At 35.3% G+C, this 288,358-nt stretch overlaps 7 protein-coding genes across 23 annotated transcripts in view; 5 read left to right on the top strand and 2 right to left on the bottom strand.

Moving 5' to 3' along the window:
• The window catches only part of LOC129758691 (anion exchange protein 2), a 194,886-nt gene extending 182,421 nt beyond the window's left edge, over positions 1–12,465 (top strand). For all 7 annotated transcript variants that reach the window (XM_055756270.1, XM_055756271.1, XM_055756272.1 and 4 more), the window contains 4 exons: positions 5,776–7,679; positions 7,742–7,936; positions 8,005–8,233; positions 11,020–12,465. In XM_055756270.1, coding sequence (XP_055612245.1) covers positions 5,776–7,679; positions 7,742–7,936; positions 8,005–8,233; positions 11,020–11,094 — 2,403 coding nt within the window. In that variant the 3' untranslated portion in view covers positions 11,095–12,465. The remainder of the gene's footprint in view (positions 1–5,775; positions 7,680–7,741; positions 7,937–8,004; positions 8,234–11,019) is intronic.
• A 9,859-nt stretch (positions 12,466–22,324) lies between these two features.
• LOC129758577 (uncharacterized) lies at positions 22,325–23,043 on the top strand. The gene is made up of 2 exons (XM_055756111.1): positions 22,325–22,887; positions 23,004–23,043. The coding sequence occupies exons 1-2, from the start codon at positions 22,477–22,479 to the stop codon at positions 23,004–23,006; spliced, it is 414 nt and encodes a 137-aa protein (XP_055612086.1). The 5' UTR covers positions 22,325–22,476; the 3' UTR covers positions 23,007–23,043.
• Positions 23,044–24,562: 1,519 nt separating this feature from the next.
• On the top strand, positions 24,563–26,541 carry LOC129755234 (NSFL1 cofactor p47). The gene is made up of 5 exons (XM_055751620.1): positions 24,563–24,803; positions 24,939–25,093; positions 25,184–25,819; positions 25,885–26,019; positions 26,081–26,541. The coding sequence occupies exons 1-5, from the start codon at positions 24,702–24,704 to the stop codon at positions 26,211–26,213; spliced, it is 1,161 nt and encodes a 386-aa protein (XP_055607595.1). The 5' UTR covers positions 24,563–24,701; the 3' UTR covers positions 26,214–26,541.
• Positions 26,542–27,365: 824 nt separating this feature from the next.
• On the bottom strand, positions 27,366–30,600 carry LOC129754527 (uncharacterized). Its single transcript, XM_055750657.1, has 2 exons — positions 29,829–30,600; positions 27,366–28,706 (listed from the first exon to the last, which is right to left on the bottom strand). The coding sequence occupies exons 1-2, from the start codon at positions 30,356–30,358 to the stop codon at positions 27,950–27,952; spliced, it is 1,287 nt and encodes a 428-aa protein (XP_055606632.1). The 5' UTR covers positions 30,359–30,600; the 3' UTR covers positions 27,366–27,949.
• A 1,493-nt stretch (positions 30,601–32,093) lies between these two features.
• On the top strand, positions 32,094–42,655 carry LOC129754468 (transmembrane protein 161B). The gene is made up of 7 exons (XM_055750564.1): positions 32,094–32,273; positions 32,947–33,321; positions 33,382–33,461; positions 33,520–33,735; positions 33,800–33,916; positions 41,499–41,639; positions 41,704–42,655. Exons 1-7 carry the CDS (start codon positions 32,271–32,273, stop codon positions 42,278–42,280), a joined length of 1,509 nt encoding a protein of 502 aa, XP_055606539.1. The 5' UTR covers positions 32,094–32,270; the 3' UTR covers positions 42,281–42,655.
• A 12,327-nt stretch (positions 42,656–54,982) lies between these two features.
• LOC129750532 (heat shock 70 kDa protein cognate 4-like) lies at positions 54,983–69,712 on the top strand. Its single transcript, XM_055745486.1, has 3 exons — positions 54,983–55,160; positions 55,401–55,633; positions 67,883–69,712. Exons 2-3 carry the CDS (start codon positions 55,429–55,431, stop codon positions 69,622–69,624), a joined length of 1,947 nt encoding a protein of 648 aa, XP_055601461.1. The 5' UTR covers positions 54,983–55,160; positions 55,401–55,428; the 3' UTR covers positions 69,625–69,712.
• Positions 69,713–87,802: 18,090 nt separating this feature from the next.
• Positions 87,803–222,036, bottom strand: LOC129750836 (uncharacterized). Of its 11 annotated transcripts, none has more exons than XM_055745931.1 (8): positions 221,427–222,034; positions 178,008–178,726; positions 150,215–150,358; positions 135,121–135,282; positions 134,640–134,816; positions 127,950–128,096; positions 105,550–105,845; positions 87,803–94,068 (listed from the first exon to the last, which is right to left on the bottom strand). In XM_055745931.1, the coding sequence occupies exons 2-8, from the start codon at positions 178,372–178,374 to the stop codon at positions 93,985–93,987; spliced, it is 1,377 nt and encodes a 458-aa protein (XP_055601906.1). In that variant the 5' UTR covers positions 178,375–178,726; positions 221,427–222,034; the 3' UTR covers positions 87,803–93,984. The 11 variants fall into 11 exon arrangements, with proteins under 11 accessions (XP_055601906.1, XP_055601907.1, XP_055601908.1 ...); XM_055745932.1 differs by having other exon boundaries at positions 105,559–105,845; XM_055745925.1 differs by lacking the exon at positions 87,803–94,068 and having other exon boundaries at positions 105,681–105,845; positions 127,582–128,096; positions 221,427–221,679; positions 221,874–222,034.
• Positions 222,037–288,358: the final 66,322 nt, after the last annotated feature.

The raw sequence follows: 288,358 nt of genomic DNA, 5'->3' as shown, positions 1-288,358 counted from the left end.
AAAGAATACACCTACACTTCAAGGTATATGAATTTAAAACTAATTAAAATACCCTTTTTTCAATGTTGGATGTCATATGAATTTAACGAATTGTTCCAGAGTCAAATTCCCAGCCGAGATGGCTCGGTATACAGTATCGATTCGGCTTACAAGCGCCCAAGTCCTGCCCCCAGTATTACTGTTTTGAGCTGCAAAAAGGTATCCCTGATGGTCTAAAATCCAAAAAAAAATCAAATGTAAATCAATCAAATGCCTAACAATCATTCTCTTTCAACATGAATAACTACTATAGGTTCAAGATATTCGAGTTGAATTACGAGAAGATTTGATGATGGCAATTTCAGAAGATTCCTGGAAGGTATTAATTTTTTTTTTTTTGAACGCGTTTATTTCTCATCTTGTATTTGAATAACATTAAAACTTGTGTACTAAATACTCGGACATCATCGGGTATTTGTGTGAATTGAGATGGTAATAAACATTTCAACCAACAGTTGAGCTCCACACTTTAGCCTTTCAATCCAGAGAAACATTTCTGCATAAGAAACTGTTCTTAAATGACATAACACAAGACTCGCTCAATGCTATTATCACATCACACATATCAGCTCAATCAAAAGGAGTATCCCTCGTTTGTGAGAACCATTACAATAAAAAAAAACTCGAATAGATATTGGATTTTACTTAGCTTCATATGTCAAATATCGACGCATCTTAAAATCGAAGATGATTCCGTATAAATTTGATCAGACGTTTATAACCAAAAGTGACATGAAATCCATTCAATATGGTTACAAGTTTGAAGGACTCAACTTGTTAAAATAGAAAATTGTGTTCCAAAGTCATGTGAAACGTGAGTACCTAGTAAGAGCTAAAACATAAGAGACGGAAATGTAGTAAATTTAAATTTTTAGATTAAGTAAATAAAAACGCGAGAATTAAGTAAAACGTGAAAATGCAGGATTAAACGTAAAACATAAGACGTGAGTAGATGAGTCATGAGTGGTTAAATGTGAGACGTGAACCGTCACACTAGCCTGAGTGGATTTGAGGTCATTTTTGAATTTCTTAAATCTTGGGGTCTTAAAAGCTTAGTTTTGGTTCAAAATTTATCCATGATTATTCGCAGAATTTTTAAATAACGTTTACATGAGTAAATTTGGACTTCTAAGGTTTGTGAAATAAAACAAATATTTTGACCGAAAAATCAACCTCATTTTCGTTTCTTCTGTGGAAGCCTGCTTATCGGTTACTGTACCAATTTATAAATTCTTTGAAGAAAATTTTCTGCTGAAAAACTTTGTCCAAGATCGTAACTTTGTATCTTATTGGACAAAAAAGTTATTGGTTGTTTATTGGGGGCATGTCTTTTGGCATTGAAAAACAAGAAATTCAATTGACATGCTGGGTGCCTGGCGAGGTATTGCATGACTACTCTTCATGAAATACTTCGCGAGATACTAGCAGTGATGTCAATAGATTTTTTTTAAATGCCAAAAGACATACCCCCGTTATACAACTAATAACTTTTTGCCTAATACGAAGGTACGGTTTTCAACAAAATTGTTCATGTGAAAATTTCTTATAAATTGGCATAAGAATCATAAGCAAGCTCGGTTTCACAGAAAAAAAACAGAATTGAATTTGGTTTCTCAGTACAAAATAATTAAATTTTTCCATACAAACATCAAAGTTAATATTTGCTCATGTAAACGTTACTTTAAAATTCTGCAAAAAATCATGAAGGAGTTTTGAACCAAGAGCATTTTAGACCCTAGTGTTTGAGAAATTCAGAAATGACCTCAAATCGACTCAGTCTAACGTCCTACCTGCCGTGAAACGTGAGACGTCAGGCAAAAGGTACACAGTAAACGAAAATTACCGAGTTCGGTAATTTTTTTACCGAAATCCTAACATGTGTAAATAGGTAAACTGTTCGGTAATTTTTTCGGTAAAAAATAATCGAACATCCGTAAATGAAGAATCGATTTACCGATGTTCGTTTATTTTTTACCGAAAAAATACCGAACAGTTTAACGATTTACACATGTTAGGATTTCGGTAAAAAAATTACCGAACTCGGTAATTTTCGTTTACTGTGTATAGTAGGTGAGACGTGAGATGGCAAGAAGGAAGAGAACGTGAGATAAGAATGTGAGACGTAACGCATGAGAAAATAAAAAATGACCCTTAAGATATGAAATGCGAGATGTGAAATGCGAGACCTAAGACTAGATAAGTGAGACGTCAAACGTACGACGTGAGATGTGAGACGTGAGAAATTGAGACGTTAGAATGAAACGTAGAAGGAGTAGTGAATTTTGAAACTTAAATGACGTGAGGCATAATTCTTCATAACACAATATTCAAATTCTACTCGTTGAGTCCTTTAACTAATTACTTATGATACGGAGTTGTCATGTCACTTTCGGGCATTTACGGTTAATCCCAAAAAATGGATCAATTTCGTAGATTCCCACCTCAGTTTTTTAAATCGCAAATTCACGTATGTTTGTAAATAACCGTGTAAACAATCCGTTTCTTTTTCAGACTTGAAGCGAGCTTTTTAATATTTTTAGCGAACAAAGAATAAAAATTCCATGACTATTTATAACGAAATTTTTATAACCTGTGCCAACCAAATTACTGTAACTTTTTTAACCAAACAAAGTGTAATGACTCGATAAGTTTGTTCAAAATGCCGTAGTTTCAAACAAGAAATCAAAACAAAACTATCGAGATTTTTACTTAACAAACTGATTGATGATTTGTAGTTGTTAATTAAATAACCCAAGACACCGTGAGTACATATAAGTAATAACGTGATCTGCTATGCGATCCACAAACACCTAGAGAGCTTTACTGGTCTCTCTAATCTGTGTAAGCCAGTTTTGGCAAAATGATTGCTCTCGTAGTAATCATGGTTTTTTAGAAATTTTACAGCGTCACGTTTTGATTTTTTTTTCTGGGATTTTCATCCTGTTGGATGATTCATCCCTGAGACAGCGTCACGTTGAAATTGTGCTTAACATACAGAAATCACTGAGACCTAAAGCATGTCCAAAGAATTCTCAACTGAATTTTCCGGGCATTCTTGGAACTGCTTCTGATTTTGCCTTCCGGTTGTAAAATACGGATTGGCTTACGAAGCGCAGATTCATAGGGGGGGGGGGGGGGGGGGTAGGGTCTAACGGGTATACAAAAAACACCATTTTCACGATTTTTTTCTAGAGCTATCGTTCAAACAAATGTATTCAAATTTTTTGCATTATACAAAGCATTGTTAAAATAACATTTAGTAATTTTTTCGTAGAAAAATATTGAAAAATGAGCCGGTGACGGAGCATTTTCGAGGATGCCTTTTAAAAAACATGATTTGCGGTGGACACTGTATCTCAGCACAGAATCATCTGAAGTCAAAAAATCCGAGCAAAATATTTTTAATAGATGTTTTTCTGGACCCCAACGTTTTTATTTAACTTAAAAAAATTTTTATGAAATTTTTGTGGCTGTTTGAAGTAAAAACTACGATTTTTCACGAAAAAATCCGCCATTTTTCACCTGTAAAATCTCCCCAAAGTAAACAAAAAACAAAAACGTTGGGGTCTGGTATTTTATATGTAGAAAATATGTTCCAAATTTGAAAAGAATCGGATAAGTAGTTTTCAAATGACGATGTCCACGGACTTTAAAAATGTGCTTTCGAGAAAAACGCGTTTGAAGTTTCTGCTCTTGCTTTCTTGCAGTATTAGATAGGAGGAGATAAAGGCCTATAACTTCTACAGTTTTGCTTCAATTGACTTGAAAGTTTGACACAACATTCTTGAAATGTTTTACAATAAAAAAATAAAAAAATAAAAAAATCGATTTTTTGAAAGTGTTAGACCCTACCCCCCCCCCCCCCCTTAAGCCTGCTGCTGCTGATTGTTTGATTCGATTTGTCCTTCCAGTAGGAAAAGACGGATTGGATCAGGAAGCGCAGATTTTTAAGGCTGCTGCTGTTGATTATTTGTTTTGATTTGGCCTTTTGTTGGAAAAAGATGGATTGGTTAGGAAGCGTAGTTTTTTAAGGCTGAGGCTTTGGATTGTTTGTTTTGATTTATCCTCTCGGTAGAAAGACAGATTGGCTTAGGAAGCGCAGATTTTTAAGGCTGCTGCTGCTGATTGTTTTGATTTGGCCTTCCGGTGGAACAAAATGAATTTGCTTATGAAGCGCAGATTTTAATGGCTGCTGCTGTTGATTTTTTTTATTTGACCTTCCGGTGGAAAAGACAAATTGGCTCAGGAAGCTCTGATTGTTTGTTTTGATTTGGCCTTCCGGTGGGAAAGACGGATTGGCTCAGAAAGCGCAAATTTTAAAAGCTACTGCTGATTGATTTGATTTGGCCTCCCAGTGGAAAAAAGACGGATTGGCTCAGGAAGCGCAGAGTTTTAAGGCAGCTGCTTTGGATTGTTTGTTTTGATTTGGCCTTCCGGTGGAAAAAGACGGATTGGCTCAGGATGCGCAGATTTTCAAGCCTGATGCTTTGGATTGTTTGATTTGATTTGGCCTTCCGGTGGAAAAAAAAGACGGATTGGCTCAGGAAGCGCAGATTTGAAAGCCTGCTGCTTTCGATTGTTTGTTTTGATTTGGCATTCCGGTAGAAAAAAAAAGGGTTTGGCTCAGGAAGTGCAGATTTTTAAAGCTACTGCTGATTGATTTGATTTGGCCTTCCAGTGGAAAAAAAGACTATTGTCTCAGGAAGCGCAGATTTTTAAGGCAGCTGCTTGGATTGTTTGATTTGATTTGGCCTTCTGGAAGAAAGGCGGATTGACTTAAAAAGCGCAGATTCTCAAGGCTGCTGCAGACAATTGTTCGATTTGATTTGGCTTTCCGGTGGAAAAAGACAGATTGGCTCAAGAAGCGCAGATTTTTAAGGTTGCTGCTGCTGATTGTTTGTTTTGTTTTGGCCTTCCAGTAGAAAGACGGACTGACTTAAGAAGCGTAGGTTTTTAAGGCTGCTGCTGATTGTTTAGATTTGGCTTTCCGGTGGAAAAAGACGGATTGGTTTATGAAGCGCTCATTTCTATGGCTGCTGCTGTTGTTTGTTTTGATTTGACCTTCCGATGGAAAAAGACGAATTGGCTCAGGAAGCGCAGATGCTTAAGGTGGCTGCTGCCTTTCCGCACCTGTATATAGGACTTTTGGTTGCTTGGGCAGTTCCATGAATAACTTTTCAGTTTAATCGATAATGATTAACCGAAATCGAGCAACACAGACATTTGAAAACACAGACAAGTGCGAATTTCGGTAATTCATAGACTGAGAAATTAAATTTGGAAAAAAAACATACGGTAATTGGTAATAGAACTTATTAGTTGAAGAAGTAAATTTCCATTTATTGGCTGGAGCCAACATTATTTGATGACATACTGTTTTATTCTGAGCAATTAAGGTTTCATAAATTCGATACTGTTTATATGGTTTTCAACAAAGGCCATCGTTTAGTTGTGATCCCTGTAGATTGGCTTTTCTCCAACCGAAGCATGACCTGTTGCTTGCCTTGTCCTTTGTTAGATTTGCGTGCCTCCTGCCTTTGTTGTTTTTTTTTTATTAGCTACACTGATGATCCAAAATTGTGATTGATTTGAATGTGGTAAATTGGATAACGATTTTATTTGTTTCTTTGTAGGTTTCAAGAGGCTTTCTAGTTTTTATCCCCCCTTTGAAAACCTTGTTTATACTGCATTCTAATATATTTCTTTTGTTTTATTTTTCAACATCTGCTCCAAAAGAGTGTGGACGACAAAAAGCCTCGAATCGTGCAATCGAGCGAGATCAACGGTCATGGACATGGGGAAACCAAGATCAACATGCATGACGAAACGTACACATCATCACAGGAAGATATCAAGATTCGACTGCAGAAAGAGTCGATTCTTAAGCGTATTCCGGAAGGAGCCGAAGCTACAACTGTACTGGTCGGTTCGGTTGATTTCCTGGAACAACCAACGATCGCGTTCGTTCGTCTGGCCGAAGGTATTCTTATGCCGAGCATAACAGAGGTGCCGATTCCGGTGCGGTTCTTGTTCATCTTGCTGGGTCCACAGAACGCTGACTTGGATTATCATGAAGTTGGTCGTTCGATCGCCACTTTGATGTCCAACGGACATTTCCACGATATCGCCTATAAAGCCGATGATCGAAAGGAGCTATTGTCAGCTATCAACGAATTTTTGGATGATTCGATTGTGTTGCCACCAGGAAAGTGGGAACGCCAAGCTCTACTGCCGTTTGAGGAGTTGAAAGCGAAGAGCGACATGATACGGATGCGCAAAAAGAAAGCAATAGAACAGAAGGCTAAAGTCAAGCAGCCTCCGTTGTCCAGCGAAGAGGAGAAGAAACTCTTAGCTGCTGCCGATGGTGGAGATGGAGGTGATGGAGGCAAGAAACCTAGCAAGAATCCTCTGGAGAAGACGAATCGCTTGTGGGGAGGATTGTTCAACGATATCAAACGAAGATATCCAATGTACTGGAGCGATATTAAAGACGGCTTGAACACAGAAACGTTGGCTGCAACGATTTTCATGTACTTCGCGGCCCTTTCAACGGCAATCACATTTGGAGGTTTGGCTTCGGACAAAACCGATAACCTTATTGGTATTTCGGAAACTCTTGTATCTGCTTCGTTGGTTGGAGTGGTGTTCCATTTACTTTCGGGTCAACCTCTAGTAATTATAGGCACCACTGGACCTTTACTTTTGTTCGATGAAGCTCTAAATGATTTTTGCCTTTCCAACGGATACAATTTCCTAACGGTTAGGGTTTACGTTGGTATGTGGCTAGCAGTGATAGCATTGGTTGTATCCGCATTTGAAGGTAGCGTCTACGTTCGACTGTTTACCCGGTTCACCCAAGAGATCTTCTCAGCTCTGATCACATTGATCTACATAGTTGAAACTGTGATGAAATTGATTTATGTTTACGGAAGAAATCCGCTGCTAGCTGAATACCAATACAAAAATATGACCGTTGTCCCACAGCCGCTGTTAGAGACGAACTCGTCGATCGATGCTTCCAATGGCCTAACGGTAGAAAGTCTAACGGCGATTTCCAACACAAGTATGGCTCAGTTATCAGAGCACCTTTTGCCACCATTCGACCACATCGGGCCCAAAAACCAACCAAATACCGCCTTATTCTGTACAATCCTTACTTTGGGAACCTTTGGATTAGCCTACTATCTCAAACTGTTTAGAAACTCACATTTCCTGGGACGTAATGCTCGGCGAGCCCTCGGAGATTTCGGTGTGCCAATTTCTATTGCTTTGTTCGTGATGCTGGACTACACGATTCCACAAGTCTTCACCGAGAAGCTAAGCGTACCTGAGGGTCTTTCTCCCAGCGATGAAACCCGCCGAGGATGGGTTATACCTTTGGACGGAGTCCCCGGCTGGCTACCTTTTGTTGCCGGTATCCCTGCCATCTTGGTTTATATTTTGATCTTCATGGAAACTCACATCTCTGAGCTGATCGTAGACAAACCCGAACGAGGTCTCAAGAAGGGATCCGGACTCCATATGGACATTGTTCTTCTGTGCTTCCTCAATACGGTGTGTGGATTCTTCGGAATGCCCTGGCACTGCGCCGCTACCGTACGATCCGTCACTCACGTGTCGGCTGTCACCATTATGTCAAGGTAGTTTGCGTTGAAATTCTAGTGATAATCTAGATCTTAGATTTCTTTCTTTAAATTTATAGAACTCACGCACCCGGAGAATCTCCTCACATCACCGACGTCAAGGAGCAGCGCATTTCCGGATTCTTCGTTTCCGTTATGGTTGGCCTTTCGGTAACGATGGCCCCGATCCTTCGGTTGATTCCGATGTCCGTACTTTTCGGGGTGTTTTTGTACATGGGTATCGCATCAATGAGTGGCGTGCAGTTCTTTGAGAGGTAATCCGCTGAACATAAAGGTAACCGAAAATCGTAAAGTGGCTTAATGTTTTAAATCCTTCTTATAGACTGCGGTTGTTCCTGATGCCGGTGAAGCATCATCCGCAGGTGCCGTTCGTGCGCCGGGTACCGACCTGGAAGATGCACATTTTCACCGCGGTGCAGGTGTTGGCCCTGGTTATGCTGTGGACCGTTAAATCATCTCCGTTCTCCCTAGCGTTCCCCTTCTTCCTGATCATGATGGTTCCGATCCGGAAGCAGCTGGAAAAGATGTTCACCCCGTTGGAGCTGCGAGCGGTAAGTCTTGTTCAATCTTGAACCCCCCCTTTAGAAAGTTGCCCTCAAACTCTCACCAATTCTGCATTTACATTCACATTCACATATTTCATCTGACTTTCCAATTCTACATGAATTCTTAATCACTAAAATAATTTAAGGTATACAATTACAAATAAAGATCAATAATTAGAATGTAAACAACTACGCAACAGATTATATTTTCAAATTTTTTATTTGGAAACCTCTGTGGACATTTGAAAATCGTGTAACTCGTAGAACCAGTTGAAGACCTTGAACATAGCGCGCAATGGTTCTTATTGTTCGTAGTTGGTCCGTTGAAAGTTAATCCGAAGAAATTCGGAACTCCTGAAGTTTCGCGGACGTACATTGATTTCGATCTGTCTGAGCAAGCCTGGACAGTCGATTTCACCATCGATCAGCTTCTTCCCAAAAATAGCGCGACACGCCTTCCGTAAGGTGATTCCATATCCAGCATTTCCATGGTTACATATAATCTTTGTTTATTATTTATGTGTATGTTGTTATTTGTCCCATCGATTGCTTCGATTAGACAAATCTCAACACTCCTCCTCAACATTACACATTGAAAATGAGGCTGCTCTACTTTCACGCACCACCGGATCTCACTCGTCGCATTCGTTGCACGATGCTCTCGCCCCTGTTGCAGCTCGATGACCCTCCATGGCACCAGTTCGACGACCTCCACCGGGGTCTGGCACGACGACCTTCTAGTGACTCCGGTCCGACGAACTCCCAGTGGCTCTGACCCGTCCACCGTCCACGGCTCTGGTCTCGGCACTTTTCCTGCGGCTCGAAGCTTCCTTTCTACCTCAACACCTATCCTGAGGCTTGATGCTTCCAATTGGCCAGCTAGACGACCTTCCATGGTACCAGATTGACGACCTGCCGTGGTATCCCCCTCGCAAGTTCACCAGTGACTTGGTTCGACGACCACCACCTGGTTCCTGACTTGACGACGTTCCATGATACCAGCCCGCCAACCTCCCATGGCTTCCACTACGACGACCTACCAGTGAATCTGGCCCGACGACTGCTGCGTTGTCCAGCGACCTTACATGGCACCGGTACGACGACCTCCCAGTGGCTCCAGTTCGACGACTTTGTTGGTTCCGGTTCGATGCTCTTATTTTGGCCCGACTCCTCACAAATGGCACGACGACCTTCCGCTGGGTCGCGACTCGCCGACCTTCCAAGGAACCGACCAAACGACCTATGTGGCACCTGTCCGACGACCTCCCGTGTTTCCTAGCTTGTCCACCTCCACCTGGCTTCCTGATCCGATGTTCCTCCAGATGGTTGCTGGTCCGAAAACCCTCCACGGTCTCCGGCTCGCCGACCTTCCAGTGGCCCCGGCTCAACGACCTCCATATGGTTCTGCACCGACGACCTTTCAGTGGCTTTGGGACAGACGCCTCAATGACTTCCCAATGGTTCATGGTTCGTTGTCTTTCCGAGCTTCGGCTACGAGCCAGCGCCGTAAATCCAGAGGAATGTCGTCGAGCCAAAACCGTGTAAGGTTGTCGGACCAGGAGCCTGGCAAGTCTTCGGACCGGGAAGCCAGCTGGAGGTTGACAAGCCAAGAGACATGGGAGGGAGGTAGTCGGCCAGGTGCTTTGGAAGGTCGTTGGTCCGGAGCCATTGAGAGCGGACTGGAATCACTGCTGGTTCGTCGTACCGGAAGCCATGGAAGGTTGGTGGGCCGGTGCCGTGAAAGGTGGTCAAGTTAAAGCCAGGTCGTCGGACCAGGAACCTCTGGTGGACTTACAAGCCGGGAACTACGAAAAGTCGTCAAGCCGGTGCCATGGAAGGGCACCGGACCGGAAACAAAAGTGAAGGTTGTTGGGCTGGATCCAGTGGGAGGCGTCGAGACGGAGAGCTTCGATTCGCTGCGAAGGGCGTCGAGCCGTGGGAAACGGCATCCTTAGCAAGAAGGGTGTCGGGCCAGACGGAAGTTTGTCTTGAAGCGATCCGAAGGACGGTTGTCATCAAGTGGGCCGAAGGATGGTCGTCGAGCGAAACCTTAAGAGGGTCGTTGAGCTGAAGGCAATGGTTGTGGTCCGGGCTTTGCAGAGTAGAGAACAGCGTGTGTTGAGGAGGAGTGTTGGCATACACAAATCTCGGCGTATGACTACAACTCGGAGTGGAAAGGAGAGAAACGCACTGTTTGACGATCAAAACTAGAATGACTTGATTTTCTGAATGCTTTTTCCTTTATACACAAAAACCTTTTGGCGTACACACTGAACTGCGTGTGTTGTATTCATACGCTGAGATTAGCGTATGCCAACAGAAGTTCGACTGGGTGATTCCATGGAAGGAATCGGAGGGCATACTTCAAAACCCTTGATTGCACTGCTTCATGAGAAGATCTTAAACAGCTTTTTTCTTTGACCCATTTAACCCCTATAGAGATTTTGTCTTTTTATAAAATCATTGCTTTATATCTCACTTGAATGTTGATCGATTTAAAAAAAAAATGATATCAAATTGAAGCTTAAGAACTCATACAACAGCTTTCAAAATTTTAACTCGTTCGATTAATGTATGCAAGAGATACTCACTTTCATGTGAGAATTGGGCTTTTCAAAAATTAATTGCCAAACAATCGTTTTTATGGTAGAAAAAGGCTTTTTAAAAGGCTTGTAACTCATGTAACGCTTTCAAAATCTTCATGAAACTTTCACATATCATTAGCAAGTGTCCCAAAAACAGTTTAACTCAATTGAGAAATGAATTCAAACATCTGTTACTTTTTTTTTCAGCTTGATGGCAGCCAACCGAACGAAGGAGCGGAAGAAGAGCCCGATTTCTACGAGCAGGCACCAATCCCTGCTTAAGCAAAAAGCAAACTATAGTGCTAGCAATAAGTCGATACAATGTATAGTATGTCACACATGATGGAACTTTTTTTTTTGCTAACGTATTATTTTTGTTAAGTTTCTTGATTTAGGCGGTACTTTAACTGTTTTTGACACTCGAGTGTTTCACTGGTTCCCCATACAGATGGAATCAGTAAAAAGCTGAGTGTCACATTTGGAAGAAATTAAAAATATCGTCCATAAACGATACATAAAACTCTGCGTTGAAAAAGTTCGGTCAATACTTCTATGAAGTACTTAAAATCTTTTCGTTAACTGTTTTGTAGGTACAAACACACCTATTGTTGAACGTGTGAGGCGAGATTCTATAAAGTATAAAATATATTTTTCTACTACGTATTTTGCGGTCGGAACACCACAAATAAAACAATTGGCAAACAATAAAAATTATAACGTTAAAAACTAATATTCTTCAAACACACATAATTTTCACAGTCCCAGTTAAAACTCTTCATATTCTATTGCATCCTCAAATCCTCAAAGGTACATTTCTGCACTATAGATAATGTCGTAATCAAACCAATATATATTCAGAATGTGCAACAATCTGTGATCAGTATTAACTAAACGTGTAGGGTGGCATTGGAAAGTGAATGTTATAAAGAAAGATGGAACTATTTTGTTGAAGCCATACATACGCACTACTTAGAAAAACAAGAAATCCACACAATCCTCAACTAAAAAATGAAACAACACGGTGCAAAGATCGATCAGGAGAAGCTTACAGGAAAAATCAGGAATAGTTTTGCTAGATTTTGTAAAGGAACAGACTAGTTGAACAGAGGCCAACAAACAGACACACACAGAGTAATATTAATATTTTAACATTTTCAGCCGTTTAGAACAAAATATTCTACTCTGTTAGATTTTTCTTTCTCGAGTGAGCATCGAAAATCACAAAACAAATTTGTGGAAAGTGAAACGGTAAGCGTAACAAATCAATTTAAAAACAAGGAACAAACGCGATCAAACTACTTAAAACAAATATAGATTGGCACATTACTAACGCATAGACTTTCACCTTATACAAACCATAAAGAGCATGTAGTTAGTACATAACTCATAAAGTGTATCCCACTTGGAAAGATTCGAAAAAAAATGAAATTTATTAGCATGAAAGTGATAGGTACTTCTATGGTAGCGTTCCAAAAACGTGTCCAATTCGAAAAATCAAACAAAAAATGACCAACACTACATTAATCTGTTGCGATTTCAAGTACTTAGAAAAGAATTGTTAGAAATTATTTAGATATTACATAAACACACACAGCAGTGCAAATTTAGATCAAAAGAAGAAGAAAAATCCCAATAAAATCATACAACTACTAATTCATTTTTTTATGAAATTATATCACAATCCAGAATCATAGGTCCGTGAATTCTCCGTCGCCTTTAATAACACCTGAAATCAAAAAGTTCAATGCTTCCATCTTAAAATTGGCTAGGAGAATAAATTCCTTCAACTTCAAAAAAGCAAATGGTGGCTCCAGAGATATCCATAAAATTACATACAGGGATAGCCGCACATAAATCACCAATTTGTTTTTAAACTCACATCTCATAAAAAGCTTGATAACATTTGGATATACAGTTGTTGTTAGTTATTACTTACCTACAATGGATTTTTTTACCCCCTACCCCCAGCGAAAAATTCTGAATCCTTAAAGGCACTGAAAATGAAAACCCCTAGTGTTACATGACATAGAACAGGATTTTCTGATGTAAAATTCCATCATTTATAATGCTTTTATTTATTTACATCACATGTGATGTAATTTGACAGAGTACAGATGTAATTTTGCGTAGGGTGTAATACTTGTTTTGATTTGCAGGTTGAACCTATTATTTAAAAAAAAAATAGATCGTCATACGTCACTTTCTCAATTTCTTCACGTCTTTTCAGATGCCTGTGTTTGTTTCAAAACAGAAAGTTCTACACAAAAAACAACTAACTCTACTGCTGTTGAGAGTTTTGGAAAAAATACTTTCTAAAATAAAACAATGGTGGCTCCAGAGAAAATCTCAAAAATAAAAACATTTTAAGTTTCGTGGGCTTATTAATCCTTGAGAGACCCAAAATAATCATGTCTTCGTTCAAATGAGTATGAGGCAATTATCTTAACCATTGTTTATGAGGGTAAAAGTTCAAGACTAAAAACCCTCTTTAAATAAATGTACAACAACAACAACAACAACCATTGTTTATAGAATAAAAATATTGCACCAATCAGTCGTTTTCACTTTGCATCTTAAATTATTTTCACGAAACGCACAAAATAACAGCTCGAACTGGACTAAGGAGTAGTTTAAAGTGTTCAAAGATTATATTTTGAAATTTGGGAATAATATTAATTGGTTTTGTGGCAAATGTTTTAAAAGTGTATAAAAAGTTAAGATCTGTGTGATCGAAAAAACGGCTTTGTCGCATTTGCATAAATTCAGGCGTTTTTCGTGATAAAAATGACAAAAACGAAAAAAATATGAAAATTTATAAAAAGGACAAAAATGAAAAAAAATGACAAAAATGACAAAAATGACAAAAATGACAAAAATGACAAAAATGACAAAAATGACAAAAAAGACAAAAATGACAAAAATGACAAAAATGACAAAAATGACAAAAATGACAAAAATGACAAAAATGACAAAAATGACAAAAATGACAAAAATGACAAAAATGACAAAAATGACAAAAATGACAAAAATGACAAAAATGACAAAAATGACAAAAATGACAAAAATGACAAAAATGACAAAAATGACAAAAATGACAAAAATGACAAAAATGACAAAAATGACAAAAATGACAAAAATGACAAAAATGACAAAAATGACAAAAATGACAAAAATGACAAAAATGACAAAAATGACAAAAATGACAAAAATGACAAAAATGACAAAAATGACAAAAATGACAAAAATTACAAAAATGACAAAAATGACAAAAATGACAAAAATGACAAAAATTACAAAAATTACAAAAATTACAAAAATTACAAAAATTACAAAAATTACAAAAATTACAAAAATTACAAAAATTACAAAAATGACAAAAATGACAAAAATGACAAAAATGACAAAAATGACAAAAATGACAAAAATGACAAAAATGACAAAAATGACAAAAATGACAAAAATGACAAAAATGACAAAAATGACAAAAATGACAAAAATGACAAAAATGACAAAAATGACAAAAATGACAAAAATGACAAAAATGACAAAAATGACCAAAATGACAAAAATGACAAAAATGACCAAAATGACAAAAATGACAAAAATGACAAAAAATGACAAAAATGACAAAAATGACAAAAATGACAAAAATGACAAAAATGACAAAAATGACAAAAATGACAAAAATGACAAAAATGACAAAAATGACAAAAATGACAAAAATGACAAAATGAAAAAAATGACAAAAATGACAAAAATGACAAAAATGACAAAAATGACAAAAATGACAAAAATGACAAAAATGACAAAAATGACAAAAATGACAAAAATGACAAAAATGACAAAAATGACAAAAATGACAAAAATGACAAAAATGACAAAAATGACAAAAATGACAAAAATGACAAAAATGACAAAATTTACAAAAATGCCAAAAATTACAAAAATAACAAAAATAACAAGAATTACAAAAATCACAAAAATGAAAAAATGACAAAAATGACAAAAATGACAAAAATGACAAAAATGACAAAAATGACAAAAATGACAAAAATTACAAAAATGACAAAAATGACAAAAATAACAAAAATAACAAGAATTACAAAAATCACAAAAATGAAAAAATGACAAAAATGACAAAAATGACAAAAATGACAAAAATGACAAAAATGACAAAAATGACAAAAATGACAAAAATGACAAAAATGACAAAAATGACAAAAATGACAAAAATGACAAAAATGACAAAAATGACAAAAATGACAAAAATGACAAAAATGACAAAAATGACAAAAATGACAAAAATGACAAAAATGACAAAAATGACAAAAATGACAAAAATGACAAAAATGACAAAATTTACAAAAATGCCAAAAATTACAAAAATAACAAAAATAACAAGAATTACAAAAATCACAAAAATGAAAAAATGACAAAAATGACAAAAATGACAAAAATGACAAAAATTACAAAAATTACAAAAATTACAAAAATTACAAAAATTACAAAAATGACAAAAATGACAAAAATGACAAAAATGACAAAAATGACAAAAATGACAACAATGACAAAAATGACAAAAATGACAAAAATGACAAAAATGACAAAAATGACAAAAATGACAAAAATGACAAAAATGACAAAAATGACAAAAATGACAAAAATGACAAAAATGACAAAAATGACAAAAATGACAAAAATGACAAAAATGACAAAAATGACAAAAATGACAAAAATGACAAAAATGACAAAAATGACAAAAATGACAAAAATGACAAAATTTACAAAAATGCCAAAAATTACAAAAATAACAAAAATAACAAGAATTACAAAAATCACAAAAATGAAAAAATGACAAAAATGACAAAAATGACAAAAATGACAAAAATGACAAAAATGACAAAAATGACAAAAATTACAAAAATGACAAAAATGACAAAAATAACAAAAATAACAAGAATTACAAAAATCACAAAAATGAAAAAATGACAAAAATGACAAAAATGACAAAAATGACAAAAATGACAAAAATGACAAAAATGACAAAAATGACAAAAATGACAAAAATGACAAAAATGACAAAAATGACAAAAATGACAAAAATGACAAAAATGACAAAAATGACAAAAATGACAAAAATGACAAAAATGACAAAAATGACAAAAATGACAAAAATGACAAAAATGACAAAAATGACAAAAAATACAAAAATGACAAAAATGACAAAAATGACAAAAATGACAAAAATGACAAAAATGACAAAAATGACAAAAATGACAAAAATGACAAAAATGACAAAAATGACAAAAATGACAAAAATGACAAAAATGACAAAAATGACAAAAATAACCAAAAATGACAAAAATGACAAAAATGACAAAAATGACAAAAATGACAAAAATGACAAAAATGACAAAAATGACAAAAATGACAAAAATGACAAAAATGACAAAAATGACAAAAATGACAAAAATGACAAAAATGACAAAAATGACAAAAATGACAAAAATGACAAAAATGACAAAAATGACAAAAATGACAAAAATGACAAAAATAACAAAAATGACAAAAATGACAAAAATGACAAAAATGACAAAAATGACAAAAATGACAAAAAATGACAAAAAATGACAAAAATGACAAAAATAACAAAAATGACAAAAATGACAAAAATGACAAAAATGATGAAAATGACAAAAATGACAAAAATGACAAAAATGACAAAAATGACAAAAATAACAAGAATGACGAAAATAACAAAAATGACAAAAAATACAAAAAATGACAAAATGACAAAAACGACTATTAGTTTAAAAATACCAAAAAATACAAAAACATTTTCAAAAACTGACAAAAATTAGAATAAAAGATACATAAATAACGAAAATGACAAACATAAAAAAAACAAAAATTATAAAAATTAAAAGAATTTCAAAAATTACAAAAATTACTAAATTTCAAAAATTACAAAATTACAAAATTAAAAAAATTACAAAAATTACAAAACTTACAAAAATTACAAAAATACAAAAATGACAAACAGACCCCATTTGTTTTTGGCAACATTCGATTTGGCAACATTCGATTTTGGCAACAACCGATTCTGGCACATGTGCCAACATCAAACGGTTTTAGAAACAACATTACCTTTTAGTTTTCGTTATAACAGGACCAATTATGTTTAGACAAACACCATAAATACGTTTTTTTATCTGTTCTGAAAAATTCAAAAAGTTACAAAAACAAATTCAAACAAAATACTGAAAATGACAAAAAACAACTAAAAAATGATAAAGAATGACATAAACAGTAAATATGATAAATGAAAATAACGATTATAAACAAAACAAGAAAAGTGCAAAATGCATCAAAACATGATTAAAAAATATAAAAAAAAACTACAAATGGTCGGAAATTGACAAAAAATAACGTTTTTGATAATCATAAAAGTTCATTCGTATCGCATCACTCGGAGAATTCAGTCGCGTTTTCAAGTGTCCCGATCTTCGCGAACTGCTGGAAGTGGTGTGATCCCGTCCAGTGAATCCGGGTATTTGTGCCGTTCGGACGGTAAAAACGGTGTTTTGTGCCGCGACAATAGTTTCCTGCCAAAGGCTGGTTAATTTGATTGGCCCCAGCTCGCAGAAGGGCCGATCGATCGCCACGAGGTCCGCCGCCATTGTTTGGCGAACCATCATAATCAATCATCATCATCATCCATCATCATCATCGAGGCCGAGTCGAGACGAGGAGGCTATCTTCAACCAACGAGGAAGGGCCAACGCTCGTTTGGTTGGGTTCTTCGGTTATCGTCATCCTTGAAGACCAACGGAGAACCACGTGGTTGGAGCAGTCTATATACACTGTAAAAAATATAGTTCCAAAAAGTGCTAGAATAATTTGTAAGTTCTTTTTTATTTCTTTTTTCACTTTTTCTTTTTCTATCATATTTCCCTTTATATATATTTCGATAATTTTGTGCTTCGCTTATATTTTCAACACGGAGGGCATTCGTTTTCCCGTTGAAAAATATGAGCGAAGGCGGGGGGTTATACCCTCCAACTGGGGATGATGCGAATATCACCTATGAAGATGAGGAGCATCTGGAGGAATCAGCTGATGCTGGCCCTTCAGATGCAAATCGTTCTCGGATGGATGACAATGTCGGATCATCCCCAGTGGAGAGTAGAGTCACCCGGCTCCGAAAATATGCTGAAGGCTCATCTTCCTCTGGGCCATGGGTGGTTTTCATCCGGCCCAAAAAGAACGGTAAACCTCTGAATGTGGTACAGATCACCAAAGATCTGGCGAGGTGGACCTCGGTAACCAGCGTTACAAAATTACGTGCGAACAAGCTGCGCGTTGTTGTGGCTAACTCGAAAGCTGCAAACGAGATTGTGGCTAGCAATTTTCTAATTCTAGAGTATCACGTTTACATCCCGTCTCGAGACGTAGAGATTGAGGGCGTGATCACAGAAATGAGTCTGGATGCGAAGTACGTTAAATCCAACGGCGTTGGTAAGTTCAAGAGCCTCGATTCGACTTCGGTCGAAATCGTGGATTGCCGTCAACTCAATACTGCCAACGTCGTAAATGGAGTTACAAAGTACTCGCCTTCAGCTTCATTTCGTGTGACCTTCGCGGGTACCGCCCTCCCTCACTACGTCTTGATTGACGGAGTTTTAAGGCTTCCTGTGCGACTCTTCGTGCCTCGACCCATGCATTGTAAAAATTGCATCAAGTTGGGGCACACAGCGTCGCATTGTTGCAATAAGCCACGCTGTCCCCAATGCGGAGAGAATCATGGGGCTGGAGCATGCTCAGCAATAGAGCAGAAATGTGTTTATTGCGGGGGCTCACCCCATGAAATCTCTTCGTGCGAGGCATTCAAGAGTTGCTGGGATAAACAGAAGCGCTCTTTAAAGGAACGATCGAGACGTTCTTATGCCTCTATCTTAAAGAGCGCTTCTCCACTGGCCCAACCTCATTCAAGTAACATCTTTTCTGTGTTGCCAGTTGACAACGAAGAAACAACGGATGAGGAAAACCCTTTTGTTTTCGTTGCGAACTCCCGGAAACGTGCTAAAACAACTCCCAAGACACCCAAAATACCCAAGAAAATCCCTACAATGAGCCCTCCAATCAGTGTCCCTAAAAAGCCGAATGCTGCAGAACAACAAAAACAAAATCCTCCTGGATTCCGTACGATTTTTTCACCACAGAATGATGCAACACCAGCAGGGACCTCAAAGGCCCCTTTGACGAATGCAGTTTTTTCAGAATCAACTTCCCAGCCAGGATTGTTTAAGTTGACTGACATTCTGAATGGAATTTTTTCGTTTTTCAACGTTTCTGAATCCATCAAAAGCATTGTAACAACAATGCTTCCTGTAGTAAAGACATTTTTGAAGCAATTGATGCAAACTTGGCCCCTCATTTCAATGTTTATCTCTTTCGATGGCTAATTTACGCCCAGAGGTCGGGGATATCACTGTTATACAGTGGAATTGTCGTAGTTTAGTTCCTAAACTGGATCCGTTCAAATTTCTTCTTTATGAAACTAGTTGCGATATTTTTGCCCTTTCAGAAACATGGCTTTCTTCTCAATCAAACATCTCATTCCACGATTTTAACATTATCTGTTTGGATCGCAACGATTCTTATGGAGGGGTGCTTTTGGGGATCAATAAGCGCCACTCCTTTTACAGAATCCACCTCCCTTTATCAGGAGGAATTGAAGCTGTTGCATGTCATATAACTATAAGAGGTAAGGACTTATGCGTTGTCAGTTTGTACTGGCCTCATAGAGTTGCAGTGGATCGAAATCACCTAGAGGACCTGTGCTCAGTGCTTCCTGAGCCAAGGTTGATCCTGGGTTACTTCCATACACATGGAACTGTCTGGGGAGAACAAACTGACGATTGTCGTTCTACTCTTATTTATGACATTTGTGACAGTTTCAATTTAACAATTTTGAACACGGGTGAAAAAACACGGGTACCTAAACCCCCTGCAAGACCAAGTGCAATTGACCTCTCACTCTGCTCAAATTCACTATCATTGGATTGCCAGTGGAAGGTAATCCCTGATCCCAATGGTAGTGATCACTTGCCAATCAAAATTACAATCACCAATGGGGCCAGCACTTCAAATTCAACAAATATGGCATATGACCTTACAAGACACATCGATTGGAAAAAGTACTCGGACGAAATAACAGATGCCATTAATTCTATGAATGTTTTACCTCCTTTGGAGGAGTATCACTTTCTTTCTCGTTTGATCCATGAAAGTGCACTTTGCGCTCAAAAAAAACCCATCCCAGATTCATCTGTTCTTCGAAGGCCCCCAAATCCATGGTGGGACCAGCAGTGTTCCAAGCTTTATAAGGACAAATCAAAAGCATTCAAAGATTTTCGAAAAAATGGAACCCTCGTCCTTTTTGAATCATATGTTTCCCTTGAAAATCAGTTCAAAAAATTGATCAAAGGGAAGAAAAAGGCGTATTGGAGGAATTTTGTGGGTGGTTTATCACGGGAAACATCCTTGAGTACCTTATGGAAAGTGGCACGAAGCATGCGCAATCGATCATCTACAAATGAAAGTGAAGAAAACACACATAGATGGATATTAAACTTTGCACGGAAAGTCTGCCCAGATTCTACACCTGTACAAAAAATAATCCGGAACGTGCCTCCTGATAGGTGTGGTCTGGATTCCACCTTTTCGATGGTCGAATTTTCACTTGCCCTCCTCTCTTGCAACAATTCAGCTCCGGGAATTGATAAAATCAAATTTAACTTGTTGAAAAACCTTCCGGACGCCGCCAAGTTTCGCTTGTTAAATTTATTTAATCAATTCTTGGAGAACAACATTGTTCCCCAAGAGTGGAGAGAAGTGAGAGTTATCGCTATCCAAAAGCCCGGAAAACCAGCGTCCGATGCGAATTCGTACCGTCCAATAGCGATGTTGTCTTGTATACGCAAGTTGATGGAGAAAATGATTTTGTTTCGTTTGGATAAATGGGTAGAAGCAAATGGTCTCCTTTCAGATACTCAATTTGGGTTCCGAAGGGGCAAAGGGACAAACGATTGTCTTGCTTTGCTATCTTCAGAGATACAAATGGCGTACGCAAAACGTGAGCAAATGGCTTCAGTGTTTCTAGACATAAAGGGAGCTTTTGATGCAGTTTCAATAGAGGTGTTGTCAGACAAATTGCACTCCCGGGGTCTGCCTCCTCTATTGAACAACATCTTATACAGCTTGCTTTGTGAGAAACATCTGAACTTTGCTCACGGAGATATTGCAATTAGAAGAACCTCCTACATGGGCCTCCCACAGGGTTCATGTTTGAGTCCACTTTTGTACAACTTTTACGTAAATGACATCGACAGTTGTCTCTCTGAAGGCTGCACTCTAAGACAACTTGCAGATGACGGCGTGGTGTCTGTCACAGGTTCTACTGAGTCTCATCTGCTCAGACCTTTACAAGATACTTTAAACAGATTGTCATCCTGGGCTTTGGGGCTTGGGATTGAGTTTTCTCCTCAGAAAACGGAGATGGTTGTTTTCTCTAAGAAACGTAGACCTGCTCAACCTAAGCTTCAACTTCTAGGCCGAACGATCACTCAATCGAGGTGTTTTAAGTATCTTGGGGTTTGGTTTGATTCCAAGTGTACTTGGAGAGCCCACATTGAGTATCTGAAAGGAAAATGCCAACAAAGAATGAATTTTCTCCGATCAATCACTGGCACCTGGTGGGGAGCCCATCCAGAAGATCTTTTAAAATTGTATCGAACAACTATTCTCTCAGTGATGGAATATGGTAGCTTCTGTTTCCAGTCAGCTGCCAAAACTCACCTCCTCAAACTCGAGCGTATCCAATACCGTTGTCTTCGCATCGCTTTGGGCTGTATGCCCTCAACGCACAACATGAGTCTTGAAGTTTTGGCAGGAATACTCCCTTTGAAAGATCGATTCAATCTACTATCACTTCGGTTCCTCATCAGGTGTGAGGTCATGAACCCACTGGTGATTGTAAATTTTGACAGGCTACTTGAGCAAAATTTTCAAACCAGGTTTATGTCTATATACCATGTCCTCATGTCAATGCAGGTAAACCCTTCTTCATTCTCTCCAACTCGTGTTTGTAGCCCAGACTACGATCATTCTTCTGTCCAGTTTGATTTGTCTATGCAGCAGGAAATTTGTGGAATCCCGGTCCCTCATCGCTCCCTTCTGATTCCAAGAATTTTCGAAGCTAAATATAGACACGTCGATGCTGATAAAATGTACTTTACTGATGGATCACTTATAGAGGAATCAACAGGATTTGGAGTGTTCAACGAAATATCTAGCGCCTCTTACAGGCTCGAGTCACCATGCTCTGTGTATATAGCAGAGTTAGCAGCTATTCATTGTGCTTTGGACAGTATAGCTTCAAGGCCAGTTGGGCACTACTTTATCGTAACGGATAGTCTGAGTTCTGTTCAAGCAATCCACTCAATAAAACCGGGAAAGCACTCGCCATACTTCTTCGAGAAGATACGGGATAGTTTGAGTGCTTTATCAAAACGTCGCTTTATCATCACCTTTGTTTGGGTTCCCTCTCATTGCTCGATAGAGGGTAATGAGAAGGCAGACTCTCTGGCAAAGGTGGGGGCGATGGAAGGCGACACGTACCAGCGTGAAATTGCCTTCAACGAATTTTACTTTTTAGTTCGAAGAAACTCTCTTGTCAACTGGCAGCGCAAATGGGACGAGGATGAGTTGGGTCGGTGGCTGCACTCGATTATCCCAAGGGTAAGCCTTAAACCATGGTTTAATAGATTGGACCTGAGTCGAGATTTTATTCGTATATTTTCCCGTCTCATGTCCAATCATTATTCCTTAGACGCGGTACTCTATCGTTTGAATATTGCTAGCAGCAATTTGTGTAGTTGCGGCCAAGGTTACCATGACATCGAGCATATTGTTTGGTCGTGCGAGGTCCATCTTGTCGCCAGAACGAATTTCATAGACTCCCTTCGGGCCCGAGGAAAACCACCCTATGTTCCAGTGAGAGATGTGCTGGGGGTGAGAGACTTGGACTACATGTTCGAAATATATCTTTTCCTAAAAGCTATTGATCTTCGTCTATAATTTCTTCTTATTTTCATATTTCCCTATCTATCTTCTTTTTTCTTTTAAAGTGAACTAGATATAAGCACACAATTGTTATCAAACAAAACGAGTTTGGCTCCTTAAAGCCTAAAGGTATGAGCCGTTTCAAATAAAGAATTTACAAAAAAAAAAAATCATAAAAGTTATTTTGTAAAAATAACTGAAAAAAAGTTGATAAAAAAACCGTTCGATTTTGGCAACATTCTATTTTGGCAACACAAAATGTACGGGCGTGTTGCCAAAATCGAACGGGGTCTGTATTTACAAAAATTACAAAATTACAAAAATTACAAAAAATTACATAAATTAAAAAATTACAAAAATTACAAAAATGACAACAATAACAAAATTTAAAAATTACAAATTTACAAAAATTACATAAATTACAAAAATTATAAAAAAAACAAAAATTACAAAAATTACCAAATTTACAAAAATTAAAAAATTACAAAAATTACCAAATTCACAAAAATTACAAAAATTACAAAAAATAGCTTAGGATGACAAAATTTAATTAAAATTGAAATTACAAAATAACAAAACTGTTGAAAATCACATTACAAAAATAAAAAATGGCTTTGTGTTCCCGAGAATCATTAGAAAATATCATAATTTTTATTACGATTTGTTTTAACTCCTCGATTTTTCCTTTGAAGCCTTTTTCGAACATACATAAAAGAGCTGAATTTCACTAGGAATCCGAAATTCTGAGTTCTAAATTCCATTCAAAAATCTGAGATGAGATAGGTATTCTAAACTGTATTCAAGAGCTACAAATAAAATCTTAATCAAAAGTAAACTGTGGTTCGCGGGTTTTGCGGTTAAGTTTCTTGGTATTGAAATTCGCTGTGTAGATATCTAAAAACATGAAAAATTATAACGGTTTTTTTTTTATTTGTTTAAAGTGACTTTCCTTCCGACTAGCACAACACATCAACGCACCCCTCTTCTTATTAGTATTATTTGGTATTATGTAGAAAATTTTCGAGTTTCACTTACCTTCATTTAACTTTACGGTTAGCGATTAGCGCTTTGAATAAGATATCACATATTTTTACATAGAATTCAAAGGTTTCAATTAGTGATCGCTAACATTTGCCGATTTATTTTGCACCGCTAACTTTTCAATCTGCGCAGTCGAACACCGAACATTCCTGGAATTTATCAAATTTTACGAAACATTCTTTAAAGCCGGTTAGTGTTTTCAAAAATTTATTAGAATTCTTCAAATGGGGCAAATCCGTTTTATTGCATTTTATATCAAGAAACTTAATCGCAAAATATCTACTTTAGATTTAGATTTTATTTGTAGCTCTTGAATGTAGTTTAGAATACTTGTCTCATTTTAGATTATTGAATGGGATTTAAAACTCAGAATTTCGTATTCCTAGGGAAATTCAGCTCTTTTATGTACTTAATTCGATTTTTACAGCTCCGTATACTGTTGATCAAAAATAAAAAGGTGCATTTATAGGATCCTGTAGAATATTTGGCATCACTGCCTAAACGATGTTCATCTGCGTTCATCTGGAGGCCGGGAGCACGTTCACAGCGGATCATAACAACGATGACATTTCAGATTACGAATTCATTGCGTGAGCTTCGGAAAAAAAGATTACCGTTCTTTAGCGCATCATACGCAATTATTTTTGAATAAGATACCTAATTTAAGGCAAATAAATCGTTTTAAGTTGTGATCAGCGCGTGCAGGAACCCGTCGCCGTAAAATGTCCAGCAGCGAGAGCAAGGAAAAGATGTTTGCCGATGTGACCGGCGCCACCGAAGACCGGGCTAAGTTCTATCTGGATGCAGCCAATGGCGATCTGCAGGTTAAATTCAGACGAGAGCGTTTCAATGTTTTTGTTTGCAATTTTTTTTTCTATAACCATACGTGTCTCTTTTTTGTAAAATGTGAACAAGAAAGCACCTAATTGAATTTTAACGTTAATTCCTGTAAATTTAAGGTCGCCTTGTCCAGCTTCTACGAATCGGAGAACGCAGCGGGTCCGGCGGATCGTGTCGAAGATGACATGGACGATACCGATGATGAAAATGTGCCGGTGCAGTTTTCCAGTTCCGGTGCTAAATCAAAGGAGAAAAAACCTCCCAACACGTCGAAGTAAGTTATTTTCCGGTATGATTCAGAAGTGAATCACAATCAAACAATCAATTACACAATAAAACTATTTTTTTCCTTTTTCGATTTAAGTGTTGCGACACTGTGGTCCTTGAAAGACTCTTCATCGGAGGACGAAGAAGAGCAGGGTCAAGCGTTCTACGCGGGTGGCTCGGAACGTTCCGGTCAGCAAGTGCTGGGTCCCCCGAAGAAAAATCCCATCAAGGATTACGTTTCAGAAATATTCCGTTCTGCTCAGCAAGGAAACATGGAGACATTCGATGCCGAAATGGGTGCCGGTTCGTCCAGCTCGTCGTCACTTTATGCGGGAACCGGCTACCGGCTAGGTCAGACTGATACTGACCATACGGCTATTCCGGATAGGCATCGAGCATCTGGGTCCTCATCGGGCCATAACCATGAAGTGGTCACTCTAACCTTGTGGCGGCAAGGCTTTTCCATCAACGACGGAGAACTGCGTCGCTACGAGGATGCGGCTAATAAAGAATTCTTCGAATCGATTATGCGAGGAGAAATTCCACCGGAACTGCGCTCCAAGGGAAATGCTATGATTCACCTGGATCTAAAAGACAACCGTCACGAAGATTATGTAAAGCAGGCTGCACCTTTCCGGGCGTTCGGAGGCAGTGGACAAACATTGGGAAGTCCTGCCCCAACTGTTGTTCAGAGTACAGCCAATCCGAGCAACAACGAGGCAAATGAGAAAAAGTAATGTTTGTGACAAATCACTCTCGTGTCAGTTCCTGATAGATATGTTTTTCTTATAATTACAGAGCTTCATCTGAGCTGGCTATCGACGAAAGTCAACCGGTTACGACCCTACAGATTCGTCTGGCAGATGGTTCCCGACTCACGGCTCGTTTCAACCAAAGCCACACCGTAGAAAACATTCGGCAGTATATCATCAAGTAAGTGAAGCGATTTATAATAAGAAAAAAGCTTCTTTCATGACGATCTTATTTTAAACAGTGCGCGTCCGGAATATGCGGCACAGAACTTTGCGCTGCTTACTACTTTCCCTAGCAAAGAGTTAACGGAAGGCGAGAAAACCTTGAAGGACGCTGGCTTGCTGAATGCTGCAATCATGCAAAGGCTCAAGTAGTTTCGGTAAATCCCCTTCACATCATCGGTCTAACAAAGCAGAATCATTAAATGGGAGGGAAAGCTTGGATGTACTTTTTTTCGTTGCTCGGCAGATTTGATTAATTTTTGATGGAAAAGATAAAATTTGAATTATAAAAAAAACCCAAAACTTTGGCCGATAGTGATTCTTTAACACTGTTTTTGTTTCAAAAATGAAACACGTTCTACTGCGAACATGCAACAGCAACCTCTCTAGTTCGATTCGAGATAAATTGTCACTCTTCTTTTTTTCACGGTCGTAATGTGATGTTTCGTAAGGTTTGGAGTAAACTAGGATTTAAATTTAATCTCCGGTTTGTCTTTTGATTTTTGTTATCCGAAACGACCAACAATTCTCATGTGTTAAGCAGAGAAAGCAATAGCCTCATTCTGATTAGCTGCCATTCTTATGGAAATCTGTGTAAGAGTAAAAAGCAAGCTTTTTTTTGGTAGGCCCAATGATAGCAGAGGCAATCAAAAACATGAAATCGAACAAAGTGCTTGGTCTCATTTCTCACGTCTAACTTTTCATTCGTCTCATTTTGCAATTCTCACATCTTCATTCTCACTTTTGATTTTTCACATCTTACTACTAACGAACTACGTCTCACATAAGACTTCTTACTTCTAACGTCTTATTTCTCACTTCTTTAGCTCACTCTTTTATTCTCAGTCTAACTCAGTCATGAGTCTAACTCCCACTCCTCATGTCTCGCGTCTCATTTTTCACTTCTCACGTCTTCCGTCTCACTTCTCATTTTTCACGTCTCCCTTCAAACTTGATAGGTCTCACGTATTATCACTTCTTAATTCTCACGACTTTTTTCTCATTTTCCACGCCTAATGTATAAGTTCATGTCCCTGGTCTCAGGTCCTAGATCTTAGAATCTCAGGTCCTAGATCTTAGAATATCAGGTCTTATTTGCAAGGTCTCAAGTCTCTAGGTGCTGGTTTCATGTTTAATTGTCTCAAGTTTCAAAGGTTCGGAATTAACATGTATTTTAAGTTTTCTGCAATCAACACAGGTTTTATGAAGGGTTTTCGCAATTAGCGTGGTTTTTAGACTGCTTGTGCGGTTTTTTTTTACATGGAACGAATTCCCGTGTGAAAAAACAACTGTCATCGAATGTAAGAAGAAACATTGAACTTTGAATTGGGAAAAATGTATTTATTCCTTCATAAAGTGAGAATTGAGAAGTATTGTAATTAACTGTACAATGCAAAAAACTGTTTGAGTTGAATTGTATCGGTTATTTTAGTTTGTTTATACTGTTACGCTTTAGTTTATATCAAAATTTGTCGAACGACTACCGAGTTTTAAAATAATTGATTTATCCGCTACGTTATTGAAATTCTTTGATAAACTGCAGATTTTTACTGCTATTTTGTGTATGGCATTAAGTGTTTTTTGATTTTCTTCAATCTAGCATTTCGTTTGCGTGTTGAATTGTAGGCCAATCGTGTGTCACTGTTTCAGCCTTTGTCAAGTCAATTTTTATTTCTGCATGTGCGTGCTGCGTAGCTCAAATTTGTGCTTTCGGCCTGTCACTACGCATTCAGTTTTTGTGAGATCCTTATCCTATCGACTAACGAAAAATGAGTTTGAAACAAAAACGAGTGAGCTATATTCTAATCCACACCCTAGTGTGTGGATATTATCAAACAAATGGATTCTTTATGATATAAAAGGTTGTTGTTTTTTGTCAAAGTATTGATCTATCGATAGATAAGCTTGTTCAGTTCTTTACCGACCTCGGTGACATATTGCAAAAAGTTTGGCTCCACGATGGAGGTCCACTCGTATCGGTCCGCATGTTCGCTGCACTTCTCTACGTACCGATGCATGAACATGACATTCCTATCGATGTCCAGTGACTTTCCTACCTCCTGCAATCCGGTTCGATTGTAATCTTGAGGCCGGAACACGTAAAATGGCTGATCGCTACGAGCTTCTACATCGTAGAGGACATTATCGGAGAAGATTTTCTTCCTTCGATCTATGCAGACTGTGCGACTGGAGATGGTGAACTGGGTGATGTCTGGCGAAGCTTTGCCAGCGTCCTTGAGGAACTGATTGTTGCTTCTTAGCCGGCTGCTCGGATACAAATACTCGTTGATAGACCCCACAAAGGTATATTTGGCAGCGTTGTAATTTCGCATCAGACAGTCCAACTCAATCAGTTGCCGAATCTGACGTTTGTTGGTCAAATCGAAGGGAAAATTGTACGGGAGGAGATTTATTTTGATACCGTGATTGTAGAGGACGGCACGCGTTGGCGAATCCAATGCATTACTGTTGTACACGATGAAATCCTCGACGCCAACGATCTGATGGTGCAAAAAGTACTGGAGCATCGACGATGGTTTGCGAAATTCATTTTCCAGCTCCAGATAGTCGTTCATATCGACGCAGGCCGTCATGGTCATCTTTTGGGGCACAGATTTGGTCTCGATCACTCGCAGTGGAATAATTCTGTTGATGTATTAATAAAATACCGTTAGCAACGCATTTACTCATGTACTTAGAAGCTTTATTACAAGAAGTTTGTTATTAAATATACGTAACTTTTATTTTTTTTTAAATTTCATCCCATAATCAGCGTTGCCACATTTAAATCTGTATTTTCGAGCCAAAAAATCTTTTTAATCTGTATAAAATCTCAAAAATCTGTATTGAAATCTGTATCAAAAATTTTCATTTCGGATACTTACGCTGAACTACAGAGACCTTTTTTTAATGCGTAGCGCACTCATTTGGACTACGCAGCTCATTACTGCAGGCTACTATTTGTGCGACATGTCAAGCCAGTGTTAAACCTGATATTTTGTATACGCGAACCGTTTGGTTTAACTTTGTCTTATTAATTGTAACGGACGAAATACATGTCCGCTATATGTGAAAAATAAGGTCACGCAAAGTTTTAGTTCGATATATTCCGTTAAATATAATGATCTGTGTGCTTTAACAATCAGTTGGGATTTGAACATTGTGTCAATAGTCTTTAACATTAAAAGTTACATTTCCTATTATGCATTGACCAATTTTGGTATATCATTCTTAAACACAGTTTTTAAAACTTTCTTCAACCCTTTTTCATGTTGTTTTGCATTGTAACGGTTCCGAACTTCAATCCAGAATTTTTTTTTCTTATTTGCAAGCGTGATAATTGATGGATCATTGAATCAACAAGACAGACCCGAATGACCCGGGTGGTTAAAAGGTCTCTAATAAATTATAATAATAATAATTGAATCAACAAAGAAGATGATTATTGATTGACTCGAAGTATAATCAAAATATCTTGGAAAATCTGTATGAAATCTGTATAAATTTCCAATTATCTGTAATCTGTATATACAGATTCTGTGTTACAAAATTTCCAAAAAATCTGTATACTTACAGAAAAATCTGTATATGTGGTAACGCTGCCCATAATCTATTTTTTTCCAGAATGAACGTTTAGGTAAATGTTCATTATCTGATCCCATTTTTTTCTAAATAATTTCAAATTGGCATCATGAAATATAAAATACCACTTCATGTACTAAGCCATTAAGTACCTCTTCATACAATCATAAAAGCCTCATGACTCACCTTTTAATGGAATGAGCCAAATCCGTAAAGATAACCTCGGTCGGCTGCCCAAAATCCCGCTTTATCTTGCAGAAAAATTTGTAGATGACAAAAACTTCCCCATTGGGTGCCGCAATTGATCCCGTCGAATGTTCCATCTTGGAGAACAGGAACTTTCCGGTAGCAACATCCTTGCCGCCGTGCTGCACCTGACATTTGAAATTAACAATCGCCTGTTCCAGTCCAACGGCCAGACTGACAACCGTGCCACCGGATTCCAAGTCGTTCTTCTGCCAGAAAGCCGAATAAACGTAAACATCGCTTCCAATTCGTTGCCAAGTGGGCAACGGGCTGTCGAAATCGTAGGCCGCCACTCCGCGGTACCTGGTGCTGTTTTCGATCCGAATCAACGAAGCTGCATCGCTACGGCCGAAGATGTTTACCACCTCTAGCACATACTTCAGTCGATTATTTTCACTCTTGTAGACTAGCAGAATAGCAACGCAGCTGATGGAAATAAGGACCAGGGCCAGTTGTTGGTACTTTCGCATTTCGGGTCCAAGGCGCCAGCACTAGTTGTTAGGTAATGATCCAGACCACACACCGCTGCTTTCAAAGAGCCGAATTAGTTTATTTTTGCACACGCACAATTAAGGAAATATATATTAAGATGATGATGATGGGATGAGGGACAAGCGCAATGCAGTTCAGCGCGGATCGGCGTTTGGGTTTCAGGGAGGGCCGCCGAAGAGTGGTTCGACTTATCGGAAGAAAGGTGAAGATGCAGCAAGTTTTAATTTGTTTTGATTTGTCATTTTGTTGCTATTTTTATCAAAGTAAATGGAGGGATAAGTATTGTACTGTTTGGAATTTTTATGGAGGATAAGACGTTCTTCATAATAATTGATGAAAATTCACATTTCAAAGCTTAGAAAGTTACTCCAATTTTTAAATAGATGTTTAAAACCTAACATCCCTTTGAACACAGAAAACAGACGTACAAGCTCGAACAAAAAACCGTCAAAAAAGTGTGTAAAATTTCAAATGCTATCACCAAAAAAATACGCTAGAAACTGACTGCAAACAGTGCCATCTATTGAGCTGTTCAAGAGTTACAAATCAACTTTACAGTGCCCAGTTTTCGAAAAGGCGTAATCGTAGCCAAAAAACAAAAAATAGTTCAAAAAGGGCGTTGGGATTTTTACACAAGTTTCGTGGGCTAGCTTGTACGTCTGTTCTCTGTGCTTTGAATTGTTTAATAAAGCAATAAGAAAAGTTTTTAAAACCCTCAAGTGAATACTACTTTTGGATGCCGTGAACGTGTTAAAATGAACGCGCATTCTGCGAACGTGTTTATTTAAGATGAATACAGCGGTGCTTAAACTTAGTTTTAGAATCCATCTACCCTAATTCATTTTACTACAAAAACGTACACCCTTAGAAAATACTACACAAAAGTAAGTTATAACTAAACTCTTGACCATTAACTAAGGCTATTTTATTGTTGTAGAAGAATAACATAAATTTTGAATCGTGACATCTGTTTCAGAAACTTGATTTCGACATTCCAAATTGCAATCTGAGTCTAAAATTTAAGTTCAAAATCATTATTGTTTCTCATTATTGAATTGAATAAACAATATAAAAAATATAAATCTTTGTTTCAAGTTCAGACCATTAGATTTTTATCGTTCTCTACATTTGGAACTTGAAAGTTTATCCCAGAACCTCCAAAAGTTTTCAATTGTTTATCAGGATTTAATATAAGTTTTGAGAACTCTCTGAATTTGCATCTGAGACTGTTTTTTGTTGAGAAAATGTGAAATTGAAGCTTGATTTCACAAGACAGGATTTAATGCTTCCCATCCTGGCTTTTAGTGTTTCAATTCAGAGACTTGCTTTGGCATCTAGAGTCTGAGTGACTTCAATCAAGACATATAAATTTCCTGAGTCTGAGAAGAGAATTCAATACCTAAATTCATACTGAAATCGAAGTTAGTCCACCGGAATGGCTTAATTGACTATTCGAAGACGGAAAACTGAATTGTTTGATTTCTGTAATTCCAAATTTCTTTTCCTCTGTAAATGAGAATTTGAATTCGAAATTAATTTTAATGCTTTTTGAAAATTGATTTTGGGTTATGCAGAACATCTTTTACAAAAAGTGCTGTTCTGGCAACATTTTAAATGAACATTTGAAGATGGATTCTGCAAAATGACATTTCCGGGGGAACAAATTCTGACAGATCAGCTGGCGAATGTTTTGATTTTTTTGGATGAAAATTCTGTAGAGGTTCCGCACAAGTGCTAAGTGGCTGATGATGAAAACTAATTTAGTAAAATAGTGACTAGTTTTAAATGAAAATTACGTAACTCCCGCAAGAAATCGTTGATTGAAGCAAGTGTCTGTCGTATTTTGTTGTTGGTTACGTGTGGGCGTTCAAATTGACACCTTAAACAGAAATGGTAAGCTAGATTTTTTTTCACTTCGGCTCCGGCAAATGACTTAGATCGACCTTTCAGAATGCAAGTGACCTATTTTTAGAATTAAGTCTAATTTTAGTGCCATAATGAGAGCTTCTTCGGCGAGATTTGAGACACGCGTGTTCCTTGGCAAAGTTTGCGCGACGACGATGCATGCCGTATCGTTGATTGAAAATAATAACGACACGCATTGAATTGTAAGATGGACTTCGCATGGACTTTTGTTTCACTATAGATAATTTTAATCTATATAAACTAAAATTTCGTTATCTATACTAATTGGGCATTAAGATAACGATTGTATTACTGAATCAATATATTTTTTTTGACACGGCTAACACTATAACGTTTATTCGATTTATTTTATCGAAAAACTAGGGTTGTTCCAACATTCAAATTATGCACAAAAATCGAATATTATACTTAATGTTCAGAAAATTTTACATGGCCAAGATTAGACTTCAAATATTCATCAATCAATTTGAAAGTTGAGATAATTGAGACAATTTGAATTTAATTCAAAAATAACGTAAACAGGTACTTATTCAAAATTGGATTGAAACTGACAAATCCAATTGCTTGTTTTAACCTTTGAATCATATCTGAAGTTTGTATTTATTGTAAACCATTTCTAATTTTTGTTCGTTAATTTTAGGCCCTCCTGGGAGCACAGCTGGTCATCACCCTGATCATGGTCAGCGTGATCCAGAAGCTGAGTCCACATTTTTCGCTCGCTCGATGGATTCTCTGCTCCACCGGATTGACCCGGTATCTGCATCCCACGGACGATGAGCTTCGTAAGCTTTCGGGAGTACCGCGGGAAAAGAACAAATCCAAAAAGGACAAAAGAAATGGGCACGTTGAGCAGGAGAAAACAACCACGACCTTCCATGTACCGCGTAGCCTGGATATTGAACTGGAAACGACGAACATCTCGCCGTTCGATATTGTGCACCTTCGATATTACACCGAGTATCAGTGGCTGGTTGATTTCAGTTTGTACGCCGCCATTGTGTATTCGCTTTCTGAGGTACATGATTAATAATATTAAAAAATCGTAGTTTAAAATGTTTTTTTTTTATAATTTTAGGCGTACCATTTCTTTTTCCCCTTAAAGGAGGAGTTCAATTTAAGTATGGTATGGTGTCTGCTAGTTGTGTTCTTTGCTTTGTGAGTTGCCAATTCTTATTAAAAAAAAACACTGAGTAAAAACGTTTAAAAATTCCAGCAAACTTCTCGCCTCTCTGACAATTCAGTACTTCCAAAGCGAGGAATCGATCGGTGAACGGTCCACTTGCATTGTGACCGGGCTGGTTTATCTGCTGATCGCCATGATGATTCTGATTGTGCCGGAAACCACCCTGGAGGTGGGATTGGATCGCGCCTACACCAGTTTCAATGAGAGTGCGTCCAACTTCCTGGAGGCTCAAGGGCTGAATTCTTCGTAAGTTTTTAAATTAATTATGGGTCTGATAGAATTTAACGCTGTTTATTTTCCATTTCCCCAGTGGACCAGCATCGAATATTGTGGTCAAGTTTTTCATTGCTGTCAGTTGTGGAATACTCGGAGCTTTGTTCACTTTTCCGGGATTGCGTATGGCTCGAATGCATTGGGATTCGCTCAAGTAAGTTCTATGCTTATTTTTAAACTTTTTGCCTTTCTTAGAGAAAGGTACAGTCGGTCGGTCGATTTGGGAGATCATTAATTATGGGTCTTAGATATACCTCATAGGTACCTATCGATTCAGCTCAACGAGTTCTGACGATGTCTGTGTTTTTTGTATAACATAATGATTTTTTGGATTTTTTGTACACTTTGTTCTGGACGCTTTTGCGTAACTGGGCAGCACAACTCAAATGACTTTTATTTAAAAAAAATGGATTTTTCTCCTCTTCAATCTACCTAAGAAAGAAAAAAACAAAATACACTGGATTCTTTTTTTAAACGATTGTTGTGTAAGTGCAAAAAAAGAAATCGTGTAAAAAAAGTTCAAAACAAACGGGCAAAATTTTTCGCTCATTTCGAGTAAAGTGGCCATCTTGGACTATAAATCGTCCAGTTCCAATCAGGTAGGCCATTCTGAAGTGATTTGAGTGAAATCGAGACGCTCAAAGGTTTGTTTTGAATTGATTTGTTTTGATTTTCAAGCCACGGTTGTTCCGGAACTTCCCCAAAATCTCTAAGTGGCCATTCCGACCAATACTTCTGTCGGAAAGCAACGTCCGAATCAATTTACCTCCCAAAAGTGGTTTGAAAAAAAAAGCGGGAGTTTATAGAACTTGTTTTTGACATGTTCGGAAATCGTCTTATTTCGAGAAAATCGTTTAAAAAAAATCGTTTAAAATAAAACCGTGTAAGATAAGATCGTTTAAAAAAAGAATCCAGTGTAATGTGAAAAAAACATAGTAAATAATGATACTCCAAAACACGTGTCCATTTGGCTTGCCAGCAACATCCATCAATCACTACGCAAGATGACGTGAATATGACGACAAATTATACATGACGTCATAGACAGCTTAATGGGATGAATAACATGGCCTTGAATAATCCCAAGAGGCTTTAAATCACTAATATAACAACAAAACAATAAACAAACATAGGCCGCCTTCGACTCAGATTTTCTGTCATCATGACGGAAAACGGAAGGGCAAAGCTTCTTCTATAAACCAGTCTATTTTATTTATAGCATTTACCGGTTCAGTTCACAACCGAACCAGTTATAGAAATTATGGAGCCAAAGCTCCATTTCATAAAATGTTAAAATGGTTTTCACCAAGGGGTACGACCCCGAAATTAGAGTACTCAATCATAGGGACTTGACTCTTGATTGTAAGTCCCATCCTTCGCCCAATAATAGATTGCCAAGCAAAAATTGCTCTGAGAAGGGGAAATATGATATATATGATAGATTCAACTATAATAATATAATTGGTTTAATTATACATATGTGAGATTCAATTATAATAATATTATTGATTTAATTATAAATATGATTGATTCACTGAGGTCAACTATAAATATTGTACATTTAATTTCTGTTTATATTGGAAGTTATCATATCTGAAGCTTTTTTTCGGAATAATTTTATGGCTACGTTTTATTTTCTTTTAATTTATTATTTCAGCATTTTGAATTTAGTTCGTTTTAGCCGCCATGATGCTAGAAAACCTGACAGGAAATCCCGATATCCACGTCCTGGTTCCTCCGCTGTTTTTCTTTTTGGATCTTGATGCATGGTTGCCCAGGAAATTGTGCGTCTTAACTAATCGGTCCCGGAAGACGTGCGTGCTTCTGCATCCGGCGAAAATTGACCTTGTGGGGGGAAAATTTACTCAATATCATGACATAAATCTATCATAAGCTGACTTACCATAATGCAAGTTTCTTGTGGGATCCGGCCAGGATCGTGTAAAAGAACGTCGAGACCCACGTCGATTTCCCAGGCAGCCAGAATAGGTGTACTTTTCCCAATTCCAGGAGCTGTCGGCCTTCTACACGACCGCGGTCACGAACTGGTAGAGGAAAATGTTTCCCCATTACCGGAAAGCGCTTGCGTTTTGCCACCGATGTCAGGAATTATCTGCTGAACCCTAAAAACAGCGATACGATCGCTACAGGGAACACGTATTGGGTTCCACACTTACTATTTTTTTTTGTTTTTGCTGATGAACACTATAGTATTCAAGTAACACAGAATCTATAATAACAATATAGTTTTATTTACTATATTTATAGTTCAATACCAAGAATCAATCATACATTTGTAGTTTAATCTATCATATTTACAATTGAATCAATTATACCACTACAGTTGAATCTATCATACTTACAGTTGAATCAATTATACCACTACAGTTGAATCTATTATATTTATAGTTCAATGCCTAAAATCAATGATACAATTGTAGTTGAGTCTATCATATCTACAGTTGAATCAATTATACCATTATAATTGAATCAAATATACCATTACAATTGAATATTCATAGTTGATTGCATAAGGTCAATCAGCAGTTTGTAGTTGAATCTATTGTATTTATAGTTGAATGCCTTAAATAAATCATACAGTTGATGCATTATATTGATAGTTGATTGCGTAAGGTCAATTAGAAGTTTGTAGTTGAATCTATTATAAAAGTAGTTGAATGCGAATAAATCAACTGCATTTCGATTATTGGTATAACAAGCTGAAATAATTGGAACAACTGTCGTTTTTTTCTCCGTGCAGTCAGCGTCAGCGTAACCTTCGAGATGACCTTTTCCTCCCAGTCGCAGCTTCAGTTCAGCAGTACCCTTCAAATACCGCAAGGCTCGTTTTGCTTCTGCCCAGTCACGTTCCGTTGGTTTGCTGACCTTACGCCCGAGGATGGACGCCGTGATTGCTAGATCGGGCCGTGTGCATACGGCGACGTAGAGTTAACTTCCCACGAGACTCGGTATTTCTCGATGGTGGCCATTACTTTCTCCCCCTTTTGCTCTGCCGTGACGTAGCCGGGGTCCATCGGACACGGCGATGATTTGGCTTGCTCCATCCCGAACTTCGTTAATATCCTCTCGATGTAACATTGTTGTCTCAACAGGAAACTTCTGTCTTCCTGCCGCTCAACACGGATGCCAAGATAATTGCTGACATCGCCCAGACATGAAATCTTGAATTTCCTCTCCAAGCGCTTCCGTACTCGCTCGTACTCCTTGCTGTCGTTGGTTACGATCAGCATGTCATCTACGTAGAGTAGAATCAATGATAACCTATCGTCTTTCTCCACGAAAAGGCAGCTGTCCGCTTCCGTAGCTTCATATCCCAGCTGTTTTGGAACGTCGGTGATGGTCTGGTTCCAGACCCTTCCTGCTTGTTCAAGCCATATAAACTCCTCCTCAAATGGCACACTTCCGTGGGATTCCCGGATTCGTACCCAGGCGGTTGACGCATGTAGATGGTCTCTGAGATCTCTCCGTACAAAAATGCCGTCTTGATATGGACGTGCTTGACTTGCATCTTTCGACGTGCTGCTACCGACAGGAGTGCACGAAACGTGGTGTGCTTCGCAACCGGGGCGTAAACCTCGTCGTAGTCAGTGCGGAATTTCTGGCTGCATCCCTGGGCAACTTGCCGGGCCTTGTATCTTGCAACATTTCCGCGCTCGTCCAGCTTCTTCTTGAAAATCCACCGGCAGCCGACCGGCTTCCGGCTTGGGCGGAGGCTAACGATGTCCCAGGTGGAGTTTTCTTGGAGGGCAGCTTACTCTTCATCCATAGCATTTTTCCAGTGATCCCGTTCGGGACTCGCTAGTGCTTCTGCTAGAGTCCTCGGATCGAACGTTTGCTGGCTTAACAGGCTGCTGGCTTCGGGAAATCGGGGTGGCGGCACCCTTTTGTTCGATCGGCTTGACACACGTATCGGCGTGCTCGTTGATGGCGGTCCACTCGGTGCGTTGAGGGGACGTTCATCGGCATCGTAATCTTCGGTGAGTGTGGTGTCGTCGTCCGATTCGGTGAACGTATCTTGATCTTTGCTGTCTTCGGAATCCGACTCGAATCCTTCCTCGTCGTCTGCTGGCTCACCGAGAACGTCCCCTGTAACGATAGGAAATGGATTAGTTTGAAAATTGTCGGCCGAAGAGAAGCGATATTCAACGAAACTTCCATTGCCTTATTCTTCTTCTTCTTGGATACTGCTAGTCGGCATAAAACGAGCATCTCTGCTGTTGATGACGTGCCCGGAGCTCCAAGAATCTGTACGCTTTCTGTTGGGTCAAATAACCAACGAAAGCCATCTTCTGCGCTGCTGCATCACACTTCGTTCGATTCTGCTTCGGTATCCACATGTACGCATCCGCACCAAAAACCTGTACGTGGCTCAGGTCTTTTTTTTTTTTAGTTGATCACCCAGGTGGTAAATGCTTTTTACGGATTGGATTCCAAGGCACGGCGAGCCACCGCGTCCTCCCAGTTTGCTACTCTGGGTCCATGGGTGCAATTGGACGACTCATGATACTATGTACCCCTACGCCATAAAATCCACCTGGGGTCTCTGGCCATAATTTCCATCCGGACCTGCACCGAAGGCTGTACCCAAGGATGGGAGACCATACTCGCGCAATGCGCTCCACGGCAAATACTCGTTTTATACGTACTACACCAGCAATCATCATCCACTCTTTGTCACGATTCACGACTTACGGGTTGGCAGTCCGTTCGCCGCTACTCGTAACTCGAGTCCCACACATTCGGTCTCTTGTCACAATTTGAGCCGTCAAGACCCGTCTCTCCTCGTGACTCGAGACCCCCTCACATTCCTCCTCTTGACACGAATTGAGGCGTCTTTACCCACCTCTCCTCGTGTCTCGAGAGCCCTCGATCGTTACGTCTCTTGACCCAATTCGAGACGAGAACAACTCGCCTCTCCTCGGGTCTGGATATAACCACACATCCTTTTTCTCCATCTCGACTCTTCGAGACTCAACCTGAGGCCCATCATGTTACGGCACAAGGCCCCTCTGTCTGTCGTTAGTCAATCGTATCCGCGAATCGGGGCCAGGAACCTCCCCAAAAGGCAGATCGATCGAAACTCGCCAAACATTTGGTCGTCCCGCATATCGGGGTCGCGACTACCCGATACACGTTACGACCCCTCCCTCTTGCAACTGAGCACTGGTACCAGGGTGCCCAGTCGCAGCACGTTTTTGCCACACTCGGCACGCAGCCCGTCGTTAGCTGACTGTACCAAGTGTGACGTGTAGTTCTCTTGGCCGTACATCTACAGGTGACAAGTCTGTAGACACGTTTCCACTCTGCACCACGGGGAGGTAGAACTACGTCCCTGAGTACGTGGCTCAGGTCTGGCTTTTCTCCCCACCACGCTTCATAGGGAGTGACATCCATCGACCTAGTCGGTAGTCGATTTTGTAGTTAGTTGGCCGTGTTCACAGCCTCCGCCCAGTACTTCGTCGGTAGCCCTGCGTCCAGCAGCATGCACCGCGCCATTTCGTTAAGGGAACGATTTTGCTGTTCCGATGCTGTTCCGTTCTGCTGTGGGTGTGTGGCGTTGAAAACTACTGTTCGATTCCTTCTTGCTTGAATAACCTTTCCAACGACCTGTTCTTGAACTCGCCGCCGTTGTCGGAGCGCACGACTTTTGGCGGCCTGCGAAATGTCGTCTTTGCCTCCAAAATGAAATCCCTCAGCTTTTCCTCAGCATAGGATTTCTTCCGCAAAAAAATACACGGTTGTGTATCGGGAAAAGTCGTCGGTGACTGTCAGATAGTACCGACATCTTCCTGGCGTAACATTTTTCATGGGTCCACATACGTCCACGTGGATCAGGTCCAGCGGCATTTTCGATCGCCTCAGGAACGGAAGTCGTGTAAGTTTACCCTCTTAGCAGCACTCGCACACGGACCGTATGCCACAATCGGTGATTTTGATGCCGGTCGCTAGCTGCTTTTTGAACAGCTCCTGAACGGCGTCGTTGTCTCGATCTTTCTGTGCCACGCGTGCTGGAAATCCTGCGTGTGCGTTTTCTCTTCTACCTTCATGGCGTTGTGGGCGTTCTTGATGCAATACAACCCACCGGCCACAACCGCCACAGCTGCAACTTGCGTCCCTTTCATGATCCTGCAGTTCTTGGTGTCGAAAATCACCTCACCGCCCTTAACAACCAGCTTGCGTACCGAGATCAGGTTGGTCTCCAGATTCGGTACGAACAAAGTATCCGAAAGCGTGATTGTGCGATTTTTGCCTTCCAGATCGCAGCAACCCACTTTGCACGTCCCTTCGCCAGCTTCGCAGCTGTCATCGTCCCGTCGGCCAGCGTGACGTTTTCGTTGATGGTTTCATCCAGGTCCAGAAAAAAATCTCGTTCGGCGCACATGTGGGATGTCGCCCCGCAGTCGACGACCCAGCTTCCGGTGTGTCCAGTCCGCTTCGTCGTGAAAGCACAATTTCTATTCGTCGCTTCACGCACGGCCTTCGCTCTGGGTGGATTTTTCCGGTTTTGCTGGTCGCTTCTGGGGTCCTTTTCCTGGTCGCTTGCTTGCTTCCGGCAATCCCTCTGCTTATGGCCCGGCGTCTGACAATAATGGCAGACAATTACCTTCTTACCAGATCCAGCCTTCAGAACGGATTCCGGATCGTAGCTTCCCTGCTTCGTCACCTCGTCGATCAGCTTGGTTTTCACGAGCTCTAACGTAAGTTCGTTGTCCGCCCGGCTCTCCAGCGCGGTCGTCAGGGCGTTGAACGATTTCACCATCACCAGCGCAATCTGCAGTTTCTCGTCGAGCTTCAACCCGGCCACGGATAGGTGGTCGAAAACTTCTTCCATCTCGTTCACGTGCTTCTCCATGTCGTCGCCTTCACAAAATCGCTTGGAGATCAAATTCCGCAAATACGAGACCCTGAATGTCAGCGTTGGCTTCTCAAAGTGGTCCTTCAGCTTGTCCCATGCTTTACGAGCCGTGGTCGTCTGCTTGATGAAGCCATGCTGGTTGCTCTCCATCATCAGACCGATCGTCGCTCGTGCTCGTTGGTCCTCGTACTTCCAGGCTTCGATTTCGGCTTCGTTTCCCGGGACACGTTCCGTCGCAGCCCGTGCTTTTGGTATCGTCCCGGTGACATACTTCCAGAGGTCCTCCCGGATTAGCAGCAGCTCGGTGCTGAACTTCCATCTGCTGTAATTCGATTTATTCAGCTTCGGAACTTCAATTTTCTCCATTTCAACTAGCTCGAGGAAAAATTTTCTTCCGTTGTTGACTAGTTACTAGGCAACGTAAGGTCCTGGGCCCATTACCTCTTGGGGGGCAGGAGTGAAAAGAAAGTACAACCTGCTCGGTTGGTGGTCTAACAATAACTAGCTATATATTTCTAACTAATTTTACATTATCATAAAATCATGGTATGCTACACATCGCACTTGCTATCTTCATGCTTCAACATTATCTAAATTTTCCCAATTCCTAAGAAGAGATTTCGAAAGATTAATCTAAAGAAGTTCTGGAGCAACAATCCTAAAGCATTAGCTCGAAAGCAGAAGAAGAATCTGTAACAGATCTTGATGCATGTAATAATAAGGTAAATACAACATTTAATTTCGAAAAATGTCGCCCATAAAATGATCAAGGGAATTTGGTTCTTATTTCGATTGATGAAAGACTAATGGGGCACAACTCTGTGTAAGTCATTTATTGTTTATCTTTCTTTAATTCCAGGTTCTGCCAGGATCGTGTATGGCTTAAGTTCATCTTGAACCTTAGCTTTGCTATGCCTTTCTTGTTGGTTTTACTCTGGATTAAGCCTTTAACACGCGATTATTTGACGGTACGAGTTTTCTCCGGCATGTCAGCTCCCATGTATGTGGTTTTAAAGAAAGAATTCTCAACAGAATATTCGCTTAATATTTTATCTCAATCTCAGCCTTTCAGCGGAGGCCTTCGAAACCATACGCCTAGGGGCGGTCGTTTTTGCTGTGCTGCTTCGATTTATGCTGATGCCAATCTATCTGCAAGCTTACCTTAATCTTGCATATCAACGGGTTGAGGACCAGAAAAAAGAAGCCGGCCGTATTACCAATGTTGATTTGCAAAAAAAAATCAGTTCCATTTTCTACTATTTGTGTGTAGTAACTTTGCAATACGTGGCACCAATTTTGATGTGTCTGTTTTTCACCCTGATGTACAAAACGTTGGGAGACTATACCTGGACGGGATACCTGAAGGAAGCACTTCCGCTGGATGAATGCTCGGTCGAGGAGGAAGCGGTTCAACAAACAGTGGCGGCCGCCACTTCCGGAACGGAAACTGCGGAAGAAGACGAAGGCAACATTCTGTCCACCGCTCAGACTATCCAGCTATCGTTGCAAAGCTTGAAAGCCGTGTTCACTAAAGATGTGTACCGAGGGTTATTCGGTTTCGCCACTTGGTGGAGTTGTTTCATCTGGTTCGCGGCTACCTCACTAGGAATGGTGTATCAATCGTACTTTACCAAATCGTAAAAAGCTGTTTTTGGTAGTTTTTGTTCATACTTTTACGTCCACTTTCGATACTAGGAATCTAAGAAAAAAGATTGCATTTACCACGATTAATGCATTTTTCGTTAGATAATATATTTAAATCCTAACATCATTTTGAACTACATTTGGTCTCTTTCTGCTTCAGCACAATACATTTTGATTTTGTCAGGTTCATAAGTCATTAACTTTAAAGAATCGCGATTAGTTTTCGTAGTCTAAGTCGATCATTTGCGTGTAAAACTAGACATAAATAACCATGAGAAAGTGTGGCAGATAGTTACATATAAAAGTTTTTGAATTGTTTTTACACCATCGGAAGATTATTCAATACAGATGGTACGAAAATGTTTATCTCGACTTGTTTGTTTGAAATCCTTTAGATATCACCATCCTTTGAGTTTGATTCATTTAGAAAGTGCCACAATATTTTCAGGGATCTTATCGATGGGGGTTCGGACTTCCCTTCTGCAGTCGACGGTATCCTCCAACACTGGAACCCAAGGTAAGTTGCCGGCAGCTGCAATCAACAGCTGAATGACATGCTCGGAGGAAGATATAGTTTGCACTTCGGTTTACGTTTTCGATATATACTACATAACACAGCTAGATCGCTCTTTTGCACCCCTAATGTTTTAAGCCCGATTTCGGTTCGGAGGCACAAAGATAAGCTATTTTATTGGACTTTAGATTTTATTGCAGATGAAAAAAATCCGTGCTATCGCTTCAAATTAACAATTTATTCTGTTTAATTCTAAAATGGCTAACGATCACAATAGAATATCAAATTTAAATCAATATCAGTACTATTCATTAACATCATTCGAATCGAAAAAATAACGAAATCAGATGTTTGAAAAAAAAAACCACAGATGAACAAATGTCTCGAGCAGACTTTGATGTCTAAATCGAAAGCAAACAGCATCAATAGCTAAATGATAGCACAATAAAGTGTTGATTTTACTACAACAGCTGAATAAGGTTTCTACTTCTAAAAATTAGAAAAGATAGATTAAAATGATACTATAATGATTATCAAACTTTCATCAGGTTTATCAAGATGTTGAATTAAAACTGAACTGAAAGCAAATTACCAATTTAGTACCAACAAATCATCACCGTAGTTTGCGCATTATTTAGTGTTGATTTCTCAGTCATAACAAAACTAGGCATCATTAAGGTTATTGCTATCACGATTTGTTGAAAAATTGGTATCATTTGAACGGTGGTATAATAACATTTTTTTTTCTTATTTTTCCTATGTACAGTTGATACCTCGTTTAGCCGCCATTTCTGAAGAAGTTTCAAGAGCTCAGCGATGCCAAATTTTGGTTGTGCTTGATACCTTGGTTAAACATCGATTACTTCAATCCACAAATCTGGCGACATGCATCGAGTGAAAAACTTTCGAGGGATTCCGATTCTAAACTGTTTCCCTAAAATATTGCAGCGCCTCGTTTATGACGTACTTCATCAATCGGTGCATTATTGTATTTCTGAAAATCAACATGGGTTCATGAAACGTAGATTTAGGACCACCAGCCTCATCACTTACGTTTAAAAGTTGATTACTAGGCTTGACATTCGTCAAAAAATCGATGCAACTTATGCAGACTTGGGTAACGATTTTAATGAAGAACCGCACAAATTTGTCATAGAAAAAAACTCCTCGGATAGCACTACCTGATTGGCTTTGCAAATGAAGCAAATCTTATCTCGTAGACAGGCTTCTTACGTCCGACTGAACAACGTGAACTCGACACCTTTTCGAATCTCATCTGGAGTGGATGTCACCTGGGACCTTTGATTTTCCTTCTTTTTATCAACGATTTGTGCACTATTATTGAACCGGAAATGGTAATAGAATGGTATAGCACCTAATGTTTCCGAATATAGTGTCATATTTTCAACTCGTAAACGTCAACCTTTGAACTTCGAGTACAAAATACCTATCTTAAATAAGACGCTACGCTAGCTTGTATTAGCAAACTCGCGACACTATTTTTCGTCACCTACAAGTGAAACCCGTTCGCTAGAGGGGTCGCAAGTTTAAATCGGAGCTATACTAATTTCTCTTGGTACTAATACTAGTAGTTTGTACTAGCGAGCTCGCGACACTATTTTTCGTCACCTACAAGGGAAGCCCTTTCACTTGACCGGTCGAAAGTTGAAATCGGAGCTAAACTAATTCCTCGCGGTAATAACCCTAGGCTATTGTCTCATGTCTCAGGTCTCATGTCTTATGTCTCATGTCTCAGGTCTCAGGTCTCAGGTCTCATATCTCATGTCTCATATCCAAGGCCAGATTAAAGGGGGGGGGGGGGGGGGCAAAAGGGACAATTGCCCCGGGCCCCCGAGAAAAACTAAGTTTTTTTTCATTACTTTAATCATTCTACTACAAATCCATGAAAAGAAATCAAAACAAGAATATCGGAATGAAAACTTGAAATATAAAAACTAAAGGGCCCCTGTGAAATAATAACTAGATTAGTTTTTGTCCTAAAAAAGTTAAGGGGCCCCCTAGAGTAAGCAGTGAAGGAGCTCTCCCACATTTTGCGAGCTGAGAATATTAAAATCTTCTGGACAAAACCGAATTCGAAAAAAAAATTAAGAAGAATATGAGGCAAAACACCACAAATTTTCATTTTTTAATCGAATCATATCAGTTACGATACTTTGTACAGAACAGGTAAAATAAAGAAATAAATCCTCCTCATTTTCATTACTTTCAAACGTCTTGCACAACAAAAATGTTTGTTGTTACGTTAAGTTTCCAAGCTATGGTTTACTGCTGAAATAGTAGCTGATTTCACTTTATGATAAACATTTCACAATTTTACCCGGGCAGTAACCGGGTTAATACCGCATATTATAATATCTTCTCACCTTTCAATCATTATGATTGAAATTTTCATTGGTTTATAAATTCTAAACCGTTTTCCCTCCCTATCTTGGAAAGTAAAATCTTTGAAAAAAAAACTGTAGTTGCTTAAATTGGACCAATCAACAGTACGGGAGAGTGGGGATACTTGATCCCCTTTTCTTATTTTCACCATATCAAAAATCAAAAATTTAGCAACTCGCCGTCTTTGACATTCTCTGACAGCTTGTAACTTCAAGTTTCTATGCTCCAAAAATTAGAACGATACTTGAACCCGTTGATGAACTAGAAGCATTTTCGTGGGAGTAAAAAAAAAGCGAGTTTTCTAAAGTTGGGGGAGACTTGATCCCCTATTGAAAGAGACTTGATCTTTTTTTCAGGAAGCCCTAATCCTTGTAAAAAAATCAAACAAAACCCCAAGATAGAATGTTAGTTGACTATTTTGGTCATGTTTGTTCTCATTTCACAATTTAAAGCAGACATAAGAAGAAAATTCTATAACTTTGTCTCAACGCTAATAACATTGCATACTTAAAGGCGCTATTTTTTATAATTAAGAGAAACTTAATTATTTTTGCTCTTTTCTTCAGACAATTGTTTGATAAATACTAGTTTTTGAATAAATATTAGTAATTTCGTAATCATCAACCATAACGATCAATTCAGAAGAAGAAAATGCCGTTTGGAAGGGGGATCAATTGTACCCAACTCTAGGGGATCAATTGTACCCATAATCAACATTTTAGAAAACTTTTTCTAAAAAAATTGAGAGTTTTCCATTGCTTTGAAAATATGGCATTATGAAGTTTATTTTAAGCTCGAACGATTGATACATTGGAACAAATATTTTTTTCATAATTTTTCCTGTAAGGAACATTTTAAAGTGATGAAAAAAGATCTTCAAGTTACATTACGTGAAATTTTTCAAACAAGTTCAATAATTCAAACAATTATTTTGTTAAAAATTTTTAAACTACAAGCATTGTTATTTTGCTCATTTTGGCACATTTTTCTAGAACATTTGATCTTTGTAAGACATTCCAGTTTCGAGATATAGCTAACAAATCAAGTATCCCCAGGGATCAAGTATCCTCATTCTCCCCTACAGTGTTTCGTTAATGAATTTCCATCCCAATTTCTGTCTTAGACTTGAAATTTGTATTGGAACATTTTCAACTGATTTAACCAAAATTTATCATCAATATACTGAATCAGCATATCATTTTACAAATGATCATTCTCAAATAATCATAGAAACGATCTGATAGTTGAGTTGCTAGTATCGATTTTCTGAATATAAATATGTATGTCTATAATCTTAATCTTATTTTTTTTTTCAAGATTCAATTCATTGGGATTTTCAAGTCTTGTGATGTCTCTTCAGTTACTCAAGTTCAGTTTCATAATTTTTCTGAATTTTGAAAATTTAGGATCTTTGTTTAAGGTACTAAACTCATTTTAAATCCTTTTCTGATTTTTTTCATTATGCGTTTTAAACATTTAATTCTTATTCTCAATTTATTTGGCTTTGAGGGCATCGAATGAAACTTTCGTCACATTTGGAATAACAATTTGAAAAAAAAATCTTACGAGAATTACATTCAAAAACATCTCATGAAAAGATTTTTTTTTGTGTTTCAAAGACATAGAATTGAAATTCACATTTGGTGCAATTTCTGCTTTTGCTCTGATTGTGACTTTGCATGATTTAGATTTGAGACACTGAATTTTGGTTCTGAACATAACGGGATTTATAGTTTTGAATTCACATACTCTTATATTTGTGTCTCTATAGAATGTGGATTGAATTATTTTGTTTATTTTTTTAAATTTTGTTTTCTTTGTTTCAAATCTTCATGATACTTCCTAATTGTCACTAGGTTAATACTTCTCGAAAAAGCACAAACCAAACGATCAATGATGATATGAAAATCATTTAAAATATCTATCTGGTGATTTTTTTTAAATAAGAAAATTTTAGTTGGTGATAAGGGTTAAAAAAAAAGAGAATTAAATTTTGCATTTTACAGCTTAAATCAGCGTTTTCATTTTTAAGAAATTTCTAAATTCTTCCTTGATGTTTGCACGTGATTAATTTACAAATTTATTTGAAGATACAAGAAACTATTTTCTACTCATACAACATGGCTATTTGGAGATAGTTTACTGAACTCATCTCCAGTTTTTTTACACGTTTAAAAGGTTTTGTATTATCTGGGATAGCATTTGAAAAAAAAGGAATTATAAGGGCCCCCCCCCAGAAAAATTGCCTCGGGCCCTGACCCTGAGTCTCAGGTCTCAGGTCGCAGGTCTTAAGTGTCAGAACTTCACAGCTGCAGAATTTGAATGGTCTTTTTTTTACAGGGTTTTCGGGAATTAGCACGGTTTTTTTTACACGGTTTCCGGGAATCAACACGGTTTTTTTGCACGTTTTTTTATACGGTACGTATATCAGTGTAAAAAAAACCTTTCTGTTTTTTGTTATGTGTAAATATTCATCTGTGGTAAATATTTCTGGCATTCTTTTTTTACGTGCAAATAAAACTGGTATTGTTGTGCTCTCAAAGCTAATTTTGAAGCGATGCGGTGGCCAATCAAGGTATCACTAAGGTTTCAATAAAACCTACAGTTTAGTTAACTTTGGGATACTTATATGAAAATTGAGTCCCAAATTTTGGCATTCAGGCATAATGACATTAAGTTGAGGTATCATTTTGCCATAAAAGTTTTCTGCGGGTACAATTTGAGCCTTGAATCGTGTGTTAAGTCCCAACTCCCAACGACCAAATACGGTGCGTACAATTGGCACTGCTACGTGGGTGCTGTTCGTCAGTAAAATTTCTTTAGTCATGTTTGCAGCTGGTAGTGTGTGTGACATAAAGCTGAATGTTTCATTAGCCATAAGCAATTTTGGGAAAAACAACCTCAAAGAGCAAGGAATATTTAAATAAGGTAGTGTCGAGAGTAGAGATGTACCGAATAGTGGTATTCGGCGAACGGCCGAATACCGAATATTGACCTTTTCAACTATTCGGCCAAACGAATATTCGGCCGAATATTCGGCCGAATATTCGGTTGAATATTCTGTTGAGTTTTCAATTGAAATACTTTTATTTCTACTGCTATTTCTAATATAAATCCTCTATTTCTGACATTCACATGTCCCTCATGTTTTTAAGTCGATTATATCTAACCAGATGTATCAGATCTTTTTAGGTAGAGGTCTCTTTGATTTTCAAAATGTCACCATAAGCTGAAAGGACGTCAGATGACTTGTCGCTTCTAGGGCGTTTATCGCAAAAGAGAATAGATTCCAGTTAAATCTGGGACAAAACATGTCAAAACAGGTGTTGAGCTCTTTGAAATTGCTTTTTTATATCGAATTGGATGAATGTCTAATTTTTGCTAGATGTCATCAAAATAGTTGCCAAAAAGAACGATGATCTTTAACCTTAAGCATGCAATACTTTCTACGACACGTATCTACACGGCCGGGTCAGTACGATTTTTGAAAAATTCGTAAAAAAGGGAAAATCTGTACAGAAACTAGGTATCACTCTCAAACATACAATAGTAAAAATAATTAAAATACTTGAAATTTAAAGTTGTCATCGAATTACAACAGCAGTGTTCAAACTGTATCCAACGAATAAATTTACTCTGAAAAATCGTTTTGTAACAGAAAATTTAAAAATTTTCAAAGGAATATCTTTTTTATATTTTTTTTTCATTTGATTAAGCAAGTTCGGTTTAAGTCCGGAAAGTTTTAAAAAATATGTTATCTTCTCAATCAACTTAAGCTTTTCTCGAATTCTTTATTTGGATTATGGGCAAGCCTGTATAAATATAAAAAGTATAAAGCTATCTACAGTTAAAAATATACGGATACAACTAAAATGTTAAACTGAAACCATAAGTTTTTGATGGGTTTTTCAACATGACTTTTGGATATTTAATGAATTATCGAATATCAGTTGAAAAATTTGAGAAGTTTGTTTTTGTAAAAATTTCAAAAAATTAATATTCGGCCTATTCGGCCTATTCGGCCGAATATCTAGCTCAACTATTCGGTGAGCCGAATATTCGGCTTAACGGTTTTTTGGCGGTATTCGGCGCCGAATATTCGGCCGACCGAATATTCGGTACATCTCTAGTCGAGAGCCATTTTGGATTTTTTTTGTGACGTCACAAAAACGAATGTATCGAAAATTTATATTCGAATGGCAGATATTTCGAAGAATAAAAATATTTTAGAACGCAAATTTATTTAAATTTCATTTTGATTGTGTTGTAACGCTTGTGTTGTGAAATTTTTTTGTCCTTTGAAGATTGTATTATGTATTTTTCTTATTTTATTAATGAATGCAATGTCATCTTGAAGCTAAAACGTGCAACAATGAAGAAAAATTCAGCATTAAAAACGTTTAGCTGGTAGTTATTGAGTGTTCAACTGATTGCAGGCGCGGATCTAGAGATTGCTCCTAAGGGGGGGGGGGGGGGGAGGGGGTGATTTAGTAAATTTTCAAAAAATATAACCAAAATTTTTTGAGTGATTGGGAAAAATAAAAACTGTGACAGGAAAATTGTTGATGATAAAGATGAAGAGAATTCAGCAGCATGTAAATAATGTCAAAATAAACTTAAAAAAATAATTTGTTCAAAGAATTCTGTACATCTGTTTGTGGCTGGCTTAGTCTTAGGCAAAACGCAGACACATTTTTTTTCTCTGGTATGGAGTTGAATCTACGTTTATTTGTCTAGCTGGGGATATGGAATGACCATTTGTTGGTATGATTTGAACTTACTCAAATGAGAATCTCTGGTTTTATGATTAAAACTACGTCTTATTAATTTTGAAACTATTACAATACAATATTCGGGCAAAAAGATATTTACACAAGTTTCAATTATATTTTACCGAAATATTTTCTCTTTTGATTTCCAATTTTTAAACTGCTTCATTGCTTATCGAAACCCGTCAATGTATTTATTCAATAAATTGACAAATTTTTTACTTGAAGTTAAATTAAAATATCAATTTAAAGACCTGAATCAAAAAACAATCTATAACAAATAAACATTTAAAACACAAATAAGCACGTATCTAGAGAAATAAAATATAGATTGCTAATCATTATATTTAATTTTTTATTTGCTGAATATATTCGTCTTTTTTTTACATTTTGGAATACTTATACCGTTTTTTTCTGTGAGTTTTGAAAAACAAGTCAGTAGCTTAGTAATAAGATTTAACAATTGAAAAATTTTATTAGTTCCACCAATGAGGTTGACTACAAAGAGCGGACAGACTTTACAAAAATAACCTTGCTCAGTTTTGGAAAAAAAACTAGCCAACTTTTGAATGTTTCCAAATGCTTTGCACTTGCTTATTGTTTTCTTTTCCAGCACTTCGACTTTTCAAATGCTCGGAGTATGGAAACCAAAATTGTGGTGGGGGTACCCGGGGTCTAGTTAAAATGTTAGCTTTGTGATATCATCAATAGTTAAATAAGGTTTAGAATGGGCCTTTAAAACAGCACCTATATCCATTTCATAGATCAATGGGTCAGCAGCAGATACGAACGTCTGATCATTATGGAGGTCAGATTTGCTAGTAGACCTAGAAAACATTTCGATGTTTTTATGGTTCAGCTCCAGATGTATGCACTTACCCCTTATTATCATCTTCGGTGGCATGCATGTTCCTGAAAGCAGAGACTAACGGTAGCAAATCCGGATGTCTGCAAAGTTAGATCGATCAGGTTTTCAGTTGCTACACCTGGAAATAATATCAACTATAGAGTTGTTTTTGACAGTTCTTACACACATTTGCCTACGTATATATGGATAAGAAAAGGGCATATAACCTTCAAAATTTTAGTTTACAAATGTTGATGTCAGTTCAAGGACATGATCGCTTTTGACGTTATTTTCTCACAGTTAAAAAGTGTTACTAAAAATGTCAGAATTATGTCACGAATATTTCTAGCCGTACATAGAACCATTATTGAAAATTTTCATCTGTGGACCCAATTATCAAATTTTTTTTAAAAAACCATCACGGTGCATAAATAAGAAATCACTTTAGGATCAACTTGAAAATAAATTTCAGGCTTCTTCAAGAAATCATTCAGGATATCGGTTAATAAAGAAAACCAATCTGCTGTCATGCTTTAGGAAATTCCTTAGAAAATGAGGTGCTAGCTTTATCCTTTTCGCACGCCCGAAGCCAACACGAAGTTATAAACGCGTATATTTTTTATACTCAATTCAAGCATATTTTTAAGCAGCCTTTGAATTCTTATGCACGCGTAAAAATGATAATGTCAATGTGAAGATATTTTGACACATAAAAAAGTTATATTTCATCTAAATTGAATCTGTGACCATTTACTGATGATATTTTTCCTCCTAGGGGGGGTGATCACCTCCCCCGTAGATCCGCGCATGACTGATTGTCATGATTTTTATCCAAATTTTTATTCAATTCTTATGTAGAACAATTAACATCAATTAATGATTGTTAATTCAGCCAGCGGCTTCGGCGTAGTGGTTAGAGTTCAAGTCATCTACGCCAAAGTTCATGAGATCGAATCCCGGTCATGGCATACATAGTACACTTTCTGTGGTCTGGTGGTTTTAGCATTTGTGAGATGCTAGCCATCATTACTTCGAAAGATGTGCGCTTAGAAAGAGACGAACCAGCCCAAGGCTGAAAGTCTCTATAATAAGAAAAAAAAAATTGTTAATTCGATTTACTAAAATGCCAATTAATGATTGTGGTTTTGTATAAAAATTTGTGTTTTGATAACTTTACTGTATGAAGGATCTCAAACTGCACTGACTTGAACATTTTCATGGAAGACTTTGAACTAATTTTAAAGTTTTGAAAGTTTGAGCAGGGAAAATCTACCATTTCTTGGAACTTCGGCCTAGCAATCCGGGCAAAATTTTCAATGATATCCGGGTATCCGGAATTTTTCAAATTTTGTATTAAATATCCGGGCAAACCCGGATTAAACCGGGCAATCTGGCATCCTTACTTTAGCCGTATAATGCAACAATCAAAACAGTCGATCATGCAAATGAAAAAAAAAACGACTCGACCAGGAATCGAACTCGAATCCTCTGAGTTTCCTCTCCGACACAAGCTGTAATTCTTTAATTGAGTTGACTTCTCGAGCCTAATTCGCTGCTAAATTATACTGCAGGAATTGCTCTGTTCGACTCGAGTCAATAAGTTAAATTAAAAACGCATTTGAAAACTATTTATAGTGAAAAAGCTGACTTTCAATGTAGGTGAAATTTGAGGAACAATGTGTAGGGAAAACAAGAGCATAATGGCCACCTTAATGAGGAAGCTTATTTAACCATAGAAAACAGCTACAAAATGTGAGTTACATCATTGTTCCAAGGTCAGATACTAAAAAAGTCTATTTCCTAACTGGCTAAAACTTGAAAAAGTGAAAAAAAAAACGTTGAAAAATGCGTTTAAATTTTTTTTTTGCCAAATCGGCATAATGAGAACCCTCCCCTGGGGCATTATAAGCACCATAACTCGGGGCACGATGAGCGTTTTCTGCCGTTGAATCTAGTAGCGAAGTAAACTCGATGAAGTCATCTGAATTATAGAGCTCCAGCTTGATTTGCTTCATCTGATGATTTGGCCCAAGAACTTCCGTGGCCGTGGGCGCCAAGAACTTCCAAATCCGTCCAGATGACATTGTTTTTCGTCAATTTCATCGGTTTATTTGAAAGAGATCATTTGAAATTTTACACAAGTTTCTATACATTTTTTGTTCGAGCACTTACATCTGTTCATCTGTGAAATAACTTTCTTTATAAATGCTTTCATTTTCATCTCTTCCATAAATTAATGGAAGATAAAGTTTTTCGTTCAGCAGTTTCCTGATTAGTCCAATCCACTTTTTCATTTTTTCCGACACGAATGCTCCAGGAAGGCTTCAAAGTGGTGCATAAATCCAGAGAGAGAGACAGTTCGAAAAAAGTTCTGGTTGCCCTTTTTTTTCCTAAGTTTCAAGTGAACATTAAGATTTAAGATCTTCAACCATTCAAATTCAAAATCAAAATTATTCAAAACATTTCTAAGCACCATATTGAATATCAGCTGTTGAACCGGATAATCTTTTTTATCTGTGGTGAAATCAAACCATAGGGGAGAATGAGGATACTTGATCACCGAGGATAAAGTTTATTCTATCGCTATATCTCGAAACCGGAATGACTTACAAACCTAATGTTCCAGAAAAATGTGCTAAATAGAACAAACAACAATGCTGTTATATATAAAAAAATCAAAAAATTGATTTTTGAGTTATTGAACTTTGCTTGAAAATTTTTATAAAATGTGACTTGAAGATCTTTCTAGACCACTTGGAAAATTATATAAAAATTATTTTTTTCAATATGGCAATCATTCAAGTAAAATACGAACTGCGCAATGCCATATTTTTAAAGCCATAGTCAACTCTTAATGTTCGTTAAGTTTTCCCAAATGTATGATATGGGTTCAATTGATCCTTAGAGACCAAAAAGATATATTTTTCTTTTTAATGGATCGTGATCATTTGTAGAGGCGTGGCCATACGTATTGTTACTCGATATTAGAAAATGAGCCCATGCGACATGTTACATGAGAATGAGGAACGAGTAGTTATGACCGAGCGTGTGCACGGGAAGGTTTGTTGACACCGGCGCGGAAGATGATAGTGGAAAATGTTACGGGAATTCAGAGACGGTCTAAACTTGAATTCGATCCGATAAACCAGGTCTCTACACCATTGCTCAGCACAAAATTACTAATACTTGTCCAATAACTAACATTTATCCAGTATGTTACCTGATAAAAAGGACTCAAAAAAATGTTTTATTTAAAATTTAGAAAATTGCCCCTTTAAGTAGGCAATGACTATTGGGTAGAAAACTAACTTTTAGGATTCTTTTTGTCTGGCAGTTACAAGCTGTGAAATGTAAACTTATGGCCAAAAATAGTTAACGGACCATTTATCTTTGAATATTACATGATTTTTGCCAAGGGTCAGGGCTCCTTGAATAAAGGACCAAGTCTCCTTTAGTAAATGATCAAGTCTTCTTTAACTTAAATAATATCACGATTTTTTTCGTCTCACGAAAATGCTTCTAGTTCATTTATGAGCTCATGTATCATTCTAACTTTTGAGTCATACAAACTAGAAACAGAACGCTTTCAGAAAATGCAAAAGACGGCAAGTTGCTAAATTTTTCCAAAAAGATATGATCAAAACAAGAAAAGAGGATCCCCATTTTCCCCTACACAAAAGATTTAACGTTCCTCATTTAGCGAAACTTAAAATTAAAGTAAATTTCTTATCTGCTACTTCCCTAAAAAGTTAACGAGAAAAAATGCACTAAATTGTTAACCTTTATTATAGTTCTAGTTGATTTTATCAATTGATAAGCTATTGTTCCAAATATCCATATTAAATTTTATCACGTTTTCAAAAAAAAAAAAAAAAAAAAATTTCCCTCATATTCTACTTGTGAGCAAACCGTACCACCAAACTGCGTTTCCATATGGTCAAGAATAGTCTACATCCCCACGACGAGGAAAACAGTGAATTCTCTAGACCGCAGTAGCATGAATGAAAATGTGCCAGAAGTTTCCCTCGTCGAATACAATGAATACTGCCGGTAGGACTATAATATGACGTTATGCTAAAAGTGACGAGGTACGAGAGGGATCCACGATCGAATGATCGCGGTCTGTCTGACATAATACTTTTCGGCGCGAACTATTTTTAAGCACATCCATCGGGCGGCTCGTCGTTTAGTCTACGCTATCAAGTCGAACAGATCGGATCAGAAAAACCCTAAGCTCGTGAGGAAATTTGAACCAGATTTTCTTTCATTCCAAGGCTTTGAAAGTTGAAATATTTTAGTGTTTTAAAAGTGCTAAAGTGAGATTTTTAAGTTCAATTGCAAAAGGTATTGTTACATGGTCAAAATTATAAATTTTTCTTTGGCAATCGTCAATAATAAGCGAGCCGTTCGTTAATTTTCTGGCAAATTCGGCCGGTGCACGTGATCTAAAAATAATTGGTGCGGCAACGATTGCCAAAAAATAATCCCCGCGGCGCTTTCGCTTTGACAATGTGTTTTAAAATGAGCGCAATGAATAACGGAAAGCGATCTTAACGACGAGTTGACCTTTTCGGGAAATTTCAGATTTTCACACGTGGTGGCATCCTGAACGATGGCAAAGGTTCCAGCAGTCGGTATCGATCTGGGCACGACATACTCGTGCGTGGGCGTTTTTCAGCACGGCAAGGTGGACATCATCGCCAATGACCAGGGCAACCGGACCACCCCGTCCTATGTGGCATTTACCGATTCGGAGCGGCTGATTGGCGATGCCGCCAAAAATCAGGTGGCCATGAACCCCAACAACACTATCTTCGGTGAGTATTTATCGGCGTAGGCAGCGGAAGTTTAAGCGCGCACCTTGACATTATGCGTGGTTGTCGAAAGAGGGATTTAAATTTAGAATAATGAAAGGTGTGAAATTTTCTCATGTCATGTGCACCTCCTTTTACCAATGAGTTGTACCATACATTACTTATTTTGACTCGCCACGTGATCAAAAAACCGGGAGACGAAGACGAATTTTTGCATTCGCTCGGAAATACCCTACGTACAAGTGGGACGACATGAGTGAGATTTTTTTTTGGAAAAAAAAACTTTTTGAATTTACTCTTGAATATTTCGCTTTTCAACTCTTGAGTTTAAAATGGAATCTCTATGTAAGAGTTTTACTTTGATTTTTTTTAAATTTTTTGTTTTAACATTGATTACTAAGATTTCAGAATTACTACATAATAGCACTGACCATACTGACTAGACACTCGATTTCGTTTTCTGGATATTTTTTCCAACAGTACGCAATATCGATTTCAGAGGGCGCATCGATCGATTTAAAGAAATGCTATTCCAGTTAGGAAATGCCACCCAACTTGAAAAAAAACAGGCAATTTCTACAATAAAATCGGGCTAAACAGGTACATTTTTCCTACAGTGCATTTTTTGTCACATTTTTCAGGCTCGCCACCTGCCGTCGGTATTGCGAACCTACAATATCTGACAAAATAAATTAGACAGAAAATGGTTGAATTTCTGTTCTAAGTGTCATGTCAGTGTGATCAGTGATAATAGTTAATGTTAGAAATTTTAATCAGAACTTTTAAATTAAAAAAAAAATGGTTATATGTTTCAAAAGTTTAACAGCTTTCGGTTTTTCTTTTTATGTTTATCCAGAAAATATTTTTTAATGATTTTTTTCATATCCATATTTCAAGGTGTCTTGATAAATTTGGAACTTTTAGTAAATTTTCAACCCAGTTCAACCCAGTAGAAAGATTTCGATTAATTCATATGAAATTCGTATTCCCAGAGTTTTATTATCCTGATGATGTTTACCAATTTCAGTTGAAAAATTTTACGAAAAAATAGTGATATTAGCATTTGATGGAACAACAAAGGCTACTTTGTTTTCATTTTCAATGTTGATTCTTGCTTGCTCAAAGATATTAAATTGGAAATGTTGTGTAAAAAATTACTATTGATTTGTATGTAAAATTAAATTTTAAAGGAAATTATGTTTGCCATAATTTATGTTTGTTACTAAATTTATTGGCCTCATCGGTTAAAAGTGATGTCCTTGTTTTTAGTAAAAACGTCTTAAGAATTATAAATTTTTATAGACGGATAGAAAATTTGAAGGAAATGAAAGATGGTGAAAATGAGAAGGTAGAATTTTATTTAGATGCATTTTATCTTATACCAAATTTTTGTTCAGCACGGACCAACTAGGTGCTATGAAGTGATAGGTACAGAAAGAATTGCAACTACCATCATAGCCACACACTAATAGGCCAAGCGTGATTCACCCCACAAGCTTGGAAGTTGGCCCGTGCTGAACAGAAATGTGATATGTGATGAAATGCTTCTAAGTAAATTCTACCAGCACATTTCCACCATCTTTTACATTCTCTAACTTTCTATCAGTCTATAATAATGTCATAATTTTAAGATGTTCGTTCTGAAAAGGACATAACTTTTCAGCGATAAAGCCGATAAATTAAACACAAACGTATATTAGAATAGAATTGCATACTCTCTGGAGCCACTGCACAGTGGTGCAGAACATCAATCTAGCTCTACGAAATTAATAGCGCCCAGGGATGAAGAGATAGACATTTGATGTCTTCAGCAACATAGTTCAGTTTTACATGGAGCATATTCTAGTATCAAAATTTTTGCCAAGGGGTCCACCGATAGCGAGATTAAAATGCTAACTTGTTGTTTATCTGATCAAAATACATAAGTTTGTTGAATATGTCAAGGTTCTATCACATCACTTTCAGGAGTTACAGTCAAAGTAAAAAAAAATTCTTGAAAAAACAGTTTTTTGAACCTGACACGTTGTAGAATGGATGAAAAGGTTAGCTGTCTTTGAAACAAAGTTGTAACAAGCCACGATCAACAATTGTCTCATACATTATGATGAGTTTAAAAGTTGCTGAAGCCCTATAGAAAGCATTTAGTCTATTTTATTGGCAATTTTGGAAGGCTCGTCCATCAAAAAGTGCACATTTTCGCAACACCCCCTTTTTTGTGATTATTTTTGATGATAAGCGGAACCATTTCCATTTGAAATTAGCGGGGAAATCGGTAATCAGTTAAATTTGGTAGAGCACAAAATTAGTAATATGATATCATATAAATGAATAATAGAACCGGTTTTCCCAGTACAATATAACTGCTTCAACCGGTTCCAAGTACCTGTATCCAAGTAACCAATCTAACAAACAATTCGTTTTCATCTTTTCGTTGAGTCATAAGTTTCCTCTCGTAGACGTAACAGTGCCTCGCACTCAATTGAAACATTTTAAAATCTTTGGAAGCTAGTTTTGATATTGTATAGTTTATGTTACGATTTTTCTACTAAAAATGTTATTTTTTAATAAGAAAAAAAGCATTTTCAATCATTCAAATCTCTACTATTTCCACCAATTTCCCCGCTGATTTCAAATGGAAACGGTTCCGCTTATCATCAAAAATAATCACAAGAAAGGGGGTGTTGCGAAAATGTGCACTTTTTGATGGACGAGCCTTCCAAAATTGCCAATAAAATACATTAAATGCTTTCTATAGGGCTTCAGCAACTTTTAAACTCATCACAATGTATGAGACAATTGTTGATCGTGGCTTGTTACAACCTTGCTTCAAAGACAGCGAACCATTTTATCCATTCTGCAACGTGTCAGGTTCAAAAAACTGTTTTTTCAAGAGAATTTTTTTACTTTGACTGTTACTCCTGAGAGTGATGTGATAAAACTTTGACATATTTGTCGTGATTTTACGAATCTCAATTCAGAGATTCACCTAAACACGTCTGTCGCTCGCAAGAATAGATCAATGACTGACTTTGTTTTGTTTGTTTGTCAAGTGCTGCCAAAATAGCAAATGTTCTCATAGAAATTTATTTTATTTTATTCATCTACAGTGTTGCCGAACACAACTATTATTTTATTTTATTCCTAATTAAATTTGATTTATTTTCTGTATATTCTTCATCTCATTCCTACATTCCTTCTCACCTCTATTCTAAATCAAAACTTTTCACACATCAACATTTGTTTTTTTTTCCTTTAGTGCAAAATTTTATTTACCAAATATCCTCAATTTTAATTCCATATTCCACATCTTTATTCTCCATTCTACAAATTTTATTTAATTTCTGCTTATCCTTCATCACATTTCTACATTTCTTCTCAACTCTATTCTCAATAGAATCTTTAATTTACCGACTTTTGTATTTTTTTAAATAAAAAATTTAATATCCCAAATATCCCTCATCTCAATTCTACATTCCATTCTCTGCAAAAGCTTATCAAATCTTTTTTTTTGGCATATTCTTCATTTCATCCGAAAATATTCTTTACAAGAGCCTTCCCAATTGTGCTTTCCCTGTCGCTCTGCTTTTATTAACCAGAGCCGGAACAATCCACAAAAAAAACATTCTTGGCAACAGCTTTCTCAAACTGTGCTTTCCTTGTTACTCTGTCTCTGTTTACAAGAGCCGGAATAATTCGATAGTATTCTAAGAAACAGCCTGCCCAACCAGAAGGCTTATTCAAAACAAACAATCAGCAGCAGCAGCCTTAAATATCTGCGCTTTTAACGGCAATTCCGTCTTATTTCCATCGGAAAGCAGCCCTCAATATCTGCGCTTTTCAGGGGCAATTCCGTCTTATTTCCACCGGAAGGCCAAATCAAAACAATCAGCAGCAGCCTTAAATATCTGCGCTTTTCAGTGGCAATTCCGTCTTATTTCCACCGGAAGGCCAGATCAAAACAATCAGCAGCAGCAGCCTTAAATATCTGCGCTTTTCAGGGGCAATTCCGTCTTATTTCCACCGGAAGGCCAGATCAAAACAATCAACGCTGCAGCCTTAAATATCTGTGCTTTTAACGGCAATTCTGTCTTATTTCCATCGGAAAGCAGCCTTAAATATCTGCGCTTTTCAGGGGCAATTCCGTCTAATTTCTACCGGAAGGCCAAATCAAAACAATCAGCAGCAGCAGCCTTAAATATCTGCGCTTTTCAGGGGCAATTCCGTCTTATTTCCACCGGAAGGCCAAATCAAAACAATCAGCAGCAGCAGCCTTAAATATCTGCGCTTTTCAGGGGCAATTCCGTCTTATTTCCACCGGAAGGCCAAATCAAAACAATCAGCAGCAGCAGCCTTAAATATCTGCGCTATTTGTGCTTATTCTACCAACCACGCCATTGTCGTGATTTTACGAATCTCAATTCAGAGATTCACCTAAACACGTCCGTCGCTCGCAAGAATAGATCAATGACTGACTTTGTTTTGTTTGTTTGTCAAGTGCTGCCAAAATAGCAAATGTTCTCATAGAAATTTATTTTATTTTATTCATCTACAGTGTTGCCGAGCACAACTATTATTTTATTTTATTCCTAATTAAATTTGATTTATTTTCTGTATATTCTTCATCTCATCCCTACAATATTCAACAAACTTATGTATTTTGATCAGATAAACAACTTTGTCGAAGACATCAAAGCCTAAATTTGAAAAACAAAAAAGTTAGCATTTTCATCTCGCTATCGGTGGACCCCTTGGCAAAAATTTTGATACTAGAATATGCTCCATGTAAAACTGAACAATGTTGCTGAAAACATCAAGTGTCTAACTCTTCTTCCCTGAGCGCTATTAATCTCGTACAGCTAGATTGATGTTCTGCACCACTGTGCACTGTTATTGACAATTTTGAAAGCAAGGTTTTTTTTTAAACGAAAGATGAATTTAGACTTCGATTGCTATAAGGAAATGGTATCAGAAAATCTTAAAAGACATAAAACTATTTTATTTCTTAAGAATCCAAAATTGAAAAAAATCAAAATTAGTAAATTCAAATCTTATGGAGATACGAATATAAGAGTTCAAAAGTATTATTCAGTGTCTCAAATTAAAATAATATCTTCAAATCAATAGTTGAGAAACAAATTATAAATGAAATTCAGGTACCTTAAAACCTGAGAAACAAAGTTACAATCAGAGTCAAAGAAGCAATTACTAAATTTTTAATGTAAATAATAAATTTTATTTTACTTTCATATTCATAAACACAAAAAAAAAAATCATTTTATGTAGGGTGTTGAAATTTTAAAAATGAAATTACATATATAAATTTGGAAGTTTCAACAAAGATCTCGAGTTCCTAAAATTTCGAAACCCATAAAACTTAAAAAAAAACAACACAGACTTGAAATAGTCCCCTTCAGTATTGAAATCAATTTTAAAATTACCAATTGGAAAATGATATGCTGAATACAAACTTTGGTAAGAAAGAAATTAAAATAAAAGTATATCAGAATAAAAAAAATCATTTTGAATTTTTAATCTAATGGAAATTCAATAAAGGATCGCAGTATGGCTGATTGGACCAGTGCAACTAAAGAATTTTTTTTAAATTAATTTTCGTAAATTTCAATGACGATCAAAAAGCTTACAATAATTTTGCATTATTCATATTCATTCTTATTCTTATAAAGTGAGCGTTCTAGATTGTCCGGTTTTATAAATTTAATTCCTATTGATTTTCAATGTTTCTCTTTACGCTCTCCATATTGAAAAAAAAAAACCTTAACTCTTTTTAGACTGTTGAGAAAATATTTCATATTCAAAACATTATGCTTCATTCGTCTGGAACTCCTAAAATATATTCTTTATTCAATTAATAAGAGATCATGCTGTAGGTGTTATTTATTGTGAGTACATATTAAAAAATTTCCAGATGCCTGAAAAAATCCGGGCATACCGGGGTTTCAAAGTAAAATGAACAAGTAAAGCAAACTACGGTCTGGCTGGTTGTCATAATATTGTAAAAACAAGTCCTTTTTTTCCTGGATTTATACTTACACAGGAAAAAATACGGAAAAATACGGCAAAAGATTTTAACGTTGCTGACGTGTTTAATAAAAAGAATAAAATAATGAAATTAGAAGTATTATTCCCCACTTCATTCTTAATTTTTTTTAGAATAATACCTGGAGATTTTTCCGGATTTTGTTTTAAAAAAATCCAAATTATCTGCGCAGATTTTACCAAGTTTTTGAAAAATGTTCCAGATTGGCTCAGCCTCCATAAATGCGGGAAAAATAGATATTATTATTATTAAAAATAGATAGATATTATTTCAAGGTTGCTCCCTTAAAAACGAACACACACATATAGGATCTCAGTGAAACTTCCTGTTTCTTTGTGATTGTGTAGCTAGCATACTAGTGCTAACACTACCAGCCCACAGAAATAGTACTATGTATGCCGTGACCGAGACTCGATCTCATGACCTCTGGCTTAGAAGACTTGAACGCTATTTTCTAGGCCACGGTCGGCAGCCCTTAGCTTTTATATTTCACGTTTTAATTCCGATTTTCTAGTTTCTATTATCTTTCCTAGATTTTTAGTACTTGGTATGATTCAAGTGATGTTAATTTTTTAAAACAAACCACCTCCCCACACCCCCCCTCCCTGAAATTAAGCCTTAATCCGCTTTTGAGTGTCAATATATCACTATTCAAAGTTTGGCGGCCTGTACCTTTATTCGGGAGTATCCAAATAAAAAAAATTTCGCATCATTACTTTTTTATGGACGCACCCTTAAAGGTCAGACAGAAAACTGCCTAGTTTGATTTTTAAACAACGCAAAAAAACTTCAAAGTTCTATTACTGAAGTAAAATCTAGAATTGTCAAACATTTACTGTTCAATGCAATAATGATGTCTTATTTCAGACGAAAGATAGGCTTAAATATATTTCCGAGCTCATGCTAAGGAATTGAAAATTCGTGGCTCCAGAGAGTACATTGAAGTTTTTTTCAATCATTGCCGCTGTAAGCTTGTATGGAAAATTAAAAAAAAAATACACAGGGGAGAGTGGGGTATCGTGGGCCATGGGGAAATGTGGGCCACTTTTAATATCTCAGATGTGTGTTGAGATAAAAATCTCAAACCAACTGTCATCGTCGTCGCTTTGTGTGAGCATATATTTCTATATGTTGTTGACTGAAATACGCATCATATGCTTCTTTTATTTATCAAGCTAAAAAAAGTTTTCTTACATAATTAAAAAAACACCCGCTGATTTCATCGATGGGGAACCTAAAGTGCATAACAAAAATATGCTCATACGCTTATGATCTTAGTTTTGTCATGATCTTTCACGTGGAAAAGGAATTTATGATGAAACATCAAAAAGTCACACAAACGCAACCAATTTGCAAATCATAGCTTGTGGGGAATCGTGGGCCACACATCTTGAATCACCTATATTTTTATGTTTTTATACACTTTCAGAACTTAAATTACGTTTTTCCTATCTGTATAGTTTTCTTATGCCAAATGAAGAGTTATGAAAAAATATTTTGACCATCCTATACAAGAAATTTTGACAAAACGTTCGCGAGCCAGGTTTTGAAATCATGCGATCATACACAGCTCTCTTTTTTATTTCATCATCTGAAATTGCTTTTAAATAACGAAATGAATTAGGAAATCGCAGTTTTGGGTCAACTCATAAACTTTGCATGTTATTTGGCCAATTTGGATTTAGTCGCCCACGATTCCCCACCATTTTTCAAAATCCAAAAAATATTGCTTTTTTTTTTCAAACAGTCAGAGTTTGGGAAAAACAACTTATTAAAAATAAAAAAAAACCTTATGATACCTTGAAAATGTAGAAAACCATACCATTATTTATTTTTCATTTTATCTTCTATAATAAAGAAGTTATGGAACAACGAAAAAAGTGGCCCATGATTCCCCACTCTCCCATACATATATAATATTAAATGCTTACACATTTGCATTGTTAGCAAGCAATGTATTCAGTTGCGGTTAACACCAGGAAATGTTTATGGAATTTACAAGGAGTTAGCTTATTTTTCAAAAAAAAAGCAATCCTGTTAACCCTACTTAGCTCTTGAGTGTCAGTATTGCACTATTTGAATTTTGACGGCTTGTATCTATGAGGCACATCCGAATAAAAAAAAATCCTCTAGGACCTTAATGAATACATGAAATCTTTTATTTTGCACCATTACTTTTTTTTATGGACGCACCCTGAAAGCCCAGTCAAAAAACTCCGTAATCAAATCTTGAGTATCAATTTGACACTTCTTGTTTAAAATCGAGAATCTCTCTTGTTTCTCAACCAATAAGTACAGACAATATTCAGCTACTACATTTTCGCTATTCAAAGTGTAAGGAAAAATCCAATAAAACATGTGATTTCCACGATTTCCTCCGGAGAAATTCCTGGACCCGATCCTTCGCGACCACGCATCGACAAAACCAAAACCGATTGTTTTGGTTTAGTTCTCTTTCGTCAATTCGCATATTGAGAACAATAGCGGTTGACAGTTGATGATGATGACAACAATACAATTGTTGTCATCATGCACGATAAACTCAACCAACACAGAGGTTTTTATGAGTTACCCTGCAGTGTTGGCAGTTTATGCTGGGTGGTTATCCCAAAATATGATAGTATTTAACCCTCCAAAGTTGTTCGGATCAATATGACCCGAAGCGCTCATTTCAAACCTCAAATTGAATGTCATTTTTTTAAAGTAAGATTTTTTTTTACCGGAAGATCTGAGATAGCGGTAAAAACTTTCATTGGACCCCAACATATCTAAACATTTTCGGATAGATGGATTTTTGACGATTTTAAACATCAATGAAACACTTAAATACAGAAAAGCTGTCAGAAGTTATGAGTATTTTAAAAATAAAATTGATTTTTCGTACTTTTTACTTTCTGAACCAGTTTTTGATAACCTGGTAATACATATCGACTTTATGTTGAAATGTTGAGTAATTAGAATAAATTATCTGCACAACGAATATAATATCATCAAAATCGTTTAACGTTTACAGCCAGGAGAACGAAATCAAACGACAACTCAAATTTCCCCGAAACGGATATTTAGCGAACGGATTTAGAAGGTTAAGAAAGGATTCGGAGTTGAGAAAAAAAAACACTTCACATAATGTTGAAGTTAGAAGCTATACGTTGCGCACAAGGTTTTTTTTTTTTTTTAATTTAAGGTCAATTGCCACAAAAACTGTAAAATAGTGGTGTAAAAACCGTACTTTTCAATCAATGATCCATAAAAATAGTTTTGGTCACAGTTGAAAAATTTCGAAATGTCTATTGGAAAGATGAGGCAATTTAACATATTCAAGGGATCTTTAGATTTCCAAATGGTAACTGTTTCCCAAACTTTTTGTCAATTAACAATTTCTCAGATTTTCCAATATTTAAATCAACTTTACTCCGGATTTTGAGTAGGGGAGAATGAGAATTCTTGATTTCTTCGCTATATTTTGCAACCGTAATGTATTACAAATATCAAATGTTCTGGAAAAATGCGCCAAAAAGAATAAAACATCAATGCTGTTATCTCAAGAAATTTGTCTTTGGATTTGGTCAGATTTTTGCCTAGGGTCAGGGAACCCTGAATTAAAGATCAATCCTCCTTAAGTAAAGGATCAAGCATCCTTTAACTTAAAAATATGTTTTTTTTGTCTCACGAAAATGCTTCTAGTTCATCTACGAGTTCATGTATTGTTCTAACTGTTGGAGCATATAAACTTGAAATTACACGCTGTCAGAAAGAAAATGCAAAAGACGGCGAGTTGCTAATTTTTCCCAAAAAGATATGATGAAAATAAAAAAGGGGGTCAAGTATCTCCGTTCTCCCTTACTCCCTGTTTTTATATTCACCAGAAAATTCAAAATGACTCTCTAGGAACTGTAATGTAACAAGTAAAAACATCTGGGACGGATATGTACGTAAACATTATGAGAAGTGAAACTCTAATGAAAAGACATAACGTTGGTCAACATTTCAGAAAATGTGCAAATCATGGAGGTATTTCAAATGCATGCTAGTCAATTTTTCAGCTCTGTTGATGTTTTTTAAAGGTTTCTCCTGGACTTCGAATTTGATGAATTCATGTTTATGAATTTCTAAAGCCAACCCATGTTAAATATATTTCAACAGAGAGTGAATCTTAAGGATAAACAAATCCTCTTTTTAGTTGAAACTTATTTTTAAAATTTCAATGTTCCGTCGTAATTCATTGAAAATTTAAATTCGTTACGCAACTCCAGGAATCTACCGAATCATCTCATATTCAACAGTTATGTTTGTTTGCGCAAAAGTTAACGAAGATTCACATTTGCAGCGGTGTACTAGTGGCTCCAGAGAATAAGTTCAAGTTTTTTCCACTTTTGCAGAGTACATGTGTATTCAGGATCCTGATTTATTGAAAGTAACAAAAAAAAAAAAACAGAAATTTGCTAGTTGGAAATTTCAGTAACGCTGCACTACATAAGATTATATGCAAGTTTGTTATATGAAGCTTTTGCCCAATTTGTTAAAATGACCTGCAATTCGGATGTTTGTCAAATCAGTAACTGTCAGTAAAATTGACAGAAGTCTTTAAAAAGCTATCAGGTTTTTGCTAATTCAGCAACAACTCCTATGTTGGAATCAAACTACATTCCTTATGAAATTCATTTATTATTCTGTTATTTTCATGAAAAGAACTGATTTTTTCATATGTTTATACGTCCGGAACAAATATCAAATTCTTCTTTTGTCACCAACACTCCAACCCCCACTCTCCTTCCTTCGAATTTCCCAAAAATACCAAAGAAGGAAATAAATAAAGTTTTAACCCTTCTTTTCATGATTTTTTATTTTACCTTAAAAATCATTTTTTACAGCTGGAAATGATGAGTAGGGGAGAGTGGGGGGGAAACGTGGGCCACTTTTAATATCTCAGATGTGTGTCGAGATAAAAATCTCGAACCAACTGTCATCGTTGTCGCTTTGCGTGAGCATATATTATGTTTTTGACTTAAATACGTATCATATGCTTTTTTTATTTATCAAGCTAAAAAAAGTTAGAAAAATTTACTTTCATAATGAAAAATACACCCGCTAAATGCATCGATGGGGAACCTAAAATTCAAAACAAAAATATGCTCATACGCTTATGATCTTAGTTTTGTCATGAGCTTTCACGTGGAAAACGAATTTATGATGAAACATCTATAAGTCCCACAAACGCAACCAATTTGCAAATCATAGCTTGTGGGGAATCGTGGGCCACACATCTTGAATCACCTATATTATTATGTTTTTATACACATTCAGAACTTAAAATACGTTTTTCCTATCTGTAAAGTTTTCTTATGCCAAATGAACAGTTATGAAAAATATTTTGTCCATCCTATATGAGAAATTTGGCCAAAACGTTCGCGAGCCAAGTTTTGGAATCTATTCGATCATACACAGCTCTCTTTTTTATTTCATCATCTGAAATTGCTTTAAAATAACAAAATGAATTATGAAATCGCAGTTTTAGGTCAACTCATTTATTTTTCATGTAATTTGGTTAATTTGGATTAAGTGGCCCACGATTCCCCACCATTTTTCAAAATCCAAAAATATGGCTTTTTTTAAAACAGTCGGAATTTGGGGAAAATAACTTATTAAAATTTCAAAAAAAAAATACCTTAGGATACCTTGAAAATGTTGAAAATAAAGATAGTTATGGAAGTTATGGAACAACAAAAAAAAGTGGCCCATGATTCCCCACTCTCGCATACATTAAGAAAAAAAAATTAGAATAAAATACGATTTTTCACTTTCCATACATTAATTGTTACAAATTTGTTACTTTATGAAACGAAGGGTTAAGTTTAAAAACTTCTTCAAAAATTCATACAATTTAAGGAACAAAACTCAAACTGTTAAAGATGCGAATTGTATTATCTTTTGTATTCGAGAATTTTACAAATTTTCGATCTAAATTAATTCGATTTATGTATGTATTCTGTGCACTAAGATTTATGAAAGTTTGTTATATGCAAGCTTTCGTCCAATTTGTTCCAATTTATTGCAATTTGGTTTAAGTCGTAGTGACCAAAGAATTACGAATTTTGTACCAAAAATGGATTTAAAAAAAATCTGCTCTTTTATTTATCGTATGGATCAGTTATTGATGTATCATTGTTCGTTTCTTGAATTTCTTCTCTTTACAGATGCCAAACGTTTGATCGGTCGCAAGTTCGACGACCCAACCGTGCAAGCAGATATGAAGCACTGGCCCTTCGATGTGGTCAGCGATGGTGGTCGTCCGAAGATGAAGGTTGATTATAAGGGCGAAACGAAGACGTTCTTCCCGGAGGAAATCTCCTCAATGGTGCTGACTAAAATGAAGGACACCGCTGAGGCTTATTTGGGCAGCAAGGTGGCTAACGCTGTCATTACCGTTCCAGCTTATTTCAATGATTCTCAACGTCAGGCCACCAAGGATGCCGGTGCCATTGCCGGATTGAATGTGCTGCGAATTATTAATGAACCGACTGCGGCTGCTATTGCCTACGGTCTGGATAAGAAAGCCGCTGGCGAGAGGAATGTTCTGATTTTCGATCTTGGTGGTGGTACTTTTGATGTGTCGGTTTTGACCATCGAAGATGGCATTTTTGAGGTTAAGTCTACTGCTGGTGACACCCATCTGGGAGGTGAAGATTTCGATAACCGCATGGTTAGCCACTTTGTCGAGGAGTTCAAGAGGAAGCACAAGAAGGATTTGTCCAGCAACAAGCGTGCTGTGAGACGTCTGCGCACGGCCTGTGAAAGGGCGAAGCGAACCCTGTCTGCTTCGACTCAAGCCAGCATCGAAATTGATTCCTTATTCGAAGGTATCGACTTCTACACCTCGATCACTAGGGCTCGTTTTGAGGAACTCAACTCGGATCTGTTCCGTGACACGATGGAACCTGTTGCTAAGGCTCTTCGTGATGCCAAGATGGATAAGAGCAACATCAACGACATTGTACTTGTTGGTGGATCTACTCGTATCCCGAAGGTACAGAAGTTGCTGCAGGAATTTTTCAACGGCAAAGAGCTGAACAAATCGATCAATCCAGATGAGGCTGTTGCCTATGGAGCTGCTGTTCAGGCCGCAATTCTTCAGGGAGACAACTCTGAAGCTGTCCAGGATCTGTTGCTTCTGGATGTTACCCCACTGTCTTTGGGTATCGAGACCGCCGGAGGAGTAATGACCGTGCTAATCAAGAGAAACACTACCATCCCTACGAAGCAGACTCAAACCTTCACCACTTATTCAGATAACCAACCTGGAGTGTTGATCCAGGTATTTGAAGGCGAGCGTGCCATGACTAAGGACAACAACCTGTTGGGCAAGTTTGAACTCAGTGGAATTCCACCAGCCCCTCGAGGTGTGCCACAGATTGAGGTTACCTTCGATCTCGACGCCAACGGTATTATGAATGTGTCGGCTATTGAAAAGTCTACCAACAAGGAAAATCGCATCACTATCACCAACGATAAGGGTCGTCTCAGCAAGGATGATATCGATCGTATGGTGAATGAAGCCGAGAAGTTCCGCAATGAAGATGACAAGCAACGTGAGAAGATTGCTGCCAAGAATTCGTTGGAGTCCTATTGCTTCAATATGAAATCAACGATGGAGGATGCCAACGTTAAGGACAAGATTCCGGATGCTGATAAGACTCTTATCATGGACAAATGTAATGCTACCATTCAGTGGCTCGATGGTAATCAAACTGCTGAGAAGGAGGAGTTCGAACACAAGCAGAAGGAATTGGAAGCTGTGTGCAATCCGATCATCCAGAAGTTGTACCAGAGCACCGGTGGGGCTCCACCCGGTGGTATGCCAGGTGGTATGCCTGGAGCCGGAGGACCTCCACCACCATCCGGTGGCGCTGCTGGACCCACCATTGAAGAGGTTGATTAAAGAATGAGTGCAGTTGTTGAATGACATCATTATTTGGTTGATTTATTTTTGAAATCAAGCAAATACCAATAAAAAAACATCTAATTTAGATAGAGTATTATTCATGAATACGCAATCCGAAAAATTATGATCCTTTACAAACGACAACGAATAATATTTACATAACTCCATTTAACTGGTTTTCTTTCTACAAAGTTTGTTACGTTAAAAAAAATGAAATATTTATTCGAATTGTAGATTAAAAGTTGCGTCATTAAGTCAATTAAAAAAAATCAACTGAATTTGGCAATGATGGTCATACATACATACATCCTTTATGTGTGCGGTATTGTAAAAAGCAGAGTTTGGAATCTCTGAGCCTAATTGAGTTCTCTCAGTCAATGATGAATTAAAGATGGTGTAAATTTAAAAAATATCAAAAGTAAAATACTTGAAAATAAAAATTAGAGGATTTTTGTCATCGATTCTAAAACTTCTAAAGGCCTAGAGGATAGCATGATAGCTTTCTTATCTTCTAAGTCAACAGTCATGAGATCGAATCCCGGTCCTGAAATAACCTGGCACACATGAAGCGTAGTTCATCTAAATCTGAACGCACTGTATATTATACCACAGCGCTCGTAGTGGTCGGATCTGAAATGTTTTGACAGTTCTTTGTTTTTAATTTTTATTAATTAATTTATCTGGTCTCTTGTTGCCATTGTTTGACCAAGCTTGGTGAGAACTTAAAAAAAGCACTTATTCAAACATTAAATATCAATCATGGCCGACTCGATAAAATCTGCGATGCTTTTCATAATTTTAAAGTACGTGTTTTTAAGGATATTCTGAAGCTCGGGAATCAGCCTTTAGGATATAATAGTTTGCCACATATTTCTGCGTTGACCCTCGAACCTGCTGCAGGCGAACATAAGATGGTCCGGTGTTGCTGAAGATTCTCCGCATTCACATGTGTCTTTCTCAATGATGTTATTGCGAAGAAGGTGTGACGGGATACGAGAGTGATTACATATCAGTTTTAATAAAATAACCACCTCCCGCAGGGTTAAGCTGTATCCAGACAACCATGGCATGGTTGAAACATGCGATAGAAGGTTGTGAAAAAATATAATGCCGCTGTCCCAAGAGATTTGCCATGCTTCCAAAGCACGCACTTTGCACGGAAAGTTGACATCGATGCTGGATAATGTGTAACTAAGTACGGAACCACATTGACCAGCTGCTTAGGCTGCTTGGTCTGCAGCTTCATTCATTGGAATACTTTGTTTTGGAATGTTTCCTCTATCAGTGCTGAAAACGAAAAATAGTTTTGGACACCCACGTCAAAAACCCGACGAGGTTGGGTTCAAAAATCCCGAAATCGTTGAAAATTGTCAAATCAACCGTGTGCGGCGTTCTCAAGCGTTTCCGTGAGATGCATACTATCGATCGGCAGGTTCATACCAAGTGTCATAGTGGAACTAAGGATCGGAAACTGCATTTGAAGGTGTTGAGAGCGATCAAGGCAAACCCAGGGCAGTCGTACTATGACATCACCAAGAAATTCAATGCCGGCCGTCAGAAGGATTCGTCTGCGCGAAGGAATGCTTCCCCTGCTATAACAGCATAGAGGTACTACAGCGTTATCGGGACAACGGGGGATTTAGTTGAAAAGGACCTCAACCCACCCAACTGCCCTCAATTCCGTCCTATCGAAAAATATTGAGCAATTGTCAAGCAGAAAATGAAAAAGAATGGTAGGACGACTCGGAATGCAACAGAGATAAGGAGGTGGAGGAACAAAATGACCTCTGAGGTCAGCAAACAGGGTATCCAAACTATGATCAGTGGTAACGCCAGCGGCCTTAGCTTAGAGGTTAGAGCGTAAGTCTTCTAAGCTAGAGATCATGAGATCGAATCTCGGTCATGGCATACATAGTACTTCTTTTGGAGACCGGCGGTTTCAGCATTTGAAGTCAATTAAGCTAAGCTAAGCTAGACTGGCGGTTTTTTGCATTCAAAGCATGCTAGCTGCATGCTTCTAGGCTTGTAGGCTTGAATGGATGGATCTTTCAAAGGAATATACGTTGCACTTAGGATCTCTTGTGTGAACTAAGGTAACGTGAGGTTGCACTTAGGATCTAACATATGTGTGTGCTGATCTAATTCTCAACCAGTGTTCACCTGGAACTTATCAATAGTGGAAGTGTAATTGGAAGCATATAGTAGAAACAAATAGCGCGAGGTAATGCGATCTAACAATAGGTCGCAGTGGTCTCTCCCCAACAAAAAAAAAAAAAGAAAAAAAAATGATGAGTGGTATTTGCCGAAAAGTTCGAGATTTCATCAAAACCACATGGGATAATAATAAACCTACATTTTGAGTATATAACATTTTTATTTCGTTTACAAGCAAGCGATGATTTTTAGACATTGTACGCGTTTTTTCTGCTCCAATAAAAATGAATGAAAAATTAAAGTTTGAAAAGTTACACGTGAAATTGTGCGTTTATGTTATATGAGTTAAATAGAAAAGAGTTTAAGTGGAACTGCAAATTGTGGTGCAGTCATTAAGATTTAAAAGTGAAATCTTTTGACTCTGTGTATTCAGTTGGAGGATCTGGTACGTCTTCCGGAGAAATCTAGGGAAATTCAATTTGAAGATGAGCTCTGAACTACAGTGAAGCTTCAGATCCAATTTAAAGATAAGTTTTTCGATTACTCATACTATTTTATGCCCTAAACTATTTTCAATTTTTTGATACAAAACATTAAAACATTTGCAAGTTTGACAGTTGGTCATTTTTCAAACAACTCGTGGAATATTCCACCTCAAATATTATGGAAACTTGTGTGCAAGTTTGAAAATAAAGATATATATATTCAGGAGTGTTTCAGAAAACGCCTTGATCACTGTTTCAGAAGCTTTTCTTTGGAACAGTTTTTCTGTAGATATTTTTTAAGGTAATACTTTCACGTTCATTAGTTCGAGTTCATCATTTGCAGAGAGGTTCCGAAGTAAGTTCACTACCAAATTCTTTTAAAAGGGTAAAATATTTGAAAAACCTTTCGAGCTCTTAACAGACCTCGAAAGGTTTAATGTTCTATTAATGTTTCCGTTTCTTTTTTATTTTCAAGAGCGAGTAAAGGCGCTTTATCCTTGGTCTAAGACCAGAAATGATTGTACACTGAAATCCAAAACAGTTCAACGCAGAAAAATACAAGTAATTTTTTAAAAATCTTTCATCAAATATATCAAATTATTAAAAATATTTCTAGTCTTATGTTTTGTGATTTCTGTGTACCAAATAAATCATTTTCAGCCGATGAAGAATGGCTCTACACGGAAAAAAATTGAGTGGTCATCCCAAAGACGCTGTCATGATAATTTTACCATTTCAGCGCTATAGTATTTTCAACCACGAAAAGTTTAACATCGATTTGGTGAAAGTGCGCATGAAACAATATTGAAATTACTATGTACCTGGTAATTTTCGATAACTCTCAATGTTTGTTGTCGAAAATACTATGGTCATGATAATTTCATCATAATTTCTATCACAACTACCGTCCGCATAGTAATTTTGACATTGTGGCACCAATTCATATCAACAAAATACTACGCACATCGTACTTTTGAGAACAAAACATATTTGACTCAAAAACATAAGTGCGTATGCGTATGCGTATTTTACTATGGTAAACATTCTTGTTGTTTACACTAATTCAGGATCATTAATCATCAAACCCGTTTGTAAAAAAACTTATTTTGAGCTGCTTTATAGTTACATAACTTTGAAAATCATTCCAGAGCATCGGGAGAACACACTAACATTGACCGACGTGTGTCGGAAGTGTGAATTTTCATGTTTCAAATAATGTCATAATGCATGCATGCAAATAAACAAACAAACATACATAGTAATTTTACTATTTAAATCAAGCTCCTCGGTCCTCCTAATCTTTATCATAACACATACTAGTTTCATCATGAAACATATTAATTTTACTAAAGACGACTTAAAACAATGCATCATTTCATTGACAATTTTACTAAAACGCAGTCGAATTTACTATGCGCAGCCAAATTGAGCACATGGTAAAATAGCTATGCGTAAGGTATTATAAACAACAAAACATATTTGACTCAAAAATATGGTCGCCTGTTGTTCGTTTAAACCACGGATTTAGTAATATTACTATGCTTTTTTTTTGTGTGTAGTGATTGGTGAAGTTATTTTCCATTCAGCATTGTATTTTCATCACGGAGCATTTTTCTTAGCATGCTTCCAACGATCCCCTTTGAAACGTATGGTACTGGTTGTAGGATAATGTACTAGAACTAGAAATAATAATAATAATAATAAATAAAAAAAATAAATAAATAGTTAAATTTAATACAATATTTGTCCGTTGGTAACCCTATGCACTTTTGGTCTGAAACCCATAGCAACGCGAACGCGCGTTCTGGTAAGAAGAAAAGAAAGAAAAAAATCCACTCGCGTTTTCCTCAGCCCACCCGAGTGTTTTAAACGTGACGCGCGGGTATCACTCGTTATAAATAAAGCAACCTGGTCGCTTAAGAGGTCATTCTGAAATCGAAGCTCTTATGAGCAACAAGTAGTGCTTGTGCTTGGTGGTCCGTATCAAAGGTTCGCATCAAAGATCCGCATCAAAGGTCCGCATCAAAGGTCCGCATCAAGGGTCCACATCAAGGGTCCGCATCAAGGGTCCGCATCAAGGGCCGCATCAAGGGCCGCATCAAGGGCCGCATTAAGGGTCCGCATCAAGGGTCCGCATCAAGGGTCCGCATCAAGGGTCCGCATCAAGGGCCGCATCAAGGGCCGCATCAAGGGTCCGCATCAAGGGTCCGCATCAAAAGGTCCGTATCAAGGGTCCGCATCAAAGGTCCGCATCAAGGGTCCGCATCAAAAGTCCGCATGAGTGCCAAACTGGAAAAGACGGGGAAACGGATCAGCACTAATGCTGATCTGAGACGTGTGGCAAAACAAGCCACAAATCACGACAATGGCGCAGACGGTAGCAGCTCTGGAAAAGTTAAGCCACAGGAGAAAATCAAAACTTCACTGAAAAGTTTGTTTGGTGATTCTTCCAAAAAAAGGTGAGTTTTGTATATGGCAAACAATAAGAATATAATCAATGAACATCGATTGTGAAGGCTATGTTCAGATCTAAACTTCGATTGGAATGGCGAAGTTCAAATGATTGATAAATTGGGTTTTTTTTTACTTCGGTTGAAATGGCGAGGTTAAAAAAAATAATCTTGATTCAGATGGTACTCTGATAGTAAAGGCAGAGATACTTTCGGTAGACACTCTGATGGTAAAGGCAGAGATGATCAATGTAAATACTCTGATGGTAAAGGCAGAGATATTTTGAAAAAAAGGAAGATCAAATGTGATATTTCTTTTGTGAAAAGCAGCAACTCATGTCAATCTGATTGTAAAGGCAGATTACAGAAAAAAAAGAGAACTTTGATTGAATAGGCAAAGTGTTTGAAATATTAATCATCCGGTAACTGAAAAAAAATCCTAAAACCTGTGTTTTTTATAATTACAGGAAGTCAAACAGAAATCCTCTGGAAGAAAATGAAAGCAAAAATGGAAAAACTCGAAAAGGAGAATGAGGAATTGCGCCGTGCTTTGGCCAGTTTTGTCGAGAGTTAAACGACCGCAGAGACAGATGAACGCAGAGCGATGAATCAAATGAATTTTGTAAACATTTCCGAATGTATCCCTATCAATGGCGGAACTGAAATCAATAAACGTAGCTACGAACATTGGAAAAATGTTATCAACTCGGCATTCAATATAGCCCAAACCAGCGATGAAAACATCAAAATAGATGTTTTAAAAATGAAAGCCGGTTCCTATCTTTTGGACTTACTGAAAAGCACGACAACTCAACACGGGATGCCTGACGAGAAAATCCAACCTTATTCAAACGTAATATCTCGATTAGACAGCTACTTCAATTCAAGTGCATATTCCTTGTCGCAAAAAATGAAGCTTTCAAATATGGTGCAGAAACCCAGTGAAACAAATATGGAGTACGTCAACAGGGTGACCCAAGCATCCAAACTGTATAACTTCAATTTGCCAAGTGAAGAGTTCGAAGCCATTTCACGCACCATCACCAGAGGATCGAAAGACAGCCGGATCAGGACACTAGCATATCGTATGCTCACGGAAGGTGGAACACTGGGTCAGTTTATTGACCATGTAAGGAACCGTGAGGTGGAGCTGGAAAACGAAGAAGAATATCAAAGGTTACACCAACAGAAACTAGTTACAGTTGCAGCAGTTTCTTATAAAACCAGACCAAACATCTCCAATAACCGCGGTGGCCAAAATAGACGTGGATATTTTCATGGACGAGGACGTGGAAGTAACACTAAGTATCTCGAAAGAAAGAGTTACTACCCGAAAGCTTGCTGGAGATGCTTGAGCACTTATCACTCCCCGGATGACTGCGAATACAGGACAAAAGTTTGCCATATTTGCAATGAATCGGGGCATATAAAGAGGGCATGTAAGCAATCAATGGTAAACTCCAGGAAAAGATTTCGAGAAGACAACGAAGAGGAACAGCCAAAGAAAATCGCGTGTATTAAACAAAACGAAGACTTTGTAGAAGATGAGGTGATGGAAAACTGAAAATAAAATACTTTCTAAACTAACTAAATCTAAAATTACTAATTTTAAAGAATGTAAAAATTACATCATGGGAAAGAAACACTTCTTTTACAAACGAAAATTCTGGATATGTATCGGGACATGTTGCAGGAACACCAGTATCCTTTTTCATTGACTCGGGTGCCCAGGTTAATACTATAACATCGTCAACATTTGACAAGCTGCTTCGGAATAGAAAAACAAAAGAACAGTTATATGAATTGAGCTATGAATCTGATAAAGTCTTGCGAGCATATGCATCAGAAGGTAACATAGACGTCATAGCAACTTTCTGTGCTGAGCTGTTTGTTTCAAATGACAGACCAGTCACTATTGAAAAATTTTATGTAGTAAGAGACTCGAGATCTCTTCTTGGATTCAATACAGCCGTGAGGTATAGTCTTTTGGCGGTTGGCATAGATGTGCCAGTACAAAGAAATGATTCGACTTGGCGATGTGAATTTCTTGCCCTTGCTGGTATCAAAGCGTCCCAGGAACAAGAGTTTCCAAAATTCAACGTGCCAACGTCCGATTAAATTAAACTATGATACCTCGATACCACCCTCCAGAAATGTCTATACACATATTCCAGCGGCATTCAAAGAACTTACCCAAAACAAGCTAAAGGAGCTACTTGATACAGGCATAATTGAAAAAGTTAATTCCGAAATGGATAAAAGCTTTTGTTCCTCTCTGTTGGTTATCCCGAAAGGAAATAACGATATTCGACTGGTTGTCGACTTGCGAGGTCCCAACAAGTGCATACACAGAACACCATTTAAAATGCCCACTTTCGAATCAATACTGTTACAGTTACATGATGCAACATATTTTTCAACAATCGATATGAAAAACGCCTTCTTTCATATAGTACTGGACGAATCGTGTCGACATTTAACAAATTTCTTCGCTGGTGATGCTCTGTATCGGTGCTGTCGTCTACCTTTTGGACTAACAAATGCCCCAGACATTTTTCAAGAGGTCATGCAAACAGTAATATTAACCCAATGAAATGGAGTCGTAAATTATCTGGACGACATACTAGTATTTGGTAAAACGAAAGAGGAACATGATCTTAGATTGAAGCAAACGATGAATAAGCCACAAGAACATAACGTAGCAATTAACTTAGCAAAATGTGCATTTGGTCAGAAAAGTGTGAAGTTTCTTGGATTCACATTATCCTCAAAGGGCTGGCAAGTTGAGGATGAAAAAATCAGTGCAATAAAGAACTTCCGTCAACCAGAATCACAGTCAGAAGTCAGAAGTTTTTTAGGGCTTTTCACGTTCTTGGAAAGATTTATTCCGCTAAGAGCAGATAAAACAAGACATCTAAGGGAGCTAGCGAAAGCAGATAAATTTTATTGGAATCAAGAGATTGATAGTGAATTCGAGGAATTAAGAAACTGTTCATGGGATACCATAAAAACTCTTGGATATTTTAACAGACAAGATGAAACTGAACTGTTTGTTGACGCTTCTCCTCATGGCCTTGGGGCTGTTCTAGTGCAATATGACCAGGACTGTAAGCCAAGAATAATAGCATGTGCTTCGCACTGACTCCGACGGAACAAAAATACCCCCAAACCCAAAAAGAAGCACTGGCGATGGTCTGGGGAGTAGAACGCTTTTCAACATATCTACTTAATGTTGAATTTACGATCCGCACAGATGCTGAATCAAATAAATTCATTTTTGGAGGACAACATCGAATAGGGAAAAGAGCAGTTTCACGAGCAGAGGCTTGGGCACTACGACTACAGCCATTCAACTTCAAAGTAGCTCACATACCAGGAGAAATGAACATTGCGGATGCGCTTTCCCGTCTGGTGAACGAAACGCAAAACAACGAGCCATTCGATGATGCTTCCGAGAAACATCTTCTGTTTTTCCTGGATACAGGATCAATTGAACTTACTTGGGAAGAAATTGAAAAAGAATCTGAACAAGATGTGGAACTAGAGGAAATCAGATCAGCAATCAAAACAAGACGTTGGAACAGAAATCATAAAAGATATGAGTCAGAATCAAAACATTTGCGAGTGCTTGGATCATTAGTATTCCACTCAGATCGACTTGTTTTACCGATTGCACTCCGGAATAAAGCACTTCAATCAGCACATCAAGGACACATAGGGGCATCTTCGATGAAAAAAATTGTAAGAAACTATTTCTGGTGGCCAGGAATGGTGAAACAGGTGGATATATTTGTAAAAGGATGCGAAACCTGTTTTCGTCTTTCAAGGAGAAATCAACCAATTCCATTAACTAACCGTGAATTACCCAAAAGACCGTGGGAAATTCTTCAAATAGATTTTTTCAAATACAACGGGTGTGGTTCAGGGGAATTTCTGGTAGTAGTAGATACATATTCGAGATATCTTCATGTGGTTGAAATGAAATTCACGGACGTCAACAGTACGAACGAAGCGCTTAATCAAATTTTCCTCACATGGGGATATCCCTTAGCACTACACAGCGATAATGGTCCACCAGTCCAGAGTGAAAAGTTTTGTAAAACCTGGGAAGACAGAGGAGTGAAGATACGAAAGTCCATTCCGTTATGTGCTCAGTCCAACGGAGCAGTTGAGCGACAAAACAAGGGATTGAAAGATGCTTTGACTGCGGCAAAAATCGATAACATAAATTGGAAAGTAGCATTAGAAAAATATGTTCACGTGCACAACAAAGTGAGACCCCTTTCTCGTTTCGGCGTTACGCCTTTTGAATTATTGGTCGGATGGAAATACAGAGGAACATTTCCATTTTTATGGGAAACAAACTTAACGGAACAACTAGATCGAACAGATGTGCGAGAAAAAGATGCTTCATCAAAACTCGAGAGCAAAAGATATGCAGATGCCAAAAGGAACGCAGAACCATCAGATATTGTTGTGGGAGACAAAGTACTTTTGGCCAATAACAATAAATCGAAAGGAGACCCAACATTTTCAGAAGAACGTTACACTGTTTTGACAAGAGATGGAGCAAAAGTTGTAATGCAAAGCGAAAGAGGAGTTACATATGCAAGAAAAGTTGATGACATCAAAAGGGTTCCTAATGCAATTCGTAAGTGGACACTCAAACTTATGAAAATAGCCCTGAAATTGAAATTCCGGAAAAAGATATAACGAAAATGTTAGAGCAAAGAGAACGGCCAAAACGAATTACCAAAATACCATCACGTTTTCATAACATGGTTATATTCAGTGTAATTGATTAAAGGGTACAGTAGTTAAGTATTGTAGGATAATGTACTAGAACTAGAAATAATAATAATAATAATAAATAAAAAAAATAAATAAATAGTTAAATTTAATACAATATTTGTCCGTTGGTAACCCTATGCACTTTTGGTCTGAAACCCATAGCAACGCGAACGCGCGTTCTGGTAAGAAGAAAAGAAAGAAAAAAATCCACTCGCGTTTTCCACAGCCCACCCGAGTGTTTTAAACGTGACGCGCGGGTATCACTCGTTATAAATAAAGCAACCTGGTCGCTTAAGAGGTCATTCTGAAATCGAAGCTCTTATGAGCAACAAGTAGTGCTTGTGCTTTGTGGTCCATATCAAAGGTTCGCATCAAAGATCCGCATCAAAGGTCCACATCAAAGGTCCGCATCAAGGGTCCACATCAAGGGTCCGCATCAAGGGTCCGCATCAAGGGCCGCATCAAGGGTCCGCATCAAGGGTCCGCATCAAGGGTCCGCATCAAGGGCCGCAACAAGGGCCGCATCAAGGGTCCGCATCAAGGGTCCGCATCAAAGGGTCCGCATCAAAGGTCCGCATCAAAGGTCCGCATCAAAGGTCTGCATCAAGGGTCCGCATCAAGGGTCCGCATCAAGGGTCCGCATCAAAGGTCTGCATCAAGGGTCCGCATCAAGGTCCGCATCAAGGGTCCGTACAAAGGTCCGCATCAAGGGTCAGCATCAAAGGGTCCGCATCAAAAAGTCCGCATCAAGGGTCCGCATCAAGGGTCCGCATTAAAGGTCCGCATCAAAGGTCTGCATCAAGAGTCCGCATCAAGGGTCCGCATCAAAAGTCCGCATGAGTGCCAAACTGGAAAAGACGGGGAAACGGATCAGCACTAATGCTGATCTGAGACGTGTGGCAAAACAAGCCACAAATCACGACACTGGTGGTCCACGTTTCTTCCTGTTCCTGTGTTTCAGATATCTCTGCGTTCTCTGCTCCATGGTAGGCCCAACCATTTTATGTTTTTGACCATTTTGATTTTTTTTATGTTAAAATGATCAAAAACATGAACAAAGACAAGAAGAGTAATAACATTTATACGCTTATTATTCTTTGGGACTCAGACATAAGTTCTATGGACGTACGATTAGTGATTAGTGATATAACATTTTTATTTCGTTTACAAAGTTCCTAGATAAACACATTTTAATGCGTCCAGATTTAAGCTACAACTAGAACGATTTCGATATCAAACGACTTTTGTTTTAGGCCAGGCGCTTCAAACAGACATTCAAGTCATTTGGGGAGTTGCATGGATCCTTTTACTACAGTAGGGGAATTTATGTATTATAGTCCTGGAAAGGGGAAGTTTTAAAATTTGGGTATTTTTAATTTTCAATGAGGAGAGGGCGCGCGCTAGAGAGACAGAGGGAGAGAGAAAGAGAGAGAGAGAATCCCTTCCCCACGGAAGATTCAGTTCAAGCGCTTGCTGTCGTCAGATTTTCCTCAAACTTGGCATACGGCCTTCTGATAGTTCCCAGTTTTCCAAGCTTTTTAATGAAAATGTTTCGATTTTCAAGTAGGTAGGTCGATTAAGTCCAATTTCAAATCAGAATCAAATGAAAATATTCATAAAAAGTTACTTTTAACCATGATTGAATCGTAAATAGCTCTTCACACATTGATTCAAACTACATACTTTTTTCAGCAATGTTTTAGATCACAAAACACGTTTCTTTTGATGTTTTCGATTAAAAAATATTTCCGGTTGATACACATTTTGGTCAGATGAATATAAAATTTTCCCGGGAATTCTCGAGATTCCGGGAAAAATTTAAAATCAAATTTTTAACACCCGGCTCTATACGAAACCTTATCAATATAGATTTTAAGGTAGTAGTAATGCAACACACTTCAAACTTTTTAAATTCTTCACAAATTCAATAAGCGATTATAAAACCGAAGACCTAAAAACTAATTACTAAAACCGACAAACTTGACTGATTCTTGCTGCAAAAATTTGAAATAATTGAGAAAGATTTTTCACTGTCGATAGGCCTCAGTTAGCTAGACTTCTGCACATTCATTAAATCTCGTAAATTTCCAGAAAACTATCCTTTTGTTATGTCATTTCTTGGAAGATGATTTTTCTACTATCACCAGTTTGCAAAATGGAAGTTCTAAATGATCAATGTTGCAAAATAGATATTCAGACTCTTTTCGTAGCGTTTCTTTATTGGAATAGTTTGATTTTATAGACTCTTTGTCGCTGTTCACTTTAACACCAAGTTTTCGATCGAAAAAATATTTTATTTTATCAAATTCAATGTATCAACCTGTTTTTAGAGACAATAGAAGTTTAAGTCTATAAGCCATATATCATGGTAGAACTATAATTTTTCTTGCTCAATTTGATCCATTTTTCCAATTTTTTGTATTTTAGTTTAGAAAATTACCAAATTATTTTTTATTTCAGGGAATTGCCGGTAGGGAAATTCCAAGTAGGACACTCTAGCCCCTTACGTTTGAACTCCACACTCGTATCTATCATTTGGAGGTTGAGCCCACAGTTTCCCAGACATCATGCAATTATGGGACACCGTAATCTACATATTTGACTGAGTAAAAAGATTTTTAAATCGTGTCAACATCAAGAAAAGTGTTTTGAGCGTTAATGACAGATTTTCGAATTTTAAATGGGTCCATACCGTTCATGTCTGTTTGGTGTAGAAACTTGAGCTCTAATCACATCGTCAAACGCTCTGGCTTTGATTTTCAACATACTCTCTGGAGCCACTTTTTTAGAACGTTTATAAAATAGATTTTATGCAATTCAGTGTTGAAAAGTGAACATTTCGACACTGAACACAGTATCAAAAAAAGCTACACTGAACTCAGTGTCGAAAAGTCGAATCATAATTTTCAGTCGTTGGTACGGTCGTCCACATGTTTTTTGTTCACTTATGCTTCTTATAGGATAACTAGCTGACCCGGTGTGCTTTGCTACACCTTTCAAAATCAAATGATATTTTCAAAAAGAAATCAAATGTTTTTTGTTTTAATTGGCATTACTTTAAATCAAATTATAACATAATTTATATGCTACTGCTATTAAATGAGAGCTGCAGCTGGAGTTTCGAGCTGCAACACAAAGATAACTTAAACGAATATTCTAAATCTTGCTCTATAAATTTGTATTAAAGATCTGATGATTTGAAGCTGTCTGGACGGTCTCAAATTAATCGTACAACAATCGAACTTATAAAGTATGGTTGATTTATCTTGATATGTTCTGGATTTATGTTGAAAAACTGATAAGAGAGTCTCCCCTGTCCTTACCTTCACCCCCTGCTGAATGGAGGTCGTGATTTTTAATAATCATACCTACTTTTTTCGTTCCCAAAAACCCTCTAATATCAAATATAGTTCCATTAGTTGATAAGTTTTTAAGCTTTACAACAAAATTTATACGGACCCTCCTCCTTTCTTCCCCTATCTACACTGTAAAGCGTAAGGATCTATAACAATCGTAGAAAGATATCTCGTAACCAAGTACCTTTCCATGCCATATTTGTTTCCATTTGTTGGCTTCGTTAGCATAAATTGAGAACATATGCTAACACTATTGTATTGGGCTCTCCTCCCTCCTCCTATGTACCTACTCACTGAAAGGAGGATGGTGTGTTAGATAATCATACAATCATACCAAAATGATTTTTTATGTTAAGTTTTGTCCATTTCTCGGGTTTTCTAAAAAAAAAAGTTAAATGTAAGCCTCCTCTTTCCTTCCTTTATTCCCAATTCTATCATCCTACTGCAAGAAATGAATTGTTTCACATAGAAAAAGATTTTTTCGTACTCAAATACTTTTTGATGCCAAATTTGGTTTCATTTGCTCGATAAATTCTCGAGTTATGCAAAAAAAAAATATATGGAAGCTCCCCTTTCCCTCTTAATATCTTTCCACTGAGAAAAAGGTGGGGCTTCAAATTATGATAGAATATGCCAAATATGGTTCAATATGCTCGATTAACTCTCAAGTTATACTGAAAATTGTAAGGGAGACCTTTCCTCCCCCTTTTCATCCACCTTTTTTGAAGGAGTGAGGGATACCAAATATTCAAAGAAGCATTTCTCGTACCCAAATATCGTTCCATGCCAAATTTGGTTCCATTTACTGTTGTAGTTTTTGAGTTATGGTGTAAAAATTGTATGAAACTCCCCTCCCTCTTTTCTTTCTCCCCTGTGGAAAAAGGAAGGGTTCTCAAACAATCATTAGAACCTGTCACGTTCCTAAATCCCGCCCATGCCAAATTTGGTTCCATTTGCTTAATTAGTTTTTGAGTTGTGTAAAAAATTATAAAAGAGGCCCCTCCCCCCTTTATTTCTCCCTACTGGAAAGAGGAAGGGGTCTCAAATAATCATAGAAATATATTTCGTATCCAAATACCCTCCCATGCCAAATTTGGTTGCATTTGCTTTAATAGTTTTTGAGTTATGTAAAAAATATGAAAGAGGCCCCCTCCCCCTTTCTACAAAAAAAGGGGGAGGGGTCTCAAATAATCATTGAAATAGTTTTCGTATCCCAATACCTTCCCGTGCCAAATTTGGTCCCAATATCTTGATTAGTTCTCGAGTTATATAAAAAATTGTAAGGTGGCCCCCCTCCCCCCTTCCTACAACCCCACTAAGAGGAGGGAGGGGTACCTAATGTTCATAGGAATATTCTTCGTACCCAAATACCACCCAATGCCAATTTTGATACCATTTGCTTGATGGGTGCTTGAGTTATGCAAAAAATTGTCTTTTGTTTGGGAGGCCCCTCCCTCCCTTATCGAGAGAGGGAGGGGTCTCAAACCATAATAGGAACCTTCCCCGGCCTCCAATACCCTCACCTGCTAAGTTTCACGCAAATCGGTTCAGTAGTTTCCGAGTCTATAGGGAACAGACAGACAGACAGACAGACAGACAGACAGACAGACAGACAGACAGACAGACAGAAATTCATTTTTATATATATAGATTAATAAATTTTTCATAGAAATTTTTAGAATCTGCATAAAATTGTGTATGCAACTCGTTGCAAAACTCAATTTTTCCAGCACTCAACGTTATAATACAACTCTGCAAGCCTCGTTAGATATTTTACGACTCGTGCTAAAAAAATCCACTTTTGAAACTTGTTGTATAAATAAATATAAAAGCACTTTTTAAATCATTATTGGAACTTAAATATTTTCATATAGCGTAGAAAAAAGTTCTCTTCTTAGATCAATTATAATTTTACCCTTATGATTTGCTTAATACTTTTATTTCTACTAAGCGAGTGCTGGGATGAAGAATGGCGAAAAAATGGTCATTTCAGGTTGAGAAGAATCAAACTCGAAAATTTGGTCATGAGGCACGCATCTGTCGACAACCATGTTCGTTTTGCAGGACATCAACGACGTCATCTATAAATCAATGACACCATCAGGCTGATGCTGTGTCGTCCGGCGGTGATTCTTCCGACACAGCCAAAATTTTTCGGTTAAAAATTTCGGATTCATCTTCCAAAATGAAATTTTTGATCGACACTGGAGCTGATGTATCTGTTATACCGAAAGATTTTAAATCAGCTACCCTGAAACCAACCACTTTAAAACTATTTGCCGCCAACGGAACGCCGATTCACGTCTATGGAGAAGCTCTGCTAAAAGTAAATCTGGGATTACGGCGCGAGTTCCTTTGGAACTTCCTCATCGCAGACGTAACATCTGGCATTATAGGAGCAGATTTCATTTGTCACTACGATTTGCTGATCGACCTCAAGCGAAAACGACTGATAGACAACACAACACAACTTGAATCATCCGGATTCTTAGAACAAACAAGTGAGTACTCTATAAAATCATTCTGTTCACGGTTGGCTTACGCAGAGTTGCTCACAGAGTTTCCGTCGATCACCCGAATCGCACCACCAGGAACCGTGAGTGAGTCCACAATAGTACACCGTATTGAAACGACCGACCAACCTGTTTTTGCTCGTCCAAGACGTCTACCACCCGACAAACTTGCCTCCGCCCGAGCTGAGTTCGAACTACTGATGAAGCTCGGCATCTGTCGGCCATCCAGCAGCAACTGGTCTAGCCCGTTACATATGGTGAAAAAAGCCGACGGCTCCTGGCGCCCTTGCGGCGATTATCGCTCACTGAATAGCCAAACCATTCCCGATCGTTACCCCTTGCCGTACATTCAAGATTTCGCCTCAAACTTGCAAGGGAACACTATTTTTTCGAAGATGATCTACAGAAAGCTTTTCACCAGGTTCCCATTCACCCAGACGACGTCCCGAAGACGGCTATCACGACGCCATTCGGCCTTTATGAGTTCCTTTTCATGACCTTCGGACTCAGAAATGCCGCTCAAACTTTCCAGCGACTGATCCACGAGGTTGTCAGAGGCCTGGACTTCGTCTTTCCATATATCGATGATATTTTCATTGCCTCGAAATCGCCCGAGGAACACCGGGAACATTTGCGACTTCTTTTTTCTCGTCTTGATCAACACAATCTGAAGATTAACGTTGCCAAATGTGAATTTGGACGCTCTGAAATAGTTTTTTTGGGCCATTTGGTAACATCAGCTGGAATAAAACCCTTGCCGGAACGAGTCGAAATGATTAACAAATTTAAACAACCCTCAACGGTGAGCGAATTAAAAAGTTTTCTGGCTATGCTCAATTTTTATAGACGGTTTATTCCTGATGCAATAAAGGCCCAATCACCGCTTTTGGCAATGATTCCAGGAAATAAACGAAACGATAAATCGAAACTGAAATGGGTAACCGAAACTAAATCTGCATTTGAAATGTGTAAAAAACAATTGACCGATGCAACACTCCTTGCCCATCCGGCCAAGCATGCAGAATTGTCGCTATGGGTAGTTGCTTCGAACACAGCAGCGGGCGCGGTACTTCACCAACTGGTCAACGGTGCTCTTCAGCCCTTGGGTTTCTTCTCTAAAAAATTTGATAAAACTCAACTACGATATGTAGTACGTACGACCGGGAACTCACAGCAATCTATCTGGCGGTTCGACATTATAGATTTATGCTGGAAGCCGACAGTGTCACATCTACACGGATCATAAGCCAATAACCTTTGCATTCAACCAAAAACTGGACAAGGCATCTAATCGTCAAGCTCGTCAATTGGATTTCATCGGACAAATCACTACCGACATTCGGCACGTCGATGGTAAGAACAACTTTACTGCGGATTTACTTTCTCGAATCGAAGCGATTAATGCTACCTCGATCGACTTTGATGCTCTGGCAAACGACCAAAACACTGATGAAGAGTTGCAGCTTCTACTAAAAGGTAATTTGATTACATCTCTTATGTTGAAACCTTGTATCGTTTTAGGCAGTAGAAATAAGCTTATTTGTGATTGTTCAACAGGTCGTGCTAGACCATTTATAACACAAAAATTCCGCGCCAATGTTTTGAAAGCAACTCACAACCTTTCTCATCCGGGCACCCGAGCTACGGCCAGACTGGTTACGGAACGTTTTGTCTGGCCAAACGTACGAAGAGATAGCATTGCGTTTGCCAAAAGCTGTCTCGATTGTCAGAAGTCAAAAGTTTCTCGTCACACCCATGCACCTTTGGTAAAATTTGCAGTACCCGACAGTCGGTTTAGCCACCTGAATATCGACCTAGTTGGACCATTTCCACCCAGCAACGGACAAAGGTACTGCCTCACAATCATCGACAGATTTACGAGATGGCCCGAAGCTATTCCTTTGCCAGACATGACAGCCCCTACTGTAGCACAGGCACTCATTACTGGATGGATCTCGAGGTTCGGCGTACCAATTCGCATCACCTCGGACAAAGGACGCCAATTCGAGTCGTCTTTATTTTTCGAACTGTGCCGAACTCTGGGTGTGAACCATTTGCGCACCACATCATATCACCCTCAGTCTAATGGGTTGATCGAACGGTGGCACCGCACCTTAAAAGCTGCTCTGCTGTGCCACAATACTGATCGTTGGACTGAAAGCTTGCCAATAATTTTGCTCGGTCTACGTACCACTTATAAAGAGGATTTGAAATCTTCCCCAACCGAAACTCACTTGCTATAATCATGTACAGACAAAGCTGCACGAAACTCACCGATTCAGTCTAAAGATCTAAGCGGTGCCCAGGAGGATCTTCTCAAGTATTGTGGGTTAAAAAGTATTCGTTATCATTTTCGGTATCGAAAGCTTCATGAGAGATTAACGGGATTCGCTTCGATGTTTCAGAACAATTAAAACACTTTCTAATCTTGTTCACTTTTTCCTTTATTTTTCGAGACTGTTGTAGAGCTCCGAAGATTACACAGCTCCTGCTTCTTCACATGAAGTTTTTCGCACATTTGTTGATTCGATCGTAGATCCATCGTTTCAAACATAAGTAACATATTTAGCAACAGAACAAATCATCATATCATTCACAAATAACACAGCGTTTTTCTTTTGTTTGTTTGTTTTTTTTTTTGTTATCAGCGCCGAATTTGCGTTTTCCCCCTTTTGAATAAATATCAATGCGCGAAATGTTTTTGTCGCTTTTCTTCGGTTCCTAGCATTTTTTTTTATATTTTTGCAATATTTTTTTTCTGCGCCACCTTCAAGAATTTTTCTTATTGCATAGTATATAAATTTTTATCGACTAGTTCTGCATCTCGTAACGAGTATTCGCTATATTATGTTTTTTGTTTTTTTTTGTTATCGACAGCCACATTTGTTTTTTTTTTGTTTCATCTCCATCAATACACTATAACATTAGCCAATCTAGCAATTTTGAATATCCGGGCTGAGGGGAGGATTGGATTTGATCTTCTTTTGCTTTTTTCTGTTTAAGATGACGTAAAGTTAACATATCTCGATACACGGCTAAATATATTAGGAAGCAATTTTCACTTTGCATCATAGGGGCAGAAAAGCGGCCCCCAAATGATTCAATCAATCGTTAGAATATATAAAAACCGATTATCAACATCAATTTGGAGCTGTCCGGGGGCTTTTTTCCACCTTTTTATAACATGTTTCTGATTTTTGTTTGATTATTTTTGTTGGTGTTCACGCAACGTGTGAACTCACAATTCCACCTGGATTATCTGAATATTGTCATCCAATTTGTGTCTCTGTATCAGGTGAGTTTCCTTTTGCATGTTTTGTAGCGATCTATCATGGGGTCGCCATGTTTTTTAAGTTGGATTTTTTGTTTCAATCTTCATTGGGTTTAATATATCAGTCTATGATTGAAAGTATTTTTAATCGATCTAAATCAATTGTTCCTAACCTTAAACATACGCAATCGGTTGGCGAGTCAATAGTCAGCATGTGCTCTTTTGAGTAATGGAAAAAGCTTAAAAAATTGGAATTTATTTAAATTATTTATTCGTAGAAAAATCTAAGTATTGTACAAATCTTTGAAGAAGTCATCAACCATTTTTAGAAACCATCTGTTTAACTTAACGAAGAACTGGAACCATTCATTCAATGTTTTGAAGAATACATATCAGCTAGTTTGCCTAACGCTGAGCAGCTGACAATTGCGCCACGATTGCTCTAAGACCATATGACTGTTGCTGCTAAATTTTAATAAAGAAGAACGCTATTTCATGTATAAACTTGTCACAACTTGAACGTTGATATCTGATGATGGGTACATAGAAATTTGCTATCCGAAGCTGACCGACTGGCTTTGGTTGAAGGTTTTGATGGAACAATATCATTGAACCTAAGTTGCTAATTAGTATACTTTCTGATATTTTCTGAGAATAAGTTATTTGAAAAATCATATGAATTTTATATGTGAAAATTGTTACGAACAAATGTAAAGGAAAGAACCTGATTTCTGAATCACAATTTAGAATCAGAAGTTGGAGGGATGAGCACAGAGTCAGGTTCTTGGGAAGTTTGTTGAAAAATGTCCGGCACGAAAAAATAAGTCAGAGCTAGCTGAAAGAATATTTTGAATCTGTTCTGGCTCCGGTATATCAGACAGGGTAGCTGCAATGTGGAACAAACACGCACACTATTACAGAACTCATTATTCAAAAAGGAAAAAGGTAAACAAAGCCTACATCACTTGCCAGGATGTTTATGTATTGTAGGCGAGAATCGTAAACAGCAGTTGGCAATGATTTTTTTTCTCTAGTTACCGCTGGTACAGCGAGGATGGTTGTTTGTTTGAAAATGCAACTGTCGTCACGAATTGGCAATGTTTACAAAAAAAAACTATTACTAACACTTAGCACGGAATTTCCATCGCCACCTGAGATATGTATACAGGTTGGGATAGCTGGAGGAGTGTTTTAAAATCGTTTCATTTGATAAGACTTAGTAGGCTGGAAGTTTGTTTTGATGATGTTCCGGCTCAGGTAAATAAGCCGAAGTGGCTGCAAGAATGTATTGAAGTTTTTTCGACTGATGTAAATAAGAAAAAGTGACTGAAAAATAAATTCAGGAATTGTTCCAAGAATGTATTGAAGTTGATCCGGATAAAGTGAACAAAATAGAGTGTCTGAACTGATATTTTTAAATTGCTCTAAGTTCCGGAATATAAGTTGGAGTAAATGGAAATATTATGATAATACTTTCAGCTCCGGTGTATAAGACAGAGTGACTAAAAGAGCAGCAACTTCACAGAATGTTCCTAAGATTTTAAGACGGAGACATCGAAAAATGGATTAAAGGTTGTTCTGGTTCCAGTTATTAAAACAGAGTCGCTGGAGAATTTTTTTTTTTGAAATAGTTATGGATCCGGTGGATAAATTTGAGTGATTGGAGGAATTGTTCGTTTAAAATAGACAAAGTAGGCTGAAAGTAGTTTCCGCTGAGTAAGACAGAGTGGTTGGAGGAATGTTTTGAATTGACCTGACTCCAATAAGATTAAGTAGCTGAAGGAATTGTTGAAAACGCAGGATTCAGTGGTGAAATAGAGTTATATTTATTCAGTTTTGTGCGTCAAGTCCTAAAACAACTACGCATTACATTAGCGATAGCTATTTGTCTCTTTTCACTTCTCATATTTCCTAACCGGGAAAGTACTCATTTCTTAATGAGCACTTTGATACACTTACCCAGAATATCTGCCAACACTGTTGTGTTACCATGAACCCAATTTAAGTAGACTCACTTAACCGTGTGATGATGTAAATATTTGTACCGCGTTTTTCATCAGCACCTGTCATCAGCAATCATTGATCCATTGTTCTGCGCTTGCGAATTGGACATAGAAAGAGGAACCAAAACTAACAATATTTTTGTTTTGCTCGTGGTGGCAGCAGAAATCGTTTGCTGCTGTTCCGGATTCCGTTAGGAAACCGTAAGTTTCAACAGAAATGTTAAGAATATAATTCGACTCCAATACATAAGATTTCTGGACGACTACAGGAGTGAGCTGATAAAGGGTGATACGGTCAAAATTTGGTCAATATCAACTTCACGTTCTTTCAATTTTGCATTTAAAAAACCTGAACACCCTTCATTTTGAAAGTGTGTCTGTGTGTAAAATGTTGTTACTATTTTGATTTTGGAATTCACTCTTCAGTTGTCAAAATGCCGTCCAAGAAAAAATAGCAGCGTATCAAAATTTTGCTCGCGCATGGTGAGAATCCGAGCTACTCGCACGCAAAGCTGGCAAAATCGCTAAAAGTTGCCAAATCAACCGTTACAAATGTAATTAAAGTGTTTGGGGAACGTTTGTCGACAGCCAGGAAGTCTGGATCGGGGGGAAATCGAAAACCGGAAGTCGCTGAGACGACAAAGAGAGTTGCCGGTAGTTTCAAGCGAAACCCTTACATCTTTCTCCGAGATGCCGCAAATAAGCTGGGTGTATCGTCTACAACCGTGCATTGAGCCAAAAAACGAGCCGGACTATCGACTTACAAGAAGGTAGTGACTCCAAATCGCGATGATAAACAAAATACGACGGCCAAAGCGCGGTTCCGAAGGCTGTACACGACGATATTGACGAAGTTTGACTGCGTGGTAATGGACGACGAAACCTACGTCAAAGCCGACTACAAGCAGCTTCCGGGACAGGATTAGTTTTATACGGCAAAAGGAAGGGGAAAGGTAGCAGATATTTTCAAGCACATGAAACTGTCAAAGTTCGCGAAGAAATATCTGGTTTGGCAAGCCATCTGTACCTATGGCTTGAAAAGCAGCATTTTCATAGCTTCCGGGACTGTCAACCAAGAAATTTACGTGAAAGAGTGTTTGAATAAACGTCTACTGCCTTTCCTGAAGAATCACGGTTGTTCCGTACTGTTCTGGCCGGATTTGGCATCTTGCCATTACGGTAAAAAGGCCATGGAGTGGTACGCCGCCAACAACGTGCAGGTGGTCCCAAGGACAAGAACCCTCCCAATACGCCAGAGCTCCCCAGAGAAATACTGGGCTATTGTCAAGCGGAACTTAAAGAAACCCAAAAAAAACTTCTAAGGACGAGCAGCAGTTCAAGGCAAACTGGCTTTCTGCGGCGAAGAAGGTGGACAAGGTGGCTGTACAAAATCTGATGGCAGAGGTTACGCGTAAGGCCCGGCAATTCGGATTTGGAAAAGCGGAAGTCGAACTGAATATTTTTTCCTGAATTGTATACTAATTAAACGGTTAAATTAATTAAATTAATTTAACCGTTTTCCCTTGACCAAATTTTAACCGTATCATCCTTTAATGTACTGGCTCCAATTTTTAAGACGAAGTGGCTGGAGAAGCACATATTTGAAAGGTTGTTGCTAAGTAAATAGGACAGAGTGGCTGAAGACATTATTATGGCTCCAGAAAATGCTGTCGTTTTCTGTTTATAAGAAGGAGTGGCAAAAAAACATATATTCTTAGCTTTTGATATGACGGATTAACGGAATAAAAATTTAAATTTATAAAAAAATAAATGAAACCATTATAAGGCATAGAGGTCTGAACAACCAAGAAAAACGCGTTAAAACACAATTATTGCATGGTTATTTTTTTTATAAGCGACGTGTTTTCGAAATCGAGATCTATTTAAATTTGGTTAGTAAACAAACAGTACCTATGTGTATGTTTTTCTTCCACCATCAACCTTCAACCAAAAGTACCAGCAATCACTCAACGTTCTTTCACTAAACTAGAGAGTTTTAGGCAGAAAGTGAAACACAACTTGCTGTTAGTCTAGATTTTTGTTTGCAACTTGATTCGATTAGGTAGTTCATAGATCGTTAATTCTGCTGAATGTCCAAACATTGAGTTTGTTCTATACCTTGTTGTTGTTTGTTTGTTTTTCGTCAATCTTGGTTTAACTTCTAATATTTGAGTCACTGCCGATGCGTAAAACGTAAGCAGCGTTGTACTTTCTGATAGTTTCGATTTTGTTTTTATTTTCCTTTTTTTAATAATTCGTATTCATAAGAACAATTCTTTGCTGCTGGCGAATTTTTACAAATCAACTAATTAACATATCTAGTGATATCATGCAGGTTCATTCACGCTCAAAGCCGTTTGACAAAAAATGACGTTTTTCAATTTCAAACTATTTTGAATTGCCAAAACATTTGTTGTCAAATGGCTGAAACGTAAACGAAGCTCACAAATTTGGATCGAATCGAACTGATAACTGGTTGAGCTTAAGCTTGTTCTTTGTATTTTCAACACAATGCTTCAATATATTGCTTATTACTGACTGTTTTGTGGAATTCGGCCAGGCTACATTCTCTTTTTAATCTTTTGTCTGTTGGTTGCAACTTTAAATTTATCGTTTTTTTTCTTGGATGTTTTTCCTACCAGTTAACTGATCAATTAGTTTTTGTTTGCGGGGAAGATGAGCTAAATCGATTCGATTTATGTTGTTTGACTGTTTACCTTTGCTCTGTTTTGCTCATTTTATTTTTCTATGTTAAGTGTTTTTCTTGTAATTAATTTGGTCATTCGTTTCGGTTTTACACAAAACACCAAGTATGTAATTCCCAGTGCTTTCAACAAATTCCTCCCATTCGCAAGGTTTCACGCCTTTGTCTATCTTAGAGCTATAGTATCTTCTACCAAATCACCTTCAGAATATGGTTTTCACTGTTTGTTACACTATATAAACGTCGTACTTAAAATGATTAACTTACCTAAAAAATCCATAAAATGTCTACTCAACAATTATGACACTTAATCGTTCTAAAGTTTATTTCTTCTGTTTGTTAGCTATCGGCTTTGTTCTGGTTCCCACACTCGGTACTCAGTATGGAAATACTTTCAAGATTTTCGTGCAATTTTTGTTTGAAAATCTTCAATTCCTAAGTGTGGGATCAACTGAATTGAGGATTTTAAATTAGAACCTTGAGAGTTTCATTATGAGACCATTTAATTCCAACGGTGCGTTATGCGTTTGTTTGTTGCTGTTGTTTTTTTTATCATTGTGAATGAAGTTTAATGATGATGATGTGCTTTGATTTTTGTTTCTTTTTTTACATTTTGGTCTAACGTTTAAATTATTTAAGTAGCTCAGTTGAACTGCAGGGGCCGTCGTATCCGCCACAGGTACTTACTGATCTATGGCTTAGATTTGGAGAAAACTGAAACGAAAAAGGGAAATAATTAGTTAATGTTAAAAACTTCATTTGGCAGTTTATGAAGATGACGATTGCAGACGCACAAAAGTCTTTAAGTGGCCTAAAATACCGGTCCTAAGTGACCGCATTGAAAATAACGTTATACTTTTGCACCCAAAAGTATAACGTTATTTTTAGCATGAAAACACGAACTAGAATTGGAACTTGGAATGTTTTGACCCTTGCCCAGCCAGGTAAGCTGGCTAAACTTGCTAGAGAAGCTAGCCGCCTCAAGCTAGAGATATTGCGACTGAGCGAAGTCCGTTGGCCTAACGCTGGAGAACACAAGACACAGTCTGGGCAAGTACTGCTTTACTCTGCCATACGAGGAGAACACGCTACTCGGGAACGAGGAGTTGGTTTCCTATTAAGCCCGCAGGCCCATTCGACCCTCATAAGATGGGAACCGATAAACACGGGTTAAAAACCTTACAATGGTCCAGTGTTATGCGCCAACTGACGATGCCGATTTGCAAGAGAAAGAGCAGTTTTACAGTCAACTGAACAGCGTGGTAGAGAAAATTTCGAAGGGTGATATCCAAATCCATTTGGGCGACTTCAACGCAAAGATTGGCTCCGACAATCGGGACTTTGAGCGAATCATGGGGCGCCATGGCCTAGAACAGATGAGCAAAAACGGAGAGCTGTTTGTAGAATTTTGTGGCAACAACAACATGGTAATCGGTGGATCGCTCTTCCCCCATCGACCAGCACATAAGGTCACTTGGGTATCCCAAGATGACCGAACAGAAAATAAAATTGACCACATCTGCCTCAGCCGAAAATGGAGAAGTAGCCTTCTTGATGTCTACAACAAGCGTAGTGCAAACATTGCATCTGACCATCACTTCGTCCTTGGCGAGATACGACTGAGAGTTGCGCGTGTTCAAAAGGCCAAGAATGCCTTTATCACGACGAGCCATGGTACTCTCGGTAAAGTTTGTGGAAGACGAAGTGAATGGATGTCGGATGAAACCTGGAAGATGATCGATGATCGAAGAAAAGCGAATGTCGGAATTGAGCAGGCATGTACCGGGTCAGCCAAAGCAGCCGCCCGCTTACGATATGCGGAGCTGGAAAAAGCAGTTAACGAGCTTGTAGACGAGACAAGAGAGCCTGGACAAACTACCTAGCCGAACAGGGAGAAAGAGCCGCCGCCATTGGAGATATCCGATTACCTTATGACATTTCTCGCAGCCTCAGTATTGCAAGGATTAATGCTAGAATGCCGCTAAAAGACCGAGCAGGTCAGTTATTGATCGATCGAACAGATCAGCTCAAACGATGGACTGAGCATTTCCAACAACTCTTCTAAGTCACGAATAGCGATGGCCAACAGCTTGAAGCGCTTATAGTAAGTCGCATCAATGGCGTAAAGACATGAGGTCCAACAAAGCGCCTGGAATCGATTGCATTCCTGCTGAGATGCTCAAAGCCGACCCTGCCTCGTCAGCACAAATGTTGCACCGTCTTTTCGCTGACATCTGGGATACTGCAACATTCCCGGCCGTCTGGATGCATGGTACCCTCGTAAAGGTCCCGAAAAAGAGACCTGATAGAGTGCTGTAACTGGCGTTGATCTGTACAACCCTCAAAGTACTCTGCAAAGTGATCTTGGGAAGGATCCTGGAGAAAAACGACGCTACATCCCGACGGCAATAAGCTGAATTCCGATCCGAACGATCACGAATCATACTGGAGCAAATCAACGAATTCCAGGACTCTCTTCTGCTGGTGTTCGTTGATTTCGAAAAAGCATTCGCCGACTTAACCATGAAAACATCTGGTCGGCTCTTAGGCGACGAAAAGTCCCAGAGAAACTAGTCCATCTCATCGAGGCACAGTGCGAGACATTTTCGTGCAAAGTCTTGCACGACGGTGTCCTATGCGATCCAATCCCGGTACCTGCTGGAGTGAGACAGGGATGTATCTTATCACCTCTACTTTTTCTAATCGTAATGGACGAGATTCTGACTGGACTTGACTGTGCACCGAACCGAGGATTGCCGTGGAATCCTTCAACAATGGAGCAACTGAACGACCGTGACCTGGCTGACGAAATTGTTTTGCTCGCCCAAAGAAAACAAGACATGCAGAGCAAACTCGACGACCTCACCGAAAGCTCCAAGACAGCAGGTCTCAAAGTCAATGTCGGAAAGACCAAGTCGATGGAGAGGGGAGCTGGGCAACAAGTTGAGAAAGTGGAGTACTTCCAGTACCTTGGTAGCTAGATAACGCCTGATGGTGGTACCAGGAAAGACATCGAAACCCGGATCAGAGAAGCCCGAAATCCGAACTGTGGACGAGAATCTTGACTGGGACCAAATGAAAACGCTGGCTTCGGATCGTCAACAGTGCAGGTCTTTTACCACGGCCCTATGCTTCGAAGGATGGGCGCGGGAACATTAAGTAAGTGGGTAGGTAGGGAGCTCAATTTCTGTTTTGAGTTCACAAATATACAAAAAACTTCTAAGATTGCTGCGTATACTAGATTGAATACGCAAGACGTGGCACCTGTATAGGGCGTTTGCTACACACACATACAAGAGGTCTGTTGGGCACACATTAGAGGTTTTAATATGCAAAAAAAGCAAAATTCAACCAAAATGTTGGTTTTCCCTTAAATGAATGCTCAATCTCTCTAAAAAACATTCAAAAAGTATATTCCGGATCATTTGCTAACAAGTGGAAACGATTCTGCGATTTTTCTATTGGATATTAGTGGGAAACCAAGCAAAACAAAAAATGAAAAACAAGCCAACCATCATTGTCAAGCACATTAAACGGTTCCCCCGGATATTTTGTTCACGTTTTTGGGTCTATCATATAAAATTTAGAACCAGGAAGATGATGTTAAGAGTTATCGTCACGAAATTGATTAATAAACTTGAGCAATATTTGTCCTGCTTTCACTAAAAACGCTCATATCCTGTACAAAGTCTTCATTTTTGTTAAAGAACTTCACTCAAAATTAGAAAAAAAAATCACAAACAAGTCAAAAATGATCTAGCTTTCGAAAAATATGTTGTACATAAGAAACTTTTCAATAGTTTTCATTATTTCTTCAAAAAAACATCTTTCTTTAGTCGATTTGTATTCATTTAACATGGGGCTGTCACATTTGTTTGCCCAACGGCTTACTTATACTAACGCACTGTGCAAACGCCCTATAGTGTTGCGTTGCGATATGCGATGCTTGCTGCTCTGAACTGTGGTTGAAAGTACTCAGTCCTATCATTTTTTTGGTCACATCCGCAATTAAGGCAGTTTTTTCGGTCTAAAGTTTTGTCCACCGGACCCGGTTTCCACCCAGTTTTTGTATGTCCATGAAGCAGCTTTTCTCTCCATACTTTCGAATCAAATTTCAGACCGCTCCAATGCTTACTTCTTCCATTTTTGCCAACTTAGTCAGACAAATGTCGGGGATAGTACACAATTTGTGCACGATATTCTGCGCTTTCCGGGGAAATGCTTCTCATTTTCTCCAAAATTATCATAATTTCCAAAAATGATGGGAAATATTATAGGAAACAAGGCCGTGCGAACGGGGGGGGGGGGTTTAGGGGTTTAACCCCCCCCCCATGGAGATTTTTTTCAAGTAAAATTTCTACCGTAGTATCGAAAAATTTCTGGACCTTTCAAAGGTGTTTAAAAATAAGTGTTAACAAGCAAGTCAGAAATTTGGCTCGCCTCCGGCGGAGTCTACTTTTAAATCTTAAGTCTAGACATTTTATTTTACGACACTATATGATGAACACGTATTGAAACTAATTTTTAATTGTAAAATTTGGTTTGCAAATCAATTAACCTTTTGTATTGAAACTCGAAACTTGACTTACAAAAACCCTACCTTGTCTTTAGTGTTGAAGTGTAACTAAACAAAAACAGAGTTTGGAACGAACCATTTTAAATTCAAAATTAATCAATCGAATATTTATTTTTTACATTGAAAATTTGATACCATGTAACAGGCGTTTAAATCGAACAGAATTTGCAAAAAAAAAAATCTAAAATCTAGTACCCTCTACCTTATTACTAAAAATGTGGATATAAATAAAACCATTTATGTAATTTAAAATGTTATGCTGATTTGATAAATTCTTCAAGAAATCAATTGTCTCAATTTTATATTGTTCTTGCTTCTCTCAACATCACATTTGAAATGGTTTAGATAAATTACACAAGGCCAAAAAAATCTACATTTTTCCGAGATGCAATTAATTTAAAACGTGATTTTCACTAATTCGAGTGCTCTGAATCTAAATATGCAGTTTTTCTATCATTTTTGTAATTGAAATATCTTTTCAAAATAAGTTAAAATTATTTAAGGAAGCTCTGCACAGATATAACAAAGCTTGAAAACAAAAACATAATATTATGAAATAAAAGTTTTGAATCAATTATCAACTTTCATCAAGACTTAAAGTCATTTTCAGTTCTGCAAAAAAAGTTCTAGAAATTTTCTACTTGTTCACATTTTCTCATTTAAAGAATTTAAAAAAAAGTTTTACGCCAAATGGAATTTCCGATACTTTTTAAAGCTAAAATCTAATAATAATTTTGTAGGTTTTTAGAAATTTTTTAATGAAATCAAGTTTTAAACTTTCGGCCAGTTATGTAAAAATTATTTGAAATGATATCTTTCCAAATTTTTCAAAACTGTTTAATCTTATTTTTTTAGAACATGTTTCATCTTCATAATCAAAATATTATTCCTTGTTTGAATTAAGTATAATGAACGAAATGACGATAAAATCTACCAAATCATTAATTAAAACATGAACACTAAAATGCTGTTCCTTTGAGTTACCAATTAAATTCTGTAAGTAAGTTTTTATAATAGTAAGACGTGTTTATTGAAAAAAAAAATTCTTCAATAATGTTTAAAAACCTTTATTGTTTCAGTTTTCAAATGAGTTGACCGAATTTATTAGTACTGTTTATTTTTTTCCGAAAAACATTTTCCGAATTTTAAAGACAAGCTATTTATATTTTAAGAAAATTTTTTGATAAGTTTGTCTAAATTTTTTATTGTACAAACATAAACCTTTAATTTTTTTCCTCATCAAAAATTCACATTTCAAAACGCGATTCATTTTTTATCAAAATCAAAACACTACCGTGGAATTTTTCAATAAACCTTTCAGTTGAAAATGAAGGAAAGACATGTAAATTAATATCAAAAGTAAATAACTATTTATCATGGATAATGTTTTAACTGATCTGACATTTATTTTAGAAATCAGATTTTTTTTATCTGTGTTTTGGAAATATTCAATTTAAATTTGAAAACTATACCGCTTAAAAATTATTCTGAAGCAAATTTCTAGTTCAGCATAAAGAACATCATTTTCAAAAACTCACCAATTACTTCCAGAAAATATCATTGTGATTTATTTTATCAGTGAAATCTCGCGTGAGCTTTAATTACGTCGCATGAAACAACTTAAAAAATCACAGAAAACTGCTGCAAAAGTTATCAAAACAACTTTAAAATTTGTATTTTACATAAATAATATGTTGTCCATGCTACAAATATTCTAAATGGAAAAAAGTTTTGTTTTCATTTTGTTTCGTACGACGTAATGAAAGCTCACGCGAGAAATGTATTATTTTTTTAGTGATATATCATCATGATAATCATGAGTAAGAAAACAATTTTAGAAATGCATTTTCTTGTTAATTGTGTATTTTTGGTATTATTATTATTTTTAGCTAAATTTGAATTTCGAAAACCCCCCCCCCCCCCATGGACGGGTCCTTCGCACGGGCCTGATAGGAAAACATGAGATATCAAAGAAAAAAAGAACATAAGCCGTAAATATCATAAATTTCTCGAAACAGGTACAACGGCTCACCGGCAGGACTTGAACCCGCAATTTCCGCTTCAGTATAACGGCGCGTTTGCCAATTGTACCACGGTGAACGTGACGAAATAGGCTCAAGTACGCATACACGTCGAGTTCCGTCGGTCGACCACTGGATGTGTTATTGATACTCCATGTATATTTAGCATGTGTTCTTTGCTCACTGTTGATCTCTGTTGTTTTCTATCACCTCCCATCGACAGGGGATTTGCCGCTACTTACGGTAATATGAAGAAGCAATCAGTGCTGCTCCCGAATCGATGGGTGGTGATGCGAGATATACATGGAGTATCGATAGAAGATCCAGGGTTGAACTGAAGCAGAAATTGCGGGTTCAAGTCTTTGTAACTTTTTCGAGAAATTCATGGTATTACGGCTTATGTTCTTTCTTTCTTTGATGTCTCATGTTTCTTTAAAACTTCCCATCATCATTGAAAATGGGATCATTTTCAGGTACGAAGATGTACCAATACGATTTCTAAAAATTAGATTTGACCAAAATTATAAAAATTGTAGCTCACGATACATAGAGCTTTAAGTCCAACTGTATACAACAGCATTCAAAATACGAAGTTATGATATTCGACTAAGTTGTTCAGCGGAAAATTTCCTGTAAGAAATTTATAAATTGGCACAAAAACCATTAACAGGCTCGGTTCCACAGAAGAAACATAAATGATGTTGATTTTTCAGTACAGAATATTCAATTTTCCCATACAAACCTAAAAGTTCAAATTTACTCATGTAAACGTTACTAAAAATTCTGCAAAAAATCATGAATGAGTTTTGGACCAAAACGAAGCTTTTAAGATCCCAGGGTTTGAGAAAACCAAAAATCGACTCAGTCTAATGTACGTCGTGACCGGGATTCGATCTCATGACCATTGGCTTAGAAGACTTAGAGGCGAGACGCTTAGTTTGAATCTTATTAATTAATTTTAGAAAATTGAGAAGTAAGCATTTCAAACGATTAGGGTAAATGTACCCGACCTTGGCACCTAAGGCATGGTTTTGCCTTTTTTTCAACATTCCAACCTTCCTGTTGAGTGCATCATAGAACATCCTTTGAAGAATTTACTTGCTAACTTGCTTAGAGTTCAACAAAAATATGTTTTCTTTATGGAACTTTCATTAATGTGAGCAAAATGCATGCAAAGTACTCACTGTGGTGCTCCAATTACTTGGCCGCCGTACCAATTGTTTGCCGTTTCGATGATCCGATTCTTGGCCACCAGCAATGTGCAATAGATCTTTACCAACAATGCTCAATTGACAGTTAACAGAATCGTTGGCTATTCTGAATATAAGGCCACTGACAGAATGACGTCAGCTGAGCGTAAAGTTCTATGCAACGATGGAACACCGGGCTTCACTCATACAACAAAACTGCTTTTGAAAACATTGATGAAATTTGGTTGGAAGGGAAGCACAAAATAAGATTTTATTTCAAAAAGTCGGAAGTCCAGAATTTCCGCAATTCTTTTTTTAATTTTTAAAACTTTAAACTTTTTACTCATTTAAACAAAGTGATGATTATAAACACCTCAGGATGTTTCCGAATATTTGTGTATGAACAAGAATCATTGGTTTATGGATGACAACTAAACCTTCATCAGGGGGACCGATTCAGAAACGAATTATGTCCGCGAGTGGGTTGAACTTTCTCTTTTTTATGAACATTAAATCCCTTTAATGAAATCTAAACTAAGATTAGTAAACTAACATGTTTTGTAAGCAAACTTTCTAAACTGAACACTTCAAAAAATTTCTCCAATATGTATACAGTTAGTAACTCATGAAGGACTGATAAAATCTGAATAAAGCCAATCAATCTAGGAAAAGTATTTCAGGTGGCATGGGCTTATCTATGTAGACTAGCCCAGGTTTTCAACGTAGAGTTAAAAAAAATTGTTGGTGTGGTCCAGCTGCCAGAATAGTGATGTAAAATATCGGTATCTGGCCCCGATTGATTCACATTCCTCGAAATTTTTTTTTGATTTCACAGTTCATCATTTTTGCGAAGTTTTTTGAGACAATTTCATCAAAATAAAAATCAAATACGACTTGAACGGGAGTAATACTGAAAGGTTTGAGCCGTGTCAAATAAACGAATAATTAAAAAAAAGGACTTCAACGTGGTTGTTGTGAAAGTGGTATTGTAACGTTGAATTGAAATATCTTATTTTGAACTTTACTCATCGATTAGATTTTTCCAAATATTGGAAAAATTGCTTAGATTTTCTCAGTTTTTTATGGAGAATTTCCTTACTAGAATGGTAACTGGACAAAATCATTAATGCTAAGCCTAACGACAGATTCATTTACGACATTACTGTGGTTCTGTGCATCATGATGTGTTGACATTTATAAATCATTGTTTAAATTATTCCTTTTGAGTTTTATAGACCATAAGTTGATAGTAAAATACTCTAGGAGACTTGCGATTGCGACACATAGGGTTGTTTTTGCTACCAAACAACTATCTTCATATTGTAGAGTTTGGCTTCATAAAGTAAGAAATTGAAAAATTCCTTGAATGGTATTTTGAAATTTTGCCCTTTTGAATTTGTTAGCTGAGATTATGAGCTTCTAGCAAGAGCCATCTCGAATGCCCGGGGCGTTGCACAGTGGTTTGACACGCCAAATAGATGTTAGAATGTAAACCTTGCTAAAATATTTTTTTTCATTCGACTCACGTCTAATATTTAAGAAAAAATTGGAAAGAAAACGATATTTTCCTGAACTTCCAACTTCGGTTTCCATGAAAAAAGTAAGAACCAAAAATCCAAAAAATTAAATCTGAGTAAGTATATGGATCCCAAGCAATAGAAAACGATTCCAAAACTCAATTCATTATGTAATTTATATACTAAAGTCATAAATTGCCATCGATCTAACAATTTTCAGATAAGAAAAACATCTTAAGTCTTGTGAGATGCATAATTTCACTTAGTTTTTTTTTTTTTAATATTTCGAACCACTGTGTTCTGTAGGAGACCACGTGGCATTTGCTCGGCAGACTGCAATGCAAATGCTGTTCGCACGCATACCAATGTACCTTCGATTCATGGTTCCCGAATAGCGATTTTTGCATTTTCAATGCTCGGATATGACTTTTAGTTAGTCGAATCACTTATGTTCTCCAACTTATTTAGAAGCTTAAGTTGATAGCAACGGTCTTATCATACAACCCAATTAATATGAAAACATTTGTGCGTAGTTTTAAATGAAGTTTTAGGGAAAACATCAGCCCAAAAATACCTCTTTAATGAACATGTATTTTTTCCAGCTTCCAACACTGGTGGTGTATTTTGATTGAAGTTGCATGCCAAGAAAAGGAACAAAATTAGTTTTAAATTTTTAATCAAAACCTAAATAAATATTCATTCTTTTGTCTTTCTAGTGCTTTTAGATTTTTTGCCGAGTTAAACTGGAGGCATGAGTATTTATTGCAAATTTTTCAAATGAATGTCCGCGTTTGAAATCGCATGTGAATTTAACAGTTGCACTAGAAAAGTGAGTTCATCTGATTTTCATTCGGTGATTTCCAACATAATTGCCTTGGATGCAGATCGAAAAAAATTAACTACTTTAATAAAGTACAAACAACCGAAAATTTCGATATGCACAGATTTGAAAAAGATTATTTTCTTCGCAATGAAAACATATTCAAATTTTTTTTAGCTCAATTTGGACCTGAAAAACATGAAAAGACATGTTGGCATGCCAAAAAAAGGACCATGCCAAAATAGGGCTCACTTTCCCTATACCAGTTTGCTAGTTCACCAACTCATTCGTAAATATAAAGTCCTGAATCGAATGATATAAACATGTTGTTCGACTACGATAAATCCGATTTAATAAATTAAATTGAACCCAGCTCTCTATAGCCAATTTTTTGTTTAGAATCAAACCAAAATTTTAGGGTAGTTTTATACACATATTTACTTAAAAATTCAAAAGATAATTTTTTAATCGATGGAGCCTTGAGTGTAAAATTGAACGCATTTTCGCTTGATGCCCTGCCAAAGTCTTTACGGTGTTACCCGGTACCAGTTTCTCAGTTTTTTCCCATTTTTTAGCGTTTCATTTTCGTCTTTAACTGTCTTCTTGCTCTTCCGAAGTTTCCGCTTCATTATTGCCCAGTACTGTTTCACCGGGGGCAGCTCCGGACAGTTTAGCGTGTTCATGTCCTTTGGAACAAAAAAGACAGAAATCGCCTCATTCCACCCCAGGACACTTTTCGAAAAGTGGCATGATGCCAAATCTTGCTAAAATAGCGGAACTTCGTCGTGCTGCTGTAAGAACGGCAAAAGGCGCTTCTCGAGGCACTCAGATTTGTAGATCTCGCCATTTACTGTGCCTTTTGTAACGAGAGGTTCACTCCTCAGTCCGCAAGAGTAGATGGCCTGCCAAACGAGATATTTGGAGGCGAACTTCGACATTTTCATCTTCTAAAAATTGTCGTCAACATCGGACTTGCTTTTTCCGGTTAAAAACTCCAATCGCAGAATTAGCTTAAAATCGGCTTTAATATACGTTTCGTCGTTCATCACACAGCAGCCATATTTTGTCAGCATCTTCTCGTAGAGCTTCCGTGCCCGAGTTTTAGCCGTCGATTGTTGCCGCTAATCGCGGTTTGGAAAGTTCTGTACCTTTTATGTATGTAGTCCAGCTCTTTTCTTTGCATTCTGGATGCCGATCTTTTTAGCCAAATCACGGCTTGAGACGTTGAAGTGGCTTTAATCGTCCGCTTCACCTTTCCTCGGTCTTTTTGTTCACCGGTCACGGTTTTCTTCCAGTTCCTTGTCTATTAATGAGGTTCACTAGATTCGAATCGCTCCTGGAACCGCTTCAACACTCTGGAGACGGTTGAATGGTGAATACTCAACATTTTTCCCAACTGCCGGTGCGACAGATCAGGAAATTCCAGGTGTTTGGAAAAAAAAGTTCTCTCGACTCGCGTTGGTCTTCCTCCATTTTCGTTGAATCGAAAAACACGACTTCGAGTTTGATAGTATGTAAACAATGCACATCATTGAGATAGTGTGCAAAATTTGGTTGATTTTTACCTAATGGTAAAAAAGTTTTGCACTGTTGAATGTGTCGCAATAATCTTGTGTTCGCCCTTCGAAAGTGACTTAGATTGCATTTATCAAGCAATAGATTGAATCCGTTCATTTGACTGGGAAATTGGTTTGATTCTTTATGAGTTCATATACGATTATGCCATTTCAAAAATTCAGCACTTTTAAAGTTCATTTTCAACGATTTAACGACGCAATAGATGGCACTGTTCCAAGTCAGTTTTTAACGTCTTTTTTTGACGACAGCTTTTGAAATTTTACACTCTGCGTTTGTTCTCTGTGTTTATACCGTCATATTACAGATGTATTACTAAGCTGGTCGTCACCTAGATTCTATTTGTATGAATATTAGTTCAAAATACTGCAAAACTTTTAGCACATTGCACTAGGTCACTGACTTACAGAAGTTAATTGACAAATATTTTACTTATGAAAAAAGCATGATTCGAGCATGCATGTTTGTTTATACAATTTCAGCGATTCTCATTTACCTCACTCACCTCCTGCGTTTCGTCCACCGAGGGCAACAGGTCGTCGATCGAGTTCGGCGTCAGCGGGCTGGGCGTGGTCAGGATCGGTTTGTTCATCGGGCAGGATATCACGTCGCCGATGATGATGTTCGGTTTGATTTTCTGCATCTGCTGGTTGTCCTGCAGCCGGGCCATGTGCCTCTTCATCTCCTGCCGCAGCTCCTTCTGATGGATTTCCTGCTCGAACCGCCGCATGCTGTAGCTCCGAACCGAGGACGTTGTGCTGTGGACTGAAGCTAGACTTGGTCTTCGGGAACCTGGGTTGGATGGGCGACAATAAAAGTATATTAAACACCGTAACAAACTAGCGATTTCGTTGATGGGTAAACGGAAAATATAACGCTTGTGTTGTATCGAGATAAAGCATCAATATAAGATAACAACGTAAAGAAATTATGATGACTGATGGTCTAAGTTTGTGCCATGTGTTATATAAGAATTATTTATTCAGCGTTATCCAAAAGTTTGCTTGCTAGCGCAGACTTCGTCCAAGCGATCGGCCAATGCTTTATGCTTCGAGACACGGAAAAATAGTGTGTTGTGCATGTTGTGGGTGTCTAGTGTAAAAAGCATGTTCGATTTGTACATTTTTTTAATCAACTTCAGCGCTCCTGGCTCACAAAAAAAATAAAAAAAAAGGTTTGCATAGCAGATTCAAAAAGAGTATCCAGAACTTCCAATTTGTTTCGTTTAAAACTAATTTTATTGAATTCACATATTTTCATCGAAAAAAACTAGCAGAAAGCAATGTACAGCTTTTTTATCTAGCAGCACGTGCTTCACAGCTTTAATCAAGGTATGCAGTAGATTCGTCGTTGGAAAGATGATGGGCATTCTACAAGTGGCAAAGCATAACAATTGCATACGCATGGCTAACGCACAGATTTTTGCTCAAGAGGCGTTGAAAAAGATCCGGGATTGTTATTTTCCCGGAAAAAAGCGCTAGCGAAAAACGAGCTAGCAAAAAAGAGCTAAAAAAGGCCTTAGGTAGCAGAAGAGGGAAGCAAGAAAGCAATTTGCGACATTGTAGTCTCCTATCTCGGCTGATGGACGGAACTGCTTTCCAAGGATTTCCCCTTTTGCAGAAAGCGATTGTAAAAGTGGAATGAAAAATTAAAGAGCAAACTTTTTTTTTATTATTCTTCAAACAATGATGCTGATTTTTTCCCTTTTTTGCGGTACGCCACTAAGCAATTCATATGGATATCGCAGAGGCACATGTCCTAGAAATGAGAGATTGTGTTTCGGGATTTTGTCAAGTGTGGGCACTTTCTGGAGTGCTGAAAGCTGCGATGTTACTTATAACACAGATTTGGGCCGCTTCAGAGGAACACTTTTGCCATTTACCAAGCTGCCAAAACGAATGTGCAGGAAAGTATTTTGTGCACAAATGTGATTATAATTACAAATGCATTCTCGTAGCTGCATTAAGCGAGATGGAAAAGTTAAACTGCATTGTGACTTTGCTGTGATCATGCTTCAAAGAGAGAAATACAGATAAAAGGGAAAACACTGAAAAAGACGGAGCTTAAAAAAAGGAACGAAGAAAAAAATCCTGTAAGCGATGATGGAGTAAGTAAACAGTGTACGGTGAAACAAATATCAAAGCAAAGAAGATCAAATCAAAAGTAAATGAAATTAGAACTGTTAGAATGTTACCAGATTGATAGTTTTGAAACATCTCGTTTTGTACGCCATATTGCTTATATGCATGAAACACTTCTGTAAAATGATGAATTTGGTCAACGAAACAACAACTACAAGTTTTTAAGTGTGTTTTTTTATTTTGTGTAATTGAAGAATGCCACACAGCGGATGAAAACAACACCGAACGTATTCACAAACAGAAAGGCCAAAGATACAACAAAATACCTAAAGAAACTTGTCTATAGTCCGGCTGCAGTGTCTTTTCCTGTTAATGTAAATGATACGAAACGCACAAAGAATATAAGTTGTTAGTGCTACCTCCTGTTTCAAATACCTTTCGTAAAAATTATTTTTTTAAGATATATAGAAATGAGTTGAAGATTTTGAAGAAGACAATAAATATAACAAATAGTTAAAAAACATGACATACAGTTTTCTTCTTTGCTGGAATCTGTATTTAGATAAACAATTTGAAAAATTTCTAAAACCAAAACTTTACAGCTCCACGAATGCAGAAATTTAATTTGGAAAATGTTATCAAAAAAATTGATTTGATTTTTTCAATAACATAACATTAATAAGTCATAATAAAAATTCCATTCTCTTTTATTCTCTAGCATACTTTTTTGAGTATATTAATATCCACGCGTTTCCAAAATAATTTGGTATTTGTTATTGTTGTTTTAAGATATCACTATGCATTAAATGGTTAACCACAGACAAACAGATAGGTCACTCATATGTAATTTCTCGCAATGCGTGTGCAGTCCTTTAGAAGATTAGCAATGTCGACACTAGAGTTAACTGCTTTAAAATTGAACCGTTTCGTAGCCTTCCTTTTATTTTAAACTCCATCCATGGTCTCTAGCTTCTATCAAAGTCAACATAAACGAAGCATGTACCATTTTGTTAGACAATTTCCCTATATCATGATTCTGAAGTGAAGTTTTCCATTTTGCAGATTTTTTCAAAGACTTTGGGTTCCGGGTATGACCAAATTCGTCAGGGTTGTTTGGATAAATTCATACGGCGTTCGTTCCGGTGCAAGAGCATTGATTTTTAAAAAAAATGATCAGCCGATTAAAAAGGTTCCAAAATTCAAACCAACAAGCAACGATGGAAAGCCCATTTTTTCAACAAGTCAACTGAAATCAAATCAAATCTACTCAGCTCTCCCATCAAAAGCCTTGCCGAAATCATTCGGAAGACGTTGCAAATGTTGGAAACCGCAACTTACTGCTGCCTTATATTCCTTTCGAGTTGTTCATGCGTGCACGTTTAGATAATGGACTTCGAGCTGCAAATCTTCTTGAAATCATTGTTGAAGCCGAACTGGGATGTGAATTTGCGCATTTGAGGTAAAGATTTTAATCATATATATGTGGAAAAGATAAATCAACATTCTGTATTCCGTTACTAGGTCAATTATAAGTTTTCTGAAATTCAAAGCTGAATCAGCTAGCATCATGCTAGTCATACACCTAAGCAATATTCTCATAAAACTCTCTTAAAATTTGCCGAAATTCATTGGTTAAAATATATTAAAAAAAAATGAAATTCAACTTTTCCTATTCTGAAGTACTGTCTGTACATTAGACTAGTTCACTTTTCAGCTTTTTGGCTGATCACAATGCCACTTACAGGGTTTGATCCTTATTCATTTTCAAGTACTCTCTCCAAATTTGAACTTATTTGAGTAAGTTTCCAGCATGCGCTAGCAGTTTTAGTGAAAAAAAGTCAATTTTTCTTGTAAATATTCGTAGATGTGCTCTAGAATGCTCTTGTTATTATAAAATGATGGTTTTACAGTGCACAGTTATTGATATGACAAGCATCTGTATGAATCTGTATGAAAATAATCGACTAAATCTAACCAAAAAAGTAAAAAAAAAACATAAACTACAAACTTGTACAGAAAATTTAGTTACAAGTTAAGAGTTCAAAATCGGCAGTAAATAGAAAAAAAATTCCATACAATCTTTTCTTAAACAGATATCCTTATTTGTCACCTTTATTTTGATATATTACACTTAATTATCGCAACAGTACGAGCAATGATATTCAGTAGAGATGTACCGAATATTTGACGCCGAATATTGCCCAGAAACCGTTAGAATGAATATTCGGTTCACCGCTGAGCTAAGTATTCGGCCGAATATAATTTTTTTTTATTTATACAATAACATAATCGAAAAGTTTTTCAAGCGATTTTGGATAATTTATAAAATATCATAAAGTAATGTTTAAAAACCAACACAATCATAAAAAAAACTTATGGTTTCAATTAAACATCTTAGGTGTATCCGTGTATCTTTCCCTGTAGATCCCCGAGAATACTGACAATTATCACTTTATATTTTGATTATCGTTTATTCCAGATTTTCTTAAAATATCCGGGCAAATCCAATAAAGAATTCGAGATAACTTAAATCTGGCCGGGATGCTCAGATATTGTTAAAACAAATTCCGAATTCTACCCGGCTTTATTCAAAGTATTTGCTTAATCAATTAAAAACTCTAAATTCTGTTTGAAAACTTCAATATTTTGTGTTAAAAACGATTTTTAAACATTTTCAAAATGAACATAAATTTTTGTTTAATTTGAATACTGCTGGTGTGATTTAATGAAAACTTTAAATTTCAAGTCGATTTCTTTAACTTTCCCATTTTATGTTTTTGGTCTAGATTTTGTTCAGATTTGCTCTGTTTTGACAAATTTTTCATAAACTCGTCCTGAATTGCTCGACCGGGTAATTGAAGGTATGGTATTCTTAAGGTTTAAACACAGACTGTTATAAATCATCGTTCATTTTAACAAATATTTGCTCAAATTCGAATTTCATCCAATTCGATATCAAATAAGAAATTTCAAAGCAGCTGCAAGGCGGCTGTTCCGACGTGTTTTGTTCTCTTCGGAAATAAACACCCTCGAAACGACAAGTCATTTGATGTCCTTTCAGTTATTTTTTTGAATTTTTTTTAAATCAGAGAGACCCCTACTTGAAAAAGATCTTGTAGTACATAATCTGGTTGAAAATAATCGACTCAAAAACATGAGGGTCATTGAGCTGGGAGAAATAGAAGGAAATTGAAAAAATCGCTTTCGTTTTTTCATCAGAAACTCAACAGATTATTCGGCCGAATATTCGTTTGACCGGAAAGTTGAAACAGTCAAAATTCGGTGTTCGGTCGTTCGCCGAATACCACTATTCGATATATGTATCTCTAATAATCAAATATTTATGTATGTAACATTCTTTGAATCATAATGTTGTTTCCATTCAAGTTTTAATCTTATGCAACCTGCAAAAAGTGGCATCTGAAAGGATTGCATACAACTTTATCATAGCTTGTGGAAGCATGTATGTATACAAGTTAGTGTGGAGAAAACTTGAATGTAAAATCTGTTATCAAATCAAATTTGTAACATAGATATTTTAATAACTTTGGTCGTACTGTTGCGATAGTTGAATGTTATACATCAAATTTTTCAGTACAAAATATTCAGTTTTCCCAAGCAAACATAAAAAACCACATTTACTCATTTAAACGTTACTTAAAAATTCTCCAAAAATCATGGATGAGTTTTGAATCAAAACGAAGCTTTTGAGATCCCGGGGTTTTAGAAATTCAAAAAGAATCTCAAATCAACAGACATATATTCACAATAACAATTTTTCTTCGCATAAATATTCACAAGATAAACATCGATTTAGAGTAGTAAAAAATGAATATCTAAAATCTTCTGACACTTAACGATGAAACTATTGTTTACAAACGAACGCGAAAGACAGAATCTTCATAGGTGGCCATGATCCATTTCATCAATATGAAATTGATTGGTACACCCACATATTAGGCTCTACTCCAATAATGAACTTCCTTTGAGGGGGAACTATCGATATTAAATGCTATGCCAAACCGGCATAAACAAGCTTTCTAATAACTGGTATTGTCCCCCCAGCACAACCGCATTGTATATGTCTAAAAGAAACCAATTAAAACATATCTCATATCCGATCACAAGCAGGGAATCCAAAAACCGTTATCCTCCGTTAAATTTGCCGATCAAAACACCAGCGAGAGAGATTTTCATCCGCGGGCTGGCGTAATAAAATTCAGGCTACGCCAAAGTACTGGAAATTTCACGCAGTTCCTTACTACCCATCACATTTGTAAAAATCAGACAAAATCAAGCTTATTTTAAAAAATCAGAGAGATGCAATGGCTTATCAGGTTGTCAGGCTGAGCCTCAAAAAATCAGGCAAATCTCGAAAAATCAGGCACTTTGGCGCCTCTGCTAGCACTTATCAATTTCAATTTTGCTCTCAATAAGTTGTGAATTCCGGTTCAAATTTATCGTCTTTAAGGATAAGTTCTCGCTTCCGGACGAGAGAACCTTTTTTAAATTTTTTTGCATGAAGTTGAGGGCGCGGAGAGTCAGCAAGAACGCAAATAGCTGGAAAAAGCATACTCTGTGCGTTGGTTCTCTTGCTCGCTTCCAGTTTTGTCGGAGTATATTCTCAGAACTAGAGCTGACTGAGAGAAAATAGTTCTGGACGAGTTATCTTGATCGTCATTGGGAACGGATGAGAAGTCATCGCTTTTACATATTTAGGGGAGAGTGGGGATACTTGATCCCCTTTTCTTATTTTCACCATATCTTTTTGGAAAAATTTAGCAACTCGCCGTCTTTGACATTTTCTGACAGCTTGTAACTTCAAGTTTCTATGCTCCAAAAATTAGAACGATACTTGAACCCGTTGATGAACTAGAAGCATTTTCGTCGGAGTAAAAAAATTGCGATTTTTCTGAAGTTAGGGGAGACTTGATCCCCTATTGAAGGAGACTTGATCTTTTATTCAGGAAGCCCTAATCCTTGTATAAAAATCAAACAAAACCCCAAGATAGAATGTTAATTGACTATTTTGGTCATGTTTGTTCTCATTTCACAACTTATAGCAGACATAAGAAGAAAATTCTTTAACTTTGTCTCAACGCTAATAACATTGCATACTTAAAGGCGCTGTTTTTTATAATTTAGAGAAAATTAATTATTTTTGATCTTTTCTTCAGACAATTGTTTGATAAATATTAGTTTTTGGATAAATATTAGTAATTTCGTAATCAGCAATAAAAACGATCAATTCAGAAGAAGAATATGCCATTTGGAAGGGGGATCAATTGTACCCAACTCTAGGGGATCATTTGTACCCATAATCAACATTTTAGAAAACTTTTTCTGAAAAAAAATTGAGAGTTTTTCATTACTTTGAAAATATGGCATTATGAAGTTCATTTTACGCTCGAACGATTGATACATTGGAACAAATATTTTTTTCATAATTTTCCCATGTAAGGAACATTTCAAAGTGATGGAAAAAGATCTTCAAGTTACATTTTGTGAAATTTTTTAAACAAAGTTCAATTACTCAAACAATTATTTGGTTAAAAAATTTTAAACTACAAGCATTGTTATTTTGCTCATTTTGGCACATTTTTCTAGAACATTTGATCTTTGTAAGACATTCCAGTTTCGAGATATAGCTAAGGAATCAAGTATCCCCAGGGATCAAGTATCCTCATTCTCCCCTATCGCTTAGTGTTAAGCGGGCCATAAACTACACAACATTTGCACAAATGCGATGAAATTCGATGACATTCTGTTGCTGTGAATTCGATTTGCATTGTGTATGAGCACGCAAACGGTTTGAGTAAAATCGGCCTGGATCGAAAAATGTTGTACAAACAACCCTTTGAGGCATGGAGTATGGTGCTGTTTGTACAAAATACAGGTTATTTACTCAGCCTCGGCCAGGGTGGAAGGGGTTTTTGTTGTTGCTGTTTTCGCCAGTGTCTTAGCAATGGACTGTATTTTTGGCGAACAAATTAATAAACACGCTTAATTAGCACTACTATTTTCCTCTTTATTATTCTCAACTTTCTCTATCATCTACTTTGGAAGGTCACTTGTTGGTAGGTTACTTTCGCGACGGACGAGGCAAAAACACGCGGATCAGATTAACAACTAAACTCACCACGGTGCGCGCGCTCTTATTTAAAGCCATTGGAATGTTCTGGAACCCCCTTATGCGCACGATGCCTTGCGCGCCAGCATTGTTCTGAACTCTTCCGTGCGTGCGAATGTAAACAACGGATGAAAATTCTAGAACCTTCCACATAGAATCCAATGGAATAAAATGTTTAGGTGTTTCTGGATCTTTCTGGAACCCCGCCTTTCTGGATCTTTCTGGAATTATTCAAGCATGAATTGATATGGCTTGAACAGCCAGCAATCGTTTGTGTTCGCGTAAAATATGTTTTTATCGTGTGTGGGCGAACATAGAATCAAACAATCGTCATGGAATCATCGAATTTGCACAAGCCATTTGTGTAGTGTATTTGTAGCAAGCTACAGTTAGTTAGAATTAGCTACCCAACATTTCACTTGAGCAGAACACCAAATATTTAGAGTGCAGGTTTATAACGCCTTAGTTGCCACTATCTGACAAACCACCTCCCACCTGGGTGGAATTGCATCGCCGATGAAAACATCAGAGCGCAAGTTTTCTCTACTTCGCAGCGAGCTTTCCCTTTGAACAATCGGGACTTGAATTGTTAAAAGGGAAGAGAGAGTTTCGGGAGAAAGCCGAACTATCAGGAAAATATGAATTGGTTAAGAGAATATGTCGGGGAACTTCGTAAAGTATTCGCTTTACGCAGTTCCGGTTTGTAAATGAATAGACAGCTGCAATTTTCTGAAGTCCTAGAGCAGTTCGATCATTTGGTCTGAAATCGTGGATTGAGTCAGGTGTGTGGCTAGAGTTCCGAGTAGTAGAAGGTAAAACGTGAGGTGTTTTTCATGGGAAAGGGATCACTAACTGGTTCTGGCCTAGATTTTAGGGTCGTACGACAGGCTGTGAGAATAAACCGTCGCAAACCATTCGCAACAACCGATTTGCGAAAAAGGTAAAAGTTTTGTGGGAGGGAAACGTGCACGCAATAATCCCTTACGGTTTCATTGAAAGGTTTACCTGCGAGAAGGAGGCGACCAGCACCCGACGTACGCAGCGACAACACTTTTCCCTGGCTCACGAAACAACGAAATTCACCACACGGACCAACTTTTTCCGGAGCAAAACCCGCCGGAAATCCGGACTCCGTCAACATAGTCCGGAACCCCAGCTCAATTTCGAATTTCCCCTACAACAACCACGGGATTCGAAGTTAAACGGAAACACCCGTAAAAATTAGTTTCCCACCAGCGTCGCGCACTCGATGAAGAAGGCCAGCACAACAACATCTGGGTTCGACATCGAGCGACAGCACCGCTAGGTTCCGCTAGAGCGGAAGCAACAACAGCATCACATGTTCGCCAAAACATCTCCGAATCGAGCCTGATTTCCCGATGAGCCGGTAGAGAACAACACCGAAACAGCCTCCATCAACAACACATCCAACTGCAGTAAGTACCCTTCCCTCTAAATATTTATGCGCATAAATTTGGGTGGGTACTGAATTGTGTCCAGTTTTTCGGGTCGTTGACCCTATTGTGAAAACTAATGCCGTAAGGGATATGCACGACCACTAGACTTTTGGCCCTCCACCAAACCCGAACGATTGCTAGCAGCCCGCAGCACCACCAGCTAATGTGGTCGAGCGGTTAGAGTGGTAACCTAAAAATCTCCGACTTCCCAGAGAACATGAGTTCGAGTCTCGAAACGGAATAAAGTTTTTTGTCGAGAAATAATTTTTTTTCGGAAGGTTTTTTTTTAATAAACGGTGGAATGCCCTAAATTCGAAGCCTTATCTTTTTTTGAGAACTTTCCTGTTTAAGGCATTTCACGTTTTGCAGCGGTTTTTTTTTAAGGAGAGCGTTAGACTCCAGTTGTTTCCAACTCACATCTGGCTTGAAAAGCGACTAAGATTGGTGGTTGGCAGACGCTCAACTGCTGATGCTAAGCGGCGATGTCAGATCTTTTTTGCCGACCTGATTTATTTTGGTTGATCAATTAAATTTTTCTAATTTTTTGGATTTTTTTTGAAGCACTTGACGCCTTTGGCGGAGTACTTTCTAACTTTTGGGGAACGGTCGTTTCAGGAGAAGTATAGCAGAAGAAGGAAAAACTCGCCCTTTGGTGGGTCTCATTGGCCGGGCAAACCATAACCAGGCTAACGGTCTCCTCAGAAAGTGGCGCATTAAGCCGTTAGCAAAACCTGCACAATCTTCCAAGGATAGGTCTCGCCTTACATATTGCAAACTTTAAACAAGGGGTAAACCAGTTATCATTATCAGTTCTGCTCGATTTGCTTCCCTTATCACAAGACAAAGCAGGGTGGAAACAATCAGCCAGCAAGGATATTGCTGCATTATGTACCGAGTGCTGTGTGTGTATGTAAACTGACATTAAGAAAAAAAATCCTTTGTTTCAGCCAAGATGAGCTGTGCGTAATAATCTGCAGTGACAGAATGATTATGATAATAAACCTTTGTTTGCTAACCAACTGAGATGAAGTACTGGGTAAGGTATCGGACTGGCAAGCTAAGATGAGAATGTTGCAGTGAGCTCAATTCTCTCTTTATATTTTTTTTTGATAAATTATCCAATTGGATGAAATTCCCGTAAAGTGTATTTCTTGTTTAGCTAGAATATAGTGATCATGCATCATTTTGTTTAGGAGCTAGAATCTTTATGCCAGAAATGCTTATCCAATCTTATCATCTTTGGCCCTACAGTACACTTTATAGCGCATTTTCGACACAGAGATATGCTGATTAGGCATTGGATTTTTGCAACCTCTTCTATTAGTGTAGGCGATGTCAACTACAGATAGCAATGCAATCGCTTTGCGAAGAGAAAGAGGGAGTTTCCTGTCTGTTTGTCTGTGATTTAATTCTATAGAAAATGCATTTCGGTTGATTTCAGAACTTTTTATGACTTAAGGTCTCATTATTCGAAAAAAATATTTATAAGAAAAAGTGTTAATGTAGCTACGCAACTTTAATATTTTGTTTAATTTTAACCAGTATTAGAACAAAGCTTTAGTTGTTATTGATAAATAACCCAGAATTTCAAACAATGCGCATTTACAGTGAACGAAACAAGAATAGTACCCCTATGTGTTTTACTTGCTATAATATTAGAAGGTTGTCAGATTTTTTTCAGCACGTATCCGGGCAGGACAAACGATTAAAAATCCGGGCAATGTCCGGGCAAATTTTGCCATAACTCAGAAATTCCTCAACAAAATCAAGAAACAAAAATGAAAAAAAATATTTTTTTTTCATCATAACTCATCGATAGATTTTGAACCCTATTTTAGGCTTCCAAAAAACCTTTCAAAATTATTTTTAAAATAAATTTGCACAAAACATTTCGTTTTGGAGGAGTTTGTTGTTTTTTTGTTTAATTTGCCTTATAAAGTGAATTAACCCGGGCAAAATCCGGGCAATTTTCAATGAAATTCGGGCAACAAGGCCGGGCCGGACTGTTTTTTAATTTAGTATTAAATATCCGGGCAAACCCGGATTAAACCGGGCAATCTAGCAACCTTAGTATAATATGAACGGTTGGAAAGCGCCAAAATTTTGTTCTTTGCTGTCAATTGTTCATCGAATAAATCAAGCGTAATTTTTTTTTTTTGACGAAGTAATCGGCGTTAAGGACCAAAAATATAATAAACAAAATGCGAAATAAGTAAAGTGCACTTTTACCGAAATATAGATTAATGTTGTACTTTCCGATGGAGTTTAATGGACCAGAAGGCTAGTAGTATTATTGGTTTGATTTGCGATTTGATCGGAAATTGAGATGATCAGAAACTTTGGCGGTGGTATATTCTTGGGCTGGTGAATTTTTACGAATCCTGAAAAGCTTTCTTCAGCATGAACTCTAATAAAACTGTGTTGAATTACTACATCAAAATTATGAAGATGAGCCTAAATAAACTAAAAAAAATTCACATTAAGACTTAATTTGTTCTTCTTCTCTTCTTTTCTGATTCAAAATTAACCCAGAATGTTTGTTTCATCATTTCACGTCATGTTGATAAAGAAATTTAAAAAAAAGAATAAGAGCTCAAATTCAACAGTAAATTTTAAGAAATAATCTTGATTTTCGTAGAAAAACAAAACTGGTACTATTCTTATCTCGCATTTTTTTATTTTTCATATTTTTGGTCCTCAACGCCAATTTCTTCGTCCAGAATAATAAACTTTTGCTAGATTTATCCGTAAATCAATTAAAAACAAAGTTGTAGAAGTAATTTGGATGATTTTCAATCATTCCTTGTTTAACAAGCAAAACACATTTTGAAACTATTCTTGTTTCGCTCACTGTACAAATTGTTATTTTTCAGTCGATTGTTCAAATTTATCCTAGTGGATTCTTTCGGAACGCAGTATGTTACTAACGCTGTAAACAAGATTTTATTTGTAAACATCTTGAAAAACTGGACAAGACTAAACCAAGAAGAGTGTGATTCAGCGTTTTTTTTTTCTAAAGCCTCTCCTACACAATTATTCCATATGTCAGTAAATTTATTTTTCAGTAGTGGCTCCATAGAGTTCTGATGATGTTGTTTTAAATGTATGTTTGATTATAATGCGTATCTATGCCTTTTAAACTCATTTGCGCAGTTGCTTAGGAATGTGAATAAATTTGAAAATAATATAAAAAAATCAAATGTATACATGGTTGCCACTCCGGATATTGAATGTACTAATACGGTTTCATTATGTGAGTGGAGTATCTGTGAGTAAACACCCAAAACACCCACGCAAAAATTAGAAGATTAGACGATGTAAACACCAATCATAAAATTGTCATTAACTCGTGATAAAATGGAAAACCTCTCACATTTAGAATGCACAACAAGTAGATAGTTCAAACAGAGTACAACAGGTACAATCAGATTGTTGGTTGTCGAAGAAAAACAATAAGTTGTTTCAAATAAATCAGACATCCTGTTCAAACAAACGGCATCAAACGAAACAAAAAAAAAAAAAAAAAACCAGAAAACAATACAAGAAGGTACACAGTCATAGATGAGTTGGGTAGCAAATATAGAACACATCGAATAACATTCCATTTAACAACTTGCTACACAATTTGCCTACAACAACGAGAGACACGTATGATGATTTATAGGGTAGCGAGCCCCATGGATGTCGTATTTCCCGTTTTTTTTTGTCGTGATTGGAATTGGGTGATTGGGACTAGATTGGCTGCCTCCTCGCCACCGTCACCCTCCCTTTTCCCATTCACGATTCGCGCAAATGAAATACGACATCTACTTTCGGGGCGCGCCACTCTCGGCCGTTGATTGGTCACACTTTTTTTTCGTATTGACCGATCCGTAGTTGCTGTTTTCTTCTTGTTTTCATCCTTTCGTTACCGGATCTGATCAGGTGTGTGGGTGTATTGTGTGTGTGTCTGTGATGGGGAAGGTGTTGAATGTTACCGGAAATGGGACAAGAATTTAGGAGGAATCCTTTTTGTTTCCGAGAAAGTAAAAAAATCGGAAAAAGGGGTTTTAGGTGGGAGCTGGGGGGACAACGAATTCCGTCCATTTCTGTCGACGCCACTCGAAGTTGCCTGTTTAAGGAAAGGAAAGTTTACACGAATAACCGAGGAAGATTACCATCGAGTAGAACATAAATTTGAATAAGTTAGAACAAGTTAGTTTGCCGGGTTTATGTGCCGGGTCTCTTTTCTCCGAGACACGCTCTCGTGATTCCGTGAGCTCAGGGCGGTTAAATTATGTAATTTTTGGCTACCACGAGAGCATACTTTGGATTCTTAAAAGTGTTGAAATGGAAAATGAAGAAGTCAGATTAGGAGCAAATTTGGTGGTTTAGTTGTAGCTGGTGAAAGCACAAGTTGGTGAGAAATAACACACCGATAAGGGGGAAGGAATGCGAAAGAAAAGATTAGTAGTGGTAAATGCGAATTGAACAAATCGTTCGGCAAAACGCAAATATGGTTAACCTCTGTTTTAGAAAGAGTTAAACGACAAAGGATAATAAATATCTGCAAGTCTTTATTAATATTAAAAAAATGATTCCCGAAAACTTTAATCCTACTCTAAAGACTCTATTGAAACGATCCTTTGAAGAGGTTTTAAGAACGATTTTTTAAACGATTCTCTCGAAATAATACTATTTTCGAACTTGCCAAAAACAACAGTTCTAGAAATTCTCGCTTTTAACCAAACCATTCCTGTATGGTAAATTGGTTCGGACGTAGCTTTTTGATAAAATCATGGACATGGAAGGCTATTTGATGACCCTACGAATGTTCTGGAGCAGAAAGCAATATTCAAAACAAATATTTGAATATGCCTATTTCATCTAGATCACTTTATAATGGTCAACCAGATTGGAAACGACCGATCCACTGTCCTAGTTGACTACTTAACTTGAATCGACCGATTTTTTTTTGTAAGGTTGTCTTGAACTTTTAAACGACTTCTTTATTTTAAAAAACTTAAAAAAACATTATCTATTCAAACGATAGAGAATCCAGTGTACTTTCATTTCTTGTTTATTTACTCAGTAAATGTAATGAAAAATTCAAATCAAGAAGAACGTGATTAACGAGAATAATTTATTTTACAGTTTTTTTTAACTTTGTTTTTAAATGTGATCCAAACACTAAACTCAATTGAACAACAGTTCAAAATAGCATCATGTTGAAATTCTCATGAACATCAGAAATTTCACTAGTAAATGACCAGTGGTAATACTTGTATGATTTAGTATCAGATTTAGAACCTCTCAAAGTGAAGTTTAGTAAAAATATTTTTGAATACTTCCTTGTGGAGCTTTTCTTTTTGGAAATTTCGTAATATTAATGCACATTGCATTTTGATATTTTAATTCAAATGTCTTATTCAAGAGTCAGAAAGACGACTTAGAATTTACAATACAGAACAAATGGAACAACTTTATTTCAAAAGACAGAATTCTGTGAACAGAACGGGTAGGTATCGGTAGGTAAATTTGGAATTAAAAGTTTAAAAACCTAATTTAGAAAATTTCCTTATTGAGTATGTATGATATTTTAGTTCAATCCTGAATTTTTATTTTTCCTTTATTAAATTTAGATTTTGAAAGCTGTCATTTGAATCATAACTTTTTCAAATTTTCTATGGCAAGACCTAAACTTGAAGTTTTTTTTTCAATTTTGAACTTAACTTTTTTTTTCTAGTTTTTCTCCAGTTTAAGTGAAAATTTCTGTGCATATTTAGATCGTGCATATTTTAAATCCTTTAAAACCTTTAGCTTAAGATTTATAGCTAACTGTAAAATTTTTATTGTAAGTAAAAAACCGAAAGTTAAACTTAAAAATTGTTTTTCCTCAAATGTTTAGCCCTTTATCATTTCATCTTTATGGTTTGATCATAGTAAATGTGCTTTTTTTTTTACTAATTTTTGGGATTCAAACTATTATTATGTCTATGTTTTATTCCTTATCCCTAATTTTTTTCGTCTTGGTTTCTTCATTTTTTATCTTTTTGAATAGTATTAATGAAAATGTCCGGCGTTCTCGATATGGTGTGAAATATGCAGGTGATAATTTCATTAGAGAGAAATGAGTGAGCCTTTTTCAACCAGAAGAGAAGTTTATAGGAACTAAAGAATATTAATGGCACCTTGATACTTAGTAATAAAATAGCTTATATTACCTTGTTTTCATATTTTCATGAATTGGAGTCAGAAATAAAAGTTGAAAGTGACATAATAATGTTTAATTTTAGAAATCTGTACAAAATTTAGAAAATCTGTGAATTCTGTGAAAATTTAAAAAATTCTGTGATCTGTGACACAGATTTTGTGACGAAAATTCGCTCAAAATTCTGTGAATCGATCCTTTGGCCTGGAGAAATTCGATAAGAGCGGTTTATATTCGATTCGAATTTCCATCTTTTTCCTTGTTGATCTCGAGATATTTAGATACGAGTATTTTGAGTACCGATTTTATTTCTTACACTGTAATCTATTGTTTTTCATCGGAATCCGTACTCTGGATGAGATTGGCTTTCGTTGAAGTTTCATCTGTAGAATTTAATATGATGTGTAAAATACACCGTGGTAAATGGGATGGATTTTTGTATAGTTCATCTTTAAAAAATCATTAAAAAAAGTCAGCAGTTGATAAGTTTTGATGAAATTACGTTCAATGTGATGCAGACGAAGTTGGGTACGAATGCTGAAGAGATGAGCTTTATAGACGTTATAGGGATGAATAACACGATAGTGTTAAAATCCTAAAAAAAAAACACTTGATAGACGCAAAGCGAAAACATTTATCATCAAAGTTGTTATAGACTGCTGGTGTCTTCACTTGGGACGGTAGATTTTTTCTTTGCTTTCTAAAGAAATATTAAACAAACTTTTTCAACTAATAGGTTGAATACGTTGCTCGATCAATCAAAAACAAAAAAAGTGCATGGTGCTATATGTAAAGCATCTTTTAATGGTTATTGTGTTTATTTTATGTTGCAACACACAAGAACCGATTTAGTCGAAAATATATACTTATTCTAAAACGAAAAAGTAATTTTCTCAACTTTTCTTCATCGAAATGCTAAAAACGGCTTAATTTTGTTGGACGACGGAAAGAAAATTTGAAATGTGTAATAATAAAGCTATCCCACTTAGGGTTTGAAAACAACATTTTAGAGTTTTGTACAAAATCTCTTTTTTCTCCATTTTAAACCACCGTTTCTTTTCCTGACTTGTTATTCTGAACGTAAGGATTGTTCCAATGTAGAATTTGTCGCCAAGAGCCAGCACGTTTACGAGAAAATTGCAATTAAAAATTATGAACATCAACTTGACATCGAAGTTAAAAATCGAAAGTAAACAAAACGACGCTGTAAACATCCGCTTTTGTCAAAAACATATCTATTTTTCTTAAAGTTCATGGATAATTTTCAAGTTCTGCATTAAAAATTTGAAAAAATAGTGCACAGTATCGTTTAAATTGCCTATGTTTTCGTCGGTTAACCCGCTAGAACCTAATATTTTTTGGCGAAAAATTCACAAATGCTTAGTTTTATGATTAAAATAAACTTTTGTTTTATGAAAAACTTTATAGTAGAGGGAAATTGTTGACAATATTTTCATAAATTGCATAACCACCGGGGCAATTAAACTTGACTTTTGGTAATTTGGTTTTAGTTTTTACACACTTGAACCATTTTTTCCTTTAATTTGAAACATGTTTATGTTTCAGGCAGACTCATAGCTATATATTTATTTATTTTTTGTTGTTGAAATTCTTCTTCATATAATTAAGACATTTCTACTTTTTTAAAAGTGAATATTGTACATATTTTTCGAATTGTCATCGTTTTTCCCAACCCCGCCTTTAGACGGGGTTTATATTTCATCTTTCCTGCCTTACTTAAGATATTTTTTTCTCAAATCATGTGGAAACTAGAGATGCACCGAATATTCGGTCGGCCGAATATTCGGCGCCGAATACCACCAAAAAACCGTTAAGCCGAATATTCGGCTCACCGAATAGTTGAGCTAGGTATTCGGCCGAATAGGCCGAATATTTATTTTTTTTAATCCAATCAAAAACAGACTTCTCAAATTTTTCAACTGAGGTTGGATAATTTATAAAAAATCCAATAGTAATGTTGAAAAAGCTTTAAAATAACCAAAAACTTATGGTTCCAGGGAAATTTTTTTGGTGTACCCGTGTATTTTTCACTGTAGATAGCTTTATTTATTGATAATACTTCTTGATATATCCAGGCCTGTCCATAAACCAAATAAAGAATTCGAGAAAAGATAAATCTGACCGGGATGGACACATATTTTTTTAAACTTTCCGGTTTTTACCCGGGTTTATTCAGATTTTTTGCTAAATCAAATAAAAAACTCAAATGTTACTTAGAAAATTTCTAAATTTTTCGTTACAAAACGATTGTTTAGAGTAAATTTATTCTTTAGATACGATTTAAGCACTGCTGTTGTGGTTCGATGAAAACTTTAAATTTCAAGTAATTTTATTTCTTTTCCTTTATTATGTTTGAGAATGATGCCTAGTTTCTGTTCAGATATTCCTTTTTTTATTACAAGTTTCTCAAAGAATCGTTCAGGCCCGACCCAGCCGTATGGATACGTGTCGTAGAAAGTATTGTATGCTTAAGGTTAAAGATCATCGTTCTTTTTGAAAACAACTTTTAAGACATCTTGCCAAAATTAGACATTCATCTAATTCGATTTACAAAAAAGCAAATCAAAAAGCTTGACTCCTGTTTTGAAATGTTTTGTCCCAGATTTCACTGAAACCCAATCTCTTTTGTGATAAACGTCCTAGAAGCGACAAGTCATCTGATGTCTGTAGAGAATAGGAACAAAGAGAATAAAAAATATTTGAAAAAAATTACAAATTAAAATATTATTTGAAGTTGTTAGAAAACTATAAAGTCCAATTAAACAAATAGTATATACGTTGTCTGTGAACCGACAAGAAGAGACAGTCCGACAAATTTGATTGGGATTCACTACCACTAGTGAATCTACACGATTAGGAGAGGGTTTGTATTGGTGTGATTCTCAACGGTTTCTCCGAGTGAAAAAACGAACGAATCAGTTGATAGAATATTGCTGCGACGATCGGACGTGTAATCGCTTTCATCGAGGGACGTTTTGAATTGGCCAAGCTGTCTTCAAAAGAAGGAAACATCCACCGGACACGACAATGTCCTTCCAGCTAATTGTGACATCTTGAAAATCAAAAAGATCTCTTCTTAAAAAAGATCTGATGAATTATACATCTGGTTGAAAATAATCGACTTAAAAACATGAGGGGCATTAAGATGGCAGAAAAAGACGAAAAATGAATTTATTGTTTTTTTTTTGTATTGAAAATTCAATAGAATATTCGACCGAATATTCGGCCGAATATTCGTTTGGCCGAATAGTTGAAAAGGTCACTATTCGGTATTCGGCCGTTCGCCGAATACCACTATTCGGTACATCTCTAGTGGAAACTCTTAGACCTAACTGCCAATCAGTTTATTAGGTCGAACAACACATGGCAATTTTCTCATGGTTTTCTAAGCTTCTCTTTGCTGTTGCTTTTGACAACTGCTTGGCATACAGTTTTCATGTATAGATTGTTGAATTAACATGTTTTCAAACATTCTGCATAAAAAAGGAAAAATAACGATTGACTAAAGGTGGGGTTGGGTACTAGAGGATTAGTTAAAATGCATAAATATTCTCAGAATAAAAAGTACAGTACCGTTCATAATTGTATAGAAATTGGAAGCTTGCGCTCTGTCGTTTTGACTTTGGACTTCCATAACTTTTTTCTCTGATGATATTTTTTGATCAAATTTTCTGCGTAAGATAGATCAACTATCACACTACCATATCACGAAATTTCAGCTCTCTAAAGAATGTGTGGCCAGAGATATAGTAATTATAAAAAAATCGGAGTTTTTGGACTTTTACCGTTAAAACTGCTTTATCTCAGAAACTACACATCCATTTTTATTGAAATTTTTCAGAGTGATTGTTGAAATATAAAGTTAACATGTCTGAAGTTTTTGAAAAGTTCTACCGAAGGGATCAAAAGTTACACGATGTACAATATTTCAGGAATGAACCTAAAAATGCGATTTCTATAGAATTTTGGATGAATGTTTCCATAGGAAAATCATATTTTATGTTCAACAACCAGTAAATCTGCTGCAATCAAAAACCTAAAACAATTTTGTGGGATTCTGATTTATAAACTCAAATGGATCATTTATTCAATTTTTTCTTTTTTTTATTGCTTTTGTCAGACATCATTTGACTTGTGGTTGGAAAAGATACTGTTCTCATGAACCGTCCGAAATTCTATAGAAATCACATTTTTAAGGTTCATGCCTGAAATATTGTACATCACATAACTTTCGATCCCTTCGGTAGAACTTTTCAAAAACTTCAAACTTTTCATCTTTATATTTCAACAATCACTCTGCAAAATTTTAATAAAAAGCGATTCGTGGTTTCTGAGATTTAGCTGTTTGAATGATAAAAGTCCAAAAAGTTCGATTTTCGTAGAATTATTGCATCTCTGGCCACACACTCTGTAGAAAGCTCAAATTGTGTGATATAATAATTCGATAGTTGATCTGTCTTACTCAGAAACTTTGATCAAAAAATATCATCATAGTAAAAAGTTATGGATGTTCAAAGTCAAAGTGACAGTGCGCGTGTAGTGTAGATGCAACTCTATCTATATCTACCACTTCTAAAAGCAAATTCACTCGTGTTGGAAGAAAGTGGTAGAAATTTTGACATTTTTAGCACATTTTGAAAATTTCGCAATGTGAAACATTTTTCAATACCTGTTGCCGTCAAATTTCTTTACAAAACTGTTTTTATTTCAGGCGTATCTGATATAAATCCAACTATTTTTTTTTTATTTATTTATTAATTCATGTAACGTAAGATACACATCTTTAAAGTTGTAACAATTTGGTTGATTCTGTTGGATCTACTAATACTAATCATTCCATTTCTGCTCCTAATTTTATCTATGTCGTTGTTACTCCATGTATTTTTCCAGCAAACATCTTTTGAACTCTGATTTCCTTGTAATTAATTTTAAACTTGTGGGAAGATTGTTCCAATTAACAATATCTCGAACGAAGAATGATTTACCGTAATAAGCAGAATTATGCGGAGGAATTGAAATATTTTGAGTGCGTGAATTTCTTAGAGAAGAGAGCAATGTTTTTAGGTAAACTGGCTTTCCTGAGCTGAGAATTTTATGCATTATCATGCATGATCGATACTTGTAAAAGTTATCAAAAGAACAGCCAATGAGAAGTTTCTGTAGATGGGAAACTCGAGAAAACCGTGATAAATTGAAGGTATATCTTACACAGGAATTAAGGGCTACTCGTAGTTTACTTAAAGGTCATTCTGAAGCGTTCAAGTAGATAAAATCACTATAAATAAACAAAGGAAAAACATAAGCTTTAGTAATAATTTTAGTTTGGTATTAACATCTAGATGTCTGGTTGTTAGGTTTAGTCTTTTAACAGCACCATAAATTTTGCCGCATTGAGCGTTCACATGTCGATTCCAAGCGAGATCACGATTGAAAATAATATCAAGCTTTTCGGCGTAATCTACAAATTGAATAACGTCATCATTTAAAGTAAGTTGTGGATAGCTAGAGAATGATTGTTGTTTTCCAAAGAACATAGCTTTTGTTTTAGAGGGATTGATTGGTAAGAGATTTGAGTTAGACCATTCAGTTAGTTTAGTGAGATCATGGTTTATTTTACCAAAGAAGGCATTCAAGTTTGTAGTTCGCTTTTCACAAAGATATATCTGTACATCATCAGCGAAAAGGTGTATAGAGCAGTGCTGCAACGCAGAAGGTAGATCGTTTATAAAGAGGGAAAAAACAGAGGTCCTAAAATTGATCCTTGAGGAACACCTGATTTGATGGGAGCAAACTCAGAATAGCAATCATTAAATAAAACGGTTTGTAAGCGGCCTTGCAAGTATGACTGGACCAATTCAACTGCTGGCCTCGAAAAATTATATTTGGAAATCAACTTGTTGATAAATATAGCATGCGAAACACGGTCAAAGGCTTTAGCGAAGTCTATCATTAACATCATTGCTCTTAGAGCAAGTTCATTCGTTTTGGGAAAAAGTGGTTGAAATTTTGACACTTGTAGCACATATTGAAAATTTTACCATGCAAAAACATTTCCAAGATCTGCGGACTTCAAGGCTACGTTTAAGTTAATAAATTAAAAATTACAAAGTTTCATGTTTCACTTGATTGTAGTGGTTATACATTATTTTGTTTTGGGAGCTGTTCCAATCATATCACCTTTCGATTAATGCATTTTTGAGCGCAATTTTGGCATACAGTTAGCGCCGAGCGGCATTGAAATTTTGCAACCTTTTCTTTGGGTGTATATGTATACTCAGGATTAGCATAAATATAAACATTTATTAACGTTCGTAATAGTAGATTCGACCTTCTTGTTTTAAAACTGTCTTTATATCAATCAAGAATGGTTTTTCTCAAACATAGGTATATTTTCCTTGATAGTAGTAAAATCAGAATTACTGTCAAAGTTCAGGAGTTCAGAGGTTTATAAAAAAAGAATAAATTGTCGTTGAAATATCAAATTTCAAAGTGATTGAGGAAATTGAGGTCTCTAAATCGATTCGGGATACAGGAAACGTTAGTGGAAGGAATCAGAGGCACAAATACACGAAGATAGAGAGGGACACACAGAGACAGACAGACAGACAGAGAGTGAGAGTGAGAAGTGTGTATGTTATATCATTTTTACCGCGACATTCGCCACCTCACTAGCGGGCGTCGGCAGTGCTCCCAGCTCAACGCTATCGTTCTCATAGCTGTAATGAAAGAATCCAGTGTCGTCTTGTTCTTCGTCGTAACTGGAATCGTCATTACTGGAGCCGTTTTTGGAGGTTTTGCAAAATTTGGACAACAGTTTGTTGTGTTTTCTGAGCGACGGAATGTCGAGATAGAGCAGCTGTTTCTGGTGCTCCAGCTGCCGCTCGAGATATTTGGTCATATTGTCGTCGCTCAGATGGTCGCACAGATGCTGCGGGCTGTCAGTGGATGTGGATCTACTATTTCTAATTGCAGATATGTGACATGATACAAGCAATATGGCGGCAGATCTAGCCGCACCTGTACGCGAGGTTGACACCAAGACACCTTTGGAACCATGTAAGGGGGCACTTGACGGCCGTCGATTGCCATAGGAACCGATGGAGCCGCTAGATCGTTGACTGGAACGCGATGACGGCCTTGCCGACTGTATTGTCAATGGGATCCCTGTGAGTGACCGCGGTTGTGATTTGCGATTTACGAACGGTTGCACGTGTTTGTTGTTGGTGATGTGTGCGATTTGTTATTTAGTTAAATGACAATAGTTGTTTTTTTTAATTGTTATTTAATATAAGGTGTTGCGCGTAGATCCAAGGGACAGAGACAGAATAGAAAGAGATAAGCGTACATACCGTATTAGAATCTAGGAATTATGTTACTTTGTTTTTAATTGATTATTGAAAAGTGTTTTGATTTATCTATAAACTAACATGCGCAAACAAACGAGGAAATAAAATCTTTTTTATTTCATTTTTTTCATGTGATGGTGTTTTTATTTTGTTACATTTTTACAAGAAAAGAAGCTTTTAAATGACCAGAGCACACACTTTTACTTCTTGCAAGTTTTACAACCAAATATGCTTTTTAGACATTCTAAATCTGACTCCTCCAAAGCACAATAAATCTTGGAAAAATATCATACTACATTCTTCGGTGTATGAAAAGAAGAATGGCAAAAGATTTATGGAAAAAACTTTATAATCGATTTTTGTAAACCGACCATATACATTTTGTAGATTGAGCCACAAAATTCAATCGGACTTGAATTAGGGGTGTCCCAAAGCGCTCAAAATTTCGTTTTTTAACCTGAAAAATCATCAAGGGGGGACCAAAGGAAATCGGAAAAATCGAAATTTTTATTTTGAAGCCAAATGATCAAGAAATGCTTGAAACATCGAGATCTGGTGTTCTCTCGAAAAAAAAATTGGCCAAAAATCGGCTTTCTGAGATTCGATTTTCCGAAAATCGACCGGCTTTTCGACATTTTCAAGTAATTGGCAATTAAAATGAAATTTAGATTTTTCCAATTTTTTTTGGTCTCCCTTTGGTGATTTCTGAAGGTAAAAAAAAACTAAAATTCTGAGCGACAAATTGTTTCGTGACAAAAATTTTGCGATGAAGAGTAGTACAAAAATTGAAGGTTCTATATAATAATTCAGGTTTGAGTTGTTTTATATTCATAGTAAGATATTTGTCTTAATTTCTAGATTTTAAAAATGAGTTTTAGGAGTTGCCAATTGTTATTTTCAAGAAGTTTTTAAAAATAAATAAGTAATTTGAATATTTAATTTTTATTATAAACTTGTTATATTTACTAAAACAATGACATAGTAAGCTTGTCATTTTAACCACAAGAATGGCCATAAGAGGTAGTGGTATTTTTTAAAATATTTAATAATTAAGTAAGAGATTAAGTTTTCGGTTCAAATCAGATTTATTTTATATCAAATAATTTGTTTAGGAAGAATCTTCAATATGAATAATGTTTAACAGTTGAATTTGTTTTCAGTTGAAGTTTTCCTTGAAAATAAAATACATGTTCTTAGGCCACACAATAATCATCATTTTATATTTGTGATTTCTTCCGGTTTGTGTTCCAAGCTGACTCTGATTGAATATATTTTTTTTTATTTTGAAACCAGAATTAAAATTATGAAACTTAGATCGCCTGTAATTTGAATCCTTAAAGAAATTTTCACATTGATATTTCAATCTTGATTATAAAACTTTTGAATCCGAATCTGAGTAGGGTGATTTGCCAATCGTTGTCCCCTAACCCATTGTTGCACAGCATGACTTAAATTGTCAATATTTCAGCTGTTTTTTAACTTTTCCTCAAAAATAATACTGAATCATGTAATTCGGAATGTTTTCTGATGAAATGAGGCTTTTGTGATATTTTCTGCTGGTAAGTGTGTATCTTACGACAGTTTTACTTTTTCTTGTTTTTTTCGCGCGGTTTTTGTGCTAATTGTTAACAAAAACCTTAACATTCCTTCTACGGCAAATAAGGTTTTACGTCAGAACAAAACATTTTTCGTATCAGTTTTCTATACGAAACGTTTGTTGAACAATTTTAACACCATGATTTTGAAAAAAAAATTATGATCCATACTTAACCAGAAAATATGTAGGATCGTGCAACAATTGGGCCGCTCAATCTCCTCTTGCCCCATTGTTGTACATAATTCCGCTGCAAAATTTATTTGGAAATTTCAAATTTATAAATTCATATACCTCCAATAACTTTGTTAGGTTGTTTTTACAGCTAAAAATAGCTATAAAAATTTTGGAAGCGATTGATTGAGTACTGAATTATAACAACGTGTTTTGAATTAGTAAGGAGGCTTGTACGGAAAAACCCAAATTTTCATTCAAAAACCATCAGAGATTTACAGAAAGTTCAAAAAACATAATTTTGTATTTTTTTTAAATATTTCTTGGTTCTTGCAATACATTGCATGTGAACAAAAACTAAACCTAACTTGTACCCCAGAAATGATATCCGTTGTTATACAAAAAATTCAAAATAGGTGAATATTTTTTAACTTTAGTGTTTTGACAGCTAAAGCTGAAAGCTGAAAGCTGGTTAACCGGATGAAAATAAGAATCGCATTATACTGCTTTGCATAGCCAATAAGTGTGATGATTTGAAACTTTCGCAAAAACATGTCATGAAATTATTAAAAGCTTCAGAAAGCAAATCCTACAATTTTACAATACTTTTCATTGGATTACGATTTTTTATTTCGAAATGGTTATAACTTTTTTCATAAAATACTTAGCTTTTTCTCATGCTGGCAAAAAATTAATCTTAAGAATAGGCAAAATCAATAATTTAAAACAAAATTCATTTCAAACTTATTTGAATTTCTTGTATATGCGAAAAGTTCTTCTTGCATACAAATTGTCATACAAAATTGAACACGTTCATTTAATACATGTAACTAAAGCAACTCGGATTGTCAATTGATATGACAAGTTTTTTTTTCTGAATAAGTGGATATTTACGTTTAACTAGAAATTTTAGTAAATTTTGTGCTTTAAAAAATATTTTCCACTCAGAATATTCACATTTTTTTGCACTCGATGTTGATTTCCAATAATTAATTCAATAATTCAAAGACACTCAATTTATCCATAAGTTTATGTAGTCCAATCTTAAAAATGAAGTTTTGAAATTATTAAACTCGTTGAAAAAACTTATGTATGTACGAAAGTCGGGCAATTTGCATTGTCTGAAAAGTGTCAAAGTCAACTCAACTGCATTGGCTTTGAGAGACTACTTTTTTATCAGATTTATTTCGAAATCTTTTATCCCGACCATTTTTTTTAATATGTCTTTATATGTATCAATTCATCATTACATTTATATTACATTATTACATTAAATTAGGTGTTCAGCTCAATAATGAACTGTTCAGAGCCCTATAGTTAACTAGATATTAAAAATTTATTTATAAGAATTAAATTTGCTTAGCACAATTGAGTATTTAATATAGGAGAACATCCTGTAATGGCAAAAATATTTTAAACTTAAAACTAAACACTATCCTAAAACTAAACTAATTATAAAGAGAACGAATCTCTGCGATGTAAGACTGCATAGATTTTACCCCGACCATTTACTCAACATTTTATGCAAAGAATCTAAAAGCTGTTCTGAAAAAATCTGAATCTCTAATTTTGTGACGACAAATCTAAAAGAATTTTATTCCATGTCAACAGCGATCCCCTTGATATTGTTGGTAATATTGTCAGAATATTGTACAGGAGGAAAACTTCGACCCTTAATCCCAAAAACTAGAAGTCGAAGGTTGGAAGACCCGAAATATTACTTACTTTTCTCAGGAATTGTAATCTGCCGTCGAGTTGCTATGTGCTATGTGAAGCTTTATTTGGCCCTTATCATCCAGAAAAATAAACAGTCATAGCTTTGTGAAACATAATTTGATCCAAAACAGTTTTTCAGCCGGAAAACTCTTGGGAAGCATTTCTTTGTGATGAGATTGTTTCCTGAAGATTGATGAAATGCTACAGAGGTTACATTAAATACAAATAAAACAACTTATATGTAAAAGATATTTAAATCAATAAATTTTTCAAAAAAAAAATTTCATACAAAATTGTATATCATGAGCATAAATCAATCGAACGATCTGAAACTTTGGGCATAATTGTTTCCATTTTCAAGTTTTAAATTGAGATTCATTATGTAAAAATCGATCGACTTCCAAATGAGTCCTAAAACATTTGTTTTATAAAATCGCATCTTCTTCATAGGGGTAAAAGGGGGCAAAATAGATCACGTTCTGTAATCTTTTCACCTGTTAATAGCCACTTAAAAATGAAGCATTAAATACCTTTCAGCTTATTCTATGGGATTTTAGACATAAAATTTTATGTTGGTAGGACATATAAAGAAAAAGGCTCAACACCGGGCAAATTAGGTTAAATAACACTCCACTCAAATGACTTCGGGTAAATTAAGAGGTGGATTTAAGTTTCTGAACAAACTTCACGTGTGATAAATGCTATTCCAGACACTCAAACCGACGGCTTTGTGTTTTTTAGGCCGAATTGGAATTGGAAAGTGCATTGGACGGTTTATATGGAAGACCTCCCCCACTTCCCCCCCCCCCCCCCTTATAAGGGGCCGTCTAAAATCTAGATTGAATTTGAACTAGAAGCTCTTATAATAAGCTTCCGTAACAAATATCAGCCTATTCGACCTGATTGTGACTGATTTTTAAAATGTGCAACCATTGGAAAAAATCGGACAACATTATGAACGACACAAAATTTGCCTGTGCAACTATTGGGCACAGACAAGCTGTTTTAAATGATTTTTTAAATTTTTATGTCTCTTTTTTCAAACACTTGAACTTTTGGATCTTGTTGACCAATCCTGTATGAGTGCATCGACAAAAATAATCGAGTGAATTTGGTTGAAATGACTAAAATACAGCATAAACACCAAAATCATGTGCTTAGCTGTGCAACGATTGGCAAATCACCCTACTTGAACTTGAGTTCGATCTATGAATTACAAATTTGAAAACGTTTTTTAATTGAAATTCTTGATGACAGTTCTTACTTTTTATGAGCCAATATTCGAAATTTGGATAAGAATTCTCTACAAAAATCTCTCATTTGAATTTTTAATTGTTACCTTTCAATGTGAATTCTTCCTTTGCTGTTGATAAAACTGTTTCAGATTTCTCAATTCTGGATCACCGTTATGAAATTTTATTTAGTTACAATTCTACATAAGAATCAAAAGTAAAAATTTCAAATCTAAGAAATGGTTTGTAATTTCAATTATTTTCTTTTCATACTCCGAAAATATGAGTTTTGAACATAAAAGTTTTAACTGCAAATCTGAAATTTGAATCAGGATTTTTTCCCCAAGGATGATCCAAACTGAAGTTCAGTAACAAGAGACAAAATCCGAATTTTTATCACAGACATCGAATTTTAATGTTTACAAGCAAATTTGGAACCACAAAATTCGGAATTATTCTAGCTCAAGGTTTCCAGATATTTTTCTCCAAATATCCGGGCCGTACAATTCCGGAATATTTTATCCAATATCCATCAATATCAAAATTATAAAATAAAAATTATGCAGAATAACACTTGACTTTTGTTAATCGAAATATATCAGCCAATTTTAAATAATATTTTAAGCTTTTAAGCAAATTATTTTTGATAAAATGTACTCAAAAAATTTAGACGCAAAATGCATAATTTTAATGACTCAATTTAATTTTGTTTATATTTTACAAATAAAGTGCAAGAATTCGAGCTTGCCGAATCGGAGCGATTCGGCAAGCTTAGTCTAATTTTTTGGAATTTGGGACTTAATTTTTTGAAAAACTGTCATTAAGTTATTGACTTGCGGTAAGATTTCGAGATTTTGGCTTAAGTTCTGAATCAAGATTGCTTATCTTGAATAATTCCAGTAGCTCATCAAAATTTGATTCGGAATTTGTTCTTTTTAGTTCAGAGTATTTATATTCTTTATTTTTTTTAAAATTATTTTATTCTATGCATTGAATTACAAAAGAAGCATTCTTTAACTTCGGATTTTTTATTCGTTATTTTGCACCAGGTTTCAAAATCTTGCAAAGTTTTAATGAAAAATCTGTCTGAAAAACATATAATTTTAAAACTTATTAAATTTTTGAGTTTGTTACATATTTACGAGCAATTTCTTCACTGCGTGTTTTTTACTTTGTCATTTTATTAGTGATTCTTCTAAGATGTAATTATTTTTTAGTTTCAATAATGTGACAAATAAATAGTGAAGTGTCTTTTATGATGTATTTCCATTTGAACGTGTATCTGTTTGTATCTTTTACAAAAAAAGAGGACTGACTCTACTGATTCATCCATTCATTCATTCGGGTCACAAACCTGGCACAAATGACATTCGAATGAAAACAAATGCAGATTGTTTATCGTCGGTTCAACTTTGTCCCACCAGTCCAATCTCAGATACGACATTCAAAAGCTTCTTTTCCGGATGATATGATTATTTTCAATGTTAAGTGTCGGCCCCGAGAAACGGGACGACAAACGGAAATGGGGGTAGCAGAACGGAATTAAAAGAAAAAACAAAAACCGAAAACACGACGACACATCTGGAATTGTACAACCACCGAAAAAAAATGGACCTGGAAGCCGACAGAAAACAGTCATCCTTACCTGTATCACTGTTGTACAAAATTGGCGGTGCCAGGTTGGCATCGCCGAAATGTCGAGGTCGAGGGTATTTCGTTTTGCTAAATAAATGCAGCACCATGCAAATGAGCCCGGCGAGCACCGCGATGCCACTGGTGACACCGAAAAGCGTCGGAAGATCTGCTGTGATTGCAGCCATATCTGCAAAGGGGTGGGAAGATGAGGCAGGATTTGATTTATTATCATTGAGAAGAAATAAACAAGAGGTAGGAAGAAATAATAAGAAAGAAGGGAGAAGAAAGAAGGGAGAAGGAAGAAGGAAGAAGGAAGAAGGAAGAAGGAAGAAGGAAGAAGGAAGAAGGAAGAAGGAAGAAGGAAGAAGGAAGAAGGAAGAAGGAAGAAGGAAGAAGGAAGAAGAAAGAAGGAAGAAGGAAGAAGGAAGAAGGAAGAAGGAAGAAGGAAGAAGGAAGAAGGAAAATGAATGAATAATTAAGAATGAACTCACCCTGTGTGCAAAAAATTCGTTTCGTTGGCTTCGAATAACTAACGGAGTGAAAACCGGGCACGCACTGGCAGATGGCATTGTGGCCCATTTGCATACATAGCGAATGCTCATCGTTGTAGATACAGGTTTGATCGTAGAAACATTGATCTCCCAATTTTTTGGCTGTAATGAAAAACCAGAAAAATATTGCAAGAATTAACAACATTGAAAAGATTCTCAGGATTGTCGAAATTATGAATATATAAACAGTATTTTACAGATGTTCAGTGGTAAATTTTACACTTTGCCATTCAAAAGACATCATTTCAGCCCCTTTTATCAAACTTCCACGATAATTTGTATTCGACTCTGATACTGTTTCGAAAATGCCTATTTATGTGCAAACGATGGTGAAAACGATCATTCCAGTTTTTTTTCTTATTCAGCAATTCCGATTTCCAATTTAGCAAAAGCTCAAAATCCTCGTTTTTCGAAAGTTGCTGTTCTGTTTTTGCTTTGGAGCTTCTACTTAGAGCAAGTTCACTCGTGTTGGGAAAAAGTGGTTGGAATTTTGACACTTGTAGCACTGACGATACTAACTGGACACTCGATTTAGTTTTCTGAATAATTTTTCCAACAGTACGCAATATCGATTCCAGAGTGCTCATCGATCGATTTGAAGAAATGCTATCCCAGTTAGGAAACTCCACCCAAATTTAACAAAAAACAGGCAATTTCTACGATAAAATCAGGCTAAACAGGTACATTTTTCCTACAGGGCATTTTTTGTCAAATTGTTCAGGTTCGCCACCTGCCGTCGGTATTGCGAACCTACAAAAAAAAAATATTGTATGTATGTATGTATGTATGGTTCCCCCATCGGTAGCAAGGTCCAGTCTGTGTCTGTGTGGCTTGGCCTTCGAATTGCTTCTCAGGCTTCCACGGCCGATGGTTCGTCGAGAGAAGGCATCCAACCTTCAGAGACCTACAATGGTTGGCAATCCACTCCGCTTGTAATAGTCTCTTCAAATTTACCCCAGATGCATTCCCTCTGAAATATATTTATTATTATTTAATCCCATCTTACCTGTCGGCAACTTATGGGATTCGAACCCAAAATGTTTTCATGCCGATACCGAGAATCGAACCCAGAACGCCTGGGTTACCAGTCTCGCGCCAGCCTATCCACTAGACCACATCAGCGCTCAAACCTACAAAATCTGACAAAAAAAAAAAGAAAAAAAAATTTAGGCTGAAATTTTTTGTTCTAAGTGTCATGTCAGCGTGATCAGTGCTTGTAGCACGTTTTGAAAATTTTAGCATGCAAAAATGTTTTAAGATCTTTGGACGTTGTATTTTTTTACAGCACTGTGATAAAAATCGAACTATTTTGCATCACAGCATGCGAAAATACAACACGTGTTGTAAAAAAAACTGAGGGCCGAACTAAATTGAAGATCTTGAAAATGTTTTTGCATGGTAAAGTTTTCAAAATGTGCTACAACTGTGTCCAAATTTCTACCACCAGTTGGTTAAGACCCAAATTCCAACCAAAGCAGCTGCATCTGTAGTCCATTCTACTCGTTTTAATTCAACTTTTATTTAAGAATTTGCATAAGAATTGGTCCAAAACTGATGAGATTTGGACCCAATTGGACTCAGTTCCAACCCGTTTGACAGTTAATGGAACACGAGTGGGTTTGCCAGTTTTCCACTGAATTGGATCTAATATCGTTGGTCCATTTCCTGTATGAATTTGGCCCAAGAGTAAACCATGGATACATGTGCTCTAAAATCGCAATTCAAATTCAAAATTGATTTTATCTCTTACATTGAAAATTGGATTTCGTGCAATGTTTTTTGCAGTCGCAGATATCCGTACAAAGGTTGACTGAAAAGCGGTTAGCGTGTAGAACGTCGAAAAATTTTACACTGATTTGACAGTCGCACAAATGTATGAGTCATGAAATGAGCTCACGTAGTCATCATTCTTATAAGATTTGTTTATCAAACGAAATGCACTGATATTGAATAAGTATCAATAATATCATGCTAAACTAAATACACAAGACGTTTGAAATATTTTTTTTTGTGAACATTTAAGAAACCTGTGCTAATAAGAAGAGTTTTTCAACGATTGACCTATTGAAAATAAGTTAAATAATATTTTATCAATTTTAATCCATTTGGTCCTTTGTTTTTAGATTTTAGGGTCTATAATAGAGAATCCGTATATGAGTTGATTCGCGATGACGTTATTCCCTTCTGTGCTGACAGGTCGCAGGTCCTGTTTATAAAATTTTACGAAACGAAAAAAGTAGTCCAGTGAATTTTTTTGTATAGCTTCACTGCCAAGAAATGGAACACAAAACTCTGTTTGAGGATGGAAAGAAACCTCAAGCCCCATTTTGTGAACTAAATTTAAAGCTTAGTTCTTTTAGAAATGGGACACTTTCTTTTAGTAATGGCTCATTTACTAGTAATCGGGCATTCAAAATTTCGACAGCATTTTTTTGCCTGTGAAACTTATTCACCGACGGACTTTTTCTTTCAAAATTTAAAATTCACGTGTTTTTAGATATTTACCAAATTTATTTGCAAAAGAAAAAGAAAAAAATACACAGTTTCCTTTAAAAACCATTATTATCAAATTGATAGCTGACAAAACAGTTGATTTTTCAAAGAATTGCCGTGTGTGAGTGGTGAAAATTGCATACTTTTTTTACACAGTCAAAAATGTCCACAAAGTTCAAATGAAGCATTGCAGTGAAGCACATAATCGACTTCTACGGTTAAGGGTCATCAGGAAATTAAAGACTCATATCAGAATTCTTTATTTTGAATAAGCAAAAAACTAAGTGTAGATCGCTGAAATGTCCGACAAATTTTATCTTTGATAAGCTGAAAGTGTTGCCTCGTTATAAGTCATGTAAACCTAACCATAAACAACAAATTTTTACTATTTCCAGAGCTTGTAAGCTGTACAGCCGTTACCAAGGCTATGAGACAGATAACTTCTGATGGACGACAAAACTTATGAAAAACTGTATTTCAAACAAATTCCAGCGTTTGAATACGTAGCAGTAAAAGTAGCAGAAATTGAAGGAGGAGGATGTAACCACCTAGAATACAGATAAGACGAAGTAAAAGTTGGAAAAAGAGATCAATATCATGACTGAAAAAAGTGTGCGCTGGCCGATGGGAGATACTTAGAATAAAATAGAAATTTTTCTTTAAAAAAAAAAACGAATGAAATTTTTTTTTCAAATTTTTTCATCATCATTATCATGAGATTACCTGCATTTCTTTCATAAAAAGTATTTCGATCAAGCGAGTGGATTTGGAAAACCACGCATTCGTCACTGTCCCATTTCTTTAAAAAAAAAAACTGTAGTACAGTTTTGGTTTCTTAACAGTAATCTCAACTGGAATGAACAGAAAGTTTAAAATTTCTAATGATTTCATAGGTGCTTAATCGCTTGGCGCACGGCACCCTCCCAAATAAATGCACTCCAATCAAACTAATGGTTTCAAAAAGGAAGCCACCAACCGTGGCCTAGAGGATAGCGTTCAAGTCTCCTAAACCAGAGGTCATGAGATCAAGTCTTGGTCACGGCAAACATAGTACTCTTTCTGTGGGTTGGTGGTGTTAGCATTATATCCATTAGCCATTATATCCTTGAAAAATGTACGTTTAGTCTTAAGTAGAATTTAGATCTCATCAAAGAAACATGAAGTTTCACTGAGATCCTATATGTGTGTGTTCCTTTTTTTTCGTTTTTTTTTAAGTTTGATTATTGAAATGATTCAACATTTTTTCCTTCCCGTGTCTTCATCGTTTTCATTCATTTTTCTTCTGGATAGATCTCCTTTCCATTGAACATTCTGTGGCAGTGCCTCTACTAAATCCTATCATATGTCCCAATATGAATCTTTCTTCAGTCTTCGAATGTGCGGATTTGAATTTACGGAAACTTCTTGTATAATTTCGACCGGAAGCTGTAAACTCATGCACATACGACGATATTATTCCGGAACAAAAAAAATAAAAATAAAAATTTAGAAAAGTTCTCGGGCAAACGTACTGGAAGAAAAGGCTTAAAAACTGTATTATTTTAAAATGTGAAGTTTCCGAGATCCAAAAAATTCGTTGGATAGTTTGGAGGGTTAAACTATTCAAATCCATTTATTTCACTTCTAGGAGGTTCAGCCTCAGATTTGACGTACCGTCAAACGGGGCATCACGCAACAGCGGGGTTGGATGCAACATTTATTTAACACTATACTGAATCAATTTTCAATTTAATGTATTGTAATAAAGTTATTTTTTAATGATTTTTTAATGATTACATAATTTCTTGCATCTTCAGCTAGTTTTTAAAGTTTTTTTTTTATTTTTATAAAAAAAATTGAAAAATTGAGCTATAAATGTACAGTTTTAACATTTTTCGATGCCGTAAAAAACATTACTCAGTAAGACGGATTGGCTTGATAATATTACCTACAAACCTGGTTTCCTCATGCTATACCAAAACTGTTGGTGTTAAAATATTTTTTGAAAAATCACTCATTTTTTTTAAATAGGGTTAGTTGCCCTACTTTGGACACTTTAGGCGGTTGTTTTTAAATAATCTTGTTTTTCTCATAAATTGAAGGAAAGTTTATATCTTTCAGGAAATTTATTTATAGTTCATGATGTTGTTTGCAAGTTTTAATGAAAATTTTCAACATAGGTGTCGCAGTTATTGAAAGATTTGCAAAGATATGGATGATCAAAATTTCTAACCTTGATCTTACTGTTCCTATTTTGGTACTGAACTGGTACCTTTTATTGGATCTATATCTTAAATTCCTATAAAGGTATAATTTTGCGAAAATAAATAAACAAATTCATTAAAAATGCAATCTTCAATCCATAATTATCATGAAAAAGTATTATAGCTTTTGAACATTTAAAACATCTAAAATTTCTGTTATGAATATTACAAACACTTTCATTCCCCGTCAGCTCTATCAGCAGAATAATAGCTGAAACTTGTTTGTGTTTACTTACATGAAGTTAATTTGCGTAAAGCTGGAAAAAATGTTAGAAATATTCAATATTTGTTCTGAATTGTGCCCCAATTAAAAAATCACACATGTGTTGATTTGTTGGTATTGAAACAAAGTTTTGACGATGTCAGGTCTTAAAATTTAACATGAAAGCCGAAAGTTTCCTATATTTGGAACCTTTGCAAATCTTCCGAGTTTTCCATTGATTTTCATGAATTTTAGGAAAAATAGGTTGTATGGTTCATATTTTTCACAGTAAAGGTAATTTTGCTATAAAGTTTGGTTTTGAAAGTTGAAAAATTGTTATTTTTCCTTATTCACTCTAGTTTCTTAACACGTGCTCCACTAATTGAGCTGTCTGATTTACCACTGATGAGAACATACATTTTTAAAAACGATAAAAATTTTATCAGAAAGACTTTTAACTGCAAAAAACGATATGGTAGGATTCAGAAAGAATAAGAGTTCATTGTGTGCATAGGAATATCTTTAGTTGATGTCGACGAAATGAATGATTTACAATTTTCGGCATTTTAAGACTAAAGTAGGCTCTAGGTCCAAGGTAGGAGCACTCACCCTAAATATTATTATAATTCAGTTAGGTGTCTGGGGTAAAATGCAACAAAATTCAAATCAAAGAAACACCTTGTAAATCTCGTTTCCATGTGCTGGAATATGAATGTTTTGCATCACGCGTTTGTAAACATCCAAACATTTATTTTTATGATTTTAGCTTGTAAAATTTTTCGTAGTATTATTTGACCCCTAAATGTATGCAGCATCCTTAGTTTAAGAAAATGTGAGAATAAGTTTTTACAGACCAAAAAATTACTGCAATTAGAGTTTTCATGCGTAATGGTCTTTAATGCATTCCAAATATATGATAACTATAAATTTTCATACGTGTGCATAAATTTTTTCATTAAAAACAAAGTTTGTTGCAAGTTACCCCATTTTCTAAGAAGGGTGGAAATCGCATGTTTTAAGAAAATTAAAAATAACTAATGAAACCAATAATTTTTCTAGCTACGCCAATTTGATGTCCCATCATCCTTAAAACTTTTGATGCATAAGGGGTATGATTAACTGTGAACATAAGTTTTTTAGAAGTTAAAGTTGAAGTTGAAAATTGTTGCATGTTGCCCCAGTTGACGGTAATTGAGTTATTAACGTTTGTTTTTAGCCAACAAACAAAATGATAGATATTTTATTATTTTATACTAAGATCATCTAATCTCTTAACAAATCATTTTTTTTCTCAAAATAGAGTTACTTCAAAATGAGCTGAATCGTATTGGCAAAAATGTGTGAGTGAATATAAAATAAAGAACTAAATGTTTGCTTGATGTCAGCATGTAGAATTGTAACTGAAGAAATCAAAACAGGTACGTGGAGTGCCAAAAAAGTGAGGTTAGTCAGTGTGCGAATCGACCCATTTGATAGGGATATACATAACTGAGGGCTCAAGTCATCCTACAGATAAATAAATGATCCTTGCTCTCCTGAATATTGAATGATTTTCAGGTTTTTTGTTGAAAAATTACATTTAATCAAGCTTCTTCTTTAAGATTTTAAGTCGAAAAAACAAAACATGATTTTTACACCCGGTTGTTTAGATTGAAATTCAAAGTATCTTTAAATAAACAAAAATCATTTGTGATTTATAATAACCTAGTCAGATTTTAAAATTTTATTCCATAAAATTGTGATTCTATTAATATGACAAAATTTTAATTTTTACCAAGCTCATTTCAACTAAAGTGCACCGCGCTCAACACTTGTGTTGCATAAATAATGCTATCACAAGCAAAGTTCAGCTTGCAAGTACCTAGTTTCATTTTTTTTTCATTGCGACATCTATTTTTCCATCAACTCCACATTGAATGCGACTTCATTACCATCTGTTTGGCTGGAATCCAAGTTGCAGTTTTCACTAAATGATAGCATTTCGTTTCAGGGGCACAGAACCGCGTGCTGCACAAGATATGGCCTTTGGCAGGTTTCGCCGGGTGGACGCAAACGATCCGCAGCGAATGTCATATTTACTAATAGTGCCAAATAAAACCTTTCCCAAATCGGTTTTGCGGTGATTTTCAGATCACATATACGGGCAGACAGAGTGAGAGGTGGACCTTTCTTCCTGCTTTTTTTTCGCTCTTATTTTCCGACACCAAAATCCGTCGATTTCGACATTTGCTTTCATCGCACGGCACCGGGATTTCGCGTACCTACACAAGATTACCATTCTCTGACTGCCACTTCTGGGTCACGGTGACGACAATCCGGTTGCATAAAATTCCCAATGGCACCGTTTGGACCATGTTTGGACACCATTGATGACTGCAGGGTGTGAAATGACATGTTCTGAGGCTTCAAGATTACAAACGTCCCTGAATTTTTCGATTCTACTTAAATTTCATAGTAAATTTTGATAAACTTGTGTTGTTTTAATGAATAAATTTTGAAAAGATGCCTTTTAAAGAAAAAAAAACACGAACAATTGTAATTGGTGCCTCCACCCTTTTCTGAAACGGTTCGCTAACAATTGAGCTGGTTTGTTGGTCGATCATCCATGAGCTGCAACTGGGTCATGTGAGGGACCAATCGCTTCATTTTGGTCCATGCAGGTGCCACCTTAATTATTTAACTTAATTCAATGCGTTTGTTCCTGAATTTAATCTCACTCAATAAACGATGAAGTTTGCCAAAAGCTTCTTCAGCGGCAATGTTTCACAGACTCATTTCGCAGAAACTAAGGTAGTCTTATGTGCTATGGACTTAAAGCTTGATTCTTTGTTGTTATAGAGAAAAACGGTTATTGAATGTTGCGTTACAATGCCTATCAAACCATTTCTTATCGAAAGAAACGAAATTGATCATCTCGAGAGTGTAAAAAACGGATAAATGTCCACTAGAAGAAAATGTTTTTAGAAGCGAATGTTCCTTTTTTTGCATTGTAAAATTTTCAAAACGTGTTACAGCTGTAAAAATTCTTGACATTTATTCTCAACATCTTTATTCTTAAGATCTGTCAAAAGTTGTGTGATATTTTAGCTGCATCCCACTTGTTCAAGGAAGAACCGGCAACCCGAACTGAGGTACTGTCCAGCATAAAAGCTCCGATCACAAAACAATAGCTCAGGTTCTCGATCGATACTATTCAAGACCGATCGCTCTCTGTTCTTTAAGATATTCACCTCATTAACCCTAAGTATCGTCAGAGTTTACTGGGGGAGATCAGTTGTGCTAAGTACCACACCACGATCGCACTTATACCTCGAGCTCCGTCCGAAATTAACTAAGTCGAAGTTAATAAGGTGTTCAGTTTTTTTGTGTTAGTCGTCGCGAGTTTTTTGTCCTATGTCCGAAAGAACCACCCGGTCGATTCCGGATACACCACTTTCACGAATGCAAAATCATCACCCAAAATCGGTAGCGCTTCCATAACTTATTTTTCAATTTGTATTTGAATCTAGTTGAGCAAGACACAAAATGATAAATACATGGGTGAATATCTAAAGAACCTATCAAGCAAAACAGTTGGCGAAATTGAAGTAAGTGTATAGAGAGAAAATTAGCTTCATGGACAAACACCTGGGCGGAAATCAGGTTCAGTGGACAAAACTTTGGACCGCAAAATCATGCATGCTTACGCTAGTAAGAAGACTTCCTTCTTTGTGGCCAAAAAAGTGGAACTTCCTCTGAGAATCGTCCATTCACGATGCCAGGTAAATATTTGACGTTTTGTAGTTAGGACAAAATGTATGGCTGTTCTCAAAAACTTCCTAAATAACTACTCTGAACTTTACTATGGAGAACATGGTGTCGCTACTGTTTGCTTAATAATTCTGATCGTGCCAAGGTAAAATTGGGTCTGAAGACATACAAGAAGCATTTAAAATTTAACTTAAAAATAAGCTGAAAAGACAGTAGTCTAGCAAGCTAAATGAGAGCAAAAATGATCTGAATTGAGTTAATAACACAGAGAACAGAGTTCTGGCCCAGAAGAAAAATGAGCCGAACACATGTGTAAGAATTTGAATTTAAATACGTTCGAATATTACTCGGCATATAGCCACTAGATGGTGCTGATTACTAAATGAACGAAAATTAAATGAACTGACGCGATTTTCAACAGGGGTGCCAGTTGTTTTCTGAAAAACTGCTTTCAGTCTTTTGCAACTAATCCTACACTTCCTAAGACGCAACCAATATCATAATAAAGTTGATTATGATTTATGAGTTTCTGTATATATTTAAAACTATTATAGTTATATATAGTTCAATATTCAAATACGAATTAAAGAATTATAGTTCAATATTCTAATACGTTACGCTAACTTTTGGTTAGCGAACTTATTTTCTTCCTGTAACTTAAGAACGCTTAAAATATCAAGTTTCAATTCAGTTTAGCCATTATTCCTATTCAAAAACTCCTATCTGATCAAGTATTTTTCAATTGCTGAAGATTGATTTGAACAGAAAATGAATCTTTTTTGCTGGAGTCGTCATAAACTGAGTTTTTTTTTTCGATTTGTGTTTACCTATGTATTTTAATATATTGAAGTTTTCTTTAAGCATGATCGTCAGAACAGAAAAATTAAAAAATTAATTGGACAAAACCAGAACATTTAGAGAATAATGGAAATAATCTTAATTTTTAACTTTTTTCATTATTTCAAATGTTGTTTTTTTCGGACTTTGTACTAAATATACTTATTGAATCTTATTGTGAATTTAAAGAGCTGAATTTGACAAATATTCAACGATTCAGGAAAAGTCACTATTCATCTCATTTTACAGCAACACTTTTCTAATCAATATAATGTTTGAAAATGTCTTTAAAATTTGTGTCATCGTTATCTTTTTTTAATTTTCAGTTAGGGAAGTTGACACGAATGCCATAAGGACGGTAAAGTGTCGTTAATAAAATTTAAAAAAAAAGTTAGGGATTGGCAAATTGCACTTTTAATTAGGAAATTAAAAAAAAAAGAATTTAAACTGCCATGTTTTTGGATTACTTTTCTCTTAGCATTTTAAACTTTGAATGAAGGCAAATCTATTTTGAGTATTTGGAATAAAAATTCAGAACAATCATAAATTATTTAAAATTTTAGTTTATGATCGTAAGATAAGAAACTGTAATCCAAACAGTTAATTTTTTTATTCTGAATTTTATTGTTAATCTATATCAACATTTTGAATTTGGCTTTATGAATCTGGATTTTCAGTTATATTTGAACGTAAATTTAAAAGCTGATTTTCTTTGATCTTGATTTTATTTTTTTTGATCGAGTTCAAGAGTTTTTATTCTTAAACTCACTTGTGCTTGATAGATTGTTTTTTTTTAATCTGATATCTGGTACGAAACTTTTTTTGTTTTTTTGTGTATTGGTTCAGATTTTTCTCTATACTTAAATGTTTCGAAATTTTAGGTGGCATGCTTTTTACTTAAATGTTAAATTTTTATATTCTTTCAAGTTTGATGATATTTTTGATAACGATCCTTTTTCCTGACTTTTGAAACTGAAAGTTTGATCTAATATCAAGGTAAAGTCCTATATAGCTAAACTTTGGAAAACCAAAAATAAATAAAGGTGATTTTTTTATCAGTTCTATGACTTTCTATTGGTGTTATCAAAACTCATCAAAAATGATTTGGTAATAGTAGGGGAGAGTGGGGATACTTGATCCCCCTTTCTTATTTTCACCATATCTTTTTGGAAAAAATTAGAAACTCGCCGTCTTTGACATTTTCTGACAGCTTGTAACTTCAAGTTTCTATGCTCTAAAAATTAGAACGATACTTGAACTCGTTGATGAGCTAGAAGCATTAGGGGAGACTTGATCCCCTATTGGAGGGGACTTGATCTTTTATTCAGGAAGCCCTAATATTTGTAAAAAAAAACCAACAAAACCCCAAGATAGAAAATTATTTGACTATTTTGGTCATGTTTGTTCTCATTTCACAAATTATAGCAGACATAAGAAGAAAATTCTATAACTTTGTCTCAACGCTATAAACATTGCATACTTAAAGGCGCTATTTTTTATAATTAAGAGAAAATAAATTATTTTTGCTCTTTTCTTCAGACAATTCTTTGATAAATATTAGTAATTTTGTAATCAGCAATCACAACGATCAATTCAGAAGAAGAATATGCCGTTTGGAAGGGGGATCAATTGTACCCAACTCTAGGGGATCAACATTTTAGAAAACTTTTTCTGAAAAAAGTTGAGAGTTTTCCATTGCTTTGAAAATATGGCATTATGAAGTTCATTTTACGCTCGAACGATTGATACATTGGAACAAGTATTTTTTTCATAATTTTCCCATGTAAGGAACATTTTAAAGTGATGAAAAAAGATCTTCAAGTTACATTTTGTGAAATTTTTCAAACAAAGTTCAATTACTCAAACAATTATTTTGTTAAAAATTTTTAAACTACAAGCATTGTTATTTTGCTCATTTTGGCACATTTTTCTAGAACATTTGATCTTTGTAATACATTCCAGTTTTGAGATATAGCTAAGGAGTCAAGTATCCCCAGGGATCAAGTATCCTCATTCTCCCCTTACGTTTTGAGTCTATCGAAAATTTTACATCCATATTGCTTGAGTTGCTAAAAGAATATGACATTTCAAAAAAAAAATTACGATGCAAGAACAATCGTCTAAGAAAATAAATTGATTCTGATGCAACAAAAAACAAATTTCGTAAATATGCTTCTTACCGGCTAGTTGCAGCACCCCATAGGGACAATCATATCCAAGTATGTATCCATTTTACTGGTACCACGTGAAAAGTACACTAGCAATGAAAATGGGCGCCAAAACTTCCTAAAGATAGATGGATGAACATTAGTAAGCCTTGATTGCTTTTGGCGCCTTCCTACTCTGGGTGATTCGAGTGAAAAAAAAAAAATGGAAATTGGGTGCCATGACTTTTATTTGATACGAATAAAAACTAAAAATTAATTTTCAAATTCCACAAAAACATTTTCGAAATTATCTCTCCGTTGTGTTATTCTTCGCGTGAAGATGAACACAACAAAAAAAAATCGCATGCAAATCGGCTAAATGTATGATATAACGAGTAAATCCAAGGTAGTCAAAATTGGAGAACTGGAAAGTATTTTCTTAATTTTTTTTTGGGAAATAATCTTATCTTTCATCATTTTGATGAGCTTTTTGATCGAAATCAGCGGGCAAGCAGCTATTTTTTGGTTGTTTTGGCTTTTCTCGACAACATCAAAGATCATACGAATTAAGCCATATGCGTCAAATTTGGTGAACTGGAAGTCATTTATTGTTGTCCAAAAACTCTGTACTTGTGGTGTATAAAGGTAGATACAAAATTATTCTTAATGAAAATAGACTCTTAATTACCAGAAAAAGTTCGTATAATGATAATATACAATGACTCTTTATAATATTTTATGTGCATTTGTGCAACGACTTTACCACACCAAGAAGATGAAAAGTGTTTTTGAAATTATTGACATTCTAGATGTGTGAGCATTTCTTCTTTCTTTCACATTGAACTTGGAAGACATCTTTATATCGGAAGTTCTAAAAATTAATATGATGTCAAGCTACAGGGGCAACACCTACTATTCTGATGATCATCAAGAACGATTTGAGGAAATTTTTCGACTTAGTAAAACTAAATTGACGAAAGATTTGAATATACCGGATCGAGGTCCCCGTCGGATCTTGAAAGATGAATTTCAGACCAAACCTTACAAGATCGTAAGGTTTCAAGACCTTAAAGTGTGATAAAAACAAGAACGGGTAAAAAAACGAAGTCACATCTGAGGCGCAAGAAAGTTAGAAAATATCGCGTTTTCAACCGATAAACTCTACACCGTACAGCACTTCGGGAAAATGCAGAACAACAAGTTTTGGTTGCCAGAAAGATCATGAAGCTATACCGACCGACGTACTGAGGCGACCATTCTAGAAAAACCTGCATCGTTCAAGGTCTGAGCCAGAATACCTTGTAATGGACGCACTTTCATAGTGAAGATCAACCAAACACGCTGAAGAGGTGAAGATCAACTAATTTACGTTTTGGAAACGAGTTCTACGAAATTTCATGTTCATCGAGCCGTCGACATGTCCGTATTTTGGGTTCAGCGGGTGGTTTTTCGACAAGACTCCGCACCGCCTCACAAAACGAAGAAAAACCCAAATTTTGATCGCAGAGAACTTTTAAGGGTTTCTAAACGAGTTCGGAGTGGTCGGTGAGTTTGTCTGGCCTTAACCCAATGGACTTGGATGTACCTACTCTAGAGTATATTGAAGTCTGAAATCTACTCTACAAAACATGACAGTTTGGAAGCTCTGGAGCGCCATGTAGCTGAAGCCTGGGATAAAATGAAAGAAGCTCTGCGGGCTTCGTACGATATGTGCCTCGAGTTTCTGCAGAGAGTGTGTATAATCAATAGACTAGTTCACTTTTCGGCTTTTTTCGCTGATCACAACGCCACATTCATTTTCAAGTACTCTGGCAAAATTTGAGCTCATTTGAGTAAGTTTCCAGCGTGCGCTAGGAGTTTTATTGAAAAAAGTCCATTTTTCTGGAAAATTTCCGTAGATGTGTTCTAGCAAGCTGTTGTTAATATAAAATGATAATTTTATAGTGCTCGGTGATTGGTATGACAAGCATTCGTATGGACCTGTTTTAGATAATTGACTAAATCAAACCGAAAAAATTTAAAAATTCATAAACTACCAACTTTTACAGAAAATTTACTTACAAGTTGAGAGCTTAAAATCAGAAGTAAATAGAAAAAAAATATTTTCGATATAAACTTTTCATAAAAAGATAGCCTTATTTATAACCTTTAATTTGATGTATAACACTTAATGATCGCAAGAGTGCTATCAAAGTCATTCAAATATCTATGCAACAAATTTGATTTGATAAAATATTTTTCATTCAAGTTTGCTCCACACCAACTCGTGCACAAGAAAGGATATTTTATTCAATCAAGTACCCCATGACGGGGCCAGGAGTTAAAAAAAGCGCGCGCTTTGATCAAGTTGTAAGCAAGTCCTCTTGATGCCACGTTTTGCAGGTTGCATGATGCTAAAACTTGAATGGAGACAACATTATGATTCAAAGAATGTGATGTGAATGTTTGAATATCTTTGCTTGTACTGTTGCGATATTTAAGTGTTATACATCAAATTAAAGGTTTTAAATAAGGCTATCTTTTTATGAAAAGTTTGTATCGAAAATATTTTTTTTCTATTTACTACTGATTTTAAGCTCTCAACTTGTAAGTAAATTTTCTGTAAAAGTTGGTAGTTTATGAATTTTTAATTTTTTTCGGTTTGATTTAGTCAATTATCTAAAACAGGTCCATACGAATGCTTGTCATACCAATCACCGAGCACTATAAAATTATCATTTTATATTAACAACAGCTTGCTAGAACACATCTACGAAAATTTTCCAGAAAAATGGACTTTTTTCAATAAAACTTCTAGCGCACGCTGGAAACTTACTCAAATGTGCTCAAATTCGGCCAGAGTACTTGAAAATGAATGAGGATCAAGCCCTGTAAGTTGCATTGTTATCAGCGAAAAAAGCCGAAAAGTGAACAAGTCTAATAATCAAGCTAAAAAAAACTCGAATTGTACCATGGATTTCGAAAAAAGTTATTTGTTTTGAAGCAAAATTTGTAAAATTAAAAAAAAAAAAGTTAAGTTTTGATCAAATTATCTGTAAGTTTCAATGTGCTCTTGAGTTGCCGGACCCTGTAGACCTAGAGAACCCAAATTTTTCATGGGAGCTTAGAAATGCCAAGAAATGTTTTGGAGTTGATTAGGTATCATTCATCAGTTAGTATACTAGGCTTAAACTATTAGCTAAAAACACGATATAAGAGAATACTGGGAAATGTGGTAAATCATATCGCTTCGATCCCAGGTTATCGATAATCAAACATTCGTCTGTTGGTAGGATGGTACCCCTTAATAATCGTGGTGCCAGTTTTTCCCAGCAGGGTGATTTATCAAACGACCAACAACGACTGGTAGGAGTAATACTTACGCTTGGCACATCCTTTTAGTACTCCAATCAGAACTACGTAATCCTTCTCGCAGCTGCACGTGTTCGATGACGGGTCGCAGTACACGTGATGCAGCTTGGCATGACACGTAAACTCGCACGGCGCCCCGACGTACATGCCCTTAACTGTGTGGAAAGAGAAGAAGGAAAAAAACAGTATTGAGACATGTTGTACGTCCTACGATGGGAAACGGAAAGGAGCAGTAACAGCAAAAAAGAGCTGCACAATAATAAGTTAACTTAAAATATGAATTGCAGTCGGAAATGTGCACCCATTCTGGGCGGGTGTTGCTGAACCATACTCGTATTATACAACGTACTGAGAAAAACCAATCAATCAAATGCTGTAAAGTGTTTCCGGTTGGTTTTGACGCCTTTCAGTGAGCCCTTTTGCAAATGTATGTGTTGGCGTATTTCTTCTCCGGTAGTAGCATTGCAGTTTTTCTTCCGGAGTTTTCCGGCTGAGAGCTTCACGGTTTGTATCGAAATAAAAAAAAAACTCAAGAACCGACACCGGTGCGTTCGATACAAAACACGGGACGCTGACGCCATAAAACACAGCTGATGGAGCGAAATCTGATTTTATGGGCTCTTTTATGAGTTTTGGGTGGTGAATTTGCTGGTATTACAAGATCAGGGGGCTGCTGCTATTCGAATTTGGATGTACGCCAAATGTTTGATTTACACCTTTGGTGACGATTTTTTACGAGTCTTTTAGCCAGATATGACATTTTCTCTCGGTTGTTGATGTTTTATTTTTAGGTTACACAACCAATTGGAAGAAAGCCAATCCATCCATGTGTGACGATTTAAGGATTGTGTCAATACACGTCTGCAGCTGTAAAAGTCGTTATCGAATTTAATTTGAATACAATAAACGATTTTCTTAAATTTTCGATCAAACGAGATCTTTTTGGGGACTAATAGGTTATCAAGCATCTATTCCTAAAGTAAATTTATTCAATTATTTTCCAAAAATATCCTTCGGATATATTCCTGGCACACGTGGCTTGCATCCGTAGCCTCTGGGGTTAGAAACACACCTTTTCGTTTAGGTACAGAGCAATCAAAACTTCAAAGTTAATTTACCTACAACCTCCCGGAGAAAGGTGACACGAGATAAATTGAATTTATCTCAGCCTTAGCAAGGCGGGCGTCGAGCCACTCGTGATCTGATCTGATTTTTCGGAGCATGATTTTTTTTTGTCCCAATGTTGCCTTCCCAGACCTTTTGCAAGCACCTTTGTTCTATTTTTATATGCATGTTTCAGTTGAATATGTTGTTGTTCGTTATATGGTAATTTGAAGGTTTTTTTCAATTCCATAATTACTCTCTAAAACTTTAAAAAACTTTTCACGAAGGCTTGCTTTCATTCTTGGTTATCAAATCAAATCAATTTGGCAGATAATATTATAGTTGACCCATCTTTCGACAACTTATCTTTCATAAAAACAGTTCTGTGGACGCCACTGTTTTAGAGCTGAGTACAGTTTATAACTTGTTTAGCTGTAATTAGGGACCCTAGGGAAATATGTCAATCGATAGGCGTGAAGTATGCGTTTGTATAGAACAAAACTAAAGATCAACAAAAAAGCGTTTCGTTCCCGCTGACGTGATTATCAGTTTACAGAACAACATCTAAAAATATTGAATTTAGAGCCCAACGGTAATATAAAGTAAAAATTAAGACCTATTGGAAAATGTAAGAAATTATTTGTTAAAATATTGATTTGGTTAAAATAACAGCTTATTTTTAGATAATTGATGTAAGATTAAAACTGCGAAGAGCAGATAAAGGAAATAGTTCAGGATCGTATTTCACCTGGAACTACTAATGTAAGTTAAAATATTCAAAACTATTGTACCTTATATTAACAATAAAATTTTCAGTTTTGAGCTGCATTGTAAAAATCTGCTACAAAAGGTGGTTTCTAGATTTGATCCGAACAAGTTCCTAGCACCATATCCTGCTGCAGTTAATGGAGCATTTCAGACTACATGGTGTTCAATAAGTTCGAATACACCTTTTAACCAAATGGTATGGTAAAGCCGTAGCATATACATCTAACTTTTTTTTTGAGTAGTTTTGTGCTATTATCAGACAAACTCTGGTGTCAAAGAATTAATTTTCTATAAGTGTTAGTTTTTTATAAGTCTTTTCACACCACTGGTACTGAAACAGGCAAAAAATCCAATTTTTTTGACCAAAATAAATTGTTTACAGCTTACCTTTTCTATCTCCTTTGGTCAAATTCTCATGATCATTGATGTTGTCGTGAATAATCAAGTACAGAATTCCTAAACTAGCCTCATATAAAATCAATTTTTTTCGTTTTATATGTGAAATGTCGAGAAAGTAGCTACGTGCCAGCTGATTTTCATCAAAAAGCTAATCAACGTGATTGAGCATGTAATAATTGCCCATCATAAATAGATGAAAACCATTAAATATGTGCTTGTGTAATTTTGTATTTAGTTTACATTGGTTATTAATGGAATTTTTGGCTAATTTTGCATGTAGTGTTTATTTGTATAGGTCATTTTACACAGAATAATACAGGTTTTTGGAAATATTGGCTCAAAATAAAAGTGCCTTGTCCTTCAAAAATAGCTCTCTTGGATTGGTTAGTTATATCATAAATGCTGTTGAGAATAAACAAAAACAGGAAACCTATTTTCACTCTCTATAAAAATCGTCAGCATTTTATGAGGAACGAAATTTCAACAATAGAGGAGCGTGCCGCGCAAGGTAGACTCGAGAAACCGCTGAAGCTCATAATTGGTTTAAGGTAAAAAATTTCATATACAAAAGGTGTAATTGACCATTATTGAATTACCTTTCCATTGAGTAAAAAAAAACAAAATGTCCAGTTGATTTTGAATTACCAATATTTTAATTTGTATTCAAACTTATTGAAAACCCTGTATACGATCACTGAAAAACAAAAAAAAAGCTGTGGTCTTGATAGCATTCCCTGCAGCTTATTAAAATCTAACTGCTAAGAAATGATTTTGGTATCTGGGGTCTATCCCGATAGTCTAAAAGTCGCTTGAGTGGTACCCGTCTTTAAGGCAGGCGATGTTACGAATATAAATAATTACCGTCCAATTTCAACACTTAGTGTGTTTAGCAAAATTTTCGAAAATCTCTTCGAAAGTCGACTCAATAACTTTATCAATGAAAACAACATCTTACATAGCCAGCAATTCGGTTTTAAAGCTGGGTCTAGTACGCTTATTGCAATAGGGACAAATATAGACACAAAAAATTGTAAAAGGATTGTTTCTCCATTTAAAAAAGCCTTTGACACGCTTGATCATGACGTTCTTCTTAGGAAACTGGATCGCAATTGAACAAGGCTCTTCGCCCCAAGAGGCCCCCGGGTTAGAAAAAAATAGGAATCTAGCCAAACCAGAGTTGAAACGAAAAAACTTGGATCAAAACGTAAAATATAACAAGTCAGGGGGCCCAGTGAAATAATTTCTCTAATAGTTGTACTATAATATAAGTTAGGAATAAGAACTGCAGATTTTTTCCTCATATTTTTGTTGGCTGTGCAAATCAGTCAATTATTTTCAAAACCTTCTGTTGTGTTGTGAGCCTACTTGGTTGAATGATTCAACTGAATCAAAGCAATCGAAAGATTCCGTGGTTGAATTAAAAGGAATCTTTCGATTGCTTTGATTCAGTTCAAAACCTTGCAAAATCTGGGCATTTAGTTTTGATTTTTTTTACACAAAATCCTAACCTTTATTTGAATCTAATGGTTATTCAAAAAAAAAAAATCTATATCTAACAAAGTGACCAACACCTAATACCTCAAATAATAGTTTTTTACCGAAACTTTTCAACAACGTTCGAATCGTTTATAAAACTACCAAAAAATAAAACTTTTCAACAACGTTCGAATCGTTTATAACACTACCAAAAGGTTGTACTCCATTTACCCGAAAACCATTGCCCAGAATGAAAAATCCCCAGAATTCCAATCGCCAGAAAGAACCATTCCCCAGAATTTTTTTCCCCAGACGAACCATTCCCCAGAAAAATTTTCGCCAGAATGTACCATTTCCCAGAAATTTTTTCACCAGAATGAACCATGTAGGGGGAAGTGTCCCTAAATGCGCATGTTGGGTAATATGCGCATACAGCCGATTGACAATATGGCTGGATATTCAACGTATCTAATCAGTGCAGTTTGAGGGTAATACGCTATTGAAACATGGCATGAAGAAATTTGATGGTTATATAAAGCCAAAAAAATTTAAAAATTCAAACAAGATTTTTGTCAGTTTTGTTATAATATATTGAACTTTAAATTATCGTGCGCACAGATTCTGTGAATAAAAATTTTAATGGGGTTTCTTTCTAATTCATCTGGAAATCGGAAATTCAACAAATTGAAGCTTTTGGCAAAGTTGTAAATGATAAGATATTGGAATAATAGACAGGTTCTGAATGCCCATATCAAGGCAGGTTAAATGCCTATATCAAGAAAAATAGATTAGTCTTATAAATTTTTTAATTTTTTTTCAGTTAAACATTTAATCTACGCTCAAATCACGATCTTACAGCGAAAAAAGAAGAACTTCATACTGATCCGATAAAAATACGATATGAACAAAATATTACCATAAAATATGGCCATATGGCATACCTAACTATGTTTCATGCATTAGAACAAGTGATGTAAAAAATTTCACCAAAATTTCAGCCTTGACGTATGCTTAACATCCGTTTCAACCATTTTCAATTAAATAATATCAAAATATTGCAAGTGTTAATGAAATATAGCTAAAAACATAAATATGCGCATTTAGCCTGCCAGTTTCGGAAATCGGCTATTTTGACTTCTTTTATTATAAAATTATTTTCACAAAAACTGTAAGAGATTTTAACAGAAAAATTGCTCTAACGTATATAAAACAGATGTCCGCTCATGTGTATATAGTTTTTAGACTCCTATCTATTGGAATATGGGAGAAAATGAGTGCTTTCCTTAATATGCGCATATAGCCCGCCTCTCCCTTACCAGAAATTTTTTCGCCTGACAGAAAATTGAAAACATTTATCTTCACTAGAAATTATTTTAAAAAAAAAGAATTGTTACAAAAAATGGGGTTTCATAACTTTATTCTTTTGCGGCAAAGCCGCAACCAACGAGGATGAAGGGGCTGAGGCGGCACAAAGCCGCCAAAGCTCCCAAATCCGAGGAGGCCGCCGACCCGCCGTCGGAAGCGGCGGCCCTAAGACATTGGTCTAGGTCTACCGGGCTTCCTAGGTCTGCGTGAAAGCTAGGGGTGATCCCTTAGCCCCGTCCGCCACGCGACAGCGTGAAGGACAAAACGTCTTTCAAGTTCGAACGCGCAGCGTGAGGAGTCGGATACCAAAACGGTTTTCTAAAGGACCATGGTAAGCATTGAATCAATTAAAGTACCCAAACGATAAACAAAGCACAGTATTGGTTATAAAATAAATTTCGTTGGAAAATTTCAAAGTCGTATTTTCATTGAAAAAATCATTTTTTTAAAAATTAATTTCGAATCATATGAAATATTCAAGAATTCATTAGAAAAAAAAACAAATAAAAATACTAGGGGAAAAAATCTGGGATTTGTGCCATTCTGGTAAATGTTTCATTCTGGGGAAAAAAATTCTGGGAAATGGTCCATTCTGGGAAAAAAAAATTCTGGTAAATGGTGCATTCTGGGGATTTTTTTCTGGGAAATGGTTCATTCTGGGGTTTGATTTCGGGTATTTGTCATTCTGGGAAAAATTCATTCTGGGCAATGGTTTTCGGGTAAATGGGATACAATCCTACCAAAAAATAAAATTTAGATGAAGATAGTTTAAGGAAATTTCGACCAATTTGAGTTTTCTGTTTGAGCCAGATCATAGTTTGCTGTATTCGTCCAGTCCACTTTACTTTGAAAAACCATTTATGTAAGTATAAATCCGGACAATCTGGGATTCCTACAATATTTGCATAATATACCACTTTTTCTAACTTAATAAAGAAAGAATTGAGGAGTAACTAGCGAATCAATCATTATTATTTTGAATATGAAACAGGCCCGTGCGAAGGACCTACCCAGGGGGGTGGGGTGGAGGTTAAAATTCAGTTTTCGCTAGAAATAATATCAATACAAAAATTGCGCAATAAATAAGGAAATTGATTTCCTTACCATTTTCTTACTCATGATCAAGGTTGCCGAAAAAATGTTCTTTGCTTTTGAGAAAAAAAAATCTGTGATTTTACCCAAAAATTCTGTGATGGTTTTCTGTGATGGTTTTCTGTGATGCTATTTCCGTTATTTTCATTGAAAATTCATGACAAATTGTGTCTTTTTTACATTTTAGCTGAGGAAAAATAATAAACATTTGAAATATTATTATACCTTTCTTATTAAAAGCAAAAAAATATAAACTTTATTTAGGCAAAAAAATAAAAGTTTGAAAATTTATTCAAAATTCAAAAATTCTATGAAATCTGTAAATATTTCAAAAATCTGTGTTCTGTGACACAGATTCCGTGATGAAAATTTGCTCATAATTCCATGTAATTACAGATTTTTCAGTGATTTCGGCAACCTCGTTCATGACCTTCACACAAATTCAAATAAATGATAAGTTATTCTAATACGATTCAAAATAAATCAGAATCACTGTTTTAAATTAATAGTTCCGGTAAGTTTCGGTAATTTATAAATAAATAAATCAACAGATGGTCCTTATTTGAATAAGAAATTTAAGATCAGTATTTTCGAAACACCTGAAAACGAATGCGAACAAAAATTTCGAATAAAATCAGAATTAGTACACAAAAATAGATAACATAAAATTTAAAATCAGATTTGAAAAGAAATTAAATTTTAATTCTTAAATAAATTTTAGATGAGGGCAGAAATCAACCATGGATATTTTATTTGGCATAATCAGCTAACAATCATTTTTAATTAAATTTCGTTTCTTTACTTTCAATTGTAAAGTTGATAAAAAAATTCATCTGTATTATTTTGAATTTGATTTCTGATTTCTTGAATGATCAAATACGAAACTGATTAAAATAAAAAATAAGGAATTCTAAATTTTGTTGTAAATATTGAAAGAGCAATGCAAATACTAATAAAGCTAACATTTTACATTAAAACTAAGCTTAAAACTAGCTTTTTCGAATAATTTTTCAAAATGTTTATCTATAAATATAAAAAGCAATTTCAATATGTTTGTTTGTTTGTTTGTTTGTCCTCTATAGACTCAGCCGTCTTAAGAACTAGGGAGCTGAAATTTGACATGGATACTCATTAGGACCAGGAAGGATGAAAAATGTTTTCAGATTTGTGGATGACCCCTTCTGAAGGGGGTCGTCCATACAAGACAAATATTGTTTTCACGATATTGACGTTACTTTTCGTCGGATTGTGTTGAAAATTTGCACATTAGTGTGTTGAAAGACGAGCAATCGATTTCAGGTGTCAAATTTTTTGTAAGGGGTCACCCAAAGGGGTCGTCCATATTACCTGTTCGCTGTTTTTGCGATATTGACGTTATTATATATTTCATTCAGATGAAAATTGGTACACAATAGTTTTGAGTGACGTGCAATCGATTTGAGGTATCTAATTTAGTGTAAAGGGCTGGCAAAAGGGGTCGTCCATATTAAATTTTCAGTATCTTAGCGATATTGTCGTTTTTATACATCGGATTGGGATGAAAACTTGCACATAGGAGTTATTAGGGACAAATAACTGATTTCACTTATCCAAACTAGAATCAGGGGTCGGCCAAAGGGGTCGTCCATGTTAACTATTCACTGTTGATGCAATATTGTCGTTATTATACATCGGATTCAGACGAAAATTGGTACACGAGGGTTTTGAGAGATGAGCAATGAATTTCAGTTATTAAATTCAGTGTAAGGGGCCGGCAAAAGGGGTTGTCCATATTAATCTTTCAATATTTTTACAATATCGTCGTTATTATACATCGGATTGGGATGAAAATTTGCACACGGTAGTTTTCAGGGACGGGCAATCGATTTCAGAGGTCAAATTTTTTGCCAGGGGTCGACGAAAGGGGTCGTCCATTTTCATTAGTTTTTCACTTTTTTTTAGCAATATTGACGCTATTATGCAATGGATTGCTTTGAAAATTTGCACACGGGAGTTTTGAGGGAAGGGCAATCGATTTCAGCTATTGTAAAAGAGGCCACTGAAAGGGGTTCAACTTTTTGGAAATAATTGCGTTGTTATGCAACGATTGAGTCGAAATTTATACACGGCGTTTTTTTTGACATGCTCAATTGATTCCTGATTTCAAATTTAGTAGCAGACGACAGAAAAAGTGATCATCCAATATTTTTGCAATTGTTACTTAACAATGAATTCGGAAGTGCATCTGGAAAATGCTTGGTAATTGACTTTCATACATATTCAAAGTTGAAAGCGAAACGGAGTTCGTATGGGATCAGCTAGTAAATTAATAAAAAAAACCATGATCGGATCAAAGAAGAGGATCAAAAATTAAAAAAAAATAGTGAAACGTTTATAAATTTTCCAGAGCAGTTATTGTTTAATTTTTCTAGCTATGAATATTGTGTCGTCGTCAATTAAAATATTGGGCCTTGGAATGGACAAAAGCAAGAAATTAAGTTTTCTTATTAAAAATTTAGATTTATAGGCCTCCTAGATAATGTTTTCAGAACACTTAAACTCAGAGTTTAAAAAAATTACATATTTTTCATTTTTTTATTAGTTATTTTATAGTCATTTGGTACGTTTTTTTTGAAAATTGAAAAACTTAGCAAATTGATTATTTCATTTAAAAAAAACAATAAAAAATATTAATTGAATTTATTTGCCTTATGTGTTCTTTTTATAAGAACATTTCAAAATTATGAAAATGGAAAATTTGTCTAAGAGGAACCATTTGATAATATATGATGAAAATGCTTCTATTGAAATTCTACTCGCTCATTTTCAATATCTATTCAATTCTTCTAACTTTCTATTCTTTTTCAATACTAACGGTGATCAAATTCTTCAAAAATTAAATATTACATAAATTTGAGAAGGATAAAACTTAACAATTTAGAAAGGGCTTTTTTTTCTTTGAAAACGTCTTACCTTTTAAAACCTTTTCCATGGAATTTAATTGATAACTCAAGAGACAGCATTTTAATGCGTATATTAGATTTTGGCGTCCTGAACTCCATTTTTTTTAGATTATGTCTATCACCATTCCTTTTGATGATATGAAGATTATAAGTTTGAAAATTAATCATTTGTGAGTGAAGACAATCATTAATAACTGATAAACTCACAAATCTACATGAAAAAACTGACTTTGAATTTGTTTAGCATCCTTTATTTGATTGAGGAATATAATTTTTATGATGATTACCATGAATGATCTGAAAAAATTAAATTTTACAGTTTTCAAAAATTTGGAGTAAATATTTCTGACATTATCGAAAAAAAAAGTTTTATTTCATTTAACAAATTGGTTGAAGTCTGAAAAACGAACTTATTCTTGCTTTTAAAAATGTCTAAAATTCAAGTGATAACTCCTATAAAAATTCGTTCAAAATTTATTATTTCACAGTTTTGAGAAAAGAAAACAAATATAAAACGTCTATATATTTTTGTGCATATGTCAAAATTACTTGCGGTCTTGAAAAGTTGATAAAAACCATTTTTTGTAATATTCTAAAGTTTATGACATAACTTGCAGATTGCAGATTCATCTCAAATAACTAAGACTTATTTTCAACATTTTCAGGGCACCAAAATTAATCAAAATAATCACTTTTTTCTCACCTCAGAGAAATGTGAATTGTGGCCTTGTGTAATTCATCAAAACCCTTTTACATGTGGAGTTGAACATTCAGAAGCTCGAGAAACGCAATAAATATTTAAGGATAAAAATGCTCTCTTAAAAATATTTCATATTAGCATAAAATTTGTATTGATATGAAAGATTTTTTACTATCAAAATGATAAGTTTAAAGTTTTTTTATTTTTTTTTTATTTTTTTTTTATTTTTTTTTTATTTTATTTTTTTTTTTAATACATTAATTCTGAGCGCACGATACCATTTTTATGCATTTTTTTTTTATTATTATTATTATTTATTTTTTCCTCGGACAGGGAAAGCCCGCTGGAGTTAAGCTTCCCTCAAGCCTCTTCTCCAACAGGCACAAAACCCTGTCAAAACAATTTTAACAATTCGTTTACAAAATTATTCCAAAATATGTATGAGCACTCCAGTGAGCGAAATAATGCTCTGTGAAGGAGTGCTCGGCACTTTTCGTTTGCTATTTCACAGTTTTATACAATATAATAAGATTATTAACACTTGTCTTATAAGTTCTTAGATTGTTGCGGGCTGCTGCGGTGGTGCGTGGGTTACTGATGGGAGGTGGCGGGTGGGTGGCGGTGGTTTTGAGTGGCGTTTGGGTGGCGGCGGGCTAGGTGGAGGGGCGAGAACGAAAAGTTGATAATTATGAGTGTTCGCGAGGGCGTTGAAGACTGTTTCAGGGTCTCTGGCAGGTTGTTGTAGAGTCTACTGGCAAAGTAGCTAGGTTTCTTTTTCCCGTATTCCGTCCTTACTCGGGATAGGCGGAGATGATTTGCGTTTCTGGACGAACGGTGGGACGTCATTCTCTCGAGGCGTAAATTGTGGTGGGATTCTCTGCTTGTCAGGAGTTTGTGGGTAAATATCAGAGTTTGGAACTCCTGGGCACCTCGTATAGGAAGTACTGAATTATTCATGTCATATAACAACTCAGAAGGATATAAATAAGGCAGCTTGAAGATAGTCTTGAGGACACGGTTCTGCATGGTTTGCAGTTCCCTAAGGCGGCTTCTACATGCTTTACCCCACAGCGATACCAGGTATTGTAACCTCGAGTGAAACAGCGCAAAATAGACGTTTTTCAACCAGTGAGTAGGAATAAACGCTGATATTTTCCATATTGCACCACAGACCGGAGCGAGAGTTCGTTTCAGTTGCTCTATATGGGCTGACCAGCATAGGGTATCGTCCAGAAGTAATCCCAGATATTTAAACTGGCGCACTCGTTCAATAATCGTATTGCCTATACGGATTAATGGCAACTGTGGTATGGAGCGTCGACCGGAGTTAAACAACATGTACGAAGTTTTTGAGAGTTATGGATGAGCTTGTTTCGGAACACTTCTTTAAGAAAAAAAAAAAAACAATTTTAAAAACGAGGTAGTGTTTTTGTGCGTCAAGATTTGAGTTTCAGTACTATAGGTTTATTAAATTTTAAATCTAAATTGACAATTTAAAATAAGTTTCAATTCGTGAACGTTATAAAATGTCATATAATGAAATGCCTTAGGTCTAAAGTGACTTAGGTGGGTGAAATGCCGCCAGAGGCGAACCAACTTTCTGCTATATTTCAACAATTATTTTTAAACACCTATTGGGATAAAGTCATTTCACGTAACCACGATAAATTCCTTTTTTTAACTGAAAATATTACTTGGAAAAAATCTCCATACCCTTAAACCTCCTCTCCCGTTCGCACGGCCTTGATTTGAAATATTATTTTTCCACGTTTACAAAAATGTTACGGTTTGAACGACAGCATGAATAACGAGGGCTAGAATAATTATTAAACCGAACAATCTGGAAAGCTCATTTTATAAGCATAAGTATTAATAACAATAATGCAAAATTATTGTTAATTTTTCGATCATTATTGAAAATTGCGTTGGTTTAAAAACTTTTCACTTTTTCCCAATATGTAATAAATTGTGAAAAATCAATCATTTTAAAACAACTGTAGACAAGTTGGCAATTCTCAATTGATTTTCCATTACAATTTTCGACTATGATTTGAGTTCTATATAAATCTTTTCCAACTAATTTAACCTAAGTTTTATACTATTAATGCTTATGCTCTTTTATTTTAAAATTATCCTCTACTGAAGCAAACAACTGAATATTAGGATATTATTATTTTCTAGATTACAAGTCTCAATTTTGATTTATCATAAAAGCATACTCATAGCTGTATTGCAAATTTCATTAATTGATTCTCTTAATATGAATAAGATTTCAATCTTATGTTCTTACAGAATTATGACTCTGTGTTTTGAACATTATGTAATATTTAGAAGAACTATTTGACATTCCTGTTTATTATTGTTTGATCTGATGGCAGCTTATATAAGTATTAATAACAATAATGCAAAATTATTGTTAATTTTTCGATCATTATTGAAAATTGCGTTGGTTTAAAAACTTTTCACTTTTTCCCAATATGTAATAAATTGTGAAAAATCAATCATTTTAAAACAACTGTAGACAAGTTGGCAATTCTCAATTGATTTTCCATTACAATTTTCGACTATGATTTGAGTTCTATATAAATCTTTTCCAACTAATTTAACCTAAGTTTTATACTATTAATGCTTATGCTCTTTTATTTTAAAATTATCCTCTACTGAAGCAAACAACTGAATATTAGGATATTATTATTTTCTAGATTACAAGTCTCAATTTTGATTTATCATAAAAGCATACTCATAGCTGTATTGCAAATTTCATTAATTGATTCTCTTAATATGAATAAGATTTCAATCTTATGTTCTTACAGAATTATGACTCTGTGTTTTGAACATTATGTAATATTTAGAAGAACTATTTGACATTCCTGTTTATTATTGTTTGATCTGATGGCAGCTTATTCTTTGTTCAAAGTTGTTAATAATCCGTTTTATTTTTTCAATTTCCAACACATTGCATGGAAACGATTTTATTTAGTTTCATTTTAAAAAGATATGAAATTAAAAAAATACATATGGATTTATATTATGAGTTTTGAAATTTCTGTCTTTTATCTGATTGCAATTTGGTTTCTCAATTTTTAATTAGAAATTCATTTGGTATCTGTTTCTCAAAACTTGATTAGAAATTTTTATTTTAATTTGAGACACTAAATTGTGATTCTAAATGAAATCCGATTTTAGGCATTTTATCATACAAAGAAAAACATTTTTAAATCTATCTTTGATGTTTTCTAAATCAGTGAATGTTGGGTGATGATAGAGCTTTTGAATAAATTGGAATGAATTTTGCATTTTACAGCTTTAATCAGAGTTTTAAGGAAGAATCACTCTTGTGTAATATTTGCTCGTGATGTATAAAAAAATATTGTTTGAAGACACCACTCATAATTGTTATGACAATGCAATGTACTATGCTTGCCAAATTTCCGTTTGGCACAAAAATATAAAGTTATAATAACTCAGCTCGGGTTTTTTGTTTGGATTTACAAGTAATGTGAATAAATCTGGCAAAAATTGGGCTTTCTTCTAAGATTTTCGGCTAACTGGGCTGCACCGCATTTTTCCATAATTTTAAAATTGAATATTTGAGCATTCCCGTAATACCGGATTATCTGGAAATATACTGAACTCATTTCCAGTTCTTTTATATTTAAAACATCATGTTTTCTCTAGGAGGGCACATAAAAAATATATATTCATAGGGCCCTTCGAGAAAAATTACCCCGAGAACCCGATGGTTAAATCCGGCTCGAGCCAAGATTTTTTTTAAATAAAGCCATATTAATATCTTCATTTAAGTTTTTAAAAAGCTAAGTATCAAACGTTTTCAAAAATAAAATTTCCATCTTAACTTTCATTCAACTAAATCAAAATTTCATTACTTTGCTCACACTCAAAAGCCTTCAATTGAAGCAACTTTTGTTAATATATCATTTCCACTTTTTTTGTTTGCGTTATTCTGGTTAAAACTTTCGTCTTTGTTCATATAAGCTTCTGCTGAAGTGAAATATCTTTTCTGAACCAAATGGGGCATCATGCAAAAGCAGAGTTAGATGCAACATTTGTATACCACAAACACTCATTCGATTTTTATTTCAATATATCTACTGAAATAAAGTTATCATTGAATGATAACAAATTGATGATGACATAGTGTTTAACATCGTGAAAGAGTTTTAAAAGTTTCTGATTGTCATAAAAAAATAAAAAAAATCAGGCAATAAATGTACAAATTTTTACAATTTGGTATAAAAATAACACTGTTGGTGTAAAAATATTTTTCGGACAATCACCAATTTTTTTTAAATTAATATTTTTATAATTCATTTACCTGTCTGGGGCAAAATGCAAAAAAATGAAAATCAGAACTAAACCTAATGAATCTCGTATAAAATCTCGTAATAAAACCAAAAATTACTACAATTGATGCTTTATGCGTTACGACATCACAAATGTATCAAAAACTATAAATTTTCAAACGTTTTCGTTTAATTTTTCATTAATAACAGAGTTTGTTGTAACCTACTTCTTTTTCTTAGTAGGATGAAAATCACATGTTTTTTTTTAAATCAAAAATAACTGGTAAAACCAATAATTTTTCTGACTACGTCAATTTGGCATCCTCGAATCAACATTAAAACTTTTGATGTTCAAGAAGTATGATTATCTGTAGGCATTAAGATTTTAGAAACCATTGAAGTTGAAAAGTGTAGAATTTTGCCCCAGTTGACGGTACTATTGCTATTGATTGAATTTAAAAGTACAATAAATATAGCGATGATCCACCCAAAGGTGTTCTATTTTTATTTTTTTCGTTATGATTAAGGTGCATGGCTACATGCTAACAGAACAACATTTTGAAATGCCTATACAAAGGCATCATAACTGGCTCGCACTTCGCTTTAATAACCAAGCTTCATTGAATCATTTTCTTAAATTGAAAACATTTTCCTGCCTCCGCATAAAAAATATGAACGATAAAATGTAAATCGATTCTGTTCATTAGAATTCCAACCGGGTAGCATCGGATCGTTCTCACTTTTGCTTGACTGACAGCTATGATATTTCAATAATGCTGCACCCGTCAGTCAGTCAGGCACTGAAAGTTTTTCTTGAATCCTCCCTTGTCACTCTGTTGGGTTGTTTTATAAACATGTTTGTTTGGTTTTGTTTTCTATGCTTTTCGAAAATAACTTTACCGCCAATGTAGATGAGACAATTGGACGAAGGACGGCAACAAAAATGTAAATGCAAATAAATTTCAATGCTATCGAAACTCAACCGAGTGACGACACATTGAATCGGTATATTTGAAACGTCCAATTGTGCTAATGAAGGTTAGTCATTTCTTGGCTTCGCAAAGTTCTTGCACAGACAGAAACGAAATAAACTTTTATCAGACTGTAGGTAGCATTCCCGGAATTTTGAACAGTTGATTCGAAAATGACTAGCAGCTTGAACGCTCGGAACGCTTCAATCTATGGAGCCACTACACTAATGGTACCAGTTCGAAAAGGTACATACATCCAGCTGCTACCGGAAATAGATTTTCCGCCTCTCTCTATGATATGGCCCCCACATGTTCTCTAAATTGGTCGAAAAAAAAGTAAATTTCTTGGGAATCCTGACAAAACAAACTGTCCATGCGTCACAAAAATGGGTTCACTCAACTGAGAACAAAAGCTTGATTGATGGCCATCAGAGGGTTTGAGAATGGTGCAGACTTTTTTTGTGACGCTTACGTCCGGTGAGTTTTCACTTCTTGAATATGTAAAAATGAAGAAGTAACGAGTTTGTCGATTCAGTTGGGAAAGATTTTGTTTTTGTATCTGTTTATGAAGCAATGTTCAGAGCCATAGCTGTTTGTTATTCGATAGCAACCTTAAATCTTTCATGTTTAAATTTCCTCTACATACAAAAACATGTGAAAAAAATTAACGTACCCACTTCTTATCTGTAACTCGAATCCTTCAAGCAATCATTACGGAGCGAAATAAATTTTGTCTGCAAAGCATCGGGCACGAAATGCCACTTTATCGCATTAATGAGTTCCCATGTCCCAGGGCCTGCAGCCACAGTCACAGAAAATCCCGTTTGCACGGTAGGTGGTAAAACCCCTAATGTTTCGAGAGTTTATTTTTGCTTAAAACCGCATTTGCGGCAGGGAATTTACCCGTTCAACCCCTTTTGCTGCGTCTTAAAATTGCTTAAGCTCATTTAAAATCCTATTCCGGCGAGGGCAATTAGTGCGATGATGTTGGCCACAATTGAAAATGCATTCAGTCGGTACCTGCCGAAGTTGGCATTTCGAAACGAGAACTTATCGCTCGTTGAAGGAATGAAGGTAAGAAAACTTGTTTTGACCAGCATTAGGTTTGTTGTAACGTTAACGTTAACTTAATAAGGTTACCCAGCTTAGCATATGTATAGAAGAGAGGTTGAGAAAAAAAGTGATAATAGAAATGTGTGTCCTAGGAGCATTTAAACATTAATTGTTCCTAACGATTTCAATTTATTTAATTGTTCAAATTTCACTTCTTTTCTAGACTTTACTTTAAAAAATGAATTTTGAAACAAAGCACTTGTCAATAATCCCAATTCACATAACAATTAAGGCTGGAGCTAAATTTTTATTATGGAATTTATAAGCAAATTCTCGAATTCAAAATGAAGATAATCGATTTTTGGCTTCTGGACTAAAGATGGACTAAGATTTGGTTTAAACTTCTGGACTTTTTTACCCAAAAATATGAATTTACATATCAATCACCTATATTCTATGCATTCTTATCCCTAATTTGTGTTCCCAGTACCGTAAAATGAGGTTACTTTGATCGACATGTTTTTCTTCCAGATATTTATTAAAGAGGGGAGTAGGGTCTAACACTTTCAAAAAATCGATTTTTTTTTTCTTATTGTAAAACATTTTAAGAATGTTGTGTCAAATTTTCAAGTCAATAGAAACAAAACTGTAGAAATTATAGGCCTTTATCTCCTCTTACCTAATACTACAAGAGAGGGAGAGCAGAAACTTCAAACGCGTTTTTCTCGAAAGCAAATTTTTAAGGTCCGTGGACATCATTTGAAAACTACTTCACCGATTCTTTTCAAATTTGGAACATATTTTCTACATTTAAAACCCTAATGATTTTCTTTTTTGTTAACTTTGGGGAGATTTTACTGATGAAAAATGGCGGATTTTTTCGTGAAAAATCGTAGTTTTTACTTCAAACAGCAACAAAATTTTATAGAAAATAAATAAAAAAGTTGAGGTCCAGAAAACCATCTGTTAAAAATATTTTGCTCTGATTTTTAGACTTCAGATGATTCTGTGCTGAGATACAGTGTCCACCGCAAATCCTGTTTTCAAAAAGGAATCCTTGAAAGTGCTCCGCCACCGGGTCATTTTTCAATATTTTTCAACGAAAAAATTCTTAAATGTTTTTTTAACAATGCTTTGTATAATGCAAAAAATTTGAATACATTTGTTTGAACGATAGCTCTAAAACAAATTCGTGAAAATGGTGTTTTTTTTTAACCCGTTAGACCCTACTCCCCCCTGAAGGATGAGATGATGGACATGCAGAAAATAAATAAAGTTTTTATAAAAAATAAAATAAAATTGGAACTCGGCAACACTGAAGAAAAATGGAATAACATAAATTTCTCTGGAAACATTCTAAAAACAAAAGCGTTTGTCAGAATAAGCACAAGGAACGCAGGATCAGGGAGCGCAGATTCATTAGGCTGCTGCTACGATTGTTTGTTTATATTCCAGCTCTGGTAAACAATGACCGAGCAACAGGAAAAGCACAGATTGGAATAACTGTGTCTTAAAATGTTTTCGGATTGTTCCGGCTCTGGTAAACAAAGACTGAGCGACAGGAAAAGTACAGATTTGAAAGTTGTATTTGGCTAAAACTGAGCTATAGATTTAAGATTATTAATATTACGGAAAATATTAGAGATGCACCGAATAGTTTGACCTTTTCAACTATTCGGCCAAACGAATATTCAGTCGAATATTCTGTTAGGTTTTTAATAAAAATCAAAAGCAATTATTTCCATTTCCTTCTATTTCTTCCATCTTAACGCCCCTCATGCTCTTGAAATGATATAATAAGATGATGAATTAAAAGATCTATTTCAAGTAGGGGTCTCTCTGATATAAAAAATGTCACCAATAACTGAAAGGACATCAGATGACTTGTCGCTTCTTGGGCCTTTTTCACCAAAGAGAACTAGTTCCTGTAAAATCCGGGCAAAACACGTCGAAACAGGCGACAAGCAATTTTAAATTGCTTCTTTGATATTGAATAAGATGAAAGTCGAATATGAGCTTTTTCTATGAGCTGACATCTTCAAGATAGTTGTTAAAAAAACGATGATCTTTAACCTTAAGCATACCATATTTCAAACCACACAGTCAGCATTTCAGGACGAAAGAAAATAACTTGAAAGAGAATAACTTGAATTTTAAAGTATTCATTTAAAGGGTGCTCGGATCAAAAAGTAGTCAACTTAAATTATTTTTTTTATTCATTCATATAAAAAACCTGAACACCCCTCATTTTGTAGGTTTGTGTTCGTAGAATGCTGCTTCTTCTTGGCTTTTGACATTAGGTTTTTAGTTTTCAAAATGGCGTCCAAGCAAGAGGAGCTACGAATCAAAATTTTGTATATGCTTCGTGAAAATTTAAACTAGACGCGCACAGATTTAGCAAAATCGTTGAATGTGGCGAAAACAACCGTCACCAAAGTAATAAAAGTGTTCGGGGAACGTATTTCGACAACTAGAAAGCCAGAAGATTTGGAGGAAATCGAAATCTGGAAGCCGCAGTGACGAACAGAACAGTGGCTAGCTATTTCAAGCTAAATTCCAATTTCGAGATGTCGCTTATGAGTTGGGAATATTGTCTACAACCCTGCATGAAACTTAAAAACGATCCGGACTATCGACTTATAAAAAGGAAGTGACTGCTAATCGCAATGAAAAGCAAAACCTTACGGCAAAAACAAGACTTCGAAAGCTGTATACGAAATTGTTAACAAATTATATTGCGTGGTAATGCACGACAAAACCAACGCCAAAGCAGACTTCAGACAGCTTCCGGGACAAGAGTATTTTACAGCAACCGGAAGGGGAAAGGTGGCAGACATTTTTAAGCATATTGAACTATAAAAGTTTGCTAAGAAATATCTCGTTTGGCAAGCTATCTGTACCAGTTGCTTGAAAAGCTACATTTTTGTTGCAACCGGAACCTTCAACCAGGAAATTTACGTAAAAGACGTCTTCAAAAGCGTTTTCTGTCCTTGCTGAAGAAACCTGTGCTGTATTGGCCGGATTATGCATCCTGCCATTTTGAAAAAAATCTGATTGCAGGCGTCAAACGAAAGGCTCGCCAATTTGGACTAGATGAACCGGAATCTAACAGAGCATTTTTTCCGTCTTTTATACATATTGAACTTCAAAATGAAACATACTTTGATTTTTTTGATAAAAAATACTCGATTTACACGCAATTTAGTCTGTCCACTTTTTGATCTGAACACCCTTTAATCACAGCAACAGTATTTAAATCTGTTGATTTTACGGTTTTCGGATACTCCAGAAGAAAACGTATCCCGGCAGCAGAAGATTCTGTTGCACATTCGGCGAACAAAAACAAATTTTTTTGGTTCTCCGTTTGTTTTGGTCAATTCGTCTATTGAGAACAATAGCGATTGATCATTGATGACTGCTGATGACAGTTAGTGATAATGTACACGGTACAAATGTAAAGCAAACCTACTCAAACTGTGGTCAGCAGTAATATTGCAGTGTTGGCAGATAAGAATGAGAAGATTTATTGGATTACTCATCCAAAAATGAGAACTTTCCTGAATAGGGAATATGATAAGTGAAGAGTGCGATAATAGTAATCGCTAATGAATTGTGTAGTTTTGTTATGACTAGACTGACGAGACATGAATAGAGATAATTCTATTCCACCACTGAAACCTGCGTTTTCAACAAAATCGTATCAAGGGATTATACAAAAATCTATGTTCATTTTTAAAAAGTTTAAAAATCGTTCACAAAATTTTAAAATTTTCAAAGAAAAGTTAGAGTTTTTTTATTTGATTTAACAAATAATTTGAATTTATCCTGGCATCCCAGCCCGATTTGATTAATCTCGAATTCTTTATTGGTTTTATGGGAAAGCCTGGATATTTAAAATAAATTTGGAATAATCGATAATCAAAGTATAAAGCGAAACTTATTAGCATTCTCCTTTACGATCAACAGTGAAAGATAAACTTATACACCTAAGATGTTCAATATTACTTTTGGATATTTTATAAATTATCGATATTGATTTGAAAAAATTAACAAGTCTGTGATTGTTAAAATTGAAAAAAACTAATATTCAGCCTATTCGGCCGAATACTTAGCTCAACAATTCGGCAAGCCGAATATTTGGCCGACGAACAGGCAAAAAAATAAAAAATTATATGAAAATAAAATATTTTTTTTTCGATTTCGGCAATACTGAAGAAACATGAAATAAAATTAATTTCTATGGAAACGTTTTATATTTAAGCAAACACTTAGCAAAACAAACGAAACAAAGTCAGTCATTGATCTATTTTTTTGAGCGACAGACGTGTTTGAATAAATTCTTCGAGATTGTAACGTTTGTTGAGATTCGAAGAAATCGTAAAATCACGACACTTCTCAATCACTTATTAAAAATTTGAATATATGAAAACTGTTTTCTAAGTTTGAAAGCTAACGAATTGAGTCCGATTTCAATAATCATCTCTACTGTTAAAATGAAATTATTAAGAAGCAACCGGGTTGTTTCATGTGAAAGTTTAACTTTTGTTCTAAGTGTAAGTATCTATAGTATAAGTGTTTTTTAATGCCCCTGTTCTTAAATTTCATAAATTTATTTCAAAATGAACTTTATGAAATTTAAGAACAGGGGCATTTTCCATGAAAAAACTTGCATAGGACAAATAGTAAAAACCCCTTTTAAATGGTAAAGTTTGACTGAAAATAGAAAATGAGTATTATGGAGGAACTAGAGAATTGCAAGAAGGTTTAATTTAATTAGTTTTTGTAGCTCTGACATATTGAAAAAAGTTTATACACTGATTTTCAATATTATAATAGCTTAATTATATTTGAATTCGTAGTTAAATGTTGAGAACATCAAACGAATCTGTAGTAAAATAGTTTAACCTCTTAAACCGATGATAATCCTCGATTCAGACGATGTTTTTTTTATATAAAATGAAAGCCAGCCAAGAAGTTGATCTCTTCTGTTGCATATATAAAGGAGTCTACAAACCCGTGATTTTGCTTTCATCTATTCAATCTAAGAAGAGCTACAAATTATTTCCACCGATCTAGTGGTGTCCTGAAAACTCCTAATTTTTTTTCTTTAGGGTGTCCTGATTTTTGCGAAACCACTTGTCACCTCTGCTACAAACGCTACAAAAAGCATTTTGAATTGGGAAATAGAAACTATATTGATTGATCATTTCATTACGAAAAAGACTGAATTCAGATTCATGAGATAGTTTAAAATTATGAGAATTTCCTGGATTATTCTGGATGAAGCGGTAGATACAGATAGAGTTCCATCTACCACAACACATTAGTAGGCCAAGCGTGGTCCGTCCCACAAGGGAAAACTTGCAGTGCGGACGAACTTGTGGGACGGACCACGCTTGGCCTACTAATGTGTTGGGTAGATGCAACTCTATCTGTATCTACCGCTTCATAGTAGTAGGCCCGTGAGGAACAAAAATTTGATATGTGATGATATGCTTCTAAATAAAATTCTACCCGCTCATTTTCAACATCTTTCATTTCATCTAACCTTCTATCCACCTATATAAAAATTTCATAATCTTTAGATGTCCCTACTAAAAAGGACATCACTTTTCACCGCTAAGGCCGACAAATTAAAGTAACATACACACATTACACATTACACATTACACATTACACATTACACGGACACCCCAAGATGTTTTACTGAAACCATAAGTTGTTGATGATGGTGTAGCTTTTTACAACATTACTTTTGGATGTTTTACAAATTATCCAACATCATATAAAAAATTGGACAAGTTTTTTGTTGTATATATAAAAAAAATACTTGGCCGAATACTTAGTTCAACAATTCGGTGCCGAATATTTGGTACATTTCTGCTTTGTTTGAGTGTCCTAAAAAACTTCAGGAATTCTCGAATCCTAAAAGTAAAGATAAATTCCCGGAAATTTAAACGACATGACACTAAAGTTATTTTTCACATGTTATGAAATCCGTCGTTAATGTATTTCGATTCTCGAAAGCCGAGTAGGGAAGAGACGGGCTTAATGCGCATTTTAAAGAAAGTTCTCATTTTCTCCCATATTCCAATAGATAGGAGTCTAAAAACTATATGCACATAAGCGGACATCTGTTCTATATACGTCAGAGCAATTTTTCTGTTAAAATCTCTTTCAGTTTTTGTGAAAATAATTTTGTAATAAAAGTAATCAAAATAGCCGATTTCCGAAGATGGCGGGCTAAATTTGCATATTTAAGTTTTAAGCAATATTTCATTTACACTTGCAATACTCTGATATTATTTTATTGAAAATGGTAGAAACGGATGTTAAGCATAAGTCAATGCTGAAATTTTAGTGAAATTTTAGACATCACAAGTTCATATTCATATTTTTATCAGATCAGTATTAAGGTCTTCATTTTTCACTGTAAGATTATGATTTGAGCGAAGATTTAATGTTTCAATGATAAAAAAATGAAAAAAAAATATAAGACTAATATAGGCATTAAACCTGCTTGATATGGGCATTCAAAACCTGGCTCTTATTCCAATATCTTATCATTTACAACTTTGCCAAAAGCATCAATTTGTAGAATTTCCGATTTCCAGATGAATAAGAAAGAAACACCATTAACATTTTTGTTTAAAGATTTTGTACGCACGATAATTAAATTTCGATACATTTTAACAAAATTTACAAAAATCTTGTTCAAATTTTTAAAATTTTTTGATTTTATATAACAGTGCCATGTGTTAAAAGCGTATTACCCTCAAACTGCACTGATTATACATGTTGAATCTCCAGTCTATCGTCAATTGACTGTTTGAACCGTTCTGATGGCAAATATCCGTGCAAAAAGAAGCCGTGTGAGAAAAACTGAGCAGAATCAAACCCGGAGCAAAAACCTAAGTGTAATTGAAAAAATGGTCGAATCAGCAAGGAAAAGATTCGTTCTATTTTGATATATTCATTTATTTTTTTTAAGGGCTTGTGATATAGCTCAGTTGGCAAGTCTGTTGTCTCCTGAGCCGATGTCCGCGAGTTCGAGCCCAAGAGTAAACATCGAACACAGTTGTACCGGATAAGTTTTTCAATAACGATCCGCCAACTGTAACGTTGATAAAGTCGCGAATGCCATAAAGATGGTAAAACGACTATAATCGAAACAAAAAAAAAAATATTTTTTTTAATCGTTAAAACATTGAATCTAAAAAAATGTTTTTTCGTTCAAAATGTCATTGTAAAATGCAAAAAACAAAATGGAATCTCTAAAAATTAACGATTCTAATAAATACACTACAAGAAGGATTGGACTGCTTTATTTCGCAACTTTCATCATTAAGGATATTCGTTTCGCAAATTTAATACCGTAATACGGGTTAGCATTGATTACCGGGGTAGCTTTGATCAACTTGAAATTTTTCCACATAATCATCAATTACTAAGTCTTAAGTTAAAATATCTCACAAAAAATTTCTACCTTTAAAAATCTAGAAGATGAGTTTCAAATTAGAAAAAACTTGGTTTGTTTTTGAAAATTTCAAATGTACGTAAAATGTAATTTAAAAATATTGAAATACCGGTTTTTTCGAAGACTCACAAACAAACACCCTTCCTGAAGAAATCAAAGCGTTTAGAATAAGGTTGCCAGAATTTTTTCCACTCCCATCCGGGCCTAGCAATTCCGGGCATTTTTTCAAAAAAACCTGGCAAAATCCGGGCATGGATTTCAATTTTTCAAATCCAAAAACCGGGCAAAAACCAGGCAAAATTTAGGTGTTATGTATTGTATATAAAAGCAAAGAAAAAATGCAAAAAAAAATGAAATTAATATTTCATTAATGTAATTGCAGACTTCCGAAAACTTTTTGGAACACTTAAATATTTAAAGGTTTATAAAAGTATTATTTAAAGGTTTATAAAAGTAAATCAGCGTTATTATTTGAAACAACCGTTCAAAATTTCCATACCGTTAATCGATTTTGCTGAAACTTACTCAAAAACTTTTTTTTTTGGTTTCTTTGTGAAAATCGTGAAAAAATCCGGGCAATATCCGGACTTTTTTCACGATATCCGGGCAACCGGGCCGGACCGGACTTTTTCGAAATTTTGCATCAAATATCCGGGCAAACCCGGATAAAACCGGGCAATCTGGCAAGCTTAGTTTAGAAGCAGCAGATTTATTTATGAGAGAGTTCAACTTTTTTTTTAGTAAATGTATAGTTATGGTGTAGTTTTTGTTGTTTTTTTATATTTAAAAAATTTGGACATTTTGAAGTTGAAGCCAGCCTATGACAAAAAGCCCGTTAATGAATGTCCATCTTTCGATTTTAATTGTTGTTCGACCTTAACACATCGAGGACTGCATTTTTTTTTTACCGTGAAGAAATCTAAACCAAAAAACATCGAAATACAGCATTGTACATATCTATATCTCAAAATTCACTGAACCAAATGTTACAAATTTAGTATGTTTGAGCCAATTTGTGTTCGATTTTGTAGTGTTTTATGATAAATTTTATGTCATTTTTTTTTTTGAGTTTGTTCCTTCCTACCTTATCAATTCAGATATTTATGTCAATAAATAACTTTTTTTTTTTAAATATTTTTAGTTGTTTGTATAGTGTAAAAATGGTACATAACATTTTTTTTTGTTTTTTAATTGCTGATTGAATTTAATGAAATTGGAATGGTTAAATGATTCAGGCGTATTTTTAGGCGTATAGTATAGTATAGTGTTAAATTCCACTTTTTAATTTTTCCCTGGAACCCGGGAATTCCCGGGAAACAGATCATCAAAAATCCTGATTTGCGGGAACGATGAAATTGTTGGGAAATGGACACTAGACTATCTCAAATTTGTATGGGAAATTTTAAACTTGTGAAATGTTATGAGCTGCAGGCTACAATTAATCCTAGGCCTAGTACCTATATGATCTCGTGTCAAATTTTTGCCAGATCGGATCACGAGAAGGAGTCGCTCAGCGAGGCTGAGTTTGTATGGGATTTTGAGACATTTTGTTCGGAAAGAACATGAAAATCGAACTTTTCATCAATAACTTTGGTCCCATTCTGCCGTTTTCTTTTAAATACGGGTTTTCTTAAAGCTTGGATTATGACAAATATTTCTTCTGAAGACTGCATCTGCATGACTTTCAATACTGCATCAAAGTATTCGTCGCAGTGTCTCATTAATACTGATGAATATCATCCTTAAAAATGGCTTGAAGAGCATTGAAAAAAAAATCAATTCAAATGAATCACACGCTCATATTTTTTTAACCATAAATGATTGTTTTTCATACATTTTATGGTATTTTTAGTAGAACTGCTAAAATTATTATTTTTCAACCGTTATGAATTGTTAAATTTCAACCATTTTCCGAGTTTATGAAGAAAACTTTGATAATGGTTGAAATTAAACAAAAAAAATGACTGAAAAAACAGAAGCCATGTTTTCATTCGCTGAAGTGTTTGTTTTGTTTGTGATTCTACGTTGGACTAAATTTCTTAAAAATCTCTTGAATTGCTTGACATACAAACTGTAAGTATTGTTCTGGTAATATCTGTTAATTCAATAAATAGAAATTGTGTTCAGATAGATCATTAACGTCACTCTTTCAAATTCAATTTTCAGACGAGAGTTAGGTTATCTGGGGTCGGAAGCAGCAGCAGTTCCGCCGCAGACAAAAATTCGTCGGTTTGCTACTCAACGAAATTATAACAGCTGCCGTCACGTCTTTAGGTAAGTACATATCAATTTGGAAATCTCTGTGAACTGTTCCAAAATTAATAACCACGGAAAATTTATTACAGAATGTTCCGGAACTCCCTACGTTTGCTGCATCAGGAGGTTCCGAATATACACCAAGAAAAACTGGCACCAAAATCACAGCACAGCCGGAAGCTGAACCACAGGTCACCGGCTGAACATTAAAGGAAAGGCAGCAGCGCATTATCCGTAGCAGTAGCCGACACAATCATTCCCTCCGCCGACAAAACTTTCTTCCGCTAATGCAACATAGTAGTGCTACAATAACAATTACAATTATGTTTATTAATGATGTTTATAATACATAATGCATAATATGAAACTTATTGAATTTCTATATATTGAATGAAATTTAAGTCGATTCATATTTAAAAACGGATATTTTCTTTTAATTTCGACCCATTTTTACTTTTTTGACCATGCTTGAAAAATAACCATTATTCAAGTTCTCTGTAGAATCTCATTTTATGAGTTTTCGCTGAAAACTCATAAAACGACTTGATCCACTAAACTGCCATTATGGTTATTTTTCAAACATTAATGGTTCAACTTGGCCCAGCGTGCACTGCTGGAGCCCGGTGTCAGTTGAATTGACTACATTGCGATCAATAACTTGCTAGGCTCCAGCAGTGATGTCAGTTGATTTGTTTGTTTTTAAATTCCGTTAAAATCTCTTTCAGTTCAAAAGACATAGCCCTGCTAAACAGCTTTCAACTTTTTTGCCTGATGAGTGTGGTGGATACAGTTGTGGTTATCAATTAATAAAATTAATACTGGAAACAAAACAAAAAAATAAAAATAAATTATAGCTCAAATTGGGTATGTTTGTACTAAATTCAACTGTGTGGCTGTGTAATATTTTAAGAGTGTTTAAACTTAGCGTGCATTAAAAAAAGTATTAAAAGAAATTCATCTCTATCATTCGTAAATAAATAAATGAACAAAAGTAAAAAGTTGTTCCATCACTATGATACGATCACACGAGCACATCGACCCAGAATGATATCGATGTCAATATCGAAAAGGCTACACATACTAGTAGTAGTGATTTACGTGACGGATGAACTCGTTTGGATTCGAGCTGGGGATGTAGTCCTGATGTATCATTCTTGTAACCAACTATACGGACGAAGGTTGGCTCACTCGGTGGCCTCCCAATGTGTTGGACCGAAGGATTCGCGACAGTCACCACAATGAGATACGAAATAACAGTCTTTGAAAAAGATGTTAGGCGAAAAATTTCTTTTAAAAATGTATTAATTGGCACAAAACCCGTTTGCAGTCTAAGTTCCACAGAGGACACAAAAATGATATTGATTCAGTACAAAATATTCCATTCTCCCATACAAACCAAAAGTTCAAATCCACTCATGTAAACGTTACTCATAAATTCTGCAAAAATTATGGATGAGTTTTGAACCAAAACGTAGCATTTTAGAAACTCAAAAATGACCCCAAGTCGACTCAGTCTTTTGTATGGTAGCTGTCATTTGTGCTTGAAATCAACCAACATATTTTGGTCATTATTTATTTTTTTTTTATTGTGTACAACGTACATATTTATTGCTTTAGAAGTTTGGGCTTAACGCATTTATCGAGAAATACTTCAAACATGATATGCAATTTGTAAATTTTGAAATATTTGAAAGGATCTTCAACGTTTTTTTTTCCTGTTTTAAGTCGTTGTAAGTTAATTTTTCAAACAAAATTCTTGTTCAATACTATTTTCAACAAAAACATGTGATTTCATTTGGTTGTTAGTAAATTATATTGGTGTTTGGTTCAGCACTTCCGAAAAAAAAATCTATATCAAGTTAACCAACAAGAAAAGAACTGTCAAAACTGGACTCACCTGTTTTGTTCTTGACGATGTCGTACTCGTCCGGTTCCTCGTCCAGATCGTACTCGTCGTCCTCCTCGATGTGTGGCAGGACCATTTCCGGCAGGGTTCTGGACCGCACATTCAGGGACGTCACCGATTTTGGCCCCGTATTGGTTTCGATGGCCAACGTCATCGGCAGCATCTTGATGAACACATACGACAGATAGAGCAGGGCGAAGAACGATTTCCGCAGCTTCCGATTTTTGCTTACTATGTACTTATGGCTAATGAAGGCGTGGATGATCCGATGATAGAGTTGAGTTTTCTTGTTCTGGTGACTTTTAGCAGCTTGGTGGCATCCTCCCCATACGTGGTCGGGGATCAGGCTCACTATCATCTTTGATGGCTTACAGCAGTGACATGGACATGGCGAGAATGCAACTGACTCATCTAACGTCCATTCACGTCGGCCAGACAGAGGGCAGGCTTTCGACGACTTAATTGGGATGAAAATTATCTTCTTCACTGCGCTTTTTCTTTTTTCCTCTTTCCTTTGCTGTGAATATTCCGGTTCCGTTGACGGAAATTGGCCCACCGGCTGGTTCCAGTTACATCACATCACATCACATGAGACGTTCCTGGATGCTGCTGCTGCTGCTGATGATGATGATGGCAATGCAATGGAAATGGTAGATTATCACAAACACCGACCGGTAGGTATTTCACAGAAACTGCCAAGCGTTAGATAACTGCAATCGAATTACACATGGATAGTTTGTCACAATAGGAAACGGATGAAGAACGCCAACGATGAGACATCACCACCATTCATTGCCCACCCACATGTGAGGAGTGATTATGCATTCTTACTTTTAATCATGAATGAAGATGTGTGGTAGGGTGGATTGAAAAATTAAAACAAATCCTGAATTCTTTAGGTTCTTGACTTAATAATACTCTCAAAAAATTTCAATAATTTTTAAATTTCGGGAATGAGTTTTGTTTTGTATTTTTTTTCCTTCATCATCTTAATCTTATAAATGTGCTACTTTATAGTTCAATGAAGAGATTCTAGCAAAAAAATTACAAGCCCAAAATGCGTGGGACTCCTAGATAATTTGTTCTGAATAAAGAAGCTGACAATAACGTTTGCTATCCCATTATCCCATTATCAATCCGGAAAAGGAAAGCTTTTTCTTGCTATCAATCTGGTGAGGCATTAAACATTCATGATTCAAAATTCTGTCTTTCCACTGGCGAGTTTCGTCCAATGACTTTATTGGAATTGACTCCGGTAATAATTTAAAATGATGATTGGTAGAAGAAATCAAAGGCATTTACATCCATAGATTCTTGCTGAAGGATGAAATATTTTAGAATCGAACGTATTGTTGATAGGAAATACTTATTATATTCACTAAAAAACTACACCTACAAATCATACTCTATTCCATTAATAAAATTCCTTGAGGTGGAATTTTCGGTCTAAGATTTTATGCTGGATCGGCATTAACAAACTTGCCAATATCTGGCATTGTCCTCTTAGCACAATCGCATTGCATTTGCATATGTCTGAAAGAAACCAAATAAAACATATCCTACATCCTAACCCAAGACAAAGCAGGATGGAAACAATCAACCAGCAAGGATATTGTCGAATAATGTACCAAGTGCTGTGTGTGTATGTAAATCGGCATTAGAAAAAACATTCGTTGTGTCTAACCGACGGCAAAAAACAGATCCCTGCAACGTTACACGATTTGTCTATGTATCGTGTGACCAACATCTTTTAAATATGTGCTCGTGAATCTCGTTTTTAAGCTTTTTTTCCTCAGATTTAAGCTTTTTTTGCCTTGAGAGCATAGGAGACGAAAGCTTAAATCTGAGATAAAAAGCTTAAATCTGTCAAAACGAGGGAAAAAAGGGGAAATCTGAGAGATGTGCTCCACACGGTTTGAATAACATTGCCGGGAAGTGGCAAAAAACCACCAGCCAAGATGAGCTGTGCGTGTGTATGTAAACCGGCCGGCAATAGAAAACAGTTTCTAGTTTCGCATTCTCCTCCGATTCTCATCCCTTTCCCACCAAAGACAAAGGAGGATGCAAAAACACCGGCCAAACGGCTGACGGTAATCTACGGTGGCAGAAGAGTTTGATTCTCACTATATTTTTTTGGTCGAATTATCCAATAGGATGCCTAGTGGCTTGAATGTAGTGACCATGCATCATTTTGCTTTGAACTCGAGTCTTTATGCCAGTAGTGCTTTTCCAATCATATCATCTTTGAAACAGAACACTTTTCAGCACATTTTCGGCACAAAGATTTGCTAAATAGGCATTTTTGCAACCTCTTCTATGGGTGCTGTTCTAGAAATCGACCTTTCTAGGTATAACATTGCGCTTAACCTACTATTATTTACTATGCAAGCAATCCTAAGCAACCTAAAAAAAACAAGCTATCGTGGGTGCTGTTGTTCGTTTGGTATTATTATTAAAATTGATACGATTTAGGCGTTCGGCAACATTAGCCCATTAAAAACCCATCTGCATGTAGAATAGCGTATGCGTGTTCAGAATAATAATCGCATGCTCAAGCATTTTGGTTAAAAGTGTCAAAGATTGAGTGAACCACGTTGAGCGTGTAGAGGAAAGAGAAAACCGCTAAAACGTTACTCTCGTTTCCGGTGGAAAAAAGATCGGTCGTTCGTCACACAAGTTGTGACAGTAGTGCGTGCGCAGAAGAAAACCTGGTTTGCAAGCGGAAGAAGCCGGAGTGCCCTTGTTCCAGCACCAGCAGGAGGTACGTAGCCCCGGAAACAATCCGTTGGTTCAAAGGCATTGAAAAATGCAATTTTTTACAGCTTCTACGCCGCAAAAACGCGGCCACGCCACGTGCATACTTTGCACAGAATCCAGCCGTCGAACGGTAAGCCGAAAAAAGGGCAGCCCGTTTTGGAAACTCGATTTCCGGGCCAGAAGGAACAAAAATAAAAACAAGCGCCATAAAAGGGTCGCAAAGGCGGCCATTTTACCCTTATTTTACTTTTCCTAAGCGAATTCGTCGTTGGATTCCCCAGGCTGCACCGTATCACTACCCAGTGGCCAAAATCACGGTGGAATAGCCGCCAAATCCAGCTTCGTCCGTCTCGCTACTCCGGTGGCGAAGTTCCCGGTGGAATAGTGCATCAGTGGCAAAAATTCCGGTGGACCAGCCGCCGAATCCGAGGCAGATCGCCTCGACAGTTTCGAAAAATCCCGGAGAACAGCCGCCGAATCCAAATAAGACTTATCTTGTGTGATTTTTTCCGAGAATTCGAATAAAGGCTATTTGAGCCACCGCACGGGAAGTGGAGTTTTGGCTTAACTATTTGAAAAAAAAGGTTGGGGATTGAGGGTAAAACCGCCATAGCTCCCATTCATTCGTTTGCTCGGAAAAAATCACACAAAGAAAGTTTCATTTGGTTCATCATTTTCAAGTATGAGCTTCCTTTTTCATATTTAATGAAACAATATACGGGAATCGCGGGTAAAATCAGTTTTAACTCCATTTTCTGTCTGAAGTGTGCGATGGCTCAAACAGTCTCCATTCGATTCCTAGGAAAAAAAATCACATTAGATAGGTATAGGGGAAAAGTTCATATAACGCCCCATGTGGCTAATACGCGCCACTCTTGTTTTGAAGAATCTGAAACATTTTAAGCCTGCAAAATATTACCAATTTGTTTTAAATGCTGTGATTGGTCATGGCAAGTATGAATTTTTCCTTAAAATGCCCCTGTGTCGTGATAATTTCACAATTTAGGTTTTTCTTCATTTTGATCTAAATTTTAAAACACTTTTAATAAGGTGTCACCAAGCAGAGAAAAACGAATAAGACAATATTTTCTGACACATCGATAGAGGAGAATCTAAATTACGATTTTATGCTAAAAAATCATACTGAACTCGCTTAGGTATGCTTTTCATGGGTATGTTCTATCACGGCCCATGCGCTCTTTATAACGCGCCAATCGTAGTAGGCTGAAAATAGCATTAATTTTTCAAAAAGGCCAATTTTCATTGAAAATGAACAAACAGTCTTAAACCATATTTTGAGCGTTAATTCAGTTAAAAAAATCAATTTTTCATATTTTGTTAAATTTCCATTAGTCCATTTTGATTTTCTTTTCAGTCAAAGTGTCTGTAAGTATTGGTGTGTTTTCGGTCTTCGGCTGCTCTCGGGTGTGTTCGGCTGCTAGGCGCGTATTGAATACACAGCGGCGCGTATTTGCAACACAGTTTTGTTCTGTTGCTTTGAATATGGTTTTTAAAAATCATGTTTTTGTAGAAACTTTAGCAATTTGAGTAATGAAAAATCATAGGAATATGTAGAAAACACTTTTCTTCAACGATTACACCCATTTTTAACACAATTTGTACATGGAATACATAGAAAATCAGCGATTCGCTTAGGTGGCGCATAATAGGGCATGTTCCCCTATCTTTGTTCTTTGTTGTGTTAAGTCCCAATAAGTGTTTTTCGGGATTGTTTACAAAATGTAGGAGAATATGGGGCTAAAAAAGACTTCATCTCCGTTCGTATGTTTGAGCGGCATCTCAAATTATGTCCAATTGATTTTCCAGACAGCTAGTATAATTTTATAGATTTGGTTCATTGAGGAGGGAAGATATTGCATTTCTTCGTGGTTTATACACTTCTTTCCATTATGCACCGGTTTTGCAGAATAATCTTTTTATATTCTTTGCACAAAATTTTGAGTTCAATGTCGGGATAAGGGAATTCAAAATAAATCTGATAAGAAAATAGTTTATAAAAGCCAAACCAGTAAAAGTTCCTTAATATTCAACAAGTTTAAGCCCCATTCGTCCCTGAAATTTTTACCCGATACAGTTCCTGGAGTGTCAATTTGACACTTTGGACTAAAACCGCTATATGTCTCTTGTTCCTCAACCGAATTTTACAAAGTTTATAATTTTGAAAACCCCGTAATGTTTCTCAGACATTATTCACCTAAAATGATTTAGTTTTTTGTTATTCAAAGTCTAAGAAAAAATCCGACAAATAACACGCTTCGGAAAAAAGACAGTAGATCAGCTACGGAATGCTAAAAAATATCATTTGGAGTCCAAGAAAGCTGAAGGTAGAATATATACGTTGCGTTTTTTTTTAAGATCATGATCACAAAAATGTAAACAAGTGGTATAAAACTCGTACTTTTCAATCAATGAACCGTCAAAATTGTTTAAGTAAAACCAGATAAATTTTTAAAACAGGATTGAAAAGTTGAAGAAATTTGACACATTTTTGCATTTTTAGATAGTCAAAATACGAAAAAAACAGGATTAGGTAGCTGGTTATTGAACGTTTTGTCAATTTAAATTTTTAAGATTTTCTTGCACTTAACTCCAACTTTGCACTGGATTTTGAGTATATTCACTCAAGATTCCCGCAATAAATTTATATTCACCAGAAAGCCAATATCATACTGATTCGAGTGGTGTAATGACATTACTGCTGTAATAGTTTACGAAAATATTTGTTTTAACATTCTTTAGCTGATCTTCAATCTTTTTTCCGAAGCATGTTTCATTTTTCTTCTTAGACTTTTAATAGAAGTAAACTGAAGTATTTTAGGTGTATAATGTATGAGAAACGAATTTAAATTACATTACATTTCAAAACTATGAATTATAGGGTTAATAAACTCAAAATTTCGAGTTAAAGATATGAATGTAGAAAAATTATAATTTTCTAAATATGAATAAATTTGTATATACTTAATTTAAAATTACTCGAATTTTCATAAAAAGGAAGACTCTAAGGGCATCAAACACATTCGAAGTTTCTTTGAACTAAAGGTAAATTATTGAAAATCAACATTTAGTGAAATAAGTTTGAAAATTCAAAGTGGAAATGAGTTAACTTGGGCACAGACATTACTAAAATGACTTGTTAAACGTAGTTATTTACTTATTTCAGGCGCGGTCCTATGGTGGGGGTGATCGGGGTGATCACCCCCCCCAAGCAGCAAAAAACCGTTACAATATACTCACAAACGCTGGAATTTCTATGAAAAGTTCGAACATTTCCTAGTGGGTGTTCATTGGAATTTTCAAAATTTTCCACTCCGTGGGGGTGTTTTGTCAAATAAAAGAATTAATTAATTTCTTAAATTCTTAACATGGGAAAAAATTCGGTCCGCCAAACTAAAACAGCTGTAACTTGCAATGCCCTAGACCAATTTTCACCAAATTACTTTTGTTAAGGCACTTACAGTGTTTAATTCGAAATTACTGACCATATAAGCATCTTTTATATATTTTTATAGAACCATATCTTTTCCATTTTCTAAAAATACCAAAAATACTACTTCTTAAATTAGAGGTGATGAACAAAACCTGATAAAAATTGAGTCCAGGAATATACTTCCGAAAACAGGTTTTAAAACAAAGGCTCCAAAAACTTGCCTATGTATTAATAACCAGTGATAATATTATCTCGTCATAACTCGACTTTTTTCTCGAGAACAAGGACTTTTCATTGAAAAATATTATTAGCTATAAGAAATGAACCTTTTAATAATTTTTTTCATTTTAAATTATAAATTATGTTTGAAAACATTGAATGCATGGAGCAAAAATACAATTTTCTACTTTTTTACTAAATACGTTTGAAATTTGTAACAATATCAGTTCCAATAAATTTTAAAATCTATGAGAGCTTGAAATTTAAGAGAAAACAAATAAAAATAAAGTTCTGAAAGCTGCATACCTAAGAATTTGATTATAATGATTTTGTTTTAGAATTAAATTTAAATTTAGAAATTGAAGAATCGAAACAAGAGATTAGGTAATAAACAAGTTCAGAATCAGTTTTTTTTTCATGTTAACTTATAAGTTCATCACTTATCAATGATTGATTTCACTCAAAACTGATTCTTTTTAAAACTTCATATAAACTCCATATCACCAAAACGAGAGGTGATAAACAAAATCTAGTTTAAGATTCGAGTTCAGCGCACCTAAATCTACTAAATCAATCATTAAAACATAGACACCAAAATAAAAAAAAAAAACGTCTTATCAAAATAATGCAAGAGATAGATTATTTTGATAAGACGTTATTATTAGGAAAAATCATTTTCAAATGTTAAAGCTGAACTTTTTTATCTTCATATTATATTTAAATTTATGAAGAGTTAATCACCGTGATTTTGTTTGATTATTTTATTTATCGTTCTTATCGATGAAAATTAAAAGAACATAACTAAGAACATTTCAACATTATGAAAATTCTTGTCAATAGAAAGTTAGAAATGTATGGATATTGAAAATGCGAGAGCAGAATTTAATAAGAAGCATTTAAGTCACATGTCATCAATTCATTTTTCATGGATAATAAAAAAACAAATTAAAAAATAAATAAATAAAAGGGAAAATAAAAGGGATTACTTTCGTGTTTGATCGTTCAAGAACTCTTCCATTTCCAAAATTGTACTTTGTCAGTGATGATGAATTGTTGTTGTAATTTAAATACATAAAGTTATAACTGCGAACACAATCTAAAATTAACTTTTTTTGCCTATTATAATGGTTACTGGTAGAATTCAAATATTAATTAAGGATTTTATCTTTGATAACTTAATAACTTGATAACTTGATAGAATTAATTATTTTCATTTTTAAAATAATCATCTGCTAATTTCGAATAAGTTCTCTAAAGTTCAAAATGGGTATATTTTCCTCATCGATAATTCACATTTCAAATTGTGATTGAAAAATATTTCAAATGGATGACATTACAGAGGAATTTTTCAACCAAAATTACAATTGAAATTGAAGAATAGAAATGTTAATTAATATGGTTGATAGTTTCCATTGTTATCAATTATTCTGACCTGATCTGATGTTTTGTCAGAATTCAAATTTAATTTCTTATCAAATTTTGTGTTATATTTGATCTATTCTTCTTCTGTGCACTGATTGTTATGTCCGAAGCTTCAAATTCTGGATTAATTCCAATTTTTAATTCGCATTCCGTTCCTGATGTTTTGAAAATACTCGCTTGAATTTTTTTTTGTTCTGAATATGAATCAACATTTCGAATGATTTATTAATTACTAACCGGAAATAAAATTTATTTAAAATTTTGATTCTGATTTATTTTGATTCGTATCAGTATCTTTTTTTTTTCGAGTTTGTGTGATGATCCGGATGGGTTTGAATACGGTTTGACTAATCAATTTGCTCATTTATTGTCCTTTTTTGGTATTGTTATAGTTTCTAACAAAATTTTAAATTCGAAACCCCCACCCACGTGTCTATCGCACGAGTCTGGTGTGCAGCAAATATTAAAGTCTTATTTGAAACTGCACACAATCGCACTCTCCAAATGAACGTTTTTTTCGCAACATATTTACGTTTTTGACTGATTTTTGAAAATTTGGAAAACCAGAGCAAAATATTTTTAATAGATGTTTTTCTGGACCCCAACGTTTTTATTTAACTTAAAAATTTTGTTATGAAATTTTTGAGGCTGTTTGAAATAAAAACTACGATTTTTCACGAAAAAATCCGCCATTTTTCACCTGTAAAATCTCCCCAAAGTAAAAAAAAAAAGAAAAACGTTGGGGTCTGGTATTTTATATGTAGAAAATATGCTCCAAATTTGAAAAGAATCGGATAAGTAGTTTTCAAATGACGATGTCCACGGACTTTAAAAATGTGCTTTCGAGAAAAACGCGTTTGAAGTTTCTGCTCTTTCTTTCTTGCAGTATTAGATAGGAGGAGATAAAGGCCTATAATTTCTACAGTTTTGCTTCAATTGACTTGAAAATTTGACACAACATTCTTGAAATGTTTTACAATAAAAAAATAAAAAAATAAAAAAAAATCGATTTTTTGAAAGTGTTAGACCCTACCCCCCCCCCCCCCCCCCCCTTAAGGATCAAGTTTTCTTTAGTAATGGATCAAGTCTCCTGTAACTAAAAAAATATCACATTTTTTAGTCTCACGAAAATGCTTTTAGTTCTTCTACGAGTTCATGTATCGTTCCAACTTTTGGAGCATATAAACTTGAAGTTATACGCTATCAGAAAAAGCTACAGCTTTTCCCAAAAAGATATGATGAAAATAAGAAAAGGGGATCAAGTATCCCCATTCTCCCCTCTGCATCGCATTTTTTTCAGAATCATGATGTTTAAACATACCAAAAAAATGTCTTGTTCTGACGGAAAACCTTATTTGCCATTAAAGTTACCTTAAGGTTTTGATTTACAATAAGTTCAAAAACAGCGCGGAAAAAAAAGAAAAAGTAAAATAGTCGTGAGAACGTATTGTAGAAACCTTATTTCATCAGTAAACATTCCAATTAACTTGATTCAGTATTGTTTTTGGCAAAAGTTTTAAAGACGACTGAACTATAGACAATTTTAGTCATCCTGAACAACGATGGGGCAGAGAACAAAGATTGGTAAATTTCCCCTAACCCAAAAATTCTCTTTGATGATGAACCACGGATGTTTCTATCAATTAATAATTATCTAACCTGAGAGCATCGATTATGATCATCCATTTCGTATGACGCACACACGCTATAATTATGGATCGAATGGTCTATTCATTATGTTGCTGTATTCGAAGGTGATTTTCCTGGATTTCGTCCAGGTGTAGAATATTGAAGTGCCAATTTAGCACCGGCAGCGCTGTTCACACCCAAAATTCAGCCTCTGTGCCAATGGCGTGTAGTCAATTACATAGCATCATTGGTACAAGAAGATAACGCGATCGGTGCTGAATCGATTTGCTCCCACCGGCATTAATCTACCAAGTTAACCGAATTGCGTATGTCTGAAAGAAACAAAATAAAAACGCTTTCACGTCCCTCCCTATCGCATCACAAGACGAAGAAGGATGGAAATAAATACCGGCCAACACCAGGCAGCCAGCGAACCGAGCACTGTGCGTGTGAATGTAGCAAAAGCAACAACAAAAACATCCTTCTTATTCAATCCCTTCAATCTACCGGCAAACAACCACGGCCGAGCTGTGCGTGTGTATGCAGTAAAAGCAACAAAAAAAACATTCCTTCAATTCAATTTGCCGGCAAACAACCACGGCTAAGCTGTGCGTGTGTATGTAGCAAAAGCAACAAGAATATATTCCTTCAATTGACCGGCAAACAAGCACCGGCCAAGCTGCCCGGCTTTAGCAGCTGTGTATATGTAGCGTGTGTATGTAATAGCAGGCAGTAAGCAAAGCACAGTTCTCATTCAATGGGTTTTCCGTTTCCTCCACTCCCGTTCCCTTTCCCGTTTCCATCGCAAGACAAATGAATACTTTGAAAGGAGACCAAACGCCGGGAAGCCACTGTCGTGCGTTTCTTTTGTGATTGATCGGTGGCAGAATGCCTATGACAAATATCCCTCTTCCTGCATGAAGTTCAAATAGTACACTGGTTAAGATGTCGGTCTGGCAATACGATTTAATTGGTGATTTGAGTTCGATTCTCCCTACGGGAGCTGTGGTTTATATTTTTATTTTCTTGTTTCTGGGATGAATTATCCAATAGGAACGAAATCGAAACGAACGAAATCCCATAAAATGTTTTTCTTGTTTTGCTTGAATGTAGTGGTCATGCATCATTTTAGTTGGGAGCCGAGTCCTTATGCCAGTTACGGTTTTTCAAACATATCATCTTCGGCACAGTGCACATTTCAGCGCATTATCGGCACAGAGATGTTCCAAATAGGCATTGGATTTTTGCAACCTCTTCTATGGGTGCAGGAATTAATTTCCCTCCTCGCTGCTGGCCGGACTCCATTCAATGCATACCGCGGATGCTTTCCCAGGACGGATTCGACCTTGTTTGGATGCGGCGGATGCGCCTCGCCGAGATCAAAAGCCGGCTCTCGTTCATTGAGGCATCTCCATGCCCCGTGTATGGTGCAACAAAACAAGGACACGTTATTCTACCCGGAGCTCAATTGATGAACTTAATTTTAGATTGCCCGTCACGAACTTTCCAAGTGGCCATTGTGCTTTAAGAGTCTTGTAGCTACTTTTTTTTCTGCACTCCAAATCGAACAGATTGGTGCCATTACGGGGTGCCCCATTCATTTCGGGGAAAAAATGAGCAACAACAACTTTTTAAGCCTCCTCCTCCATCACCCCAAAAGGATGCTGTGAGAAATGTTTGTCATCTGTGAACACTCTGTATGGGGTTCCATTGCTGTTGCCAAAAATAAAAAAATAAAAATGAAAATAAACGTTCCAGAATCGAGATGAGAAACGAGTGGGGCGTTGCTTAAAAATAAATATGGCAACTAACCTCAAATAGCAACAAGGCGTTGTAGGGGCAATTCCAAACCTTTGACAATAAATTGTTTGTGTGTGATGTGTGGTTTTCTCTAATGGACGAGGAAGGAGTGGCTTAGTGACGACAAACGTTCGTCAATTTTTAACGATTTTTTTCCGGTTGTGAGTTTTTTTTTCTTATAGGTTTCGTAGCACATTCTGGGATCTTTGATGAAATAATAGCAACAAAAGCGTGAAAGGTTTTTTGGCAAGCTATTCGGTTTTCTATTTAAAGGCGAACTGTTGGAATTTCAGTAGTGATTTGACATTTTTAATTACAAAGATATCATCTGACTCTTATACCCTATATTGTAGAAAACTAGTTCATTGAATATTTTTTGTTGAAAAGATTTTGTAAAGCTCTTTAATGACATCGTGTTGGCAGCAAAAGTACATACACCCAAAATTCAGCCTCTGTGCCAATGGCGTGTAGTTAATTACATAGCATCATTGGTACAAGAAGATCACGCGATCGGTGCTGATTCGATTTGCTCCCACCGGCATTAATCTCCCAAGTTAACCGAATTGCGTATGTCTGAAAGAAACAAAATAAAAACGCTTTCACGTCCCTCCCTATCGCATCACAAGACGAAGAAGGATGGAAATAAATACCGGCCAACACCAGGCAGCCAGCGAACCGAGCACTGTGCGTGTGAATGTAGCAAAAGCAACAACAAAAACATCCTTCTAATTCAATCCCTTCAATTCACCGGCAAACAACCACGGCCGAAAGTGCGTGTGTATGCAGTAAAAGCAACAACAAAAAAAACATTCCTTCAATTCAATTCGCCGGCAAACAACCACGGCTAAGCTGTGCGTGTATATGTAGCAAAAGCAACAAGAATATATTCCTTCAATTCACCGGCAAACAAGCACCGGCCAAGCTGCCCGGCTTTAGCAGCTGTGTATATGTAGCGTGTGTATGTAATAGCAGGCAGTAAGCAAAGCACAGTTCTCATTCAATGGGTTTCCCGTTTCCTCCACTCCCGTTCCCTTTCCCGTTTCCATCGCAAGACAAATGAATACCTTGAAAGGAGGCCAAACGCCGGGAAGCTACTGTCGTGCGTTTCTTTTGTGATTGATCGGTGGCAGAATGCCTATGACAAATATCCCTCTTCCTGCATGAAGCTTATATAGTACAATGGTTAAGATGTTGGTCTGGCAAGACCATTTGGTTAGTGAAATGAGTTCGATTCTCCCTACGGGCGCTGTGGTTTATATTTTTATTTTCTTGTTTCTGGGATGAATTATCCAATAGGAACGAAATCCCATAAAATGTTTTTCTTGTTTTGCTTGAATGTAGTGGTCATGCATCATTTTAGTTGGGAGCCGAGTCCTTATGCCAGTTACGGTTTTTCAAACATATCATCTTCGGCACAGTGCACATTTCAGCGCATTATCGGCACAGAGATGTGCTAAATAGGCATTGGATTTCTGCAACCTCTTCTATGGGTGTACAGTTGCGTTCAAAAAAGAATGAAATCGCGTGAAGCTGCCACCTTTTCCAACTTGGACAAGCTGCCATTTCTCTCTCGGTTTATATTTTTTCATGAAAATTTCACACAATATAGTTCAACTATCCAACTAACACTTCACAAAATTTGAAGTCTTTACAATGACGGAAAACAAAGATACAGCTATTCCCGTAAAAAAGAGAAATTTGGAGTTGCTTCACTAAACTTGCTGTATCTTTGACAATTTTCATTGAAGAATCTTGAAATTTGGTCCAAAGATGTAAAAATGTTTGATCTAATACCAAACCAAGTTTCGTCAAAATCGATGAACGTGATCAAAAATGGTGTCGGATTGAAAATGAGGTCCATTTTTGCCCAGCAGGCGATTTTATTCTTTTTTGGACGGATGTTTATATGGAAAACATCGTAATCCATGTATTCTTGGTTTTTTGTTTCACAAAACCAAAATTTATCACAAGGAATGTTGTAAATTGCTAAAAACTTCATTCCTACTTTCTTTCGAAAGAGAAAATGTTTCAACAGGGTTCAAAATAAGAAGAACAGGGTTTCAGAAATGACCTGCTAATTATATCGATAAACCAATTTGATCCACAATTAAAGCGAATATTCTATTCGCTCTTTTGTTCAATACCAACTCTGTTGGAACAATTTCTATTTCTAAACAAAGCAAGAATGAAGTTCCTATCCATTTACAACATTCTTTGTAATATATGTTGGTTTTGTGAAAGAAAAAACCAAGAATAAATAGATTAAGATGTTTTCCATACAATCATCCGTCCAAAAAAGAATGAAATCGTCTGCTGGGCGATAATGGACCTCATTTTCAATCCGACACCATTTTTGATCACGTTCATCGATTTTGACGAAACATGGTTTGGTATTAGATCAAACATTTTTACATCTTTGCGCCAAATTTCAAGATTCTTCAATGAAAATTGTCAAAGATACAGCAAATTTAGTGAAGCAACTCCAAATTTCTCTTTTTTACGGGAATAGCTGTATCTTTGTTTTCCGTCATTGTGAAGACTTCAAATTTTGTGAAGTGTTAGTTGGATAGTTGAACTATATTGTGTGAAATTTTCATGAATAAATATAAACCGAGAGAGAAATGGCTGCTTGTCAAAGTTGGAAGTGGGTGCGCAGCTTCACGCGATTTCATTCTTTTTTGAACGCAACTGTACATATGTAAATACCCATGTAAAAATATACACCCATAGAAGAGGTTGCAAAAATCCAATGCCTATTTAGCACATCTCTGTGCCGATAATGCGCTGAAATGTGCACTGTGCCGAAGATGATATGTTTGAAAAACCGTAACTGGCATAAGGACTCGGCTCCCAACTAAAATGATGCATGACCACTACATTCAAGCGAAACAAGAAAAACATTTTATGGGATTTCGTTCCTATTGGATAATTCATCCCAGAAACAAGAAAATAAAAATATAAACCACAGCGCCCGTAGGGAGAATCGATCTCACATCACCAACCATATGATCTTGTCAGACCGATATCTTAACCAGTGTACTATTTGAGCTTCACGCAGGAAGAGGGATATTTGTCATAGGCATTCTGTCACCGATCAATCACAAAAGAAACGCACGACAGTGGCTTCCCGGCGTTTGGCCTCCTTTCAAGGTATTCATTTGTCTTGCGATGGAAACGGGAAAGGGAACGGGAGTGAAGGAAACGGGAAACCCATTGAATGAGAACTGTGCTTTGCTGACTGCCTGCTATTACATACACACGCTACATATACACAGCTGCTAAAGCCGGGCAGCTTGGCCGGTGCTTGTTTGCCGGTAAATTGAAGGAATATATTCTTGTTGCTTTTGCTACATACACACGCACAACTTAGCCGTGGTTGTTTGCCGGCGGATTGAATCGTAGGAATATTTTTGTTGTTGCTTTTGCTACACACGTACAGTGCTCGGTTCGCTGGCTGCTGGCGAATTGAATTGAAGGAATGTTTTTTTTTTGTTGCTTTTGCTGCATACACACGCACAGCTCGGCCGTGGTTGTTTGCCGGTTGATTGAAGGGATGGAATTAGAAGGATGTTTTTGTTGTTGCTTTTGCTACATTCATACGCACAGTGCTCGGTTCGCTGGCTGCCTGGTGTTGGCCGGTATTTATTTCCATCCTTCTTCGTCTTGTGATGCGATAGGGAGGGACGTGAAAGCGTTTTTATTTTGTTTCTTTCAGACATACGCAATTCGGTTAACTTGGGAGATTAATGCCGGTGGGAGCAAATCGAATCAGCACCGATCGCGTTATCTTCTTGTACCAATGATGCTATGTAATTGACTACACGCCATTGGCACAGAGGCTGAATTTTGGGTGTAGATATAACAATGTTAGCAAATTTTGAATACACAAGTTTCTAAATATTAATATTGTATAATACAATCTTATACTATAATTTACGATGAAAAATGATCTTTAAAAAAATGAAATCTTTTTTCATGTACTGGTTGACCTAATATGCGTCGATATCTCTTAAGAAAAATGAATATTTTCAATTTTATTAGCTTAAAAAGCATTCTCTTCAATTAGATTTTTGAATTGGAAAAACATTCTATCATCTCATTATAAACGTTAGTTATAAATGGTTCTATTTGATTTTATGATACTACCCAGAAAAAATACTATAAGAAACTTCTTTACAGAAATGGGAAGCATCTGGGGTAAATAATTTTGAGCTGAACTAGCCGAAAACTGATCTTTAGCGGAACTATTTACTTTTCCTCAGATCTAGGAAATTATCATTTATAAATCTTTTCGATATATTGAAAAAAATCTTTTTCAAGATCTTTTCATACCTGCTTTGTTATTTTTGCTAAATTTTATTAAATGAAATAAGGGAACATCCATAAATGACGTAGCTTTTTTTGAGTTTTTATACCCCCCCTCCCCGCTCGTAGCATTTCGTTACAAAGTCATAGACCCCCCCCTAGATAATAACGTAGCTTTAATAACCCCCCCCCCCCCATTTTTAAAAAAATCGGTTTTTAATTTAATCGCTCAGACCGAAACCGTCATTCACTTCTTCTCTTTTGCCGTGGCGACGGCAGCGACAGACTTGACGTTTTCGTCCAAAAGAGAGGGAGAGAAGAGAAAAGAAAATCTGCAACTGTATGCGTATATATGGAAAACGCACAACCAAGGGGCGCATGAAAGTGAAAATTACTCAAAACAATTTTGATTTTTTTTTCGATATTTAATTAAAGCTACGTAGCTTTACTTGAACCCCAACCCCCTCACTCGTCACACATCGTCACACAAAGTCAAATCCCCCCCTCCCCCCACAAATGCTACGTCATTTCTGGATGTTCCCTAATGTTATTAGAAGCTTTAAAAACATACACCTTTTTATCTGCAGTTTTCTCCAATCTGACTAAAATGGTAGAAAAACTCATAAAAAACATTATTTGGGTTTTTATCAAGCTTTTCTTAAAAATATCGATTAATCGCGTAGTTTTTAATAGTAAAATATGAACTTGAGTGGAACTATCTTTGATCTTGAGCGGAACTACTAGCTTCCAATATCAATCGCTAGGTGCGTTGCATATGCTTTATGTCTCACACGCAGTTTGTACCCCTGAATGTATGCAGCACCTTTTTATTTTTCTTTTTATACCAGCTTTAGGGGCAGCTGTAAAATTAAGTTAATATAGAAAAAAAAGATTATTTTAAATGGTGCCACAGCGTTCCAAACCAGGCACACAAAAAGTTATATTTTTTGGAGTATAAGAACGGGAATAAGGAGGAAGGCTTCCATACATATTTTTTGGCATAACTCGAGAACTTTTGAAGCCAATAAACGTAGAGTCATAATTTCAGAATTATATAATATATTTTATAATAAAAAAAACGGCCTGGTATTGAAAACCTATCCGATTCACTTGTGTTTGATGTATACACTTTAATTAGAATTGTGTTAATTAGGGCTTGTGATATAGCTCAGTTGGCAAGTCTGTTGTCTCCTGAGCAGATGTCCGCGAGTTCGAGCCCAAGAGCAAACATCGAACACAGCTGTACCGGATAAGTTTTTCAATAACGATCCGCCAACTGCAACGTTGATAAAGTCGCGAATGCCATAAAGATGGTAAAACGACTATAATCGAAACAAAAAAAAAACTTTAATTAGAAAAGTATGATAAGATTTTTAATGTAAACTGATTTTTCCTTACTAAAATTTAAAAAAAAAAAACCAATGAATCATGAATTTTCAGATAAAATCTGTAATTTAAGGCATACTTTTGTATTACTTACATAAAAAGTTGTTCAAAGCAATATGACCCTAAAAGCGCACATTTATTCAGTTATTCAAGAAGGGTGCTTAATCGGTATAGCGCACGGCACCCTTCCAAATAAACGAATTTCAAATCAAAATCAGTTATTCAAATGTACTTAAAAAAATTCAATTTTTGAAATAAGAAAAACTAAAATTTGAGCATAGAAAATCCACTCTAATCTTTTTTTTTTTTTCAAAATAAGATACTACAGCTCAGTGAAAATTGGATATTTTCAAGGTAAGAAATAAATTTGAACGGATATTGAGCGAACAACTTTGGAAGGCTATGTTTCTGTTATTTACGTAAAAACTTTATTTTTTTAATTTGAAAATGTCTAAAGATAAAATTTAAATAAAGTTTAACAGTTACCCAAAAAATAGGAATGAAAACTACGAAAGATGTTGACAGTACAAAATGGGTTCGCTCAAGACGAGAATTCTTTCTTCAGTAAAACAGCTCTAGAGTTATTAGGATTTACTAAATATTCTACAAATCATCATTAGAAAACAGAAACCAAGATCTATCCGCTGAAATTTAAAAAATCGTTCGGATATAACCCCTATCTATACCACTTGATCAACTGTTCTGAGTTGCATCGAATTGAGCCATTTATTTAGTTCCACTCAAGATCATTTACCCTATCAACAATTTAAAAAATTGCTGTATTAAAAACTCGTCTACAAGAACAAAATATCATGCTATCATGTAAAAAATCTTTCAATGACCATTTTGATGCGAAGCACTTGAATTTACTTAAATTCATTTAATTTTCATGTTGGATTTGTATAGAAACCATCTTTTTCAAAAGATGGAAACGTATTTCAATTAAAAAAAGCAGTCTTACTGCTCAATAAATATTCAAATTATATCGTAACTTGTCTATCACTTCTTGTTTTTTTTACGGCCAGTTCTTAGAAGTGGAAGGAGTTCAAAACTATTATAGAAACCATCTCCGGCTCCAAAAACTCTTATATAACTACCAAATGTAACTAATATTGATCATTGAACATCGATTCTAACGGAAATAGATAGACAGACATTAATTTTAAGATACATTGATATGCCTAGTAAAAAATAGCCCATTTCAAATAAAGAAATTCATTTCCTGACAATTTTAACATTCTTGGGAATCGGAAAATCGGATGATTATTTTTCCGGGATCCCGTGAAATTTTGTCAAAGGAGTTTTAAACAATGTACCTACTGAATTAGACCGCTGCAAAACATGACTTTTGCTCCCATATGTTTTTTCGATGTCTTTTGGGTCACCAAACATCAGTGTTTAATTTGGGATCATTTGGTTGATTCCTAAATTAGCACAACGCGATACAATTTCACATGGAAATTTGTATGGAAGAAGGAATTTTCCTGTATTAAATCATCCAGAAAATTTAAATAAGCTTGAAATGAAGTTTGTCTTAAGCGAGTATTAAGGTTTTGCCTATTCTTGAGCTTCATTTTTGGTAACATGATAAGAAGCCTTTCACGAAAAAAGTTATAATCGTTTTAAAATAACAGAAATCTGAAATCAATGAAAATTATTTGAAAATATCAGGTTTTGTTGGCTGGAGCTTTCCCAAATTTCAAGAAATGTTTTTGTTATTGTTTAATAAGTCAACAAATTTACACAGCAGTTTTTTTTTAGAATTTTTTATTTTCATCCTACTAACCGCTTTAAAATGAGCAGTCAAAAACGCTAAAAAAATATTTTGAAGTTTAGTTTTTTCATAACATTGAAGATCTTTTCTGGGATAAAAGATCAGTTAAAGGTTTGTTTACATGAAATGTACTGCAAGTATCAGGAAATATTTGAAATCCAAAAATATATTTTTTAGAACTTTCAGTACATCTCTAGCGATTTTTCAATGAAAACTTAGATTGCTATTTGTGGCAGTAAAAACACCCAAGAAAAGTTATGGGAGATGTAAAAATGTATAAATTTGAAATTTTTATACGAAGCTTGCAGCGGTATTTGGTATTTCTAGATTTATTTAGCCTAGATCAGTATTGATAAATATTAAAACTATTTTAATGGCTCAAATATAAAAATAATAAGAAGTAAACAAAGTTACACTTAAAAAAACTTTGTTTTACTTCTTCCATAAGGCCGGAACAAATTTCAAATCAATCTTTTGTCACTCGGCGCTGAATCATCGTAAGGGGGGAGTTCATAAAAAATAAAAAAAATAAATTATTACAAACTTATAGTTTGTAATAAATTGAACAAAAGCTATTATGCAATAAAATTACATATTAAATCACTGCACAAAACCTATAAATCAAGTAATTTTCAATTAAAAAATAAATAATTAAAAAAAAAAAACAAGAACACAAAAGGTGATAAAACTCTCTATTTCCACAGTGAGTTTTTTGCTCTTGTAATCTTTCAGATATTTGTTAAATTTTTCGAAATTTCCATAAAATACTTCAAACTTTATTTATCCTCCCTTCGGGTTTTTTTTTGGAAATTTCGAGGAGGGGGGTGTAATTTCTCCAGTAGACAGATAAAATAATAATGGATCAATATCAAACGACTTCACCTTCAAACTGCTGAACCAGGTGTTCGTTTTTAAAATGAAAAAGCCTGCTGAACCAGATGTTTTGATTTTTATGAAAGTCATAATAAACTTATTAAAGTGGATTTTTTTTTCGAAATTGTTCATTTGAATCGTCGCGGTTTTGCAAATTTCTCCAAAAACATTCGGCGCAGAATACCATAAAAAAACCGTGAGCCCAAAAATTTCTCCGAGTAGTTGAGTTAAGTGACTTGTCACTTGTCAAAATTTTCAAATGATGTTGGATAGTTTAAATATTTAAAATCCAAGATAGGATTGTTCGATCTTCAGGAAAAGATCAATTCTCAAGATCGATTCAGCTGGATAGTTCCAGGATCGATCCACCTAGAAAATCGAAGCAAAAGGATCGACCTCAGCAAGATCGATCATTTAAATGTTTGTAAGGAGTACTGCATGAGGGCTGCTTTATGCTGAAGGATAGGAAAGCTCAAACATTTCAACATCAAATGTATGAGCAATAAAAAAACGTGTTTTCAAATTCAACATCAGAAGGTATTACTTTTCCTGACTATGGATGAGTGCATATCACATGACATGACATTATAAAAAACAGAATAAATATATGCATGTTTTCATAAGACATATTTTCAAGTACAAGTTATACACAAGAAAGAAAAAAGGCTTAAATTTGTAATTTTACTGATAAAATAAATTCAAGTTAGTCCAATTGGTTAAATGCTAATTTTGAAAAGGCTTCGAATTTTTATTTAACACTGGTGTTTTTAACATCATCAATTCAGCCACAGGTCATGGCACAAAAGTACATATTCATCTATCATCTGGAAGGCTTAAGTTCAATTTTTCAAGCATCCAAATATTTCAAGTTTAATTTTCATTAAGAGTAGAGGTAATATTAAAATATTAATATAAGGAATGTTATAATTGAAATTCAAATATAAAATGAATGCTTTATTTTTCTAGAAATACTTTTTTACTGTGGTCTCATTCAAATGTTGAACAGCTTTCTACCGAGTTTCGACAATGAAACAAGGTTGCCGATTTTTTTTGTGATTTTTTATGTTATTCTGTGATTTAACCTCAAAATTTTGTGGCGGTTTTCGATGATGTTGTTGTCATGAAATTTATAGGAAAGTCAATTGATATCACTATTTTATCAAAACTCCTAATTTCAATAGTTTGTACAAAATGCAGAAATTCTACAAGTTCTGTGAAAATTGTCAATATTCTGTGATCTCTGACACAGGTTCTGAGACGAAAAACTTGCAAAAATTCTGCGAAATTACAGATTATTCTGTGATTTCGACAATCTAGCTATGAGACTTGAAAGTATCGATAAGAAGTTAAATCTTCAGCTGAATAAAATGCTATAGAATATTGAAGATATATTCAAAGCTGAATAAGTTTACAAGATACCGTTCTATGAAACTTTCGATAACTTGAAAATTTGATAAACTTTCTGTTTTTCTACGAGAATATAGAGGTAAAAAACACTACCTATTAAGTTGGTCACGATTTTTTTTTTGACATGGAAGCAGTCTCAAGAATGGTACAGGAATCAAAATTCTTCACGAAACTGAATGTCTAGATTCAGGATTGAAAAGAAAAAAAAAATCAAAAGATCGAAAGATCGGATCGAAATTAAACCGATTTTTTCTATTTTTCAAGGCTAAAGAATAGATTTAAAAAATTGGATATTTGAGATCAAAAGATCGATCTCGTAAAGATCGATCCAAGATCGACCAGTCCTAATCCAAGAGTAATGTTAAGCCGCCAACCGTGGCCTTGAGGATAGCGTTTAAGTCTATTACCTATCTTTTAGCTTAATATTATGCTTTGCAGGGGCGATTTTGTTTGACTTAGCAACCAAGAAACAGTTTGTTTATTTTTCCAAGCAACAACCGATGTTTGTTCAATAACTGGTACATGCATTTCTTAACGAAACGAAAACTTTAAGTTTGAACGTTCAATAATTGAAACATTCTCGTTTTGTGTGATCCAATGATTGAACACTTGATTTATAAAATTTTAAGAAAATAGAGTTAATAAAGGGTACGACTCTTCTAGAAATCTTCCAGATTGAGTTGAAAAAAACTCATGACATTATCTCAAAATATTATTTGTCTTTAATTCAATTTTTTTCTCAATAAAAAAAAGGTGTTTTCTTCATCGAGTCAAAAAACCAAGCCAACATTTGAACACATATTCTAGTTTCAAAGATTGTGGACTTCACAGCCCGAAATTCTTGATGAAAATTTGAACAGAGGTAGAAAATGCTTTAACAGTCGCAAAACGATTTTAAACTCCTTTATCGACTGTACATTATTGTTTTAATCGGTTAATGTTCCACTAGTGATCAATACCTGTGCAATAACTAGTGCTTCTACCATACTTAAACTTACAAAAATTTTCTTATTGCGCAAGATTTTCCATAATCGATTCAAAATGGTGTGTTTGGATTCACTTTTTCTGAAGTTCTCATTAACTTTTAGATAACTGCCCATTTGTTGCAAAAAATGTTTTTTCAAACTGCAGCCAGTTTCTACAGTTAGCGAAATCGAAGTTCTTTATTTTGAGGATTGCTCAACAGAGCATTCCTATTCTTCACGAAGTATAATTTGATTGGAATTTATTGGATTTACAGGTTCGTTGTCACTTTTCTCTTTTAACGCTGGGTTGTCAGCCTAAAATTTTTTTTTCTAAATTTAATGTTCAAACCATTTTTGTAAATTTAGCTGTCTTTATTAAGTTTATTTGTTTATTTGTTTATTTGTGTAAAACATCATCGGATCACATGTTGATCCTAATGATAACCTAATAAAATAATAATTTAAAAACTACTTAAATCTACAAAGTTCTCGAAACCATTAAAAATTTTTTTCGGAAAGTAGCCCTTGAAACGTCGAAGTCAAAGTACTCAGCGAAGCGGTTGAAAGTTCTCAAAATTCCAATTAGAGCGCTGTTGGCTCCGTAGTTATTCAGCCGGATGGGAACATAGAGCTGCAGATTTCGGTTCCTTAATCCTCGGGGCCGCACACTGAGGGGAATAGCCTCCAGCAGCGTAGGAGAGTCGATCCTCGACGCAAGGAGATCTGCTACGATTAAAGCACGTGCAGCGTTTCGACGATTTTGAAGCGTGTCTAAACCAATTAGGCGACAACGGTTTTCGTAACTGGGTAAACGAAACGGATCTAACCAGTTCAAGTGTCGCAGGGCATACCGTATGAAACGCCGCTGGATAGCCTCTATTCGTTCAGCTCCGTTTTGGTAAAATGGGCACCAAACTGCAGATGCATATTCAAGCGTTGAGCGAACTATGCTGCAATCTTTAAACTCCTTTGTTACGCGAAATAAGAAGCCAAGACTTCTAGACGCTTTATCGACGATGTAATTCGTATGAGTCTTAAACTCCAGCCGATGGTCTACGATAACGCCCAGATCTTTGATGTGGTCCACCCGGGCGATGGTTTCGTTCCCAAGAGTGTACTCTGCGTGAAGAGGGTTCCACTTGCGAGAAAAAGAAATGACCGCACATTTGCTGTGGTTCAGAGGCAAGCAGTTGGTGTCACACCAGTGAGCGAAGGTGTTGAACTGCCTTTGCAAGAGATCGATATCGTCTTGGCCATTGATGGTGTGGAAAAGTTTGAGGTCGTTGGCATACGCAAGTTTTGGGCCGTCCAAGAGAGTGAGTACATCGTTAAAATAGATGACAAAAATTATCGGTCCCAAGTGGCTTCCCTGGGGCACACCTGAACAAGCGGAGAACTGTCTTGGAAAGTAATTTCCAATTTGCACTGATAACTTTCGTCCTGTTAAATAGCTCCGAAACCAGTCCAGGAGGGATCCACCGAATCCTAAGCGTTCGAGTTTTGCGATTTGCAATATCGTGATTTACTTTGTCGAAAGCAGCAGACAGATCAGTATAGATGGCGTCAGTTTGGGACTTCATGGCAAAGCTATCTTGCACGAATGATGTGAAAGTCAGCAAATTTGATGTCGTGGATCGTTTTGGCAAGAATCCGTGTTGATCGTTGGAAAAGTATTGCTTTGAGGATGAGAAAATCGGATCCAGAACAACCAATTCGAACAGTTTGGCTATCGAACAGAGAGCTGAAATTCCACGATAGTTGTCTATATTTTTCTTATCTCCCTTTTTGTGAACAGGAAACATGTAAGCTTCTTTCCAAAGCGAGGGAAAGATTTCGGAACATGACGATCGATTATGTAGTTCAGTATGATTGAGAAAGTCGCAGCGGCAGCATTGGGATTAGAAAGATCGAGCTCGTTCTCCCATTCGATAGGATCCAGGACAAGTGAGATAAAGTCTGCTTCATTTAATATTGGAACACAAACAATTGCGTGTAGTTCAGTCATTTATTAACGAATTCATAATTTGTTTTTCATACAAATGTAGCATTTTCTTTACTCTTTCATAAAAAAAAAAATTAAAAAAATTATTCATTGCTGTTTCGAAGAAATTCTCGTACTTTTCCCGTGATACGGCACATTAGGCGGCGCACACCCTTTTCGTCCACCGTTTTGGCGATTTGATTCCACCAGTTCTTCATTTGAGTCATGTTCCTAACAAGTTTTCCCTTTGCCTTAAGCCTCCGCTTCGTGATTGCCCAGTATTTCTCTATCGGCCGGAACTGGTGGCAGTTTGGGGGGTTGAGGTCCTTCGGTATTACGCTGACCCCGTTCGTTGCGTACCATTCCATAACCGTTTTGCTGTAATGGCAGCTTGCGAGGTCCGGCCAAAACATTACTGGACGGTCGTGGGCACGAATAAACGGCAGAATCCGTTTCTGTAGGCACTCTTTTTTGTAGACGTCTGATGTCATTGTCTTGTTAGTGAGAAAGACAGAATTTTCTGTCCACAACTGCATATCCCCTGCCAAATCATGTACTTGCGGGCGAATTTATCCGCAAACACGAACTTAAATTTTGCAGGTACATCCCCCCGAGCCGTCGCCAAATAACATTTTTGACCTGGGATTTGCCCAAAGTCCGCCTTCACGTAGGTCTCATCGTCCATCAGAATACATCCGTCGAACTTGGTCAGCACTTGGTCGTACAGCTTTCGAGCACGGATTTTGGCCACATTGTTCTGCTTCAGCGTCCGATTTGGCTGTTTGCTGGCTCGGAATGACCTTATTCCTTCCCGGAGACGAATTCGTCACACTGTGCGTACTGTGAGCGGCCTGGAACTTATTTGCCAAATTGCGGTCTGAAAGATTGGGATTCCTCTTGACGGCCTTGATGACTTTCCCACGCAGTTTCCGGTCGACAGTTCCACTCCGACGCTTCGAATGCGGCTTCCGAGCCGTCGTCAATGTTTCCTTGTACTGCTTGATATTACGCCATACGGTATTTCTGGGCATTTTAAGCTGTTTAGCTAGCTTCGATGCCGACAACAATGGATTTTCAAGAAAACTGTGCACAATTTGATCTCTCCGTTCGGCTTCCATGGCGGTTGTTTACAAAATGCTATCGTTTGGTGTTATGACATAAATACATGGTGAAAGGTAATGAATTTCCCGACACGTGGGTGAAAAAAGTTTCCAAATCCGTCCACTAGGAGCGCCACAATGAGCAAAAGAATTTGTTCCAATATTAAATGAAGCAGACTTAAAAAATAGGGATATTCTCAAGAGTTTAGGACAAAAGGCTAGAAAGCCTATCAAATGGTAAAGTTTTAAGGAAAAAATAAAAGGGGAATAGTGCGAAGAGGTAGTGAATGAAAGCAAATTTTATTTGTTTTTTTCAGTTTAAATTTTATTATTAATACCCACTAATAAATTTAGCCCCATAATTTATGCAGCATCATTATCTATCTTGTTATTTTTTTTTGTATTGTTGTTCGGCCCCGTGGACCGGAGACCGTGTTTGTGTGTTTTTTTTTGGACCGCGATGAAATCTTAATAAAAAAAACAGAAATTCAGAACGTGTTTTGTATCCTTTATGATTAAGAAAAATTGTTAAAACCGTCAAAATAGAGACTGATCAATGTTACCCCAAAGCATCAAATTCTAAACAAAGACGAAATCGATTTTTAAATCAATTTTAAAGTAGTCTAATAAATTTCTGCAACCATGTTTCACGTTCATAGGAGTCCAGTACTGGTTTTAAAATATGAAACATGTCATTTGAACTAGTCGCGGTCCGAATAAGTATGTATTCAGTTCGCAGGTCCTTCTAGTGTAAAAAGCAGGCGGCTACATCACCGAAGATTCTTCAGAAATGATGTGACGGGGCCTCCCAGAAAATACACCGTCACCCAAATATGGGTTCAATGGCGTCAAACGTGTTAACGTAATTTTTGCAATGAAAAATAACAAAAGTTCTTATCAGCTAAAAAAGACCCATTTTTTCGTGAATAGTACAGCGTTTGCAAAAAAAATCCTACAACCTTCAACCAAATATCTGAGTTGTTTCGTTTAAATATGACAATGATGAGTGCATTTGATATTTTATTTAATTTGTTTACGGAAATTTTTTGAAATATCTTTGAAAATAAAAATTAAAAAAAATATTGCAAGAAATAATATGTATTCAGGTTACAAAAATAAATCAAATTTGTAATTTTGCGGAAAATCTAAAAAAAAACTACGTTGCAAATTTTTAGATCCTTGATAAACCCACATTTTTCCCATCAAGATGGGTTCCCACTCTTATGTTAAGAATGCTTTCAACCATCTTCAAAAATTTGGTTGAATCAATTGAAATAGATAAAAATTATCTTTCGTGATTTGTTCTTTTATATTCTTACTAGCTGACCCGTTGTGCTTTGCTACACCTTCCGGAAATAAATGTAATTTGTAAAAATTTATTCAAATTTAGATTTTAGAGAGCATTTTTTCAAATCAAACCTCATAATACTTCAGAACCAACAACTTTGAAATGAGAGCTGCAGTTCTGAATTGCAATTCAAAGATGGTATATATTATTTACTGAAACTTGAACTCTAAACTCGTTTTTCAAGATCTTAAATTTGTGCTCTGTACCTACCCAAAAAAAAACCTTTTTAAATATGGTCCCTTCTTTGAAAAGCTCTTTATCTTAAATTTACATGGGAGCTCTCCCATCTTTTTCAATTTTGTCCCCCACTGCTTAAAGAAGGTAGGTAAATTAAACCGGCTCTATACCCAAACAGCACTTATCATGGTAATGAAAAATATATTAAATTAGTTATGTATTAAATACAGTGCAAATTTCTTTTTTTTTAAATAAATTTACTACGGTAAAAATATATATATTTAAAAAAAATCAGTTGCATCACTAAATAAGTTCTCAGCGTTTTTTTTTAATTTTCTCTTTGAAAGTCAAATATTCAAAAATGTTGGCAAAAACAAATTTCTAAGTTTACATTTGTCCCGTATATTGAGGCAAGTGTCATTGCAAAGCTTATTTACAGATGCGTCAGAGTTATGGCTTTAAAATGGATTTAATACGAATTCCTGCTTTTTGTTCTATCAAGTTTCACTGATATATCTGCAGTATTCCTGCAATATAAATTTATGTTTGTTACTCCACTTTTAACGAATGCTGTTCAAAGGGAATGACCTTCATTTACAAAGCCATTTAAGAATTTTCAATAACCGCTTCAGTTTCAACATTCAGAATACCCATTCTGGTCTTTCCAACATATTGAATCATTTTGAAGATGAATTTCTTAAAAGTTCGACGTTTGCCCTTGCCCCACCGTGTAAGTTGACAGAAGGGTATATTGTTTTTAACATTTTAAGGGTATACTAAAAATTTCTCTTAAAAATTTTGCTTCCAGTTGAATATCAGTTCTAAAGTCTCGCTTTTCAAAAACGAAGCGGATCAAAAGTCTCTTTTATGCAGCCATGTAACACAAAAACACTTTTCATGTTAAGTACGCACTTGAATTGGTATGCAAGCAAAAAGTACGATGGTTATTTCAGAATTATTTAAAATAAAAAGCTCCCATCTTCATTTCTAAATTCGTTTCAGTTGTGTATTTGGGCCGAAGTAACAATTTCTAGAAGAATACATAATTTTTTATTTTTTTTAACAGAAAAAGTTGAACGTTTGAACATGTTCTAATGTTCCTTGAATGAAAATTCGAATGCTTCCTACATTAACATGAACTAAATATGGAAGTATTTTTCAAATCTTTAAATTGGTTTTGATTCGATTGACAAAATACCAATCCGTGTCACATCTAAGCGTCATTTATTACCACGTGCTGTGTACAAATCCAATAAGCAAAAAAAAAAACACATCTAGGTTGCATATCGCCCCCACGTGTATGAGAAACAGGCGCCTTATTGTTAAATTTTCCAGCAATCAATGAACAGTGTGTTTTGGTTACTATCTTCTTGCGACGACGTTTGCTCGCCCATGGAGACGAAAAACAAACCCCTCAAAGAAAATATGCTTGGTTGAGAAATACGCGCCAAAATATTCCTACTGATCAGTATGCTATGCCTTGTTTACTCGCGACGCCTCGACCATAGAGACGAAAAACAAACCACCCAAAGGAAAAAAAATCTCAAGAAAATGGATGTCATGACTTTAATTCGTTTCGAAAAACTACAAATTTTGTATGGAAGCCCCCCCCTTTCTTAAGTCGGATGGAGTTTTGACTATTACAGAAACCATCCCCGGCCTCAAAAACCCTCAGATGCCAGTTTTGACGATGATCGGTTCAGTAGTTTTCGAGTCTATAGGGAACAGACAGACAGACAAACATTCATTTTTATATATATAGATTATATCAATTTACTAGCTGATTTAACCCTGCCTTGCTCGGATTCACAAAATTATAAATCAACATAAGTCGTTTGACTTTTCGAAATTTGTAAAGCTTTATATTCATTATTTTAAGAAATTTTGCCCATGTTAGGCCGTGTAAGTTCTTTGTTTTGATTGAGATTATTCACTGTGCTTATCGTTTTCATATTATGAAAAAACTTATAGTTACGAGATTTTCTTAAATAGAAATTTAAAAAAAATCCTTTGTATGCTTATTCATTCTGTCACGAAACACATTTTTTACCCACCATTTTTAGGACGCTTGAATAGATTTGGCAATGCATATGTATATTTTTTTTACCTTGAAATGAGAAAACTGTTTTTTTTTATCTTTCCGATCCCCATCTAATGAAAATCCCACTTTTTTAGATGGATGATCTCCCCGTAAAATGGTATATTCAAGGTTAATTTACTTAGAAACTTCTTAAAAAACGTCGGAAACTTGTTGAAGGCTCACTTTGCATTTTTCAAATTGTATGTGTGCTTTTTTAGCTGTTTTATTTCACACAGATTTATGATTAGTTTTTCCTAAATGTTGAAATTTCTACTAATAGGTTTTGAAATTATCGAAAACAAATCATCTCGGAACCGAAATCGCGCATTTTATAATGTTATGATCAGGGTTGGCATTATTCATCGTCATTAGTCAAATGACTGTGACTGTGGGCCTCTTGGTCCGTCAAACTCAATTGATTGTTCCTTAACGGCCAGTCACTTCGTTTGCCAGTCATTCAATCCCCTGTCGTTTGAAGCTAAAAAATGTCATAGTCAGCATTCACCAATCGCATTCGAACGAGTCGTCGACCGACCTGAAGACGAAAAAGAAACGCATTTATTATTATTGTTTTGTTGCTCCTGCCAGTAAGCTCGTTTTCAGTTTTTTATTGCTATTGTTGCTCTCTGCCAGCAAGTCGTTCAATTAGTTGTACCTGCCGTCAGCAGCCGATCGAAGTGTAAAGAGCTTTGTCAGTCACTCTCAGCAGAAATTTGACCATGTGTAGGAGCTTCGCCAGTCGCATGATGGAAAAATGTTGATTGTTGTCGTGCTTTATCCGTCATGCGAGTGGTGAGGCTCCGTCAATTGAGAAAAGTGCCAGTCGTTTGATGAAACAAAACTAGTCGGGTCAAGCGTGACAGGCGAAATTTTCCAACACTGAGTTATGATAAAGGTTATATTTGAGTTCTATTTCGAAAGCTTGTATGCAACGAAATTGCATACTTTATCATTGCACAAAACCTATAAATCAAGTAATTTCTTTTTATCGAAAAACTCAATAAAATCAAGAGCTCAAAGGAGAAATAACTCCAGTCTTCCAAAATAAGTTTTAATTTTAGTCTTGTAATCTTTCGGGTAATTGATTTTTTTTTCGAAATTTACTGAAAATACTTCGAAATTTATTTATTCCCCCCTCCGGTTTTTTTTGGAAATTTCAAAGGGGGGGGGGGGAGATGTGACAAAATAAGAAGTTGATACTTGTAAAGATTTTAGAATTGGATGGTAGAATAGAACACATTACTGGCCAATAATAACTCAAAAGTTTTAGATTGCCCAATGAAATTGAATTGTATGAAAATCTTAGATTGAATTAACTGATCAATTTTAAAATTCTCCCTTTGATTTCCCCAACGACTATCAAAACGTTGAAATCGCAGCCTTATAACTCTGAATCTAAATAGGTAACCTTTCTTTTTCTATGGAAATTCCAAGAATATGAAGAAGATTGGTTCTTGAAAACTGGAATTCATGAAAATCGGTTGATTAGTTTTTAGGTCTCAGTCCAAATTGTTAATCAGCTAAAAACTTAAGTTCACTGTTCACTTCATATTATTGGAGACTCTCAAAGCCATCCCCGAACGGCAGTAGGCAGCACTTTGAAAAGTACTACAATTCTAGTCAATATATTACTAACAGTCCAGTTGTATTTTTCAATCCAAAATGAAGGCTCATCATTTCATCCAAGAACCTCGTGCTTGTGCCCCGTGCTACGAACAGTAGAAAGGAAAATAGACCGCCAAAACTTTCCGCCATCAAATTTTTAATCATTAGCAGGCTTTGACTTGCTGTCCAATACACGTGAACTCTGTTGCTTGATTCGCGTTTCTAATGCCCAGTCCATGGTGATGGTGAAAATAACCCCGCCAAAGAAAACGAAAATCGGCTGCCAAAATGGGTGCCATGACTTTTGGTTCGTGTGAATAAACCCTAAAGTTGTATGGGAGGGTCCCTTTTCTTACGTGGGAGGGGCTCAGAACTATTACTAAAACCTTACCGTGATCCAGCTACATTAGACTGGCTCATAACAAAAAAAATCCTCATATTACACGCGGCACCCCTTAGGTTGGTGCATTTAGGTGGAAAAATGACTTTCTGAAGGTTTCAGGTCATTTGGCAGAAGCACGAGCTGGCGCAAAGGACTTGAAATTTGTATGGAGATTTTCGGGAAAATGTATGAAAAATCGACATACTTTCACTCTTTGTGTTCTAAAACATGTTTCCAGTATGCTAGAAAGCTCAGAATTTCAGGAATTGTAGTTCAAACAATGACAAACAAGTTTGTAGAAGATTGTGATGCGATATGAGTTGGCTGTGATGAGTTATTTGCAATAGAATGTGTGACATTTTTCGCATTTCTTTGATCTATCGTGAACGGTGTATGGGCTAACAATCGCACTAACTTGATAGCATCGTCACACAATAAGAATAACAAAAAGTTTGTGTCCTCGGAAGAGTTGCCAAAAAAGGTTTTTGCAAAGATATTTGTTATACAATAAGCTAAAAATTTGCCGTGGACACAAATTTTCTATCTATTATTCTCATTGTGTGACAATGCGAACAAGTTAGTACTAATAATCCACCTATACATCGTTCACGACATATCGCTGAAATGCGAAAAAAATCACACATTTAAATGCAAATAACTTATCACAGTCAACTCGTATTGCGTCACAACCTTCTACAAACTTGTTTGTCATTGTTTGAACTACAATTCCTGGAATTTTGAGTTTTCTAGCATACTGCAAACATGATTTAGAACACAAAGAGTGAAAGTATGTCGATTTTTCATACATTTTGCCGGAAATCTCCATACAAATTTCAAGTCCTGTGCGCCAGCTCGTGCTTCTGTCAAATGACCTGAAACTTTCAGAAAGTCATTTTTCCACCTAAATGCACCAATCTAAGGGGTGCCGCGTTGAAAAAAATGTTGTTAAAATCATCCCATACAAATTTGGGCCAGTCTAAGCTACATCTCTGTATGAAATTTCAGGTTGATTGGTTAAGCGGTGTGGATTTGTATAAGGTGCATACAAACAAACCAACAAACATATATAGTCCAACTCATCTTTATATATTTGATGATAAAAAATATTTAAAAAAACAATTCACAATTAGTGCCTTCATGTTGTAAAATGTGAGATGTTTTTCCAATAAATGAATTGACCTAATAGTTTGAAATACTAACCACAATCAAAAAATCTATTTGCGTACACATGCAATCACTTTGTCTATCACATGAGATCCATATTAATTAGAAAATGAAAGCCCAAGGCTCAACGCATAGAATTGCTTTAAATGTTACTGGGGCATAGGGAATGAAAGAAAAAAAGTAAATAAATCCATGAAAAATGCCCATTTCGGCTTGCTCGCAAAATCTTTTCCGCCGCAGCCGTCATCGCCATAGTCGTAATAGTGTCACCATATCCGCCATCATTATATCCTCGTCGACTGGCACAGCTTAGGGAAACAAATAAAACGATTTGTTTACCGAGCCATGGGACGGTGCCGGGTTTTCTGTTTTTTTTCTAGTTGTCTTTGTTTGACTCATTTGGAGCGGCTTGGCAGCAACCTACTCGTCGTCCTACACGTGTTGTGTTTTAGTTCTACATCAGAAACACAAACCTATGAATTGGTAAGGTAGTTCACTCCACTCCATTTTGCCACCAAAACATCCCCCCTCCCCCATTTGAGAGTTTATCAAAGCATCAGCAGCAGGACAAGAGCCAAACATGCCGAGCCAAAGGAAAAAAAAAGAAATGTAGGGCTTCGCGAAATGTGGCGCCTTGACAGACATTAAAGCCGGTTTGTTATTATTTTCCACGTACCGCACCACGCTTCGCCGCTTCAAATTTTGTGGCTCAGCGCGAACAAAAAGAAACTTCCACGAAGTTAGTCCGTGTAGCACCAAAGTTTGCCAAACAAAACAGGAGCAAAATTTCAAAGTGAGAAGGAGCTTTGCCAATGTGGAGGGTCACTTCACTGACACTTTTTGCACATGCTCACTAGAGAGCTCACCAGAAAATCGGAGCAAGAAAATGTTTGTTGAAGACGGAGTGCGGAGAGAAAAGCGAGAAAGAGAGTTTTCCCTGTTCCAATTTTGAGTGTAATTTCGTCCCAACAAAAACTGCTGCTGTCCCGTGAGATTGTTTTGCATCCTTTTTGGGTAAACAGGACCATCTTGATAACTCGGGTAGACACACTGACTTCTGCCACTGAAGGAATAGAGTTTGCCACCCATATAAAGCCGATTCTGATTACTTTCTCGGTCCCCAAATCCATTTGGTAAATCTCTCTGGAGCCACTTTTTTCCTTATTTCGGTCAAATATTGGGGAAACACAATGATGGGCACACACAGTAAACAGAATGGGAATTGTTTCTTCACCCCCGGACCGGGAAAAGAAATGAGATTAAAGGGCACACCATGATCTTGCGGTTATGCAATGGCTCTGGGATGTGTTTTGTTGCAGCAAGTAGGAAGGTATAAATAGGGAGCTGCTCCAGGAACGGCTTAGCAACAATTGGGGGAGCAAATTAGCATGTTGTGAGATTACGGGTCACGCAAGGTGAACAACCTTCCAAATTGGGGAGTTCTTTGGGATGTATTTGACAATTGACTTCTACAGGAATGAATATCTTATACACCATTTCAAAGAAGTGAAAAACATTAACTGTACTTAACTAAATATACAGATTTTTTTAGAATTATTCTCCATGATATTATATTGAGAATATACAGCCAAGGCCGTAGGAAGAAATGCTTCATGGAAAGGGTTTTGGCGACAAGATTTTTCCTACGACATTTATGCTTCAAAAAATGCATATTTACATAAAGAATAGTTACAAAAAAGTGATATCAAATGTGTCTCATTGTTCGGGTTTAAGGCCATTTAATTTAATAGTTATTCATTTAAAATCATTACTTTTGAAAATGAGTCCTAAGAGTGTTCAGTATTTATAAAACTTTAAAAAATTAATGAGGGATGTTGAAGGCTTCATTCAAAAGAAAAACTTGTTTGGGGTTAACATCAGACTTATTATCAACTCTTGTTAATTCAATGCATTCAGATTTAAGTTTAAATCTTTGGTTTTGAAGAGTCTACAATATAAACGATATAAAACAACAAAACAATAAAATATATTTCCAGCTCAATTTTCCTGAACCTAAAGATTAAGTACAAGTTTGTTTATCAACAATAAATTATCATTAATAATTTATTTCAAGAATAAAATCTTGTGGAAAATACCTCATTAAGACTTGAATTAGAACTTAAATTTTTCAAAGAACGCAATTTTGAAAATGAGTTCAGATCTTATTTTATAAAAGTGTTTTTTACCTGTCTTGTGTTTTTTGGGCAATTTTTAATTTAAATTCCTAATCTTAATTCAGCAATTTAAAACTGAATAAAAATTCTGAATTCCTAATTTTAAATCGATTTCTGAATCTCAATTTCCAACACAAATTTTCAATAATTATGAACTAGAGATGTACCGAATATTCGGTCGGCCGAATATTCGGCGCCGAATATCGCCAAAAAACCGTTAAGCCGAATATTCGGCTCACCGAATAGTTGAGCAAGGTATTCGGCCGAATAGGCCGAATAGGCCGAATATTTATGTTTTAAATTTTTTACAAAAACTGAATTGTCAAATTTTTCAACTGCTGTTGGTTACTTTATTAAATATTCAGAAGTAATGTTGAAAAACCTTTAAAATCATCAAAAATGTATGGTTTCAGTTAAACACTTAAGATGAATACGTGTATTTTTAGTGTTGATAGCTGCATACTTTGATAATCGTTTATTTCAAATTTTCTTGATACATCCAGGCTTGCCCATAAACTTAATAAAGAATTCGAGAAAAGCCCAGGTTTATTCAGACTTTATGCTAAATCAAATAAAAAAAAATCAAATATCTTTTTGAAAATTTTTAAATTTTCTGTTACTAAACGATTTTTTGGAGTTAATTTATTCGTTAGATACAATGTGAACACTGCTGTTGTAATTCGATGAATACTTTAAATTTCAAGTAATTTTTTTTCCTCTTGTGTGTTTGAGAATAATGCATAGATCCTGTTCAGATTTTCCCTTCTTTTTTACAATTTTTTAATAAAATCGTTAAGACCCGGCCGTGTGGATACGTGTCGTTGAAAATATTGTATGCTTAAGATTAAAGCTCATCGTTCTTTTTGGCAACTTTTTTGTTGAAATTTAGCAATAATTAGACATTCATCTAATTCGACATAAAAAAAGCAATTTAAAATAGCTTGACACCTGTTTTGACATGTTTTGTCCCAGATTTCACTGGAATCCAATCTCTTTTGAGATAAACGTCCTAGAAAGGACAAGTTATCTGATGTCCTTTCAGCTGATGGTAACATTTTAAAATTAAAGAGACCTCTACTTAAAAAGATTTGATACATCTGGTTGGGAATAATCGACTTGAAAACATGACGGTTATAAAGATGGCAGAAATAGAAGATTTCTATTAGAAATAGCAGTAGAAAAAGAAGTATTTCTATTGAAAACCCAACAGAATATTCAACCGAATATTCGGCCGAATATTCGGCCGAATATTCGTTTGGCCGAATAGTTGAAAAGGTCAATATTCGGTATTCGGCCGTTCGCCGAATACCACTATTCGGTACATCTCTATTATGAACCATACAGGCCATTTTATAACAGAATCCTTAACCAAAAAATCTCATAATTAAATTTTGATTCTTTGATTTTCTAAATGATTTATTTTTCCAATTATTTATTTGTAATTCAACTAGCAAATCTGAATGAAATTCCGAATAACGAAACTCCGATATTTCATTTCTGGTTCAAGCAACTTTTTTTAATTTTAATTTTTCATAAGAATTAAGAGTAAAAATTTTAAATTCGAAATTTTAAAATGGATTGTTATTTAAAACATTTCCTTTTAATATTCCGGATTGATGAGCTTCAATTATGGAAAATGATTTTGATTTCGATTTCAATTAAATACCAAGATTCGAATCAGGATTTTGTTCGAGTTCTGAACCGCACTGAAAAACAAGAATAATAAACTTGATACAAATTACACAATTTGATCACAATTAACAAATTTAGATTTTTAATGAATCATTGGAACCAGAAAATTGGAAATAATATGCACCTAAGCTCACCAGATATTTTTCCACACTTAACCGCGCAGGACAAATTCAGACTATTTTATCTTAAAACTGTGTAAAATCCGGGCATTCGATTTCAAAGTTTACAACCCAAGATCTGGGCAATATATCCATGCAAATTTGGGATTTCTCCAATTAAAATCAAACAGAGAAAACCTCGAAAAGTTGTTTCGTTTTATCGAATCACATCAACCAGTAAATGGTTAAATTTTATTAAAAAAATGTTTTGAACGCAAACATAACTGTTATCACAAGATTTGAATTTTTTTGCTTTTGCAAATAAAGTAAAAATATTCGATCAAAATCCAGACAATCAGGCAATCTTGGTGAATCTAATCTTATTTATCGAAAATTCGATATTCGAGACTGAGGATTGTACCCAAATTTCATGCACCAACTTCTTTTGTGAATAGATGACTTTTGATAGCGTTTTTAAAGATCTATCAACAAATGAGAAATGTTTTGAAAATGTGTATCAGAATTGTGAACCTGAGATAAGTTTTCGTAATTTTGGCCTAAGTTGTGAGTCGAGATTGTTACTATTGATTAACTTTAGTCGTTCATCAAAATTTGATCAAGAATTGAAAATTTTGAGTTTAGAGAAGAACATTTTGACATTTTTGGACCCCCTCCCCTCGTTCCTTTGGCCATGTATACAGCTATAATTTAACTTTATTTGATAATTTTGAAACATACTATCTAACGATAGAATAAGCGGAAGATTCTAGAAGGTTATTTAATTTTTTTTCAAGTTTGCTATTGTAGAAGATTAACTATTGGAATTTTCTAAGTGGATAGTGTTAAATATCTACTGCATAAGTTATGAAAACAAATTTTCATCGTTGCAAGTAGTTTTATAAACATGTAACTAAGAAGTTTGTGCCAAAAAGTTTTTTTTTCAATTAGTTGAATTGTATAAAATGCATAAGAAATTAATGAAAAAAACAATTGTTTTGGGATTCATAACTAAGTAACAGTTTTAGCTTTATTATGGTCAGCAAAATTCCGTTAGAACTATAGCATTAATCATCACAAAAAGATAAAGCACATTCTATAACATCACCAGAACTCTAATAAATCTAATATTTGGCTATTTAGCCCTATCCAAGAAACGTCTTCATGACCAATTTTTTAAACCTTGATAAATATTATGCTTTAAAGTTTTGGTCAACAAAACTTTTATAAAGCTGCTAGCTGCTTTGCTACACCTTCCAAAAATTATTGAAATTTATGGTTCATAGTTATTTAACTTTTCATTTATTTGCATAAAATTTTAAATTCAATTAAAAAACCATGAAAATATTTCTCCAAAATAAAATTACAACTTCTTTTATATTGAAATCTTCATTTTTTTTAAATCCGCGTTTTAATCCTTTTTATGACTCTGGATTTCTTTGCTTCATAAATTTAGAACTAATGCTTGAATATGCTTTTTATGTGTGGGATATTTGTTGTCCGTTTTTAATGTGGAGAAGGTCTCAAACTATCATAGAAACATTTTTTGTAACAAAATAACGCCACGGGACACTTATTTTAACTATTGGTTCTCGAATTATTATACAAATTGTGAGAATGAACCACTCTCCCATTCAAATATCCCAAATGGAAGTAAGAGGGGCGGGAGGAGGGGGGGAAGAAAGAGATCTTTTTCATTAAAATAGGAAGCGTCTATCAACACAAAATATTTTGTAAAAAAATATGTGTCAATTCAATAAATCATCGTCAATTACGAAACGCTAACGTTTGTCAATTTTTAACGAATAATTCATCGAGGAATTTATCGTATTTCAGTTAATTGTATCATAATTTTATTAATTTGATATGGAAGAAAACCAACAAAAATTGTTCGAATTGTGTCATATTTTTATTGATTTAGTATGGGAGCCCCCCAACCCTGCTTTAAGTCGGAGCGGTTTGAATGTAGCGTTGTAGTAATATAGGAAAACTTTATGAAATAGTAATGAATCCAATGTACACTGAAAATCATGCAATATTTTAAACACGATTCATGCTATGTGATATTGACTGTATCCTTTACGCAGTATTACATGAGGTTTAATTACAAGTTTTTTTTCGGATTTCATAGAAAATAATTATTTGCTCAAATTGATAAATGCGAAATTCATTTATTTTAATTCAGTCAAACAATAAATGCAGAAACAAGTACAAAAATATCTATGTTAAAATCAAATTTAACGAACAAGCCTTACTACAATACATTTAATGAACAGTGCTTGTAAATATGATCGCTTTGAGGGATTCAATTCAACATCATTTATTCAAACTGTTGAACAATTAAGAATTCATAACTTTTGCTTTATAGGTAGTTTAAAATAATAAATTGTTAATACAAAAAAAATGAGTCAAATTTTCTTTTCAGGTTTTACAAAAATCAACTTTCTTCAGCAGTTCCTGGATGAGTCGAATGAACAAAATGTTCTGTAGATTTTCCTCGCCAAGCAACGTCCGATGTTTTGTCAGGATTAGGGCCAACTGACTTAATGAGCGCTCCACGCTGACCTGAGTGCATGGTATTTGCACAGCAAGCAAATGGCAACTTTTGCTGCAATGTTTATATTAAACAATTCGTCATCATTTATGATTCTATATGCTAAAATCACTGATCACTTAAAAAAAACAACTTCTTTTTACAGAACGAATGTTACACTTATTTATTCCGTTCGTCTTCTGGCTGCGCAGCAAACCATCGTACACGAGACGTCTCACGAGCATTGTCTCGCGAGCTATTTCGCGTACATCCAGTACACAGAGCTCGCTCGTGTCAGAAAGAGACGATATATCCCCGAACGCATCGCAATATTTTCCGAATGAGAAGTAAACAGTCGCATCGCTTGCGAATAAAAAAGCTGTGAGCGAGCGCAAACATTTTCTCGTCACACGAAAAAGCAGTGCGCGTACAGGAAGACTGGTTGTGATTGACCTCTGGAATAAACCATGAATTGAAGTCGAATTTCGTTGTCTGATGCCATCTTAAAATTCAAGATGGCGGCTTCCGATGAACTTTGAAATGCTGTTAATCGCTGGAAATCAAATGAAACCTCGACAATATGAGGATGGAGAAATATACATAATCTAGAAGAAGTGGAATTTCGCTATCAGGTTCTCAATAAAACTTGATGTCTCCTCGAAGAAATTCTACATCTTCCGAAGATATGGTGACTAGCATCTTACAAATGCTAAAACCACCAACCCACAGAAAGTGTACTATGTATGCCGTGACCGGGATTCGATCACATGTCCACTGGCTTAGCAGACTTAAAGGCTATCCTCTAGGCCTTGGCTGCAGCAACTTCTTATAGCTTATCCCACTTAAAAAATACCCATATTTTGGAGGTTTCATGCGATATTCAATCTTGGATTTCAAGATAGCGTCAGATAGCGAAATTCGACTTCTACTCGTTTAGCCATTTCAGCGATTTAAAGCTTTGAAAAAAAAAGCGAAAGCCAACATCTTATAATTATTGGATTAATTATGGCTTCAGATAGCGAAATTCGACTTCTTCTAGTTATTCTTTCCGCCCAATACTCATGTTGTGGAAATTTCATTGGATTTTCAGTAATTAAAATTATTTTAATGCTTAGCGGAAGCTGCCATCTTGGATTTTAAGATGGCGTATGATAGCGAAATTCGACTTTTATTCGTTTGGCCCTTTCACCCAATACAAAGGTTGCCAAAACTGCTGATGAAAAAAATTTTAAATTTTTTTTTCTTCGTTTGTGTTGAGTAATTCCTCGGTTTTGACCAAATTTGCCCGAATATTGATCGGATTTTGAGTTGAAATTCGACTTCTACTCGTTTAGACCTTTCACTCAATACTAATATTGTTTGTGTTTCATGCGATTTTAAGTCATTTACAACATTTTAAAGTTCAGCGGAAGCCGCCATCTTGGATTTCAAAATGGCGTCAGATAACGAAATCCGCCTTCTACTGGTTGATCTGTTCCAACTAATACTTATATTGTAAGGGTTTCATACGATTTTCAGTCATTTACAGTATTCCCAAGTTGAGTGGTAGCCGCCATCTTGGAATTTAAGATGGCGACGGACAACGGAACTTAACTTCTACTCGTTTAGCCCTTTTTCCTAATAACCATATTTGTGTGAACGGATTTAACCGACATCCCGGTATTCGTCTTTCAGCATGCAGGAAGTCAGGCAGTCAGCAGCAGCGTTGCCAGATTGAAAACCGCTCATGTCCGTAGATTTGACGAAAATCGAAAAATGTACTGATTTAGGCAAAATAAACTTGATGACCTTTTTTTTTTGGTCGTCAGGTAGAATTTTCATGTATCCGCAGAATCCCTTGAATTTTTTCGATAATCCGTAGAAAATCCGTAGGAAATGCTAAAAACCCGTAGATTTCGAGCATCGATCCGTAGCTCCGTAGAAATGCTTAAAATCCGTAGAACTACGGAGAAATCCGTAGATCTGGCAAGGTTGGTCAGCAGTCTGTCGGCGATCAAGCGAGTGAGTCAATCAGTATGTGTTTTCCCCTGGTAGTTCGTGATCCGGCGGTTCACCGATTTTGAGTCTGAGCTTCGGAGCTCCGGACAGGTCTGCACATTAGACGACCGTGACAGGTTATTTCTCGTATTAGGAATGAGAAATTAAAAAGAAAAGTCGTCCCGAAAAAGGAAAACAAACGGTTCACGTCGAGAACATTATAATCAAAGTTGCTTGAAAATCAAACACTTTATTAATTACCCATTACGCAAAAAACGTAGTGAAATGAGTAATTCAAATACTCCATAAGCAAGAAGAAGTTGAAGTAAAAATTTAGTGCTAGTGCCATTTAGTGTAATAAATAACAGGATTTTTTTAGTGGAAAATGAGCGGCTTATGAAATAATGCCGAAATAAGAATATAAAGCGAGTCGTAAAGACAGGTTGATAACGTTCACTATTTCAAGCGAGTTGAGAGGACAGTTTGGTATTGGAAGGCAAGTTGAGAGGACAGCCTGAACGTTTTAGAAACAATTATGCGAGTTGAGAGGACAGCATAAAATTTGAAGGCGAGTTGATAGGACAGCCTGAGTTATTGATTAGAAATTAAACGAGTCGAGAGGACAGCTTGAAATCGAAAGGCGAGTTGAGAAGTCAGCTTGAAATCGAATGGCGAGTTGAGAGGACAGCCTGAGTACTTGATGAAAAAACAAGCAAGTTGAGAGGACAGCTTGATATCGAAAGGCGAGTTAATAGGACGGCCTGAGTAATTAATGAGAAAACAAATGAGTTGAGAGGACAGCCTGAACGTTTTAGAAACAATTATGCGAGTTAGGAGGACAGCATAAACTTTGAAGGCGAGTTTATAGGATAGCCTGAGTTATTGATTAGAAATTAAGCGAGTCGAGAAGACAGCTTGAAATCGAAAGGCAAGTTGAGAGGACAGCTTGAAATCGAAAAACGAGTTGAAAGGACAGCCTGAGTACTTGATGAAAAAACAAGCGAGTTAAGAGGACAGCTTGATATCGAAAGGTGAGTTAAGAAGACAGCCTGAGTAATTAATGAGAAAACAAGCGAGTTGAGAACACAGCTTGGAATCGAATGGCGAGTTGACAGGACAGCCTGAGTAATTATTGAAAAAACAAGCGAGTTGAGAGGACAATCTGAGTTTTTGATAAGAATTCAAGCAAGTAGAGAGGACAGCTTGAAATCGAAAGGCGAGTTGAGAGGACAACCTGAGTTATTGATGAAAAAACAAGCGAGTCGAGAGGACAGCATGAAATCGAAAAGTGAATTCAGAGGAGACAGCCTAAGTTACTGATTAGAATTCCAATCGATTTTTTGTTTCATCGGCGGATTCTATAGAAAACTTTGGTTAATTGCTATTCAATCATAGATAAACTTTGTCTTTAAATGAGGTCCAACATTCGGATACTTTATTAATATTGATTTCCTGCTATTAAGTTTTTGAGCTTCGTGACCAATGAGATTAGACTGGAGATTTAGATGTCAAGACATAAGGTTCATCGAAATAGTTTAGATGATTCTGTTAAACTGAGATTGAAAAAAGGCGGAATTTAGATATGTAAGCATCGGCCACGCATTGTGGCGAAAGTTCTCCATACCTACTGAAAATCAGTTCATTACTAGTATTCATGACCAAGTATACGAGTTTTTTGAGCAAAAACGAAGTTGTTTGAAATTATATCAATTACATTTAAAGGAATATCAAAAATATTCTAATAGAAACCAAATTTAGCTCATTTGTAACTCAATTTATAGGTTTTCAAACGTAGTGAACAGTTTTCAGATATTTTAACTTTTTACTTAGTTAATGATGATTATCTGCAAAAATTTCATGTTGATCAAAGTTATCCCGGTGATCAAAGTTCCCCCGGTTGACGTAAGTAAGTACTTGGTGATTTAGATCGTATTCAAGAGAACAACTTCAAAAGATTTTAGCAAAGAGACATGAATTGACTCCCATCTTAGCATTTAAGTACATATTCAATTGCTTAACAGTTTCCAATAAAAATCGATATAACAATCCATGTAACAACATAACGCTTCCTAGTTTCTAATTGGAATTCTGTTAATTGAATCGAGTTTTGTGAGACTTCAGGAATTAATTAGTTAATTTTTAAATTTGTGTGTGAATTTTAAATTTTTGAAAAATGTGCTGTTGAAGGAGTTTTATTAAATCAGTTTCGAAAACTGTTATCAGTTATCACAGTTATCTTTAAAATCCATTACACAATAAGTAAATCCTCCACTGGAATGGATCCTTTTCCCACACATGTGGGCCAGACGGGCGGCACTTTTCCGCGCCGAAATGTCAGACGCTGCCGCTGTTGTTGGTCGGACCAATATCGATCGACCGAAGCAAAACGGAGCAAAATAAGATAACAACAACAACGACGACGACGAGGTTCCAAATTCCGATTTTGCCCTGCCTGGTGATAAGACATTATTTTGGGCTAGCAGGAGCAGTTTTGGATTTTTTTTTCGCTCTATGAATGGCTCAGCACTTTTCCTTAGCCGCAATTTAGGCGCTACTCAGTGTTTTGGCCCTAACCCGTTGTTGGGTCGGAAAATTGCTGTCCATTAGTTTTTTTTGTCTTAAGCTGGTCGTAGTTTCTTGAGTTTTTTCTTCTTGTTGATGGTTAAGAGAATGCTTCTGGACCACTTTTCACTGTCTGGGAAGGAGGGAGATTTCTGCACCAGATATGGACAGATTTGCACGAATTGCATGCAAATTTATTGATTTATTCATTTACATGCTGTTTTTGCTCTTGTTCTGGGTCGATTCACTTTGCGAGTTAATGATGGTTGTTTATCGCTTGTTTTAGGACGCCTTCTTGCATCCACCCGGAAAGCACTTTGAGGGCCAAATGGGAAGAGAATTATCAAATTATGAAATTTTGATGGGAAGCATTGATGGTGGCTGTTTTAATGGCGCTCTTCATACGTTGTTTGAGGTAGGGGGGTTTATTTTTTTCGCCGATTAGAAATGTTGATTTGGTAACGATGTGGAAAATTAACAACAATTTCCTGTTTCAGACACGGTTGTTGAATTTTCTTCACTGAAACTTGTATAGATATAGATCACACACACCATTTTCATCCATCTTAAATGGTCACCACATTTTTAGGATCTTCCTTTCTAACTCACTTTTTTTCTTTCCCCAAACTGGGTTATAAACGAAACCTAGGAAGTATCCATTTTGAACAACGAGCACACCAAAATTTTCACTATAGAACACTGATATTTTTTCCAATCTAGCTCCCGGAATCCGTGGCAGTTCGCGTGAAATTCCCGAGAAAAAAGCTCGCGTTTTGTGAAGCCAAGTGTATCCTTTTTCTGCAGCCTGGCCGGCCCCAAAAAGGGGGGAAAGCGAAAAAAACGGAAAAAAGGAATCCCGTCACTCGTTTGGCGTTTGGCGCTTGGGATGATGCCCTATTTGGGTAAACATGGCGCTACTTATACAAAACTCGACGTGCAACTGAGCTGATCTGAGCTGAGGTGAATTTTTCACGTTTCGTGTGTTAGTACAAAACCAACCACAATGGCGCTGTTGTATGTTACATTTAGGCTGTTCCCCCCGATTTTACTGCTGCTGCTTCCTTGTTGATGTGGATTTGGTGCAACTGTGTTGGTGATTTTGGTGTCACGCTTCTTCGAATGGTGTCGCAGAATAAAACGGTGCTATCGCGGAAAATGGTACGGCGTGGACTGACAGCTACGGTTCAGATCCGTCAAGGATTAGCCCGTGAGCTGGAAAAGCTTCCCGGTGGGAAATTCTCGGAGATGGAAAAACTGAACCGTCTCTCTTGAGAGCGGAAAAGATAGCATTGGGTGACATTTTCCACGGGAGAGCAATGGAGAGGCGTGAGATTGAGGTTCTATTGGAGCAAACCACGTGGACTAGTGGAGATAAGCTTCGGGAAACTGACAATCTGTAAACATTTTTCTGACAGTCTCCGTTTTCTAAATGTCAAACGTTTCTCTCGGTTTGGTACGCTTTAACACGATTTTTTGTCTTACTTTGATTTGCATTCGGCTAAGTAGCAAAAAAAATTCAAAGTTCAAATCATAATGCTACATTACTTTGTTTATTTGATGTTTTGAATATCATATTAATACATATTTTAGAAATATGTGAATTGGTGCATCTTCAGCTTTGAAAATACCTACACTCTCACACTTATTCATATTTTTTTTCAGAGGTGTTTAAAATTGAGCGCATGTGGTAGGTAGTTCTATACATAAATCGGAAACAGTTCGAAATTTTTGTTAAAAACGAATTTATTATACAATTGATTTTGACTCCTATCAAAGATAATCTAATGTCGTAAAGTTTAAATCTTGTTTATTACACAAAGCTCGATGCCTTCCATGGGTCCTAAATGTCAATTTGATACATAGATTTCAAGTGATAATTTATCAAAATCGGTTGAAAATTTAAAATCTTAAGGTTACCTTAGTATAACAGTAGGGGAGAATGAGAAAACTTGAACAGTGGGGATACTTGCTTTATCTTGAAACTGGAATGCCTTATATACATACAGTGAGGGGCAAAATAGAGTGTCCAAATTATTTTTTTTCAATTTCTTTTATTTTTCTGGTTAAAATTCAACGAAAACGCATCGTGATCATTTTTTAGATATTGTTTATTATGTTCTTTTCAATTCTTGTTAATGTTGCGCTGTTAAAAAAAAGTTTTTCTGATAGAAAAAAAAAGTTAATATTAAAAAAAAAACAGGGGCAAAATAAAGTGTCCAGATCGTACAGCTTCAAATTGATTCAAACTGAAGGCAAACAAGAACGATTTAATAATGGGTATGGCCTCCTTCAGCCTTCAACATCTCCTGCAAGTGCTTCGGTACACTTTCAACAAGGTTGTGCAAGTGTTGTGGGTCGAGTTCCTCCCACGCATGCTCCATGGCATCAAAATAAGTATTTTTAATTTGTCACACCAGTCTTATCAATCAGAGCATCGAGGATGGCCCATAGATTTTCGATGGGGTTCAGATCAGGACTTTGTGGGGGCCATTGAAGGGGTTTGATGCTGCAAAAACGGGAAAATGACTTCATCAGATTGGCCGTATGCTTCGGATCGTTATTCTGCTGTAAAACGAAGCGCTCTTAGAGGCCCGTCTTGATGAGGGATACCTCGAGGTTTTCCCGCAGGATATTGGAATATGACTCAGCTGTCAATTTTTACCAAATTGCCCACCCCACCCCAAGAAAAGCACCCCCACACCATCACGTCACCTCCTCCGTGCTTGACTGTTCCTTGGATATGGCGATCTTAGAGCTCCTCACCCGACTTGCGCCACATATGATCCCGTTTCTTCCGGTTGAATAGCTCGAATTTGGATTCGTCGGCCCACAACAATGTTTTCCAGTACTCGAGCCGTATATCGGCGTGTTCCTTGACGAACTTGAGCCGCTTAGCCTTGTTCACCTGTCTGATGAAAGGCCTTCTCATTGCGATCTTTCTATGGTACTCCTTTGCATGGATGCGGCGACGGACAGTACAACGCAATACCGAAAATTGGAGCTCTTCCTGTATCTGCCGGATCGTTATTATTGCGTTTTTCTTAACTTCAAGAATGATTTTCTTGTCCGTTCTGGCATCTGTCTTGGGCTTCAGTCCTCTTCCTGGGCGATCCATCTCCGATCCGAACGTTTTCTTCTTCTTCATGATTTTTGATACCGCTGTCTTGCTGATTTCGTAGTCCTTGGCCACTTCCCGGTGCGTTTGACCGTTATTCACATCACGAACAACCAGTTTCCGGATGTACAACGGAATGAAACCAGAAATTTATGCGTTCTCCATATTTCAACACCTTATTCGAATGTAGACACCTGTTTGAATACTACAGAGCCAAGCCAGTTGTTTATGAAACGTCAAAATACACAAAACAAACAAATTCAGGGGCTCGCGAAGGAAACTTATCGAAATTATATTGATTTTTGAGTTGGACACTTTATTTTGTCCATTTTCTTTTTGGAATATTAATTGTTTTTTTTCTATCAGAAAAACTTTCTTTTTTTAACAGCGCAACATTAACAAAAATTTAAAAGAACATAATAAACAATATTTAAAAAATGAATACGATGTGTTTTCGGTGAATTTTAACCAGAAAAATAAAAGAAATGTTAAAAAAATGATTTGGACACTTTATTTTGCCCCTCACTGTAGATCAAATCTTAAAAAAAATGGCCAAAGAGAACAAAACAAAAAACCTGTTTTCTCAAAAAAAAAAAATAAATAAATAAATAAATAAATAAAAATTTTATTTTTTGAGTTATTGCGCTTTGATTGATAAAACTATCAAAATGTGACGTCCCAAGTAACAATTTTAGCTTTGTTATGGTCATCAAAATTTCTTTAGGACAGGGATTTTCAGATAATTTACTCGGTGGAGCACATTTTAAAACCAAAAATTTTGGCGGAGCACCTACATTTTTGAAAGAAAGAAAAACCCGAGTTTTGAAAACTTGATAGTATTTATCGTTAAAATAAGATGTGTCTTGTCATCGTAGTCAATAAATAAATAGTCTTATTTTTATTAACAAAATATGTGTCATCAAAAATTAATAAATTCAATAGAACAAATACGCATTCTTGATTTTTCAAGCTGTAACAAGTTTGATTAAAATTGTGTCAGTTGTAGCCTGACGTCTGGTTCCACATTTAGTCGGGATCGATATTTTGTTTTCGTTGCTAGATATGTAGAAAATAAGTTGTGGAAAACGGCAGAAGAATAAGTTTTGCTTTATCGGACAAAATTCTTGCGATGTTAATGTTTCTGGTTTCTTTGACATAAAAAAGACTGTTCCACGCATTTAAAGTCTTCGATCATTTTATAATTTTATGATATTCTCCGGGAAAATATAGCTGGAAGCTGTTCATCAAATCCTGCGGCAAAACATTGTAATTGTAAATGACTTTATTAGACACGTGGGCCTGTTTGTTATACTTTACACCAAAGAATACAAAAATAAATTTACCAACGAAAAGTGTTGTGATTGTCATAATTCTTGGAAGTTTTCCGATGTTAACTTCGAGGTTATTTCTGATTGAAGGCTTCTAAAATTTGGAGAGCTGCTGTCCAGGTTGCGCTTTTTGAGCGATTTTGCTGAAAATTTGATTTTTCTCTTGATGGTCATGATTTTGCTGTTTTAATCGAAGAACGTTATTCTTTTACCTTGCATTGAAAGACTCAGGTCATTCATTTTATGAAAAAATGTCAGCCAAATAATCCCATCTGACGAGCCACTGATCATCATTCAATCTAACCCCCAATACCAAATTATTATAGCTCAAAAACGCTTTGATTTCCGATCTTAATTCAAACAGGCGAGTCAACGTTTTTCCACGAGATAACCAGCGAACTTCTATATGAAGTAGTAGCGTGGAATGATGGCTACCTAGCTCTTCGCACAACGTCTTGAATAATCTTGAATTTTTCGGTCGAGCCTTTATAAAGTTGATTATTTTTACGCTTTCGTCCAAAACTTCCTTCAAAGATGATGATAGCCCAAGCAACCAAAAGTCCCATAAAATAGATACAAAAACGCTTACTCAGCCCCATCATTGATATGAAGTACGTTCTATGCAGCTCAAAATTTAAGTTCTTATTGATGCTTTCAAGTTCCAAAACAAGTCTTAATGATCTTCTATTCAGCTTCCAGCGGCCTCTTAATTCAGCTTCCAAAAAATCGCAAAATGAGCAAAAAAATTTCTCTCTATCTCAACTGAACCGTTAGCTTTGGTTCATATCACCTTCTCTTGATTATTTACTGTATTCTGTACCGGTGCCGCCATGATGCCACGCGCCGGATTTCAAACTCGACAAATTGCTCAATTTCCTCTATCCTACATTTCCTACATTTATCGCATCAGAATGGTCACTCAAGTACAAAATTACTTATTGAAAAAAAACTTGCCCGGCTTGGGAATCGAACCCCGACCTTCGTGGTGAGAATCGAACACGCTACCACGAGACCACGCCTAGATGTTGTTCTAACTGAAACTAAAACTCGAAGAGGTGATTTAATTTTGAAAGCACATCAATGCACTTTTTGTGACTTATCAAATCCCGTTTGAGCACTTTTGTGCCCTTTATGTGACTTACCAAATCCCGTATTGAGCACTTTTGTGCCCTTTATGTGACTTAAGTCCCGTATAACGTACGTATAGATCACTTTTGCAGCTTTCAAGTTCGTTAATGAGCACATATAGTTCACTAATGGGAATTGGGCAAAACAAGTCACATACAGCGTACATATTAATCACTTTTGCAACTTTCAAGTTCATTAATGAGTACATAAAGTTCACTAAAGGGAATTGGGCAGTTGATTCTCTTTGTCAGCCAATATGTAACTTTCAATGCCTTCATTCAAGTAAATATGTGACTTTTGGTTGCTTGGGAGTTTCTTCATAGCGAGTGCATGTCGATGAAGGATGTAATGACTACTATCCCAACTTTTGGTCTTTTCTTTGATCTTGGCAACGACTCCAGCAGTGTTTCCAACTATCATAATCATAAATTAGCTTGAAAGTTTCAGCGTCATGGAAGTTGGCAACGGTTTGCAAAGGAACAAATCTAGCGTAACATTTCAAAAGGGCGAAACTGCCAAATGTAAACAAATCGAGTAAACGGTCATTCCGGATGCACGCGGTTGCACTTTACCTATCAAACGCGGTTTCATCTTAAAATTCCTTAAAACTTTCAAAAAATTAATAAAATTCAATTGGGCGAAACTTCCTGTTGATACATTTTCGTTGGAACGTGAAGTTACGTCTATTCGAAATGGAGTGAATTTTTCTATTCGTGTAGAGCCAAAAGGCGTAACTGAGTTGACCGTGTGTGACAAAACGGCCTAATTAGTTTTTGCGTGTAGGATGAATGGGCGTAACTTCAAAACCAAAACAAAAACGGCCGATCAATTGGGCGAAACTTGCAGGCGTAACTGAAATCGAAAACAACAATAGGGCGAAACTCGAAAATCTCTGAAATTACGTGAAAAAAGTTAAAGTTCTTGATAACCATCGAGCAATAAGTGAATATAATGCACATTTTTTTATTTTGTTGAACAAAAAGTAATCGATTTTATAAATAGGATTTAAATAGGTGTTCCGAATTTTCAAACGCGTTCTTCTCGTTTCGAGCTAACTGCTAGTTTCGCCCTTTTTAAATGTTACGCTAGAAATCTTTTCGAAACAATCAGAACCTTGATAGCAAACAGAATTGCTAGGCCTGCTACGTATGTGGATTTGTAAAGCTGCATGTCGAGTTTTGAAGTTGTCAATCGAGAAACTAAAATGCTTTCAACATCTTTAGCCATGTCACAAAACTGCCGAGACCCCGTATTGTCAGACATGGGAATCGAATTTACCAATTCCACTGTTTTATCATCAACGGACGACTTCCTGAATACAAAGTTTAATTAAGTTTTTAGTAATAGTATGCGCTTTTCCAGCTTTTCCAATCGGTAGCTCACAAATACCGTATTTGTTTATGCCGAGTGTTGCACTGGTGCACCACAAGGTGCTGTCATATTGTTTGTTTATTCGGATAGTGTTGCACTGGTTCTGACCTGGTGGAGCTCTTGTTACGGACGGTGGCCCACCGATAATTTTGCCAGCATCGCGAGAGAGCGTGTGAGTGAGTGAGGCAATAATACACTGGCGACGATTTGTGTTTGTTTTTGTCGGGTTAAGTGCCCCACTGAACGAGGGGAGAAAATAAATACGGTATAAGTACGGCGCAAAAACAGCATTTCCATTGATTGTTTTGCACGCTCATGTCCTAAAACACAACGTTGTTCGATCAAAGCAGTGCATTTTGACAATCCACCATGTCAACAGGGTTTTAGTCGTCAGTAAAAACAAAGCAAACAAAATTCATTCGTTCGTACTATATGCCCTGTGAAAATTTGTTTCTCAAGCTTCGATAAAAATGATACGATAAATAAAAATATCAGTGTTTTTCAAAGTTGGTTTATGATTTTCGTTGCGTACGTTGCGGAGCACTTTCAAAAGCTTCGCGGAGCACGATCTGAAACCCCTGCTTTAGGACTATAGAATTAATCTTCATAAAAAGCTAAAGTGCATTCTATAACATCACCTGGACTCTAATAAAGCCAAAATTAGGCTAGAAACGTCATCATGATCAATCAATGTTGCCCACCAAAGCTTTTAAAACGCTATTATTAAACATGTTAGCAATTCTTGTTTTTTTTTTCAATTCTGTGAGTTCTAAGAGATTTTATTTTTTATTTTTTCCAGTAACCATAATGGTTGATGAATGATAATTACATTATTGAGATATGATCTGGTAAAATTAATAGCAAAAACACCAATGGTTTAACCATATTATGAGCATCTTTTCTACTGCTAGTCAAGATTTTAGGTAAAATGTGTATGAAATAGTATCTTAAAATAAAAATCGTCAAATCTGATGGTCAATCATGATGGAATTGATGGGAAATAGGCTTGAAAAAATATTTTTAAATTGTAAATCCATCAACATGGTGTCATTTTGTGTCCTTCGATGTTGCAACCAACATGACGTTAGTCAATTCAATGCTTAATAGCTTTATTATGTCAGATAAATGGCTAATTATAATGGTTTCATGAGAGCAATATAAAAAGCTAAAATTTGACGTATCTCTTGGAAGCTAACCAACTACACGCTTAGGATGAGTTCCTCATTTCTGAGTTGTTAATCATTAGTACAGTGAATAAGGATAGACTTTTTGAATGAAAAGGGATTGATTGTGAATGACCCGTGGAATAAAGATTGAGTTGAAGTCAAATTTTGTTATATGACTCCATATTAGCACCAAGATGGCGGCATCCGCTGAACTTTAAAATGTTATAAATGAGTCAAAATCGCATGAAACCCCAACAGTATTGGTATAGGGTGAAATGGCTAAACGAGTAGAAGTCGAGTTTTGCTATCTGACGCCATCTTGAAATCCAAGATGGCGGCATATACTCAACTTTAAATGCTGTACATGGCAAAAAGTCTGATAAAACCACCACTACATGGATGTTGGGGGAAAGAGCTAAACGAGTAGAAGTCGATTATTTTTCTATCCGTCTCCATCTTGAAATCCAAGATGGCGGCTTCCACTGAACTTTGAAATGCTGTTAATCACTGGGAATCAAATGAAACCCTCACACTATGGGTATAGCTGAACTAGAAGAAGTCGAATTCCGCTATCCGACGACATCATGAAATCCAAGATGGTGGCTTCCGCTAAACTTTTAAATACTGTTAATCAATGAAAATCGCATAAAAATCCCACAATATGGATAAAGGTTGAAAAGGATCAACGAATTGAAGACAAATTTCTCTATAAGACGCCATCTTGAAATCCAAGTTGGCGACTTTCGCTTAATCTTAAAATGCTGTAAATAACTAAAAATCGCTTGCAACCCCCACAATATGGGTATTGGCTAAAGGGCTAAACCAGAAGAAGTCAAATTTCGCTATCACGTGCATTTATTACTGAAAACCGCATGAAACTCCCACAATTTGGGTATTGAGTGAAAGGGCTAAACGAGTAGAAGTTGAAGTTTGCTATCAAAAGCCATCTTCAAATCCAAGATGGCGGCTTCCGCTGAACATTGAAATGCTGACTGAAAACCAAATGAAATTTCCACAATATCAGTATTGAGAGAAATAACTAAACTAACAGAAGTCGAATTTCTCTATCCAACGCATTAAAGAAATCCAAGATGGCGACTTCTGCTGAACTTCAAAATGCTGTTAAATTCGATTTCTACTCGTTTAGCCATTTCACCCAATACCAATACTGTCGAGAATTCGTTTTCAACATTTTAGAGTTCAGCGGAAGCCGCCATCTTGGATTTCAAGATGGCGTCAGATTCGAAATTCGACTTCTAATGGTTGATATCTTTTAACTAATACCCATATTGTAAGCGTTTTATGCGATTTTCAATCATTTAATGTATTTTCAATTTAGACGCGAACCAGCCTGTGGCTGAAATCCTCTCAAATAAAGACAAAAAAAAGGTATTTTTAAGTTGAGTTATAGCCGCCATCTTGGAGTTTATTATCAAGTTTATTCGACTTCACCTAATAAGGCTATGATCATTTAGCATCCGGGCACTTTATTTCGGTGATAGCTACGTTAATAAAGCTCGGTTATGCTAAACTTTAGTAGCGTAGAGTTGGTTATGAAAAGGACTATCTTGCCTATTTTTGATAGATTTTCAAGTTAACGTGTGTTAGAGATATTTACGATGGAAAAAGACATGGTAAAAATAATTTTGCACAAATTTGCTCCTTTTACGCATTTTGCGCCTCGAAAATTCTCCATTGTTGTCTTGAAAGCTCATGAACTTTTGATTTTTTCTGATTTTTTTTCGGACCTAATGGTTAAGAAGTATAAGGAGCCACTCTAGGATCCACACGAAGTTCAAATCAAGCATAGGAATGGAACCCTTGATCTTAAATATGGTTAAAAGTCAATGGTTATTGGGGATAACTGAATGCAGACTCCTTAAATAATGCAAAAAATCCATTTCCGGCAGGTAAAAAGTGTTTTCTGACTAGAAGACACCAGGTAAATAACTAATAATGATCAGTTCCAAAGATCGCAATCTGTGCATCCGGTTTTTACACAATATGACAGATGTGTTCTGAAGGACAAAAAAAAAATATGTTAAAACCGGATTTAGGAAATCAAATTTTTCGAGATGCCTACTCATGAAAAGCTTCCAACCAGATTCCAATTGCTTTTTCCAGGTGAGTTTGTGTAAAATATCATGATTTTTCAAAGGTTTTGCTTCTGTGGTGAAAATTATAAATCAATACATGACTGAAAAAAGTGTGCAAAGTTAAAAAAAGAGATATTATGAAAAAGTCAGAGTATTTCTTGAAATTATTGATAAATATTTTTGTTAATATTTTTACACTAAATGACATAATAACACCTTCATTTCCTCCATAGAAAGTTTTTCGATCAGATGAATAGTTTTTAAAATACACACGTTTGTAACTGCCCGGATACTAAATGATCATAGCCTTAACCATATTGTGAAAGTTTCATGATATTTGAAGTAAATTACAGCTTTGAAAATAAAAGCGGAAGCCGCCATCTTGGATCAATGATGCCGTCAAGCATAAAAATATTTTATACTTTTTTGGCCCTTTCACTTAATACTCATATTGTAGAGATATTCCTACCATTCCGGTTATTTGAAGTCTTCAATGATTTTTATATTTTTTTTTATTTGAACTCAAAACCAACACACATAACTTATCAAAAATGTGTAGAAATGAGAAATCCAATTCAAATATGTGCTATCTAACCTGAGCGTATCCTGTTTTGACATCTTGATCGGGAACTGTTACTAAGTTTTATGGCGGTTTAATAATCAAGCACTGAGTTCTATTATAGAACATGCAAAAGAAAGCTTGGAGCAAATTTGTAAGTTCGTGTTTAATTATAGTTTAAACAGAGCATTCATAACTCTTTCAAATGAACTAAAACAGTATGTTTAATAAAAGCTTTATTAGCATTTTCAAAACTATCTGTAAACATATGGTGGATTCAAGAATATAAGAATTTTGCATGACCATAATTAAATCGTCATTAAACGAGCTGCACAAAAAATGCCATTATTAAACCATAATAAAATATCCTAATGCTAGTAAGCTTCATCTGTGTTACTAGGGGTTAGGTTATTTTTTACCACACGAAAATAATATAATAAGAATATTTTTTCAAATATGCTAATCGTTAGAGTTTGATATGAACTTCCAAATACCATATTTTCAAAGCAACAGTAAATTATAATTTTTTTTAAAAAAAATTTTCTAAAATTTATGTTGTGGGTTCACTTGATACCTCGAGTCCAAAAAGATATATTTTTCTTCTAAATGGATATTCATGATTGCTAAGCACGAAATTTTTAATATATATCCAATGACTGATATTTATCCAAAAATTTCCTGCTGAATGGATTCGGAAATATGCTTTTATCTGAAAATTTGGAAATCGAGCCTTAAACCATGCAATGAATATAGGGTAGTAAACAAGCTTTTAGAATTATGTTTGATTGACATTTATAAACTGTGAAATGAAAACTAATATATCCAAAAAAGTTAATGGAACTTTTATCTTTAGATTTTGCAAAATTTGTTCCTAAGATTAAGGAACCCTGATGAAAGGATCAAATCCCCTTTAACTTTAAAAATATCAAAATTATTTTTAATCTGACGAAATCGCTTCTAGTTCATCTACGCGTTCATATACCGATTAAACTTTTGCAGCATATAAACATGAAATTACACGCAATCAGAAAATGCAAAATTCGGAGATCTGCAAAAGTTTTCCAAAAAAATATGATGAAAATAAGAAAAACGGATCATGTATTCCCATTGTTCCCTAATATTTGCATTTTTAAATAATTTATCGAACCATATTGTAGAAAAGAGTTATTAATCTTAATATAGGAAGAATAGAACATGATAAATCTTAATCGCTGCAAGCTAAAATTGATCATTGAAAGTCTCATGGCAAATTTCTGCAAGATCTGACCATGGGGAGGGGTTGCCTTGAGCCACAAGCGTAAATGAAATTTGAAGGTATTTTGCTCTGGAGCAGTAAAGTCATTTTTCATCGATATATTCTTTCTTCACCGGCCGATTGCTTCGATCACCGAGGTATCTTTAAATAACAATAAATTTTTGCACATTATCATCGATAACTCGATAGTCTTCAGTTTGAATTTTTGAAAACTGTTTTTTACATTGAAAGCCTATTTATTGAGTATCAAATAGGCAAAATTTGGATTGTATTTGAAATTTTTTTCTGTTAGTAAAAATATAATTTCAAAATCCTAAAATATCTATGTTTTCTAAGGCTGGCAAACAAACAGCTCTCCTGATGATACCAAAAAGCATTTAGAAGCAATTGGGTTGATTATGTATAGTTATATATAGATTGTGCTTTTTTTTACAGTCATTTAGTGAAGAATTTTTGATATATAAAAAATAAGGATATTTTCCAAGAGTTATCCCATATTGGACAAATGACTAGGAACTCTATCAAATGATTAACTTTGAAGAAAAAATGCAAATGGAAATAGTGGGAGGGCCTACAGGAATGTGTGAAGGTAAAAATTCAATTGTATTTTGGAGCTCTAAATATTTAGCAATTAATTTAATTTTTGCCCCTAAATGTATGCACCATAAATGTTCATTTTTCGATTATAATTATTTTTAAAAGAAAACGTTTAAAATCAAGGTTAACATTATAAACAAGCATTTGTAAATATTATGAAAGTGTTTTGTATCCTTTATGATCAAGAAAGCTCGTAAAAACCGTCGAAAATTGAGACTGACCAATGTTACCCCAAAGCATCAGATTCAAAACTGAGACGAAATCGATTTTTAAATCAAATTTAAAGTAGTCTTATAAACTCCTGCAACCATGTTTTACGTTCATAGGAGTCCAGTACTGGTTTTAAAAATATGAAACATGCCACATCTCCCTTAACAGAAAAATAATCGAAAAATATTGAAAAAGGGATCAATATTACCCCGGATTACGGTACTTATTTTGAATAATGATTGATTGAATTATTCCTTTTCACAAAAATTCAATCCATACCATGAGACTGTCCTCACTGAACATTTTAAGTTCTTCTCTGCCTTGAGATCTTTTCGAAGATCGTGGGGTATTGAGGATAACTACTAATTATGTAGTGCTTTCTAAGAAGAAGATGTTTATTTTTTCGGTGATCAGTATCAAATCAGAACGATAACTCCAAAAGGGACAGTCTCATGGGCCATGGTATGGATTAGATTTTTGCGAAAAGGTAGAATGTTCAAATAGTCATAATTTCGCATAAAATGAATCAAAATAACTACACATAGTTTTTATACAGAATTCTGATCCCATTTAAGGAAGATTTATAGATTTTAACTGTATCTTTCTAGTAAATAATACCATGAATTTAATTTTTTTATTATTTTTTAACGCAACGTAAGATAGAAAAACTATTAATTTGTTTCATTGAGGAAGGGATCTTCAAGAGAAAGAATCATTTTCCGGAATTGCCAGGTCATAATCTAATGATGAATATCATTTGAAATCTTAGGAATATCTTTGCCAGATGTGTCTAAAGTGATTATCAGAAGTCTGGGTCAGTCCATGAGCTGCAAACATTTTTATTAATATCTTTATGGTAAAGATTTTCAGTATGCATTGGTTCATATCTTCGGCTGCAAACATGTGAAAGATACGAAGGAACTTAAAAATTTCCTGTTTTTGAGTTGACTATAACAAAAAGTTGTGGCCAGCACTGTATCGATCCCTTGCAAGTATGCAACTTATGCGCCACTTCGTTACCGAAGATTGCACACCACGTCTAAATTGCCCGGCTGGGACTCTCTTCAGGGCGAGTCAAGAAGATAGTCCGGAAAGATTATGAGGATCGATTCAGGCAGGCTTGCAAAGAGGAACGAAAAACTCGAGTGAAACTCGGCCTCACTCAAAATGAATTTCAAAAACCCTAGAACTCCCTAAAAACATCCGGTAAGAGATCATCCATACCTAAAGTTAATATCATAGGACCAAAGAAAACATCGCACTAGAAAGCGAACGGTAGTGGAAGAGCAATTTCAAAATCAGAGCACATGGCTCGGAACACATGGACGACGTTACGCGTAGTGATGTGATATCAGTGTTTCATCCACTAAAAACTTTCGGGTAGGAGAATTGAGCCCATAGTATATTCGAAATAGAATTGAAATACAATGATCTACTGCAGTAACATAATGAATTCAAAAATGTATTTCAGGTAAGTACGATCGTTTCAATTTACTTCATGTTCATTTAATTGACTTAAGTGGGCAAACGATTATTAGCTAATTAGATATGTACATTGGTGTGTGTTTATAATTTTATTTCATTTTCCTATCTACTTCATTCTCCTACCAGTGCGTGCAACTAATTCTCTCTCCCTAACTCTCTTTCAGGATTCAGTAGCTGGAACCGTGCTGTGTTAAGGAAGGGTCCGAAGATTCATTTGGCAAGCGTAACGCTTACCCCACTCGAGTGTTATGCTTTTGGATTTTATGTGGGGCGTTCATAAATTAATGTTCAAAATTAGTATGCATACTTATTATGCCATCCACTTTAAAAAAAATCTTGGACGCGTCCAACGGATAAGTGGTCCGTGAAAAATATGTCGGATATACAATGTGGTTCGTCTTTCGTGGACGAACATAAATGCTGCTGATGGGACAAAAGGAGATCAATAGATTGACTCACCGGAGTTGTATTCTTTTTGCTTGTAGCTTACTTACGGCAGAGGCCGTGTGTGCTGCTTGTTTGGCTGCTACGGCTACCGCTGCTCCAACAGTTAGTTTCTACCCAAGCGCTGCTGGGTCGTTGACCGTCTCGGGGCTTAGTGTGATCAGATCGCTGATCGCAATCGGTTGATGCTCGGGAGGCTGTTGGTAATCCCGAGGATGAATGATGCTGGGGCGGTTTTATGCTTCAGCATAAAAGTGGTCGATTTGGGCTGGGCTCGGGTTGACTTCGGGGTGAAGATGTCCCTTTTAATCAACCGGAGATTCAATTCCGGATCGCGGGTCGTCTTAACGATGATTGTTGGGCGGTGGATTCTCGTGCAGGCTGCTGCTGTTGGCGAAAAGGGTGTGCCTAATCAGGCAAGAAAAGTTAGCACAGCACGAGCACGGTTTGGTCTCTAAGCACGACTTTACCTGCAATGTAGTTTTGAATACACGCACTCACGCACTTTAGCCCTATCGTAGCAGTTTCTTTACTTGCTGCTGAACGAAAAAGAAAGATTTTTAGCCTCAGAACTATTGATTCCACATCACTTATACCTCTACTGAAATTCAAATTAGAAAAACGGCGCGAACAAACTACTTCCACACGCGATCACGATCCAGATTGAAGTGATCGATGGTGTGCAGCCTCATATTAGGGCAAATGATCTCGGACGGAAGTACGTCATTTCCCGAATGGTCTTTAGAAAATTTTCGTGAAATTTCCATTCAAATAAGTCGCTCGTTTTCCGATCGTCTTCAGGGCCTGTATGTCTCATCCCAACTCTTCCGAATAATTGTCTGGACACGATCTTAAAGTGAGAGAGCCAGACATTTAGGTCGTCGATTACTCGATTAAGACAAGGGATCGAAACAGTGTTGACCTGTTTGCATACCCTCTAGGCTGAACCAACATAGCTTAGTTGGTTCGAAGAATTATATCGAAGTTTCAATGGTGCGACTGCTACAAAGTCTTAAAAACCTTGAACATTTGACTCAATGCCAAACCAAATATTTTATGATTATTATAGAATTATGATAAAAGGTATTACAACCAGTCATTATAATCTACAGTTCTTGGTTTTGAATCATTAATTCCTTAAGAAAACATGAAGTGCGCTTTTAGAAATTTCCACCCCAAAAATGTGTATTTTCGAATGTGTTCAGCTTATGAGGATAGACTTCAATTGTGTTGTGTTAAAATGAGTAATATTTTGAAAGATTTATCGAATGGTATCATTATTTAGGCGATATTCAATTCCTGATGAGAATGAACCGCAACAATGTGTATGCTTTTATTAGATTTTTTTTCCCCCATTCGAAAATATGATTGTTTTGAGAAATTGAAAAAAAAGAAGTTCTACAAAGTTATCAATTTAAATTGAATAAAACGACTCTACTAGTAATAAAAATGATCGTCATCTGTTCAAGGAAATTTGAAGAAGTTTGGGATCATTCTTTTAAAAACATGCAAATTTATTTCATTCATATCTTTCTCATCTAACATCGTATTGCAGACCTGGAGGGTGCATTTCAAAGCTTAGGAATTGTTGTTTTTTCATAAATTCATTAAAAAATTATATTTTAAATCCATAACCATAGAAAGTTCACAATCATAAGTGTGAATTTTCAAAAAACAATTAATTTTAGGTATTTTTTTATGGTTATCACTTTTATGAATTTATGAAAAAACAACAATTCCTAAGCTTTCAAATGCACCCTTCAGATCTGCAATACGATGTTAGATGAGAAAGATATGAATGAGATAAATTTACATGTTTTTGGCCGATACATCATACTGAGGGACGATCCCAAACTTTTGGACGATAACTTAAGTGTCTATTTTATTAATTAAAAGTACATTCTTAAATTTTTGCACAAATATTTTTTGTATGTGTTTTGAGAATTATAGAATAAGGATTCTAATGCAACTGAAATTTTGAAATTTGGTTCACCCTATCGCGAGATGATTGGCTTTGAATATTGAGTGCGATTTTTTGAAAATGTTCTAACTTTAGGTTAAGTTTTAGGTGCAAAACTAATACATTATTTATGTGCAAAATATCTCCGAAATAGCTATTGCTCATTATCTTTCAAATGAGATCAGAAGATTTGCAATGTGTCCTAAGACGGCTGAGATATGAACGATCAAAATTTGCATGTTTTTTTAGCGGGTGATCCCAAACTTTTGGCCGGCAGTGTATGCAGTAGTGCGATAACAGAAAAACTATAAAAATTTCTCTTTGCATTTGGCACCACCTTCAGTTTTCTTCTAAAATTATTCTGGTCTTTTATTTTCATTGCAATACCTCCTAAAACAAGAACATCCCTAAAATTGCTCAACATTTAAAAAAATCTTCCGTTGAAAAACTTCTACTGAATTTTCAAACAATCGATACAATTTCAAAAACAAATGATACAAAATTGGATTTAAATAATACAAATTGATTCGAAACCAGTTTTTATATATTTTTTTTAGTCAAGTCACCGACTGTTTGTATTCTAAGTTGATTGATTTTGATGCTTCAAACACCAATTGAAATACATTCGGAATCAGTTTTATCGGAAATGCAGTTTCTCTGTAAACCAGTCTTAATAACAAAATTAATTATCATAATATTGAATGACGAAAACTTAGACTCTTGAAACATCGGAAGTCTTTATTAGCAAACGCCACCTTAAATCGTTTCCATTATTGTTAAAATTGTTTGTTCATTCTAAATTCAATATAACTAAAGCTTTAATGAAAGAGTGGATATTATTGATTCGGAGGTTTCTGTTCCATATTATAAAAATAAAAATTGTATTTTTCGATTTTGGATTCTGTATCCAGTTAAAGATTTATAATTTTCAATTTTTATCATCATAATAAGAAGTTAGAAATAAGAAAGTTTTCTATGGAATCTTGGTTCAAGTTATTTATCTTTATATATTTGATGTTGGATTAAGGACTATATTCGAAAAAAATGCAACAGTTTGTTTTGTTAATAACTTTTGAATGCATGGATGGATATTAATGAAATTTTCAGTGAAACTACCTAGTAATGGATTGTGTAAGTCTAAAAACTTGGCCAAGTGGTTTTTGAGATAACATCTAATACTGAAGTTCATTGAAAACATTTTTTGGGCAGAATCGAAAAAAAACCAATGGGCCTTTCAATCGAAGACCAAAAAACAGCTGAAAACCAATTATTCGACCAAAGTTCACATGGTAAATCGTTCAAAAAGTCCAAAAAGATCCAATAGAGAGCAAAAAATTGAATAAAAGGGATGATGATTGATTCCATGAAGTTAAGGTGATAAAAAAGATTAATTTTTATGACTGGTTCGTCTAGCTGACCAATAAACAGGCCTGAGTTCATTGTTTCAATGTAAAAAAAACTACCCCCCGGTAAAACAAACATAATACGGTGTTCAAATCGTGCACAGAATGTTGGGACTCCTAGTGGGTAAATATTTGGAAAAATTTCGTAATGAAAAGCTAAAAGAACTCTGGGCTGCAGAGCCCACAAAGTTCTAAAAAATTATTACTTATTTTGAAAGCCAAGTTTCAGGAAACAGTAAACGTAATCAGAAATAGCCTTGATTAGAAAAAAAAGGTGGTTCATAGTGTGCATTACAGGTGGCGCACGTGTTTCCCAAAAATTTAAATCGAAAAACTTCTTCATCGGACACTATCTGAAAAACCACTTGACAGAATATCACAAATATTTGCAATTGTAAACATTACATAACCAGGTAACTTCGGTCAAAATTTAACTCGTTTCCATCCACACATTCAAAAATTACAAAACAAAGTGTTGCATTCTTTGTTGCTCTATCCACAACAAAGTTGAAATTATTTTCATTTCATGGGTGATCGATTTTGGGCGTCCCATTCATAAAGCTCCAATCAGTTCGAACAATTTCCGGTCATGTGAAATTCGACAAATGACAAACAATTCTTAAGCTTCTCCCACGGAGAAAGTACGGAGGAAGTTCAGAGAAAGATAAAATTTGATGCAAGACAATCGGTGCACGTTTGTTCGTACACATAAGAACTAACTTCTTTCGAAAAAAAAAAACCGGACGCGTCAGTCGGTCAGACGCCACCAATGAAAATGTCTCCCATTTATTTGTTCTTCAAATATCCCCTTTGCGTTGTCTCCGTATTAAGAGATGGAGGAATATGATAATAACATTAAAAAAATATATTTTTAAAAAAATTTCAAATGAAAGGCAAAAAACACATTTTTGATAGTAACAAAATAAAAGTTTTTCATGACACAAAGTTAATATAAAAAGGTAGGTCCTAAAATTAAATAGAAAATGCAGAACCATGTCTCTTTGATCTTCATTCATTCTTAACAAGATTTTAACTGAAAATGGAAAATTTAAGATAGAAAGTTTATAGTTTAAAATTATACTTCAGAATAATAAATTACAATATTAAAAGACTGAAATAGAAATTTTCATCTGCAATTAAAATTCACAAATGAAATCTTTGAAGTTCACAACCCATTTGAACTGTCAAATAATTATTCAGAAATATGTTACCGTAACTGGGAAATGTGTTGGTAATTGTAACGTCTCTCAATTAATTATACTTATAAAAATGTGTGATATTTGATTCCTTATTCGAATCGTTATACACTGCAGCATAAGATTCTTTTATGATAAATAATTCCAAAAGGTTCAAAATATCAGTCAACTATTTTATAGGTACGAAAGTTTTCTTTTTTAATTCGGATAACATGCTTTCAAAGGTTTTCCATACAAAAGCTTTTTCTTGAAATTTAAAATAGTGAGCTTTCATAACAGATAGGAATTTTTCGGAATTTTCCATGTATGCTTTATAGCAACGCCTTTTGCGCATGACAGAAATTGTAAGCTCTGTAGGTGTGCTTCTGTGAGAATAAAAGCAAACCATTATCGTTTCAAACCGTTACATCATGCTGTTTGTGCCATGGAAACTTTCATGATACCATGAAAAGCTAATACTTTTTCCACATTTGAGGGAAGGATTCTTTTTTTCTATAATCTTCTTGCTCTTATGTCTCAAAATTTTGCGCAATATAACGAAAATTGATTTTAAAATGTTTGCTAAACCGACATTTTTTATATTTTTTTGAAAAAACCTTCTACAGCTATAATGATACATGTGATCTTTTTAGCGGCAAAGGAAAAGTCGTTTGAAACACAACACAAATCAATTTTTTTCATTGGATGTACAGTACTTGTTCGTTACTCGGACGTTTTTGAATCGGCCACGCTCGATAATCGGACGTGTTTGGGAGCTGAGTCTAAAAAGTTTTACTCAGCACTCAGAAAAATACTATTATGTAGGCCATAAGATTCTCTTATGAAGTGGCGCCATAAGAAAAAACAATGAAATTGATAAGATTGTCTTATGATGGAATGAACTCAAAGAATGAACACAGGTTTCAATGAGGGGTTGTTGCTTTTCATAAGATATTCTTATGGGAAAAGAAATGTCGCATAAAATTAAAATAATTGAAGATTATTTTTCATTTTATTTTATTTTCTGCTTAATTCGTATGAAAAAACATTATGGCGACAATCAGCTGGTTTTAAACACCCGGTTCCAAAAAAAGTTTTATTGCGCCTTGGACCTTCGACTTCGCGGTTTTTGCCGGCAACCAAGCTGAAAAGTAAACAAAGCATAAAATGTTCCTATTGAGTTTATAAATATTTTCAACTAAAAATAAATTTCAACTCAAACTTACCATTTAGATGTAAAAAAATACATCAAAGTATTTAATAAAGGTTGTAACTTTTTCAAATGGTGAGTTCTTATGACGACGACGAAATACATGACTGATGGAATGAATGTGTTCATCATTTTTTCATAATGACGTTTCTTCTATTTTTCATAAGAACTTCGTATGAGAATTAGAAGAATTTCATAAGACTCTTATGAAAAACAATTTTACACTCTAAATAGCTGTTCATAAGAGGCATCTTATGAAAACTGTAATAAGAATTTGCCTGAGTGAGTAATTGAACGTTTTGTTGAAATAATTTAAAAAATTCAATTTTTTTTTCAAAATTTCACTAATAGGGCGCCTAGCTGTTCATAAATCGATGTTCTTTAATGCTCGGCTATATTATGTATGTATGTATGTTGGTTATCCACCATGGGTACACGGATTCCCCGCAGTTTCTGCCTATGTGCTCACATGCATTCTTTAGATTATTAAGTTCGACAAATCTCCAATGCAACGCGTACACCGCGCATTCGGCATCCGTGTATATAAAGCTTAGTTCTTTTAGAAATGGGACACTTACGAATGCGTGTATCTCAAAAATCATTCGTTTGATCGAAATACTTTCTATGAAGAAAATGAAGGTAATGTTATGATATTTCATGAAAAAATTTCAAAAAAATTATTTATCGATTTTTGTTAGAGAAATTTCTATTTTATTGTTGGTATCTCCCATTGGCCGGCGCACACTTTTTTCAGTCATGGTTTTGATCAGTTTTTCCAACTTATACTTCGTCAAATCTATATTTTAGGTGGCTTCACCCTCCTTCTTCAATTTCTGATACTTTTCGGTCCAATACTTCTCTTTTAAAAGAGACTGGAAGCATTTTAGTGGATAAAGTTGTTTCGAAATGAATAAATTTGATTATTTTTGACCACATTTTTGAACGTTTTTAATGGAATTTCTTCTGGCAAAATCTGACAATAACGAAGTAAAACCATAATAAGATTGAATTTGAAGTAAAATCGGTTAGTATAAATCGTAGGTTGTGGATGGTACATACAAGATTACTCTTTTTAGGCTTTTAAAAACAGCGAAAATCAAAGTTTCGTTTTGAAAATTTTTGTTTTTTTTTCGCAGGACCAGAATTTGGCAAATCATTATAATTTTATACAAAATAACCAGCAAATACATACTTTAATATACTCGGGATCTTGCAACGAGCAGACATGATATAGGATTCAAACGCTGGAATTTGTTTAAAATAGGGTATTTCGTAAGTTTAGTCGTTCATCAGAAATCATCTGTCCCATAGCCTCGGTACCGGCTTTACAGCTTACGAGCTCTGGAACTAGCAAAAAATGGTTGTTTGAGGTTGGGTTTCAATGAGTCATCACTAGGCAACACTTTCAGCTTATCGGAGAAAATTATTTTGGACATTTCAGCGATCTACCCTTAGTTTTTCGCTCATTGATAATTAAAAATGCTGGTATGAGACTTGGTTTCCCTGATGACCCTCAACCGTAGTTGCCGATCATGCGCTTCACTTCAATGCTTGATTTGAACTTTGTGGGCATTAATGACAGTGTTTGCATACTTAACCACCACAAAAACTCAGTAATTCTTTGAATAATCAACGGTTTTGTCAGCTAACAATTTGATAATGACGAATTTTTGAGGAAACAGTGCAAAATAATTTTTTTCTTTTTCTCTTGCATCGTACATATCTCAAAAACGCGTAAATTTTAAATTTTGAAAAAAATAGGTCGAATAGTACTTTTTACAGGCAACAAAATGCTGTCAAAATTTTGAATATCCGATAACTAGGAAACGAGCTATTAGCAAATGAAAGTGTCCCATTTCTAAAAGAACTAAGCTTTACCTGGCCAGCTGGCAACTGATTGAACATTCTTATTATATAGTCAGTTATATAAGGAAACAAATCTTACCTGTCGGCCAATTATGGGATTCGAACCCAAAAGTTTTCTTGCCGATACCGGGAATCGAACCCAGTACGCCTGACATACCAACACCAGACTCGCGCCAGCCTATCAGCTAGACCACATCGGCGCTATCTTTAGTGCTCGGCTATGTTATAATACAAAACTGTTTTTATATATTTGTTATCAATTATTTGTAGTTCCTAAACTCATTCGATTCTGTTTTTCTCACTACCTTCGACCATCAATAATATATCAATTTCTGTCATGAAAAATAATGTTTTGAGTCAAAACTGTTGACCAAAATAGTGCATCTGGCTTGGTACCATTAGTAATCGGAGAGCTGTAGCTTAATGTGATCGCAGTAGGTTAAGTGTTAGAAAATTGTGGAAAAGGCAAAGTTGCCACAGTTTGCCACGTTTGTTTCTTTTATTCAACATTTAGGTAAATTTATAAGTTTTCTAATGAATTCATCAGCTTTCAAAACTGCGCAAGTTAACTTTGTAGCAAAAAAAAAAACTGAAAATATTTATTATGCGCGTGATAAATTCTGCAAGAAAAAATATTGAGAATGCTATGAAGGAGTCATCCATAAATGTAACTTAGTAATGCCGTAACAATTAAGCACACTCGAAAAAAAAATTATTTCTTATTTATTCTTCGCGTTTTCAATAGTTGAACAAGAAATTCGTTACTAATTAAACAGATCAAAGTGCAAATCTTCTGTCTGATCGAAACCAGGGCAAATTTGTTGTTTGAATCAGGTACCTAATAGAGGAACAATCACTTCAGTCTGATTTTTTGTTGTTTTCCCTTGGTGCGTTTTTAAACGAAATCACTCGATCCTTACATGGGAAAATTCTTTTCTTTGTTAATTAAGTGTTTGTCAAATCAAACGGTAATTTTTTTATCAAGCATATTTTATCAATTACCTACTACAATGTCATCAAGAAATCAAAATAGAAATCGAAGAATGATGACAAAATTGTTCAAAACTCATATAATATGTAAAAATCTTCAAAATAACATTTAATAGGGAGAAGCTGATTTATTTTTTATTTATTTTTTCTAAGCGGCCCACCTCACTTCCCCACACCAAAAAGCTCGATTTGAGCCCCCTTGGTAATGGACGCTTACTGTTCTCAGCATGTCTGGCAGCAAAACAAGAAAAAACTTAATATATACTTGGAAACGCGAGCAAAGTTTTAATAATGCTGAGAACTTTCAAAGTGATTAATTAATGCGAGGAAATGTAATGAGGGAATATAACAATATTTGTTAAAAATGAATCTCAGTGGAAGAATATTCCTTTTAAGAGATCCATTATTGATCTTATGAAAAAACTAAGATTTAAAAGAATTTTTAATATAAAGGTAACTAAGAATATGACTAAAACTACATAATTTAAATTAAATTTATCGCTGAGAAAATTAAAAAAAGGACTGAAATAAGTGGTTGGTTGATCATCGGTTTAGGTTATCTTTGTAGTACTGCATAAGTAAGATTTCGTAATCTTTTCCAAAAGCAAGACAGCGAAGAATTCTGATAAAAAAAAACAAAGCATGTGGAACAAATTTCTTCCTATGCTAACCCCCGGTGCGGTATAAAAGTGATTAAACTCGTGAGCATTTTCACTTTGCTTGCAATTGCTGCGGATGCTCTTAGTACTGCAGGGGCGGTCCTAGAGCTGGCTCTTGGGGGGGTGATTTTCCCAATTTTCAAAAATCAGTCAATATGAAGGAACGTTAATATCTGGTGAAAAAACAATCAATTGAGTGAGTGAAAGGAGGGGAAGGGGTTGCGGGAGGGATGGTCAGTTGCAAATTAGTCTACAATATAAAATGCACACTACTCCTCTTTCCCCCATGCATTTCACTGAACAACATGTATAAAAGTATGAAAACTTTATCAAAGTTTCACTTCTCATTTCAATATCCTTCTAAACAACTTACACATCCTTTTATAAATTAACCAGCGAATTTCAAATATCCACTGCGAAAAAATTTTGATAATTTTTTTTTAATTTGTAGGTATATCTGGTATTTCAAAATTGTCACTTTAAGAGCTCATTAAAGAATTTCTAGTTATAAATGTAATTTTTTCAATGAAAACAATACATACGTTGTTAAGAGATGAAAATGTAGAAGAAAATGTTCAAGCTATCTTGATTATTTCCTGAGCTTCCATATATTAGCGCACTGATATTTTAAAACTTATCGGAAGTATTTCACTTTTCACCGATAAAGTCGATCAACTAATTAACAAACATAACTAACGGGTATTAAATTCTTCATTAGGGTATTTTACTTAATCGTGATTTGAAAATTTTGTATTATTATTATTATTAGGAAAAAAAAACGGATTATCAAAATCAGTTTCTGAATATGAAGGTTTTGGAACCTAATTTTATTTGATTCGCTCTTTAATTTAAAGTTATCATTCAAAATATTCAATTTTAATTGTACTACAACAAATAAATTATAAAAAAAGTGATAAATCTTTTTTATTGTTCGTGTAGGTACTTTCACATAATTCCTAATTTTTTATACAATTTTGAATTATAAAAAAAAACTATGAAATTAACGGTTAATTCTGAATGGTAATATCTACTTGTCTTTAGTGAAGGGTCTCAATCATTTGCAATTGAAATAGCCAAGCATTTAGATTCAGAATATCAAACCTTAAGCTAAATTTTAACTAAAAATTTCAATATTTTTGTGTAGATGAGCTGTAAGCAGTATCGGTGACATAATTGCTGTAGATCTAGAAATCCAGGAGTGTTGGTTAAAAATCATGATAGAGTGCCTTGTGGAATAATAAGGGGATAGTTTTAATTCACAAGGGAAAAATTAAAACCGGGGCAAACTGATTTTGGAAGATTTTTGCGCCTCAAACTCGATTTTTGGTCAGATTTTTTCTCTCCCATTTTATTTTCTAACAATTAGTAATTTTAAAACTTAGCAGTTTGGAGTTCAATCGACCAATGATTAACCTACATAAACAACAAAAAATATGTAAAATCTTTTCATTATCCTTTATTCATTCAACGATACAGATTTAAAGGGAAGAATGCCAAAAAGTAACAAATTTCCAGAAAAAAACAATACAGATTTCGTCTAGATAATCCTCGTAGTTTACAAAATGGGGAAAGATACTTACTTTTATAATTTTTTCTCATGGTAAGTTACTCATAGTCTTCATGAAAATTTATCATTAGGTTAAAACCCTTTTTTAAATCTTTTTGATATTTTACACTTTTGCTGACAAGTGCACATATTTTTTCAATGAACCTTGTATTTTCAAATTTTATACTGGGAACAAGAGCTGATAAAAATGAAATACAAATTTGCATTTAGTGCTCCTAAATAAGTCAAAATCAGTTTTTTTCAGATTTTGCTTCCTCGTGTTATAGTTTTAAATGCAGATTTTGGGATCTGGAGATGAATTTGAATTTCTATTGTCAACATCAATTCCTTCATATTGAAAAAGCTTTTATAAATATATTTTTTTGTTCCTTTTTGGATCTAAAAATTTACAGGGAACGCAAAAGTCATAACTCGTATTCTATTTTTTGATTCATTGTTGCTGAAATCTCATGAGAAGATTTTTGTTAATTTTAAACTCTTACTATGAATATTTTATATTCGATTTCTGTTTGGCAGTACTTGTATTTTTTCATGGTCATCCATAATATGAATGTTTTATGTGATACATTTTAAACAGAATTAAATAAAATAAGATCTGAAATTTAAATTTTTGTTTTTGAATTTCATAATATAGGTTATTAATTTTCAGTTTATAATTCATGTTCTCTGGGTTTGAACGGTGGAAAATTAAGGGTGATAAAAACTCGCGAAAGAGAATCTTTACTGTGATTCAGAACCTGAATTCTTTTTTTGTTTAGTGAAATATTGGTGACTAAAAGACAAAAAAAATTGGAAAGTTGGACAATTGAAGTCATACATTTCTTAAAGGCCTACTGGAACTGATCACTCCTATGAATAATTTGAATAAAATTAAAATTTCTTACAATAAAGGCAATTTAACACTTCAGGGTCAAAGGTTTTTTTGCTTCTTAGAACGACCAAGACCTGTTAAGCCATTAAACATGGCAGAAATGACTAAAAATAAAGAAAATTGGAAATCACATGGTTCCGTACGTTTATAGTTTAACGATTATATTTTTAGTGTTTCCTTCTAAATCTGAACAAATAAAATAGAAACTGCATAAGGCAATAAATGTATGATGACAGTACTGCGAATTCAAACAATTCGGTAGTGAATTTAGAATAGGGCGAATGCGCCAAATGTAAACAAATGAAGTTATTAGCATGGTGATAAAATACGTTTGGAGACCTACATTTTGTTGGTACCACGTTAACTGAAGGATAATTGGTTTTCGAGAAATAATGAAAACAAAATAAAATTTTTGCTGGGAGTTTATGGAGATGTCAAACTTTGAACACGTTTTTCACGAAACAGTGATGCTGGCGCATTCACCGTATTCAAAATTCGACACCGAAATAATATTTTAGAAATTAACATTGATTACTCTTCAAAATAATGAAAGGAATGTTTGTGCCCAAGAATAAAAAGATTGAATTGGTGACTTCGGTTCAGAGATGATCTGTTTTCGATAACTTCAAAAATTTATTAGTGAGCTTTCAACATTTAAGGTAAACTAATAATAAAACAGTGTAAATTAAAAAAAAAAATCGAAAAAATACTCACATACAATTGAAAACATGCAAAGTAAGTTTTTATCATGGTTCAACAAAGTTCGGAAGTCTTTTAAGAAATTTCTGAGTGAATAAAATATAAACAAACCAATGAACAAGAAGATTATCCATCTTGAAAAGTGGGATAATCTCCAACAGAGATATTCATTAGATAGGGGATAGAAAATATAAAAACAGTTTCATCATTTGAAGAAAAAAAATATTGGGCCAAATCTATTCAAGCTTCCTGAAAATATTGGATATGAAAAATATTTTCGTGAAAGGATGAATTAGCATTGAAGAGAAATTATTTCAAATTTATTTTAATCAAAACCTCATAGGAGTAATTTTTTCAGTAATTTGAAAACGATAAACAGAGTGGATAATTTCAATAAAAACTTTCAAAAGACCAAAAAAAACTGACATGGCCAAACTTGGGCCAATTTCTTATAATGATGAATATAAAGCTTCCAAAATTTCGAAAAGTCAAACGATTCATTTTGATTTATATTTTATGTGAACCCGAGCAAGGCCGGAAAAAATCAGCTATCTATATATATATATATATATATATATATATATATATATATATATATATATATATATATATATATATATATATATATATATATATATATATATATATATATATATATATATATATATATATATATATATATATATATATATATATATATATATATATATATATATATATATATATATATATATATATATATATATATATATATATATATATATATATATATATATATATATATATATATATAAGTTAAGGAAGTAACAGCACTGGAACAGGAATCAATCGCAACACACGCACCGGGTACACACGCTGGCACCCAGACAGCATGGTCAGCGATATTGAACTCCAAGTTCAAGTAAAGAGGTTCCCGTTCCCACGAGACAGCAGCGAAGACGACACCAGCCACGCGAATTGTCGCTCGGTGCGAATTAGGGAAAACGCGAGGGAACCAAAGGTTTACTATAGAGACAATAAATCATTACTGTTCAGACCGCGAAGCCGTGTAGTTCGTAGTTTAGTTTTTTAAAAACGAAAATTCCCGTCTCAATAATTTAACTGGCGCAGTCGGCGCGGATTTTGTTAAGTGTATACTTCCGCCGTTAGAGCTTCCGCGAACGCATATCGCGCGAATTGTGTCGGATACCTTTGCAAAACCGTGAAACCTTACGTGAACGAAACCGCGAGTGTTAGTGTACCAACTTGTTGCATCAAAGAGGAGGAAAAAAAAAATATATACGCGAACGGATATCGCGAAGGGTAAGTCAAAAACTTTTCATTTTACTATCTTACTTTCTCTTATAACAAATTTCACTATAATACTAACAAGTGAAAAAGTGAACAGCAAAGATTAAAAGGAAAATAATTAAACGCGGTGATTAATCTCTTCATAAAAACTATAAACAAATTTTAAACAAAATCAAACTTTATTTGAATTTAATTGATAAAAATGGATCTAAATAGACAAGTGGCAGAATTGCAAGCCCTTCTCCAAACTAAAGAAGAGCAAATCCAGCAGCTCCACATGGAAGCTGTAGGTGCAGCCGAGGCAGTGCAAGCTGCCCAGGCAGCCGCCCAAGCAGCAACTCAAGCTGCCACACAAGCTGTCGCCGGTGGAAACGCCATAGCAGCTGCCCCACGGCAACTCACTACAATAGAATTAATTTTAAAGGGAAGTCAAATTCCTGATACAATTAAATGTTTGCCATCCTATAATGGAGACCCAAAACTGTTGTCAACCTGGTTAGATTCGGTGGATCGGGTACTCAGATCTTTGTCGGAAGCGAGAAACTCCCCCATTTATTCGATTTGGCTTAGCCAAATCAGAAATAAAATTATCGAAAGAGCTAACGAAGCTTTATTGAAAAACCACACCCCACTTAACTGGGAAAATATAAAAAGTACTTTAGTAAATTATTTTGGGGATAAGCGCGATTTGTCGACCCTAACAAGCAAAATTGCGTATTTAAAACAAAGAAATTTAACCTTAGACGAATATTACCAACAGTGCGAGGGGTTACTCTCGGACATTAATGGTAATATTCGACTAGACCCTGCTAACACGGGTCATGAATCTTCTATCATGAGAGTGATAGAAGTACAAATAAAAAATGCCTTTATTGATGGACTAGGGGAACATTTATCAACGTACACTAGAACTGGTAGGCCCACTACTTTGATAGAAGCATACCAGTTTGCACAAGAATTCGAAAACGCAGAGAATCGACGTAAAGAAAAATTTGGGCACTTTGGAAGCTCCAAATTCCCTTCAAAACCTTTACCTTTTAGGCCAATGATGCCAGTGTTTGCTGCAAGAGCAACAAATAATTTTAGATCAGCTCCACCGTTGCCACCAAGACCACCACAGAAAGTAGAACGTATGGAGGTGGACCCTTCCATAAGGGTAAATTATATGAACAGGCCGCAGCAGCCCTACAGACCACCTTTTAAACAACAACAATTCCGACCTAATCTATTCCGCGGACCCCAAATCCCACAACAACAGCAACAACAACCATTCAGACCAAATAACTTCTTTCGATCCCAAGGACCACCGAGATTTCATGTGGAGGAACTAACTTCACATGAAACTCAGTACCCTGAAGAAATTGTGGGAGGTGACGAAGACCAACAACATTTCTTCAAGGATAATCATCCAGAAGAGATTGCCGATCCCACTGAGGAAAGCGATTACCTAAATTTTCAGGATGTTCCTCATCTAAAGGAGGCAACCTAAACTTTATACCTTTCATCAAATTCTACTCCAATAAAGGAATCCTAAAATTTCTAATTGACACGGGCGCTAACAAAAATTACATTAGCCCAAAACACGTAAATATTGATAAGTGTCGTCAAACTAAACCAACTAGTGTAAGAAATATTAGCGGTTCCTTCAAAATTGACAAATTCGTTGAACTCAACCCTTTCCAAAATACCCCCGGTACAAAAAAGGAAACTTTTTATGTCTTTGATTTTCATCCATTCTTCGATGGCCTTATCGGCTATGAAACTTTGCAAAATGTTAAAGCTAACATTCTGGCTAGTGATAACATTTTACAAATAGGAGGAAAAGAAATTAAAATGTATAAAAAATACCCCGATATGGTTAGTCTTCATCTAAATGCAAACGAAACGGAAACGTTCAATTTGCCCGTCAATCAAGAGAATGGCGACTTCTTCCTAGAAGAAGACTACCCTCTTGCACAAGATGTGATCATAAGATCAGGACTGTATTCAGCACAAGCAAATCGAGCATTTTTTGTGATTTCGAATTATGGAGATATTCCACAAAAGTTGAGCTTTACAGAACCGCTCGCTGTAAATCTCAATAACTTTGATACAAGTAACCCTCCAAACCACGACCGCCTTATCAAAAGAGATCTTCTTCAGAATCTCCGTTTAGACCACATGAACTCAGAAGAAAAATCAATGCTTCTCAATCTTATAGCGGATAACCAAGAGACATTTTATCTAGAAGGAGAAAATCTAAGTTTCACCAGTAATATAAAACATAAAATCAATACTACAGATAATCTACCGATATTTACTAAATCGTATCGCTACCCTTTCTGCCATAAACAGGAAGTGCAGCGACAGATTTCCAAAATGTTAGATCAAGGGATTATCAGACATTCGAATAGTCCTTGGACTTCGCCTGTCTGGATAGTTCCGAAAAAACTAGACGCTTCTGGACAACAGAAATGGCGCTTAGTAATAGATTATCGAAAACTAAATGATAAAACGGTTGATGATCGGTATCCGATACCAAACATCACTGACATCTTAGATAAACTGGGCAGATCAATGTACTTCACGACACTTGATCTACCCAGACAACCATTTGGTGGATATTTCGAATTTGCAACGCAAATATACGTGCAAATATACGTGTAAACATATCGTATATAATGTAGCAAAACCAGTATATACGTATCATTTTGGAGGCCATATAGGTACATAAGCAAGCATATTCTTGATTTGGATTGTATTAAATTACGATTTGCACGACTTGTCATGCGCATCTTTTACGACTACCCTGATTTTTTTTGGAATTTACTATGACAATTCACATCATCATATAGATGATTGAGGTTGTAATATACGACATTTTTCGTAACAATATGGAAAGTTTGGGGACTTATTTGGTCGTCTTTTGCGACTTGACGACAGGGCTCTCATTTTCCGCCAGTTGTAAAAAAAAAATTTTTTTTTTGGATTTTAAACCAATTGGTTTATTCATCCCCAAAAATAATAAAAATAAGATTGTTTCAAAGAAATGTGTTTTTTTGCTGTCAAATTCAAGTTTATATCGTACACATTTATTATTTGCCTGATCGCTGATTTTTTTTTCCACGTTCATGAATTTATTGTTAGCGCCTGGACTTGATCCCCTGACGATTCGATCAGCAGCTCATGATGGTTCCTCGACGCTATCTGGAATATATAAATTCAAGGGGATTTGCTTCAAAGGCATTAAACCAAAAGCAAATCGTATATTTCTATAACTTAAATCTTTTAAATCGTAGAACACGTCATCGATGGTCTAAAAATAGACCAACATTTTGAAGCCTCCTTTAATACGATTCCAATCATCGATGTCCCATTATCATAAACGATTTTATTGAACTTTTTTGTATTCTTTTACGATTGCTAGCAAATACGTTTCACGAAAATCAGACATGCGAATTAATTTGCAAAGGTATACGATTGCATGCACATTATTACGAATCAATGCAGTTATATACGTTTTTTATTTCGAATTATTTTATGCATAGCAAGACAAAATCTCTCAATCACGGCTGATCACCGTATATCGGTCGTTTCACGGATTTTGTGCGAATTGTCGTACACAAAGGTCGAGATCATATGTACATAAATACTTCTTGTCGTAATAAAGTCATGCAATGCTTTTAAATATGATAAAGAATATGCATGGACCGCACATTGTAGGTGCAGATATACGAAAATGAGTATAAATAACATTCTATACGATGTAATCTGTAAAAGAAAATACGACTTCTGGTTGTCTGGGTAGCTTCAGGTTTCCATCAAATAGAAGTTTGCGAAGAAGACGTACCCAAAACAGCATTTAGCGTAGAGAATGGAAAGTACGAATTCGTACGAATGCCATTTGGGCTAAAAAACGCGCCCAGTACCTTTCAGCGCTGTCTTGACCACGTTCTCAGAGAATACATAGGCGTCATCTGTTTAGTCTACATGGATGACATCATTGTGTTCTCAACTAGCTTAAAAGAACACATTGAAAACCTTTCAAAAATTTTTAAAGCCCTGAAAAAACACAATCTCAAAGTGCAGATGGATAAATGCGAGTTTCTAAAAAAGGAAGTTGCATTTCTAGGACACATTGTAACCGCAGATGGAGTAAAACCAAATCCTGATAAGATGGAAGCAATAAAAAATTGGCCGATACCAAAAACCGAGAAACAAATAAAAAGCTTTCTAGGTATCGTTGGATATTATCGAAAATTCATTAGGGACTTCGCGAAAATTTCCAAGCCCTTGACAAAGGCACTTCGGAAAGGCGAAGCAATTTCGCATGATCAAGAGTTTATAGAAGCCTTCAACAAGTTGAAAGCAATCTTGACTAGTAGTAGCATTCTACAATACCCTGATTTTGGAAAACCATTTATTTTAACTACGGATGCCTCTAATCACGCTTTAGGAGCTGTACTTTCCCAAGGTAAAATTGGCAGCGACAAACCTATAGCTTTCGCATCACGAACACTGAACAAAGCAGAGGAGAGATACTCCGCAATAGAAAAAGAACTTCTGGCCATCGTATGGGCCTGCAAATACTTTAGACCATATCTTTACGGTCAAAAATTTACCCTGTATACAGATCACAAACCTCTTGTACACATCTCAAATTTAAAAGATTGTAATAATAGACTATTCCACTGGAAAACTTATCTTGCCGATTACAGTTTCGATGTCCAATATCGACCAGGAAAACAAAATGTGGTCGCAGATAGCCTTTCCAGAATTCAAAATGATTTGAACATAAACGAAAATTCTGACCAAGAAGAAATCGAGAGCATATCAACCGATGACGCAACTGCACACTCTGCAGACACGGATGATTCCGAATTCATTCCTTGCACAGAAAAAGCGGTGAACGAATTCAGTAATCAAATAATTTTAAAAATCGGTGAGGTAGACCAAAATAACTATGAAACGATATTTCCCAGGATGTTCAGAAGAACCATTACAAAATTTCATTATGGCGTACCAGCCATATTCAAAATATTCAAAGAATATATGGATCCAAAACGACAAAACTGTATCTTTTGTCCAGAAAATCTAATTGGTTTAATCCAAACCGTCTATAAAAACTACTTCCAAAGATGCAAATCATTTAAAATATTTATTTCACAGAAAATGCTTATAGATCTTCAAACATTGGAGGAACAAAATACTTTAATAGAACAAACACACAACTCCGCCCACCGAGGAATTTGGGAGAACAAAGCACAAATTAGTAGACGTTATTTTTTCCCGAAAATAAAATACAAAGTTAAGAAATTTATAAAATTATGTCGAATTTGCAATAAAAACAAATACGACAGAAAACCATTTAAAATTGTACTTGGTAAGACCCCAGAAGCATCAAAACCAATGGAAATCCTCCACATTGATGTTTTTATATCTCATCCAAACATCTTTTTAACCGCCTTAGATAAATTTTCGAGATTCGGTATAATCATCCCCATACAATCCCGAACAATAATTGACCTCAGAAAAGGCCTCTTAAAGTTATTTTCGCTATATAGTATCCCTCAACATGTTGTTTGCGATAACGAGCCGGCATTGAAATCTATGGAAATCAGACAATTAATGGAAGATTTCAATATCGACGTCCACTTTATTCCCCCTAATCATAGCACAAGTAACGGATCAGTTGAACGATTCCATTCAACACTGGCCGAGATCTACCGCTGCACAAAAACAGAATGGCGAGATCACCGTAACATGAGTAAAAAAGAACTTTTTAGAATATCTTGCACTCTTTATAACAACACGATACACTCCGCTACTAAACTTAAACCAAGAGAGATATTTTTCGCACTCAAAGACGGAGATGATCGACCTCTTGGATTAGAACAAATAACCCAATACAAAGACAGATTCTTCAACGAAGTTCAAGACACAAACAAGAAAACACAAAATCAAAATTTAGAATACCACAACAAAAATCGAATTGAACCTCCCCACGTTGAAGAAAACCAAACAATTTTCAAAAAAGTACAAGATATTCGAAAAAAGACAAATGAAAAGTTCACCCCGGTCAACGTAGCACGAGACAAAGGCAGAACACTACTTGACCAGAGTGGACGAGAAATTCATAAAGATAATGTTAAAAATATCTAACAGTTTTTTATTTTCAGGAAGATGTCGACACAAGGGAAACTCAGGACACCCCTAATATTCCTCATCCTAACATCGTTATCCATTTCCCACCAACAGTCAATTCAGATAAACGATATCACAAACAACGCAGGAGCGTTGATTCTCAATAGGGGGGAAGGGAAGATAATTGCTGGTTATGATAGGTTGCTACACATAATAGATTTTAAACAATTTGAAATCTCAATTTCAATTATGGAAAATATTATCAGTCAAACGAAAAACACATCAAGCGAATTATCACAAATCATAGACATGAAATTCAGAGAAATAAAGTTTCTTTTCGGCACCCTTAATCCAAAAACAAAAAGGAATAAGAGATCCATTGATATTTTAGGTAGCTCAATTAAATACATTACAGGAAACTTAGACGCCGAAGATCTTAAGATAATAAACTCTAATCTAAATCAAATAAGAAATAAAGGAAACGTACTTGTAAAACAAAATAACCAGCAAATCAAAATAAACTCTAAATTCGAAAACAGATTAAACTTAATAAATGCAGAAATTAGAAATCACCAAAATACTATAAATAAAGTTTTAGAAAATGACAATTACCTAATATCTGAAAACCAGAAAATATCGATAATATTTCAGTTAGACACCTTTCTAGAAAATTTAAAATCAATAGAGTACGCTATATTGCTTTCAAAAGTTAACATTATTAGTAAACTCATTCTCACACCCAATGAAATAGAAGTTATTATAAACGAGGTCAAAGATCAAGGAATAGATATTCAGCACCTGAGCGACATCAACAACCTCCTGACGACCACCACCATCTACACAGAATCATCAGTCATCATTTGCGTCAACATTCCGAAGTTCCAACCCACGACCTATCAGAAATTCGTCATCGAGCCTCTACCCATCTTCAACCACTCTGTAAAGGTCATGTACAACAAAGTTTTCACCAATCAAGATGAAATTCTTGCCATAAAATCAGAATGCCGAGAAAGCAACAGAGTCACAATCTGCGAGAGGAGACAATTAGTTGACATCAGCAATAGCCATTGCGAAGCTCCACTTCTAAAGGGACGACAAGGACAATGTCCTTCTTCGGAATCGTCAACATCAACAGAAACCAGAATAATCGCCCCAGGAACATTATTGGTTATTACCATCAATCAAAAAGTAGCAATCAATAGCACCTGTGGAATACCAGCAAGAACATTGACCGGAATTCACTTCATTACATTCCACAATTGTTCGATTTACATAAAAAACGAGCTTTTCGAAAACTACGAGCTCAAATTTAACCACGCATCAGTTCTACCAATGCAATTAACTAACATAAAAACATTGCATGTAGAACGGCACGTAAATTTATCAGAGTTACATGAACTTAACCTGATAAACAGACGACACTTAGAAACAGTGGACTTCAAATACCGGCTTAGCTTGGGAACGTTCAGCACCGTCATCCTTCTCATACTTGCATTGTTGGGCCTTGGCATTTACAAGTGGAAAAATTCGAAACCCATGGATTGCTCGGGACGAGCAAAACTTAAGGGGGGACGAGTTAAGGAAGTAACAGCACTGGAACAGGAATCAATCGCAACACACGCACCGGGTACACACGCTGGCACCCAGACAGCATGGTCAGCGATATTGAACTCCAAGTTCAAGTAAAGAGGTTCCCGTTCCCACGAGACAGCAGCGAAGACGACACCAGCCACGCGAATTGTCGCTCGGTGCGAATTAGGGAAAACGCGAGGGAACCAAAGGTTTACTATAGAGACAATAAATCATTACTGTTCAGACCGCGAAACCGTGTAGTTCGTAGTTTAGTTTTTTAAAAACGAAAATTCCCGTCTCAATAATTTAACTTATATATATATATATATATATATATATATATATATATATATATATATATATATATATATATATATATATATATATATATATATATATATATATATATATATATATATATATATATATATATATATATATATATATATATATATATATATATATATATATATATATATATATATATATATATATATATATATATATATATATATATATATATATATATATATATATATATATACTAGCAGACCCGGTAAACTTCGTCTTACCATTTTAAACTTGGCGTCTATTTCATTTTTTTTTCGCTGTTTGACTTAAAAAAAGCATCAAATCTTGAGTTGTTAATCGTCTCGCTTTCTTGAACATGTCCTAGTTTTTAAACGTATCAATCTTTTCCGTTTGCTAGAATTGGCCTGCTCAATTATATCGGAATCAAATCTAGGAATTTTATCTCAATTCTACGGGTCTTTTAACTGATTATTCAAAAAATATCTCCAATCAATTTTACATACATCTTACATGAATCCTTTTAATTTACATTTCTTTGATTCGGATGCTTTGAATATTGCCGAATGATATCAGGTATCAGCTTCCCGTTGCAAATTCAATTTTTTCAGCACTCAACGTTACCATCAAACTTGGTAAATCTCATGCTAAAAAAAATCCACTCTTTATAACTTGTTCCATAAATAACATTTGTTGATTATCTATGTTTCATTTATTGTATACAATTTAGTTGATTGACTCCTTTAAGGTTTAAATCGAAATCAAAAATTTCTCATTTGTTGGAATTTATTGCATATGAAACTTTATGGAAGAAGAATTTTGAATATCAGGACAATTTTTGGAGTGTTTGCTCAATATTCTGCCTAGCGCAGCACTTTTAGCTCCCGAGTAGCTTTTGATGGTATATTTTTTAGAACTGAAGAAATAAAAACATTAGAGATGATTTTTTTCAAACCATTTTCAAGCAGCTTCACTTTCCTCACATTTGGAAGCAGTGGTTATTTATATCCATATTTTCATCAAAATCATGTCCAAAAAAAAGGTTCGCCCATTTTTTTTTAGCAAAAAATGCTAATTAAATCAAGAAGTCTTGATTTATTGGGTTAATATTCAAAGAAATTTTATTTGGTTTTGAAAGGAGAAAAAATATGATTAAATTTTTTGTTATTCAACCGAATTAAAGCATTTTTATCTTCTTTTTCATCCTTTAATACATACCTGCCAATATAAACCATTGTTGTCTGATTTAAAATTTTCCTAAACAGTGTTAAAGGTGATTTGCTATTCTGTTTAAGATTATGTGATATTTTCAAGATTCAATAAGATTAAATTGGAACGCAGGTTTTAAAAAATTTAATACATAAAAAAAACTAATCTTTCAAGGCCACGATGATTTCATGAGTTCATTCTTTTTTTCTGGAAATTTTCATGTAAATTTACCTCGACATTTAAAAATTTTAAATATCCGTTCAGATTTAACACTCGGGATACCCTATCTGACTATTTTAGAGAAAAATTGGAATATGTTTCATGACTTAAAGGCGCATTGCCACTTGTTTCACCGTGCGAAATGACAGGAGTTAATTTTATTTTCAACACTTTTAGATCATAACAAAAACTTATAAAAAAACAAATTCAGCTTCTGCTATCAAAATAATTATGCTTCTGGAATATCAATCACAAAAAAAATGTCAACAAAAAATCGGATCTAAAGTCTCACCTACGTAATCAAAATATGTTAAACACACATTTATGTAAAGTACGTACTTGAATTCTGTGTAAACAAATAGGGAACCTGTAAACAGTTTTTTGGTGAACGATTTAAAAAAAAAGTTAAGTTTATTTAGTCAGATTGTTTATTTGGGCCCAACCATTTATAAACTTAGAAATCATGTATACATTTTTTGTAAATGTTGAACGTTCTCACTTCATTGCATTCGGCCTTCAAATGAACATCAATCTTATATAATCCATTTTAAAGGACAGGCTCTTGTTCAATTCATGTGTCTGTTCATTTGCAACGGATTTTGTGGTTGTTTTATAAATTTAATGGCGCATGATACAACTTCTGTGAAGCACATTTGTACATGTTTGAAAAATATTTCTAGCGTTTTGGATTATAAACCAAGTCTTTCCACTTTTCTTTTTTCAAATGTCCACAAAGAGTCATACCATTATTTCATACGTATCAGTACTAAATTCATATTATTTAGACAACAATTCTTTCTTGAAATAACACGAATTGAAGTTTTAATTTTTTCAAATAGTTTGAATGGCTTTGATTTGATCGGCAAAATATTAATATATATTAATATATGGGCGTCATTCATTACTACATATGTGCTGTACAAATGATCTAGGAATCAAGAAGAAAAAACACATCTAGGCTTCATGTGGTCACCACATGCATCGAAATTATGCTTGGTTGAGAAAGCGCGCCCAAAATTTCTCACTAAACAGTATGCTATGCCATAGTTACTAACCTCCTACGACGTTTGCTTGCGACGCCTTGACCATAGAGACGAAAAACAAACCGCCCGCCCGGCGCCCAAAGTAAAGAAAATCTCGAAAAAATTGAAGGCCATGACTTTAATTTGATTCATTTTATTACAAATTTAATGATTACGGACAATTGATGCGACTTTTTGTTGTTTTTATTCGATATAAACCGATTCGCATGGCTACAGAATATTCTAAAAATAATTTCATTCGAATCGTTTCGGTCCTTTCGGAGGAGTAGTACTACAAACACCGTTACAAGAGAATTTTATATAATAGATATATATATATATATATATATATATATATATATATATATATATATATATATATATATATATATATATATATATATATATATATATATATATATATATATATATATATATATATATATATATATATATATATATATATATATATATATATATATATATATATATATATATATATATATATATATATAAATATGAATTTATGTCTGTCTGTCTGTCTGTCTGTCTGTTCCCTATAGACTCGAAAACTACTATTCCAATTTGCGTGAAACTTGGCATATAAGGCAATGGAGGCCAGGAAAGGTTCCTATAATAGTTTGGGACCCTCCCTCTTCCTGGAAAAGGAGAGGGGCACTCTCATTTAAAAGTAATAAGTCTTCATAACTCGAGAGCTGATCAAGCAAATGGTATCAGATTTGGCATGGGGTGGTATTTGGATACGTGGAATGTTTCTACGAATATAAGGTATCCCTCCCTCCTTTCATTGAGGAGAAAGAAAAGGGAGAAGAGGGGATACCCTACAATTTTTCACATAACTCGAGAATTAATCAAGATATTGGAACAAAATATGGCGAGGGAGGTTATTGGAACACAAGAAATGTATCTATGGTTATTTTTCACTCCTCCCTTTTTCAGTGGGGATATAGGCAGGGAGAGGGGGGGGGGCCTTCTATTCATTTTTTAATTGTATATTTAAAACACTTACCTCCTTTTTGTGGAAAGATAGAAAGGGGGGAGGGAAGTCCTTTAAATTTTTCAGCATAACTAGAAAACTTACAAAGCATATAGATCTAAATTTAGCATGGGAAGGTATTTGAATACGAGAAATGTCAATGATATTTTGAGAAACCTCTGTTCTTCCTGTGGGGAAATTTTAAGGTGGGAGGATACACTCATACAATTTTTTACATCACTCGAAAACTTATTCAGTAAAGAGAACCAAATTTCAATAGGTATACTTTACCCTGAGTAGTTACGAGGAAAATTTCTATGAATAGTTGGACTACTGCCTCCTTCCAGTGGGGTGTTGAGAAGGATAGAAAGGGGCTCCGTTACAATTTTTCGCATAATTCTAGAACTAATCGAGCAAATGGAAACAAATTTGACATAAGAGGGCATTTGGATACGATAAATGGTTAGATGCTTATTCGAGACTCCTTCAATCGGGGATAAAGTTTGAGAAGAGGGGAGCTCACATAAAAATGTTTTGCATAAGCCAAGAACTTATCAAACAAATGGAACCAAATATGACATGGGAATCCATTTGGGTATGAAAAATGATTCATGATTATTTGAAACGCCATCTTATTTCCAGCAAGTACATAGGAAATGGAGCCCCTCCCCAACACAATTATTTAGGTCTAGAAGGAATCAAGTAATACATCAAAGTTGACATGGGAAGGTATTTAAGAAGGACAAGATATGTTTCTATGGAATTTTACAGACTCTTCTGCCTTGCAGTGTGGAGGAGGAAGAGGCGGGGGGGGGGGGGTTCCATATAATTGTTGATGTATTGCTGAAAATTTATCAACAAATATAAGCAAATTTTATACATATAAAAGTTTTTGATTACTAAAAAATGGGATCCATACCTTCCCCCAGCATTTTCGGATGGGAAGGAGAAAGGGGGGCTTTCATACAAGTTTTATGGCTAAAACTGAGCACTTATAGGGTGATTTGCCAATCGTTGTCCCCTTACCCATTGTTGCACAGCGTGACTTAAATTGTCCATATTTCAGCTGTTTTTAAACTTTTTCCCGAAAATAATACTGAATCATGTTAATTGGAATGTTTACTGATTAATCGAGGCGTTTTAAAATATTTTCTGATGTAAAATATGCATCTACCCACAGTTTCAATTCTTCATGTTCTTTTCGCACGATTTTTGTGCTAGTTGTTAAACAAAACCTTAAGATTCCTTCTACGGCAAATAAGGTTTTGTGTCAGAACAAATCATTTTTCGTATCGGATTTCTGTACGAAACGTTTGTTGGACAATTTCAACATCATGAATTTGGAAAAAAATAACGATCCATACATAACCAGAGAAAATACCAGATCGTGCAACAATTGGTCCTTTAAATCTCCTTCTGTCACATTGTTGTACATAAGTGCACTGCAAGATTTGTATGGAAATTTCAAATTTATTTATTTGTATGCCTCCAAAAACATTGTCTGCTTGTTTTTACTATCAAAAATTGCAATAAATTTTTTGGAAAATTCAGGACTCCATAAATTAGTCCTGAATTAGCGGAACGTGTTTTGATTTGTACGGGAATTGAAAATTTTCATTCAAAAATCAACAGAGATGAATTAAAAATTCAATTACAGACCCCGTTCGTTTTTGGCAACATTCGATTTTGGCAACATCAGAATTTTGCACATGTGCCAAAATCGAACGGTTTTTAGAAACAACATAACCTTTTAGTTTTCGTTATAACAGGACCCATTTAAATCAAATAAATTCCACTAACACGTTTTTGTGTTCTGAAATGATGATAAAATGAAACAATAAAAACAAAAGTTTTTTTTTAAATTCATTAAGTACTAAAAAATGACAAAAAGATGAAAAATTCCAAAAGTTAGAAAAAAATTCAAACAAAAGACTGAAAATGACTAACAACAACTAAAAATGATGGAGAACGAAAAAACAGCAAATATGACAAATGAAAACATACATTTTAAACAAAACAAGATAAGTGCAAAATGCATCAAAAACATGACGAAGTTATCTGAAAATCTACGAAATTTCCAGATCAATACGCTGTCGTTAGTCGTTACGACAACTAGAGACGCTGCACTAAATAAAAGGAAACGACTCGATACTAAGTGGTACAAGGTTTATCTGTTCCAACTTTTTAATTTTATAAGATCTTTAAAATGTGACAAAATATTAGTTTGTTATTAGTCGAGATTCAATTCTCTATCTCATTCAACATTTTTTTCTATGAAAATTAAGTGCACCTTTAAACAGGCCAAGGAGATTTTCATCTATATATATTGTACATGGACATGTCATTTCCGTCAATGACCACACCAACCACAAGCCGCACCGCAAAAGTATGAACGAACAAAAATGGCACAATTGGCAGTCGAGTAGGTGGGGGTGTAAGAAAACTGCTGGAGCCCAAGTCTTAACTGCTCCGGGGCGGCCTGTGTATTGAAGTATGTTTGAAGCTGCCATCGTCATCTTTCGGCAAAGTCGATGGGCCGCCACCACAACAGTTTCATAAATTGTATGCCTGCCTACCAAGAGCTAGACTAACTTTTTTCATGTCCTTTGCCCATTCACTGACGAAGCACACCGGCGTAATTATCTCATATATAATTCATACCTTAATTAAAATGTTGCGTCTTTAAGCGGAGGAAAAATTGAGGCGTCAGGCCTAAGTTGGGTGGACAGCAGCGGGCAAGTTCAAAAGCCTAGGCACTTTAACTTTGCGGAAGGCGAGATGATTTACTGTTGCTTTATACATCAGTCCTTTCAGACTTCTCGGAGGAGTCTTCTAGGAGAGGACGCGATGTAATATTGATTAATCCAAACATCGATTTTGATTTCGTTCTTTTTAACGTCAGATGCTGCAGTGAAGTAATTGATGTGTCACTCATTGAAATTGCATTCATAATTGGTGTAAGTTAAGCTTAATTAAATGGGTCGTTCTTTGGTCATCAATATTTTCCCTTGAAATTTGAACTTCCTCGTTTATTGAAGTGTTCTGTAGCTTTCGATTTTTGCCAAATATACGTGTTCTGAATAATATTTTTGTCATTTGGAATATCTTATTCCGTCAATAATGTAACACTATTCAATTTAAAAGGCTTCCAAAAAAATATGTAAACAGATTATTAAACTGCTTATGACACATTTCACGCACTTACGTTCTAGAAGTCAAAATTAGCAACTCCTACTGGAAAACCTTTTTGTGCTTCTAAGAGAGACTGATTCGACGCATTCTTAAATGAATAGTTTTTACACTTAATGATTTATATCATCTTTTTCTTTAGTGTCAAGAAATTGCAAAATTCCTTTAAAAGCTGAACAGTTTAGTAACAGATCGTGAAAATCAGCAAATTAACCTTCAAAATTAAAACATTATAATTGAATTGAATTAATTTCTACTTCTTTTATTTTTAGATCGACTTTATAGATGAGCATCTTTCATAAATATCTTAAGCTTACTATAATGCTAGAGTACCAGCACCAAATGTTTTTTTAAATATCTTTTCTTATATGTTTCAGATAATCCAGTCATATAGCCTTCCTATTATACTTTAGAAATTGATAACCAGAAATAATATTATGTTTTCATATTACACTCTCAAAACTTTAGAATAGTATATTGTGTTAAAAAGCATAAATTGAAATCTCTCAAAAGAATTTCTCTTCCAAGTAGTTGCACGTCGTAGGAACCGAAATTCAAGGTCTAATGTGGAAGAGAAATTAACCTTCATATAGTAGCTAATTTAGATTTTTATTTTTTATTTTATATTTCAGGTGAAATTTATTGATTTTATTGCTGATTTCCATCCTCCGTATCATCATCCTGTAAATTATTTCCATGTTGATATAACATTACGAATTTATTTTTCATCTTCTAAATATTTCAGGGGCATTATCTCCATGATACTTATAAATCATTTGAATTTTTCCAGCAAAATAAGTCGTCTGGAAAAATGTCGTATATTAGATACCATTAAAATGCAAACATTTCATTATATTATATTATACAGTGAGCGAAAAAAGAATAGCACCACTATGTGTTTTGCTTGTTAAAATATGAATGATTGAAAATTACGAAAATTTTCTTCAACAGTTTGTTCTGAATTACTTAACGGATAAATCAAGCACAAGTTTACTATTTTTAGACGTAGCAATTGGCGTTGAGGACCAAAAATGTGAAAATAGGGTGCGAAATAAGAATAGAACCACTTGAGTTTTTCAACAAAAACATGATTATTTTTAAAAATTTACTGGGTAAAAGTGAATAATAATGCTTCTACGAACTATTTGAATAGATAACTGCATTTTAAGGAGCTTTCCAGAATTCCAAAGGTTTTCAAAGGTATTAAAAGAGGGCTTTAAGAGATGCTCCTCTAGCATTAAGAAATTTGATATTTAAGCTGTAATTCTTTACCAAACTACTTACTTTTTTCATTAAAATGACGTGAAATGATGAAACAAAAATTCCCGATTAATTTTGAATAAGAAAAAAGTAGGTTGGAAATCAAAAACTTTGTTTTTGTTCAGTAAACTACACTTTTCCCAGTTTCAAGTCGTAGATGGCAGCACTATCTAGCTGTTAAAACAAAATTTTGTCTCAGTATTGATTTTCCAGGTTTATTTAGGCCCATATTCATCATTTTGAGGTATTTTCCCAACACAATTTTGTGGAAGTTCACGCTGCAGAAAGCTTTTCCAGATTTGCAAAAGAATCACCAGCACAAAAATGTACACCCGCCAAAATTCCTGCTCATCTCAACTTCCGATTCAATTGCAAATCATACCATAATACAGTAGTTTTTCGATTTTATCACGGTCAAAAAAAATTTCACCGTGAATTTGGCGAAACCGTGAATTTGGCGAAACTAAATATTAAGGTGGAAAAAGAATTTTTATTGTCTTTAATCAATAATTTATAATGTTTTCAGTAATGAAAACGTTTTGTATCAATAAATTTTGATCAAACGATGTAATTATCAAAGACTACTTAACACAAAGGATCGATTTCAGTTCAAATTATTCTTCTCTATAGCAATTTTAAGATTTTTTTCTTGGAATAAAATCATGTAAAATATTAATTTGACAGTCTACATCTAATTCAAGTGTATTATTTAATTTTTATAGAAATTTAACAGTCGTTATCTGTCATGTCGATTTTGAAAAAGAGTTCAAAGAAAAATGCATTAAATATTTTCATTCTGCAAATTTCAAATATCCATATTTTAATCTTCACACCTTTGATTGACTAAAAAGTTAACCTTTTCGAACAATATTTTGGAATTTGCTCAACTTAGATTTTCAAAGTTTGTTTCTCGAAATTTGCTTTATGAGCAGATAATCTTTTGTTTATCATATTTAGAAAAACAGAAGTCTTAGTCATTTTTACATATTTTAAGGTAAAGCTAGCATAGTTTCAGAAAGCTTATTTTTCTAGAGCGACTAACCAAGCACAAATAACAACACCAGCATTAGCTTGACGTTCTAATACTTATGTCGATTATTACAAGTGTTTTTAAAATCCAAATGACGATTTTAAACACTATACAGCTAAAGTAAGCAGTTGAATTGCATTTTCATATTATTGAATACCTGTATACCATAACATAAACCATGAAAAATATAGCTTAGCTTAGCTTAGCTTAGCTTGTTTGACTACTCATATCCACCTTAAATCATTAAGCTCGAAATGCTTTAATTAGTCTTCAACAATACCGCTATTTTCTCATGGTTTAAATAAAAATTTAATACAATATTTTGTCAAATCATTCAATGCATTTCGAATTTCATGATCGCTGGCGTGGCTAAGTAGAACGAGTTCCACATCGCCAATGGTTGCTACTCCGTGATTGATCGAGGCCATCAATTTTGTACAAGGGCCAAAAGAACGCAGCTTGGGATTAGCAACTCATTCTCAATGCACAAAACTCATGCTCTCCCTTTTAAAAATGATCAATAACAGCGCCGGCCACGTCCTAGTAGTCAATGAGGGATGAAGGAAGGATTGTTAGTAAGATACTGTTTAGGATCAACCGAAAAAACTGTTATTCCAGTTGTCTTCAAAATCTTGTTTTGAAAAATTCTGAAACAATGATAAGTCAGTATCACCAGCTATAGAAACCGTCTATACGTCTGCGAATCTATATTGAAGTATCTCAGGAAAAGGTTGCGTTAGTAAGGGAAAGGTTGTTGATCAGGAGCCATTTTTGGAAAATGGTGCGATCTTCGTTTTACCTACACCTCCTATGCTCCTAGACATTTCTTTAAGAAACTCCTATACATGTGCGAAGCGATTATAACTAGAAAAAAAAAAATGAACAATCAAATAATTATATGAAAAACCAAGCAAAGCGACTTAATTAAATAATTTGAAAATAAAAAAAACGAAATCTCAAATCATTAGAAAAAAACAAATATCTATATTACATAAAATTGAGGATAAACTTTTCATTGATTGATTGTTAGCATATTGAACTTTACATTATATTGTAGTTTAAAAAGAAATCCATCACAATTTATTATTCAATAATTATTCTTTTGTTATACATTAGTTTGACATATCCTAAATATATAATCCTAAAGACACTTTAAGGTCTCAGTATGTTCACACACATTTTAAAGAAAATTTCTTTTGAGATCAGAAGAGAGAAAATTTAAAAAAAAAATTGGATCCCTCTAGTTCAGCAAAATCTTAATCAATGAACCAATTTCATCATTATTCAAGAACCAAATATTTAGACAACTGATGAACGTGTTGCAAATTTCAAATGATGCAGAAGTTTAAATTAAGGAGAATACTTAGCTTTGGGAATTTTGCAGCTGATTAACAAACGGAATTTGCTTCAGGCTGGAATAGTCCTTCGGGTATCCATCGTATGCAGAATCCATTTAAGCAGTGATCGACACCCGTGTGCCGCTCGTAGTCCATCTGTTGAGAGAAAACTGTCCGCTGCTTGATCCGCGTCCATTGGTTGACCTTCCGTTTGACTGACCGACGTGCACTTTCTGGGCGAATGGCCGTACCTCACACATTGCTTACTCCATTTAGGGTATTTTGCACCGGCATGAATATATTAGTCTTGAGGTCTTGATCTTGAATCGTAATTTTATACTTGGGATTTTATTTAACTTTTAAATAAACAAAAATTAAGAGCGTGAAAAAAAACATCATGCCTCGGTCATTGACTACTTTGATCAATTTTTTCATAAACCATGAAAAATATTATGAACAAAGACGCTTCACGCTTTTGAACAAAAATTAAGATCTTGGAAATGGTTTCTGAATGATTTCTAAAAAGCGTGATAAAATTGAAACAATAATCGTAATAAAATCGAGCGTGAATTTGGCGAGAATTGATAAAATCGAACATTGATAAAATCGAAAAACTACTGTACTGCTAGTCGTCTGGTCCATCAAGCTCCATCGCAAAGTATAACTTTATTCTGATAATCGGTCCAAAAAATTGATTTTTAGTGACCTTGATGCAATTCTAATTTTTTTTTGGATTTAGTGATCTTAGCATTTCCAAGCGATCACATGGTTCATGTATTTATTTCTTGACCAAAATAATCCAGCACTCCCTAATTATTCCGGGATATTCGAAAATGGTCATGAATTTTATTAAATTGCAAGATAGTGCTGCCATCTATGACTTAAAACTAGAGAAATAGTGTTTGACTATTAAAAAATATTAGTATTTTGGAATTCCAACCTGCTTTTTGGATTCAAACTCAGCCTCAAATCTATGTTTCATCATTTTGCATCATACTTATGAATGTTAATGAAGAAATCAAGCAGTATGATAAAGTTTTATAGCTCAAATATCAAATTCCTTAACGGTAGAGGAGCATCTCTTGAAACCCCCTTTTAATACCTTTGAAAACCTTTGGAATTCTGGAAAGCTCCTTAAAATGCAGTTATCTATTCAAATAATTCGTAGCAGCATTATTATTCACTTTTACACAGTAATTTTTTAAAAATAATCATGTTTTTGTTGAAAAGCTCAAGTGGTTCTATTTTTATTTCGCACCTTTTTTTCACATTTTTGGTCCTCAACGCCAATTGCTACGTCCAAAAAAAGTAAACTTATGCTTGATTTATCCGTTAAACAATTCAGAACAAACTTTGGAAGAAAATTTTCGTAATTTTCAATCATTAATATTTAAACAAGCAAAACACATAGATGTGCTATTCTTATTTCCCTCACTGTATTATCAGGGTGGCCAGCGGATGTCCATAATCGAATTCCCAGTTTTTTCCTGGTTTTCCTGATCAAGATTTTAATCTTTTTTTCCGGTTTCAACATATACACACTTTCTATACCGTAGAAAAGACATTTTACAATTATTTAAGATAAAAGGAAATGAATCCTATTTAAATTTCAATATTTTATTCTAAATTCAATTGCTAACACAAGTTTACATAATTTACCTTTCTGAAGAGTCAAGATTTAACAACTGTTTTCTATTTGTGGCGCTGATTCTTAGCAATAAGCTTTTTTCAGCTAAAAAGTTGGTTGAGAATTTTGCTGACCTTTGAAAATACATTTTTTCTAAAAATGTGTAATTACCTTTTTAGAAAAACTGAACAACATTCGAAGGATTTATCAATTTCATTGAAAATCGTGAATTGTATTGATTCTGTAACACACGGAAATTTCGTAGACATTTGAAAGAATTTTACGCCAAAAGAGATCTACAACATCTAGGAAACATCTGAATCCTCGAGGGCAACATAAGTTTATAGAAATTGTAAGGCCTTTTGATGCAAAGGGGTATAATTTCGAGAAAACACGCATTTAAGATGTGGTGTTTGGTTATTTTCCGTATATTTAAAAAAAAAACTTTTTTTTCGAATGTTAACATACAAAAATAAAATTCTTGAAATCTGAAAAAAAAACACAAAATAAAATTGGAAATATGAATAAAAGATTGACGGTGTTAACTCAAAATCAAACATTTTTGCACTTATACCCTTTTGACTCTGAAGGCCTCATATAGATTTATTAGCTCATCAATTATCAATATCTTTTTTTTATGACTATGATTTTAATGGCATGTGCGGCGGAATGAAAACTAGAGAGAATTTATTTATAGAAGTTTGAAAAAAAGGTGGATAGACAGGCATTAGTGCGCCAATAGGAGAAAGCTTGATAGGTGTTTAAAATTTTAGGCTATAGGGCATGTTGATGAAAAGCTCCCATGAATTGCTCCCGCCTTTGCTCTGCACTAGCTAACTATACATGAGACGTTTGAAGTGCTCTCAAACCACTGGGCTCGCATGTGAATACATGTGAATTCTCTTTCTGAGTTTCTCTTGTATAGTTAGCTAGTGTAGAGAAAAGGCAGGAGCAATTCATGTGAGCTTTTCATCAACATGCCCTCTAGCCTAAAAGTTCAACACCTATCAAGCTTTCTCCTATTGGCGCGCTAATGCCTGTCTTTCCACCTTTCTTTCAAATTTCTATAAAAAAATTCCCTCTAGTTTTCAATCCGCCGCACTTGCCATTAAAATCATAGTCATAACAAAAATTACGGCGAATGAAATCATTAAACAATTATCAATATCGATTTTACTCAGAACTGATGAGGCTCCAGACGACATGTCATTTAAAATAGAAGTGATTGGAAAATTTCGAATTTAGGATTGAAAAATCCTATGTAATTTGAAAAAAAGAGTTTTATTTTTAAATTCTATTCTAAGTTTCCAGCTTTAAAATCTACGTTAATTTAAGTTGCATGAATTGATTTGTTTTTCAAAAGTTGAAATTGTATTTCAATATTTTTCCTGAATATGAGTTCTTCATCTGCATTTTGAGGCGGACTTCTGTATAAATAATAGAAATTTCAATCCGATCTCCTCATTTGAGTTTTCTACCTTTACTTTGAATTCAAATCGAAAATAAATTCAGATTTTGAAACTTTTATCAGAATTTTGAACATAAATTCTGTGTGATACTTTTTCGGCTAACAGTGTAATAAATAGCAACAACGGCTTTTTATTTAGCATTCCAACGTTTTAATTCTTGATCCTTAGAATCATAAGTAATAGTCGTTTTTGTTAAAGAGCTGACCGAAAAAGTATACCAATAATCCATTGAAAGTCGACAAATCACATATGAATATTATTTCTGAATATCATATTTGAATTTTTAATAAAAGGTGAAAATTCTATTTTTAATTTAACTATTTGAAACAGGTTTTCTAAATTCAGACTCTAATGGCTGATTATTTTTAATATTCAAAGAAAAAACTCAATTTGGACACAAAAAAACATGCAACTCCATCTCTTGTTGAATCATAACAGAAAAAAATGACCAATTTGTATTTAAAGCTTCTGGAAAAAATTCCTTTGATGAACTTTCCTATTAAGTATGTGAGTATATTAAAAGGATAAATGATTTCTTTCGGTGACAGTTTTTTCCGGTTTTGGTTTCAAATTCCCGGTTATTTCCCGGTTTTCTCGATGCTATTTTCATTTCCCGGTTATCCCAATTTTCCGGTTCGCTGGCCACCCTGTATTATATTATGTATTAGATTATCATATTATATTATATTGTTGTGTAACGTATTACATTACATCATACTTGACTATCATAAAATATATTGTATTTAATTATATTATACTGTTCTATTATACATATAATCATTATTACAAATTCAAACAACTAGGGTAGAAGCATCAAGGTTACCTTGTTTTGCAAATGAAGCGGGTAGCTGTATGTGCTTGTTACCCGTTTCGAATACCAGACGTTTCTCAGTTTATGTCAAGGGAATTTGGCATGGTTGTGAAAAAGATCGTATTTGATTACTTTTTGTAAAATAAGGATGCACTCTTTTTTCGGAAGCCTTGGGGCGGGATTATAATTTGCATGCTATCTTGGTTAGTCAACAATATGGTTAAAGTTTCTCGAGACTTTTCCCTTTACAACCCTGGGTACCGTAAGTGATTCTGCTTATAATTCCATTCCCTTAAAAGTCTCATTGAAGGATTATGATTGTGTTGCGTGGTAGCCAAGATGGACGCGTGGGTTATTTTCTTGGCCATAACCACGGCGCTACCGCAAACCCAAGGTGGAAACATACATACATACATACATACATACATTCAGGACGTGATATTCCGCAAATTAAAATTCTTTGAATGTAGTTTAGTAGTTCACTGGATGTCCAAAAAATTTGCTGAATGAAGTACATCAAAAAATTTTCAGAGTTGCTGTAGGGGTGCTGTTACACGTATTTTGCGTCGTCATGTCACGAAAAATGTTTTTTTAACCGAATGAAGTAGAAAGAGAGGGGATAAAAAAAACGTTGCAAAGGTGGTAGAAAAGTTTATTCATCGTAAACATAGTTACCATGACAAAAGTGACGTCATTACTGACAATTTAAACGACTGGCAATTTTCGCGACGAATTTTCCCTTGTACGTAGAACAGCATCATGCGGCTCTTTTGTTGTAAAGCTGCGACTCTTAAGTTCACTGCGCTAGTTTTTGTATATATATATTTTTAAATAAAATATTTATAAAATCGTACTAAAGCGATAATTGAGGCTTGTGACCTGGCACGCTGTAGGAACAAGCGGAAAGGACCAAATGGCAAAATAGCATTTTTTAAACTTAATTTTACAATTTTTTGCTTTTCACTATTTTCGAAGCATCAACATTGAGATCAAAATTTAATTTTTGGAAAAAATGGAAAGAATAACTGTTGTTTTAAAACAATAACCATTAATTCAAATTATTTATTTCCAAAAAATGTGTATATTTTCGAATCAATCGAACACAAACACAGGAAAATCAACATTCATCATTTATAAAAAAGAAGTTCAGAGACATGTTTGTTTATTTGTCTGGGATTTTAACACTACATGAATAACACATCCCTAAAGTTCAAAGACAGCCCCTGTGTTGTTATCAAACAACGTTACCCTCATCAAATTTTATATTTTAAGCACTAGCAATCACTTTTTTTGCCCCCTATGGAAATTATTTGAAAAAATTAACCATTTCGCAATATTTTAACAACTTTAACGCGTTAAAGCATAAGAAATATTGGAAAAACCATCTCAATCCTATCGTATTTATTTGAATTGAAACCGATAATTTTAATGTATCTGAATATTGATACTGTTGATACTTACGGTTTAGGCCTATTCCGGATCCTTAAGCCTAGTCCACTCTAGGCAACTTGGACTGCGATTCCCACATTGCTGCCGATTGCAGCAAACCAAAAAAATATTTGTTCTGGTTCTCTACTTGCTTTGGACGATTTGCAATTGATGATTGCGGAGAACAATAGGTTGGTGATGGTGATGTACACGGTACAAATGTCATCATCGTACACGCAACCCGATGTTAACTCATATTGTGGTTAGCAGTTACACTGCAGTGTTGCCAGATATTCTGGGTAAGAATATCAAAGTACTCATTCATTTGAATTGTGCATTTTTTCATTCAAAAAAAAATTAAACTCAAAAGACTCTAGAGATAAATATCCAGAGAAAATTTTCATGTAAAGAAATATGAGGCCCTTGGAGCCAAAGGGGTATAAGTGCATAAATGCTTATTCCGAGAAACACGCTTTTCAGTTGTTGTGTTTGGTCATTTTCCATACATATTTCGAAAATTAGCATTTTTCATTCAAACGTAAAAAAATGTAAACACAATTCTAAAAGTCTGAAAAAATCACATATAGTTTAAATAGGAAAAATTGCTTGTCATTATTAACCCAAAATCGACTATTTTGTCACTTATACTCCTTCGGCTCTGAGGGCCTCATACAGTGAGCGAAATAATGAATGCGAATGATTGAAAACTACCAAAATTTTCTTCTACAATTTTTTATGAATTGTTTAACGGATGAATCAAGAATAAGTTTCCTTTCATTGGACGTTACAGTTGGCGTTGAGGACCAAAAATATGAAAAAAAGGGTGCGAAATAAGAATATTACCACTTGTGTTTTTCAACAAAAACAAGATTATTTCTTTAAATTTACTGTGTAGAAGTAAATAATAATGCTTCTACGAATTATTTGAATAGATAACTGCATTTTAAGGAGTTTTCTAGAATTCAAAAGGCTTCCAAAGATTTTAAAAGGAGGTTTTAAAGATGCTCTTCTAGAATTAAAGAATTTGCAAAACACATAGTGGTACTATTCTTGTTTCGCTCACTGTATATGTTCTACAAGGACAAAAACGCTATGTATTTTGGAATAAATTTGAGTACGCGTGGGAAGGATATTTTGAATTGCAAAAAAACCTTTTGGCAGAAACCATAACCAAGGTTTCAGGGGTTGAGGTTTTATCGGTATATACCAACTTATCGAAAACAGTCTTAGATCTTCAATCGAAATCCGGTATCGGTCCCTGGCTTCGCTGGACCCTTCAAGATTGGTTCCATTTTTCATGCCATCCCATCGTCCTGGAATTCCCCATATGTAGGTATGTGATTGTTCTGCCGGGGTTTTACCCTTGAGGATCGAACGAACCAAACGGCGACGGCACAACTGAACCATTCACGAAATGTTTCCAGGCATGTAGTTTTAATTTCAAAAGCTCCATTTTTATGCTCCAGATAATGATTTCAAAGTATGTTTTCCGGGGCAACCAAGCGTCGAAGCATTTCGTTCGCCACAACAACATCCTCATCATTGGACGGAGAACAAACATCCCATCAGTCCCCGTATCAGTCAGTGTCGCTATCATCAGCAGCAGCAACAGCATCGCCATCGGCATCATAATCATCGGGAGCATCGACACTCTCCTGCCTGACGAGACACAGCAAAGCGACAACAGATACGACCCTACCTGTCCGAAAGCCTATCTTAACATGTGAAGTATCTTTTTGATTGTACTGTTTGGTGACGTTGAAAAGTAATGGAATGTTGTTTTACTAATAATAAATGGGTAATATTTTGACATTTGTCAAAAATATACCCCGAACATTTTCCCTTAGTTTAAAGATGGTAAATTGAAAATATTCTTGGAAACTCAAGCACAGTAACAAGCACAAATTCCATAATAGGATTGTGTTTATGATGTAAATGTAGAGATTAGATGAACGTTATAAAGAAAATAAAGAAAATTTAATAAAAATAAAATTTAAAAAAAGATGTATTCGGAATCACTGAAAATAAATAAAATAAAATAAATTTCTATGGCAACGTTTGTAATTTCTGGCAAAACTAGGAAACAAACAAAACAAGGCTGGTCCATGAACTAATCTAGTAAGTGATAGACGTGTCTGAGTGAATCTCTTAGTTGAGATTCATAAGAATCGTAAAATCACGATAACGGCGTAGTTTGTAAGATGATCGCAGATTTGCAAGGTTAAGCTCAGATTTTTTAGAAATGGATCCAGCTCCGATAAATAAGACGGAGAGGCTGGAAAAGCTCAGAGAGTAAAAGCTGCTGCTTTGATTTTTCGTTTCTCCGGTAAAAAAGACGGAGCGACTAGAAATCGCAGATTGTAAAGGCTACTGTTTTGGGACCGGAACACAATTTCGGAACTTGAATTAGAAGTCGCGACGATTTGAGAAAACTCAACTTAAAAAGAACAACTTTTATTTTCGGTTCGATACTTGGGGGGTTTTATTTGTACGAGGTGTATAGCACGGCGGATTGGTTTGATCTGTCTTCACAATTGTGTTGTACAAAAAGTGTCGAATGGTGAAACAGAATACAAAACAAATATTCCCTATCAATCTAGATTTCACACATTTACATTTTGTGAGTGTTTTTTGCAGAGAGGAAATAAGTTCAAATTCGAGCAGTTGAACAGAGCTTAAGTGAGCTTTCCCTTTTTAGATCACTTTCGGGTGATCAGCTTTTGACGTCTATCTGTCTGTCTACATTCGACTACACTACTACTACCTGACTCGATATACTGATATTTACCAAAACAGCTACTGTTTTGATTGTTTGTTCCTCCGGTAAATAAGACGGAGAGATTTGAAAGCGCAGATTGTTAAGGCTGCTGCTATGATTGTTTGTTTTGATTTAGTCTTCCGGTGGAAAAAGACGGATTGGTTTAGGAAGCACAGATTTTTAAGCCTATAAATTGAAATACATATTCCATTAAAATAGTACAGAATTGTTGGAAGTCTGTGTGCCATAGGGAATCTCGAACCGCTACTCTTTCTTGTTTATGTCAATGATCTGTATAAGCTTAATATATCTGGAATGCAACGTTTGTTTGCTGAGGACGAAACATCTCTACTCTGCACTTAGTGATGGTAATATCGGTCCATTTGAACAAAACTGGGGGTCTGTTCTTTTCCGTAACCTGTAAAACCGGTAAGGGGCATCCATTAATTACTTTACGCTATTACTTAAGCTCGATCGTTCTGAATTGGGACATAAGGGAGGGGGGGGGGAGATATTCTCATCGTTTCGAAACTATTCGAAAAATTTCAGTTTACTTTATCGCAGCTATTTTGATGCCATGCAATTTTTGCAGGATGATAAACAAATCCAAATCAGCTTAAAATTTGTTGGCTTCAGCATGATTGAAACTTGTCTGTAACCTTTCCTTTTTAAAAATTCAGAGATAGACACCGACAAATAAGTGGTACGTGAAATAACCGCTGGAAACCATTCCGACAAATATTATAAAGTGGAGTATTTTTTTCGGGGATTTTCATCCGGTTGGATGACTCATCCCGTGATGCAGTAAAAGTGGAGTATATTTTCCATTACAAGTTATGCTGCTAAAACATGATAAAGTTAGCAAGGTAGGTCATCAGTGAACAAGCACAGAGCTACTCGAAATAAGGCAATCAATTTATTTTATCAGAGAGTTATCATCCATGAATACTAAGAAGCGATTTGGATAGATATAAATTATGTTTTTCGGAACTCAAAAAAAAAAAAAATTTAATATCTTATTTGGTCTTCGAAAATTAGTATTTAAAAACATGAGAAGAAAGAAGGAGGGGGTAATTATCAGCCTTATGTAATTTTCATAGGGGGGTACGTCGAAGCGTAACGATTTGTGACATACGGGGAAGAGGGTAAAAAAGTGCAGTTTTTGCGTTACGTAATTTATGGATGCCGCCTAACACATGTAGTAGTACTTCGTATAATCTGTACTATTTGGTGGCTGCATCCTTCAATTTCTGCTATTTTTCAGTCCAATACTTCTCTTTTAAAAGAAACTGAGGGACAGTTAGTGGATAAAGCTGTTTCTAAATTAACAGAAACTGATTATTTTTGGGCCACTTAAAAGAGTTTTGTCTGATGGCAAAATAATCTATTATATAAAATTCTCTTGTAACGGTGTTTGTAGTACTACTCCTCCAAAATAGCCAGAACGATTCAAATAAAATTATTTTTAGAATATTCTCTAGGCATGCGAATCGGTTTATATCGAATAAAAAAAACAGAAAGTCGCATCAATTGTGCGTAATAATTAAATTAGTAGTTTTTTGAATGAAATTAAAGTCATGACATCCATTTTTGGAGATTTTCTTTACTTCGGGTGCCGGGCGATTTGTTTTTCGTCTCCATGGTCGTCCAAGGCGTCGCAAGCAAACGTCGAGAGAGAATAGTAACCATGGCATAGCATACTGATTAGTTGAAATATTTGGGCGCGCATTTCTAAACCAAGCATAATTTCAATACATGTGGTAGCGATATGAAGCCTAGATGTGTTTTTTTTTCTTCTTGATTCCTAGATCATTTGTACAGCACATAGTAATGAATGACGCCCAGATTGATATTTTGCCGATCAAATCAATACCATTTAAACGATTTTAAACAAAATAAATCTTTTTTAGTTCAGTAGAAATTGTTATCTGAAAAATATAAATTTAGTACTGATGCATATAAAATTATGGTTTTACTCTTTGCGGACATTCTAAAAAAAGAAAGTGGGAAAGACTCACATACATTTTTCAAATCCAATACCCTTAGAAACATTTTTCGAACATTTACAAATGTGCTTAACTGAAGATGTTTCGGGTGCCTTTAAATTTACAAAACAACAACAAAATCCATTGAAGATGAACAGACACATGAATTGAACGAGAGCCTGTCCTTTAAAAAGGATTATATAGGATTGATGTTTATTTTAAGGCCTAATGCAAAGAACTTTTTAATTTTTTGCAAGCATAAGTGAAAGTTATCAATAAAATAGAAAGAATTTTCAGTTAAAAGATACACTAGAGCAAGTGCAAACGTTCAACAAAATGTATACATTATTCATGTATACATGTTCACATTATTTCTTCATCTATAAATCGTTGAGCCCAAATAAACAATCAGACTAAATAAACTCAACTTTTTTTTTAAATCATTCACCGAAAAACTGTTTACAGGTTCATTGTTTGTTTACACAGAATTCAAGTACGTACTTAACATGAAAATGTGTTTATGTTTAACATATTTTGTCTACATAGAAGAAAATTTAGATTCGCTTTTTTGTTGAAAAGTTTTTCTGTTATTGATATTCCAGAAGCATTATTTTTTTTTGAAAGCAGAAGTAGAAAGTGTCGAAAATGATATTAACTCCTGTCATTTCACACGGTGAAACAAGTGGCAACGCGCCTCTATGTCATGAAACATATACCTTTTAAGAATTATTTCTCCAAAATGATCAGAAAGGGTATGCCGAATGTTAAATCTAAAGCGGATATTCGAAATTATTAAATTTCTTTGTAGATGAAGGTCTCATGGTAAAACAGTGTTCATTGAATCGGAGTAACAAGCATTATTTTATTCTGGAGAAAAACTGCAGATATATCAATAAAAGTTGATAAAAAAGACAAACAGGAAAAAGTATTAAATTCATTTTAAAGTCTTTACACTGACGCATCTGAAAAAGAGCAATGTGTTTTTACTTGCATCAGTAAATGGGACAAATGTACCTTTACTTAGATATTTCTTTTTGAAAGAATATGAAAGTTGCACTGTGATGATAGCCGAAAGACACTTATATGTTTTTAATGGTTTCGAGGTATATTTACATGAAAACTTCCAGAAAAAAACGAATGAACTCATGGAATCATTGTAGCCTTAAAAGATTAGCTCTTTTCGATCTATTTAATTTATAAAAACCTCAATGCTTCAGTTAGAATCTTTAAAAAACAATGGTTTTAATTGGCAGATATGTCCATTAGGATAAAAATGCAAATATATTGCTGTAATTCGGTTGAATATAAAAAAAAATCTTAACATATTTTTTCCTCCATTCAAAACCGTTTTTTTTTTTATTGAAAATATGGATATTATTTGATTACCACTGCTTCCAAGGGTAGAAATAGTGAACAAAAAGCTGCTTAAAAATGGTTAGTAAAAAATCTTCGCTAATGTTTTTTTTTAGTTCTGAAAAATATACCATCCGAAGAAACTCGGGAGCTGAAAGTACTGCGTTAGGCATAATTTTGGGCTAATACTCCTAAAATGGTCCCGATATTCAAAATTCTTTTTCCATAAAGTATCATATGCTATAAATTCCAAAGAAACTTTTGATTTCGATTTCAACCTTAATGTGAACTCAAGCAAAGCGGAGTAAATCAACTAAATGGTATTCAATAAATGAAACATAGATATTATCAACATAAAGTTATTTATGGAACAAGTTACAAAGAGTGGATTTTTTAAGCATGCTGCATGAGGCTTGCCAAGTTTGATGGTCACGTTGAATGCTTAAAAACTCAAATTTTCCACGGGAAGCTGATACCTGACACCATTCGGCAATATTCAAAGCATCCGAATCAAAGAAAAGTAGATAAAAAGCTTTCCTGTGGAATGCATGTAAGTTTGATTGAAGGTAATGTTTTGATAATCTATGTAAAGACCCGTAGAATTGAGTTAAAATCTTTAGGTTTGATTCCGATAGAATTAAGCGTGAAAATTCGAGTAAACGGAAAAGAAGGATATGTAAAAAATCTAGGACATGTTCACGAAAGCGAGACGCCAAGTTAAACATGGTAAGACGAAGTTTACCGGGTCTACTAGTATCATATATATAATCAAATTCTCCATTGGAGTGATCAGTTCTCTAGTGGGCAAACGTATGACTTCAATTGTCAATTGTCTTACTTTCCAATCTTTCTGTTTAACATAATCATTTCTTTTTAACATAGTCATAGTTGATGCTACATGAAATCCATTTTAAATGAATTTTCGGGCTATGGAGGGTTCTCATAAGGATATTTTTTTCGTATAACAAAATGTTTTCTTAAGCGAAGGAAAATCATCAATTTAGAATCAGGACAAAATATTCTCATAAAGCTTTACTTTAAAAATAAAAAGCTAATACGTATCTGAAATGCAAGTAAAAGATTGATTTTCGAATTTTGTATTTCTTTTGCTTACAGCTGGTTTATTGAGAATTTTTAACCTTTTCAAAAACATATCAGATGTTTAAATAGTAAATCTTAACTAATTCCAAAATCAAATGCTCTGCTATTTTCACTTGCGTTTACATGAAATTCATGATAAAATACCCAGATAAGAATTGAGGTTCTGAAACACAGTAAAGCCTCTCTTGTACGAATTTATTTCATCCTTGTAGTTAGAAACTTAAAAACTGTACTCGAAAAACGCTATCAAAAGTTATTCACAAAAAAAAGTTGGTGCATGATTTTTGGGTGCAGTCCTTAGTCTCCAATATCGAATTTTCAATAAGATTCACTAAGGTGGCCTGGATTTTTCCCAAATGTTTTTACTTATTTGCAAAAACACTGCAAAAATCAAATTGCGTAATACTATTTTTATTTTGCATCCAGAACAATTTTTTTAAACAAAGATTATCCAAATACACTGGTTGATGAGTTTGGATGACTACTTTTTTTTTCAAAAACTACTTTTTGAATTTTTTCTACTTGATTTCAATTGAGGGATTTCTCGGAATTTGGAAAAATTTCCCATGAGCTTAGATATAAATATTTTCCAATGTTCTTTTTCCAACTTTTTTCTATCATAAATCTAAATTTATTGCCTTTGACCGGATTGTGGAATCTGTATCCTGTTTATAATTCTCAATTTTTTGTTTGTTTCATCATTGCACAATGGGGAAAAAAGTGTACAAACCGCGAAGAAATTCAATATCTTTCGTGCTACATGAACCAAATCTATGAAAATATACTTTTCTTTTGTAAAAATTTCCGGAGAATCGATTGGACATAGTTTCAAACGCCGCACAAGCTTACGAACGGAGATATAGTGCCTTTTTAACCCCTTATTCCCCTATATTTTGTAAACATTCCGAAAAAAAACTGATTCGAACCAGAGAATTTTGAATGAAAACAGACCTATCGTGTGTAATTTTTTCTGAGGAATCGAATGAAGGCTGTTTTGGCCTCCGCACGCTTCAGAAAATGGAGTTATGGCTGTTTTTACCCTCAATTCCCCTATATTTTTCATTAATTTCAGAAAAAAGCTTATTCGAACTTAAAAATTTTGAACCAAATGGGTTGTATTTTGTGTGATTTTTTCCGAGAAATCGAATGAATGCTGTTTGAGCCCCCGCACGCTTTGGAAAATGGAGTTATGGCTGTTTTACCCTAAATTCCCCTCAATTTTTCAAATTGTTAAGAAAAAGCATGTTCGGACTTGAAAATTTTGAATCTTTTGGGACGTATCTTGTGTAATTTTTTCCGAGAAATCCAATAAAGTCTGTTTGAGCCACCGCACGCTTCGGAAAATGAAGTTATGGCTGTTTTTACCCTCAATTCCCCTACATTTTTCAATGATTTAAGAAAAAAGCATGTTCGGACTTTAAAATTTTGAACCAAATGGGTTGTATCTTATGTAATTTTTTCCAAGGAATCCAACGAAGCCTATTTGAGCCACCGCACGGATTAGAAACAGAAGTTATGGCTGTTTTACCCTCAATTTCCCTACATTTTTCAAATAGCTCAGAAAAAGCATGTTCGGACTCGAAAATTTTGAACCAAATGGAACGTATCATGTGTGATTTTTTTCGGGGAATGCAACGAAGCCTATTTGACACACCGCACACATCGGAAACAGGAGTTATGGCTGTTTAACCCTCAATTCCCTTTCATTTTTTCAAAAAGTTCAAAAAAACCATGATCGGAATTGAAAATTTTGAGCTAAACGAGACTTATCTTATGCAATTTTTTCCGAGGAATCCAATGAAGCCTGTTTGAGCCACCGCACGCTTTGAAATAGTGAGTTATGGCTGTTTTTACCCTCGATTCCCCTACATTTTTCAATGATTTCAGAAAAATGTAGGGGATTCGAGGGTAAAAACAGCCATAACTCACTATTTCAAAGCGTGCGGTGGCTTAAACAGGCTCCATTGGATTCCTCGGAAAAAATTGCATAAGATAAGTCTCGTTTAGCTCAAAATTTTCAAGTCCGATCATGGTTTTTCTGAACTTTTTAAAAAATGAAAGGGAATTGAGGGTAAAACAGCCATAACTCCTGTTTCCGATGTGTGCGGTGTGTCAAATAGGCTTCGTTGCATTCTCCGAAAAAAAAATAACACATGATACGTTCCATTTGGTTCAAAATTTTCAAGTCCGAACATGATTTTTCTGAGCTATTTGAAAAAATGTAGGGAAATTGAGGGTAAAACAGCCATAACTTCTGTTTTCAATCCGTGCGGTGGCTCAAATAGGCTTCGTTGGATTCCTTGGAAAAAATTACATAAGATACAACCCATTTGGTTCAAAATTTTAAAGTCCGAACATGATTTTTTCTTAAACCATTGAAAACTGTAGGGGAATTGAGGGTAAAAACAGCCATAACTCCATTTTCCAACGCGTGCGGTGGCTCAAACAGGCTCCATTGGATTCCTCGAAAAAAATCACACAAGATACGTCCCAAAAGATTCAAAATTTTCAAGTCCGAACATGCTTTTTCTTAACAATTTGAAAATGTAGGGGAATTGAAGGTAAAACAACCATAACATCATTTTCCGAAGCGTGCGGCGGCTCAAACAGCCTTCATTCGATTCCTCGAAAAAAACTTCACCAGTTACTTTACTTTTGGTTCATAATTATCTGGTCTCAACATGCTTTTTCTGAGCTATTTCAAAAATGTTGGGCAATTTAGGGTAAAACAGCCATAACTCCTGTTCCTAATTCGTGCGGTGGCTCAAATAGGCTTCGTTGGATTCCTCGGAAAAAATCACATAGGATTCATTCCATTTGGTTCAAATTTTTCAAGTCCGAACATGCTTTTTTCTTAAATCATTGAAAAATGTAGGGGAATTGAGGGTAAAAACAGCCATAACTTCATTTTCCGAAGCGTGCGGTGGCTCAAACAGCCTTTATTGGATTCCTCGGAAAAAATTACACAAGATACGTCCCAAAAGATGCAAAATTTTCAAGTCCGAACATGCTTTTTCTTAACAATTTGAAAAATTGAGGGGAATTTAGGGTAAAACAGCCATAACTCCATTTTCCAAAGCGTGCGGGGGCTCAAACAGCATTCATTCGATTTCTCGGAAAAAATCACACAAAATACAACCCATTTGGTTCAAAATTTTCAAGTTCGAATAAGCTTTTTTCTGAAATAATTGAAAAATATTGGGGAAATGAGGGTAAAAACAGCCATAACTCTATTTTCTGAAGCGTGCGGAGGCCAAAACAGCCTTCATTCGATTCCTCAGAAAAAATTACACACGATAGGTCTGTTTTCATTCAAAATTCTCTGGTTCGAATCAGTGTTTTTCTGGAATGTTTACAAAATATAGGGGAATAAGGGGTTAAAAAGGCACTATATCTCCGTTCGTAAGCTTGTGCGGCGTTTGAAACTATGTCCAATCGATTCTCCGAAAATTTTTACAAAAGAAAGTATATTTTCATAGATTTGGGTCATGTAGCACGAAAGATATTGAATTTCTTCGCGGTTTGTACACTTTTTTCCCCATTGTGCATTGGGATAAAATCCTGATCTAAATCTTGGTTTTGCATTTGAAACAAAAATATGATTCATTTTACATGTTCAAAACTCATCATTCCGAAATATTATAAAAAATATATTCAAAATCAGAAATCAAGAAATATTTAAAATGAAAAACCATTTTTTTTAATTTGGATTTGAAATTTTCACAAAATTGGATTGCCGAATTAAAACTATAAAAAGTTCCATAATGGTGATCCAGAAATGAAATACAGTAAGGTTTTTTTTTACACTGATATACGTACCGCGTAAAAAAACCGTGCAAACAAAACGTTTTAATTCCCGAAAACCGTGTAAAAAAAGACCATTTAAATTCTGCAGCTCTGAAGTTCTGACACTTAAGACTTGGACCTGAGACCTGAGACTTGAGACTTGAGACCTGAGACTTGAGAATGTAGACTAGAGACATGAGACCTGAGACTTAAGACATGACACCCGAGACCTGAGTCCAGGGACCTGAGATCTGAGACATGAGACATGAGACATGAGACCTGAAGAATGAGACCAAAGACATGGGACATTAGACCTGAGACCTGAGACTAGAAGCCTAAGACATAAAAAACGAGACCTGAGACATGAGACTTGAGACTTAAAACATGACTCCTGAGACCTGAGACCTGAGACCTGAGACATGAGACATGAGACATGAGGCATGAGACATGAGACATTAGACATAAGACATGTGATATGAGACCTAAGACAAGAGACATGAAACATTAGAAATTAGACATAAGACCAGAGACATGAGACCTGAGACCTGAGACCTGAGACCTGAGACATAAGACATGAGACCTGAGGCATGAGACAAGAGCAATGAAGATTGTACCTGAGACATGAGACTTTAGACCTGAGACAAGCTACTAGTGTTATTACCGCAAAAAATAGTTTTGCTCCGATTTCAACTTGCGACCCCTCTAGTGAAAGGGATTGCCTTGTAGGTGACGAAAAATAGTGTCGCGACTTCGCTAGTACAAGCTAATAGTGTTAGTACCGCGAGAAATCAGTTAAGCTCCGATATAGACTTGCTACCCCTCTAGTGAAAGGGTTTGACTTGTAGGTGACAAAAAATAGTGTCGAAGCCCTTTCACTTGACCGGTCGAAAGTTGAAATCGAAGTTAATCTAATTTCTACTGGTACTAACACTAGTTGCTCATACTAGCAATCTCCCGACACTATTTTTCGTCACCTACAAGTCAAACCCTTTCACTAGAGGGGTCGCATGTTGAAATCGGAGCTAAACTAATTTTTCGCGGAGCTAATACTAGTAGCTTGTCTCCAGTCTCAGGTCCAAAGTCTCATGTCTCAGGTCTCAGGTCTCATGTTTCATGGCTCTTGTCTCATGCCTCATGTCTCATGTCTCATGTCTAAAGTCTCATATTTCATGGTTCTTGTCTCATGCCTCATGTCTCATGTCCTAAATCTCATGTCTCATGCTGAGGTCTCAAGTCTAATATCCCTTGTCTCAGGTTCCAGGTCTCAGGCTTTGGTCTCAGGTCTCATGTCTAATTTCTAATGTTTCATGTCTATTGTCTCAGGTCTCATGTCTCATGTCTCATGTCTCATGTTTCAGGTATCAAGTCTAAGCTCTCAGGTCTCATGTCTCAGGTCTCAGGTCTTAGGTCTCAGGTCCCAGGCCTCAGGTCTCATGTATCATGTTCTAAGTCTCAGAGCTAAGATTTTTCCATCTTCTAAAAGATTCTAAGTGTTTTCCTTTGAAAAGGAATTAAAATATTTTCTCTCAAAAACCGTGTAAAAAAAGCCGTGTAAAAAAAACCGCTTAAAAACCGTGTAAAAAAACCTTGGTGTTTTAGAATTTCATCATTCGGAGATTTCAGTCAGAATTATGAGTTAAATTACGGGTAAATAATTGAGGTAAAATTTCATAAAGGGGAGATAAGGGCATAACGAGCACCCAGGGCATAATAAGCACCTTTTTTTTCAACAAAAGTACGTATATTGTTAAACAAATTTTCATGAGTATTTGTTTCGTACTACCTATGGTATTAATTTTTCACCAAAAAAGAAATATTCTTTTCATCTTCACAGAAATATTAAATAATAACCAGCTAGGTTCTCAAGTGACGAAAATATTACAATTTTTCAGCACCACCAAATAAGCTTTTTTTACCTTTAAATCTTCTTGATTTGAAATGTACGCACTGCAACATGATTTACACATTGTTTCTCAACTTTCACCATCATAAAGTTTTTGATAATTCACTTCAATCAATTTTAAAACGCGTTTTTACTTAAATTTGTTGACCTGGGACGAACAGAGCACTATTAATCAGGGAAAGATGAATTCAACTCGATGAAGTCAACTGAATAAAAGAGCTACAGCTTGGCCTATTGGTAAAAAGGTGTCGGAGAGGTAATCAGTAGACTCGAGTTCGATTAATGTTCGAGGGTTTTTTTTACATACCATTCATGATTGATTTTTTTTATTGTTAAATTATACGGCTAGTAGCATCATCCGTCAAACAAAACACCAGAAACATAATGTATGAGCATGTGTTAGTTCTTTGAATTCTACAAACAGACCTAGATTATTTTGTTATTGCTTTGTTTTACTGCTCTATTATTCAGTTGACTTCATTGAGTCGAATTCGCTGCTAGATTCTCCGGCAGAAATCGCTCACCGTGCCCCGATTAATGGTGCTTATACTGCCCCAGGGGGGGTAAGGGGTTTTCATTTTTAAACGTTTCTATTTACTTTTTCAAGTTTCATTCAATTAGGCAATAGACTATTTGAGTGTCTGAACACGAAACAGTGATGTAATTCACACATTATAGCTGTTCTCTATGGTTGCCCTTATCTGCCCTAGTAGTTTGTTTAAAAAAAAATAAAAAAAAAAGAATCATATACAAAATCAAAGATTAAAAATTCGAAAAAGATATTTCTGGAGCTCTGACTGTTCTGTTCATAATAATTGGAAATTTTTGTTTGGACTTTATTTTCACAAATCTATTTTATAGGATGGTTATTCAAAATTTGTATTCAGGTTAAAAAAAGCAGAATTAAGATTGGAAATTAAAATTCAAAATCGCCTAAACCAAAACAAAAAACTGGTAGAATACACTGAAGATCTGAACTCATTTTAAAAATTGCGTTCTTTGAATAATCTTGGTATCGGTTTTTTCACAGGATATCAATAATAAAATAAATTATTAATGATAGTTTATTGTTGATAAAATAACCTGTATTTCATCTTCGGGTTCAAGAAATACATCTTATTGGTTTGTTGATCAACATTTTTAATATTGTAGATACTTTAAAAAATATCAAACTGAAAAGTGAATGTATCGAGTTTACAAGAGATAAAAATAAATCTGATTTGAATCCCAAACAAGTTTTTCTTTCAAATAAAGCCTTCAAGATCACTCATTCATTTTTTAAGGCTTCAAAACAACAAAACACCTTTAGAACGTTTTTTTTTCGAAAGAAATGATTTGAAATGAATATCTATTTACATAAAAGACTTAAACCCGAATAATGAGATACTCTTGATTCTGTATGTATGTATTTTTCAAGCAAAAATGTTATTGGAAAAATTTTGTTACACCCCCCTATAAGGCAAGTCTTCCTACGAGCCTGAATCGACTACAATACATGACGGGCATTCAGATAGAAGAAATACAAAGAAAATGACATAATCGATTTGGTATTTTAATTGAAAATCGACAGAATACTCGACCGAATATTCGTTTAGCTGAATAATTGAAAGGTCAATCCAAATATTGTCCCGATTCTTCTCATTTTACGGGTTTACGGTTTTATAATAAAAATACCGCTTTTGATGTTTGTAAACGGTACTGGTTGATATAACTGGTTTTAGATTTCGGTATTTCCAAAACTACTATCCCTGCTTAAAATCCTATTGGGGAAAGTCGGGTAAGACGGAAATCCTAAGGTAGAATCACTATAGAAAACCAGATATTGCTATTTTCATCGCAGTTTTCGTGCAGATGAGCAGTTTAGGTTGTTTACTATCGCATTGACCACTGGAATTAGTAAATTTCCTTCATCAAGACTATTTTTATTGCCATCTAAAAAATGCTTGCAAATTACACTTTTCAAAAATGGTCGGGTAAAACGGACACTGTTCAGAAAAGGTACATTTTGCTGCAAAAATTGCTGTAAATGTAGATATTTTTGTGAGTTAAGTATAAGAAAACGTTTTTAAACCAAAATGGAACTAACTGGTCCGAGTCAAGAAGCGAAACAGTGTGGTTTCGGAATTTCGTATTTTATAGGCGCTTTCTTCACCGGAGATCCTGTTTTTACAGTTTTTATGACCTGTTTGAGAGGTTGAGTGCTTTTCGACCGGCAATTGCTCTTGCCAAGGTTTTCTGAAGGGATATGGAGGATCAAACCGATGAAAAATTTAAAATACCTGGAGAAACTTATGTGTCCGTTTTACCCGACCTTGAGGTGTCCGTCTTACCCGCCTTAGCAACTTTTTTTTTTCTAAACGATTGATGTTCAAGCCCTTTGACCGAAACTCGTTGATTTTCCTCCATATGGTTAAAAAGAACACTAATAAACACTCTTCCTTTGAAAACGGTTGACATTTTCGAAAATTTTGCGAGTTATGAACTATTTTATAAGGAGAGAAAATTATATCAAATAATGGATTTTCAAAGTTTTTGTTTGTTTTGTTTACTAT

This window comes from Uranotaenia lowii, chromosome 3 (genome assembly GCF_029784155.1).
Source record: "Uranotaenia lowii strain MFRU-FL chromosome 3, ASM2978415v1, whole genome shotgun sequence".
In the NCBI taxonomy this organism is placed as follows: Eukaryota; Metazoa; Arthropoda; class Insecta; order Diptera; family Culicidae; genus Uranotaenia; species Uranotaenia lowii.
The sequence above is the reverse complement of the archived record's forward strand: the minus strand, read 5'-3'. Positions and strand labels throughout refer to the sequence as shown.

What these genes read in the sequence shown, in the direction of transcription:
- LOC129754527 (XM_055750657.1), bottom strand. Translation starts at nt 30,358, where the DNA reads ATGCGAAAGTACCAACAACTGGCCCTGGTCCTTATTTCCATCAGCTGC. An exon ending in TTGGCTCATTCCATTAAAAG is followed by an intron (nt 28,707 to 29,828) that starts GTGAGTCATGAG and finishes ATACATCAACAG; the next exon opens with AATTATTCCACTGCGAGTGA.
- LOC129754468 (XM_055750564.1), top strand. An exon ending in TTGTGTATTCGCTTTCTGAG is followed by an intron (nt 33,322 to 33,381) that starts GTACATGATTAA and finishes TTATAATTTTAG; the next exon opens with GCGTACCATTTCTTTTTCCC. An exon ending in TCCGGCATGTCAGCTCCCAT is followed by an intron (nt 41,640 to 41,703) that starts GTATGTGGTTTT and finishes TCTCAATCTCAG; the next exon opens with CCTTTCAGCGGAGGCCTTCG.
- LOC129758577 (XM_055756111.1), top strand. Translation starts at nt 22,477, where the DNA reads ATGGAAGGCGACACGTACCAGCGTGAAATTGCCTTCAACGAATTTTAC.
- LOC129755234 (XM_055751620.1), top strand. Translation starts at nt 24,702, where the DNA reads ATGTCCAGCAGCGAGAGCAAGGAAAAGATGTTTGCCGATGTGACCGGC. An exon ending in AAACCTCCCAACACGTCGAA is followed by an intron (nt 25,094 to 25,183) that starts GTAAGTTATTTT and finishes TTTCGATTTAAG; the next exon opens with TGTTGCGACACTGTGGTCCT. An exon ending in ATTCGGCAGTATATCATCAA is followed by an intron (nt 26,020 to 26,080) that starts GTAAGTGAAGCG and finishes TATTTTAAACAG; the next exon opens with TGCGCGTCCGGAATATGCGG.
- LOC129750836 (XM_055745929.1), bottom strand. Translation starts at nt 178,374, where the DNA reads ATGATAGTGAGCCTGATCCCCGACCACGTATGGGGAGGATGCCACCAA. An exon ending in CATCGTCAAGAACAAAACAG is followed by an intron (nt 150,359 to 178,007) that starts GTGAGTCCAGTT and finishes CTTTCCACACAG; the next exon opens with TTAAGGGCATGTACGTCGGG. An exon ending in TTTGTACAACAGTGATACAG is followed by an intron (nt 128,097 to 134,639) that starts GTAAGGATGACT and finishes GGTCACTCACAG; the next exon opens with GGATCCCATTGACAATACAG.
- LOC129750532 (XM_055745486.1), top strand. Translation starts at nt 55,429, where the DNA reads ATGGCAAAGGTTCCAGCAGTCGGTATCGATCTGGGCACGACATACTCG. An exon ending in CCCCAACAACACTATCTTCG is followed by an intron (nt 55,634 to 67,882) that starts GTGAGTATTTAT and finishes TTCTCTTTACAG; the next exon opens with ATGCCAAACGTTTGATCGGT.